Source organism: Hemitrygon akajei, chromosome 6, assembly GCF_048418815.1.
Source record: "Hemitrygon akajei chromosome 6, sHemAka1.3, whole genome shotgun sequence".
Taxonomy (NCBI): Eukaryota; Metazoa; Chordata; class Chondrichthyes; order Myliobatiformes; family Dasyatidae; genus Hemitrygon; species Hemitrygon akajei.
This window is the reverse complement of record NC_133129.1, coordinates 139,387,137-139,632,131: the sequence shown is the minus strand read 5'-3', so window position 1 is coordinate 139,632,131 and position 244,995 is coordinate 139,387,137. Positions and strand designations below refer to the sequence as shown.

The window sequence follows — 244,995 nt, the reverse complement described above, 5'->3', positions numbered from 1 at the left end:
CCTTGGGAAGATTTTCAAATCCTATTCACTCTTTCACATTGAATACAAGCTTTCAGTTTTGGTATTCTTCTAGGATTTCTTTTTTCATCTGCAGTGCCGTTGTTGTTTTTAAAATATGACCAAATATTCTTTCTCGTCTAACTCTGTAGCACACTTGCAGAGTTTACAGTGAATGCTTTTGATATCTTTACTAAGAAGACCTTCAAAAGTCTTCAGAAGGAAAATCAGCAACTGGCCACCTAACTGTTGTATTTTGTGTTTTAAGCAGAGTTAATTAGCTGCACCAATAACATTTGCTATAAGGGCATCCTGGTTGCAGTGTGCATTCCACCCTTGGCCAATATCAGGCAGGCACCAGAGATGTGCACTGATCAGCAGCCACAAGACAGAGCACCCTGATGCCTTCTCAATTATTGAGGGGGCTCAACCAGGCTAGCCTGAGGAAGCCTTGACCAATTAGCACCAACATGTTGCCAGTGGAGCCAGAAAAGCTAACACACTTGGCCACTGCTATACCACCATCAAGGACACTGTGCCATTCTGTGCCCGCACTTCGACAAGGTCAATCACCTGGCTGTACTTCTACTCCCAGCATACAGACAAAAACTGAGGACCGCAGCACCAGTGGTGAGGTCCATGAAGGTACAGTTAAAGGAGGTGAAAGAGTGCTTACTGGACTGCATTGAATTGGTTGACTGGGCAATGTCATCTTTGGATCTGAATGAATATGCCACAGTCGTCACCAACTTCATCAGGACCTGTGTGGATGAGTGAATGTTTTTGAGAACAAACCAGAGGTCATGGATGAACTGAGAGATTCACAGTCTGCTAGGAGCTAGATCCGTGAACTTCGAGTACTGTTCTAGATCATTGGTCAAGTGGTCCAGGTATGACTTGTGGAAGGCCATCTTAAGAACGGGAAAGCAATTCAGAGTGAAGGCGGATACAGAATCAGATGTACATGAGTTTTGGCAGGATTTCTAGGTCACCACTTCCTACAAAGTGAAACCTAATGTTATAAATAGCTGTGATGCCTCACTCCCAGATGAGCTCAATGCTTTTTATGCACACTTTGTAAGGGAGAATTAAACTACACCTGTGCAAATCCCTGCAGCAGCTGGTAATCCTCTGATATCTGTCTCAGAATGTCTTTCAAGAGGGCGAACCCTCGCAAGGCGTCAGGTCCCGATGGTGTACTTGGTGAGGCAAGAGAAACCTGTGCCAACCAAATGGGAGGAGTGTTCAGGGACATCTTCCATCTCTCACTGCCACAGTCCCAAGTTCCCAGCTGTTTCAAGAGGGCATAAATCATATCGGTGCCCAAGAAGAGCAGGTGAGCTGTCCTTAACAGCTATCACCCATTTGCACTCACATCTACATGGTGAAGTGCTTTAGAGGTTGATCTTGTCCAGAGTTAGTTTCTGGCAAAGCACAGTCCTGCATCTGCTGCAATTTGCCTATTGCCACAATAGTTCTACAGCAGACATAATCTCACTGGCTCTGCACTTGCCTTGGATCACCTGGATAACAGCATTCCCTAAGTCAGGCTGCTGTTTATTGATTATAGCTCAGTGTTTGACACTATTATCTCCTCGGCACTATTCAAAAAAAACTTCAAAATCTGAGCCTCTGTACCTTCCTCTGCAACTGGATCCTTGACTTCATTGGGAGACCACGGTGAGCATGCATCGGAAATAATATCTGTTTACTGACAGTCAACACCAGTGAATCTCAAGGATGTATGCTTATTCCATTTCTCTACTCTCCTTACACCCATGAATGTGATGCTAGGCACAGCGCAAACACCATCTTTAAATTTGCAGATAATGTTCTTGCACGAATAAAGTCACCAGAGAAAACTACTGGTAAATATGAAGCAGCTTCTTTATTCGACACAACAAAGTACAACAGGCATCTTACGGATACGCTTTGGTGGAAAAGTCTCCTGGCCCAACGTGGGACTTGAAATTTTATGTGCCAAACATCAAAGGACAACTCTACATTTACAATTTTTGGACAATGCTTTCTTTGAAACTACATACAACCTTTGCACCTCCTGATTCACATCCATACCACAGACATCCAAATGAATTTTAATCTACATTGTCTGGACTGGGATTTACAGCTTTTAGGAAACCATTGTTCAGAGCTGCACTCTAAATTAAATGCACAATCCATTTTCAGATGTGAATACTGTACCGGTAGCCAAAGTCAATTGCTAAATGTATATGTCTGCCATCCAATATTTTTATTAAATTTCACATAGGAAAATTGTGGGTTGCTGGGTGGCGTGGCTCAAAGGGCCAGGGGTCTATTTCATAAAAAAATAAACGGATACTCAGACTTGCTTCAGATCTGCACTCTTGCACTGGCTACAAAGAACTAATTTTCTATGGACAACAGAATGCTGAGAAAGATCCTTATATATTCTGGTTTAAAAAAAACATTTGCTTGTAACTACAGTAAACATCATTACTGAGTATTAATAAATGAGATTCCTGCAAATACATTTAACTTATACTGATTCCTTTGCTCCAATGGTCAAATTCTTAAACATCGCAGTATTTACAGGGTTAAATGAGTCATGGATATTATTTCAGTTTAACATGTTGCAGCGGCATCTAAAAGTTAGAGCGTAATGGAAAAAAAAACCCTCTTGCTTTGTTCTAGAAATGACATAATGAAATCTGTTTCAAGAGTTGTACTGCTGTTGTATTCATTTATTTTTGACCAGACTCTTTTACTCTGTAGTGATTGTTGGCAATGAAATAATTTTGCATTCCTAAAAGACTTGCAATAAATTGCTTATGTCCATCACTATAGCAAGCAATCATTTTTTTCTCCAGTGAATGATATTATTTTTCTTTTTATGTTCTACTTTAAAAGGCAACCTCCATCCCTCATTAAAGTTAATGTGATGTATAAATACTCAGGCTCAACCCTGTTTGAATAAATTTTTAAAAAATCATAATGTTCTTCAGAGAAGTAAATCTGCTTTCCTTTGTTGGTCACGTCTATATTCAACTCCAAGCTCAACAAATTTGGGGCTGACTATTAAATGCCTTCTCAAATGGCCAGATTACTCAACAGCAATTAGGAATGGGGCTTTGCCAATTCTCAAAAAGTGTTCTTAATTTCACTGATACAGTGCCTTTAAAAAGTATTCGCCCCCCCCCCCCCAACCGATCAACAGATTGGCACTGATCAACAGAAAAAGACTCTTTCATGTCAAAGTGGAAACAGATCTCTATGAAGTGATACAAATTATAAATATAAAACACAAAATAATTGATTACTTAAGTATTCACCCCTTTAAATATGACACCAAATCATCACTGGTGCAGCCAATTGGTTTTAGAAGTCACATAATTAAATAGAGACCATTGTGTTGTTATGATACCAGCCCCCTCCTTTGCGAGAATCGCAAGAGCCCTAGTGAAGGGGGGGGGGGGGGGGTTAATGACCCAAGAGGGAGAGAGACGTGCTGAATAGACACAGGAAATGGGAGAGAGAGGGAGACGTGCTGAAGACCACGTTCCCCCGGGAAGCAGAATAAAGCGACCCTGGCTATTGTCTCATGAAGACCACGTGTAAAGCCCTCGGGCAAAGTGGGCTGGTTGAGAGAGAGATTGACACCGGCGATCCCGTGAGGAAGTATAAAGGAGGGTCTGGGGGGTGGGACCCCTTCAGACGCACCAGAAGACACGCTAGAAATCCTGCGACAGCCGGTGGTGGGGTTCATGTGCGTCTTTTCCTTGCCTGGGATTGGCGACCTCACCACGGAAGAACGGCTTAGCTACAGGGGAGGCCACAAGTGAGCGTCCATTCCCCAACGAGACTTCGACGAACCGAACTCCTAAAGGTTGGAAAACCTGTCGGGTAACTGTTTCATTCAATCTCTATCTCTCTCTCTCTTTCTAACAAGAGTGCACCAACACGACACCACAACAGACGGCAGCTGGTGGAACTGCAGTGACCGCAAGAGACTTTCAGATATACAGCGGACAATATATACATTACCCCTAGACAACGATAGAGTTTATTTCTTATTGGTTATTACTATACCTGCGCTTTAGATTGAGTATTGACGACTTATGGTATCTGAATGTTTGTATTAACCTTACTTTTGTGCCCCTTTATAAATAAAAACGTTTGGAAATGGTACCATCAGACTTCAGCGGACCTCTCTATCTTTGCTGGTAAGTGATCCAGTTACGGGATACGTAACAACGTGCAGTCAAGATGTTTCAATTGATTGTAGTAACAATACACCTGTATCTGGAAGGTCCATCTGCTGGTGAGTCAGTATCCTGGCAAAAACTACACCATGAAGACAAAAGAACACTCCAAGCAACTCTGTGAAAAGATTATTGAAAAGCACAAGTCAGATGGAAACAAGAAAATATCCAAGTTATTGAATATCCCTTGGAGTATAGTTAAGTCATCATCAAGAAATGGAAAGAATATAGCACAGCTGTAAATCTGCCTAAAGCAGGATGTCCTCAAAAGCTGAGTGACCGTGCAAGAAGGGGACGGGTGAGGGAGGCTGCCTAGGGAGCTCTGACAACTCTGGAGTTACAAGCTTCAGTGGCTGAGATGGGAGAGACTGCACATACAACTAACTGCTGCCCAAGTGCTTCACCATAACCATATAACAGTTACAGCATGGAAATAGGCCACCTTGGCCCTTCTAGTCCATGCCGAAACCTTACTCTCACCTATTCCCACCTACCTGCACTCAGCCCATAACCCTCCATTCCTTTCCTGTCCATATACCTATCCAATTTTTTTTTTTTTTTAATGACAATATCGAACCTGCCTCTACCACTTCTACTGGAAGCTCAATCCAAACAGCTACCACTCTGAGTAAAGAAGTTCCCCCCTTGTGTTACCCCTAAACTTTTGCCCCTTAACTCTCATGTCCTCTTGTTTGAATCTCCCCTACTCTCAATGGAAAAAGCCTATCCACGTCAACTATCTATCCCCCTCATAATTTTAAATACCTCTATCAAGTCCCCCCTCAACCTTCTACGCTCCAAAGAATAAAGACCTAGCTTGTTTAACCTTTCTCTGTAACTTAGGTGCTGAAACCCAGGTAACATTCTAGTAAATCTTCTCTGTACTCTGTCTATTTTGTTGACATTTTTCCTATAACTCGGTGATCAGAACTGTACACAATACTCCAAATTTGGCCCTACCAATGCCTTGTTCAATTTTAACATTACATCCCAACTCCTATACTCAATGCTCTGATTTATAAAGGCCAGTCGCAGCTTTATGGGAGAGTGGCAAAGAGAAAGCCACTGTTGAAAAGATCTCACGTGAAATCTCAGCTGGAGTTTGTCAGATGGCATGTGGGACATTCTGAAGTCAGCTGGAAAAAGGTTCAGTGGTCTGATGAAACCAAAATTAACCTTTTTGGCCATCAGACTAAACTGCCCATCATCAAAAACACACCATCCCTACTCTGAAGCATGGCAGTAACTGCACCCTGCTGTGGGGTTGCTTCACTGCAGCAGACCCTAGAAGGCTTGTGAATAAAACGAATGCAGCAAAACACAGGGAAATCTTGGAGGAAAACTTGATGCAGTCTGCGACTTAGAAGATTTTTCTCCAGCAAGTCAGTGACACCAGGTGTAAAGCCAAAATTACACAGGAATAGCTTAAAACAACAAAGGTAATGTCCTAGTTGGAGTCTGGACTTCAATTGAATTGAGTATTTGTGGTTGGACTTGAAAAGGGCAGTTTACACATGACCCCCATGCAATCTAACAAACCTTGAGCAGTTTTGTAAAGAATGGAGAAAAATCAGTGTCCAGATTCAAGGATGTAATTGCTGCCAAAGTTGTAGCTACTAAATACTGACTTAAAGGGGTGAATACTTTTGCAATAAATTTTGTGTTTTATATTTGTAATTAATTTGGATCAGTTTGTAGAGATCTCTTTTCACTTTGACATGAAAGAGTCATTTTTCTGTTGATCAGTGTTAAAAAACCAAATTAAAGCCATTGTGATTTAATGTTGTAAAATAATGAAACATGATAACTTCCAAAGGGGATGAATACTTTTTATAGACACTGTACATGTTATTGATAATTTTATTATTCACTCCTTGTTCTGGATTTCATCAAGATATTTGCTCCATATCATTTTAACACTTTGATCTGATAATCCCTGGACCTTTTAATCCATTTTGATTTCAATGGCAATGCCAGTTTTTAAAAAAATCTGTACTACCATTGAGGAGGATGGCAGTGTGGAGATTGGTTTTTACCAAAGGAGGCGTATGGCATTCCTTCCCACTGCTAGCCTGCAGGTCACCCTTGGGCAAGGTGTAGCACCTGCTTAGCCCCCCAATCAGGGTCACGTGAAGCTATAGGAGCAGATGGTGGTTGGTCTTATAAGCAGATGATGCCTATCACAATTTCTGGTTATGTGACAACTGACACCAGACAATCTCTGAAGAGTATTGACAATGGCTGGGGTAACCTATCTTGTAAGCCAGTTCTGTAGAAAAATTTGATGGAAAGATCATGAACACCTAAGTCATATGACACGGCACGTAACGAAGAATGAACTATTTAGGACCTTGCTATGACCAACCTGTCAGACAGGAGATAAAAGTTTGAGAGCACATACCAACAAGGCTCAGGGACAGTTTCTATCATGCTGTTAATCAGACTCTTGAATTTACCTTTCATAAACTAAAAGATATACCTATGATCTCCTAATCTAACTTGTTGAGGCCTTTGAACTTTGCCTACTTGCATTTCACTGTGCAACTGTAACACTATTCTGCATTTTGTTACAATTTTTACCACCTCAATGCACTTATGTACAGGATAATCTTTCTGGATGGACACAAGCAAAAGTTTTTCACCATCTTAGTACAGGTGAAAATAAACAAACTTAATTCAGAGATAATGCAATAGCTACCCTGAAATCAACTACCATATTTATGGGTAAATTATAAATTCCTACTAATATCTTGTGGATTTTGTGTATACTGTATATTGTATCTCGCACTGACTCCTGGAAAGCTAAACTGCGTATTTCCTGGCCCTAAACTCCCTGATAAGAGGAAATAGCCTCTACCTACTTTTATTAGCTCCCCATTTGAAAATTCATTTTCTAAATTACAAGAGGCATAATTCTAATTTGGATGATTTGTCCTTGTATTTTAATCCTTGGATTTCAAACAAGATGCTGGTAAATTTATGCTTGGTGTCCTAAGGCAATTACACATGCAAACTGCTTGAGAAAGTCAGGCAGCTTCTATGGAAAGGAATAAACTCTCAAGGTTTCAAGCTGTGCTCTTTCATCAGGACTGGAAAGGAAGGAGGAAGATAAGCCAATTTATCTTTCAGAACATGGTTTCCATAACTGCATTGGAACTGCAGTAAATGTGATAACTACTGTATAAACAAAGCTGTTTCACCCTTTTATTATTTTACCATAGAACACTACAGCACAGTACAGGCCCTTCAGCCCTCCATGTAATCCTTTAAAAAAAAGAACTAAACCCACACTACCTTATAACCCTCCATTTTTCTTTCATCCATGTGCCTGTCCAAGAGGCTCTTAAATACCCCTAATGTTTTAACCTCCACCACCATCCCTGACAAGTCATTCCAGGCACTCACAACCCTCTGTGTAAAAAACTTACCCCGGATATCTCCCCTAAACTTCCCTCCCTTAATTTTGTACATATGCCCTCTGGTGTTTGCTATTGGTTCCCTGGGAAACAGGTACTGACTATCCACCCTATCTATGCCTCTCATAATCTTGTAGACCTTTATCAAGTCCCCTCTCATTCTACGCTCCAAAGAAAAAAGTCCCAGCTCTGCTAACCTTGCTTCATATGACTTGTTCTCCAAACCAGGCAACATCCTGGTAAATCTCCTCTGCACCCTCTCCATAACTTCCACATCTTTCCTATAATGAGGTGACTAGAACTGAACACAATACTCTAAGTGGGGTCTCACCAGAGATTTGTAGAGTTGCAACATGACCTCTCTACTCTTGAACTCAATTCCCATTTATGAAGCCTAGCATCCCCTAGGCCTTCTTAACTACCCTATCAACCTGCGCAGCAACCTAGAGGGATGTATGATTTGAACCCCAAGGTCCTTTTGTTCATCCACACTCTTAAGTAACTGACCATTAATCCTGTACTCAGTCTTCTGATTTGTCCTTCCAAAATGCATCACCTCACACTTAAAAAAAAAAGTTTTCTGTTCTATCCTTTTTATGTTTCGTTCCTATGAAGATTCAACCTAGTCATTAAACAATACTTCATAAACCTACTGGGAACTCAATGAGCTCCTTAGGATAATTAAGTTAATGTGGCAGTAGATACCAAAATAACCTGTGTTCATGACATTGCAGAGAGAAAAATCATACCTGTGTCCTACGATATCTGTGCCTTGTTTCCAGAAGAGTTAACCCCAAAATGATATACGTTGTTTATGAAAGTGGTTAGTTCCCATTTACAGAAAAAAAAACATTTTAAATGATACAGAAGGCTCATAAGGAACATGATTTAAATTCTCAGAAACTTTCTTCTGCAGCCACAGGTGGAGTGCTGTATAACTCTGCAAGGCAAATCAAACTGGACCCTAGCCATCACGTGCAAGTATTATCAGAAGGTTTCCTCTCAAAATTTGGCCAGAAATGCCAGAAAGCATCCAATCCTATGGGGAATGAAGCAGTGTTCATGTTCAGAAGAAAAATGAATAAATGATAAACATATTTGAGAATAGAATGGCATCTAGAACTTGAAGTTTCCCAGAGCACTCTCTAACCACACTTCCTAAAGGAGCAATGATGATGGAGCTCTCCCTTTTTAATCAATATGATCTCTGAAAAACTTCAGCTACAGGATCCTCTGTGCATCTGCAGATTGCTCTCAAAGTTACGGGTGCCTTCATTTTTAAAAGCTCTGCCTCAGGATATTAGCGGTATATCTCTGCTGACATACTGTATATGACACTTTGCAAACAAAGGCTCCCTCCTTTGTAGTAGTGCTTCAGACATCTTTACATTCACGGTTGCATGTGGCCACACTGTAGAGCACACAGGAGTCAGGCATTCATAAGAAATGATTCCCTGCAGACATACCCCTGACAACTCAGCTCTATAATTGTTTTGTGCAGAAAGCAGCTGCCTCCTGCGTACACTCCTCTACCACCCGTGCCTCACCCCCCCCTGAAACTTTGCCATTTCTCCATCATCGTAGCGTATACCCATCTCTTGCCAACATTCTCTAGTCACTGAAAAAGTGAAAGTGCTAGATGAATTGTAGTGTTTCTGTGCGAGGTCTTCTTCCCAGTGTCAGAGCTGTGTGGAAAGGAGCTGTCTGAGCATTGATAACTACTGCTCCTGCAATAGTAGTGACATTATTATTCCAGTACCAGTAAAAACAAAGTGAGAAATATTACTAATGCATTTTTGACACCAGAACTGATCAAATAAATTAGCTGGGCTACATTCCCATTCAGGTTGCCATTTGAACTTAAACTTGTTTGCAGTCTGACAAATTCTGTGCATGTCCCAAACTATATTGTAATGGAAACAAAGCATTGAAATATTTATTGCAACATGCTTCATGAAAATTACTGTGATGTAACCTGTTTCAGTCTTGCTGCATTTTTCACAATTTTTCTTACTTCCAACATCTGCAAGCCTATTTGTTCACTGACCTTCCCCATCAAATCATTCAGCCGCTACTGAGTTACCCACCATATCCCTAGTTTTCAAATTACTTCCCTTCAATTGTGGAGTTAGCTAATTCTTGTCACACCACACTGTCTGACCCAAATAGCACTGAAAAATAACATCACGAGTTTGTATGTTAAAAGGACTGTAGAAAGTATAGTTTTACTTGCCAGAATAACACATTGTCTACTGATAGCCTGGGATCCAAGGTACACCTCCATATTAGGAAATGCACAAGCATTCTGCGTATTAGGTCACAGTGCTAGAAAATAAATTAATTTCTCTGCAAGAATGAGGTTAAATATGTGACTATTGTGTCAGAGCATCTCCACCATGTGGCATGAAGTGGTAAAGACCAAGTTAAATCAACATTTCTATGATCCAGTTTAGCTTGGAGAGGCTGATGGATTGGAGTCACTCATAGCACATTGGACTCATTTCTGTGCTCTATCAGCCCATCTAGCCTGTGATGAACCATTAATATGCATAGTTCCATCGACCTGCACCACGACCATTGCCCTCCATACCTCCCCCCCATTCACATAACTATCCAAATTTCTCTTAGATATTGAAATCAAACTCACATCCACCACTTGCACTAGCAGCTTGTTCCCACTCTCACCACCCTCTGAAGAAACTCCCCTTAGACATTTCACCTTTCACTCTTAACCCATGACCTCTAGTTGTAGTCTCATCCAACCTCAGTGGAAAGAAGCCAGCTTGCATTTACTCTATCTTTACCCCTCATAATTTTGTATACCTCTATCAAATCTCCTCTTGATCTTCTACGTTCCAAAGAATAAAGTCCTAACCTATTCAAGCTTTCCCTATGTCTCAAGCACTCAAGTCCTGGCAACATCTTTGTAACTTTTCTCTGCACTCTTTCAGTCTTACTTACAGCTTTCCTGTAGGTAGCTGACCAAAACTGCACACAATACTCCAAATCAGACCTCACCAACTTCTTATAACATTTCAATGTAACATCCCAACTCCTATATGCAATTCATTGATTTATGAAGGCCAATGTACCAAAAGCTTTCTTTATGACCTGATGCACCTGTGACGTCACTTTTAAGGAATTATGGATCTGTATTCCTGGATCTCTCTGTTCTACCAACTGCTCAGTGCCCTATCACTCACTGTGTGAGAACTACCTTGGTTGGTCGTCCTAAAGTGCATAATCTCACAGTTGGCTGCATTAAATTTCATCTGCCATTTTCAGCTCATTTTTCCCAGCAGATCCAGATCCCGAGCCTTCCTCGATGTCCATTACACCCCCAATCTTGATGTCATCCGCAAATGTGATGATCTAGTTTACCAGAGTATCATCCAGATTACTGATAAAGACAGACACAGAACAGAACAGTACAGCACATGAACAGGACAATCAGCCCACAATTCTGTGCTGAACCAGCTAAAAATAAAATTAAAAACACCCAAACATTAATCCCTCCTACCCACATCATGTCCACATCCCTCCATCTTCCTTACATCCATGTGTTTATCCAAATGTCTCTTAAAAACCTCCAATATATTTGCCTCTACCACCACAACAGGCAGCAAATTCCAGGCATCCACCACACTGGGCAAAAAAAACTTGCCCCTCACACCCCCTCTGAACCTATCCCCTCTCACCTTCAATGCATACTCTCTGGTATTAGGCACTTCTACTCAGGGAAACAGATACTCTGTCTACTCTATCGATACCTCTCAAAATCTATCAAATCTCCTCTCAGCCTCCGACACTCCAGAGAATCCAAGTTTATCCAGCCTCTTGTGAAAGCACATGCCCTCTCACCAGGAAGCACCCTGGCAAACCTCTTCTGCATCCTCTCCAAAGCCTCAACATCCTTCCTGTAGTGTATGCAATACACCAGGTGTGGCCTAACCAGAGTTTTATCGAGTTGCAACATAACCTCCTGACTTTTGACTTCAGTGCCTCAACTAATAAAAGCAAGCATTCCATAAGCTTATCGACCTGTGTAGCCACTTACAAGGAGCTATGAACTTGGATCCCAAGATCTCTCTGCTTAGCAACACTGTTAAGGACTTTGCCCTTAACAGGGTACTGTCTCCTTGCATTCGCCCTATGGGGGTGCAACACCTCACATTTATCTGAGTTAAACTCCATCTGCTATTCTCAGCCCATATCTGCAATTGATCTACAACTCGCTGTGTTCTTTGCCAGTCATCTACACAATCTACAACTCCACCGATCTTGGTATCATACACAAATTTACTAACCTATCCATCTGCATTTTCATCCAGGTCACTTATATACATCATGAACAGCAGAGGTCCCAGCACAGATCCCCATGGACCTCCACTAATTATAGACTCCCTCCCCCAGCTTAAATAAGTCCCTTCAACCACTATCCTGTCTTTATGTGCAAGCCATTTCCAAATCCAAACAGCTAATTTGCTGTGGACCCCATGCATCCTAATCTTCTGGATTAGCCCCCATGAAGGACTTTGTCAAATGCCTTACTAAAAGCCATGTAGGCAATATCCACTGCCCTACCCTCATCAATTTCTCTTTTTGCCTTGTCAAAAAAACTCAAGATGGTAAGGCATGACCTGCCATGCACAAGGCCATTCTGGCTCTCCCTAATTAGGCCATGAGTTTCCAAATGCTCATATCTCTTATCTCCAAGAACTTTCTCTGGCAATTCTCCTACAACTGACATGAGACTCACTGGTCTTTATTCCCTAGGATTTTCCTTGTTCCCTGCTGAAATAGAGATGCAGCATTAGCTCCTCACCAGTCCTCCGGCACCTCACCTACAGCTAGAGAGATCACAAAGATGCTGGTCAAAGGCCCAGCAATCTTGTCTCTTGCCCCCTTCAATAACCTGGGGTAAATCCGATCAGGTCTTGGGGATTTATCCACCTTAATACTCATTAGGAGGCCTAACACTCATTCCTCCTTGACGTCTTAATACACAGTCCTGATCTCATGGTCCTCCATATCCTTTTCCTTGATAAACACTGAAGCAAAGTACTTATTAAGTACCTCACTCAGGTTCTCTGCATCCAAGTAAATGTGCCCTGCTTTATCCTTGAGTAGTTCCACCCTCTTACTCTTGATGTATAGAATACCTTGGGATTCCCCTTAATCCTACTTACTAAGGACCTCTTTGGCTTTTCTAATTCCCTTCTTTATACTGAGCTGCTTTTCTGGCTTCTTTATACTTGCATGCTTTGTTTGATCCTAACTTCCAAAGCATTACATACTTTTCCCTTTTCTTGTCTAAATTCATCATCTCTCTGGATTTACAAGATACTCTCATCCCTACATCTCCTTCTTTCCTTCTAACAGGAACATACCTTTCCTGTACTCTGTGCAATTGGTCTTTAAACACCTTCCACATGTCTAATGTGATCTTGCCAGAGAAAAGGTGTTTCTAATTAATGCTTCTTAGTCCCTAACTATCACCCTCATAATTTGCCCTACTCCAATTTTGCCTCTCAATACCTTCCCTGACATCTACCTTTTGGTCTGATCTTTCCCTTACTGACCAGTTCTGGTTCCCAGCCCCCTACAAAACTATAGTTTAAACTCTTCCGAGTAGCATCAACAAACCTCACAGCGAGGATATCGGTTCCCTTCCTGTTCAAGTACAACCCGTTCTTGTAGAGGTCACCCTTCCTCAGAAAAGGTTCCAATGATCCAAGAACTAGAAATCTTGTTCCATCTCCACAGCCACTCACACATCTGTGCTATCAGCCCTATTCTTCCCTGCACTAGCCCATGGAACCAGGAGTAATCTGGAGATTACAATTTGGAGGTTCTTCTCTTCAGCCTCTTTCCTAACTCTATATACTCACTGCACAGGACCTCTTACCCTTTTCTGGCTGTCATTGATGCCAATATGCACCACTACCTCTGCCTGGAGAATATCCTGAAGCTGTTCCCATTCATCATGGACCCTAGCATCAGGAAGCACAGGATCCTGGTGTCTCTTTTGCAGCCACAGAATCTCCTTTCTGCCCCACTATCTATTGAGTCCCCTAAAACTACTGTACTGCCTGACTTTACCCTTCCCTGTCTAGCCTCAATGCCGGCCATAATGCCACCAGCCAGGCAGCTGCTGTAGAAATGATGGGTCCATTTCTCCAGCAGTATCCAAAGAAGTATACTTGTTGAAGGGGAATGGCCACAGGGGAACCCGACACTGACTTCTTAATTCCCTTACCTCTCCTGCTAGTCACCCATCTATGGTACAAAGCCTGTAACTGGGTGGGATCACCTCTCCAAAAGTCTCATCTGTAATAACTCCAGCCTCCAAAATGATCCTGAGTACATCGAACTCCTTGACCCGGTCAGTCAGGAGCTGAAGTTGGGTGCACTTCCCGCAGATGTAGTGATCAGGGAAAGTGTTTGAGGTAATCTGAATTCCTATCTCTGAGAAGAGTTGCATTCCAACCTGACTACTTTATACAAAAGACAGACAAAAGGCTTGCCTATTCTTAACTGTGCCTCCTCCTGTAAGCCAAAGCCTTCAACACTTCATCACTGGCACACTCAAGCAATGGCCACTCTGCTTGAGCCTATCCTCCTTTTATTTGTAGCTGAGATTAGGCCTCTGGCACCAACACTTTCCACTCCTGCACAGCACAAGACTGGTCTTGCCTGAAGCTGCTCTCTTTATCCTCTCTCGACTTCTGTCGGGGTCTAACACCAGCAGTCACTACTCTTGCCTGAGGTGCAAAAAAAAAATGACAAACAACAAAGGACCCAGCAGTGATCCCCGTGGTTCATCACTAGTCAACAGCACACAGTCAGAAAATCAACCATGTACTACCATTCTCTGGCTTCTCTCATGAAGCCAAACTCTAACCCAATTTACTACCTCATCTTGAATGCCAAGCAACTAAACTTTCTTGACCAACCTCCCATGCAGGACCTTGTTAAATGTCTTGCTAATGTCTATGTAGACAACATCCACTGCTTTGCCTTCAACTTTTCTGGTAGCTTCCTCAAAGAAATCCAAGATTGGTTAGACAAACCTATCATATACAAAGCTATGATGACCATCTTTAATCAGTCCGTGTCTATCCAAATACTAATATATCTGGTACCTTGGAATAGCTTTCCCACTGTGGATGTCAGGCTCACTGGCCTATAATCTCTTATGTTATTCTTAGAGCCTTTCTCAAACAAAGGAACAACATTAGTTATTCTCCAATCCTCCAGCACCCCAACTGTGGGCAAGGATGTTTTAAATATCTCCGCTATAGCCTCTGCATTTTTTGCTAGCCTCCCACAAGCTGAGGGAACCTTGTCAGGCCCTGTTGATTTATGCATCGTAATTCGCTTCAAAATAGCAACTACCACCTCCTCTGATTTGTACAAGTTCCATGACCTTCCTGCTGCTTTGTCTTATTTCTATAGACACTGTCTCCTGAGTAAATAAAGATGCAAAAAAAATCCATTTAGGAACACACCCATCTCTTTCAGCTCACACAGATTACTGCTCTGAATCTTCCCGAGCACCAATTTTGTCCTTTGCTCTCCTTTTGCTCAATGTATCTTTAGAAGCTCTTAGGGTCCTCCTTCACCTTGACTGCTAAAGCAACCTCATGCTTTCTTTTAGCCCTTCTGATTTCTTTAACTGTTCTCTTGCACTTCTTATATTCCTCATTTGTTCCTAACTGCCTATTCCTGCTATGCACCTTTTCTTTCTTAATCAGGATCTCAATATCTCCAAGAATACCAAGGCTCCCTAAAGCTGTTTTCCTTATCTTTTATCTTGACAGGCACATATAAACTCTGTCTTCAGACGTTCACTTTTGAAGGCTTCCCACTTACCAGGCACGCCTTTGCCTGAAACCTCACCTGTCCCAATTCACACCTGCCAAATCCTTTCTGACACCATCTAACTTGGCCTTTCTCCGATTGACAGTCTCAACCAGAGGACCAGATCTATCCTTTTCTATAATTACCTTGAAACTAATGACATTATGATCACTTAATGCAAAGTGCTTCTCTACACTAACTTTTGTCACCTACCCTGTCTCATTCCTAATAGGAGATCTAGTTGGAACTTCTGTACTGATTAAAGAACTTTCTTGAACATATTTGACAAAGTATCCCATCCAGCCTTTTTCTAGTATGTGCCAGTAGATATGTGGAAAGCTAAAATCATCTATCACAACCTTGCTTCTTACAGCAGTTTATGATTTTACCAATTTGCTTCTCTAAATCCCGTGGAATTTTGTAGTCTATAATACAATCCCATTAACATGGTCATATCTTTCTTATTCCTCAGTTCTACCTGCAAAGCCTCACTAGATGAGTTTTGCAGTCTGGCTTATCTGAGCACTGCTGTGACATTTTATAACCACTTTAATCCTTCACTTTATATCACTTCTAAAACAACAGAACCCCAGAAAACTGAGCTGCCAACCTTACCCCTCCTGCAACTAAGTCTCACTAATGGCTACAGTCATAATCCAAAATGCTGATCCTTGCCCCAAAATCATCCAGCATTCCCACAATACTCCGTGCACTGAAATATACATAGCTCAGAACATTAACCCCTCTATGGTCAACCATTTGATTCCTGACTTTGTAGGAATCACATCTTCCACAACCTCTTCATTATGTTCTGGCAATCTGGTTTCTATCCCTCTGCAGGTCTAGTTTAAACCTACCCATGCAGTACTAGCAAAACCTTCCCACTAGGATATTAGTTCCCCTTCAATTCAGGTGCAAACAGTCCCATCTTCCTTGGAGAGCTCAATGATACAAAAATTTTAGGTCCTCCCTCCTGCACCATCTCCTTGGTCACATGTTAAATTGTGTGATCTTCCCATTTCTGGCCTCACTAGCACGTGACATGGGTAGTAATCCCTGGGATCACAACTCTGGAGGTCCTGTACTTTTAACTCAGCACCCAATTCTCTGAATTCATTTTGTAGGACCTCATCACTCCTCCTACTCGTGTCACTGGTACCTATGTGGATCACAACCCCTGGCTGCTCACCCTCACACCTAAGTATACTGTGGGCCTGATCCGAGATGTCCCTGACTCTGGCACCCAGGAGGCAACAATCAGGGAATCTTGTTCTTGTCCACGAAACCTCCTTTGTATTCCCCTAACCAACTAATCCCCTATCAATACAGCTTGCTTCTCTTCCCTTCTGAGCTACATAACCAGACAACACCAGAAACCTGACTGCTATGGCCTTCCTCTGCTACGTCATCCCCCAACAGTATCAAAGCACTATATCTGTTGCTGAGGATAATGGTCACAGGGGTACACTGCCTCTATCTTTCCCTCTCCTGACAAGTCACCCAGTTACCAGTGTCCTGCACCTTGGGTAACTACTTCCCTGTATGTCCCATCAACCCCTTAAGCTCCCAAATGATCTGGAGTTCATCCAGTTCCAACTCAACAGTCTGTTAGTAGCTGCAGCTGGATGCATTTTTTTGCAGGTGTAGTCATCAGGGACACTGGAGATCTCCCTACCCACCCCATATCCTGTAAGAACATTCCACTATCCTGCCTGGCATCCTCCACTGCTCTAAATATGCAACAATAAATGAAAAAAATTCTACCTTCCGCTTATGCCTCTCTTCACTGAAGCCTCGATGAGTCAAAGGCTCAACTCCCCACTAAAGGCTGATTTATACTTGTGCATTGCATCCACGCTGCAGGTATCGCGTACTCTACGCCGTACATACGCTGTACCCTAATCTGCAGGGTGACGTGAACCTTTCCAGAAAAGTTACTTGCATTGCGGCGACGCAGACCACTACAACTGTGATTGGCCCGCTTGGTAGCATCGCGTTTCCTCCTATGCATTTCCCGTTGCTTCTTCTCCACCATGTTTGTAGGCTGTGTGTACACTGATGTGAAATAGATGAACCAAATTGTCAATCTACCTGCCGACATGTGAAAATGTTTGAAATGCATTTCCTCGTCCATATCTCTCACGAAGAAACTCAGCACAGTAGCATGGAAACCCCACCCCCAACTAGCATTTTGGCACACATCTATGCATGCTCGCTACAGCGTAGAGCGACGCAGAAGTGAAAAATTAGGGTTACGGCGTAGGCTGTGGCATAGCCCATACGCACAAGTATAAATCAGCCCTAACACTCGCACCTGATGGCCATTACATTTAAACACAACTTTTTATTGAACCTTGTTAAGTGCCAAATTATGTGCAATTCAATGTCTCTGGAACTGTGGCATGCAAACTGTGCCACCTTCCCCCATTCAGTTCTTTTAAACTCTCTCCCTCTATGCAACTGAATGTCTCCCTGGGAACTAGAATGAGGAGTTCCAGAGGAGAATTAGAGTGTTGATAATCAACTATTATAAAGACCAAAAATTAACAAATTATTTTGACACCACCAAAACAGCTCACCTCTTCAAACAAAGTAAACCTCAAAGTTAACATAGCTTAATTACATTTCTAAGGAATACTCCACATGCCTTGAGCAAATCATATGCAAGTTTCCTAGATTTTTGGTCTTATTCCAAAGACCCTGTTAAAGAAAGAGAATGATCCTAATAACAAGCAAGCTTCCCATCACTGGCTTTTAACTATTACCATTATAATTTTCAAATTTCAATAAGTTAAAGTACAAGGCAAACATGAGGAAATCTGCAGATGCTGGAAATTCAAACAACACACGCAAAATGCCGGTGGAACACAGCAGGCCAGGCAGCATCTATAGGGAGAAGCACTGTTGACGTTTCAGGTCGAAAGTGCTTCTCCTTATAGATGCTGCTTGGCCTGCTGTGTTCCACCAGCATTTTGTGTGTGTTGTTCGGTTAAAGTTAGTTTTTTTTGCCACAAAGTTCCTTGAAAATATTGTTGAAAAATTTCATGCCTGCTCACCATGTGACAGCAAAATCCTTACTTTCATTAATACTTTCAAAATCAACTGCACAAATGATTACCATTATCCCCCATCAACTAGTGTACCACTTTTACTGCAGATCAGTAACACATCCCAAATTTCTGTTACTACATTTGATGTTGCACACACTGAATGCCTATCTGTATATATGATGTACATATAGGCCCAAATTATTGATTGGAAGCAGCAGAGGAACTTCACAGCTAAGACAACAAATTGGTACGTTGGTGTATTTATTAGAAACAGTTGCTCCAAAGTGCACAAGCCTGGATTAAGCATGGTCCAAAACTGGATTCAGCAATACATAACATACTGCGATCCTTTTACACAACTGGTCAAAAAAGAAAGTAAAACAAATCTTCCATCAACCCACATGATTCAAATTATCCAAATGCACAGGAGACTTCCTAGCATCCATTCTTGGCACCAAAAAGTCGCTCCTGTAAAAGGATAAATAACAAAAGTCAATACACCTAGGAGTTATACACAATATTCTAATGCAATAGTTTTGGACAATCACATACATCAATCCCTTTTGAAAGCCCCAAAACTTCGGTTATTTTTCTAGAATTTGATATACTAGTGATTAGGGTACAAGCTAAAAGCAAATAGCTCATCTTTCACTGGTTCAATGGAAACTTTGATTAGACCAGGCATCATTTTACGGTTGTTCTTAAACCCGTGCTTAAAAAGCACGACATATTACAAACTAAACCATTGGAAAAATTTACAAGCGATTGCATTTAGTTAGCTTTGAAATAAAAATTAGCAACAGTAGTTCATGAATATTGCCATTTCATACAGTATTTGTGCATGGACTTACCGATGCTATGGATCTCACCAACAATGGATCCCAAAGCTTTGACTTAACACATCCATAAACTAATGTGTACCACTGCAATGGAACTATTACCCCTTGATATACATGACACCTAAATGTATTTAAGATCTGCAGTAATAATAGCTCTTTGGTTGTTTTACCAGGCAGTGCCTCAGAGCAGTTTAACAGAGAAAAACTGGTTTGAAATTAGATTATATTTTTCTCCCACATTCATTTATCCAAAAGGCTGGTTAATATATGCATGCTGGGGGGAAAAGTCAAGAAATAAAGGCTTCTATCAATTTTATTCACAACTCTTCAGCAAAAGGAAACACTGGTCAGCAGTTACCTTGGCCTGCAGCTTGTAATTCCCAATATTCCAAAGACTTTTCATTGTCAATAAAATGGAAGGCCAGAGTCAGATTATACACTCAGTGGCCACTTTAATAGGTACCTCCTATACCTAATAAAGTGTTCACTGAGTATGCTCATGGTCTTCTGCTGTTGTAGCCCATTAACTTCAACGTTGGGCATTCAGAGATGCTCTTCTGCACAGCACTATTGTAATGTGTGGTTATCTGACATACTGTCACCTTTCTGTTAGCTTGAACCAGGCTGACCATTCTCCTTTGACCTCACTATCAAGGCATTAACACCCACAGAACTCTTGCGGAATAGATGGTTTGTTTTCCTCACCCTTCTCTGTCAACTCTAGAGACTGCTGTGCATGAAAATCCCCAGGAAATCAGCAGTTTCTGAGATACACCCTGCCCGGCATGAACAATCATTCCACAGCCTCTTAGATCACATTTCTTCCCCATTCCAATGTTCGGTCTTAACAAAGACCTCTTGACCATGTCTGCATGCTCTGTGCACTGAGTTCCTGCCACATGACTGGCTGATTAGAAATTTGCATTAACAAGATGTACAGGTGTACCTAATGAAGTAGCCACTGAATACTCTCCACTTACCTGGATGAGTACAACTCCAGCACCATACATACTGACCACCTTTCAGAATAAAGCAACTTGATTGATGGCCCATTCACTGACTAAACATGCACTATCTCGAGCACCAGCACACCACTGCTATTGTATGCTTTGTCTGCAAGGTGCAGTTAACTACCACAGCTAGCCCATAATTAACTCAAACCTGCAGTCCATCACTAAAAAAAGGCAGCAGGCACAAAGAAATGCCTTCACCAGTATGTTCGAGGCTACATATCATCCGAAAGTAATACCATTACTTCAAAGCCATTTGTCCCAACCTTGAGCTCTCTTCAACAGAAAGGAGAAATCTCTTCATTTATACATCTTATCAATTCAAGGTGGACGCTTGCCATTATTGCTCAAGTTTACTTATAACAGAGTAAATGGAAGCACAATAATTACAGTAACAGTAAACAGCTGCTCTGATGAAATAAATATATTGTATGGCAAGTTTTCAAAAGTACATACCTTTATCATGTTTTCTAGCTTAATAGCATCAGCCGAAAACTTGCGGATCCCATCAGACAATTTTTCTACAGCCATCTGGTCCTCATTGTGAGACCAACGGAATTTCTGTTCATTCATTTCAACTTTTTGTATGTCAAGTGCTTCCGCTGCATACAAATAAAAACACTGTTGGCATCTTTGGAAATTATATTGTAAGTGTTGATTGTCTAATTCTAAATTCAGTTAAACACCCATCAGAAATTTCAGCCAGTCAGTCACATGGTCTTATGTAGCTTTAGTTTATGCACAGAATTAAGACAATACAAATAAAACCACAAAGTAATTAATAATAACCTCAAACAGAATATAAATTAAATTTTATTGCTCTACATTTTCGAGAGATACAGCCCGGAAACAGGGCTTTCAGTCTATTGTCAATGTTGACCACCAACCATTTACACTAACCCAACATCAAATGATTCAAGTTTATTGCCATGTGTAGATGTACAGTGAGGTACATATACAATTAAAAACTTGTCCCCACATTTTAAACAACTTCCCCCAGATTCTACTCACATGCACACTAGGGGCAAATCAAACTAGCCAATTAATCTAGCAACTCACACATCATCGGGATATGGAAGAATTAGAACTTGCTAATTCCACACAGATGGGATTCAAGGTCAGAACTGAACCTGGATGTCTGTTAGGAAGTGGTTTACCAGTTGTACCACCTGCTACTCCGCAATTTACTCTGTAAATCTAAAAGTGATAGTCAGGTGGGAAGAACTAAAAGGGTCTGGTGTCAGTTTTCTCAAAGATCAGTGTTGCATCCAATGTCTATATCTGAAAAAAAATGTCACTGGACTAAATGTTTATTACTCAAATACACATTCTAACTGAAAACAGCTCCACCATATAACAGGGTTCAGATGTGATTTATCCAAATTAGGTTAAGCAGGAAAAAATGTTTACATCTGTACCAAAGGGATAGATTCGTTGCATCAAAGAAAAAAAAACTGCATAATCTGCATGCTGTATCTTGTCCCAGAACTGGTAGTCATATTGTGTATAACCAGAGCTTGAGCAAGTTACAAGGAAAGCTGATGAACAGAAGGCAGTGAACTTTGTTTATGTGGACTTTAGCAAGGCACTTGACAAGATTCCGCATAGCTGGCTAGTCAGGAAGATTCAGTCATTTGGCATTCAAGACAAGGTAGTAAACTGGATCAGACATGGGCCTTGTGGGAGAAGCCAAAGTGGTAGTAGAAGGTTAGCTCACTGACTGGAGGCCTCTGACTAGAGGAGTGCCACAGGGATCAGAGCTGGGCCCGTTGTTTTGTCATCTATATTAATGATAATATGGTTAACTGGATTAGCAATTTGCAAATAACACAAATATGGAGGACAGCAGGGAAGAATATCAGAGCTTGCAACTGGATCTGGACCAGCTAGAAAAATGGCAGATGGAACTTAATGCAGACAAGTGCGAGGTGCTGCACTTTGGTAGGACCAACCAGTGAAGGTCTTACACGATGAACAGTTCAGCACTGAGAAGTGTGATAGAACAAAGGAATCTGGGAATACAGCTCCATAATTCATGCACAGTTAGATAAAGAAAGCTTTTGGCACAATAGCCTTCATAAATCAAAGTACTGACGAGAGAGATGACATGTTCTGTTGAAGTTGTACAAGATGTTGGCGAGGACCAATTTGGAATACTGCTGCAACACACACAAAATGTGTTCCACCAGCATTTTGTGTGTGTTGCTTGAAATTCCAGCATCTGCAGATTTCCTCCTGTTTGGAATATTGCTGTGCAGCTTTGGTCACCTACCTACAGGAAAGATGCAAGTAAGATTAAGCGTGCAGAAAAATTTTACAAGGATGTTGCCAGGACTCCAGGAACTGAGTTATAAGGAAATAACTGAATAGATTAGAGCTTTATTCCTTGGAACATAGAAGATTGAAGGGAGATTTGATAGAGGTTATACAAAATAAGGGGTATAGATAGGGTAAATGCAAGCAGGCTTCCCCCCCCCCCCCCCCCCGCCCCCAGAGGTTTGGTGGGACAACAACTAGAGGTTATGGGTTAAAGGTGAAAGGTAAAAAGTTTAGGGGGGACATGAGGGGAAGCTTGTTCACTCAGAGGGTCATGAGTGTTTGAATGAGCTGCCAGCGCAAGTGAAGCATATGAGCTCGATTTCAATGTTTAAGAGAAGTTTGGATAGGTACGTTAATAGTAAGATTATACAGGGCAATGGTCTGATTGCAGGTCGATTGCACTAGGCAGTTTAAATGGTTTGACACAGACTAGATTTGTGCTTTGTGCTGTTCTTTTCCATGACTCTAACTACAAAGTTAATCACATTTCACCTGAGAACTCCTTATTTTAACTGTCCTTGAATACTGACAGAATAAAATAAATGTGGACAATTTAGAAATACATTGATGTAATAAGTTTTCACTTGAGCTGTAATTTCAAATTCAGATAGAAATGAAAATGTAATCAGTTAAGGAACATTGCAATTCAAAAGTGAAATATCAACTGTATTTCAAACAATTAAACTCGTCATTGAAAATCAAGACATTTACTGAAAAAAAAAATCTGCAGGTGTCGGAAACCTAAACAAAAAAATTAAAATTAGCGAAAACTCAGGTCAGCAAGCAACTGGAAAGAACGTTTCAGATCAATAATCTTTAATTACAACTACCAAATAATTTCAGCAATCTCTAATTAATTGCTTGTAGATCTTCTAATCAACATGTTCAGATGAAAGAACAGTCAGAAAATATTTCACATGAATTTCATTAAAATGGGTACATTATTAACAACTTAGCAGCGGGATATATTTAACTAGTACATTCCCTATCATTGATCAGTTTTATCTTCCAAATTATCTCATCTGATATAACTGCACACACTCTGCTCAAATACACTCTAAAGGTATTTGAAATACTACTTCTACTTCAGACAAAATGTGCTGAAGTGGAAGTATTTTATCATTCCCAAATCTCTAAATAGCTAATTTCAATCAATTCAACTGAATAATATTAACAGAATAGTTTACAGATTACAATGACAATACAGTCGGCCCTCCTTATCCACGGGTTCCGCATGCACGGATTCAACCAACTGCGGATCGGGAAAACCCAGAAGTTCTCTCTCCAGCCCTTGTTGTTTGAGCATGTATAGACTTTTTCTTGTCATTATTCCCTAAACAATACAGTATAACTATACATAGCATTTACATTGTATTAGCTATTATAAATAAACTAGAGATGATTTTAAAGTATACAGAAGGATGTGCATTGGTTACCGTGGATACGGAAGTTCTCTAAGTCGGAACAGGTACATCCGGTATTATTTAGCATCAGTTAGTCAAACGTTTGTCTTAGTACATAGTATATATTTTACCTTTCTATGCATATAAAACACTTAAGAAACGTATGTATTACAATAATTAAACCACTGAGTTGCTTAGTAATAATTGTAGCCTCATCAGGGCAGGGCCTTCACATGCTCCATTATTCTCACTTTATCCTTTAAAATTGTTCTGATCGTTGACCGACTGTAGCCTAACACTTTTCCAATGACCAATGGCATTTCACCTCTTTCCAATTCCTTTATTATATATATTTTGGTATCCACGGGTGGGGTGGGGGTCCCAGAACCAATTCTCCATGGATAAGGAGGGCCGACTGTACTTTCTTGGACATATACAACAGTACAATAAAGTTGTTGAAATCACTGCTGCAGTTGTGTTCAGCATATCCAGATTATTTTCATTGACAATTTTATCAATTAAATAAAAATTTAATCTATGCTTAGATTATTTTAACTTCACAAGTGATAATTGAAGGTTTTTTAAAAAAAAACACAACTGCATTGAGCATGTTGTGCTTGAGACTTGCATGACAGCTTCACCCTATCAAATAGCTAGTGCGCCTTGTTAGCTTAATTAATATAGTAGAACACATACCTTTCTTAACACTCAAACTGGGTGTTAGTTGCTCAAAGTCTTTACTGAGGCTTTCCAGCAATTTTGGAGATATTGTTAGATAATCACAGCCTGCCAATGCTTTTATTTCACCAGTATTACGGAAAGATGCACCCATGACAATAGTCTTGTACCCAAACTTCTTGTAATAGTTGTAGATCTTTGTTACACTCTGTACACCTGAAGCCAAATGAGAAAGAATGTGTTACAATGGTTTGTAAATCTTCCACAACAGACAGGATAGATTTGCTTACCAAATGACAGTTTCCATGCAAGTGATAAAATAAACTTATGGGCTGAGGGATGAGACAAAAAGGAGATGGTGGGAGGAGGAAAGTATGGGTTGATCAATAGATAGATAGATAGATAGATACTTTATTCATCCCCATGGGGAAATTCAACTTTTTTCCAATGTCCCATACACTTGTTGTAGCAAAACTAATTACATACAATACTTAACTCAGTAAAAAAAAAATGATATGCATCTAAATCACTATCTCAAAAAGCATTAATAATAGCTTTTAAAAAAAGTTCTTAAGTCCTCGCGGTAGAATTGTAAAGCCTAATGGCATTGGGGAGTATTGACCTCTTCATCCTGTCTGAGGAGCATTGCATCGATAGTAACCTGTCGCTGAACTGTCCGAGGATGTAACTGACATGGGTAGGTGGCAGAGTCCAAGACTGATGGCATCCGGAAAAAAAAAAATCAGGCAACTTGGAATTGTTAAAGATCAGAAGGCACCAGGGAAATGGTTGGATAGAATTTGGGCAACAGATTTTATGGTAGGCGGAAGATGAGGTCTAGGTGGAAACAAAAAATACAAGAATGGATTTCATCTGACAAGGCAGTGGTACAGGCATTTAACATTAGAGGTGAAAATGGGCAGAATGAATGACGGCCCTTGTAAACAGTGTGAATTTCCTGAGAGAATTTCCTTGTAAACACTGTGGTGCAGCTTCAAACAGTTGCGGCAGAGAGGAAAGGAGTCAGACGCATACTGGCAATCCCCACCTTCCAGAGTTCCATTTCTGAGAACTATTTGTAACCCAACCGGTTTGGAAATCAGAGACAAGTACGTGGGAGTGCATCACAAATATCTGCAACAGGAAAGGCCACTATCAGCTTGGTCTCACCGACTCAGTGAGTGAACATGCCCCCAATTGTTGTGAGTGGGGGGGGGGGGGCAGGGGTATGATGAGGTTGGGTTGGGAGGGGGGCGGGGAAGAGACAAGACGTGGAAACACTATTCCCACTCAGCACTGATGACTGTAGCTTTTGGCAAATCTATCTGCAGTCGTCCCAGTGGTCTTTGAAATGTTTGTTTTATTTATATAGAGGGCGCCCTTAAATTTGGCTTTTGTAATTTAGGATGGACCTGCACAATACTATTTATGATAAGTGAGTAACTCTATATGAAATGTCTAATATCAGAGTATGCATTTAAGTTGAGAGGGGACAAGTTCAACACAGGTATGTGGGGCAAGTTTGTTTTAAACAGAGGAGTGGGTACCTAAAATGTGCTGCCAGGGTCTGGGTGAAGGTAAATTGTATGTTCAAAAGACTGATAGATATGGACATTATGTTAGCAGTAGTACTTAGTTTAGCTGGGCATTTTATTACTAATTTAATTAGTACAGCAAAACATGGTGGGCTGAATGGTCTTTTCTTGGGCTGCACAGCTCTCTGTTCTATGAAAAGTTTATAAACTGTACCTGGATCTTCATTTGGTTCAAAGCTTTTCTTATCTGTGTTGGCCACGTGCCAGTCCAGAATACGACCTACAAATGGCGAAATGAGTGTTGCTCCAGCCTCTGCACAGGCAACTGCCTGAGCAAATGAGAAAAGCAGAGTCATGTTGCAATGGATGCCACACTGTTCTTCAAGGATTCTGAAACAGAGTTAATCCAGTTAAATCATGCCCAGCAGGAAAATTCAATTGCATGTAACGCTCAAGGATGATATACTTGACAGGTGGAAAGTTTCTTCTTGTCAGGCTTGCCTTTTATTTTAGCATTAAAATAATTTTCAATATTGAAAGACAGCTGCCTCCCTATTGGTCAGAATTTACTCCAATGTCATCTTTTTTTTTCTTGTTGCTAGTTTTCCCAAATCCTATAGCTCACTGGAATGAACAAGATCATTTGGCTGCACTGGAAAAAATAAAATCGGCATTTTTTAAATTAGTTGGATTAAGACTAAAATCAGTTTTTACAGACATAATTCGTATATTTATAATTTGTATCTTTAACAAACTCATGCACCTTTCACAATATGTGGAGTTCCATCCTCACTAACTGGCAGAAGACTATAGTAGTTACATATACCTTTTCATTGGCCAAGTGTTAGCACATTGCAGGTAGATCATGTAACTGTTAATTGGTTTATCTCTAAGGAATTTCTGTTATCTCCCAATATAAAGGAGATAGATTTTTCAAAAGTGCCATCTTGAAACTCTTAATTTCTCATCTCTCATCTGCCTTATTTCATCTGTACATTTGTTTAAACTTTAAAATAAGCAACTGTGAAGAACTAAAATTTCTCACTCATTCCTGAACCCCTAAAATAACTAAATTTAAAAATAACCAAATTGATAAAATTGTAGAAATTGACAGGTTAATGTTAAACTGAATAGACTAACCGTGATCTTAATACAGTTAATGAGCAGGTCTTTTTCAACCCTTACTAAATGCTATGCAATAATAGAAGATTCCATTTTAGTTGTAATACAGCACTTGACTATTTGAATTTTGAAGTAATGGCTTTCTTAATTCAAAATTCAGTACTGTTCAGATGACTCCAGATAGGAAACTTTAGTTAAGTTGTGTTATGTTATTTCAGTTTCATTGATCTATTTCTTGCACTTCGAGTTTCCATCAAGTCAATTTCCAAATCATCCTATATAATTCAGTAATTATGTCTTAGTAAATTTTAAACTATCAGGTACTTTAAAGATTCACACTAAACACTAGGCTGATGATCACCCTACATCAGATTAAATGCCCAATAATATTCACATCCACTGCATTTGTGTATATGACATTTAAAGCAATTCACACAGCTGCAGAACAGCACTCACTTGCCAGCCTGAATCCCTTCCCATGTAGAGGAAAGCTTGATGAGAATACGGTCCTTGTTGATCCCTGCATCCTTGTACATCTGAATTAGGCGTTTGGCTTTTGTGACCATGCCGTCTTTGTCAAACGACAATCTACACATTTCAAAAGTGAGCAACAGGAACACAAGATTTTAAAATCATAAAACAAGTTTCAATTTGCCTTTTACTTTGATAATTTCAAGATCAATAACATTCTTACTTTAACGTACAGCTTTTGAGCAAAAAAAAAACCTAGTTACAAGTCCACATCTAAAATGATGGCTCAAAAGTAGCCAAGTGTTCAAGCACAATATAACATGTATCTAACACTGTGTCGAGCTATGCCCTTTCACTACAAGATTCTGACCATGATCAGCCTCAAAGCACTTCATCACAATAGATGTGTCCAACCCGGCTAAATCTTCCAACACAGCATCACCTCGAGGCAGATCCAGTCTAGCTAATCCTGGAACTCTATCTACAGCATCATGGGAATACCCACAGCAGGAGAGCAGTGGCTCAGATTGCCAAGCCACTTTCAAGAATAGTTTGGAAGAACAAAAAAAAGAGCAGGCCTTACACATCAATACCAAATCTTAAAGGAGAATTAAACACTGATCTTAAAACGGCAAAGTAACTTTGTTAGCACATTGCCAACGGGATCATTAAAACACAATGACAACTGCTTTGCAACATGACATAAACACTGCATGCAACCCTCCCAGTTTTAAACATTTCTTACAAAGACGTTAGCAGATCTAATTTCTGTATCAATAATCCAAATATCTCAAATGGATTTAGCCACGGGATATCAGTTTTGATTTTTAATGTAGAAAGGTAAACAAGAGCATCCTTTGGGGTAAATGTTGTAGGAGTACCTTAAAACAATGGACTTGGACAGAATAACTAAGAATCTGAAGCATTACCCATTGTCAAAAGATTAATAACTGACTTCATGTTGCTGCAAACAGATGTACATTAAAGCCTTCCACATAATTCAATAATTGTACAGGGTACTTATTTAAACATCTGGTACTATCAACTGCATCAAAACTTACTAGTTACTAACACTTACCTTGCATCAACTTCAGTGGACACCCGGCCTGGAATTTTTTTCAAAATCTCCACTCCAAAATTGATGTACAATTTGTCTATGACATTGGTCAGCTGCTCCTCCTCAGATCTGGAAAAAACCAATGGCAATTTATTAGAATATCATAAAGAAAACCTTAGCAGGGTACTACCTCTACAGATATCCAACTACAGTTGCCGAATTCTGCTTTCTATAGAAAGAATAATGCAATCTGGAATATAAAGAGTGGTTTATATAAAAATTGGAACTATTAAGAGGCAGAGACACAATCAGCACCATGCACCAATGTGATACAGACAACTGGTGAAACAGCTCTATTCATTGATACAGTGCAGACTAACAAAAGCAAGGCACAAAAATCCTCAACTCACTGAGAGCACAGCCTTGCATGCAAAAAGCCTTTTTGATTCTAGGAAAAGAATCGGGATTGTTTAGTGCAATTTTCTGTACACTTGTGCAAAGGAGATTGAAATAGTTCTTGCTCTGGATCCAATGCAGCACAAAAATATAAATAAATACAATAGCTTATATACATAATGATTGTATGTCTATAAATTGACACCAGGCTCTTCATTAGGTGACTGACAGGAAATAACGAAGTAGTGGGGAGTTGGTGGGTGGAGGTGTTGCTCAGTCTTACTGCTTTGGGGAAAGTAACTGTTTTTGAGTCTGTTTGTCCTGGTGTGAATGCCATGTAGCATCGTCATTGTTGAAAGTGGGAGGAACAGTCCAAGAGCAGGATGTTACTGGCTCTTTTCTAACATCTTTCTGTATACTCGTCCCTGAAGGTGGGTAGGCTGGTACCATCGATGTATTGGGCAGTTTTGATCATCGTTGTAGAGACCTCATGCAGTGCAGTTTCCATACCAAGCAGTGATGCAGTTTATCAGGATGGTCTCTACTGAGCATCTGTAGAATGATGCAAGTTTGGATGTGCAAAGTGCAGTTCTCTTCTGCCTCCTCAGAAAGGAGAGGCATTTCTTGTCTGTGTAGGATGTGTTCTGGGACCATGTGTGATGTGCACTCACAGGAATTTGAAAATGCTCGCAGTTTCCACTGTTATGCCAGTGATGTAAAAAGTCAGGAAATAACTGCTCCCAAATCATATCCTACCCAAAGCACAGACCATTTGCGAGTGAATCTATCAACATTTCATCCAGAGGAATGGATCCAGTGTTTATACAGGCAAATAGAGTTAATAAAACTTAGTCATCAGTTTTTGCAAGAAAACATAACTGACTACATTACTTTCTCACCTAATCGATTCTTGGTAAAAGTGTACATGACTTGGGGAGACCGATTTACAGGGCCATATGCAAGTTTATGCCCATGCTTGTGAACACATTTTCCTTGGAGTTAACTCAGGGTAGAATTTCTGGAATGTGAAGACTGCCCTTTTGAGAAGCAAATGATAACTGGAGTTCAGAAGAATAAGATTAATATTACATGAAGTTTGTCATGAAATTTGTTATGTGGCAGCTGTGCATTGCAATACATAATGATAAACTAAATCATAATAAGATATAATTGAAAAATTAAATAAATAGTGCAGAAAGAACAAAGACATATTGAGGTAGTATACGTGGGTGTATTTTCCATTCAGAAATTTCATGGTTGAAGGAAAGCAGCTGTTCCTAAAGCACTGAGTGCATCTTCAGGCTCCTTTACCTCCTCTTTGATGGAAGTAGTGAGAAGAGAGCACGTCCTGTCTGCTGCTGGGTCCTCAATGTTGGAAGCTGCTCTTTTGAGGATTGCCTTTTGAAGATGTCATCAATGCTGGAGAGGCTAGTGCCTGTGACAGAGCTTGCTAAGTTTGCAACTTCCTGCAGCATTTTGTGATCCTGTGCAGTTGCCCATCCATACTAGACAGTGATACACCAGATAGGTTGCTTTCCATGGTACAGCTGTAGAAATTTGAGAGAGTCTTTGGTGTCATACCAAGTCTCCTCAAACAAATAATTAAATATAGCCACTGTTGTGCCTTCTTTGCAATTGTATCAATGTTGGACCCAGGATATTGACACCCAGGAACTTTAAACTGCCCATCCTTCCCAATGAACCCCCTGATAAGGACTAGTGTGAGTTCCCTTGACTTCCTCTTCCTAAAGTCCACAATCAATTCCTTAGTCTTACTGATGTCAAGGGCAAAGTTGTTCTTATGATACCACTCAACCAATTGATTTAACTCGCTCTTGTATGCCTCGTTACCATCTGAAATTCTCCCAACAAATTGTGTCACAGGCAAATTTATAGATGGCGTCCGAGCTGTGCCAAGCCAGAGTTGATGGTGCAAAGAGTAGAGGAATAGGCTAAGTATGCAGCCTTGAGGTGGCCCAGTGTTTAATGTCAGATCTTATTTCCAATCTGCATTTGACTATGGTATCCCGCTGAGGAAGTTAATGATCCAATTACAGACAGGGGTACAGAGGCCCGGTTTTGGAGCTTGTTGATTAGTACTGAGAATATGATGGTGTTGAATGCTAAGCTGTAATATGCAAACAACAGTCTGTCATAGGCATTGCTATTGCTCAGGTGATCCAAGGCAGAGTAGAGAACCAGTGAGATTGCATCCACTGTAGTCCTATTGCAGCGAAAGGCAGATTGCAACAAATCCAGGCCCTTCCTTAGGCATGAGCTGATTCTGACCATGACTAATCTCTCAAATAACTCATGTCTGTAAAAACGTAAGCTTACAAACATTCCAATAGAATGTCACTAGGTAAAAAACAGAGGGTCGCATATCAAGGTCAGAAGAGTCATTCAGTTTTGAGATGTGGAGAGTTTCCCTGAATTATAATCTTTAAATATTTAGAATTCTCAGCCCAGAAAGTGATGTTTATGTTAAGAGTTAACTAAGCTTCAATACAGAACATCATTAAAGAATGGAATAGATCAAATTTCTTATTGTGCCTTCAAATGCAATTAACTGAAGTTCCTGATGAAAGGTCACCCTCCAAAACATCAACTGTCTACTCTCATCCACAGATGCTCCCTGGCCTGCTGAGTTCCTTCAGCATTTTGTATGTATTAACTGAAGTTCTAATTGAATTCTGCAATTAATTGTTGAATTAATTTCCATAAAGCCAATGTTTTCCAATAATTAATCTGTAATCATTTACCATAGAAAGATATTCCAGATCAAAAATTCAAGAGAAAAGGAGAACAGCAAAAATTGAATGGAGCTCAAAAGCATGACTAAGCAATTTTTTTTCAGGACCTTAACAATGCCTCTATTCTCGACAGAATATGAGACCCAAAGCTAGAAATTGTCCAGCTTTCTAAGTTATTAGGATACTGTGTCACCCTAATTTTGAAAAGTCTAGAGGAAGATGATCTTTTCACTCAAGGCCTTCATAACACGCCGGGCAACAATACGCTTTTTGATTCTGCAAGATAGCACAACTGATAGCTCTTAATACTGTAAGCGTAACCTTGAGGATCATCACAAGAGGGAATTTGAGACAACAGAATAAACATCCCTCTAATCTTTGGAGAGTGATACTACCTGAAAGAAAAAGGACACTCCGATAATGAAAAAGAGAAGAGCTCTTAAAGTTCAGAGTGTCTGGGACAGGCTACTGCAGAACAGCATGTGTAAGAGGCATTTTGTTCAACAAGGGGACCACTAATAGCTTCTGGGACAAAATCCAGGTGGTCCACTCCTCTAACAGATTCGTTCCTCTCCAGCCCTTTACCTTTCTCACCCACCTGGCTTACCTATCATTTTCTAGCTATCCTCCTTCCCCCTCCCCTTCACATTTTTCTTCTGACATCTTCCCCCTCTTTACAGCCCTGAAGTAGGGATTCGGCCTGAAACACTGACTCTTTATCCATTTCTGTAGATGCTGCCCGACCTGCTGAGTTCTCCAGCAGTGAGCAAGTGCGTGTGGGGGCTAGGAAAAGACTGCAAAGGGTCTCTGCAAGCAGCAATACCATAATACCGAATGCAGTTTGTGAATGCTTCTTTAAGGAAGCCCACAATGGGAGATTTCCACATGCCTTCTCTAGTTTAGATGAGCAGAGTACAGGGGCAAACAGTTTAGGATGAAATCTTTAAAATACTAGCTAGCTATATCCTGAGTAACAGGGCCAATTCAAGGCACACCATATTTAGGAAAGATGGAAAGGATGCACAACATTTGCTAAAATAATTTGAGGGATGAGAGTTAATTGTGGATAGATTGAAATAACTAATTTTATCCACCTTTGAACCTTTAAGGTTGCTGAGAGGGTTTGACAGAGGAATTTATTAAAATCAAATATTATCACTGACAGTGTAAAACTATTCTCAAAGAGGGTCACAAACCAGACAGAATGAAGATGAGTGACAAGGAAATACCTTTGCAAAATGCACATAGTTAAGCTATGTAATTCAAAGGGAGGGCCAGTAATGGAACACATTTAATTGTGCAATAAGAGAGTACGATAAGTATATGGTAAGTATATGAAAGTAAAGAATCTGCAGGGCTCCACAGAGAAAGGGAATGAGTCTAGCTAGCATTTTATATTGAACTAGAAATAAGCCAAGTGGCCTCATTCTTTGCTGTACTCCTTTTGATTCTGTGAGTGAATTGAAGATTGAAAGTAAGTTTTTAAATGGGTCTTTGCTCTTCTACCAATGAAGGTAAATTAAACAGAAAAGCAATCATTAAAGAGAATCTTGGAGTCAATAGCTTCTTGCACAGCACTAATGCTAAACCAATCACTACAAATAAGAGCAGAACACTATTCAAAAATGGAAAGAATTGAAGCTGGGTATGAGAAATTGGAAGACTCAGCTGTTGGTGTATGAACATTCAAAGTAAAAAGCTTCCCATGTCATCAAGTTAATTTCACTATGAATATTGTGTCATCAGATCTACGTCAGAAGCATGTCTTTAGAAATACCAGATAACTACCCAAAATACTAGAAACATCTTATTTCCACTACATCTTGAGTTTCTCCTTTAAAACCATTCAACTGATTTCCAGGAACACCATTCAGCTCAGATCATGTCTAAAGATTCCACAATTGTAATGATGAATGGTAATAGCTAGCCTGCACTCAGCTACAAATGGCATAAATATTTGAGTTCTCCAAAAGGCAGGATGTTGTAAATGAGGGAATTTAAATTAGAAAATTTAAAAAACCTTAAATTCAGGATCAAAATAAACAGAATACCATGAAAAGGATTATGCGTGAGTTACAATGTGGTAGGTATCCGCCTTTCAGTTTAATGATGGGTGAATACCTGGAAGCTAAACAATGAATTCCAGGTTTTGCATGATAAAGGCAGTGACAAGCCAGGTTATGACAGGAGTGTGATTTCTGCCCCATTTTGATAATGAGAAAATGTGGTCAAATTTAATAACAAGGCCGTGAACAATTTGGGTTCACCTCAAACATTTGCTAGGGTGAGAGATGGAATAATGAACCAAATGTGTGATGTGGCCAAAACTATGACTTTTGTTTTTCTAATCTTCAATCAGAAGAAACTATTCCTCTTAGTATTGGATATTACATTGGAGGTCCAAGAATTTGGGACAGAGAAACTCCATTCAGATGCCTATCTGCCAGTGTTTTTGCAGAAACTGACATTCCATTCAAAAGAAGTCACTGAGAGAATGCCTGCAAATGACAGAGGGAGAATAAAACTAATTCCTTGTGAAGCTTGAGGAAACATTGCAAAATAAAGTGTTGCCACTTCAGGCAATTCTCTGGCTCTATCTGGATAGATAAGAATAGAACAAATCTAGTTAGTGCAGCTCCACCCAACTGGGTGACAGACACTGGAAGCTGATACTGTGGTTAACCACATCATAAAGGATTTAAAAAATCTTTTTCATCAAGACAAACAATACCAACAAGCAAATAACTCTTCCAACCAGCATCACTGAGCATGCATTTATATCAGCATCTTTGTATTTCCATACATAGACTGATTGAACAAATTTTGAGGGCAGTTTTAAATACATTAGAAATCCAATTCTCTATTATGTAGCATTTATTAGATTAGATTTATTAGATTATTTTGCTGCCTTCTGTCTTATTTCCATAACCCCTACTAATTTAACAGAGGTCATTATTCAAAACATAGATATAGGCAAGCACCCATTATATGCACAAGTGACATTAATATTACAGTACTGTTTTGTGATTAAGTTGGACAAAAGAATATTTGTCAAATGTTTTATAAAAAGCAGGCAATATTTTAGGTAACATACACAAAATGCTGGTGGTGTGTGTTGTTTGAATTTCCAGCATCTGCAGATTTCCTCGTGCTTGCTCTAATATTTTAGGTAGTTTATTACTGGCTCCTTCCCATAGCTGGATCACATCTTGTATTAAGATTGAGTGTTACCGCTATTAGATAGTGCTTACAGATTTCTTACCCGCCTTGGCTTTTTCCATATTCAATAGCATCAGCCATCAGTTTGTCATAGGCTGGCATCTGTGCAGCGGCAAGAATGAGGGAAGGGTTGGTTGTGGCATCCTGTGGTTTGTATGCATCGATAGCTACATATGAAAAGCGACATATTAACTACTGGTTACATGATGCTATGTGAAAAAACAAGTCAGGCATGTGGCATTCTTCATCCTGTTTGCATTACTTTGCTATAGAAGGGAAATTACACATTAATTAAGCCAACACAATACCAGACATGGTTCAACAGTTAAAGTCAGATATGTTTAATTAAAATTCTACTTAAGGTGCGTAGTTAATAATTCACAATAGTTTTCTGCAAAGTCAAAGTGACTAAGCAATTTGTATTTTGCCTGGATCTTGAACAACATAGCTAGGAATGCAGAAGTGGCTCAAATTACAACATGTCAAGTATTTACAATTTACACACAGACACTGATAAAAGTGTCCGGTGTACAATTTTGTGCACAATGTTGGATTGCTATTAAAGTATTGCAAATTAATTTCTCCTTTACCCCACCCACCTGGATCATTTGCTTTGCCCCATGTCAGCAAAAAAAAACCACATTCTTGTTCATTTCCCATCCATAGAAATATTATACGTGTGGTCACTGTAGGATTTGTGAACAGCAGTTATGCAAGCTATCACAGGCCTGGCTCAAAATCCACTTTCACTTCCACCAGGGTTAATAGACTAATCAGATTTAAATCAGATGTCCCCCTTATTAAAACTGAGCCAGTTATTTTGATTAATACCATGCTGAAAATAGATGTGATATACTTTGGTTTGTCTGGTGCATGAGCAAAGTTCAAAAGCAAATGCTTCGGTTTTTCTCTTCATGAGGTTATAACGAGAAGTAAAATGGTGACACCTGCTGAGATTTCAGCATTGCCTGTATATGTTCTGGCAACAGTGTTGCTAGTTGTTGTTTATTTTTGTATACTTCGGGGAGAGTTTAGACCTCCACAGACGGATGATGCTGCACAAAGCATCAGGTTTAAACAAAAAAAATCTACGTTTCTGTTTTATGCAAAGTTTTTGCCCAATTAGTAAGATGTGAATGATATGTATTCTACAGGTGGACAATTAGTGATTTTACAGCTGGCTTCTCAGTGCTATGTGAACTATATTAACTATTCAATTTCAATACAGATTACATTCCAATTTTTAAAAATGTGCAAGTTCTTTGATGAATACCAAATGCTCTTTAGGTACCCACTCCTTCTCCACTATAACTTGGTTAGTTCTGACAGGTTGGCGTTGTAGACACATTGGGCTACTCTGTAGAAAACTGCCAGTTAGCAACAGTGCACAAGCAAAAGTATTCCACACTCCTGTCTCCCTGCAGATTGTGTTGCAGAAGTACAGAAAATGCTGGCGTCACATGTAGTCACTATCAAGTCTAGGGTTAGTGTAATACACCAGCAGAGGAAACGGACAACCCTCACTTGGCCTTGGGATCATAACTGTCTCAGCTGTAAAAAATAAGCTTTCCCCCTTTCATATTTTTTTCATTATCTATATGTTCATATAATAAAAATTAGCTCAGCCCCGTTCATTCATTTGACCGGTCCATACATTTAAAAACTATGAAATAGGCCTTCGACAGTCAGCATGTTGTGGGGATGGGCTTCAGTGTGTTGTCCAGAAGCCACCAGCCACTCCCAACCATTCATTGGATGACGAGAGCAGAGGCTTCAAGGTAACTGGAAACTACACACCCTCAAAGGTTATATGGCCATGGGTCTAGCCCCTCAGCTTTTGTTCAGTTCCATTCAAACCACATGCATGATCGATAGAGATATGAATTCACATGGCTGATGCATGTTAATCCAAACTCTGCAGTCGTGGAAGTATTATCTTTAAAATAACCATCGACATTTTCTGGATGAAGAAATAAAAGTTTTGTGTCATAAGGGGGAAAAAAGATCATTGCAACTTCCCCTCAGTTATCACCACAAAAGAATTAACAAAAAAAAACTGGTACCAATAGTATCTGGATGGCTGACCAGAAGTTTGGAGACAGTTGAAGGATGTAAGACAGGTAAGACAATGCAGGGGGAATTCCAGAGTATGGGGTCCTGGCAATTGAAATGCAGACACAGACAGCAGAGCTATAACAGTGAAGAGGCCTAAAATGTTGGGTGTGCACACAATCGCCAAGAGCTTTGCAGATGCAAGAATTCCAGAGATAGCAAAGATCAAGCCAAAGGATCTGAAAATGTGAACGAGAATGAAAAAACAGGTTAGCTAACCAGGCTAGCAAGGATAGGGCTGAAAAGTTTAGGAATTAAGACACAATATAAATTACTTAGGAATATTATGAAACAAAATACCGCTGTATTTGACAATGGCGAGCCTTATAACCTTACAAACACTCGCACTTAGTCATTTATAAAATACTTCATATTACCCATGCCATATTCTTATTTGTATTTTCACTGTACAGATTACACATAGCACTGCAGACAGATTATATGCAAACGGTGAAATAAAATCGTAGGCAATTGGCATTCTCATCTTGAATTCAGTTACGACATATCTCCTCCCCTGCACTTCAGGCAATATAACACATTGGGAAACATAATGACCGTCATGCCAGAAGATTAGGTCCTTAATACATTATATATGTTCGAACTGATAAAGGAAACAGCTATTCAAATAGACTTCTTTTCTGACACAATTCAGGGTAGGCGTATACCAAGAGAATTTCAGAAAGAAAATAGACGGTGGTTTTAAGAGGAGGAAACAATAAGAGGCAGCAGCGCTGGGAGGGAATTGGGTGTCCACAGCAGGAAATATCCAGAGAGGAAGGGACACCACTCGGCGAGAGGAAGCAGGAATGTCAGCGTCCGAATCCGGAGCCCAGCCAAACCTCGAAGCGCGGTTGGAGATGAACCACTCCAAGCCACATTCCCCCACTCTCCCTCAGACCACTGGAAACATGGTCCGTGAGCAGGCTGACTCTCGCAACCGAGGCCTGGAAGCGGATTCCGCAAAGTAGAAGCTAGCCCAACGCAGAGGCGAGAGCCCGGCTCTCACCGTTAAAGTCGCCGGTGTCGGCCACCACCACTGTGAACTCCTTCAGCTGATCCAAGGCTGTCGCCATCTTCTGTCTCTTGGCCGACGAGTCGCACTCAGCCATGGTACGGCCGGGTATATTGGGAGGGAGGGACAGCAGGCCGGATCACTTCCGCGTGAGGTCGACAGAGGGGCTGTGCAGCCAATAGGGACGCTCAATTGGCTTGCGTTCGAACCCGGCGGCTGGAGCGACGCGCGGTTACACCAATCGCAAACGTACGATGGCGATATGACAACCAATGAGTAGGGACGGTGGAAATTGTTCCAGCATCGTAACCAATGAAAAGACGCCTAGGGACATCTGATGACATGGTTGGCCAATGCAAAGGTATTGTTGATTCTCCAATCAACGCCGGCGGTGATGGAAAGGTATCCAATCAGCCTCAGGAAATTTTACGGGAATCACAATGACCTAGCAATTATATTAATATAGCCATTGGGATTAATCACTTTGTCTATCATTGGAATAAGTAGGTCACACAACATTTGTAGTCAGATCATTCTATTATCTGAGACATTAATTTATTTCCCTCTTCACAAATATTAGAATTTTCACCATTTCAACATCTACAGTTGTTTTCTATGGGGAAAAAAATCATGATCAAAGTCACTGTCTTGAAGCAGGGAGCAGTTATGTTTTGAATTAGGTTGCCGGCAGAGAAATAGACTGTACAGCCTGACTAATCCATTGTCAGTGTTTATGCTCCACGAGCCTTTTTGCTGTTCGAAATCAATCTCTTTCTGTCTATGCTTGCCCAGCCTGCTCTTGCGTTCATGTTTAACTCCCTGTTGCAGCTAGTTCCGCATTTTAATCATTCTCCTGCTGAAGGTTCAATTGAATTTTCTATTATATAAAATAGAACCATTCTGATAGCAGGGATTTGACATATTTGCTAATTTAAACGATTTCCGAATATTTCCGGTGTGTACGGAAGATATCATTATCTTTTAAATCTAAATTTCCTGAAAAAACAAACCTCAGTCTGGTCATATAACGTATCAAATTAAAATTAACTAGAAACCTTTGTAGTGGCCAAAAGTTAATTTGGTTTAACAGCAAACCGAATTGCTGTTGCATGCTAATATTTATACTTAATGTGATTAAACATCAAGGAGTTTCACAGAAGTATAATGCCACATGAAGGTACTGTATCTGAATGGATGATCAAAAACCAGGTTAAATACTTGGGCTTTTAGGAGACTCCTGTATGATAGAGGGAGCTACCGAAAGAGGAGGAGCAAGATCATCGAGGTTTCTCAATGCAGAGATGAGTCTATTAAATTGAAAATATTTGGAACCTGGAATCAATATAAGCTGGTGAGAATAAGACTAATGGATGATAAATGCTTGCCATGTGTTAGACAGCAGTGGAGTGCTGTGTTTGAAAGGACTCACGTCATTGTATCACTTGGACCCCCGTTTCCTTTCTCTGTCCTCTATTTTCTCCTTTATTTAAAATAAAAGCAGAAGGTAGTGGAAATCTCAACAGAATATGCTGCACACTGGTTTTGAACCTCCAGTCAGCCACCTTCAAACCCAGTGTCCAGAGCTGTCTGTGAGGAGTTTCTCCAGCTGCTCCAGGTTCCTCTCATCTGCAGGTTGATACACTAATTGGCCATTGTAACTTGTCCTTACTGTGCAACTGAGTGGGAGAATTGGCATTGAATTACTGAGCACGTGTGCTTGAATGTCAGGATAGATTCAGTGGGCCAAAGGCCTTGTGCCCATGCTTCACGGCTCCATGACTCTGTTATTGAAGAGAGACACAGCGGTACCATTTTAGTTTTTAAAAAGGCACAAAGTAAGTTGCATGAAAGTGGGAGGATGGACTGAATGAAAGTACTGCCTCGAGACCATGAGAAAATGGATGATGTAGATAGGCATCAACTAATGGCAGCTATTTTGTCTACAGGAGGTATTCCAAGATTTAAAAAAAAGACAGAGAGGGAAACATATGCTCAAAATGTGAGCTATAGAACAATCAGCTCCTAGAAATCTCAAGGAAAGCAAAATACTAGGAAAAGAACTTCTGGAAACTGATGAAATGTGTATACTTTTAAGAATGCTTGTTTTTTTGTCGTCATGGTTGAAGTAATGCATAAACCAAAATTACAAAGACAACTATGTCCATTTGTTTATATCACCAAAGCCAAAATATTCATTTAAAAGAAGACATGATTTTAAAATTTTTACACGTTTATTCATGTTACAATAAAGAGATATTCTCATAAAATGACTAGAATGTTCTATAAATCAGCACTACTTAAAAAACATACCCAGATTCAAAAATATGCTTCTCTAACCACGCTGTAATTCTTCTGACTTCCATAATTTACCAGAAAAAAATTCAACAGTTCATCTTTTACAAAGCTTACTTTTTAAACTTTCCCTGACACAGAGTTTTTATACAATGCACAATACATTTTCATAGAGCTTGCATGTCAAGTGATGCACTTTGTTACAACACATAAAATGCCAGAAAATTAAGCAACGGAATTTTGACATTTGATATGAGCTAGTCTTGATATTGTAATGCATAATGGATCCTATACACAATAGACCAGAAAATCACGTGGAAAATGTCTTTGTGCATAAAAATGAACATCTATAGCCCAGTTTAAAATTGATTTCTTGAGCTATTTCTCTTAAGGGTTACTGCAAGTTGTCTATTTTACAGGGACTGACAGATAGCTCATGCAGAATTTTGTTCTGGCAACATAACTATCTCACTTCAATATGCAGCCTCTGTTCAGAGTCCTGCATGAATTTGAGATCTTGTGTGCAGTGATAATTAGAGGAGATAATTTTCCATTATTCAAAAACTGAAACGTCATTGCCTTAGGGAACATTCTGTGCAGGATTCTGACAAAGCTCTTTGCATGTAACATGCAGATATTTAGAGGTTTAATTATGAGATGTCACACTGTTACAATAAATTAATGTTATTACTGAAATCTGTTGCTATTTTTTCATAATTGTTGACTGTTACTGATCGTTGTGACATCACTACACCTCTCATATTTGTAAGTAGAAGATTTAGGCACATAAGGACACGGTAGGAAAGTAGCCTTTGGAGAGTTGCATTCATAGAAAGCAGGTCAGAGAATATTTCTTAATATCCGGCTCTGATTAGATTAAAAATAAACATGGGCCACTGGGTGTGAAGTTGGACAGGATATACGTCATTTGATAATAGGGCAGACATCCAAATTTCTGTTCCTTGGCAGGGTAAACTTCATTAATGTCAGTTTATCCAACAAATTTACAGCTGCAGACTACTCAGCACTGAACACAGACGATGTTAGAAACCAAGCTTTCTTGGGCATGGTTAACAGATCAGGTGTGTTTTGTTCCACAGGCAGAGAGCGAGAATTAGCCGTTATTTAACATCCTCATGTTGGAATGCTTCTGATGTGACTTTGCCAGTGAGCCACCTGCAGTTCTTGCTCAGGACCAAGCTCCCTTTGTAATTTCACCAATGACTCATTCTGGCAAAAAAAATCAGTTGAGTGCGGAAGCCCTAAGATGAAACCACCTTGGTCTCAAGGATCAAACACGAGGAAATCTGCAGATGCTGTAAATTCAAACAACAGCACACACAAAATGCTGGTGGAACACAGCAGTCCTGACGAAGGGTCTCGGCCCGAAACGTCGACAGCGCTTCTCGCTATAGATGCTGCCTGGCCTGCGTGTTCCACCAGCATTTTGTGTGTGTTGTTGGTCTCAAGGATGTCGTGGTAGATAACACAGTGTTTCATAACACTACTGATGTCTGTAGTCCACAGCAGTACTTGGTTGCAGTGACAAGATGACTTTGATAAGTGTAACAATGTGAGTAGGGGTTAGCATGGCAGTAAATCAACGCAGCTATGAATACATACCATCATACTCTTCAGCAAGTTTTCCCAGCACAGCTCCAGAGATTGAAACAATGACCACCAACAGATCCTTGCATGTTATCTACTCCATGCCTTTAGAGGGGATGTCTGGCATGTGCATCCTCATCATGGGACCACCAAATAATATCCTAGCATGACCTCTAAGAGCATGTTTCCCCATTCTCCACAGTCAGCCATCCCAGAGCATTGCTTCTTTTGGGTCTAGGCAGGCCTCTGAAGCTGGCTGAGCTTGGGCAAGAGCTTCTGATGGTTATGTGCCAAGGTTATGGGGGTAGACTCAAAGAGAATGAGAGGAGCCTTCCAGAAGCCAGACCAAAGCCATACGGGAAACCGTGAAACAGAGCACCAAACTTTTCAAAATCCGTTTAAGATTGGGAAACAGGAACACCACAAATCTTTTAAAGTTCTAACTGAATGGATGAGTGATGCCAATTTCACGATGGTTGAATCTGGATCTTGAATTGCAAGTTTGAATATCTTTCCATCATCAGTCTTGCATAATTGTAAATAGCAGCTGTTAGCTGTGGGTCCATTGTTAATGCTTTTGTTAATGCCTCTTGGATATGTTGGCTTTACATCTTCAGCAAGTATCAGAAGAATGTTGGCTGGATTTTGGACTGATGTCAATAAATAATGCCTGTTCAATATCAGCCTTGAATTCATATTTTGTGGGTATATGAGCAACTGAGTTTGGTTTGTGACTTCATGGGTATCTGTTGTACATAGACACACAGACAGTCCTGCAAGTAAGTAATGTGTAGAGGCCTCATGATTATGAGAAGACTTACAATTATCAACAATAGTTTTTAAATCCTGGAAAGAACAACTAAACAATATGTTTATTGATGTTTATGTAAGTGAATGAAAGCTTACTTTAACACATTTGTCTTAGTGTTATCTTCAAATGGAGAAAAACTTGTGCATCAGTTTAGGAAAATCACATTAATAACATAATAACTAGAAATAATTGTTAGTGTTATAACAGACAGAATTGTAATCATTATATGGTATCCCATCTCTATTTTATCTGGGTTGTCTGCACAATTAAATAATTCTGTCCAAAACTATACCATTATTATTTTTTTTGAAGAGGCCATTTTGCTCCGTGAGTGCACACAGGCCTCAGAAGATTTCCATCAGTCCCAGTCCCTCATATTATTTCTATGTAAGTTATTCTTCCTAACATTCGCATCAACTCCCTTCTGATTCTCCTACTGTACCCATTCTAGGGCAAGTTACAACAGACGGTTAATCTGCCAGCCAGCATGCGTTTGGGATATAGGAGGAAGCCTGGGCAGCCGGGGGAGAACCCAGGAAGAACATCACATGCAGACAGTATCCAAGAAGTGGAATGACCCAGGCTTGCAGTCACCTTATCACAAGATAAGTGTAGCAAGAACACAGTCAGCATCACTGGTGCCCAGTAGAGATCTCAGGTGTATCTGTAAGTACAGGAGCCATCTGTATGGTTATAATTTTATTGTTTCACAATTACTCTGCAAATTACATCTATTCTGTGTTCTCTTGGCTTCAGGTTTTGGCAATATTGGTCCACAAATATTACAATAGCCACATATGCACATACATAGGGAGAAAGGAAGAAATTTTGATATTCATATAGAATGCATATTAATACTTTATGCCAACTATATAACTGCCTGAAAGCCATGCAAATTCTGAATATTAATTTACTTTAGAAATAACAGGAGTAAAAGACACAAAATGATTAGTGCTTATTATTAATTCTGTAGAATTCTGTAGAACCCTTCTCTAGTCATACATTGTTTGTTTTACTGTCCAATTGTTAAACAAATGGTTGCAAAATTCTAGCTATTGGAATCAATCCGTTCTTGTCTTCGTTTCATAATTTCTTCCAGCTCTGTATCACCGCGATGCTTCTGTGAATTAGAATGTAAGATGATATCAACTTTATGACTTTCTTTACAATAAAATGATTGTGTGAAGTTTTCCTAATGATTATGTACTGCTACATGACAAGCCCTTGGAAACCTTTCAGGGGTTGTTTGGACCTTTAGGACAGCTCTGGAATAAATGGAAACTGTTTAGAAAAACATACCCCTCTTGATAACAGTTGTGGAATAAAAGAAAGTTGAAAATAAACATATCTTTTTGATAGGCACAACTACCTTGTCTACTTATGGGATTAAGTATTTATTTCAGTTAGGAAACAGAATAGGATAAAGTTGTGGTGGGAAATTGATGGCTTTACACTAAATGGCCACTGAAACTTGCTCCTAGTGTGTAAGACAATGGTAGAATCTGGAGAGTTGATAAGATGCAAGGAGAATGAGATTAATGTATGATGAGTGTAAATGAGTGGTTGAAAGCCAATGTGGACTCAATGGGCCGAAGGGCCTGCTTTTGAACTGTACCTCTCTATCATTAATTAACATTGCACAATATCGATTATTTAGATTGCAAAATGTAAACTTCACTTTTATTTTCTCATGAGATGTTGCCAGCTATGATTACCCATATTCTCCATGCCAGATTGCAGATGGTGGAACCTGGGACAATAAGCAAACTGCAGGAGGAATTCAGATGCTCGTGCAGCATCCGTGGGAGGAAACAAGCGGTTGCCATTTCAGGTCATGACCTCACATCAGGCCTCAATTCTCAAATCAGGGTCTCAATACGAAATGTCAACAATACCTCTTCCCCAACAACGGCTGTTTGACCCACTCAGTCGCTCCCAAGTCTCTCTTTCTCTGCTCTATATACATATATGTATGTAAGGACTTTCAAGTTAAGGATTGTTTCCAATCCTTAAGAAGCTTGTTATGATTAAACAGATATCAGATTCAGATTTATTATCACTGACTGAGATGATGTGAAATCTGTTGAATTGTGGCAGCAGTACAGTGCAAAGATATAAAATTACTATAAATTACAAAAATATATATAAGTAATACATAAATGGCAAAGTAGTATTCACATATAACATATATGTCATAAAGTTTTGCCATATAACAATAAAGAAAATTTAATGACTTGAAGTATATGACAGAAAATTACAGAACTTTGCGCAGTTTGATAATAGAGATCTACAAAAAATAAGTTCCATTAACTGCCGGAACAGGATCATCAAGTAACGTAACAACATCATCAAGTATTACAGGTTCAACATCCCTCATCTGAAATGCTTGGAGCCAGAAGTGTTTCAGATTTCAGATTTTTTCAGATTTTGGAATATTTGCATCTATATAATGAGATGCCTTGGGGATGGAACCCAAGTTTAAACATGAAATCTATTTACGTTACATTTGCAGCTTAGGTACAGCTGGTGGGAAGCTCACAAAGTGAACAGTCTGCAGTTGGAGCACAGTCTGACTTAATGGAGCTGGGTCCTCCACAGATGGTCAGAGTTGAATGACCGCTCCTGACCACATCTATAATAGGGTTCCAGTGCTGCGATTGGTTTCATACCCACCATCGATTTCAAACAACCACCCGCTCCACAGCAACTACAATGGGAGGGGGTTGGTTGTGTATAATATTATTTTTATAATTTTTGTGCATTAAACATTTACCTTAAATTTTCAGTTCATCGAGATAGATCTTTGCTTGTTTCATGATAAGTATACTATTAAATAGCATATTTTCACTCTGACACTGACGAATCCACTCTTTCAATACATGATTGAGATCTTAGTTTTTCACTTTATGCGGTGTTTTTCCATTTTCATTAACTTTTGCTCAATATATGTGAGGTCACTTCTCAGAACTGACTCTGGTGTACAGAGACCTGCGCGTTGCCTGGGAACCTTCCCAGTGCCTTGTGAAATTTTCCATTTATGACGCCATGTCAGTATTCAAAAAAATTTGCATTTCAGATGCTTTGTGGATTTTGGAATTTCAGGTAAGGGGTACTCAACCTGCATCAACATTCTTAACATTAGACCATCAATTAGACCATAATATATTTAATATCTTCATTGTTATTTAATGTGTGGTAATTATAGTTTTCATTGCATCAGTATATATTAATATACTGTATGAATTCTAATATTTTGTAAATGGTGCAACAAATTGAAGATAATTGTCTTTGGGAATGTTGGGAATGATTAACTAATGAGAGTATAAGGGGATAGACAGTTGAGGAAGGGGAAGTGAGAGGTAGAAGAAGGGGTTTGAGGAGAGAAGTGGTTAGGGAAAGAAAAAAGATGAGGAACAGAGGTGAGGGGAATGGAGAAGAGAAATGGAGAGCAGAAACAAAGAAACAAGCAGAAGCAAAGCAACAGAGAGATCAAGTACTGCTCCAAGTCAATATTTGGAAAGAGGTGAAATCATTGGACAAAGTCAGCATGGATTTGTGAAAGGAAAATCATGTCTGACGAATCTTATAGAATTTTTTGAAGATATAACTAGTAGAGTGGATAGGGGAGAGCCAGTGGATGTGGTATATTTAGATTTTCAAAAGGCTTTTGACAAGGTCCCACACAGGAGATTAGTGTGCAAACTTAAAGCACATGGTATTGGGGGTATGGTATTGATGTGGATAGAGAATTGGCTTGCAGACAGGAAGCAAAGAGTGGGAGTAAACGGGACCTTTTCAGAATGGCAGGCAGTGACTAGTGGGGTACCGCAAGGCTCAGTGCTGGGACCCCAGTTGTTTACAATATATATTAATGATTTAGACGAGGGAATTCAATGCAGCATCTCCAAGTTCGCGCACGACACGAAGCTGGGCGGCGGTGTTAGCTGTGAGGAGGATGCTAAGAGAATGCAGGATGACTTGGATAGGTTAGGTGAGTGGGCAAATTCATGGCAGATGCAATTTAATGTGGATAAATGTGAGGTTATCCACTTTGATTGCAAGAACAGGAAAACAGATTATTATCTGAACGGTGGCCGATTAGAAAAAGGGGAGGTGTAACGAGACCTGGGTATCATTGTACACCAATCATTGAAGGTGGGCATGCAGGTACAGCAGGCAATGAAAAAGGCAAATGGTATGTTGGCATTCATAGCAAAAGGATTTGAGTACAGGAGCAGGGAGGTTCTACTGCAGTTGTACAAGGCCTTGGTGAGACCGCATCTAGAGTATTGTGTGCAGTTTTGGTCCCCTAATCTGAGGAAAGGCATTCTTGCCATAGAGGGAGTACAAAGAAGGTTCACCAGATTGATTCCTGGGATGGCAGGCCTTTCATATGAAGAAAGACTGGATCAACTAGGCTTATACTCTCTTTTAGATAAAATAAAAAAGATTTTTAGGTAAAATAAAAAAAACTTGGGAGGATGACTTAAATTGTCAGATTTCTGATGATAGATGGAATAAAATTCTTTAACGGGTTAATAAATCATCTTACTGTGCTCGTCATTCTCTTCTACAATTCAAAGTGGTTCATAGAGCTTACATTTCTAAACAGAAGCTGTCCAGTTTTTACCTGAATGTTTCTCCAGTTTGTAATAAATGCAACTCTGCTGATGCCTCTTTAATTCATATGTTTTGGTTTTGCCCTAAAATTGAAAAGTTTTGGCAGGAAGTATTTCATACCTTCTCACAACTTTTTAGGGTCCAATTTGACCCAAATCCCCTTACTGCCTTGTTTGGTATTAATTGCAAATAAAGATATAACTTTAAATACTCCTAACTTACAGGTTTTAGTTTTTACCTCTCTTTTAGCAAGAAGAGCAATCTTGCTTAAATGGAAGGAGTCTACCCCTCCTACACATCTTCAATGGCTACGTGATATTATGTCTTATTTAAATTTAGAAAAGATCCACTGCTTAGTCTTAAATTCGAAACAATCTTTTTATGATATTTGGGGACCTTTCCTAAATTACTTTTCCAATTTATAAAGTTTAACAGTGCACAGACTTTTATGTATATTTTTATCTTCTCTTCTTAAGTGAATATGTCTTTTTTTCCCTAATTATCCATTGTCATCCATCAGCTTTTTTCTTTGGTAGTTGGTAGGGGGTTGACCTTTTTAATATGAAAAATTTCTTTTATGATGTATGACTTATCTTCAAATTTTTGAATACAGAGTGGTATACCTTTATGTGTTATGCTATAACGTTTTGATCAATTTTATTACAATATATGAATGTACACAAGTTATGTTGAGATGTATCTACGTAAATCTTGTTTTTTTTTCTTCTGAATAAAAATATCGTAAAAAGAAAACAGCTTATACTCACTGGAATTTAGAAGATTGAGGGGGGATCTTATTGAAACGTATAAAATTCTAAAGGGATTGGACAGGCTAGATGCAGGAAGATTGTTTCTGATGTTGGGGAAGTCCAGAACGAGGGGTCACAGTTTAAGGATAAAGGGGAAGCCTTTTAGGACCGAGATGAGGAAAAATTTCTTCACACAGAGAGTGGTGAATCTGTGGAATTCTCTGCCACAGGAAACTGTTGAGGCCGGTTCATTGGCTATATTTAAGAGGAAGTTAGAAATGGCCCTTGTGGCTAAAGGGATCTGGGGGTATGGAGAGAAAGCAGGTACAGGGTTCTGAGTTGCATGATCAGCCATGATCATACTGAATGGTGGTGCAGGCTCAAAGGGCTGAATGGCCTACTCCTGCACCTATTTTCTATGTTTCTATGTTTCTTTTTGGATATTTATAATGAATCCAACTAAGCCCAGTTAGAGGACTGACTCTGTTTCAGAGTGGTGTGGCCTAGTTGGGCCCTTCCATCTGCATCTTTATCTGTTTTTTACTTGTTTCTAATCTCTCTCCCTTCCACTCCACTTCTCGTCCATCCACCTGCTCTCTTTCTTCTTCCATTTTCTACACTCTCTGCTCTTTATATACTCTCCCACTTCTTTACATCTTCAACTCATCTTTCTTTTAAATTTCCCCTTCTCTTTTTCCCATCTCTTGTCCCTCTCCTGCTCCCATTCTTTCTTTTCTTTACCCAACTTCTCTTCCCTTTATTTTTTTCCTTCCCCTGACCTCTCCCCTACCTTTCTCTCCCAAGAGTCCCCCTTCTTCTTCCTTCTTCCCATTGCTTTCCCTCTCTTCCTCTTTGCCTTTTACTCTCCCTTTCTAGAGCAAGGGTTGGAGCTGAGACTTATTACTTTCAGTCTTGGCTGTTAGCCGCTCAATCTTTGCCAAATCTGGCTGCACTTCCACGCCACATTTCAATGCAGGATGTCAGGGCAGTGAGACTTGGGCATTAGATGGAGGACCTTACAGAGTCTAGCCTCAGGGTAGAGATTTTCAGTAGTTTCAAGAAGGTAGGCAGTGAAATTCAGAATGGGATACCAACATACAAAGTCTGCAAAATCAATGAAGTTTTATCTGAAATCTTTAAAACTACAAAAGTTGTTAGAAATATCGGCAGGTCCAAATCCTTCCTTCTAAGTATTGAGCAGGTATAAAGACAGAAGAAAATTCAGTGTTGTGCATCTTTTGCTGAGTTAAAAAATAATATAAGCAAATTAAATTAGTGGAAAGTGTTGTATAGTTTCTTACATCAAGTTCAGCCTTTTGTACTTGGATTAGACTGTACACACGAGCACCTTCCTCTCCACACACCGACTTCAGTTCTTCTTTATTAAGGGAAAATATTTGGGCTCCTGTCAGTATACCCAAACTACTGACTGTCCTGTGGGAAAGAAAATGTTGAACATTTATTGATCAGCACACTTTTCTTCAGCTGAGAAACCCATGTCTGTAAGTAGTACACACCAAGGCCAAGAAAGAGCAGGGGAGAAAAAGATTAGCTTTATTTGTCACATGTACATTTTGCACCACTGACCGACACAGACCGAGGATAGTGCTGGGGGCAGCCCACAAGTGTGGCACATTTCCGGCACCAACATAGCATGCCCGCTCACGAACCCTAACTCTAACTGTATGTCTTTGGAATGTGGGAGGAAACCGGAGCACCTGGTGCAAATCCTCGCGATCATGGAACTAATGTACAAATTTCTTAGAGACTGTGGCAGGAATCGAACTGTGATCAGTGATCGCTGGTACTGTAAAGAGATTGCACTAACTGCAGCTCACAAATGATGACTCACATTCCATCACAATACATAACAGAGTCATACGAGCTTCATTCTGTTGCTCTACTTTGTACAAGGGCTGAAGATACTGAACTTGTTATTTGAAACAGCAAGGGAAGACAGGGGCCTTTCTTCTCCTGAACTGGTCTTATTTTTGACAATTTACTTGCTGCTTTTTTTTTGCAATCTGGTAATCTAAGCTGTATTTCTGGCCTTAGAGACAAATTGTATTTTCCTCAAATGTTACAAACTATCTAAATAGAAGTAACTTTTCCTACCAGGTCAATTTATTTAGTTGGGAATCAACCTCTTGAACATTTCAAGCTAACTTGTAAACTCAAATGTTTTACATGTATATTGAGCTTGTGTTGATTTCATGATTTTAATTCTTTATGTGGTTTATGGTGAAATAACAATTATTGAAAAACAAACTTTTTCAACAGACTTCTGATAAAATCCCAAGCCAAAATATTCACAAATTTGCTTAACAGTTATGATTTTGGGAATCTGAAAGCTGCCCAACATTTACATAAAGCATCCACTCAGATAAACAAAAGGGTTGAAGCCTCTGTTAAATAATGGGTACCAACTTCCTGATGCTTCAGGATGGTAGCTGACATAAATAATGAACCCCCTCCCCACCTTGGTCATTCTCTCTTTTCACCCCTCCCATTGAACAAAAGGTAAAAATCTTGAGAGCACATAGCACCAGGCTGAAAGATGACTTCTAGCCCACTGTTAGACTATCAAATGGACCTTTCAAACTCTGAAATACGAACTCATAATTTCCCTATCTACCTTATAAAGGACCTTGAACTTTTTTGTCTACCTGCACTGTACTTTATTTGTAACTGTGACACTATATACTGCATTCTGTTTTGACTTTTTTGTACTTGGTTCGGAATGATCTGTTTGAGCGAAAGCATTTTTTTGTATCTCTGTACATGTGACAACAATAAACCTGTTCCACTATTTAATTAAAGTCACTGAACAAAACTTCTTGTAAAAAGCTGTGGGGTCACTTGCTTTTCAGCCGCTGGGGGAGAGGTTTCCGAGCCGTCGGGCTCTGTCGGGGACAGCGCAGTGTAGTTGTGATCACCTGAAGATTTCAGTTGGACTGTGGAGTCTGGACTATATAGATATATATCTGTCTGGTTGTGTTTTTACTAATATTCAACATGTGACTGTATATGCAAATAGTGGTCCTCTAAGCCGTGGTATCGCCTGGTGGGTATCGGGATCCGAACAAGGACTGGGTCTCTAAGCCGTGGTATCGCCTGGTGGGTATCGGGATCCGATCAAGGACTGGGTCTCTAAGCCGTGGTATCGCCTGGTGGGTATCGGGATCCGATCAAGGACTGGGTCTCTAAGCCGTGGTATCGCCTGGTGGGTATCGGGATCCGAACAAGGACTGGGTCTCTAAGCCGTGGTATCGCCTGGTGGGTATCGGGATCCGAACAAGGACTGGGTCTCTAAGCCGTGGTATCGCCTGGTGGGTATCGGGATCCGAACAAGGACTGGGTCTCTAAGCCGTGGTATCGCCTGGTGGGTATCGGGATCCGAACAAGGACTGGGTCTCTAAGCTGTGGTATCGCCTGGTGGGTATCGGGATCCGAACAAGGACTGGGTCTCTAAGCCGTGGTATCGCCTGGTGGGTATCGGGATCCGAACAAGGACTGGGTCTCTAAGCCGTGGTATCGCCTAGTGGGTATTGGACATCCGAACAAGGACTGGGTCTCTAAGCTGTGGTATTGCCTGGCAGGCATCGGGCTTCGGGGCCGGTTGAGAAATGATCTTGGTGGGCTGGGAACTCTGGACTATAAACATGATTATTTTGCGTTGTTGTATTCTACTAATATTCTACATAGATAGATAGATAGATAGATAGATACTTTATTCATCCCCATGGGGAAATTCAACATTTTTTCCAATGTCCCATACACTTGTTGTAGCAAAAACTCATTACATACAATACTTAACTCAGTAATAATATGATATGCATCTAAATCACTAACTCAAAAAGCATTAATAATAGCTTTAAAAAAGTTCTTAAGTCCTGGCAGTTGAATTGTAAAGCCTAATGGCATTGGGGAGTATTGACCTCTTCATCCTGTCTGAGGAGCATTGCATCGACAGTAACCTGTCGCTGAAACTGCTTCTCTGTCTCTGGATGGTGCTATGTAGAGGATGTTCAGGGTTTTCCATAATTGACCGTAGCCTACTCAGCGCCCTTCACTCAGCTTGTGCTTGTATATGCGAGGACTGGGCCTCAAAGCCGTGGTGTCACCTAGCGGGAGAAGGGGCGGGTCGTCAGATGATCTCGATGGGCTGGTGGGAGGATGTTTGGACTTTACACATGCATATGTCACTGTATTTGACTGATATTCCATATGGGTTTGCTCACTTCTATATGTGAAGACGGGGCATCAAGCTGTGGTGTTGCAGTGGTGGGGGGGGTGGGGGGGGGGCGTTGGGACTCTTTTATTCTGTGAATGTGTTCTTGTGTGTGACTGTTGATAATGTGTTTTAGCACCTTGACCCCGTAGTAACACTGTCTCATTTGGCAGTACTCATGAGTATTCCAGTACAGTTGAATGACAATTTAACTTGACTTGAATTGAAAACCATTTGTAGCAGAACTACCCAGTGCAGAAATCTGTGAAATGTCCAGTGGCATGATGTTCAGGAACAAGACTGGATCTTACTTTTTAGGTGAACATATCTAACCATTTTCAATTTAATGCAGTTTAAATCTCTCATCTCCTTGCAGATGCTGAACATTAGCATGATGTGGGCATTTTCTCTGCAATAAAGCTGGCGATGCGTGGTGGGGGGTGGGGTGGGGGGAGTTCAAACTCAATGAACCAAAAAATAGAAATCCCTGTCCATTTTGTTCATTGGTTTAGGATATACAACTCTGTGGATATTACTCACGATTTACTGAAGCCTTTCACTTCCAGCCAGGATTTAACATCTTCATTGCTGGATTCATAACCCAGAGGTATCTGAATCGTCGCCTGCCTTGGGACCTGGAAATTCCGTGTGCCTGGCTTTGTCTTAGTGTGTGCGATTATCACATTTCGGAGTTCATCATTCACTTCATCCATCTGATTCATTATTTCTGTTTAAGAAAAAAAAATGTCAACACATTTAGTTGATAAATATCTTTTTTATTAGGAATAGGTTTTAAGACACCACTACTCCAGCCTTAAAATTGCCTGTAAATAACTTGTCCTCATCCCTGGTACTTGAAACTTTTGACATTCTGTGTACCCGTGGACGGTCATAGGTTGCCTAAAATCTGAATATGCTGAGAATCAAAGATTTCTCTGCCGATTCTTTGCTCTCAAACAGATGAAGAATTGCATCTCCATTGGTTTTACGGTTCAGGAATTTCATTTTGTTCACTACCTTCTTCAAATAATAAATGTTGGTGTCATTGCAGGTTGCAGGAATATACGAGACAGAATTAGTCAGGCATAGAAACAAAGGATGAGGGTTATATAATGTGTTCGACTTACAGATATGTTCCAAAGCATTTTGCAGATGCATATTCAAAATGAATAAACTCAGGATCAAAAGAGGCAAGTTATTGAAAGCTTGACAAAGAGATGTCTTTTAAAAGAAGAAAGTTAATATGAATAGAAAGAGAATTCCAGATAGTGTGGAAGAGATGAATAACGGCATGGCCACGGATAGTGAGTGAAGGAAGTGATTAATTCAAATGAGATCAGAACAAAGCCATGCAGAAAGATTGGGATATTGGAATAGAAAGGCAATAGAACAATTGATGATCAGAGAAGCAGGATCATATCTTCCAGCATAGAAGATAATTTACCATCAGACCAGAAGACATAGGACCAGGATTAGGCCGTTGAGTCTGCTCTGCCATTCCATCATGGCTGAGCCCGGATCCCACTCAACCCCATACACTTGCCTTCTCGCCATATCCTTTGATGCCCTGACTGATCAGGAAATGATTAACTTCCGCCTTAAATATACCCACGGAATTGGCATTCACTGCAGTCTGTAGCAGAGCATTCCACAGATTCACTACTCTCTGGCGAAAAGAAATTCCTCCTTACCCCTGTTCTAAAAGGCCACTTAAAGATCGGTGCTCATGGGATAGAATCAGTATCAGGTTTAATATCACCGGCATATGTTGTGAAATTTGTTGCTTTGTGGCAGCAGTACATTGCAATACATAATTAAAAAACTATAAATTGCAATAAGAATATAAATCACAATAAGGACTCTGCAGAGAGTGGTGCGGACGGTCCAGCTCATCTGTAGATGTGAACTTCCCACTATTCAGGACACTTACAAAGACAGGTGTGTAAACATGGCCCGAAGGATCACTGGGGACCCAAGTCACCCCAACCACAAACTGTTCCAGCTGCTACCATCCGGGAAACGGTAACGCAGCATAAAAGCCAGGACCAACAGGCTCTGGGACAGCTTCTTCCACCAGGCCATCAGACTGATTAATTCATGCTGACACAACTGTATTTCTATGTTATATTGACCATCCTGTTGTACATACTGTTTATTATAAATTACTATGAATTGCACATTGCACATTGAGACGGAGACGTAACATAAAAATTTTTACTCCTCACGTATATGAAGGATGTAAATAATAAAGGCATTTCAATTCAATTCAAGAATTAGATATATTAAAAATTAGATGAAATAAATAGTGCAGAAAGAGAGGAAAACATAGTGAGGTAGTGTTCATGGGTTTATTGTCTATTCAGAAATCCACTGGTGAAGGGGAAGAAGCTGTCCCTGAAAAGTTGTGTGTGTGTCTTCAGGCTCCTGTACCTCCTGCTTGATGGTAACAAGGAGAAGAGGGCAAGTCCTGGCTGATGATTTTCCTTAGTGATGGATGCTGCCCTTTTGGAGGCATCGCCTTTTGAAGGCGCCCGTGATGGGGTTGGTTGAACTTGCAACTTTCCGCAGCTTTTTCCGATCCAGTAGCCACTCCATACCAGAAGGGGCTGCAGCCGCTGAGAATGCTCTCCATGGTACCTCTGTAGGAATTTGCAAATGTCTTTTGGGACGTACCAAGTCTCCTCAAACTCCAAATGAAATATAGCCACTGTCATGCCTTAATTGCATCAAAATGTGGGGGCCAGGATAGATCCTCAGAGATTCTGACACACAGGAACTTGAAACTGCTGGCCCTTTCTACTGCTGATCCCTCAATGACGACTGTTGTGTGTTTTCTCGACTTCACCTTCCTGAAGTTCACAATCAATTCCTTGGTCTTACTGATGTTGAGTGCAGGGCTGTTGTTGCTGCGCCACTCAACTAGCTGACCTACCTTGCTCCAGCATATCATCTGAAATTCTGGCAACAATAGTTGTGTCATTGCCAAATTTATGGATAGGTTGGGGTAGTATTACAGTAAATATTTATGTTTGATAGTATGGACTCAGTGTTTCAAAGGTCCTCTTTCCATCCTATGCTTCTCTACAACTCTATGACTTCTAAATGTTGAATTCCTGCCCAATCAATCTGCTTACAAACTTTGCAACTCCCTGCCTTCACCTCATTCCTCACAACTTCATTGGAAAGATCTGCCAACTCCATAGCTATTCAGGATGCTGTTTATTGATTAGAGCGTAGGGTTTAATGCCAGCATTCCTACAATTCTGATCAAAAAGCTCCAGAACCTGGGCCTCTGTACCTCCCTCTGCAAGTGGACCCTCAACTTCCTAACTGGAAGACCACAACTGGTGTGGATTGGAAATAGCATCTCCAGCTCGCTGACACTCAACACTGGCACACCTCAGGGGTGTGTGCTCAGCCCATTTCTCTACTCTCTCTACACCCATGACTGTGCAGCAAGGCACAGGGCAAACACCATCTATAAATTTGCTGACGATACAACCTATGTTAGCAGAATCTCATTTGGTGATGAGAGGGCGTACAGGAGCGAGATATACCAGCTAGCTGAGTGGTGTTGCAGCAACAACCTTGAACTAAATGTCAGTAGGACCAAAGAACTGAATGTAGACTTCAGAAAAGGTAAGACGAGGGAACACACATCAATCTTCAAAGAGAGGGATCAGAATTGGATAGAATGAACAATTTCAAGTTCCTGAGTGTCATTATCTCTGAGGAACTAACCTGGAGCCAACACATCGATGCAGTTATAAAGAAGGCAAGACAGCAGCTATATTTCATTAGGAGTTTGAGGAGATTTGGAATGTCAACAGCAATATTCGTAAATTTCTACTGATGTACCATGATGAGCATTCTAACTGGCTGCATCACTGTCTGGTATGGTGGGGGGGGGGGCGGTGTGGGTGTTGAAGTGGGGTGGGGGCGGTGTGGGTGGCACGGGATTGAAGTAAGCTGCAGAGAGTTGTAAAATTAGACAGCCCCATCATGAGTACGAGCCTCCATAGTATCCAGGTCACCTTCAAGGAGTGGTGCCTCAGAGAGCCGGCCATCATCATTAAGGACCTCCACCACCCAGGACTTGCCCTCTTCTCACTGCAACCATAAGGGAGGAGGTACAGAACCCTCAATTATTCAGGAACAGCTTCTTCCCCTCTGCTATCCGATTTCTAAATGGTCATTGAACCCATTAGCACTACCTCACTACTTTTTTTAAATTTCCTATTTTTTTTGCTCCACTTATTTAACTTAACACCGACAAGTTAACCACTATAACTCACAGTTTTCTTTCTCTCTCCATTATCATGTACTGCATGGTACTGCTGCGGCAAACTTAACAAATTTGAGGACATATGCCGGTGATACTAAACTTGATTCTGATTCTGATTCTGGTTGTGTGGTATAATTTATAATTTTAATTTTATTTTAGTGATACAGCACAGAGTAGGCCCTTTGAGCCACATCGACCTGCAATTCCACAAGCCCGATTAAACTTAACCTAATCATATTTACAGACCCAATATGTCTTTGTACTGTGAGAGGAAACCAAAGCGTTTGGGAAAACAATTATTAACTCTATTTCTAGAAATTTACAGGTGGCATTTTTGATTGCGCATCCTCAGCTGTGATACAGTGCAATACATTCAGCAGGTATTACTTTTCATGCTGAAAGGTAATGAAAAGTTCCTTTCATTATTTCTTATTAATGAATCCACTTTTTAAATGTTAAAATACTAAGAAGTGAAATCACAAACATATGTGTGGCAATTCAAAAGAGGACCTTCTTTCATCATTTAACCACAGTTGGTCATCTATAAAATTGGGTTGTTGCACACAAACAGGTTTCGTAACACCAATTGTAAGCCAGCTATAAGTAGGATGAGACTGAAGAATACTCTAATGATTAGTCTCCCCACATTCAAATACTTATTTAACATTCAAATATTTCTGGAATGCTCCCTGAGGACTGGAAAATCGCAAATGTCACTCCACTCTTTGAGAAGGGAGGGAGGCAAAAGGCAGGAAATTATAGGCCAGTTAGCCTCACTTCAGTGGTTGGCAAGATTTTGGAGTCTATTATTAAGAATGTGGTTTTGGGGGTACTTGGAGGCACATGATAAAGTAGCCCAAAGTCAGCATTGTTTTCTTAAGAGGAAATCTTGTTTGACAAATCTTTGATGAAATAAGAGGCAAGACAGACAAAGGCATGTCAGTAAATATTATTTGCTTGGATTTACAGAAGGCCTTTGACAAGATACTACACACAAGGCTACTAGACAAGATAAGATACTAGCATGGGCAGAAAATTGGCTATCTGGCAGGAGGCAAAGAGTGGGAATAAATGGGGCCTCTTCTAGTGGGCTGCTGGTGATGAGTAGTTCTCCAAAGGGGTCGGTGTTTGGGGTAGCTTCTTTTCATGTCATATGTCAATAATTTGGAAGATGAAATTGATGGCCTTATGGCCAACATTGCAGACAAATCTCAAACAATAACAAGGTGGACTACAGGGAAGAAGTCATCTCTCTGACACAGTGCTGTCAAGAAAACAGCCTCTCCCTCAATGTTGCAAAAACAAAGGAGCTGGTTGTGGATGGAGACAGGCTAACCCCTATTGACATCAGTGGATCTGGGGTTGAGAGGGCGAACAGCTTTAAGTTCCTCGCATTCACATCACCGAGGACTTCACATGGTCTGTGCACACCAGCTGTGTGGTGAAAAAGGCACAACAGCATCTCTTTCACCTCGGATGGTTGAGGAAATTTGGCATGGACCCCCAAATCCCAAGAACTTTCAACAGGGGCACAATTGAGAGCTTTCTGACTGGCTGCATCACTGCCTATTATGGGAACTGTACCTCCCTTAATCGCAGGACTCTGCAGAGAGTGGTGCGAACAGCCCAGCGCATCTGTAGTTGTGAACTTTCCATGATTCGGGACATTTACAAGGACAGGTGTGTAAAAAGGGCCTGTAGGATCATTGGGGACCTGTGTCACCCCAACCACAATCTATTCCGGCTGCTACCATTTGGGAAATGGTACCACAGCATAAAAACCAGGACCAACAGGCTTCTTCCACCAGGCCATCAGACTGATGAACTCACACTGATTTGAGTGTACTCTATATTACATTGACTGCTCTATTTATTATAAATTACTATGATTGCACATTGCACATTTAGATGGAAGTGCAACGTAAAGATTTTTACTCCTTCTGTATGTAAGAGATGTATGTAAGGATGTAAGAAATAAAGTCAATTCAATACGATAATAGGTGGAGGAGCAGGTAGTGTTGAGGAAGAGGTGAGTTTGCGGAAGGGTTTCGACGGATTAGGAGAATGGGCAAAAAAGTGACATATGGAATATATTGTAGGGAATTGTATGGTCATGCATTATGGCATTTTCAAAATGGGGAGAAAATTAAAAAATCAGATGTGCGAAGGGACTTTGGGGTTCTCATGCAGGATTTCCTCAAGGTAAACTTGTCGGTGTTAAGGAAGGCAAATGCAACATTAGCATTCATATGAATATAAGAAACAGGAGCAGGAGTAGGCCATCTGGCCCGTCGAACCTGGTCTGTCATTCAATAAGATCATGGCTGATCTGGCCATGGACTCATCTCCACCTACCTGCCTTTTCTGCATAATCCTTAATTCCCCTACTATGCAAAAATCTATTTAACCTTGTCTTAAATATATTTACTGAGGTAGCCTCCACTGCTTAAATTTGAGAGGACTAGAATATACTTATCTATTGAATGGTGAAAGGCCTTGATAGAGTGGATGTGGAGAGGATGTTTCATAGAAAGACCAGAGGACACAGCCTCAGAATAGAGGGGTGTCCTTTTAGAAAAGAGATGAGCAGGAATTTCTTTCACCAGAGGGTGGTGAATCTGGAATTCTTTGCCACAGGCAACTGTGGAGGTCAAGTCTTTTTGTATATTTAATATATTCTTGATTGGTCAGGGCATGAAAGGATATGGGGAGAAGGCAGGAGATTGGAGTTGAGAGGAAAATTGGATCAGCCGTGATGAAATGGTGGAGTAGACTCACTGGGCCAAATGGCCTAATTCTGCTCATATAAGAACAAGAATGTGATGCTGAGGCTTTATAACACATTGTTCAGACCATACAGTGTACTGTGAGCAACTTTGGGCCCCTTAACTAAAAAACGATGTTATGCCATTGGAAAGGGTCAGAGGAGGTTCAAGAGAATGAAAAGGTTAATGTATGAGGAGTGCTTGAAAGCTCTGGACATGTATGTACTGAAGTTTAGAAATATGAGGGAGAATATCATTAAAACCTATCGAATATTGAAAGGCCTAGATAGAGTGGATGTAGAGAGGATGTTTCCTATAGTCGGGGTATCTAGGAGCAGAGGGCAGAGCCTTGGAATACAAAGACGTTACTTTAGAACCCAGATGAGGAGGAATTTCTTTAGCCAGAGGGTGGTGACTCTGTGGAATTCATTTCTACATATAGCTATGGAGGCCAATCGCTGGATATACTTAAAGCGGAGGCTGATAGATTCTTGCTTATTAAAGACATTACAGGTTTGGCAGAAACGAAAAAGAATGGAGTTCAGAGGGATAATAAATCAGCCATGATTGAATGGTGGAGCAGACTCAATGGGCTGAATGGCCTAATTCTGCTCATGAGCCCTATGGTTGTATTATAAGACTCAAGAAAGTGACTTCCCTTTATAAAAGAATAATTTATAATAAAACTTTATCTTTCACACTGTTTCCCACTAGACAGCAGTTTTAAACAGAGTTTAAGTGGAGTTTGATTTTGACCTCACTTACGTTCCTTATCCCTTCCAAAAGGCCTGTTGGCCATTCCTGGTAGCTCATGACTTCCGTGCCTCATGTGACCAGGGGCGGCATAATGTCCAGTTGAAGCACCAGGCCCCATTCCTCGGGCGTTCATCTCTCCTTTGTACCGATGACCTCCCTAAAGTAAGTAATTTTTGATGAAGTATTAGTTAGTTTCATTAAATTATACAGTGACATTACGAGGCAGTGCTCTTACTAAGTACAGGATGTTCATCTTCCACTGCAAAGTACTGGTTAAAAAAAACAAAGGATCTCTGCTCCTCCATAATGGGGAGCCAATTACTTCTGAATTGAATCAAAAGGCACTCAGCGTATGGCAAAGCAGAAAACGTAGGCGGCAAAGTAAAGAGTAGTAAACATTTTATTGCAGTCTCAAGTTGAAAGCAATAAATAAAAACTCTAAAATTGTATGCAAGTAACCACCATGGATAGGATTGAAGTGCACACAGACAATGGTTTATAACCACTAAAAAGTCCACATGAGCCTCCAACATCTTCATTTAGGAGCATTGCACAATGATGAATGTTGAGAGGGGTTTGAGAACTACAACTGGATGCTTTAATCTGTCCTTTCTCCTCCACCTGAAATCTCTTCTCCACCCCATTCTTACCCTGTCTTGCTTTTTCATGCAGTTCCAAAAACTTTCTGCCCAACTCTGATATTCGATCCTTCCTCTTACCTCTTGTCCTCTTCCACATTTATCACAAGTAAGACACTGACAATAAATCAGTGGCATCTGGGAGAAACTGTGTTGGGACACAGGTGAGGCAACATCAATGGGTGTACATGTGTTGTACTAAATTTCGTAAAATATTGGATGAATAATAATAGACTCCAAAATCTTGCCAACCACTGAAGTGAGGCTAACTGGTCTATAATTTCCTGCCTTTTGCCTCCCTCCCTTCTCAAAGAGTGGAGTGACATTTGCGATTTTCCAGTCCTCAGGGAGCATTCCAGAAATGTTTGAATGTTAAATAAGTATTTGAATGTGGGAGACTAATCATTAGAGTATTCTTCAGTCTCATCCTACTTATAGCTGGCTTACAATTGGTGTTACGAAACCTGTTTGTGTGCAACAACCCAATTTTATAGATGACCAACTGCGGTTAAATGATGAAAGAAGGTCCTCTCTTGAATTGCCACACATATGTTTGTGATTTCACTTCTTAGTATTTTAACATTTAAAAAGTGGATTCATTAATAAGCTATGTGTGGTCAGCTATGGCCAGCCTTTTGGGGACACAGCTGCACCACACAACTGCCTACCACCCACAGTCGAACGGGCTGGTGGAGCGTTTCCACCGTCACCTAAAGTTGGCTCTCATGGCCCGCCTGAGAGGACCTAACTGGGTGGATGAGCTTCCCTGGGTCCTGCTCGGAATCCGCACGGCGCCCAAAGACGATCTGCACACCTCGTCGGCCGAGTTGGTGTACGGCGCACCCCTGGTCATCCCCGGGGAGTTCATACCAGCCCCAAGGGGGCACGAGGAAGAACCTGCAGCAGTCCTGTGCAGACTACGCGAGAGGCTCGGCAACCTGGCCCCCATACCCACTTCGCAGCATGGGCAGAACCCGACCTGCGTACCCAAATACCTGCAAAACTGTAAGTTTGTGTTTGTACGAAGGGGCGGACATCGGCCACTGCTGCAACGGCCCTACGAGGGGCCGTTTATGGTGATCAGGAACAACGGGTCCACGTACGTTCTGGACGTTGGGGGGAGAGAGGAGGTTTTCATGGTGGACCGACTCAAACCGGCCCATGTGGACGTGGCACTACCGGTCAAGTTTCCGGCACCGCGGCGCAGAGGCCGACCTCCCAAACAGGGTCCGGCCCAGACTGTGGACATTGGGGAGTGTATCGCCGTTTCTGGGGGGGGGGGGGGGGCTTATGTGGCAACCCACTTCCTAGCGCACTCGAACTGGCTCACAAATAGCCAGCGCGCCGGCATAAAGGCCAGTCCCAAAAGGGCGCCAAGTCTGCTTCACCAGCAAGGGGAAAAGCCCGCGTGCGGGACGGGACTGTGAATACGCGCCCCCTACAGCATCCGCACCCGGGGAGGGCGGGATCAGGAAGGCTTTAAAGCGAGGCCGCGAAGTTCGAATAAAATCTCTTTTGTAACTGTAGTTCATCGACTACGTGTCGTTATTTCAGCGCTGCGTGTAGCACAACGCTACAGGGGCACCTTTCTCTTGGTTCTTTGGGACTTCACCCCTTTGACCAAGGACTCATGATTGGTGCTAGGAACCTGGGTGAATTCACAAGTGAGTTGGAATTTGGAGTTCCCCCGACAACAGCAATGATCAAGTGGTGACTATGAATCACAAGCCCTGAAATCTTTCTGGAAATCTTTGTGACTTCCTATGTAGTTTTTTTGGTGTTTTTTATTTGTGTTTTCTATTTTTATGATAACAAATTAGGCTTAAGTTACTTTGCTGTGCACATGCGCTTATTCTGGACACTCAAATAGTTTGGGCATGGTCAACCCAGCTGATTACAGTGCTTCAGCAGGTTTGGTGGCTGTGGTTGGTGTTGAGACTGTAGTCAGACGTGGTGTGTTTTCAGCTTGGTTTGTGTGTTTCTCTCCAGGCATCCTAAGCTTTCCAGCTGATCTTCTCAACTGTCAGCAATGATTCCCTGATGCGAGGTGCATCATGGGGGGGGGGGGGGGGCAGAGTACTCCACAGTGGACCTCGAGGTGAGTGGCCCCGAGTTCAAATCCGGACAGTCCCTCGCACGCTTTCCATTCATGCTGGGTTGAGTGTTGAGCTAGCAACATGCCCTCGTAAAAAAACTGACAAATGCTAAGAAAATAGAAGAATGCCACCCAATGCGACACAGGGCGTGAGAAAGGAACAACAAAATACAGTACTTATTGGGGGAATCATCCTGGAAAATGGATTCATGCCCACTCTATAACAACTCAAATTCTGCCAAATTCCTTTTCCTATCTATCCCACCATACAATGTTCAAAAAGAAATCTTATAAATATTGACTAAACAAAGATTGACATGGCAAGTTGAACCCTGCTTAAGTGCATCATCCTCAATTATCAGGGTCACAGTCTAACTTAACAGACAAATATTCACGATCCAACTCTACCACTATTCCCTTCGAATTGAAGTGAATTGTCTCACCAGAAATATTCAGTACTTCTAGGAAATTTGAAGAAATATTATATAAACATAATATGAGCACAGTAGCACTGGCTACAAGGAACAGCTCAAACACATTTCCGCCTACTGCCTGTAAGGACTTTGTACGTTCTGCCCGTGACCAAGTGGGTTTCCCTTGGCTGCTCCGGTTTCCTCCCACAGTCCTACCGGTCGGTAGGTTAATTGGTCATTGTAAGTTGTCCCGTGGTTAGGGTAGGATTGCTGGATGGCGTGACTTGAAGGTCCAGAAGGGATTATTCCGCTCCATATCGCAATCAATAAATAAATTAACATTTGGCATTTAGACTTTAATCTTGTACAGCATCACTCACCACACTGTAGGGACTTTCAGAAAGGCTTGGAATATCTTCTAAATTCACAGGATGGAGCATATTAAAGGGCACGTATCCAACCTCATCAAGTTTGCTCTTCAGCTTCCACCATTGCTTGTTTTCCTCGACCACCTTCACAGAGAGAGAGAGAATGGAGATCAATTTTAGATTAGTTTAGATTTTTCCATTTCTGGAATTTCTTTTCTAATTGCTTTCCCTGCCTGTTCAGAGTGGTTCTGTTTGCTAACAGCCACATTAGTGGGGAACCTAGAATAGGAACCATGATCCTGACTGAATGTGAGTGAACTAGTCATAACATCCAAGGAAACCTTGAAGAAAGCAATGGTCACAAGTGCGATAAGAGCAGATCAAATAAAGGGGTTTTGCATGGTTATTTGTTTTATCAGGGGTCCAAGGAGAGAAAATGGAGAGGCAGGTCTCATGGTGGTCTGAAACTGTTGTCCCATTTCTTCACCATTGGACCAATGAGGACAATGTCTCCTGGGAATGTTAATTCAAAAGGGGTGTGTATCTGTTGTTAGAGAGGGTGATAATCATATTTAGGAGAATTGAAAAATGAAACAAAACAGAGATGGGGAGAACTTTTCTGATGCATGACTTATATCTGGAATGAATAGTTTGAAAAGAGGAAGCAGATATAATCACAATAGTCAGAAAGAAACTGGAAATATGTTTGAAAATAGAATCCTCTGGGGTTCCAAGGATAGAGAGTGGAGTAAAATTAAAACAGCAAGCACCCCAAAGAGTTGGAACAAATCAAATAGTGACAGATCTTCATATTCCAAGTCCATAAATACATCAATGGATTACAAATTAGAAATTATATTTTGCAAATTTATCATATTATCTAGAGGTTGGGGAGGTGAAATATTAATTTCAAAATTTGATTTTAAATTTAAACCTTTCCAGTTGAAACAATTGCTTTCGGTCCTGCAATTGGAATAAAATTGAGGCAGTGACACCTAGTGGTCAGAGGACTTGGTGGCACTAGACTAAAGTAACATCCATTTAACAATGGTGCTGTAAAAAAAATCCTTTTTTACAACACTATCTTGGGGTGTAGCAAGTGTTATTTGGAAATAATGACATTTGATTTTGGATGTATATAGTTTTGCAGGTCACACTATCAACGTACTTTTAAAAGAAATCTTGTGTTCTACCTATCCTTATTATTGCAGAATAGATATACATTCTTTGACAGTTTGTCAAGAGTTGGAACACATCACCTATTTTTAAAAAATTGTACTGAAGTATATTTTTTGTACATCATCAAAAAAAGGGGTGAAATTGGTCTTCTGCCTGTGATTAAAATCACATGGACAGCAAAAGGGCAGCACATTTTCTAAAATACCTCTTCTGTAGAGTTGACCGTCAAGTTGATGAGCCTCCTGATTTTACAAACATTGAGAGACTAATTTTGCCCCTTTAATGAGGTACAAAAATCTACTTGGGTACAAGGTTGATTTTTCTTATAACGAGTCTATCTAGGGACTTCCTCCATCTCCAAGCACTAGGGAACACCAAGACCACGAAGCTTGTCTGAAAGGAACTAACCGACAAAAACCGTCTATGAGGTTCCACGGTCTCTTCATCAATTAAATGTTTTCACTGTATAGGAATAAGCCTTCTGTTAAAAATACAGTTTTGTGTTTGTCTCAGTTGGAACTTTTACCAGCATCATAGAGCCACATCCATGACCCAGACAACATGCCAACTTCTAAACTTCTAAGCAACTAAATTCTGAACTTGCAAGTTTTTCAACATTGTGTAGAGGAGATGACTACATAAAGGAGCATACAACCCCAGAAGCAGAAGAGAGAAACAATAAACTGGGTAAGGGTGGAAATAGAGGAAGAGACAATAGAGGGTTGCATCTGAAAAAAACATAATGCAGGGAAGGGAAGCGAGAAGAGAGGAAGTGAAAGAAATGGATAAAAGATGGGAAAGTGAAATGTTTCGAACCTTGCATGGGATAGGTAAGGGAATGGTAGATAAAATGAAGAAGAAATAGAGGGAATTAAGGAAAGGTAGGAGGGCTGTGAGTCATACTAGAGAGTGGTGAGCTGGTTAGAATGCAGGCTCTAACAGGAAAATGATAATATTTGCATTTCTCTGTAGATCAGTTTTCAAACTTTAGTATTTGCTGATCCATGTTCAGATTAATTGAACTGTTCCCAGTTTCTATCTGGGAACCTTTTTGAGAAAGCACACGTGGTTGATTCTGGACCAGAATATGCTCTGATCTTCTGGTGACAGGTGAGAAATCTTGGTGCTGTTGTGACCAAAGGAGACATGCCTAACCTTGTCTCTGTAGGCCAATTACAATCTGATCAACACCATGTACTGGCGGCACTCCCAGAAAGAACAGAGGCTCCTTCTCAGTAATCTTGTGATTATAACCTTGTAATTGTTACCCCTTTTCAAGAATATAAACACAGATTAAAGATAAAGCAGCAGACTAGCAGCTTTGATAAATGTAAAAACAGGGCCTGAATGAAATAATTAACAGTTCTACACACCAAATTAAAATGGAATACTGTATTTAGTAACCTGGCTCAATTTCCTGATAATAGTAAACTCAAGGATAGGTGTGGTGAGGTATCAGAGGTTATGGAGTAGGTAAACAGAGCTCCAACAATTGACTAAACACAACATATATTCTAGTAGTGAGAGACTCAAAGACCAGAATTTTACACTGAGTTGGCTTTGGTGATAATTTACCAAAATTCACTGGACCCTGGGCAGGTCCTGGTGGATTGGAAGATGGTGAATGCCACGCCACTGTTCAAAAAAGGATGTAAGCAAAAGGCAGGTAGCTATAGGCCAGTTAGTTTAACATCTGTAATTGGGAAAATGATTGAAGCTATCATTAAAGAAGAAATAGCGAGGCATCTGGAAAGAAATGGATCCATCAGGCAGGCACAGCATGGACTCTGCACAGGCAGGTCCTGTTTGACAAACTTACTGGAGTTCTTTGAGGATATAACAAGCGCAGTGGATTGAGGGGAACAGATGGACGTTATTTACTTGGATTTCCAGAAGGCGTTCGATAAGGTGCCACATAAAAGACCTATCCAGAAGATAAGGATGCATAGTGTTAGGGGTGACGTATTAGCATGGATAGAGAATTGGTGAACTGATAGAAAGAAGAGGGAAGAGATACATGGATGTTACTCTGGTTGGCAATCAGTGGTGAGTGGTGTGCCACAAGGGTCAGTGCTGGGCCCGCAACTGTTCACGGTATACATTAATGATCTGGAAGAGGGGACCGAGTGTAGTGTATCTAAGTTTGTTGATGATACTAAATTGAGTGGAAAAGCAAATTGTGCAGAAGATATGGAGACTCTGCAGAGAGATATAGATAGGTTAAGTGAGTGGGCAAGGGTCTGGCAGATGGAGTACAATGTTGGTAAATGCAAGGTCATCCACTTTGGAAGGAAAATTAAAGAGTAGATTATTATTGAAATGGTAAAAAATTGCAGCATGCTGCTGTGCAGAGGGACTTGGGAGTGCTTGTGAATGAATCACAGAAGGTTAGTTTGCAGGTGCAGCAGGCTATCAAGAAGGCAAAAGGAATGTTGGCCTTCATTGCTAGAGGGATTGAATTTAAGGGCAGGGAGGTCATGCTGCAACTGTACAGGGTACTGGTGAGTCCACATCTGGAGTATTACATGCAGTTCTGGTCTCCTTACTTGAGGAAGGATATACTGGCTTTGGAGGCTGTGCCGAGGAAGTTCACCAGGTTGATTCCAGAGATGAGGGTGTTAGACTATGAGGAGAGGTAGGACTGCATCTGTACTCACTGAAATTCAGAAGTATGAGAGAAGATCTTATGGAAACATATCAAATTATGAAAGGGATAGATAAGAGGTAGGAAAGTTGTTTCCACTTGTAGGTGAGACTAGAACTAGGGGACATAGCCTGAAGATTCAGAGATTCAGGGAGTAGATTTAGGACTGAGGTGAGGAGGAACTGCTTTTCTCCAAGAATGGTTAAACTGTGGAATCCTCTGTCCAATGAAGCAGTTGAGGCTACCTCAGTAAATATATTTAAGACAAGGTTGGATAGATTTTTGCATAGTAGGGTAATTAAGGGTTATGGGGAAAAGGCAAGTAGGTGGAGATGTGCCCATGGCCAGAAATGCCATTATCTTATTGAATGGCAGAGCAGGCTCAACAGGCCGGATGGCCTACTCCTGCTCCTATTGTTTATGTTCTTATGTCCTTAACTCAGCAGATAGGATGAACAATTTGTCCCAGTAACTGTAAACCAGGGAAATTACTCTTGGGCGCTTTCTCATGCCGGCTTTCACATATTAAATGGCCAAGTGGATAAGGTACAAGATAGTTTTCAGTTAGATTGTGACACAACAAGAGTCATAACTGTTTCCCTCGATTAGATGCAAAAAATAATTTAAATTTTGCTTTAATACACAGTTGCATGGCATCTGAAAGTAGCATATAGGGAATACTTTCTCACCTCCAGTATTTCATCCTTTAGGACAGAGAGTTCATTGGCATTCCTTGCGACAAAGTCATACACTATCTGAACATATTTCTTTGGTTGTGGAATTGCTTGTGTCTCATAATTTCTAGAGGAAAAAAATAACAAACAATTCTGGTCATTGCACAAGAAATTCAATTGTAGCCGTGTGGTCATTCTATCAAAAGGGAATTGCAATGTAGAATACCTGGAGATATTTTTCTGACTGTGCTGGAAACCACCTGTTGACTTTATCTATTATTCTGCCTGATATTATTTTCAACAACAGTGATAGACAACAAATTATGTAAAAATCTAGCTGCGATATTCAGTCATTTTCTCATGTGCCTTGTGATTTCTTTCTGTTTCTTCCCTGTACCTGAGTTTTGAGGCAAGCCTCCATCAGGGCACATGAACTGCAGATTACTGCAAGGAAACAAAATAAATGATGTCCAGAGTAAGAAATATTCTCATGAGTGTAGATTTTTGCCGATCAAAATATCTTAGGAAGCAACCAGTAATGGAAACATTTCAAATAACTATGGCGAAAGAAACCTCCCACTCATGAATTCAAACATACTTTTATCATGCTTATGCTTAACTTTTGTGTAATTTTGAATAAAATTGCTTCATTTAAATATATGCTTTTCAGGGATCTGGTGACATATTTTCAAATTAATGTTGTCATGTGGGTCCTTTAATCTAATAACATCTTACATGAATCACCTTTCTGTTTGACTTATGAACTCTATCTCAGACTTCTACATGTGAAACTTTGTTACAATTGTAACTATTTTAAAAAGAATTAAATAAACAAGTAGGCGTCAAATTAGCAAGTAATTTTTTAAAATCTGATTAGCTCCCTGAGCCAAATTTCTAGTTATGTGTTCTATTTTATACCATCCTGTATTGACTAAAATGAGGATTCAAACAGTCAAACGCAGTAGGATTTTCCTGCTGTGATCTTCAGATGCGTCATTCATCTAGCAATACTATTCACAGGTTAATGTTCCTTATAAAAACATATCACCTGTGTATAAAGTCATTATCCTGATAATGCACCAATGAAGCTTTATAATCTCAAAAACAAAAAAACAGAGAATTTCATTGCACTTTTCCATAAAATAGTCTTGTAATTTTATCTGTTACCAAAAGAATGAAACGTGACTGCTGCACTTTGCTACAGATTTCTATTTCTCAATTATAGTGTAAATACAAACATTATGAGTACAATTATCATATATTTGATCCATTGCACTTCTTTCCCTTCCTCTTACAGTAAATCACCAGTCTTAGTTCCCTGTGGGTCAACAACTCCCTTTGCAACTGGATCCCTGACTTCCAGGCCAACAAACCACAATCAACAAGGATAGGCAGCAACACCTCCACTACAATTATTCTAAACACTATTGCACCACAAGATTATGCCCTTAATTCCCTACTCCGTGTACACACATGACTGCATGGCATATTCCGCTCTAATGCCACCTGCAAATTTGCAGATGATACCACTGTAGTGAGCCAAGTGGTTAAGGCGTTCATCTAGTGATCTGAAGGTCGCTAGTTCGAGCCTTGGCTGAGGCTGCGTGTGTGTCTTTGAACAAGGCACTTAACCACACATTGCTCGGCGATGACACCGGTGCCAAGCTGTATGGGTCCTAATGCCCTTCCCTTGGACAACATCAGTGGCATGGAGAGGGGAGACTTGCAGCTTGGGCAATGGCCGGTCTTCCATAAAAAAAAACCCTGCCCAGGTTTGCGCCCTGGAAACTTTCCAAGGTGCAAATCCATGGTCTAACAAGACTAACGGAGGCCTATCCCAAACACTGATGATTCTGAGGGCAGGAAGGAAATACAGAGGTCAGTAAAATACTGTCATGTTTACAGGAAGGGGGTGGTCCTGTCTGCATCATTGGTACTGAGATTGAGAGTGCTGAGAGGTCCAAGTTCCTAGGAATGAACATCACCAATAACCGATCCTGTTCTAACCATGTCAACGTCATGGCCAAGAAAGTTCACCAAAGCCTTTACTTCCTCAGGAGACTAAAGAAATTTGACGTGTTCCCTGACAACCTTATCAAGTTTTATCAATACCTTATAGAAAGAATCATATCTGGATGCATCATGGCTTGGTAAGGCAACTGGTCTGCACATGGGCCACAAGAAACTGCAGAGAGCTGTAGACACAGCTGAGCACATCACGGAAACCAAGCTCTCCTCCATGAACTTCTTGCTGCCTCAGTAGAGTATCTAGCATAATCCAAGAGCCATCCACCATTAGCATTCTCTCTTCTCCCCTCTCCCATTGGGCAGAAGATAAGAATCCTGAGAGCACGTACTATCAGGCTCGAGGACAGCTCGATCCTGCTGTTCTATTACTATTAAATGGTTCCCTAATGAAATGAGATGAATTATTGACCTCACAATCTACCCTATTATGATCTTACATCTTATTGTTTGCACTTTCTCTGTAGCTGTTACACTTAATTCTGCATTGTTATTGTTTTACCTTGTTCTATCTCAGTGCACAGTGTAATGATTTAATCTGTATGAACCGTCCGCAAGAAACAGGTTTTTTCACTGTATCTTACATACATGTGACAATAAAAAACTGATACCAATAATTCGTAACTTTTTAACATAACTGTTGACAAACAATTTGATTTAGATGAAATAACTAAGTGTCGATGCTGACCACTGCGTGATTAGATGAAATGAGCATACATGCTTTTCAAATCAACCCAAAAACGATGGTAGTCTCTTGCTGGGAGCAGTTCTCAGTTGCTTGTGTGTTACCTTAAGCACTAAGATTTAGTGAGATATCCCAGGCTGAGCCAAAATCCTGTTTGTTCTTGACATACAATTTAACAATTGTGATCAAGGATCCTGTGCAATTTTCAATTCTGATGCTCACACTAACTTAATTCAGCACAGAATGAATCAATAACAACCAAATTAATGTTTCATTTAAATCAGCGTATTATATAAGTTCATTATCTGGTCATTACGCAGGTATTTCAGAGCTGTGGAAAATTGATTTTTAGCTGCAAGAAAGCAGAAGCATGCAGAGCACCAGCAATAAATGCTGCTAAATTATCCAAGCCCAGCCACCATTAAATACACAGCAAATTCTAATTATACTGTAATAAAACACAGACATAATTTTTTTGGGGCATTGTAGAATCCAAGCGGGCAAAGCAAAAATTACGTTTGCCAATATGAGAGCAGCATGTTTCCAATGGGATCCATCCAGATTGGTAGATTGTTTTTGTGTGAGAAATGGTGACCTCCTCACTTAGTCTCCTTTTGATTATGCATGGTGCGCTGCCAGTTCGTATGAACTGTCAACAAGCGGGTGTCTCACTAACTGCTATAGGTTTCTGCCATTTCTGTTCAGTGACTCATGACTTGATTGCCTTTGACACAACTAAATTGTACATTGAATGTTAAGGAGTCATCGAACAAAGGTTCACAGGAAAGGGCCACCAAATCAGTGCTGACCATCAAGCACCCACTTTCAGATTAATCCTATCCTAAACTTTTTTATTTTTCTCCACGTTTCCATCAACACCTTCAGATTCCACCAATCACTTAAACACTAGGTGCAACTTATGTTGGGCAATGAATCCAGCAGCTCGCATGCTTTTCGGGCATGGGAGGAAACTAGAGCTCCCAGACGAAACCCATACGGTCATAGAGAGAACGTGTGGGCTCTACACTGACAGTACCAGAGGCCAAGACTGAACTGCATTGTTGGCCTGCGATGCAGAGCTCTGTTAGCTGCATTACTGAAACAGTGCCGAGATTCAATACTTTGCGTAGGGATCTACAGATCTGAGGAGAAGCAGACCAGCAATAGCACATTCTTCTTCAGGCAGTTCCCTGGAACTGAGTATGACTTGGGTGGCCCACGCCTGATTTTTGTGTGCTGAAGTGGTTGATGAAGCCAATGTAGCATCTACTGATTATCACAGTAGGAATGAAGGGGTGGGCAGATGCATCATTTGGGAACCTCACACTTCTCTCACCATTTACACTGGGCTTTTCTCATGAATCATTTGAGGATGACATATGTTTTCTAGAAGGCTTTGAGAAGATCCTCGAATCATTTCTGTCCCTTCATTATCTTGTGCTTTGGTAAAGTGTCTATTATGGGAGGCTAGTGTCAGGCATTTTCACAATGTGGCCTCATCATTAGTGCTTGGTGGGTGTCATTAATGTATCATTGCTGTAGGTATTTGTCCAGACATTGGAGAGGATGCTGATGTTGGCTTGTTAATCCTGTCAGTGGATTAGGAGTTTTCTGTGGAGGCAGTATTATCGATATCTCTGCAGTGTCTGAAATGCCTGTTGTAGCTTGTCGAACATCCAGAAGTAGACTGAAAAACAACACTTTCTGCTGTCAAGTAGACAATGAGCAATGTGTTGGTCATGATATTCATACACCATTTTCCTTGGAAGGCCAAAGACTTTGCTGGCTTAATTAAATGAGGATACAGAAAAAAGTCAGAATAGAAAATATGGATAAATGTCTGCTTATGAAAGTCCAGAACACTCCCTGGATAGGTTTGACTAACTGCAGGTTGAAAACGTCAGCTGAACTGGACTTTATCTTTGGTTTCTCAGTGATCAACCATATTCCAGAGCAAGTAAACCATTTATAACCTAATAGTAGTCCAGAACTTCAGGAGACTGAGAACAGGATTCAACAAGTGTTGATTGATTTTTTCTTTGTTCATTTCAAATAGTTCTGAATTCAGATGTAATTCAGTTCAGGGGGGAAAATAATTGCAAACATGCAATCTCCGAGCAGGGGTCTCTATCTTTTGCATTTACTGGTACAAGGCCAGTAATTATAGGCCAATACAAGACATTGAAAGATCTCTATGCTTCTAGTTCCTGCTGCTGCCATCCTTGGAAAAGCAAGTCATTGGCTTGGAATTCTCCCCGTTCATCTTACCACAGAGGCCATGAGTCACTGCCAGCAGCAGGATTTCAATGAAAGAGTGTATTAAGAAAAACACAACGTTCTATTTCCAGTTGATATAGACGCTCAACAAAGGACTGCTGTCTGCTTCAGTAATATTTCATATTTTGATTCCCAAATGATGTTGTGACTCTGTCCAATTCATGGCCAGTTAACCCCTGGGTGGCATGAATGGGGCAGGGTCAGGTCCCCTTCTGGCATATAAACTGATACATTTTATTCTGTTGCATATCAGTTATAGTATGAATGACGTAATAGAATATTGTCTGCACTTTACCATTGGTTCCTCAGTCCATGGTGCACTCAGTCAGTCACTATGGCACTCGGTACCACCCAATGGATGTCGGACCATGACTGATCTCTGCAAATCACACACCATTCATGCAGACAGAGACTCTTGCCATAAACCTGAGGTCCAGGTTCATCTTCCTGAATCACTTCCAGCCTTGGCACTTTGAGTAAGGTAGTAAAACCATTCATCTCCTGATGGCTCTCCCTTTAGGATTTCTACCCTTATTATCCCACCCCTCAGCTGATGCCAGCTGGTGGTGTAGTGGCATCCACACCAGACTTCAAGGTGAGTGGTCTCAGGTTCAAATCCGGCCGGGTCCTTGCACACTTTCCATCTGTGCTGAGTTGAGCGTTGAGCTAACCATTTGGCCTCGTAAAAATACAGACCAAAGTGCTAAAGGAACAGCAAGGTTGCCACACGATGTGCCACAAGGCATGGAAAGGATCAACAATGACAGCTTTAGCTGTTGCTGATTCACCCTCCCTGATGCAAGAACTGAATTTTGAGGTGCTGACTCCTTTCCTTACTAATATGTTAACTTAAAATAAAAACAGAAATTTAATGCACCAACTCAGAATCCTTGCCCTTGTTTTAGTTCCCAGTTACTTCAGGATTACAAGTATTCCCTTCTTATTTAGAACTGAACTCTGTAGGACCAAAACCCTCTGCCCTACATTAATGGATAAAAGTGCAGCAGATATTTATATTCAATTATGTCAATAAATTCATAATTTAAAATAAGCAGAATTCAACTGGAAATAGAAGATTTGAGTCTGGAAAGCTGTAGTGCAGGACAATGGATCACAGATTTTTCATTTACAGCCTTGCTGTGAAATTTTAATGCGATTAATACTATACCCAGCAGAAGGAAGGGGAATGAACATTGTACCATTTCTCCACAGCATGTTAATACCAGTTACCTATCTACTGGCCGACTAGCACTCTGCTTATAAGCTTCTAAAGCGATATTCTGGTCACCAGTCTGGCCTCTTTTGAATGCCGGGTTACCATATTCGTACCCATTCGGTGGAGGGAAGCAGGGTGTCGCTGCTTGCTGGAAGACAAAAGTAGCAGAACAATGTTAAGAATACTGTATTTGCCTGCATAAATAATAAATTGTATTTCAATCAAGGAACCATGAAATGACTGCATTATTAGGTGTACCAGTACACCTACTCTTAATACAAATAGCTAATCAGCCAATCATGCGGCAGCAACTCAATGCATAAAAGCATACAGATGTGCTCGAGGTTCCGCTTTTGTTTAGGCCAAACATCAGAATGGGGAAGAAGTGTGATCTCAGGGACTTTCACCATGGGATGATTGCTGGTGTCAGAAGGGGTAAAACCTACAGCAGAATATAGGCCCTTTAGTTTTTAGTATCTCAGAAACTACTGATCTCACGGGATTTTCACACACAGCAGTTCCTAGAACTTACAGAGAATGGTGTGAAAAACAAAAAGCATCAAAACAAGTGGCAGTTTTGAGGGTGAAAATGCAGTATTAATGGAAGTGGTCAGAGGAGAATGGCTAGACTGGTCCAAGCTGACACAAAAGCGACAGTAACTCAAATAACCACACATTCCAGCAGAGGCGTGCAGAAGAGCACCTTTGAATGGACATGTTGCTTCTTGAAGTAGATGGAGGAAGCAGCAGAAAGCCATGAACACTCAGTAGCCACTTTATTAGGACCAGGATGTACCTTAAGGAAGCATGGTGTTACTTTAGTGCTGGTTGTGCAAAAATCCTAAAACTAAAACCACATATCAGAAATATTTTTTCTGGGTTCTTTTTCTTTGTTGCCTCAAGCTATGGAAAAAGTAGTTAAAGGCTCTGAAGTGTTGGAAATGTTAAGTAAATATCCATATGAAAAAGACAAAATTCTGAGCTCAAATCAAAATTCAACTCAACGTTGCTGTTTTGGTTTTGACAAAGAGTGACAAGTTCATGCAAAAAGATGAACAAACAGACATTTTACCGCCTATAGGGTGCTCAACTATTAGAAAGAACTAGGCTCAGACAATGGAGGCCTAAGAGATTGCAGATGCAGAAAATCTGGAACAATGTACATAGAGCTGAAGGAACTCAATGGATCAGGAAAAATGGTCAGTTAACATTTCAGATCAAGAGGGGAGATAGCCATATAAAAAAGTGTGGAGCAAGACCTGGAAAGTGACACGTGGACCCAAGTGAGGGAGGGGGAAGAATGGGAATGATGTAAGAAGCTGGGTGGTGCTACCAAATGCACTTTGAGTAAAATGAATAATAAGTTTGTATTACGTTTTCTTGCAGATTCATTCTGGGAAGTTTATTCAATTCTTTCTGAAAAGTGATGAATCCAAATTTGGATTTCCCCAGTCATTGTTGTAAATATACAGAACTCAGAGGTCAAAAAATAACATTTAATACATGCAAATAAGAAACTAGCTTCATATTAAACAAACAAATTTATCCAGTATTGTTGTATGTGTGTACACTGAAAAACACTTCAATACACACAAAGAGTTAACTAGGAAAATTACCCCACCTCCATGGAAGCTCGCCTTATTTCCTCCTGTCTGCGTGGTGCATCTGTTGTGGCCTCTGTGCCCTGATGTGCATCTAATTCCCAAGGTACTCCACGGAAATTTTCTAGAGGTGGCTCCCAGCCATTTCTAAACTTTGGCACATATGGGGGAACATGGTAGTCCCTTGGCCAATCAGCTCTGAATGAAAGGGAACATGACCTTTTGATTATTAGATCCTGAACAGGTAGTAAACTTGTCTTTAAATTACACACTTGTCTTTAAATTCACCACAGAAATATTTCAACCATTTTCATTCTTACATCTGCATCAAAATAATTAATACTAGCATCAATGGCAGATATATTGTAAACTATCAAGATACAAAAGAAACAACACTTGTTACTCTCGGTTACTTTGTCTCTATATCTGAGGAAAGAAAATTTAAATTTTTACTTTCACACCACAAAAGGTTTCAAAGTACACTTCACTGTCAATAAATTACTTTCGAAGTGTCAGCAATATTACTTAACAACAGGTGGCTGCAAGTTTGTATCCACCACAATATCACCAAGATTCACAGTGTAGAGTTTTTACCTTCAAACTGCTTTCACACAGCTAATCTCACACATACTGAGCTGGTTTGCATTGTGGGTTTCTATCCACAGACAGTGCAGGTTATATCAAGCTTAAGAGAGGAGGCAGACTCATATTTGTGCGACAGCTGCTTTGCTATCAGTACCAATACCTCTTTTAGTTTCTCTAATCCACATATAACAGACATACAATATATTTCTACTGTCTATATCTTTATTTGTGCTGTACGTTACACTTGACACTTCTCTCATCATATTTTCATAAGTTTCTTCTAGAATCAATTTCTTATCTACTTAGTGCACGTCACAAGTTTTATCTCTGCATGTTCTATTTTTTTAATATAATACATATGGAGCAATTGCGATTTAGTGATTCACAGGAGTTCCGGGTGAAATACTGAAACCAACAACAGGTGAGAAATAATATCGGCAGCTGCGGGTGAACCATGCACTTTGTCCACAAAGTTTGGATTGTTTGGATGTTTCAGCCTGAGAACGAGGTGCTGCATTACAGGCACTGCTCTGCAGAGGGTACTACTGCAGTGATTTTTATGAACCTATAAGTGCCAAGATGAAGCATATATGATGGAAATCTAAAACAGCGCAGCAAATATTGAATATATTACAGAAATCAATCTCAGTGAGAAGAACCGATAATGCTTCTGTTGTGATGTAGTTTTCTTTACTATTACTTATCTGGTGCAATTTTACCATTTTGCTAGTAAAGAACTTCAGCACTCCAACATCAGATGTACAGATGTGAGTATATCCTCAGGTTTGCTTGTTTTTAATGCATTAAATAATATAATATCACATTAGGTTTACATAATATTTCATATATCATTTATTCTGGTTATGTAACATTTGAGAACAGCTTTAGTTACTGAAGTACTGGTGTATGATTTCCTGCAAGCATCTAACTGACAACATGGCTGATATACTTTATGCATAAATGCACAACCTTTTGTAGGAAATAGTTCGCAAGTACTTCAGTAGCTAAGGTGTCTGAAGATTGAAACTGCAGATGCTGGAAATCTGGAAATGCTGGCCAGGCACTTCCGTAGAGAGAGAAACATAGGCTTCAATTAAAAAAAACCCTCGTAAAAAGTGGAGAAAGATCTGGGGGAAGTGACTTCAACTTGAACTGTTCATTTTCTCTTTCTGCATGTCCTACTGAGCATTTCCAGCAGTTTTCTGGTCTTTTTTTATTATTGCTGAATTGACTGTCCTATTTTGAACAGAACCACTTGGGTCTTATGCTGAGTTGGTTATGCCCATCTAGCTAGCAACAGACGAGCTGCAGTTGATTATCAGTACAAGGGAAGATGAGACAAGAGGTTACTGTTCTTACATCTAATTACGGTAGTAACATTGTTCAAGGTATAGTGATGAGGTGGAGACAGGGGCAGGGTGAAACACAGACTTTGATCAAACAGAAAGCTGCAATTTCCATTATTGATAGAATGGAAACATTCCTTAAATGGAGGAAATACCAGCCACAGTCATGGAATGGAATAACCTGGTGAGTCACTGAAATCCATACCTTATCAGATCACTGATGGATTGACCCTGGAATGGTTGTCAGTTCTTATCGGGTTCAGTTGGTGGCACAGATCAAAAAGAGAAATGGAATGTTATCCCAGTGGAAAAGGTATCAGAGGCCAGACTATAGATGGTTTCAATAGGTCCAGAATCATTAAGCATCCTCATGTTTGTAGGTTCTGCCAAAATTGTGGCTTAGACCCCAAACATTTGGCCAAAATTATTTCCCCACTGATATATAATCACTGTTTAAGCTCATTTAGATGGGACCTGCTCCATCCATGGCAGATTATCCATCAACTTCAATCCAGGAGTCCTTCCAGGACACTTAGTAGGGCCAGGAGCGTGAAGATTCCATGGTTAGCTAAAGCTGCATTGCCTGTCAACATAAACTTCTAATTCTCCATCCTGGACACTCTGTGGAGCATCCAAATTATCTGGATAGTGAAGTTCAGAATCCAAAGACCAGAGTTTCTACACATGCTGGAAATCTGAAGCAACACGCACAAAATGCTGGAGGAACTAAGAAAATCAGGCAGTATCTATGGAGGGAAATAAGCATTCAATGTTTTGGGTCAAGACTCCTTATCAAGACTGGAAAGAAATAGGAACGGGGAGAAATAGCCAGAAGTTAGAGAAGTCAATGTTCATGCCATAAGGTTGGATACTACCTAGATGGAATATGAGGTGTTGTTCCTCCAACCTGAGTTTGGCCTCAACAGGACAGGAGAGGAGACCATGGTCTGATGTGTCAGAATGGAGGTATAATTGAAATGGGAAGGCACTGGGAGATCCTAGCTTTTGCAGTGGACAGAACAAATGTGCTCAATAAAGTGAGCATTGCCACACTTGGAAAGACTTCCTAGGGCTCTGAATGTGGTGAGACATCAGGTCCCACTTGCAGGGATAAGCGCCAGAAGCAAGATTAATGTGGAGGGACAAGTAGACAAAGGAGTCACATAGAAAGTGATCGCAAATGGAAGTGGGGGGGGGGGGGGGCGGGGAGGAAAAATCTGTTTAGTGGTAGGATCCCATTGGAGCTGGTGGAAGTTTCAGAGAATAATGTGCTGGACATGGAGACCGATGGGTTGCTAGCTAAGCATAAGGAGAAATCTATCCTTGTTATGATGACAGGAGGGTGGGGTGAGGACAGATGTGCAGGAAATGGAGGAGATGTGGGTGAGGGCAGCATTGATGGTGGTGGAAGAGAATTCCCACTCTTTAAAAAGAAGAAGACATTTCAAATGTTCTAAAATGGAAAGTCCCATCCTGAAAACAGATGTGGTGGAAGTGGAGGAGCTGAGCAAAGGGAATAGCATTTTTAAAACTGACGAGGTAGTTAGTTAGAGTCAGTAGGTTTGTGATAGATGACAATGGGTAGTCTGTCTCCAGAAATGTCAATCTCTGCTGACTGAGGCAGATTTATTTTGGCATGGGCATAGAGCAAGATATAGGGGATGGGACCCTGACTGAAAAAAAATTGTAGCTATCTATTCAGAAGTATTATATGTGCCAGTGAATTCAGCTGAAAGTTCAGTCATAAAAAGTTGTGTAAATTCTTTATTGTTTTACTGGAGCCCACATTCAAGTCATTCAAGTGGTAGCTAGATGAAGCGATTCAGGAATGTTATTTGCTCACTCAGCCTGTGTGCTGAAGCAAGAATCGTCCCAGAACTGAACTGCATTCACACAATAAACCTGGGTTAAGCATTCATGAACAATTTGCCTTGACAGCTGTTTTTGCAAAAAGCTGCATGTTGCATTCTACTTTTAGTTTAAAAGTCAATCTTAACTTATCTCTCAAATTATAAGTTTCCAAACTGAAACCTTTAAATTATGGATTTATGACAAGAGGATTATTTTGAAATAACCATATTGAATATTTGTCACTGCCTCATGGAAGCTGCTAATGTCTGCAAAGAAGTCCCTAGAAATGTGTTATTACTTACAGGGTTTGTCAATTGCCAATTTCTGCAAATAAGTTGGATATTTTGCCTGAGAAGAACAACAAGTTATTGTGTTTCTCAGGGGTGTATTAATTTGTTAATTGGATCAGCACACAGAAACATGAAAGAAACCTTGTTGATGTTGAAAGCTCACAAACACGAGAAGATCTACAGATGCTGGAAATCCAAGCAACACACACAAGATGCTGGAGCAACTCAGCAGGTCAGGCAGCATCTATGGAAAGCAGTATAGTCAACGTTTCAGGCCAAGACCATTTCAGTCCTGATGAAGGGTCTTGGCCCAAAACATCAACTTTTCCATAAATGCTGCCTGGCCTGCTGAGTTCCTCCAGCATTTTGTGTGTGTCATGTTGAAAGGTATCTGTTACATTTGCTCATCAGAGTGTAGTGAGAATCACAGATTGGACCACAGACAGCAGTAGTGCTAACACCATTGCAGGAGGAAATCAGTTGCCAAACTGCAAAATTGAATCCCATTCATTGTGTGTTTTCTGGATATGTAATATCTACTATAACAGTAATCCAGACATAGAGAGCAGGACACAGGGAATTGTAAAAATATTTCATTTATGGCAGCAGGGAATTTCAACATCCCCAGTGTCAGTGTGAAAGGTTTAGGAGGTGGAATTTTTAAAGTGCACCCAAGATAATCTTGGTAGAGAAGGGGAGGTACTGGATTCATTCTTTTGGAATGTAGTCAGGCAAGTGGAGATCACATAAGGGAAAGAGTGTTTCGGAGATGTTGACTATAACTATGTAAGATTTAAGTCTGCTGTGGAAAAAGACAAGGATTGGAAAGTAAGGTTCTAAACTTGGGTAAGATTGATTTCACTTTGTTAAGGCTGGACCTCGTAAAAGTAAACTGGCAGCAGCTTTTGTGGGTAAGTCCATATGTGAGCAGTGGGAATCATTAAGAATAAAGTTAAGAAATATAAGACAAGGACAAGTTCAACCAGTGCAATATATCTCAGTAAAGAGCAGACTGGAGATATGAAATAAAGGGGAGCTTAAGGCTGGTTTAGAAAACTGAAAGCAGCAGAACCTCTAAAAGGAATATAGAACGTTTCAAGATAATAAAGTACTCCCGAGGGCAAAGAGGAGGCATCAAATAGCTGTGGTAAGATTAAAGGAAATCTGAAATTATTTTATCAATATATTAAGGAGAAGCAAGTAAGAGGGAAAGACTCGGCCCCATTAGGAACCACTGAGCCAATGGTATACAGAGGATGGAGAACATAGTTTTAAGTCAATATTTCTTATCTGTATTCACCATGGAGATGAATATTTTAGTTGGAGAATTCATGGAAAGTTATGATGAAATTCTAGAACAAATTACCACCTAAGATGGGGTAGTATTAAATGTCTTAGTGTATCCCAAGCTGCTATGAGAGGCAATTGGTGCTATGAGTGGTAATGGTCTGGGTATAAATTTTCAAATCTTTTCTGAGGTATCAGATGATAGTGGTCCAGCAAGTGTGGTACCTTTAAGGATAAAAGCACGACAGGAATAAGCCTAGTAACTCCAGGCTTGCTAGCCTATTGTTGATGATAGACAAATTATTGAAAAAGCTTTTAAGAATGGGATTAATCTGAACTAAAGTGAACTAAGATTGATCAGGGGTAATCAGCATGTCCTTATTAAGCAAAAATCTGGTTTGATTAATTTGATTCAATTTGCTGCAGAGGTGATTAAATATATTGAATTAGCTAGTGCAGTTGAAATGATCTACATGGACTTCACTAATGTCTTAGATGAAGCTCCAAGTAAGAGGCTGGTCCAAAGGGTAAGAACTGAGGAAAATTTGACAAATTGGATCTGAAGCTGGCTTGGTGATAAAGGGAAAAGGTGAGGATTCTTTCGTGAGACTGTAAGCCTGTGACCAGTAGAATACCAGAGGGATCAGTGGGGGGCCCTTTGCTATTTGATATAAACATTAACAGTCTGGCTGTGAATGTGCGTAGAGATATGACTAGCAAGTTTACAGGTAACAGGAAAAAATAGCGCTGTTCTTGGCAGTGTCTTGATGACTATAATATGATAATAATGATGAGCAAGCAAAATAAGCAGTGGAAGAACAGATGGGAAAAAATGCGGGATGTTTCATTTTGGGAGACCTAATGAGGCTAAGATGATGTTAGTGAGCACTGAGGAATAGAAGGATCATAGTACATGTGGCCAGGCATGTCACCCTGAAGGCAGCAGCACAGGTAGATACCATGGTGCAAAAGGGATGTGGGATGTTGGCTTTCATTTGGTGGGGCACTGAATACGAGATCAGGAAGGGTCTTATACTCCATATAAACATTCCATAAACATCTATTAAACTGTAACCAGAGTGGCTTGTGGCTTGTACTTGCTGGAGAAGAATGTGAAGGATCTAACTGAAAGGTTAGATAGAGTGGGAGTGGAGAGGATGTTTTTTTTAGCAGTGAGGGTCTAAGCACAGCCTCATAACACAGTGACGAACCTTTAGAACATAGAGGAGGAGGAATTTCTTTTGAAAGAGGGTGGGGAATCTGTGGAATTCATTGTCTCAGATGGCTGTATAGGCCAAGCGACTGGGTATATTTAGAATGGAGTTTGTTAAGTTCTTGATTAGTAAGAGCATTAAAGGAGAAGTCAGGAGAATGGGGTTGACCGGGATAATAAATAACAGACCTAGTTCTGCTCTCATGTGTTACGGCCTTATGTCTTATTACATTCTTTTCTGTCCACCACACCAGAAGAAAAAGGTTATGGAACTGGATAGGAGTAGAAGAAACTCTCCAGGATATTGCCTGGGACATGCAGTTCAGCAATGTGGAGAGGCTGAATGGGATGGCTGCGTTGGTGATGCTAACAGAGAGATCTCTAAACCAACATACTGCCTGACCAATCCTGCAGAAGACACGTCTTACAATAAACATTGTTATCTACACAGTGGAATCATGACTTTTTCCTTCCTGCAGCCAGCTTCTCACAAAAGAATGGATTCTTGTTCCCTCACCTGGACCTGGTCCATGCCTCTCCCAGTATCTCCCAGAGGGAGATTTCTTTTGGAGTTAGGTGTCCCCTTAGAAACTCAGTAGCATCCTTGGAAAGCAGAGGGCTTATGATAGTTCTGGCAACTTCTGGCCCTCCGGTGCCATTAATTACCTTACCAAAAAAAGCACACCATGAGAATCAAATGCCAAACAGATTAGAAGAATTTTGTTGCATACACATTGCCTTATTTGTTTGTAAGTCAGTTAGACTGCAAAGCTGTCTACAGGTGATCTTGTGGGTTTAGGTGAAATACTCCTGATTTTGGCCACATGTCAGGCTAGGACGGCACTGGCATCTATTTCATTCAGCCCTTCATACCTCTCATTTCCCTTGATAGGTCCCCTGAGGCTCAGGACATTCAGTGGAGTCTTTTAAAAATAAAAGTAACATAAAAGTGGAAGCACGTAGCCTCTGAAATAACTCAAGGTCCATCCCACCTCATGTTAGCTGGCTGAGTACCTGCTCCTGACTATCCTGCATAAAAATGAGAGGTGTACAGATTGGGTTCACTGTTTTTTATACTGTTGGAGGAGTTGGATACAAAGGCAGGGTAAAACAGTACCCACTCTTGTCTTTCTAAACAGTCCAGATTTCTTGAGGAAACTATAGATGACCTCAGTACCTATGTATCTACTTCTGTTTGAAGACGGGAGAAAATTTAAACACAGTTGATGATTCCTGGCCAAAGACCTGCTCTGAAGAATTAGGTTTTAACGAGGTATGAGCTAAAATCCAGGTTTGAACGAGAGGCAATAAAGCAGTATGGATACATGCAAAGTAATCCCTTTCTACATTTTTATATCAAGAACATGAATTGAAGAAGGCTTTGGGGCAAGAATATTTTCTAACAGATATCAAATAGATAATCCCCTTCCAAATAATTGACATGCCTTCCACCACCTCCTCCATCTCGCACCCCCCCACCTCATCCATTCCATTAACGACCGTTCATCAATAGAAAAAAAACAGGTTTACCACTTCAAGTGGCCCAAACAGGAAATGAAGCAATTCCACTGCATTTGGATTTTGGATGTGCCTTTTCAGTCTAGCCTGTAATAAGAACAGAACCGATCAGTGGCTGTAAATATAGAGTTATAGAACAGAATCAGGCCCTTCAGCCCAAGCAGTCCATGCTGAACTGTTATTCTGCCTCGTCCCATGGGCACATAGGCCATAGCTCAGCTCTCCATACCCCTCCATGGGAAAAATATTCTGCACAAGCTGGCGATTAGGAAAGACCACAATTCCACTGTTCTTCAGACCTTCATAAGATGGCAGAAATATTAGGCCCATTTCAGGTTAATTTCCTTCTACACAGACCACAGCTCCACCATGAATGTCTTGTTGAATCTGAACAGAAAGCTTAGTTCAGTGGCCTTACAGAATATAAGGTGCTTAATCTAATTTTATGGATTTTATTCCTTCTGCCTGCGGGTTGTTAAACCCAATCCTAAGTATAAAATAAAGGGCTAATAACAATTAATTCATTAGAATACTGGACCTTTCAGACTATTTTGATCTGTACAATGCTACCTATTTTGTCTCAGTGAAGCAGGTAGAGGTAAGAGGTATAATTCACTCAGTTTCACTTTAGTAGATGGAAGGATATGGAAAAATTAAATCAACAATGACCTTGACCTCTGGGGATCAGCAGCATTTCCCGGCTGAAATGGAAATGTTCCAGGGAAGATGCTTTAAATACAATGAACAGAGGGATGTAGAACATCTGGAAATTTTGTAAAATTTCACAACAAGAAGCACTTGGAATGCCTGAAAGATGGTCAAAGTATGACAGCACTCCAACTTATGGCACTGTTGTGGACTTTATGGGGAGAACAACATCTGTCACAGTTGTTTTGTTTAATACACACCTTCACAAAAAAGATATATGCAATTTCAAACGTACCTGAAAGCAAATTACATGTTCTCTGGAAATAAAAAATTTCCTTTAAATAGAGTCATAGAAACAAACAGCACAGAAACAGGCCCTTTGGTCCAAATGCTCGATGCTATTAAAAGTTCCCTTCTATACTAAACTCATTTGCTGATGTTTGACCCATATCCCTCTAAACCTTTCCTATCCATGTACCATCTTCTGGTAAGATGGTCGTGCACTTGGATGCAGCGGCCTCTTCAGGGCCAACCAAAGGTGTCACTGTTATTTATAAATGTCTTTTTTTCAATCGCAAGACATTAAGAACTTTAAGTACTGCAGGTCTATCCCATCAGTCAGTTGATCATTGGGGATGAGCTGGAGGAACTGGACGATGCGGGCCATGTTGTTACTTGCAACAGAGAGGAGTCTGAGTCGGTGCACTAAGGCAGTGTCTAGTCTAACAGTGAGTGATGGTCTTGTCATTTTTTTTGTGATCGCTAGACCCTGTTGGACTTTGGTGATGTGGAATGCTGCAAGTCCGGTACAGGGTGTATTGGTGGGACTGATGGTGGGGGAGCTGTGTGGCCTTGGTCGTAGCGTGAACTAGGCCTCGTGCCAGGATGTTGCCTATTGTAACTGCCCAGGGAAGTTGATGCTGGAGTGCTATGGCACGGCGCCCATGCTGGTGTCAGTGTTCGCTTGGTGGAAAACTAGTTGGATTGCGTTCTTGCTGACAACATCCATGGATTCAGAGACTTTGGTTTTTCTTTGTGTGACTGTATGTTTATTTTATATGCTCTATATGTACCTTGTGCTGTGTATGACTGTTGGTACTGTGTTTTACACCTTGGATCCAGAGAAACGCTGTTTAATTTAGCTGTACTCATGAGTATTCATGTGTGGTTGAACTGCCTGTTAACGCACCCGCTACTTCAACTACTTCCTCTGGCAGTACATTCCATACACTGACCGCCCCGCCCTATGAGTTAAAAAGTTGTCTCTCAAGTTGGTATTAAATGTCTCCCCTCTCAGCATAAACCTATACCCCATATTACTTGATTCTTCAACCCTGGGAAGAAGCCTCTGAACACTCACGTCATCTAGTTTTATACACCTCTAATATGTCACTCCTCATTTTCCTACTCTTCAATGAAGAAATTCCCAACCTGCTCAACTTCTCTTCATAAGTCCTGGCAACATCTTTGTAAACCTTCTCTGAACTCTTTCCAGCTTAATGGCATCTTTCCTATAGTAGGGTGACCAACACTGAACACAATATTCCAGACGTGGTCTTACTGGTGTCTTATACATCCCAATTACTTTACTTAGTGCCCTGACTGATGAAGCCCAGCATGCCAAATGCCTTCTTCACCACCTTTGTTACCATTCCTCTAATGTGTTAAATTTCCCAGGGCTCTACCATGCACTGTGAAATTCCTACTCTCTGTGTCTTCCCAAAATGCTATCCCTTGTACTTATTAGAATTAGACTCCATTTGCCATGACTTGATTGCCTACTCGATTGGGACATGATTTCCTACCCTCAAAACCACACTTTTGGTCCTTAATCAACCCCCTCTAGTGGTTTAAAATCATCTGGGTGAATTCTTACCAGCAAATTCAATGTTAGCTTGATCTTTTGAAAACAGTCGGTAAACTCTGCTGGTAGTGGTGGCTTTGCCCTTAGAGTAAGCATGCCCTCTGCACAATGGACAAGGAGAAAGAACATATTATAACAAAACTCACTTATTTCTTAAATATAAACAGAAGAGATACTGCAGATGCTGGAAATCCAGAATAGTATACGCAAAATACTGGAGGAACTCAATGGATCAAAGTCCTGATGAAGGGTCTCAGCCTGAAATGTTGACTGTTAATTCCTCTCCATAGGTGCTTCCTGAAGTGCTGAGTTCCTCCACCATTTTGTGTGTATTTCTTAAGCAATATTAACACATGTCCTTTCCCTAAGCAATGCGGCCACAGAATGTTTTCCACTTTTTGTGCTTGATGAGATATATGTAAGTAACAGGTGAAGTGTAAGGCAGCAGTGTAAAAGAGAGCAAGTGCCAAAGGAATGAACGGACATGCAGAGATAAAAAGGGAAAAGTAAAAGTGTAAGGCAGGAAAACAAGATGAAGAAGAAAGCAGAACAAGGAAATGAGTGAACATAAAGGAGAAAGGAGAGGGGTGCTTCCTACCGGCTGGTGCCTTTTTTTTGTTCTTTTTGGATCTCTTCCTCTGGTTCAGTTGATTGTAGGCCTCAGCAGCCTTCTGAAGCTTGGCTACAAAAAACTCAATGTCGTCCAGTGTGCAGTTTAGAATTTGCTGTAGGAGGAGAAAAAGAACAATCAGAGTTTGAGGCAATGGCATGATTTGTAAAGTGCAATAAAGCGAGAGTCCATTTCATTTTCCATGAAGCCCAACATCTGAATAGAGCCTCATATCAATATAGAGGATAAAAATGAAATATGTTTTCAAACCATAAGAGTATAAAGGGTGGGTTCATCTGATGTTTGATCCCTGTGTGTTTAATTCAACCTCATTCCAGTGAATTATCATGTACCATGCATTACCTTTGATTCAAGATTCAATATTGAAGATTGCTTTTTGTCATTGTTCAGTACATGAATGCAAAGGAAAACAAAATGATTGTTACTCTGGATCCAATGCAGCATAAAAAAAGCCAAGCATAAGGAATGCAATAAAAAACAAAAAAAAAGTTATAAATATAAAAGTAATCCTATAAAACACAATGTAAAAGTGACTGAGTGTGAGCTTCCATTCTTAGACTGGTTATATGTACTGTACATAAAATGACAGTGAGTGCAGGGGTATTTGCACATAAGGTGACTGGCAGAAAATGATAGTGACAAAGGGACTCTTGGTAGGAGGGATTCTTCTAGGGAGCAGTAGGCCATATGAAAATACAGAAGGAGAGCGACTGTGTCAGTGTAGGAATGAGGTGTGGAGTGTAAGCATAAAGTGGCAGGACATGGGGTTATGAATGGTCCTGAGGGGCTGTGGCTCCACTCCTTACATTAGCTGTCAAAGGGGTGCAGTAAGAGAAATGTTTCCTTTGTGGGATCCTTGAGGTATCCAACAGTGATTTTTCTGCAGCAGTATTTCTGATAACAGAGTGTCTGAAGGTCATCGTTGAAGGTGGTAGCCCAGATGGTGTAGGCTTATTTGCGGCCTCTTGCTTGGTGATAACAAGTGCTGTGTTAGAGGGTCTTGGAATCAGAATCAAGTTTATTATCGCTGAAATAAATCATGAAATTTGTTGCTTTGTTGCAGCAGTACAGTGGAAGACTTAAAATATTTTCTAAGTTTCCATAAAATTTAAATAATTCAAACAGAGTAATAGTGAGGTAGAGTTTAAGGGTTCATGGACCATTCAGAAATCTGATGGCTAAGAGGAAAAAGCTGTTCCTAAAATAGTGATTAGGTCCTTAGGCTACTCTACTTTGTGATACTATATGACTGATGGTAGTATTAGAAGAGGACATGCCATGGGTGATGAGGATCTTTAAAGCCTTTCTCTCAGCTATATTGGACCCTTTCCAGTTTACTTATTGCTCAAATTGATCCACTGACAATATAATAGCCTCTGTCCTCCACTCTGTCCTGTCCCACTTGGAAAGTGGAGTCTCACATGCCAGATTGCAGTTTGTAGACTTTAGGTCTGCACTTAACACCATCATACCCTAGAAGCTGGTGGGAACACTGTCCTCACTGAGTCTCAACATCTCTGTCTGTAACTGGATCCTAGACTTCTTAACAGAAAGACAACAGTCAAACCATATGGGCAGCAACATCTCTAGTCCCATTACACTGAGCACTGGCACTCCCCCGGGGCTGGATGCTCAACCTGTTGCTGTTCACACTGCTGAAGTATGACTGTGTCACAGGATTCAGCTCAAGCCATGTCATCAAGCGTGCAGATAACACAACAGTGGTTGGACTCATCAACAATAATAATAAGATGGGAGTACAGAGAGGAAGTGGAGCGGCTGGTGGAATGGGGTGGGAAGAACAGCCTAAGTTCGAACATGGAGAAACCAAGGAAATCAGTGAATATCAGGAAGATGCAGATGAACCATCCCTCTGGGAATACATGGCTCCTCCTTTGAGAGAGTTAAACGCACCGAGTTCCTGGGAACTCACATCATGGATCATCTCTCCTGGTTCCTTAGTATCACCTGAACAAGAAGACACAGCAGTGTCTCCACTTGCTAATGAGATTGAGGCGAGTGAGGATCCACCCCCTCCTCCCTGATCTGAACTGTATTCTACAGGAATACCATTGAGAATGTCCTGACAAGTTGCAACTCCATCTGGTCTGGGAGTAGTCGAGGACTGTGAGAATGGCTGAGAGGATCATAGGGGTCTCCCTTACATCCATCGGGGGCATTTATCAGTAGTTCTGCATATGCAGAGCCCCTAGGATTATTAAGAATCCCACCCATCCATCTAGCATCTTCTTTGACTTTCTAGATCAGGCAGGAGACTCCAATGTGTTTATGTCCTCTGATGTGTTTCTTCCCTCAGGCCATTAGACTTCTGAACTCCCTGCAGCATCACCCTCAAAGTATCACAGGTTTCTCTGTTCTGTACCTTACAATACTTAATTTATGAACTTTAGTTTGTTATTTATGCATGATTCATCTGTAGATTTTATCCTTACTTTCATAAGTTATTGTGTGTTTTGTGTACTACTATGCTTTACACTCTGGTTCAGAGAAACATCTCATTTGACGATATATGTGTATAGAGTTAAATGACAATAATCTTATCTTGACTTGACCTGACTTAATGATGGATGTCACCTTTTTGAGGCACTGCCTGCGTCCTTGGCAAAATAGGATGCTCATTGTGATAAGACTATTATAAACATTCTGTCTGGAACAGAACCCCATTCCTTTCCGGTTGAAGTGTTACTACAATTTTGCTAGGAGGGAATTCCAGGATTTGCAGTATATCCAGTCAGCAATTGGAATTAGAATTCGAATTGGTTCATTATTGTTGCATTTACAGTGAAAGGCTTGCTGTGCATACTGTTCCGACAGGTCACATTATTGCACAGTGCATTGAGATAGTACAAAGTAAAATAACAGCAGAATGCAGGATAAAGTGTAACAACTTCAGAGGAAGTGCAGTGCAGGTAAACAATAAAGTCCAAGATCATAGTGAGGTAGATTGTGAGGGCAAGAGCCCATTGTATTCTACTAGGGGATGATTCAATAATCTTATGATGGCAGGTAGAAGCTTGGTATTGTACACTCCTAGGAACTTGAAGCTTTCAACCCTCTTAACTTTAACATCGTTGATGAAAACAGGAACATGTTCACTTTCCCCCTTCCTCAAGTCAATTTCCAGTTATTTTGTTTTGCCTGACATTGAGGAAAAGTTTGTTGTCATGACACCAAGTTACTAAGTTCTCAATCTCCTTCCTGTACTCTGACTCTGCACGATTTGAGGTACAGCCCACTAAGGTGGTATCATCAGCAAACTTGTAGATGGAATTAGAGCAGAATCTGGAAATGCAGTCACAAGTGGACGGGGAGTAGAGTAGGGGGCTGAGGATGCAACCATGTGAAGCACCAGCGTTGATAATCATCATAACGTGGGGTTGCTGCTTATCCTTACCAACTGTGGACTGCTGGTCAGGAAGTTGAGGATGTGGTTCCAGAGGGAGGTGTCGACTCCTAGGGCCAATAAGGGACTGGTTAATCCCGCACTAATAAAGCTGCTGATCTGTTTGATGTCCCTGCAGGCAGCTGAACTTCACGAGGGGCTGGCACCAGTAGCACTTAAATGCACTGCTTAAAGCCAATTCCCACCCCATATATTGGCGTTGTGAAAATCATGCTGATCAAAGGGAGATGAAAATTAGCACAGTATGAGCAAGTCTGAGTTCCTGCTTTTCCAACATTACTCAGTCTTGGAAGGGCAAAAAAGAACCTTCTATTTCTTGTGGGAACCTGGTGGAGGGAGGGAGGGCTCTAGTCGAGCACTGGCTGACAGGAAGTCAAGAAGCAAGAGATAATCCAATACCAACTTTGCAGGTACCTTTTGGCTCGGAGCAGAGTCTGTACTTTAGTATATGATAGTTGCAGGCAACTCCATTGGCATACTTGTAGAGTTAACCATTGGACAGTGGCTAATAGCTAAAATCACATGCGTCACTGCAGCAGAAACAAAATCCACTCAAAGTCTGTGAGGGGTGTGAAAACTGAGATCTCACCTTGCTTCCCATGAGGTTTGTCCAAAACATCTTGCAGGGTGTCACAGCAATGAAAAAATGTTGCCCTTCAAATGAGAAAACTGAGGTATCACCCAAAGGAAGTGACAGTGGCTTCACTTAACATAAATCTGCTGTTCCTTCTCAGGGATATGGGCCTGGTGATCCCATTACTGCCACTTCTCCTCTCTCCTTGCTCTTACTTGTTAGTCAACCACCAGTCAAATCTGCTGCTACTCATGCAGAGCTTGTACATCTGGCCTATCACTCCCTATCATTATAGTTCAGGACTATCTACAGATTACACAGAGGTGAATGGTTACCAATAGACAGCACCAAACACATGTGCAGTGCCACACAGGAAGAAAGACATTAACAGGATGCATGAAAGCAAGTTATTGAGATTTCTATGCAATTTGACATGATTTAGTGATGAAATTTAGTTTGGAAAATTCATTTTGTGCGATTTTTTGTTTTTGCCTGATGGTCAAACAGATGTTGGGATGGTGTGCACCAGGGACAGGTAAGAGCTACCTGCTCTGTGCAGAAGTCATCACCTCAGAGCAAAGTCATCTAGCACCTTGATAACTTCAGTAAGATTATATCAAAAGGACACCAAATGTTTGTAATTCGTTGTCACAACCTTTTGATGATTTTTAAAAGTAGTTTTGCTGGGTATTTCTCCTTGCTGCTAAATGAATGTTGAGCTGTACTGGATAACAAGAGGGCATAAATTGGCTGCCAATATGGACTAAATGGATCAAATATTCTTTGCAAAATGATTGACTTCATGAACTGTTGACCAAGTAAACTGCACCAATTCTAGGCCCTTGCTATCTAGCACTTTGAATGGGTGTCGCATTGGAAAAGATCCAACTGCATCAGTCAAAAGATGAGAGAAAGAAATAAATATTGTTCTAAATTTTTTAATATTACATAAATATTACTGCCCACATTGGACTGTGTGGAATCCTTTGTCTTATGCTTGGCAGTCTCCCCATGCTAGCAAGACAAAGATTGGCAAAACCCATACCTCACAATATGTTTATTCCTTTTGATGACCATAGCATTATCCTTTCCTCTTTCAAGAGTGTTTGATTGTAATTCATCACTTGTTGATAAAACTAAATTTGGATCAGCACACTATTCTGTCATTATAGTAACTTCTTCAATTTCAGAGGCTGAGAACAATATGGTGACAATTCCGCAGGGCACAGTTGCCATGAGGCATAGTTAGAATTTTGTCCCACATAGCACAGTTAGAGCTGCTTTCAAGTATGAGCTGTTAGACAATTAACCTTTGATGAGACTGTTATGTATTGGGGAAATTTTGGAATCAATAGAATTGATAGATCAATTAATTTATTACTAAGATATCCATAATATGTATTACCTCTGCATCTAAATTATGCATCGACTTGGTGTATAAATTACAATATGAATTCATTAATATTAACAATAGCAATAAATACAGTGGTGTGTTCAAGAAGCAGAGCATGATGATAACTACTGGGAAAGATTATAGAGTTATAGTTATAAGATACTACAGCACAGAAAAAGGCCCTTAGGCCCATCTAGTCCGTGGCAAACTATTAATCAGCCTAGACCTACACCCGGATCATAGCCCTCTGTCCATGTACCTATCCAAATTTCTCTTAAATATTGAAATTGAACCCGAATCCACCACTTCTGCTGGCAGCTCGTCACTGTTCCTGCTAAGCTATGTGAGTGCGTGGCCACACAGTAACTGAAATGCTCCTGCGCACATAGCTTTTGCTGCCATGCAGCTGGAATTGGATGCAGCTAGAAGAAGTTTATAAAACGTGAAAGGTTTTCTTTGTTATACTGTAATTGTCATTACACCGTTCAATCAATAAATAAAATCAAAAGTTCGTGATTTTTCCATTTTCATTCTAAACATTATAAACAAATATGCATATTTTTAAAAAAACACTTTTAAAGTACTGCGCTGTTTTCAGGCCATGTAAAAATTTCCTTGGTGCGCACAGCTGTAAAAAAGTTGGAGCGAACATTGCAGTTCATTCAAAACTCTCACCCTCCTCTGAGTGAAGAAGTTCCCCCAGATGTTCCCCTTAAACAGTTCACCTTTCACTCTTAACCCATGATCTCTAGTTCTAGTTTCACCCAACCTCAGTGGAAAAAGCCTGCTAGCATTTAACCTATCCATACCCCTCCTAACTTTGCATACCTCTATGAAATTTTCCTTCATTCTCCTATGCTCTAGGAAATAAAACAGCAATGTGTGCAAAGTAATCACAACATGTCATTTAAAAGCAAAAAGAAAAAGTAATGTAGAAGACGTCTGAGGGAGAGAGTAAGCCTGTAACTGAGAGGAAGAGAACTTGTTTTCTGAGCTGCCTTTCTCTCTTTAGATGGGCTGCATGACAGTGCCTGAGATGATTTCTTAATGTGGGCTCCAGAGAGCTTTCTTAATGGTCCCTGTGAATCCTCGTAACAGCTAGTGAGATGGTCTTTATAACTAATCCAGGCATTCACCAGGCCTTGGTTCCCTTAAGATTCTGCATTGTCGACCCAGCCTAAAGAAATGTGATCTAAGTGATTTTGTTTGTGGAATGATTGTTGGTGCCAGATGGGGTGGTTTGAGTCTCTCCAAATCTGCTGATCTCCTGGGATTTTCACCAACAGTCCCCAGAGTTTACAGAAAATGGTGCGTAAAAAAATCATCCAGCCAACAGCAGTTCTGTGGGCAAGAATGCCTTGTTATTAAGAGAAGCCAGAGGAGAATGGCCAGACTGGATCAAGCTGACAGGACGATGACCACTGTGTGTATATAAAGGTCAAAGCCAGCAGGGACTGAAAGGGAAACATATTAGCTCAGCAAGTTTTGTCAATGAAGTGTTTGTTTCACTTGTATGAAGAAATAGCTACATAAATCCTGTCTGTAGGTTTCAGAGTTATAGTCATATAACATGGAAATAGACCCTTTGGCACAAGTCATCCGTGTTCTTTTGCTCAGCAAGCTAGTCCCATCTGCCTGCATCTGGTCCATATCCATCTAAACCCATCTTTCTCAACCTTTTTGCCCTGGAGGAACCCTTGAAATAATGTTCAGGTCTCCGGGAACCCCAGTGTAACAATAATACAATATATCTAAAGCTCACAGTACGTCAGCATGATTATTAAGTTTAGATATAATAATCCAAAAATAATTGTCAATGATCTTTTGAGTAGAGAATGAAGTTTTAGCCAACCTTTCTTGAAAAAATAACAGGGAGTTAAGCTGAGGTTGTTTTTCTTGAAATTAATCTCTTTCTTCCCCTGACATAAAATTAAAAAAACTATAAGGGAAACATAATCAATTTCAGTTAAATAACTGGCTTAAGCTGAAATAGGATTTAATTTTTCTAAAGGTAGGTTCGGTAGATTTAATTTAAATAAAGGCTGTAAATTTATTTTAATTAATGCTATTTACAACATGAAAATTTATCGACCATGTTGAATAGTAAAGTTACTAAAAACCATAGGCCATAACATTGCTTAAGACACAATTTTATTTAAGACTTTGAAAAATCATATTCTTACTAAGTGACTTGATCAGTCTCAAATATAGGCCTAGCATGTCAAATCTGTGCTTGTCTTTTGCTGCACAAATACTCAGTTCTGGGTCGAACTTGAAAAAAACACACACGGATTTCACTTTCAATTGAAATGAGATGATTTCTATCCTAGCTATTGATGTGTGTTAAAAGCTTGCTCACCAAGCAAGAAGTTGAAAATTGCAGCAAAATGTTAACTGCTTTCCTATGAATGACAGCACTCTCTTCTTTCACAGAAATATAAAACTTGTCCAGGGGCAGGCCAGTAAATCTAATCTTGAAAGCCCAAACAGACTACAGCTCACAAAGTTCTTCCTCTTCTCTCAAATCAAATTCTTAGGCTGAGCAGAAGATTCAGAGACAGAGAGGAAAATACTGTTCAATTTTGCTCTGCAATTCTTCTAGATGGTTTTCAATATGACTTGAAGACTTGAGACTTTCCTCTATTTTCCCTCACTCTCAAGCCCAAGTAATACTGGAAACATTTCAAAATTTCCTTTTGCAACATAAATTTTCCAAAGACTCAGTTCCTTTTAAATCCAGCAATCATGTCACTTGAAGGCAAAACATTTTCTCTGGGGTCTTGCAGAGACTTGATGAACAATTCTTCATCTTCAAAGCACTCAGCAAAATCCGGCCTACTTTTTTCTTGAAAGTACTCCTGAAATTCACCTTTCAGCTCAAACACCCTGTTGAGAAATCTTCCTCTGCTAAGCCACCAGATTTCTGTATGTAGCAGAGATTGGTATGCTCTTTGTCCAGGTTTTCACACAGGTTTTTAAACATCCACGAGTGTACAGCCCAAGTTGGCCAAGTCCACTCAATGCTTGGATAACGCACTTTACGTTCTTCATCAGCCTACTGTACTCCTCTCCGTGCAATACAGCACTCAGCAATTATCAATGGCCTCTCCTATCTCCTATCATAAACTGAGAATGGTCTCAACCAAATAAGGCCGATCCTACTGTGCACTGCCATACTAGGCTGTGAGACCGCTAACGAGATTGCTAATGGGGCTGCTCAGACACTGCCCACCACTGTGAGTGCTAGCATCGTGAGAAGTTCAAAAAATGATGGTTTTTTAAATCACGATCTCTTGCAGAACCTGGGTTGAGAAACCCTGACCTAAGCTTTTCCTATCCATGTACCCGTAATTGATCCTTTCCGCAACTTGTGGCACATTAAGCGGCAACGTTGCCATTTCTTTAGCAGTTTTATCTGTTTTTTACGAGGCCAAGTTGCTAACCCAGCACATATGAAAAGTTTGCAAGGAGCCAGTCGGATTTGAACCTGGGACCACTCGCCTTGAAGTCCGGTGTGGACGCCAGTCCACTGGCTGGCGTATGTACTTATCTAGATGGCTTTTAACTATTGCAAATATGCCAACCCCAACCACTATTTCTGCAGCTCATTCCAAATATGCACTACCCTTTGCACAAAGAAGCTGTCCCAGATGGTCCTTTTAAATCTCTCACCTCTGATCTAAAGCCTATGCCTTCTTGATTTTAGCCCCCCCCCCCCCCGAAAAAAGACTGTATGCTTTCACCCAGTAATGACCGTATATACCTCTGTTAGGTCAGCCTTCTATCTTCCAGGGAATAAAGTCCTTATCTACACAAACTTTCCTTGTAACTCAGGTCCCCAATCCTGCCAACTTTTTCTACAGTTTTTCAAGTTTAATAATAGCTTTCTTATAATATGGTGACCAACTCTGGACATAATCGTGGCCTCACCAGTAATTTTATAACTTTGGAAGCTGCAGATAAAGCAAGGATAACCAGCTCCAGGCTGGTGGGGGTCATTAACCATGGATGGTAGCTCATCTAGAAGAGGGAAAACTCCGATTTCAAACCTCCGCTGCCTTGCGGCTATACCCGCTTACGGGAAAGGCTTTGGGAGTAAACCCTGCGGAAAAATCCGGAGTCGGAGTCCCGAAGGCGGCTGACTGCTGTACCCAGCACCGGCACGGCAACTCTTGCGATACTGCTGGCACCAAACTGTATCGAATTTCATCGTTCATTTGGACCTGTCATCAGCATGGAGAGGAGGGTCCCACTGCATGGGCAACAGACGGATCTCCATATCAACTCTGCCCTGGCTTGCGCCCTGGAGAAGCCACTCTCAGTGACTACCGGAGGCGCAGTACCCATGGTCGATCACGACCGACGGAGGCCACACAACCAGGAGCAATTGCAGTCAAATGAAACCTTTGAAGTGAGACCACAAGCGACACCTCTGCTTACTGCAGACAGATGGGCTGGGATGACTGGCAGTGTGTACTCATGCCAACTGAGTGAGGCACCTGTAGAGAGACTTCTACAGAAAGGTGTTCCTAAAGCATCGCTTCCCCTTACACAACAGGGGCTGAGACAGACGAAATAACAGAAGGATGTGAAACATATCTAACAACAAAGGTTCTATTGACTTTACTAATTTAAAAATATAATCAGCTGTCCGCTCGAAGTTTTGCTTGATTTTTAACACTTCTATTGTCCTTACCATCGTCAAAATATAATTGGCAGACTGCTTGAAGTTTCGATTGACTTTTAACACCTCTATTGTCCTTACTAACTTCAAGGTGTCATTGTCATCTACTCAAAGTCTCGATTAATATCTATTATCTCTATTGTCATTACTAACTTCAAGAAATCATTAGCTGTCTGCTTGAAGTTTCGATTAACTTTAGCACCTTGATTGTGAATGGCGATAGATCTTGCGAGTACAGTACATGTACAATTTACAATGATCAATATCCATGATTGATAAGCCAGTTCTGTATAAAATAGCAGTTTTCTGTTCAGACTTCAGAACAGTGTGGGTGACAGGGGCCCATGCTGTTCTCTTTGTACATAAGTAATAATAAAAAGAATGCTTGAGTCATAAGAGTGCATGTGTTCTGGGCTCAGTTATTTTATTATCAGTGACAACAGTTACCTTGACACAACTGCAGCATAACTTGCTCACTCCTACGTTCAACATGCTCATTGATGAAGGCCACCAGCATGCCAAATACCTTCACCACCACCATATCTACATGTGATACTACCTTAAACAAAAGATCTCAGCACTCTTCAGAAACTGGTACTGTACTGCTATGGCTCTCTGTTTCGTACTGCTCCCTGGTATCCTCCCATTCATTGTTAGCTGGTTTGATCTCCAATATTAATTTATGATGTCATATGTTTAATGTAATGTGCTGCTGCATAAACCTATTTTGCATGACATTATACTCTGTGTATGCATGCTCATGGCTACTTCACTGATGTATGTTGTGAAATTTATTGTTTCATGGGAGCAGTACAATGCAAAAATTCTATAACTTACAGTAAGTAAATAATGAGTGCTAAAGAGCAATATTGAGGTCACGTTCATGAGTTTGTGGACCATTTAGAAATGTGTTGACGAAGGTGATGACACTCTACTGAAAGCACTAAGTGTGGATCTTCAGGCTCCTGCACCTCCAGTCCCATGACCCCCCCCCCCCCCCCCCACCCAGACAGCAGCAAAGAGAACAAGGGGTTTTCTATTGGCCTAATCTTTGGAAGCGCAGATTGCTGAGAGCATGTAATGAATGTGTATTCCAGTGCCAACTAATTCAGTGGACCACTTGGCTACTCATTATAAACTTTGCACAGTTTTCAACTCCTTGCAATCAAGGCAGCAAAAAGCATAATTTTTCTATTGACACCAAACATCATTTTGCATGTCATAAGGTCTGCATATGAAAAGTGATTGCTGAGTGCAGTTTTACCAGTTTCTGGAGAGTGCTGGTATCTTTTCCCCAAGATCTTAGATATCTCCATTCCAGGTGCATGGCATCGAAAACAAGAGTGGCATTAAGATCAGAAAGTGAGGAAGCTTGGGAGGTGTTGCAGTTTTAATTCATGTATGAATGTTTGAAAGTATGTGCTTGCATGTTCAACATCTCCTCAAATTGCTTTGTTTTATGGCCTTAACATTGAAAAGTCTCCATGATCTATTTTAAATGGATCCATCCTCTTTAGTCCCCGATAACAATTGATCCATTACATGACGGTCTATCTGAATGTTTGCTGGATATTCTTTCAAAATTATCAGTCACTGTTAGCTGAGCTGGGAAGCTCTTTGTAGTCCACACTTTGCTGTAAGATGTGCTCATTTCAGTATAGATACATTTGTTTTGTTATCACGTCAGTGATTTTTAACAGATTTTATGGCTGTAAATATTTTATCTATTCATTACCTCAGATGATGCTTTTTAAAAAGGTGTATGCTCCTAACCTATTAGAAGTGCCAACATTTCTAGAGTGTATAAAATGTGTTTAATTTAGTTGCAGAAATTACTTTTGATTTGTGTAACCAAATCTGAAATCAGTACTACAGTTATTACTCATTTGGCCATTCATTAAAGCACAGTTGAATTCAATTACTGCAAAACTGAGAGGAGGCAGGGATTTTGTCATATCAAAGGAAAAGTAGATCAATGAATATACAATATATCCAATCAACATGACAAACTAAGAAAAGATAAAATAAGAAAGATAAGAAGGGGTAAAATTTCTATCAGTTATAGAGTACATGGAGAAAGTCTCTTTAAAATGCTTAACTCTGTCAATAGTGGAGAGAGAAAGAGAGTGAGTTAGCAAGAGAGAGAGAGAGCACCTATGGCATGTCGAATTGTCAGGTGAAGGATTAATCTTTGTTTTACTGCAGATCATGGTCTCTCTCAGGGGCTTTGCTTTTGCCTGCTTGATGGGTGATGGATGTAGATGCTTTGCTGCTTGTGTGTGGGAGGGGGAGAAGGGGGCTTTGGTGTTCTAACGTTCTTAATATCACTTATTTGTTTTTAGTATCGTTAATCTCTTCTATTTTCCATGGATGTCTGTGAGGAGTAAGAATTTCAGGTTGTATATACATTCTCTGAAATTAAATGGAACTATTGAAACCCATGATGAAAGAACATAAGAACAAAAGAAATAGGAGCAGGAGTAGGCCATCCCGCCCATCGAGCCTGCCCTGCCTTTCAATAAGATCATGGCTGATCTGTTCGTAAACTCAGTTCCATCTACCTGCCTTTTCCCCATAAACCTTAATTCCCCATAAACCTTAATTCCCCTACTATGTAAAAATCTATCTAACTGTATCTTAAATATATTTAGTGAAGAAGCCTCAACTGCTTCCCTAGGCAGAGAATTCCACAGATTCACCACTCTCTGGGAAAAACAGTTTCTCTGCATCTCCGTCCTAAATCTTCTCCCTGAATCTTGAGGCAATGTCTCCTGGTTCTAGTCTCACCCACCAATGGAAACAACTTTCCAGCTTCTATCTTATTTATCCCTTTCAAAATTTTGTATGGTTCTATAAGGTCCCCTCTCATTCTTCTGAATTCCAGAGAATATAGTCCCAGGCGACTCAATCTCTCCTCATAAGTTAACCCCTTCATCTCTGGAATAAACCTGGTGAACTTCCTCTGCACTGCTTCCAAAGCCAGTATATCCCTCCTCAAGTATGGAGTCATCATTTATTAGCTTCTTCAAAGTATTTGCTCTCCATCTCTCTGCCTCTCCCTAACTGTCTCCTATCTTTTCTTAATTACAGATAGTAGCTCTATGTTAATAGCAAAAAAATAAGTACCTGAACTCCATAAAGGTTATGACTAATTCTGATTAATATTGTGAGTTACATGAAACACCTGTATCCTGATTATGAGATTTCCACATTTTACAAATTGAGAACTCGTGAATAATTTGAACTGGGGAGAAGCAACAAATATTATTCTCACTCTTTAGGTTAACAATCATATTAGTGTGCAATTTTGTATCCTTACAATATATTTTACACAAATCTTAAAAGTGTATACAGTCTATGAGGATTATTAATTAAATAAACCATAACTTGAAGTGATAGCAATGTGAAAAGTCTGCAGAGAAGTTATCTATTGCTCTTTTTAATGTTAAGTGGATATTCTTTTAAAAGTGTCAAAGTTATTCCCTGGGTCCTATGCAGAGAAATGCTGGAATTCTGTTTACTTCCATTCTTTTAGCAGATGACAATGACCTCTGAACTGCAAGAAGAAGAGCAAAAGATCCATGATCTTTAAGAATTTGAAAACTTGCCTGCAATTATCAAGCACAGAGCCATAGTCATAGACAACAGGGACACAGGCCATTCAGCCTAACAACCTTGGTGCCCACCCAGCTAGTCCCAATTGCCTGTGTTCGGCCCATATTCCCGTCCCCCATGTACCTGTACAAATAGTTCTGAAACGATATTATTGCACCAGCCTTCTGACAGCTCTTTCCATATGTTCACCACTACCTACATGAAAAATTTGCTCCTCAGTTCTCTTTTAAATCTTGCATCTCTCATCCTAAATCTATGCCCCCTGGTTTTGGTTTCTCCTACTCGAGGGACAAGATTGTTTCCATCCATCTTATCTTTGCCTCTGATAAAATAAAACATTTTTATAAGTTTGTTCTTCATTCTCCTATATTTCAAAGAATAAAGACCTCACCTGGCCACACTATCCCTATGACTCAGCCCCTCTAATCCTGGCAACATACTTGAAAATCTTTTCTGCACTCTTTTCCAATTTAACCACATTTTTCATAAAACTGTGTGACCAAACCTGCACGAAGAACTCCAAGTGTGGCCTCACTAATGAGTTATACAACTGCAATGTATTGTCCCAGTCCTCAATTCCCTGATTGACTGATGCATTGTCACCTCCTTTCTACATGTGACATCACTTTCAACAAAACATATACGTGTATTCCTAAGTCCTTCTGTTTCATTACACTCCTTAGTGTCCTACCATAAGTCCTATGTTGGTTTGGTTGGCTCACAATTATTTGTATTGAAATCCATTTGCCACACCTCAGCCCACTTCATGAACTGATCCAGATCATCTTGTAATCTACAATAAACTTCTTCACTGTGAACAAGCTCTTCTAATTTTCTGTCATCTGCAAACTTACTGATCAAGCCTTGTGCATTTCCATCCAACTCTTTTATATAAATAATTAAGAATTAGGGTCCTAATACTGACCTCTGAGCACTGGTCACCAGACTTCATTTTGAGAAACAACGTTCAAGCAAATTCTGCTTCCTACAAGTGAGTCAACTTTGAACCCACCTAACTAGCTCTCCCAGGATTGCATGAGACCTAACCTTGCAGACCAGTCTACCATATGGGACTTTGTTGAAGGCCTTGCTAAAGTCCAAATAGACTACATCCACTCCCCACCCTCACCTACCTTTATTGGTTAGCTCTTCAAAAAACTCTCATGGTTTCTTAACCATGAATTCCCACATAAGGCCATGTCGACTCCTCCTAATTAGATTTTGTCTATCTAAATGCTTGTAGATCCTGCCCCTCAGAGCTATAATCATAAAACCATATAACAATTACAGCACGGAAACAGGCCATCTCGGCCCTTCTAGTCCATGCTGAACGCTTACTCTCACCTAGTCCGACTGACCCGCACTCAGCCCATAACCCTCCATTCCTTTCCCGTCCATATACCTGTCCAATTTTACTTTAAATGACAATACTGAACCTGCCTCTATCACTTCTACTGGAAGCTCATTCCACACAGCTACCACTCTCTGAGTAAAGAAATTCTCCCTCATGTTACCCCTAAACTTTTGCCCCCTAACTCTCAACTCATGTCCTCTTGTTTGAATCTCCCCTGCTCTCAATTGAAAAAGCCTATTCACATCAACTCTAACTATCCCCCTCATAATTTTAAATACCTCTATCAAGTACCTCCTCAACCTTCTACACTCCAAAGAATAAAGACCTAACTTGTTCAACCTTTCTCTGTAACTTAGGTGCTGAAACCCAGGTACTTCTAGTAACTTCTCCACCACGATGTCAGCCTCATTGACCTGTAGTTCTCTGGCTTGTCCTTGCTCCACTTTTTAAATAACAGAACAACATTAGTAACCTTTGTCTTCAGGAACTTTACTAGTGGCTAATGATGAAGCAACTATCTCTATGAGGGCCTCTGCAATTTCCTGTCTAGCCTCTCACAAAATCCAAGGATGCATTTGGTTGGGCCCTGGGGTTTTATCCACCCTGCTGGACTGTAAGGCTACAAATTGCTCTTCAAATTACAAATTGGTAATATAAATATCCTTTAAAACATCTCCACAAGTTTCCCATAGCTCTTGAGAAACCATGATTTTCTCTTCAATAAATATTCATTAAAAATCCCACCCATCTTTGTGGCCCTGCAGATCTCGAATATCAATCCTTATCCTCTTTCCCTATCAATCCTTTCACCCTGAATATAGTTGGAGAACCTCTTGGGATATTCCTTAATCTTACCTGCCATTTCCCTCTTATAGCCTCTCTTTGCCCTTCTGATTTCCCTCTTAAGAAGGTAGGACCCTCTATGGTGTGGTGACAAGATAGCATAGCGTAGCACTGAAGACATGTGCTAATATCATCTCCTGCCTGAGGAGAGACTTGGATCTGATCCAGTTTGCCTACTGTCACAAAAGGTCAACAGCACATCCATTTCATTGGCTCTCCATTCAGCTCTGGAACATCTGGATAGTGAGGATGCATACATCAGGATGCTCTTCATTGATTACAGCTCAACATTTACTATCATCATCCCTTCAAACCTAATCCAAAAGCTCCAAGACTTAGGCATCAGTAGCTTCTTGTGTAACTGGATTCTCGACTTCCTCATTTGCAAACCCCAGTCAGTATGGATTAGCAACAACATCTCCTCCACAATCACCATCTCTACTCTCTTCACTTCATGACTTATGACTGTGCTTATGACTGTGAGGCTAAGTACAGCTAAAATGCCAGATTTAAACTTGCTGATGACATCACTGTTATTGTCGAAAATAAAGGTGGTGATGAATTGGCATATAGGAGGAAGATTGAAAATCTGGTTGCGTGGTTCTGCAACAAACTCTCACTCAACATCAGCAAAACCAAAGGGTTAATTGCTGACTGCAGGTGGAAAAAACGTTGGTCCACGAGCCAGTGCTCATTTGGAGATCAGAGGTGGAGAGGGTCAGCAACTTTAAATTCTTGTGTGTTACCATATCAGAAGATCTGTCCTGGGTCCAGCACATCAATGGCATTATGAAGGACACACAGCAGCACCTCTACTTTCTTAGAAGTTTGCACAGATTTGGCATGTCATCTAGCTCTTTGACAAACTTGTATAGATACACAGTGGTGAGTATCCTGACTGGTTGTCTCACGGCCGAACATGGGAACACCAATGTCCAAAAATGGAAAGGCCTACAAAAAGCGGTACTTGTAGCCCAGTTCATTACAGAAAAAGCCCTCCCCACCACTTTGTGCTTCTACAAAGAATGCTGTCACAAGAGAGCAGCGCCCATTATCTAGGATATCCACTATCCAGTCCATGTTCTCTTCCTGCTATCACCGCCAGGAAGGAGATACAGCAGCCTTAGATCCCAAATCACCAGGCTCAGGTACAGTTATTAACCTTCAGTCATCAGGTTCCTGAACCAGCGTGGACATCTTCATTCACCACAATGCTGAACACAGCCTACGGACTCGCATTCAAGGACACTTCAACTCATGTTCTCTGTATTATTTATTTACTATTAACAATAATTTCTTTTTGTATATGCACAGCTTGTCAGTCTTTGTATATAGATTTTCATTGATTCTATCGTATTCCTTTGTTCTACTGTGAATGACTACAAGAAAAATGATGTCAGGATATGGTGATGTATACTTTCATGTTGACTTTCACGTAATTTCTTTATTTCGTGGTTATCTGGAGAAGACAAATTTCAAGTTGTATATGGATACATACTTTGATAACAAATAATTCTTTGAACCTTTGCATATGTAATTTGATAAATTTACTTTGAATTGTAGCATAGTGCCAATTTAGATTTAAATCTGTGTGTGACATCCTTGAATTAATTAGTTTAACAATCACAATGGTTGACAAAAATGCCTTCTAAAGATATTACTGCATGGGAATAAAGCTATAGCTAAAGTAATTCTAGAAATACTAATGAGAAATAAGGTTTGACCTAGATACCAATAATTTCAAATATATAGTGCATAAATTTTAATTTGGAATAAAGGGCTAAGGTTTATTCATTTGCATTTGTTGCTTTAGACACCTAGTGTACCAAATAAAGTCATAATTAAATGCAATTCCAGTCATAATCTCTGGAAAATAAATAAACATGGAGAAAAAGGGACATGCAAGAAAACAGTCTGAGGAGTGGACAGAATTAAAGTGTTGGCCTCAGGAGAAACATTGAAGGAGATAGTATCTGTAGGGTCTGAACATAACAATGTACTGTTCCATATGCCCGTTCACCCTGCCCGTTCTCCATCTCCCTCTGGTGCTCCCCTCCCCCTTTCTTTTTCCCTAGGCCTCCCGTCCCATGATCCTTTCCCTTCTCCAGCTCTGAATCCCTTTTGCCAATCGCCTTTCCAGCTCTCAGCTTCACCCCACCCCCTCCGGTCTTCCCCTATCATTTCACATTTCCCCCTTCCCCTCCTACTTTCAAATCTCTTACTATCTTTCCTTTCAGTTAGTCCTGACAAAGGGTCTCGGCCTGAAACGTCGACAGTGCTTCTCCCTATAGATGCTGCCTGCCCTGCTGCGTTTCACCAGCATTTTGTGTGTGTTGCTTGAATTTCCAGCATCTGTAGATTTCCTCGTGTTTACTGTTCCACATGTATTGGTTTAAATGGACATATATATGACTTATATATCTTAATGTCCTAATCATTAACATTATAGAATAATATTTCAAAAGATTGCTATGATAACTATAGAATGCATTAAATTAGTATATAGCCAATTATGAACAAGTATTATGAACAATGGCAATATGTGACACGGATTATGGTTAAGCATTATAGTAAGGCAGTAGTGTTGCTGCCTTCCAGGTCCGGCAGCCTGGTTTCTATCTGGACCTGTAACACTGTCTGTGTGGTGATTGCACATTTTCCCAGGTGCTGCCGTTTCCTTCCACACCACCAAGGGTATGCTCTTTGGTAGTTTGATTGGCCATTGTTAATAACTCCCACTGCGGATTGATTGGAGGAGAATCAGCATAAAGTGATTCCTGGAAGGAAAGGGTTATCATACGAGGAATGTTTGATAGCTCTGGGTCGGTAGTCTCTGGAGTTTAGAAGGAATGAGGCAGGGGAAGAGATCTCGTTGAAACCTTTTGAATGTTGAAAGGCCTACACAGAGCAGATGTGGAAAGGATATTTCACATGGTGGGAGAGTCCAGGACAAGAGGGCACAGCCTCAGGATAAGGCATTGTTATTCTAGATTGTTCTTGTCCTCATCCTGACAGTGGTCAATGATGAAGACAGATAGATTGGTGTGGGAATAGAAAGGGGAGTTGAAATGACATGCAAAGGGCCCAAGAACAGGGTGAGCTGTCTCAAAGACCATCACTCAGTGGCGTTCACATCTACTTTAAGGAAATGTTTTGAGAGGTTGATTATGGTTAGAAGGCAGAAGCAAGGACCTGAACCCACATCACATCAGTAGGTCAGAAAAGACATTATCTAACAAGAGTAAGAAATCCTCCATGATTATATCTTTAGGCATGAATAAAAGAATTTAAAATTTACTATGCTGTGGATGTCTATATGGCAGTTGTACTGTATAATATACTGTGTATGTATATGACGACTAGAGAGAAATGTGTTACATACTTGAGTTGAAATGCATTCTATATTGAGTTGGAGTTTGTTGCTCAGCAGAGAGGAGTGTGGTATATTTAATATTTCATTAATATTTGAGTAATATTGTAAGTATATTGTTTGATTAAGCATTCTTTGATTAGATAATTCATTATGGGTTATAGGTAAGATTAACATGAATGGAATATGTCATTATGCCACCATGTCATATGTGAGCACCTCACTAAAGAAAAAAACAAGCAGACTATTTATCCTGGGCTCTCGTGTTTCTCTTTTGATTAGATACTAGAGTTACAAAATGGAACTGAATTTATCGTGGCCTTCAGGAAGGGGAAGTTGAGGGAACACTTACCAGTCCACATTAAGGGATCAGAAGTGGAAAGGATGAGCAGTTTCAAGTTCCTGGGTGTCAACACCTCTGAGGATATACCCTGGGCTCAACACATTGATTCAATTACAAAGAAGGAACGACAGCAGCTATATTTCATTAGGAGTTTGAGGAGAATTGATATGCCACCAAAGACTCGCAAATTTCCACAGATGTACCATGCAAAGGATTGTAACTGGTGGCGTCACCACCTGGTATGACGGGGCCATTGGAATGGAAAAAGCTGCTGATATTCGTAAGCTCAGCAAATTCCATCATTTGTACCAGCCTCCCCAGCATCTGAGACACCTACAAAAGACGATGCCTCAAAAAGGTGGCATCCATTATTAAGACCATAAGACCATGAGACATAGGAGCAGAATTAGGCCATTTGGCCGATTGAGTCTGCTCCGCCATTTCATCATGGCTGAACTGTTTTCCGATCAGCCCAAACCTCTTGCCTTCTCTCCATATCCCTCCATGCCCTGACTAATCAATATTCTATCAAGCTCTGCCTTAAACATACCCAATGACTTGGCTTAAATAGCCACCTGTGGCAATGAATTCAAAAGATTCAGTGACTAAAGAAATTCCTCCTCATCTCCATTCTAAAAGGATGCCCCTCTAGTCTGAGGCTGTGTCCACTGGTCTTAGACTCTTCCACCGTAGGAAACATGCTCTCCAAATCTACTCTGTTGAGGCCTTTCAACATTTGATAGGTTTCAATGCGATCCTCCTCATTCTTTTGAATTCCAGTGAGTACAAGCACAGAGCCATCAAATGCACTTCATATGATGACCCTTTCAATCCCAGAATCATTTTCATGAACCTTCTTTGAACCCTTTCCAATGTCAGCAGATCTTTTCTTAGATAAGGGGCACAAAATTGCTCACAATATTCCAAATATGGCTTCATCAGTGCCTTAAAATTACATCCTTGCATTTATATTCTAATCCTCTTAAAATGAATACTAATATTGCATTTGCTTTCCTCACCACTGACTCAAGCTGCAAATTACATATAGGAAATCATGCACGAAGACTCCCAAGTCCCCTGGTGCCTCTGATTTTTGAATTTTCTCTCAATTTGGAAGAGAATCCACACTTTTATTTCTTCTACCAAAGTACATGACCATGCACTTCCCAACTCAGTATTCCATTTGCCACTTCTTTGCCCATTCTCCTAATCTGTTAAAGTCCTTATGTAGCCCTGTTGCTTCCTCAACATTAAATGCTCCTCCACCTACCTTTGTATCATCTGTAAACTTGGACACATTAAAGGCCCCATCACCCTGAGCATGTTGTATTCTCATTGCTACCGTCAGGAAGGAGGTACAGGACCCTGAAGCCACACAGCCTCAGTTGACACTCAACATTTCAGGAACAGCTTCTTCCTTTCCGCCATCAGATTTCTGAATGGACAATGAACTCAAGAACACTACCTCAGTACATATTTTTCCCTTTCTTTTTGCACTACTATTTTTTTCTATATGCTTATTGTAATTTACAGTTTTTTAAATTATTATTACAATGCTCTGCTGCTGCAAAATAACACATTTCATGACAAGTGCAAGTGAAGTTAAAGCTGATTCTGATTCAAATAGAGCTGTCCATGGCTGCAGACCACAGAATGGTTGCCTAGTCTACACTTGGTTTGGCTGATGTAGAAGACACCACAATGAGAGCACTAAATGTTCTAGATGAGACTAGAGCGGCTGCAGGTGAAATCTTGCCTGAACTAAAAGTCTTTTTAGGTCTTGGGTGGTGGAGAAGCAGGATGTGTATGGACAAGTGTTGATTTAAAAAACGCAAACACGAGGAAATCTGCAGATGCTGGAAATTCAAGCAACACACACAACATGGTGGCGGAACACAGCAGGCCAGGCAGCATCTATAGGAAGAAGCACTGTCGACGTTTCGGGCCGAGACCCTTTGGCAGGACTAACTGAAAGATAGTAAGAGATTTTCCCCCTTTCTTTCCCTAGACCTCCCATCCCATGATCTTTTCCCTTCTCCAGCTCTGTATTCCCCTTTCTTTCTCCTTAGGCTTCCCGTCCCATGATTCTTTCCCTTCTCCAGCTCTGTATCCTTTTTGCCAATCACCTTTCCAGCTCTCAGCTTCACCCCACCCCCTCCTGTCTTCTCCTATCATTTCGCATTTCCCCCTCCCCCTCCCACTTTCAGATCTCTTACTATCTTTTCTTTCAGTTAGTCCTGACGAAGGGTCTCGGCCTGAATCGTCAACAGCGCTTCTCCCTATAGATGCTGCCTGGCCTGCTGCTTTCCACTAGCATTTTGTGTGTGTTGCTTGGACAAGTGTTGCATTTCTTTTGGTTGAAGGGGAAAGTGCCAGTGGTCAGGGAGGGTGGATAGATAAGTGAACAAAGTAGGGATTTTCTGCTGCGACATGTACAAGATGTTAGGTGGCATTTAGAGCACTGTATGCTGGAGAGAGGGCAGACGAGATTCATCAGGATGTTACCTGTATCAGCTGACTTTAGTTATGGAGAAAGACTGGATGGTTTGGAGAAAAGGAGGTTAGTAATAACCTGTAGTTATTTAAAGTTATTAGGACCATAGACAGGATAGTTGTAAATCTTTTCTCCCATGGAGGACAAGGAGTTTAAGGTGGAAGAAGGAATTTTAAAGAGATTTTAAAGGAAAAGTTTTTTATTTATACACAGGGAATGGTTAATATCCAGAATTCTCTCTCTCTGTGGGGCCTGATAAAATTATTATGCTTAAGAGACATTTAGACATGCACTTTAATAGGCAAGGTATAGAAGTATTCAGATCTAATGTATGAAAATAGGATTAATTTAGATAGGCTCAAAGTTTGACAAGGGTTCGATGGGACGGGCTGGAAGGCCCGTTTCTGAGCACTACAATTAAATCTGTAGACTCCATGGCACTCTATGCCAAATGATGCCATATGTGTTGTGGTGAACTGCCACTGGTTTTCACCGGATTGAGCCGGTGAGGCATAGTCTAGGACTGAGGTCCTTCATCAGCCCAATTCAACCTTGGAGTCCACATTAATCTGGCCATAGTTTTAGGAAGAAACATATCAGTGTTTGGAGAATGTGGAAGGTCAAAGAGACCTGCCTTCAGTGCTTGTCTCTGCAAGGATATGGAATGGTGACTTCAGTTTACTCCACCATCAACCTCATTAAGCTAATCTGCTCAGGTCCTTCAGCAGAGAAATCAATCAAGTTTGAAAATATAATTTCCATTAGCAAGTCCATTCTCATTCTCATGTATTACCTTATGCTATCCAAGTGCCAATTCATTTTGTCCCTCATTATTATCCCAATAAGACTATAATGAACCAACATTTCATGTATCTGGCCTTGAAATACTGTGTTCATTCCTTCCCAACTTCAGAAAACAGGGATATAATTTTTGCAATTACATCCTCTAGTAGTGTTGTGTATCTAAAAAGGATTGTAAAATAATCACTGTGTTCACTAATCCAATGTCCCTTTGTAATACATTGCTTTTCTGCTTTTGATCTGAAAATCTTTTTAAGTACCTCTGCTTTGTCTATACAATACTTCCCCTTCTATGTTGCATCCTTTGTTTTTTTGAAAATAGACATAAATTTTTCAGTCAGTACATCATCATTGACATCTCTCTATATAGCTGTATCCCCCCTTTGACCTCCCTTTTAATATTTTTGCGCTTATTAAAAAAAACTATTGGGTTCCATTCTGTTATCAGCTAATTTATACTGTTTTCTTTTATTGTGTTTCTTAAAGGTATTGTCTGTACTTCATGTACTGGTTTGACATTTTCTTTTATATATTACATTTTTTTTTGCCAAAGGCCCATTGTGCAGTTAATTTAATTAAGCATCTGCTGAGCACTAACTTGATTCCCTTTCTTGCCACTGTGGGATGCGTCTTCCCTGTATGTGAACCATCTCCATACTTAAGGCTTCCTGTTGATCATTTACTGTTTTGTTGACTAATATTTGATTCTGGCACAAGTTCAAGTGCAAGTTTATTGTCATCTGACTGTACGTATATACAACCAAATGTTACAACTTGCCTCTGGACCACAAAACATACATCGCACACAGCACCGAAATATTACCATAAGTAAGTTAATAAAATATAAATTAAAGAGTGCAGCATGGGTAAACAGTAAACAGCTCGCGGGTGGCAGGGTATTCATTAGTCACACAGTCTGAGGGACAACGACTTCTGGTAAGATGGCGATGCGTGTGAATGCAGTGACCGCTTGGGGCCAACCATAGGTGATTTTTTCTTTGCAAAATTTGTTTTTTTATGGATTAAAGACAAATCTACTCCAAGAGCATCAGGTACTGCAGGGCTACTCCATCAGTGAGCTGGTCATTGATTGGAGTAGCTGGACAGGTGTCAGTGGCGGAGCCGGCCAAGATATCAAATGTATCAGCTGAGGTGCCGAAGTTGCTGGTGGGTATATCGGAGGTGCCAGTCAGGATATCGAAGGAGCTGGTTGGGATATCAGAGGAGCCTGTTGGGATGTCGTAGGAGCTGGTTTGGGTTCGGAGGAGCTGACCTGGCTGCAGACTGCTACTCGGAAGCATCGGAGTTGGTGCAGTATAACTGTGGGAGATCGTCTCGGACATTTCACTTGCAATTGCAAGACTCCATTGGACAGTGATAATGTAACTCGATGGTGCTCCAGGAGAAAATTGTGAGAATGGGGGCAGGCAACCTTGTCTACCTCAATCTCCTCAGAAAGTGCAGACATGATGGATTCATTTTCCTGTGATTTGCATGCAAATTCAATTTTCTATCCTCTTTCCACTATTTAGTGCGGAATGATTTTTCTAACATCATCAACTGTCAATAACTTCCAAAACCTTAGCAATCAGATAAATAAATTCAACCTCATTGTCAGAAATCTACAACAATTAGCACTATTAATATCCAGTATGCTCAACTGAGGGTAAGTATTTTGAGAAAGAATTCCAAGCCACTTACCACATCTTTCTCAATCCTGTGAACAGCAACTTCATATAATTCCTCATGTTCTGACTGACTGAGTTTTCTCTTGTTGTGTTCCACTGTTGGAAAACAATCAAGAGTTAGTCACCACACACAGACAGAATTTTCTTCACCAAAAGAAAGGAATTGACTTACTTACTTCTACTTCTAAACTGTACAATGGAACCAAATTATAAAGAACAATGGTGAATACAGGGATCAGCATTCTTATCAGGAGCTCTCTCCTAATATCTTTTGCAGAAACATTTCAGACTACATTTGGTAACACCAGCTGATTTCTTGGGTTGTTTTACCTTGGTCATTTTGTGTTGTCAGGGCAGCAGCACGACTTTTGTTCATACCAGGGGGATAGGCAGGTGGAGCAGTATTGGGGGGCAAGGGGATTATTGTCTCCCGCTGTTTCTTCATTTTCTCTTGGTTCACCCTGGTGAGAAAGACATGGTTATGGAGGACTAGTTGGAACGTGATGTACTGAAAGGAAAACCCACTTAACATCACAATTCTTTGACTTTAGCAAGAAAAAAGATAGTTTTACTTGGGTTGGATTCATTATAAGAAGGAGTAGCAGAAACAGATTTAAACAAATTGAATGCGAATAGAACACAAAGAAACAGCTTTGAAAAAAAGAGAAAGCTTTTGTGTGGTGTCGTACTTGTGGATTGTGTCAGGGATATCAGTTTCATATGCTGGTCACTGGCTGCCAAATTCCTAATTCTGTTTCATGTGGTCAGGTACAGAGAAAAGATCTGCTACTGCCCCACAGGGAGGGGAGGGCAATTGACAAACAAGCCACTGTTTACTATCCCTCTGCTATATTTGCCCACAGTAGGAAAGTAGAAGGCAGTTATGGCCATAATGGATATGTTCCTAGAGAGTCCATTGATATATTAACTTCGTGAAACTATATTTATTTAACCCATATAAAATGTACTCTGTCAATATTTTATGACAGTAACAGTGGTTGTCAAGAGTCCTAATTCTGTTCATGAAAAATCCTGATAAGACCACGTTTACAATAATCAAATTTTCCATGTTTCAGTTGTTATATAAGATTACCAGGTATAAATCAGCTTTTGTGAATAATATGGTATTGGCAACATTAATTATTTGTGAACACGCTGATTCTCAGTATGTCAGTTCTAATTATAGTTTGAGTGAGTCTATATCTTGCACAAACTTCTTTTTGATGGACTATGTTAAAACAATTGGTTAAATGGCTTTAAGGAAGAAATTTATTGAGATAATAGATTGTGGTGTATGGTAAAAATGATTCTTATAAAGATTGCAATGATGGAATCTCAAGGCAGATCTGAATCATGATTTCAAAACAGCAAGGGATTAACAAAGCATTAGCTATGGCCAACATTATGTTCACTCTGTGATTACACATGGCGAAGTGGAAACTGATGTTGTATTTACTTCAGGGTCTGTGGTCGGATTTTCTGTCCACCTTTGCGATCAGAGATTGCACTCTCTATATCGGCATGAACCATCTCAGCCTGCAACAGGAAAAGGGTAAGATTGTCACAATGCAGTTCAGTATGCAGTAAACACACCGCAAGCCCATTCCTAAGAAAGAAGCCTGATGGTGTACTTTGCCATAATTCACCTGCACTAATTTTGAGATTACTGATCTCAATGCAGGTCTGTAAGGAGCTGCTAAATGGAAGAGGCTGAATTTTAGCCACAGGCGATATGTAAATTGGACAGGAAACCAGCAAGCAGTTTTCCTGTAATTACAGGCAGCCAGTTGTCTGCAGCTGTGTCAGGGCTCTCAGAGAGATGCCTTTCAATCCTGTTCCTTTGGTTTTCCCAATTGGGAATTGCATCGGGGCTCTGCAGACAGAACTGGGCACTGGAGAAAAATAACTTTGTAAGTAAAGCCTTTTACACAAATATTGCTATCTAGATAAGATTAAAATGTCTACAATAGATCATACATGCTTAACAATGTTTGGCTTTTATGGTGTGGAACAGAGGTACCTTCAGAATATTAACATGTCCTGGCATACATGCATCATGTTTACATTAATATTTGTCAATTTGAACAAAATAAAATATGAGCCAAGAAATATTGGCACTGCAGAGCAGTAGAGACTTCCATCTGCCACCCTGATAGAATACTGAACTACCTGAAAACTGTAGGCTCCAATAATTAGGATTATTCATTGCTATGTTGGCTGCCAATTAAACTTTCAACTTGCTAATGCCTTGACCGGGACTCTGAGCTTACTGCAAAGGAATGAAATAAATGTTGATTTTGTTGTTTGGGAGTTCTGCATTTTTATTCACATCTTGGGAATGGGATTCCATAATTATACATGTATAATTAGGGAAATTGGTGACTGAATAATTAAGCTTAAGTTTTTACCTCTCTGAATACCCAAATGCATTTCTCTGTAGCAAATTTTTAACAATTATGGTTATTACCATCACACAGTCATTCTTACAATCAACTTATTTTGCATCAAAATATATTGAAATAACACTATTAGAAAATATTTACACCAGAAGCAATTTTCATTAATGACATGAATAAAATCTTTGTATAAACAAAATGAAGTTGTAATTTACATATCCAGACACTCCCTCAATCATCAATGAAATCCTATAACCAGAGTCTTCAGGACCATATTTTGACAATTTTCAATACAATTACTCACCCCAACCTCATCACAGTTGAAGAAATGAATGTCAGGTTTGTGCTGATCTGAGTCTTGACAAATTAACAGTAAAACTGATTGGTACTTGGACTGGTTGTGTACATTTTGGCAGTGATGCACGGTGTTTAGTGGAAAGTTCTCCAATTCATCCTATTGACATCAAAATGAAAATTTAGTCAAATAGGAACAAAACACTACACTATATCTTAACAAAAACAGCCATAACTAAAACCTGAGTGGAAAGATGACAAGAAGATAAAACTGAGCAGCAGATGGGACAGATTGGATACCAAGACTAACACGACTTGCTTAAAGACGTTCTTACTAACATTGGTGTAGTTATCTAGTAAAGCGTTGGAAAATGCACACCAAGTTATGTGCTACATGGTGTGTGAGTTCATGCTTGCTGTTATTAGTCGAGACATTGAGTTCAAAAGTCAGGAGGTTATGTTGCAACTTTATAAAACTCTGATTAGGCCACAGTTCAGGTCGCCCCATTTTAGAAAGGATGTTGAAGCTTTGGAGAGGGTGCCGAAGAGATTCACCAGGATGTGGCCTGCTTTATAGGGCCTGTACTGTCACAAGAGGCTGGGATACTTGGGTTGTTTTCTCTGGAGCTTTGAAGGTTAACGGGAGATCGGATGGAGGTTTATAAGGTTATGAGCGGCATAGATAGAGTGGACAGAGTGCATCTGTTTTCCAGAGTTGAAATGTCTAATACCAGAGGTCATGCATTGAAGGTGAGTGAATTAAATTCAAGGGGTATGTGAGAGTAAAGTTTTTTATCCAGAGAGCTTGGAATGCGCTGCCTGGTATGGTGGTAGAGGCAAATACATTAGAGGCTTTTAAGATATGTTTGGATAGGCACATGGATATAAGGAAGATGGAGGGATATGGGCATGGTGTAGGTAGGAGGGATTAGCGTTTGGGTGTTTTTGATTTGCTTTTTAGCTGGTTCAGCACAACATTGTGGGCCGAAGGGTCTGTTCCTCGGCTGTACTCTTTTTTGTTCTATGTTCCATAACTGACGTGAATATGATATACTTAGAAAAAAAATCAGCAATAGCTAAAAGCTAAACTAACCCATGTAGGAGCCAAAACACATCACCTTCTCCTCTTCTGACTTTGAGTAGGCTATGGTTGTATTGACAAGATAGCTTTCCACCAATCAACTTATTGAACTATTTTTCATATGTGGTTCTTAAAGAGGAGCATCAGACTGCACTACAGCAAAGGGAAACATCAGAAATAACCAACCAGCCTCTAATTAGGAGGGAACTTAGTGAGTGTGGAGAGAAGATCTGAAGATATGGACCTGCATTTATTACCGATTCACACTGAACATGGTTGTCCCGGTATTCTATATGAAATAAAGAAAGAGAGCTGTTCTTTGTAACAGTGAACAGCCAAGTCCCAGATAGCCTTACCTGACTGTCACAATCCAGCAATCGAATGGAATTGTTATTCACTTGTAGCAGCATCTCCTGAGTCCACACCTTTCCCTTTATGTCCAGCTGCACAAGTTTCTTGATGGCATCTTCTATTGTCACAATGGACTCACTCTTGTCCATGGCAAATGTGGCAAGATGCTGACAGTAGCAACAAACAAGAGAAGTAAAGAGATTTATCTTCACCACCACTCCTGACAAGAGTGCAATGACTTCTGTTATTCAAAATCTAAGTATGTAAATTAGGAATACATGCCATAAATAGTGCATTCACTGAAAAAGTAGGGACTTATCTGATGAACTAGAAGCCTCATTAACCAAACCAAACACAGCCCAGTTCAAACTTCTAACTATGTGTAACTGTTCTTAAAAATATTACCTCCACATGGTATTGTGACGTTTCCTGCATGATGACATTGGAATTGGAATATTTCTTTCTTTGCTCTGTAACAGATAAAAAGAACTAATCAAAATACTGGACCTGCATTAATGATACTTTGAAAGCTGCTTTTTTTGAGGGAACATTTGAAACTTTGTTTTATCAAAGGAAAGCGATTAACAGCATGAGAACTGAACAAGTTTTTATGTTAGACTACGAGAAGGAGTACTTCCCTCAATCTATATACAATGCCTACTTTTTTAATTTGTGAAAAGACTCTCAACAGCATTGTTATAAAAGTTTGGCTCACAGAAAATATCTCTGTGACACACATATCATGGGCACCACAGTGAGAAATTCTTGCTACTCAAGCTAGAAATAGACATCCCAGTTCAACAGTCCTGTTTTCTGTAGCTTAGAGATAATGTAGATTTTACTTCTAATAGTACAGAAGGTGGCCATTCAGCATATTGAGTTACTGCTGGCAACAAATAGAACAATCCCATCAGTCATATTCCTCCCTTCTTTATTTCCTTCAAGATCTGTGCCTTACGTTCTCTTCTGTGCCCATTACCTCCCCTTTGATAATTTTTTTTTTTGCCAGCTCTTCCACTAATGGGTAACTTACAGCAGCTTCTGAACCTAGCAGCATTTCTTTGGGAAGAGGCACCACCACTAGGCTTTCCATCAGAATCCCAGCATAATCGAAGATCCATTTTTGGTCATGAGAATAAGAAAGATGTTTTCTTAAAAGTTGGGTTAAAATGGAGAAGGAAGTCAACACATAACTTCCTGGATCTTGCAAAAAGAAAAAAAAATGGCAGGATAAAGGCTGAAACCAAAAGGAATTGTACGTTCTCAGCATCAGGTCTGTAAATGCAAATTCCATCTAGAGGAGAAGGGAATCCAGTCAATGTGCTTCTAAACTTGAAGTTTGCAGGTACTAGAAATACAAAGCACCACACACAAAAATCTGGAGGAACTCAACAGGTCAGGCAGAATCTAAGGAAATGAATAAACAGTCGATGTTTCAGGCCAAGACCTTTCTTCAGATCCGTTTCTAGCTGTGTTGCAGCATTCATTCCCAAAGCTACACCAGTGGATCACACTGGACAACAAAGATTTTGCTTCCTGAATACTCTTGAATGTAGCTTATGGATTTCAGGCTGCTGATCATGAAAATCACAGTGAAATTTCCCTAACTTTCACTATTGTTTTTGAAATTGTCTATATTTATTAATTCAGTTCATAATTCAAGTCAATTAAACTGTTGCCTACAATGTAAGCTGAAAAGTTTTCTGTATTGTCCAGGCATGCCTGGATATGTTTAGGTAGGATGGATGGTGCATGACTGGACAGGCTATAGAAAAGGCTATAAAAGCGTCACATACACACATCTGAGTGCGATGGTATTCCTGAGTCTCTTGCGGGTTTTGCATGACTGACATAAGTGAAAACCGAGCTACTGACACAATGAAGGATGCCTGATCACCACCAGAGAAGGAGAACCTACATTGCTGTCCTAAACACCAGCAGCGTAATGGGCAGTAGAGAGACTCTTGATGTGTTTGACTTTTCCAATGCCATGCTTGAACAATGCTGTGACATCATCCAGCACCTTTCTTAATTTGCTTGCCGTTGACTTGATGGCAGGGGATGTGGCATACAAATAGTGGTTGGGTCTCTAATCAAATTGTTATTGTCTCAGCCAATCACAGCTGCACAATGCTAGCCTTCCTGTTTTTATCCATATAAGCCCGATGCGGCTGGTTGGCTGTTGTACTGCACTGTTATGAATGTCGTTCTCCAGGTGTTATCTTTTCTCTAGTATAAGTTCTTGGTGGATACCTGCAGGCTTCCATTTAATATCTTTAAAATGCCTCTCAAACGCATTTTGTGGAATGACTGAAATAACCGAGCCAGTGTCCAATTTCATTTTAATTAGTTTGTCATCCATTTCTGATGTAAGCCATATTGTTTTGCTCTTATTATTTTTCACATTGTAAATCACAATGTTACCCAATCATCTCATTCTCATCATTATCAGATGTTTCATCAACAGCGTGAAGTTTAGTGCTCTTTTTGAAACCGCAACTTGACTTTTTATCTTTTTTCTCTGCCCTATGTGGTCCATTTATTTTTCTCAGCCCAACATACTCTTTATATAAAGTGTCCTACTTTGTTGCATTTTCTGCAGTTTTCTCCTTTAAACTTGCATTGGTCTGGTGTATGTGAGCTTCTGCCACAATGCTAACACACTTTGCTTGGCCAGGCAGGTTTCTGTTCAGAAGTTACAATTTTGTTTGCAATCACTTTCATTCCTGATTGCAACTCATTTGCATCTCTGTCTGCTGTTGCCATTAATACAGCAAGCTCAACTGCTCTTTTAAATCTGAGTTGTGCTTCAGATAAGATCCATTTTGAATGCTTTCTTGTAAGATTCCCCAAGCTAAACAATCTCTCAGTGTATCATTAAGCCCATTTACCTAACTGAGAATGCTCTGACAAATTCTCAATTCAGCCATTAATGTTGAAATGGTCTTCCTTTCCTTTTTTTCTGCTGCTGCTTAAAAACATCCTGCAATCAACAATGTTTTCTGCTCTAAATGTTCCTGCATCATGTTCATGATATCAGCAAAGCTCGTTTCATCTGGTTTGGTTGGAGCCTGGAATTGTGACATTGTAGCCATTAGTGAGACTAGGCTTCAGGAGGGGTAGGACTGGCAGCTCAATATTCCGGGGTTCCAGTGCTTTAGGTGTGATAGAGTGGGTGGGATTAAGGGAGTAGTGGTGGCATTACTACTCAGGGAAAATGTCATGGGAATGCTTTGTCAGAAAAGATTGGAGAACTCATCTTCTGAGATGTTATGGGTGAAACTGAGAAATAAGAAAGGTATGATCACGTTAATGGGGTTATGTCAAAGATAACCCAACAGTCCGAGGGATTTAGAGGAACAAATTGGTGGAGAGATCGCAGACTGTTGCAAGAAACATAAGGTTATTATAGTAGGTGATTTTAACTTTCCACATATTGACTGTGAATCCCATATTGTAAAAGGACTAGAAGGGATAGAGTTTGTCAAATGTGTTCAGGCAAGTTTCCTTCATCAGTACGTAGAAGTCCCAATGAGAAAGCGTGCGATACTGTATCTGCTATTAGGGAAACAAGACAGAGCAGGAGACAGAAGTTTGTGTAGGGGAACACTTTCCATCTTCTAACTAAATTTGCCACTAGTTTCAAAGTAAGTCTGCAAAAGGATAGGTCTGGTCCATGGAATGAGGTTCTAAATTGGAGAAAGGCCAATTATCAGTAATGATCTAACAAGTGTGGATTGTTCTAGGCAGTTTTCTGGCAAAGGTGTACTTTGTAAGTGGGAGGCCTTCACAAACAAAATTTGGGAGTATAAAACTTGTATGTGCCTGTTAAAATAAAAGGTAAAGATAACAGGTGTAGTGAACTCTGGTTTTCAAGAGATATTGAGGTTCTGGTTAAGAGAAAAAAGGAAATGCATAGCAGGTATAGACAGGTAGGGACAAATGAGGTGCTATGGAGTACAAGAAATGCAAGAGAGCACTTAAGAAAGAAATCAGGAGGGTGAAAAGAAGGCATAAAGTTGCTCTGGCAAATAAAGTGAAGGAGAATCAAGGCATTCTACAGATAGGTTGAGAGCAAAAGGATTTCAAGTGACAAAACTAGTCCTCTGGAATAGCACAATGGTAACCCATGCGTGGAGCCAAAACAGATGGGGAAGATCTTAAATATTTTCTTTTCATTTGTATTTAATCAGAGACAGACACAGAGTCTATCGAAGTGAGGCAAAGAGACATGAACTTCATGGACACTGTACAGATTACAGAGGAGGAGGTTTTTGCTATCCTGAGGGAAATCAGGGTGGATAAATCCCCAGGTCTTGACAAGGTGTTCCCTCAGACCCTATGGGAGGCAAGTGCAGAAATTGCCAGGACCCTAGCACAGATATTTAAATCAGCCTTAGCGACCGGAGAGGTACCAGAAGACTGGAGAATAGCCAATGTTGTTCTGCTGTTTATAAAAGACTCTAAACATAAACTAGCAAATTATAGGCCAGCGGGCCTGACATTAGTTGTGGGAAAGTTATCGGAAGTTATTCTAAGGGACCAGATATATAAGTATTTGGATAGACATGGACTGATTAAGGATAGCCAGCATGGCTTTGTGCATGGTAGGTCATGTCTAAACAATCTCGTAGAGTTTGAGGAAGTTACCAGGAAATAATGAAGGCAATGTAGTGGATGTTGTCTACGTGGACTTTAGCAAGGCACTTGACAAGGTCCCACAAGGGAGGCTTGTCAAGAAGGCTCTGTCACTCGGTATTCAAGATAAGGTAGTAAACTGGATTAGATATTGGCTTTATAAGAGAAGCCAGCGAGTGGTGGTTAGGTGGTTGCCTTTGTGACTGGATGGCTGTGACTCTTGGTGTGCCTCAGAGATGATTGCCTGGTTCATTGTTGTTTGTCATCTATATCAATGATCTGGATGATAATGTGGTTAACTGGATCTGCAAATTTGTGGATAACACTAAGACTGGGGGTGTAGTGGACAGAAGGAAGGCTAGCATGGCTTGTTTGCAAAGGATCTGCATCAGCTGGAAAAATGGGCTGAAAAATGGAAGATGGAATTTAATGCAGGCAAATGTGAAGTTTTGCACTTTGCTTGGACCAGGGTAGGCCTTACACAATGAATGGTAGGGCACTGAGGAGTGTGATAGTGTAAAGGGATCTGGGAATACAGATCCATAATTATTTTAAAGTGCTGTCACAGGTAGATAGGGTCATAAAAAAATCTTTTGGCACTTTGGCCTTCATAAATCAATGTATTGAGTACAGAAGAAGGGACGTTATTTTGAAGTTGCATAAGATGTTGGCGAGGCCTAATTTGGAGCATTGTGTGAAGCTTTGGTCACCTACCTACAGGAAAGATGTAAAACAAGATTGAAAGAGTACAGAGAAAATTTAAAAGGAGGTTTCCAGGTCTGAAGGACCTGAGTTATAAGGGAAGATTGAATACGTTAGGACTGTATTCCTTAGAACGTAGAAGATTGAGAGGAGATTTGATGAAGGTATACAAAATATTGAGGTGAGAAGATAGTGCAAGTGCCAGCAGGTTTTCCCCACTGAGGTTGGTTGGGACTACAACCAGAGGTCATGGGCTAAGGGCCCACTTTTAGGAGCGGGCAGCGGAGTGCACAGGAGCAGAGTGCTGGGCTTTGGAGTGCGCGGGAGCAGAGTGCTGGGCTTTGGCTCAGCGGGCTTCGGTGCAAGGGGACTTCGGTGAGAGGAAATCAGTGAGCCTGAGTACATGCTTGCTGAGGTAAAAAAGGTAAGGTCAGTAGGTATTTTTTTCATTTATTCTGACTAATCTAGGATCAGGTAATGGGGGAGACAGTTAGAGCAGTGGTGTGCTCCGTATGCAGTATGTGGGAGGTCAGGGTCAACACAGTTGTCCCTGATGACCACACCTGCAATAGGTGCATCCAGCTGCAGCTCCTATCAGACCGAGTTAGGGAATTGGAGCAGGAGCTGGATGAACTACGGATCATTCGGGAGGCAGAGGCAGAGATAGATAAGAGTTATCGGGAGGCAGTCACACCGAAAAGATGGGAGGTAGTCACACCGAAATGACAGGAGGTAGACAAGTGGGTGACAGTCAAGAGAGGCAGGGGGAGCAGACTGAGAGAGCAGAGCACCCCTGTGGCCATTCCCATCAACAATAAGTATACCGTTTTGGATATTGTTGGTGGGGATGACCTACCAGGAACAAGCTGCAGTGGTCCTGTCTCAGGCACTGAGGTTGAACCCTTGACTAGGAAAGGGAGGAGGGAAGAGAAGAGAGCGGTAGTGATAGGGGATTCTATAGTCAGGGGGGTGGATAGGAGATTTTGTGGGGAAGATTGGGAGTCTCGGATGGTATGTTGCTTCCCTGGTGCCAGGGTCCGGAACATCTCAGATCGGGTGCAGGTTATTCTCGAGAGGGAGGGCAAGAACCCAGATGTTGTGGTCCATGTAAGGACCAATGACGTGGGTAGGATGAGTGAGGGGGTCCTGCGTAGTGAGTTCAGGGAGTTAGGTGCGAAGCTGAAGGGCAGGACCTCCAGGGTAACAATCTCAGGATTGCTACCTGTGCCACGTGCGAGTGAGGCAAGGAACAGAAGGATTATACAGATTAATACGTGGCTGAGAGGATGGTGCAGGAGGGAGGGCTTCAGGTTTTTAGATAATTGGGCTTTGTTCCAGGGAAGGTGGGATCTGTTCCGACGGGACGGTTTACACCTGAACTGGAGCGGTACTAACATTCTTTCAGGAAAGTTTGCTAGTGCTTCTCGGGGGGGGGGGGGGGGGGGGGGGGGGGTTTAAACTAAATTTGCAGGGGGCAGGGATCCAGAATGTGAGAGAGGATAACGAGATGAAGAATAAAGGACAGGTGGGGACTACACGGTTCTGGAATATTAAGTGTGTAGTAGAGAAAGGTGAGGCGGAACAAGTGATAAGGAGGACACATGTACAGAGGGATGGTCTGACGGAACATGGAGTTAAATGTGCAGAAAGAATAAGTAAATTTAGGAAGGACAACAAAACTCAAGGGGCGTATAGCCCCATGGGAGTTCGGGGAGCTGGGTTAAGCACAATAGGAAGCGATTTAAACAGAGAGAGGAGAAATGGGCTAAAAATTTTATATCTGAATGCACGAAGTGTCAGAAATAAGGCGGATGAGCTTGAAGCTCAGGTGCGAATGGGTAACGATGATGTTGTTGGGATAACGGAGACATGGCTGCAGGGAGATCAGACCTGGGAAATGAACGTACAAGGGTATACGTGCTATTGTAGGGACAGAAATGTGGGCAGAGGGGGTGGGGTGGCCCTGTTGGTGAGGAATGAGATTCAGTCCTTTGCAAGGGGGGACATAGGATCAGGAGAAGTAGAATCTGTGTGGATAGAACTGAGGAACAGTAAGGGCAAAAAGACCCTAATGGGTGTTGTCTACAGGCCACCAAACAGTAGCATGGATATTGGGTGCAAGTTGAATAGGGAGTTAACATTGGCATGTGGCAAAGGTAATGTTGCAGCAGTTATGGGGGATTTCAACATGCAGGTGAATTGGGAGAATCAGGTTGGTGCTGGGCCCCAGGATAGGGAGTTTGTAGAGTGCCTACGGGATGCATTCTTGGAACAGCTTGTACGAGAGCCGACTAGGGACAAGACTATTCTGGATTTAGTCTTGTGTAATGAACAGGATTTGATAAACGATCTTGAAGTAAAGGCGCCATTAGGAGGTAGTGACCATAATATGATAAGTTTTTATCTGCAATTTGAGAAGGATAAGGGCAGATCGGAGGTGTCAGTGTTGCAGTTGAACAAAGGAGACTATGGAGCCATGAGGGAGGAGCTGGCCAAAGTTAACTGGATGGATATCCTAGCAGAAAAGACAGTGGAACAGCAATGGCAGGTACTCTTGGGAATAATGCACAAGGTGCAAAATCAGTTCATGCCCCGGAGAAGGAAGGATTCAAAGGGGGGAAAGGGGCCACAGTGGTTGACAAAGGAAGTCAGAGATTGCATAGCATTTAAAAAAAAGGAAGTATGACAGAGCTAAGGTGAGTGGGAGGACAGATGATTGGGAAATTTTTAAGGAACAACAGAACTTAACTAAGAAGGCAATACGGGGAGAAAACATGAGGTACGAACACAAGCTAGACAGGAATATAAAGGAGGATAGCAAAAGCTTTTTTAGGTATGTGAAGAGAAAGAAGATAGTTAAGAACAATGTTGGGCCCTTGAAGAATAAATTGGGTGAAATTGTTATGGGAAACAGAGAAATGGCAGAAGAATTTAATAAGTACTTTAGATCTGTCTTCACTAGGGAAAACACAAGCAATCTCCCAGATGTATGGATGGGCCAAGGACATAGGGTAACAGAGGAAATGAAACAGATTGACATTAGGAAGGAAACGGTGATGAGTAGACTGATGGGACTGAAGGCTGACAAATCCCCAGGTCCAGATGGTCTGCATCCTAGGGTACTAAAGGAGGTGGCCCTGGAAATTGCGGATGCATTGGTAATCATTTTCCAATGTTCCTTAGATTCAGGATCAGTTCCTGAGGATTGGAGAATGGCTAATGTTATCCCACTTTTTCAGAAAGGAGGGAGGGAGAAAACAGAGAACTATCGTCCTGTCAGCCTAACATCAGTAGTGGGCAAGATGCTAGAGTCCATTATTAAAGATGAAATAGTGGCATATCTAGATAGCAGTGATAGGATTGGGCTGAGCCAGCATGGATTTACCAAGGGCAAATCATGCTTGACTAATCTATTGGAGTTTTTCGAGGATGTAACCAGGAAGTTAGACAAGGGAGATCCAGTGGATGTAGTGTACCTCGATTTTCAGAAGGCATTTGATAAGGTCCCACATAGGAGATTGGTGGGTAAAATCAGAGCTCATGGCATTGGGGGGAAGATATTGACATGGATAGAAAACTGGTTGGCAGATAGAAAGCAAAGGGTAACGGTGAATGGGTGTTTCTCGGAATGGCAGGTGGTGACTAGTGGGGTGCCACAGGGCTCTGTATTGGGACCACAGCTGTTAACGATTTACATAAACAATTTGGATGAAGGCATTGAGAATAACATCAGCGAGTTTGCTGATGATACTAAGCTGGGTGGCAGTGTGACATGTGACGAGGATGTTAGGAGAATTCAGGGTGACTTGGATAGGCTGAATGAGTGGGCAGATACTTGGCAGATGGCGTTTAATGTGAATAAGTGTGAGGTTATCCACTTTGGGAGTAAGAACAAGAAGGCAGATTATTATCTGAACGGTGTAGAGTTAGGTAAGGGAGAAATACAAAGAGATCTCGGAGTCCTTGTTCATCAGTCACTGAAGGTGAATGAGCAAGTGCAGCAGGCAGTGAAGAAGGCTAATGGAATGTTGGCCTTTATTACAAAGGGAATTGAGTACAAGAGCAAGGAAATTCTTTTGCATTTGTACAGGGCCCTGGTGAGACCACACCTGGAGTATTGTGTACAGTTTTGGTCTCCAGGGTTAAGGAAGGACATCCTGGCTATAGAGGAAGTGCAGCGTAGATTCAGAAGATTAATTCCTGGGATGTCCGGACTGTCTTACGCAGAGAGGTTAGAGAGACTGGGCTTGTACACGCTGGAATTAAGGAGATTGAGAGGGGATCTGATTGCAACATATAAGATTATTAAGGGATTGGACAAGATAGAGGCAGGAAATATGTTCCAGATGCTGGGAGAGTCCAGTACCAGAGGGCATGGTTTGAGAATAAGGGGTAGGTCATTTAGCACAGAGTTAAGGAAAAACTTCTTCTCCCAGAGAGTTGTGGGGGTCTGGAATGCACTGCTTCGGAAGGTAGTGGAGGCCAATTCTCTGGATGCTTTCAAGAAGGAGCTAGATAGGTATCTTATGGATAGGGGAATCAAGGGATATGGGGACAAGGCAGGAACCGGGTATTGATAGTAGATGATCAGCCATGATCTCAGAATGGCGGTGCAGGCTCGAAGGGCCGAATGGTCTACTTCTGCACCTATTGTCTATTGTCTAAGGGCGAGAAGTGAAAAGTTTAAGGGGAACTTGAGAGAAAACTTCTTCACTCAGAGGGTTGTGGAAGTGTGGAATGACTTGCCAGCATGTGTGGTGCATGCAAGTTCAATTTCAATGTTTAAATGAAGTTTGGATAGGTACTGTACATGGATGGTTGGGGTATGGAGGGATATGGTCCTGGTGTAGGTCAATGGGAGTAGGCAGTTTAAATGGTTTTGGCATGGACTAGATGGACTGAAGGGCCTGTTTCTGTGCTGTACTTCTCTATGACTCTATGACAAGTATGCACTTTGATAATAAATTTACTTTGAACTTATGACTTTGAACTTTGTGTTGAAATCTTTATTGTTGTTGACTCATTGAACAGAATTCTAGTTTACCTTATAAGAATTTTGAACTTCTCTATCAGATCTCCTCGTTGCTAGGAGCATGAGCTGCTTTGCCTCTCCTTAGTGGCATTTTTTCTTACTACGAACTACATAAATAAATACAGCAGCCATGGTATTTATACCTCTCCTATAGAAAGGCAATTAAAATGGAACATAAAATACTCTACTTACAGCCTAACCAGTTTTGTGTAAGATGATATTAATTATTAATATGGTTTGCTACAGCCTATCAGAGCTTGAATGATCATGAGTGCCTTAAGCAAGGATATTCTTGCCGGATTTTTTTCCTGTGTTGGATATTTTTCCCATCTCTTCTGACCTTTCAGGTGATCATGTTAATTAAAGGATGAGGGAAGGGTTGGATTTGCCAGCGTCATGTTTACCAGTATACCACAAACATTTATTTAGCAGTCAGTGTATTCCAGACACAAATAAGCCGCACTTTTAGGCTTTGTGATTTATCAGCTTTAGCTCAGTCTTCATTATGCTCATGTTGTGCATACTGCAGCTGTATTTACCATATTCAATAGCACCTGAAACCTGACCCAAATATGCACACAGCGACATATCCAGTGGTTTACCAATGCAACGTTAGAAAAGACCGAGCCTTAGAAATGTTGTTCATTTAGGAAGCTTAACAATGCAGGGGGTTTAAGCTCTACTAATGAGGGACTGACAGCAGCAAGGTTGGGAAGAATAGGTAATTAGTGTAAGATCAGTTGAAACATTGCAAATTTTAAATGGAAAACCATAGAACCATAGACAAACCACAGAAAGGCAGGCTTGCAGTTCAGTACACAAAATAATGAATGTTAATCAACAGCACAGTCACCTTGAGGCCTACACGAGAAAGCAAAGCAGCATTATTGAAACCATACATTATACACCCTGTTGATCTCACCATTATCACAAGAAACCATTGTAACATTGATGAATATAAAACAAACAAAACTCCTCCAAGATATTAGTTTCTTCCCTATTTCTGACGAGAACAGCTGATTGTGTGTGTGTGTGTGTGTGTGTGTGTGTGTATCTTCCACCTTCTGAGAGCCAGCTTAAAGCATCCATACTCTCCTCTGGTTAATAAAGCACTGGACTGGAATTTATACTGCCAGAAATACAAGCAGCGAAATGGCACTTTATGCATGAACCTGCTTTTTCCAAGGGCCATTGAATCCTGGCTTGCTATCATGCACCTCCTGCCACTGAACGTAGTCACTCTAAAGGCCAGGTTCAGTGTTTTCCAGTGTGCTAGGCATTTGTTAGGAAAATGAATGCTGCATGTCTATGCAACTGATACCTTACTATTCCATTTCAAAGGGCTGGCTTTTATGACATACACTATCTGATTCATGCTGGAAATGGTTGCAACTACAGAGCTGAAGTCCATCCTTTGTTGGGTGGGCATGGATCAATATCTAAGGTTCTTTTGCTTATCTTTCTTTGGGGTGGAGGGTGGCTAGGCACAGGCATCTATGACAATAATGTGCCACACTGATGTCCCACTGGGGACATAATTCTGTTAAAGCCTTATCTTATGCTATCTTCTGTTAAAGCCTGTCGAACTTTGTTACAGATAGTAAATGTTTTTGGGCTTTAGAGAAAAATAAAAATACTTGAATTGATTTAAATGACTGAAAAATTAAATAATTTAATTATATTAAAAAAAAATGAAACTAATTACAACACAAAGTAATAACTAAAACTGAAAATAAAACAAAATGCAGGAAACTAATCAGTGTCTCTCATTTACCCCTTCCCATCTATTTCACAGCACTGGAGATTCCTATTCAACTGACTGAGGGCTCTGACCCTACATTGAGACTGGCTAGCTGCGCAGCACCAGAGAAGTAGGTACTGCATAATGCTGAGGAATCCCAGCACTTCTACATGTCGACTTCAGTGACCGACAATTCCACGTCAACTTCAGTGACCGAACAGAATGAAGAATGCTTTTGTATGTGTCATCCAGATGGTGCAAGATTTATACCCTGCCCAGGTATGCTTTGTAAATATTGACCTGTGAGTAGTGAACATTGCTATTTCCCTAGTGATATGGCACATGGGATCACAGGTCAGATTTTAAAAGCCATTATATTATTGTGAAATCTCAATGGATTCTTCCTAAAAGCCATCTCTGCACATTATATGATGCTAGAGAAACTGCAGAAATATTGAACACTGCTACTCCTAAAAGAAGGCTTGTGCTGCTTTCAATAAGAAACATACTGTCCACTTGTCTCAAGGTGAGCTAAATACCAGAAGGTTCTTTCCCACGTCCAGAAGCATACAATGTCATGGTCCGGTCTGAAGTCCACATTCCAGTTCCGGACTCTGGGTCCTCCGGCTGTCCCTTGTTTCGACTGAACTTAATCATCAGGACCTGATGCTCATCTTGGGGCTGGGAATATAAGTGGCCCTGGGATTGAGTGTGGTTGTCGTCATTGTATTGTCAAGATTCCCTGAGAGCAAACGGCCGGTGGAAGGCTAGAACGGCCACTTGCCATCTTTAGGCTGCGTTGGAGAACCGTTGCTTCTTGGAGCCTTGCTGTCAGTAGTCGGGGCTGTCATTGCGGGATGGATTCGGCCATTTCGTGGGCCAACTGGATGGCTGTCAGCCACTCTGAGCTAGGTAGGGATCCGGTTGTTTCCATAGCCAGCCAAGGTTGCTGGCCGTAACTGTGACTTGGAGCAACCCCAATGCAGAGATGGAACTGTCTGTTGTTCTTTGATGTTTGTCTCTTCCTGTCCTTGCCCTGTGGGGTAAGTCAGGCCGTTCTGCTGTTACCCAACGGATGGACTTGCCCCACCTTGGTGTGGAGTGAAAGTTGAGTCCCGGCTTGTCGAAGGAGAAGTCCTGGCTCTACGTCTATGTACTGTCCAGTCTCATGTTAGCATCTTGTTAAAGATGAGTCCCGGCTTGTTGAAGGACAAGTCCCGGCTCTATGTTGATGTAAAGTTCCTAGTCTGCCTCCAAGCTCCAGCCTCCGAGTTATGCAAGCCTCAAGACCCCAGTCTCAAGCCTCAAGAACCCAGGCCTCGTCACATCTTCGCCTGGTTTGGGGGTCTGAGCCTGAGTCATGACCCAGGTTCTGTGTCCTTGTCCAGTCTCGGGCTCGGAGTCCACGCCCAGGCTCCTTGTTCCCAGTCCCTCGTCCTGGTCTGCGACCTGGTCCTGTCCTGTTCCTAGTACTTCAGTATCTGTATCCTGCATTTGGGTCCATTCCCAACGCCCCCCCCCCCCCCCAATGACATACAATGAATATTGATTGGCTGCAAAAGATCAGCAGAGACTGTGCCAAACATTTAGTTTGGAATTTGTCTGATTTCTGAACTTTTTGAGGCAGGGGTCAACTTATTTCTGTAATATCCTCATTGGTGTCCAGTGAGCAATAATAAACTGAACAAATGATTACAGTGGCAGGCAGTGGGGTACCTCACTCTCTATTCAGTCATAATTACAATTCCCCTCCACGTGTCCTGCTGAAATTTGAAGTCACATAAAAGCTACAGCAGCACTGCTCACACCACGGACTCAACTCACCGACACAGACGGCGAAAAGATCTGAGAGCATACATTGAAATCTGAGCCTGGCACAGAAAGCAGCTATATCCAACCATCACTGGCTTTCTCCCAGACCTACCTGCACGAGGCTGGGGCTCCAGTGAGAACTATTTCAAAAGGTACTAACTTGAGTGTGCGAAGCGGCGTCATGGGACTAATCCACAGAACAATTAAAACTTAATTTATACCAGGTTGCAGCTTTTTATAGCGTCTAGATAAAATGCAGAGTCAGTATTTTGTTGCCCTACACATTCTTCTCCTTTGACTTATCTAGTTTCCTAGTCTCCATTTAAATTAGAATACCTTTAGTTCACTGCCCCTATCTGGTTACCTTTCAAACATACTAAACTTAGCCACAAGTATTGCTTTGATTAACAATGAAAAGTAACCCAGGCAGCAACAACTTCCCCTGCGTTCGAGGTATTGAGTTGCTAAAACTGAATAAAACAGCCTCAAGCCTGTCAATTCTATAATAATGCTTACCTCCATGTATAATGTGGGGGAATGAATTGGCAGTCATTCCTGTGTTACTGAACTTGCCAAAATCTAAAGAGAGTGATCGTTCTTCCAGCTATGTTAGCAATAATGCTGGTCTTTTCTGATGTCAGTACTGATGCTGGTGAAACAACTCTGGGTATTACAGTAGGAGTAGTTCTGAAAAACTGCTACCTAATACAGTGGTTCCCAATAACCGGGCCCCCAAACCATGTGCTACCGGGCTGCGAGGAAACGATATGATTTGTCGATATGAAACAATATGAGTCAGCTGCACCTTTCCTCATTCCCTGTCACGCCCGCTGTTGAACTTGAACGCACGTGAGGTCATCAGTCGCTTAAACGCAGTGATACCCTAGCGCCAGGGATCACTGGTTGGCCTCGCGCGGCCGGCGAGAAGTGCCGTTGCTACTGGCCTGGAGTGCGGACAGATGGGCACCACCTCTAAACCTGTTTAGCACACCAAATGTTTGTGGGGAATCCAGTGCTAAAATATTCGCAGACGACCTAGTTCAGGCTCAGGGTTTCATAAGTAGCAGCCAGCTACCTCGCTGCGATCTACTGAAAGTCATCCCTCGAGCCAAACTTCTGTTAGCCGCTCTCTCCAGACTGCGACCACCGCGGCTCCAGTACGGGGACCTCCGGCCCTGACCTTGTCCTCTCACTGGTGTGTTGCAATGATCTTATATGTTCATACGAGGAAAATAAGCGCTGTGTGTTTAATTTCCAAACGTTACTTAAAATGTTATGATGCTATTGACTTATAAGTGAGTTATAATTGACTTATCACTACGTTCATGTGAGGAAAATATGCGCTGTGTGTTTAATATTAAATTCGTTAGATAAACCCTTTTAGAAATGAACTTGAGTGTATTAGCCATTTATAAATGACTTATAGTGGACTTATCACCTATATTCCGGTTGTGATTAACGCCCACACCCCCCTTTGGCTGGTCCACGAGAATATTGTCAATATTAAACTGGTCCGCGGTGCAAAAAAATGTTGGTGACCCTTGACTTAATACCTGAGCTACGCACAGTTTACAGTCTCAAGGTATAGACATTGCTGACATTGAGTCCATTCCACCAAATACAGATGTCTAATTAACTTGTTGGCTTTATTGTGCAGCCACTAGACCAGCTGTTGTCCAGCTCTACATTGACACGGTGAGGGTGAAAATTCAAATAACTGTCACTGACAAAAACAACCATACTGGAGATCAAAACAGACATATTTATAACTGAAATAACAGAGCCAAAACTGAAACCAAATTAACGTTCAGGGAGAATATCTAGACCAGTGTTTTCAACTTGGCTGTGACTGAGAAGCTGAAATGTGTGATTACCCCGATTGTTTTAGCACGGCTTTAATGATGGCTTGCAATCTGCTGACAATGACAAAGGATGCACGACCCAGTTTATAAAGTATGGAGGAGCTCGGTGGGCCAGGTGGACAATCAATATTTCAGGTCAAGACCTTTCATATAACTCAGTTTCTCCAGCAGTTTGCTTTTTGTTAGCTCAAAATTCCAACATCAGCAGTCTCCTGTGGTGCCAGCCTACACTGATGATTCTCTATGGTTCTGAGAAATTGCTGCATGGACAGAGGTGACTGCCTTTAGGAATGAGCTATTAAACCAAAAATCAATCTACTTAGTCGCTGGATATAAGAACCCTTGAGGAAGGGAAGTAATTCTTCATGTGTTAGCTGTACCTGCTCTCTACTATCAGCATTCGTTTGAAGATCTTATTTATGAGAGCTTAGGCACTCAGCCCTGCCTACTTGGAGTGTGGGCCCTTAAGAATATCTTTATCCTTTACATGGTGCACTTTGAACTTTATTGACAGTGAAATGTTTTGTATGTTGTGAAAGTGGCTACCTAAATGCATTTTTTAATTATTCCGAAACCAGACACTCAAATAGCCGACTGGCAAAGGAGGCTCATATTTAGTAGTATTGTCGGGTTTGAAAAAGGGATCTAGTTGCTTCATTACTTCATTGATATCTGAGCTGTTGGCTTTCTTTTGTCTCCATTCAATTTTCAATATTGGCAGCGAATGTGCCAACTGTCAAAGCATTAATTTCAAGCTTAGCAAAATAGATCTGTGTGACTTAAATGCTCAGATTAGGAGTAGATAGATGGCTAACACATCCAGCCAATGGCTAGTCATTTATATTAATGCATCTCAAATTTATTAGGAGAATAAACACTCTCTTTAATATTTTAAAGGAATTCCGCATTACACTGTGCACAGAAGGGTAAGAGATCAGTGAAGAATAATATGTAAATAGACTAATGGGTCATTTACTTAATTTACAAATGTAAAAAAATGAGTTCAGTCTGCATACACTTGCATGATTGGTTTTAGATTTTTATTTAACTTGCTGCTGTATTGGAAGACATTTGAAAGAACAATAACTAGTTCTTTGTCATTGACCTCTCCACAGATGCACACTGACCTGCAGTGTATTCCTAACATTTTCTGTTTCTATTGAGGCCTGTTCTAGAAACCAGCCTCATATTATTAAAATGTAGGTCAGCGTACAAGAGACACAGAGTGCAGCACTTTAAATACATCTGTGTCTTTAAATCTGTGTTGAAGTTCAGGAAGTTAACTTCTTCCACTTCCACTTTTCCCCAGTATCTCTGTGATACTGCATCACTAGCTTCTTACAAACTGCCAATTTTCATCAGCTGCAGAGGGATACCTCCAGCTGGCCAAGCTTTCGACCACCTATCTAGATACCTCCATATGTGATTGCCTGTCAAGCATAGATTCTTAATGCTCTCTGGAAATTTTACCATGTAAAAGGTTCCACATAATCTTGAAATTATTAGTTTTGTATTACCATGCATTTATAACATTAATTATTGGATTCATTGAAGATATTAACATTGAAAGGAGAATTTTTAGTGCAGAGACTGAGAAGCTGTGTAAAAGACTATGACAGTTTCAGTGTGGGCCCACTACTGCACACACTAAATCACCACTGCACATTATTCCCCTTCATAGACTGCAAAAGGGACGTATGAAAATTCTCTGTCTGGCATTTGCAGGGAGTAGAGAGAAGAACACCAGTCAGAAGCCCCATCAGGACCTTGTCTAGTGTGGTGAGTTTGGGTTGGGGAAGGGTGATTCCTTTATAAGTTAGGCAATCATGGGAAGAGCACTGTTGGTAAAGAGGCTCCTTCAAATTGTTGGAGTTAGTTTATTTCAGCACAGCAATGTGAAGGCACACTTGTTATAGGAAAGATCATTCATTGCAGAGAATTTATGATTTAGCCTCCAATGTTTAAAGATCTTCACTTTTTCCAGGGTAATGTGAAATTCCCATTCATAAATTTAGAGCCCTCTTAATGGTATTGATTTAAACATTTTTGTGGAAACACTTTGGTTCTGTGACTCAGTAAAAATATTGAGAAAGGCTATTCTGCACATTGTATATCTTAATCCCCAATTCACCCAGTAAAGTATATCTTATTATAGACAATCACATATCAATAACTTACTCAAGACGTACAAACAAGCTGGATGAACTCAGCAGGTCGGGCAGCATCCATTGAAAGAAGCAGTCAACGTTTTGGGCCAAGACCTTTCTTTAGTCCTGACGAAGGGTCTCGACCCGAAACGTTGACTGCTTCTTTCAACAGATGCTGCCCGACCTGCTGAGTTCATCCAGCTTGTTTGTATGTCTTGATTTGACCACAGCATCTACAGTGTACTTTGTGTTCAATAGCTTACTTTTGCTCATTAAGCCATACATTCCTGTCATTATGTACAACCACATTTGAAATAGTACCAGTATTTTCACTTGCACTTTCCTGCTGAGTATCTGCTTTCTTTGTTCATTGTTTACTGCGTGAAGAAGGTTTTCTGAACTTGATGTGAATGTGGGGAGAATGAAACATGGGGTTAATGAGGAAATGTGTAAATTGGTGGATGATGGTCGGAACAGACTCAGTGGGCTGAAAGACCTTTGCTGTATCTCTTTATAAGGCTCCTATGACTGGTTCTTAAATCTTCCTTCAATCATTTCAAACCTGTGGCCAACCTCTCTGAATTCCATGGCACACACTGAAGGGATGGACATGTATATGAGTAAGCTCCTTTGCTGAAACAGCCTTCAATAGGTTCCTCTCAAGCTATGGGTAATTAAAAGGATGTGCAGTATTTAGTAACTTATTCTGATTTATTAGTAATTCATTTACTTCAGAAAAGACAGATGTTGATGAGCATGGTAGAGTATATGGTCTACTGAGACAAGTGTTTCATGTTTTGATGAATAAATGAATCATCTCTGAAATGCAACAACATTTATTCACAGGAAAGAGTTCAGAGGGAGTCCCACTGGAACACATTAAATTATCTTCCAGGAGAAGACGAATTTCTAGTGGCAATTGAAAAGTATCTGCTGTTCAATGCCACAGAAATCGCTGTAAAACATAGCACAAAACAGCATGCGTAGGAAATAAAAAATAAGCCCATGAAATTGTCTTGTTATTTATGCACAACACTGATGGGAACCTTCAGGTATTGGATTGCTTCAGCATCAAAATGAGGAGATACTTGGTTGGGCAAATTTCCCTGCTGTCTGCTAAAATAAAGGCAACTTTCCTTGTGGGTCCTCTGTTAACTAGATACCACTTTCCAACATTTCCGCTATGAACTCCACTACTTTTCTACATTACAATCCATCGAAGGTCTTGATAATTTATTATTTGTTTCAACCCTCATTTAAATGCTTTGAAATCTATTTTCTTGGGATCCAAGAAAAATTACTTGGGATCCGGGTTCAGTCATAATGGAATGCTGGATCAGGCTTGATGGGCTGAATGGCCTAATTCTGCTCCTATGTTTTATGGTCTTATGGTCCTCTATAGCCCCTCAAGTGCATGCTGATCTTCAACCACCCACATGCATACTGTAAATCTTACATTAATCTCACTTTCTGTTCTTCCCACATTCCCATCAGATCTCCCCAGGTTCAATGACTTACCTACACTTAGGGACAATTTCCAGTAGCTAATTAACCTAGCAACTACCGGCAAAGATCACACTGGTCAAGATGCCACCTGTGTACAAAGCTTCTTCGGTCGACTTCTTCGGATAGATCATGAAACCATATATTTCACTTTTTTAAAAAAGTCTTCTACGTTTGGTTTTTGTCGAGAATGTGATTCTGGAATGTTGGAGCCTGTGATTTGCAGTTTGGAGATCGTTTGAGTGTTTCAGTGCTCTGCAATCACTGAGGGGATTCCACGAAGCAATAGCAGCCTGGGGGATCCTCACAGTGAGAAGGCAGTGAGCTGATTAAAGTGACAAGTGAGATTGAAGTGCCTCCTGCTCGCCTTTTTATTGCTGGGGGATAGCTCTGCTGCTGGAGAGGGGAGACTGCCTTTTTAATCACTTTGCTTTACTACAGAGAGGGAGAATGTTGCCCAAGTTTTCTGCATTTCAGATGTGGACTTTTTTTCAGTCTTATGGTTTTGTTGTATTCTGTGTTTTTCACCCAATTTTTCTTGACTTTTTTGTATGCGGGAAGGGGATTTGGGGGTCGATGACCCTGTTCCATTGCTGTTAATTTTTTTTGTGTGGGGAGGGGGAACCTGGGGATTGATGATCATGCTGCCACTCTTTTCTTCTTTGGTCTCATGGCTATCTGGAGAAGAAGAATTTCCGAGTTGTATTCTTTGATAATAAATGAACCTTTGAACCTTGGAACTTACGTGTCTTCAGGATGATGGAAGGAAACCCGCACAGTCACAGGGAAACTGTGCAAATACTGTACAAGTTTGTACCCAAGGCCAGATTTGAACCCAGATCAAGTAGCAGCTCTGCTGGTTGCACAGCAGTCTTGAACTCCAGTTCAAGGGATATTGCTGAAGGAAGTGACAAGGAAAGAACAAGCATAGCTCAGGATAAGTTATCCATTGTGCTAAGCTGATCACTTGCTTGTTAAGTATCAAATGCACCAGGTGACTGACTGAAGAGGGCAGTGTGCAGAGCTAACTGTCTCCAGTTGCTCATCCAGTAGGGTGTGGGGTACATTTATATCCTGATAACCTACACCTGCAGCCAACTCTGGGATTCTTCCAGGCTAATTAGATAATTGTGATTAGCATTCCCTTCCTGAGACCAAAAAAAAGGTCAATGCCAGTTCTTATGAAAGATACGAGAAGACATTCATTACCCAAAATAGCGGATTCTATGCACCACTAGAGAAGGACAAACCGACTGAACTTTGTTCTTTGAACTGTTAAGTTCCCCTGCTAATTGCTCACTGTGTACTTGAGGTTGTTGCTTTAATTGTGTGAATGTGACCCAGTCACAGAAATAACCCCATTCCCTAATATAGACTGGCGTTAAAATTATGGAATTAAAGTTCCAGTAAGGTGAAATGCACCAATTCAAGAAAGGACTGGGAACATCAGAATATTGATTTAAACAGGCGCCCACCACACTAACACAAAAGGTCTAATATTATGGTTGCTGCTTGATGACTGAGAATATTGATGAACAAGTTCTGTTGGGAACATTTTGCCTCTTCATTCTCAAGTGCCATTTATTTTTCCAGTGCTACATTTCAACCAGCTTTGAAACTTGATCAATTGTTTATCTAACCAAATGGCTGTGTGTGCCTCACATAAACAAACACTTCTTGAATTGAATTTCTCAAATTAATTATCCATGTGGCCCATTCCTGCCTTAAGTTACTGTGCTGATATTAGCATTCTCTATCAGTTGCTGACATTCCCAGCCATACATTTATAAAAATGTGCATTCCAGGGTATGGTATATTAGAGGACATAGTTCTTACTTAACATAAGCAACTAAAGGAGAACTTTTATTTATATAAATTTTCAGATTGCCATGTATGAATAGGTAGAATGTGGGAAAGTTCCAAATAGGGCAGCACAGTAGTGAAGTGGTTAGCACAATGCTTTACAGTACAAGTGACCCAGGTTCAATTCCCGCCGTTGTATGTAAGGGGTTTGTATATTTTCCGTATGACTGCATAGGTTTCCTCTGGATGCTCCAGTTTCCCCCCACATTCCAAAGACATATGGTTGGTAGGTTAATTGGTCATTGTAAATTGTCCCAGTTAGGATTAAATTGGGAGATTGATAGATAGGTATTTTATTGATCCCAAAGGAAATTACAGTGCCACAGTAGCATTACAAGTGCACAGCGGTAAATATTAGGAGAAGTAGAAAGAAAAAAAGAATAAGTTACCACAAGCAGTCTAACAAGAGGGGGTCATTATTTCCCCAGCTATAGGTTGATTCATTATACAGCCCAATGGCCAAGAGTAAGAATGACCTCCTATAATGCTCTTTGGAGCAGTGCAGTTCTGTTGGTGCTAAAAGTGCTCCTCTGTCCAGCCAAAGTGGCAGGTAAAGGGTGAGAAACATTGTCCAGGATTTTCCAGAGGGTCATTTGTTCTACCACAGCCTCCAGTTTGTCCAATTTGACTCCTATAACAGAGCCAGCCTTTCTAATCAGTTTATTGAAGCCTGTTGGTGCCATTGCCCCAGCACACCACCACATAGAAGACAATACTGGTGACAACAGGTGGTAGAACATGTGAAGGAGAGGCCTGCATACTCTAAAGGACTTTAGTCTCCTCACCCTCTGTGTTGGTGTTTCACTCAAGTCTGTCATCCAGGTGAACCACAAAGTACTTGTAGGTCCTCACCCCATCACATCCATGCTGTTTTCTAGGTACATCTAGCAATAACTTTAATTATAATACTTCCTACAAACTGAAATGAAATTAATATATCATTCATTTGAATGAATCTCAAAGCTAAACACAGCAGGTGCAGGAAATCAAAAATAAAAATAGAAAATCCTGGAAGTAGCATATCAGGCAGCTTTTGTGGCAACATAGAAAGAGTGTGCAAGCCCAACAGAAGCAGAGCCAAAGTTTTAAAAAGTTGATATTTCAGGACAATTATCTTTTATCAGAACATGATAATAACTTATTAATCTAATTTTGTGATATTTGTTAACAGATAATATTCACCAATTGTTTCTCTTCCACCAACACTGTCAAATGGTTGGTATTCAGGACAGACCACTGAAACAACCTAACCATTTCAATTTCTAAATTACAACAATTATCATTTTCTCAATCAACTGTCCTACCCATTGATTCTAGAGATGATTTTAGCTGAAAGATAATGATTTATTAATAACACTTAGCATTTCCCTGATAAAATCAGCATCTCATTTTATATCATTTCCATTAAGCTCATTAATTATAGCAAGTAAGAGTTTAAGTATCAATTTAGTGGCATGATTATTATTAATGATCAAGCTCTTTGACCCAGAAAGTGTACAACTAAAATTATAAACACATTCTTTCAGGATGTGAAATGTTGGATATTTAAAAAATAATACTTTACATATTTTCAAAAATATATTTTAATGTTTTTCTTATCACCTTTTCTCTGCAAATGATTATTTAATTCCTTTTTTATTTCTCTTTCTGTATCTGATTTGATATTGATTTCAGCATGCTAATTCCCTCGCCACCTCTTGGGTTCTCTTTTCCATTTGCAACATTTAATTTTCATTGGCTTTGGTGATGTATCGCTTAGCAAAGTCCTGGATGCCCTGTTGCATCTTGTTGTTTTGATCATCTCTTGTATCAAAAATAGGAATGTTTAAATAATAGCCCTAACTCAAAGACAATCTGTTCCAAAAATTGCAGCATTTTAAAAGTAATATATTGCTAAGATGTGCCAACATTCAAAGCAGACATCAAATTGAGATCCTCTCTGGCTGTTGAGATCCTGACTATCCTCACATGTCCTGATGATTTCACTTGATTCATCTGTAATTGGATAGGATTTGTAACTGGATTTGTAATTTATATTTGTACTGCAATTGTCTAATTGAAGGATATTCTTTTATCCCCACAAACCAAGACGTAAATTGGAATTTGCAAGGTGTATAAAACAGTGAGTTTAAACAAATGCTTGTGACCGACAAGATTCTGTCAAGTTAGGTTCCAAATTATGAAAAATGCAATTACAATTTTAATGATTGAAGTCCTCCTCTTTGAAATTATGAAACTAGCTTTCAATTTTGAGTGAATCATCAACACTATACGTTACTCCTTATTGGAAAGAAGAGCTCACGTGAAAGAGGCCATGTTTCTTCAGACTTCGTTACCACTGCCAAAAGCAGTTGCATGAATTTTCAGAACATTAGCCCATGGCTATTAAAATTTTATTATACTTTCAGCATCACAGGCAAATAAGACTCATTAAACATGTATAATTCTTTTGATGTTGTCTTCAAAACAGAGATGGTTTTAGCCAGTGCAGAGTGGGAAAGGAGACACAAGAGACTGCAGATACTGGAATCTGGAACACAACAAACAAGAAGCTGGAGCAACTCAGAGGTCAAGCAGCATTTGGGGAGGAAGATGGACAGTTGGTATTTTAGGTCAAGGCACTTCATCTGGACTGAAGGTTGGAGGGTTAATAGCAAGTTTGAAGAAGGGAAGGAGTGGAACAAGAGCTGGTGGTTGAAAAGTGGATTCAAGTGAGGAAGGATGACTGGCAGATGCAGGATGGAAGAGTGGAAATATTGACAAGGGCTAAGAAGTGATAGTGGAGGTGGTGGAGCACTGAAGATTATGGGTTATGATAGACGTGGAAGATGGAGCACTGACAAAGTAAAGGAGGTAGGGTAGGCAGATTGGAAGCGAGGAAGGGGACCCAACGAATGGAGTGTGTAGACAAAGGGCAGCTGAAGTGAGTGGAAGTGAGAAGGAAATAAGGTAATAAGAGACTTGAGTGAGTGTAGGAGGAACTGGGTAGATCAGAAAGAGATAGAATAGGGACAAAAGGGAACAGTTGAACTGAAATTGGAGAATTCAATGTTCATGCCTTGGAGGTGGAGATTAACCAGGCAGGATAAAATGTACTGTCCCCCTAGTTTGTGTTTAATCTCACTGTGGCAGTATAGGAACTGAACTCAGTCGTGTTGGGATGGGAATGGGGAGGAGAATTAAAATAATAGGCAGTCTGTAGTTCTTGAAGGCAATGGCAGAGAGAGCACAGTTGCTTGGCAAAGCAGTGGCACTTGGCCTCACTGATGTAGAGGAGGTCACTTCGAGAGCACTGCATACAATAACAACATTTGTAGTGTACAAATCTATTTCTTTTAGCACAATGACATACCCTAGCATTAAATATTGGCTGGTAACTTACCCATGCGCGTTGATTTGTTGCTCTCTCTGCAAAGTTAAATTTACAAGTTAACTTTGCCTCCGAGTGCTTGCCTTTATTTATTTGTTATGTAGTTGTGTAGACACAACCAAGCTGGAGGCAGCACATGTGAGTGAATGTCTGTCTCATCTGGACTGGGTGTTTGGGATTCTGGAGGAATAAGAACTTGTTCTGTTCTACACCCCCCAACAGGAGTGGAGGAGGGATAGGTGGGGTGCGATGAGTGAACCAGAGAGTCATGGAGAGAGTGGTCCCAGTGGAAAGAGAAAGGGAAGGTGAAGTTTGTATTGGGTTCAGAAGTTTCAAAGAATAATGTGTTGGAAGTACAGGCTGGTAGGGTGAAAAATGAGTACTGGGAACCAACATATAATTCTCCGTAACTTCCGCCACCTCCAACAGGATCCTACTACCAAGCACATCTTTCCCTCCCCTCCCTTTCTGCTTTCCGCAGGGATCGCTCCCTACGCGACTCCCTTGTCCACTCGTCCCCCCGATCCCCCCGCATCCCTTCCCACCGATCTCCCTCCTGGTACGTATCCTTGTAAGCGGAATAAGTGCTACACCTACCCTTACACTTCCTCCCTCACCACCATTCAGGGCCCCAGACAGTCCTTCCAGGTGAGGCGACACTGCACCTGTGAGTTGGCTGGTGTGGTATACTGCGTCCGGTGCTCCCGGTGTGGTCTTTTATATATTGGTGAGACCCGACGCAGACTGGGAGACTGTTTCGCTGAACATTTACGCTCGGTCCGCCAGAAAAAGCAGGATCTCCCAGTGGCCACACATTTTAATTCCACATCCCATTCCCATTCTGATATGTCTATCCATGGCCTCCTCTACTGTCAAAATGAATCCAAACTCAGGTTGGAGGAACAACACCTTATATACTGGCTGGGTAGCCTCCAACCTGATGGCATGAACATTGACTTCTCTAACTTCCGTTAATGCCCCTCCTCCCCTTCTTACCCCATCTCTGACATATTTAGTTGTTTGCCTGTTCTCCATCTCCCTCTGGTGCTTCCCCCCCACTTCTTTCTCCCGAGGCCTCCCGTCCCATGATCCTTTCCCTTCTCCAGCTCTGTATCACTTTCGCCAATTCCCTTTCCAGCTCTTAGCTTCATCCCACCCCTTCCGGTCTTCTCCTATCATTTTGCATTTCCCCCTCTCCCCACTACTTTCAAATCTCTTAGTATCTCTCCTTTCAGTTAGTCCTGACGAAGGGTCTCGGCCCGAAACGTCGACAGTGCTTCTCCTTATAGATGCTGCCTGGCCTGCTGTGTTCCACCAGCATTTTGTGTGTGTTGACCGGGAACCCTGTCTCTGTTCTGACTGGAAGGAGGTTGGCTCTCACCATTGCCTGCAGCTAGCAAGTCTGAAGCCAGGGCTTCTAGCCCTAGGCCTGCTGGGATCCATCTTCAAAGGCAGAGGTGCCTGAGGGCATCCTATATCTACTCACAAGAAATAGGTAGAACAAACTTTTGTCAACCATCCTGCCTCTTGGGGAAATGACCTTATGGTTGGGGTGGGGGGGGGGGGAGGAAGTAGACAAAGGTATGTGGAAGATGGGCACAAATGTAATCACTTGAAATTTCTAGACAATATGACGACTGGATTTATAAATTTTGTTTGTAATATTGAATTTTTATTAGCTTTCATTTCTGCGCTCTGACCATATAATCATGGTGAGGAGGGAAATGACAGAGGTACATCAAGCCCTGTACAAATTCCAGGATGGGACTGAGGTTTGTTATTGGCATCACAGTAAGATGATTGCCTGGCAGGAAAGCCACACTTTGCCTCATGTTCCTCTGGTTTTGTGTTACAACTGGTGGCAAGATATTTATGCAGCTTCCAGCAGATCATCACAAATCTCAGCACCTGTTTGCTGGGCTACAGTTAGGTCGCTCCAGAGAATGAAGGTCGGGTGTCACTCCATCACAGTTTCTCCAGTTGTCTCTTCAACAAACCTCCTCCCAAGATCTTGGCAGAAGAACTGCTCCCTTAGTAGAGCCAACTCTTTCAATTGCCAACTTTTCTCTCCTGCCTCTACCCATTAAGTCATCCCTTCTAGCTGCCTTGTGTCACCTCTGCTTGTTTCCTCATTCTCCTTGGCATTCTGATCATTGCTTTGCAAAGCAAATGCATCCATGCCTGATTTGTGGTTGTTTATAATCTGAAGCAGAAAGATTGCACAAAACCTATAATATACATAGTCATAAAACTTACACTATTGTTGAATAAATAAGGGATAACTAAGTATTGTACCATTGAAATTATATACAATTTTAGCATAAAAACAGTCTTACAATCTGTAAAAAATAGGGCTCTGATTAAATCCACAAAGAAATATTGATTTGAATGGTAAATACGAGGACCTCTCTGCTACATGGAGTCTCTGAGGCAGCTTTATTGGATGCATTTAAGGGAATTTGGACAAGCAACTAAAATAGAAAAGCACTGAAGAATATTTTGATCAGTTGAAATGAAGCAAGCTAGGAAGAAATATTTGCATAAATGTTCTAATTTATGCCATGTTACCAATCTAAAATTAATCATAGTATGTTTCTGAATACACCAATATTAACTAGTATCTTCAAAACAAGCATTTCAACAGGCATTGTCAAATAACATTCAACAATGAATAACACAGGGTAATGAAAATGCGGATGGCTGAAAGAATGAATAACAGGGCACGTTTTAAAGAGGATGCTAAAGAAAGAAAGATAAGTTGGAGATGTTAAGGGAGGAGCTCCAGGATGTAGGGCACAGCTGCCAAAGATGGGGCAATTAAATATGAAATGATTAAATATGAAGATGATGAAAAGGGAAAACCTGGAGGAAAGTCAAAAAAAATAATGAAACTGGGACATGTGATATTAGATAAGTATTTATACAAAATCCCTTAAAACTTTATTTTTGAGGAATGAACATCTTTACTAAAATAGCTTTCTAAAAATAATACCTTCAATTATTACTACTTTTGGCTTTGGGTAATTCAATCAAGTCTTGCTCCTGATTTGCAGAGATCAAACAAATCCTTCTACAGTACATGTCACTGAACAATGCATTTTGTATGGCTCTATGTATTGATTTTGCAGATGAATTTTTGCTGTCAATAAAAAAGACAAATAGGACAATCCTAAAGAGAGGGAATCACTTGTTAGATAAATATCAAACTTAACTTTTTGTTTGCTCTGTGGTCCAGGGATATTGGTTAATTGAAAATGTCAACAAATAGAAATGGATATTAAAACTGTTGTCTGAACTACTAAATAAATGAATTCTGAAAAGCGGAGTTTCTGTTTCTCAATATAGGATTGTATTGAATGAGGAAAACACAGTGATACACTTCAATGATTCAAAGTACATTCATTATGAAATTATGTATGTCAAGTACAATCTTGAGATTCCAATTCCCACAGATAGCCTTGAAACAACGAAAAAACCATGGAACCTGTTTAAAGAAAAACATCAAACACGCAAAAAAAAAAGAATAAATCGTGCAAACGGCAAAAAACAAGCAAGGAACTCAGAATACAAAGCACCAAATCACAAAGACTTCGAAAGAGTCCAGGCATATTCCGTTCAGCTCAATCCTGAGCTGTTTCTCTCTCTATCTGCTGGCCGCAGCACTTGTTCACTCCGATCAAAACGCACAAAACAGCAGCAAAATAAAGGAGTGACCAGAGACCAGAAACACATTATAACATGATGAGACAGTGTCCAATCCCCATTCTGTGTTGAATAAACCTTGCTCAAGGCCCATGGATTTCAGCACCATCCTTTGGCAGCTTTGTGCAAGAGTGGGAGAGAGCATTTGTACATAGGCACCTTCCTCTGGGAGCAGTCAGTAAGAGGGAGAGAGAGAGACCGCCCACATGCAGATCGACGGTGCTGAACGGCTACCTGCCTTCTGCTCCCGTCCTCAATGATTTCAATCTCCTTTGACACTTTAATTAGCAGGATCGTCAAGAAATGGAGTTGTATCCCATCTCAAAGGCAACATGAGTGAATCTGCAGATGCTGGAAATAAATAAAAACACAAAATGCTGGCAGTACTCAGCAGGCCAGACAGCATCTATGGGAGGAGGTAGTGATGACGTTTTGGGCCAAAACCCTTAATCAGGAGTGAAGTAACATGGGATGGTCGAGGGGGGATAAGAAGTGGGGGGGAGGCATGAAGTTGAGAGCTGGGAAGTGATAGGCTGAAGGGAAATGGGCCAGGGGGAAGGTGGAGAATTATGGGAAATAAAAGAGAAAGAAACGTAGGGCTGGGGGGAGATTATAGTGAGGGGGGAGAGTTCTGCCAGCATTTTGTGTTTTTATTTGTATCCCATCTCCAGGCTTCTTCATTTGAAATCTCGCCAAACTCCCTCGGAGACAGCAGAGCACCAGATTGCTCAAGACACGCCACCAAAATGTAGATCACAGGTTCAAAGAGTAGCACAACCATATTTGAAAGAACAAAAAGATGAAGTAAATGAAGTGAAAGAAGTAGTTTTGTGAACTGTCTGAAGGAAGTCACCTTTGGTCGCACTGTTTGCTGGTGCAATCTTCTTCCAGAAACCATCTTCCTCCGGTTTTGTGTTACAACTGGTTTATCCATAAACCACGGACAAATGGAACTATTGTGGAGTCTGTGTGTGAAATTTCACTTTTCTGAAAGATGCATCATTAGTCCGAAGCAGGGATAACAAACCTGGGTCTATGAACCCTTGGTTAATGATAGGGGGTCCATAGCATAAAAAAAGTTGGAAACTCCAGTCAAAAATGATGATTATTGCTTCCTGAATACTTCAAAGTCATAGACGTTTGTTAGTAACTTTGGTGAGAATTATCAAGCAATGATGGACAGAAACAAGAAAAGAACAATACTGTTGACAATACTTTAGCACCGTTTATGAAATGGCTGTACTTCAGCTATGGGGCAGTGCAGAAATGTTAATGCAGGTTCAGTACTAAGTGTCCAATTGATGCAAAGTTCAATAAGTGGAGGAGGGGCTTAGGTCACAGCTCTGGCTATTGAACAGAGGTTATAACCTCATTCTCTTGTCTCAGAACTTGAGCTGCCTCACCAAATATTCCGGACCCAGATCTAATCAGTCAAGGAAGTAGCATTTCCTGAGATTGAATTCCTTTTGAAAGATTTATAAACATTTATTTATTGTGGAATCGGCAAAATTCAGCCATCGTGCATATTAAGATTTCCCCTCATTCCTCATCAATTATTTGCACCTCAATGAATTCAGTATGCCAAACATTTTGAAATAATAATACTGGGCTTCTTACAGATAACTTATGCTGCCTAAGATTGGTATGTGCCACCTTGTAATTCGTCAGAAGTCAAACTGTATGTTCACACCTACTGGTTGGAGACTCAGGCTTTGATACAGCAATTGGTTTATTTACATAAAACAGAGAACAAGCGGTATTGCACGGTAAAATATATATTTCTTTATCCTCCCAGATCTATAATAATGATCCACTACATTGTTCCTGGAATGGACCATTTCATACTGCAACCTTGATCTAGGCCAATGCCTGTTGTTCAAAACAAAACTCAATAGAACACAAAATGCTTTGCACCTTTTGAATATAAACTCCAATGAGATTGGAGGTTGATTCCAACTTAAAAGAAGTTGTTCACCAAAATGCAATCAGTGATTTGGTTGCTCCAAATCCCACAGTTATTCCAACAATGGTATTTGATAACAGAAAGATAGAGAAGTGTAAAAAATGCTTCTCTTGTTGGTCAGTTGAATAATCAATGTTTCTGACTGCCGAGTCGGCATCTTTTAACTCTTGGGGTGAGTCTGGCTGCCAGGCAAGAAGGTAGTTCATTGCTTGTTGCAGAGGCAATAGGTGGCATTGAAATGGAACTGGAGCTAGCAAGCTGGGAAAACTGAGACTAGCAAAAGGACTTGACTGCAAACTGAGCTGAGATCAGCACAAGAAGTAAATAATTTCTGATTCATGAACTTTGTTCCAAAGTACAACACTGAATAAACCTTTTATGTGGTAAGTCATGAGGTGGGTTTGGCGATGCCTATAAAACCAGAGCAGATTACAGGAAACAATGATCCTCAGTAATCTTTATCACATGGTTATCATTTTCAAAATATCATTCATAGTAACAAGTGTTTTTCTTATAACAAATTTGATATACATTGCCAGGAAATGTTTCCAACATTTGTCATTTAGTAACAGCATCAAGCCCTGTCAGGATGGAAGTTCTAGAACTCACTTCAGGTGTACAACTTCCTCAGACTGAAGAAGGATTGAGCTTTGGGTGGAAACCTCACATCTGTTGAACATTAATCTGGCTTTTCACTGAAGCTGTTGCTTAACTGCTGCATTATAAAATAAATGTCATGCTTTACTGTCCCTGAAGGGCTGTTCTAGATTTATTTCATTTAGATTCTTACAAGCAGACTTAAATCTCTGTCATAAAATTAGAAAGGGCAGTTTGAATTTGTTTGCAAGAAGGAGTGCATAATCTTTCTGCCTGCAGTTTTAAAAGTGACATTAATATATTTCAAAATATTATGTTGGTTTAAATTCTGAATTAAATACTGAGGAATGTCAGATCATGGTATTAAGAACTTGGACTCTAGAATCGCTAGGCTAATTTTCTTGTTAATAAGTAATTCAGTTACTAAATACAAATATGTTTAATTATTAACCCTTAAATCAAATCTATGTTTAAATTTGAATGAACACAATTGTATTAATTAAAAAATTGTACTACTGTAGCGGTGTGCTACACGCAGCGCTGCAATAACGACACGGAGTCGGTGAGCTGCAGTTACAAAAGAGTTTTATTCAAACCTCGTGGCCTCGCTTTAAAGCCTTCCTGATCCCGCCCTCCCCGGGCGGGAATGCTGTATTCACAGTCCCGTCCCGCGCGCGGGCTTTTCCCCTTGCTGGTGAAGCAGGCTTGGCGCCCTCTTTGGGACCGGCCTCAATGTCGGCGCACGCCGCTTTGTGAGCCGGTTCGAGTGCGCTGGGAAGTGGGTCACCACATAACCCCCACCCCCAGAACCGGCAATACACCCCCCAATGTCCACAGTCTGGGTCTGTTTGGGAGGTCTGCCTCTGCGCCGCGGTGCCTGAATCTCAACCGGCTGCGCCAAGTCCACCTGGGCCGATTTGAGTCGGTCCACCGTGAAAACCTTCTCTTTCCCCCCAATGTCCAGCACGAATGTGGACCCGTTGTTTCTGATCACCGTAAATGGCCCCTCGTAGGGCCGCTGTAGCGGTGCCTGATGTCCGCCCCGTCGTACAAAAATGAACTTACGGTTTTGCAGGTCTTTGGGTACGCAGGTCGGGTTCTGCCCATGCTGCGAAGTGGGTATGGGGGCTAGGTTACCGAGCCTCTCGCGTAGTCTGCCCAGGACTGCTGCGGGTTCTTCCTCTTGCCCCCTTGGGGCTGGTATGAACTCTCCTGGGACAACCAGGGGTGCGCCGTACACCAACTCGGCCGACGAGGTGTGCAGATCCTCTTTGGGCCCCGTGCGGATTCCGAGCAGGACCCAGGGAAGCTCATCCACCCAGTTAGGCCCTTTGAGGCGTGCCATGAGAGCCAACTTCAGGTGACAGTGGAAACGCTCCACTAGTCCGTTCGACTGTGGGTGGTAGGCAGTTGTGTGGTGCAGCTGTGTCCCCAAAAGGCTGGCCATAGCTAACCACAGGCTGGAGGTGAACTGGGCGCCTCTGTCGGAGGTAATGTGGGCCGGTACACCAAAGCGAGATACCCAGGTGGCAATCAGTGCCCAGGCGCAAGATTCGGAGGTGGTGTCGGTGAGCGGGATCGCCTCTGGCCATCTTGTGAACCGGTCCACGATAGTCAGGAGGTGCCGCGCTCCACGCGACACTGGCAGGGGGCCCACGATATCCACATGAATGTGGTCGAAACGCCGGTGGGTGGGGTGGAACTGCTGCGGCAGAGCTTTGGTGTGCCGCTGTACCTTGGCCGTCTGGCAGTGCATGCACATTCTGGCCCATTCACTGACCTGCTTGCAGAGTCCGTGCCAAACGAACCTGTGGGCTACCATCCGGATGGTTGTCCTGATGGAGGGGTGCGCTAAGTTATGAATGGAGTTGAAAATGCGCTGCCGCCAGGCTGCCGGAATGAAGGGGCTGGGTTGGCCGGTGGTGACGTCACAGAGCAGGGTCCTCTCACCTGGGCCTACGGGGAGGTCCTGGAGCTGCAAACCGGAGACTGCAGTCTTGTAACTAGGGATCTCCTCGTCTGCCTGCTGCGCCTCCACCAGTGCTTCATAGTCTACACCCTGGGACAGGGCTTGGATGTTAGGGTGGGAGAGTGTGTCCGCCATGACATTGTCCTTTCCCGAGATGTGGCGGACATCCGTCGTGTATTCGGAAATGTAGGACAGATGTCGCTGCTGGCGGGATGACCAGGGGTCGGATGCTTTCGTGAACGCAAAGGTAAGCGGTTTGTGGTCCGTGAACGCGGTGAATGGCCTACCTTATAAGAAGTACCTGAAATGCCGGATTGCCAGGTATAGTGCCAACAGTTCCCGGTCGAAAGCACTGTATTTGAGCTCGGGTGGTCGTAGGTGTTTGCTGAAAAACGCCAGGGGTTGCCAGTGACCCTCGATGAGTTGTTCCAGCACTCCACCGACTGCCGTGTTAGATGCGTCCACTGTGAGGGCGGTAGGGATGTCCGTTCTGGGGTGCACTAGCATTGTGGTGTTTGCCAAGGCTTCTTTGGTTTTAATGAAAGCGGCGGCGGACTCCTCGTCCCAGGTAATGTCCTTGCCCTTACCCGACATCAGAGCGAACAGGGGGCGCATGATTCGGGCAGCTGAAGGGAGGAAGCGGTGGTAGAAACTCACCATACCCGCGAATTCCTGAAGGCCTTTGATTGTGTTGGGTCGGGGGAAATGGCGGACCATGTCTACCTTGGCGGGCAGAGGGGTTGCCCCGTCTTTAGTAATCCTGTGGCCCAGGAAGTCGATGGTGTCGAGCCCGAACTGACATTTGGCCGGGTTGATTGTCAGGCCGTATTCACTCAGTCGGGCGTAGAGTTGACGGAGGTGGGACAGATGCTCCTGACGACTGCTGCTGGCTATGAGGATGTCGGCCAAATAGATGAAAGTGAAGTCCAGGTCGCGTCCCACCGCATCCATTAACCGCTAAAATGTCTGTGCGGCATTCTTCAGGCTGAACAGCATGCAGAGGAACTTGAAAAGGCCAAAAGGGGTGATGAGTGCTGTTTTGGGGACGTCGTCCGTATGCATCGGGATTTGATGGTATCCCCGGACGAGGTCTACCTTGGAGAAGATCCGTGCGCCGTGCAGGTTTGCTGCAAAGTCCTGAATGTGTGGCACAGGGTAGCGGTCCGGTGTTGTAGCCTTATTCAGCCTGCGGTAGTCGCCGCATGGTCTCCAGACCCTGTTGCTTTGGGCACCATGTGCAGGGGGGAGGCCCATGGGCTGTCGGACTGCCGTATGATCCCCAATTCCTCCATCCTCTTGAACTCCTCCTTCGCCAGCCGGAGATTGTCCGGGGGAAGCCTTCGAGCACGGGCGTGGAGGGGTGGTCCTTGTGTCGGGACGCGGTGCTGTACGCCGTGTCTGGGAATGGCTGCCGTGAACTGCGGTGCCAGAACCGATGGGAAATCCGCCAGGACCCTGGCGAAGTCGTTGTCGGACAGCGTGATGGAGTCGAGGTGAGGGGCTGGCAACTGGGCTTCACCCAGGGAGAACGTTTGAAAGGTCTCGGCGTGGACCAGTCTCTTCCTTGGCAGGTTGACCAGTAGGCTGTGAGCCCACAAAAAATCCGCCCCCAGGAGCGGTTGGGCTACGGCGGCCAGTGTGAAGTCCCACGTGAACTGGCTGGAGCCGAACTGTAGCCGCACCGTACGGGTGCCGTAGGTCCTTACCGTGCTGCCGTTCACGGCCCTCAGGGTGGGACCCGGTTTTCTGTTGTGGGTGTCGTAACTCGTCGGAGGTAAGACGCTGATCTCGGCTCTGGTGTCGACCTAAAAGCGGCGTCCCGACTGCTTGTCACAGACATACAGGAGGCTATCCTGATGGCCAGCCGCCGTAGCCATCAGCGGCGGCTGGCCCTGGCGTTTCCCCGGAACTTGCAGGGCGGGCTACAGCGGCGGGCTTCTGCGCCCCACCGCTGGTGGTAGAAACACCATTGTTCATTGGTCTCCTCACCTCTGCCTCTGGGGTTAGCGGGCTCTGCGGCCGGGCCTGGTCTGGTTTGCTGCTGGGAGCGTGGCCTGGTGATCTGTGTGACGGACGCCCCACTCTCCTTCTTGGCTTTCCACAGGACGTCCGCCCGGGCCGCCACCATTCAGGGGTCGCTGAAATCCGCGTCGGACAGCAGCAGGCGTATGTCCTCTGGCAGCTGCTCCAGGAATGCCTGCTCAAACATGAGGCAGGGCTTGTGACCTCCGGCCAGGGACAGCATCTCGTTCATCAAAGCCGACGGTAGCCTGTCCCCCAAACCATCCAGGTGCAGTAAGCGGGCAGCTCGCTCGCGCCATGAGAGTCCGAAAGTCCTTATGAGTAGGGCTTTGAATTCTGTGTATTTGCCGTCCGCTGGGGGCGATTGTATGAACTCCTCAACCTGGGCGGCTGTCTCCTGGTCGAGGGAGCTCACCACGTAGTAGTAACGTGTGTCCTCCGAGGTTATCTGCCGAATGTGGAATTGGGCTTCTGCCTGCTGGACCCATAGGTGAGGTCGCAGCGTCCAGAAGCTTGGCAGTTTTAACGAAGCTGCATGAACAGATGCAGCATCAGTCATCTTCGGCCCAAATATCGTTTGGGCCGTCGGGGTCACCAATTGTAGCGGTGTGCTACACGCAGCGCTGAAATTACGACACGGAGTCGGTGAACTGCAGTTACAAAAGAGGTTTATTCAAACCTCGCGGCCTCGCTTTAAAGCCTTCCTGATCCCGCCCTTCCCGGGCGGGAATGCTGTAGAGGGCGTGTATTCACAGTCCTGTCCCGTGCGCGGGCATTTTCCCTTGCTGGTGAAGCAGGCTTGGCGCCCTCTTTGGGACCGGCCTCAATGCCGGCGCGCGCCGCTTTGTGAGTCGGTTCGAGTGCGCTGGGAAGTGGGCTGCCACAGTATAATATAATCTTTTTATGCATGCTGAATGAAAGTTTGTATAAATGAAAATGCAACACATCCTGATATGATTTATCCTTTGTGTAATGCCGGCACAGCTGTGATAGAGTTGCATGGCCTTCAATGGAACTGATTATGAAAATGGAGCACAGTGCCATGGTGTATTATAACATGAGCAAATGAGATTTTATGTCATCTTTAACAAGCATCCCATGACATTTCCCAAGTATACGATCAAACAAACTGAAACAAACCATATAAAGGTTATATTGGGACAGATGATTAAAAGCTTGGCCAGTGAACCAAATTTTTAGGACTGTATTAAAAGAGGATGGAGAAGAATAGAAATACAAAGAAGTTCAGGAAGGGAATGCTAGGGTTTAGGACCTTATCCCCTGAAGAATGATAGAAAGAGAATTAGAGGTAAAAAGGGTGGTGCAGCTTAACTTTGGTATGATCACAAGACTGGATTACAAGGAGCACAAATCTTAAAGAGCTGTACAACTGGAAAAGAAAGTTCTCTCAGGAGAATTGCAACTCACCATATAGAGCTTTTGCACTCAACCTGCCTTCAGCTGCCGACATCCTGCTGCAAAACAGATAACAAAAAAAAAGTCATTTGCAACATTAGCTCAGCATCTATCTCTGTTCAAGATGTTGTGCACAATAGCGATGGACACGTCTATCAGCTACATTAAGGTAAATGCAGTGTGCAGCATGTCTCATACTCAAATGAGGGCTCCACTTTCAACTTCCAATCTATATTTGGTTAGCTGAATGTTGCCAGAGTGCTAAGCTTTGTACAAACAACCCTGAGCTTGGAAAGGAGATCATATCCAACTACACTTTGTAAAAGGCACATGTGGTCTGTCCTGTGTTCAGCATTATGTTTTATTCTCTCGTTACTCACACAGGTCAGCAGGTAGCAATCTTGGTCCGAATACTCAAGCCACTCCTGGCCAAGGACTTGCACACTTTCAGTACTATTTGTATTTACAATTTGTCACAGTTGCTGCTTCTTATCTAGAGATATTGTTATCGGCAACCACGGCCCTGTCACTGAAACTGATGCAACAACACAAGAAAATAAGGGTGGGAGAGGCCTTTTAAGTCTGCGCCACCATTTAATACCTTTACCTTTTGGTGTATTTTTTCATAACTCTCCATTCTTGACCTACTGAGTAGTAATCTACCTCCAGTTTAAATGGTTCTAATGATCCTAATTTCACTACCCTCCTGGGCAAAGAAATTCTATTTATCTGTTTCAAATAATCAGCCTTTCATCTTTCGCTATGTCCCTTGTTTGAGACTCACCTGTTAGTAAAAATATCCAGCGTTAATCCTGTCAACACCATTAGGATCTTATATTTTAGAATATGGTCACCCATCATTCTCCTAAACTTATTGAACACAGAACCAAACTATTTCGTCTCTCTTGGTAGGAGCTCTCTCTCATCCTAGGAATTGGCCTGGTGAATCACCTTTGCATTGCCTCTAATATTACTCGATCTTTTATTTGCATTGCGAACCAAAAATATGCAGTTTTCCAGGTGAGGTATCACTAATATTCTGTAGAATGCAACAAATTCACCCCCTCTCCCATTTTTAATATCCAACACTTCTGCAATGAAGGCCAAAATGCTGTTTGTTTACCCGTTGGACCTGCCTAACGGCTTTGTGATTAACTCACTGGATCACATGATCCTTCTATCTCTCTCCACTTAGATGATTTGCCTTTTGATTTCCTTTAGCGATGTTCATGGCATTATACTTCCCCATATTCTATTCCATTTGCCAGTCTTTTGCCCACTGAGTCTGCTGTTTCTTTACATATTCTTTCAACAATATGAAAGAGGCATTTATTCTTACACACAGATAAAGTAAAATTAACGAGATATTTATCTGTTGAAGAAACACTATAGGTGTTTACCCATATACATCCCTCTCATATTGTATAAACACATTTCATGGACAATGGTGTGCTGTGCACAGTGGTGTAAACATGCATACTGCAAAGAATAATGGGACAGAACATATGAACCACGAGGGGACTGAGCTGACACCTTCATGATGGGAGGGAATCAGACAGCAAGAAGATGCCTCTAATTACAAGCCTTCGCAATTGAGGTTTTGCTGAATAGTCGCGTCATCTGAAATTACTCCATACCTGCCATAGTATAAATACAGAAGGAGGAAGGGGGTAAATACTAGAAGTTTGTATCTATTGTTCTACACCTTCATTTTGAGGATCCTCAACATTTCCCCCCCGTATTTATCATTTATAGACTTATTGAAGCACAAGGACCAGTGGTAACAACAAAAGGATGAGATCTTGTAATCAGACTTTAGGAAATCGAAAAGAGATTTAGTAAAGATTCATGAGCTGTAACCTCATGACAAACCTCAACGTTTCATGGTAACAAATACAGCAAAGGAGATTTAGAAGCAGGACCTCAAAGGCTACAACCTCATGATAAACCTCAGCGTTTCACAGTAACAGAGCAAATTAACATGTGGCTTCAGAGATGATGCAAGACAGAGTGCTTTAGACTTCTGAGACATTGCATAGTTTGTGGGGCTGTGGGGTCTGTAAGAACAGGGTAGCTTACATATCAGCAGGACTAGAGCCAATATCCTCAGTGGACATTTTGGTAGGGCTGTCAGGCTGCTGGAGAGGTTGGAGAGGTTTACATTAGTTTGGCAGATGTGGATGTGAATCTTCGAGGGAATGCAGGAGAGAAAGGTAGTGAGGGAAATAAACAGAGGGAGCAATTGCAAGCAGCAAAGAGAATCAAAGTAAATAAATATGTTAAAAGGGCAAGATTAAAAAATACTGTGTCTCAATGCATGCAGCATTCACCATAGAGCAGATATATAAATAACAGAAATAAAAGTAAATAGGTATGATCTAATTGCCAATGAGAAAATGTGATTGTTGTGTAACTAGAATTGGGAGCTAAATATTCAAAGTTACTTGTCATTCAGGATGTATTGGCTAAAAAAGGAAAATATATATAGGTAGTCCTTTTATTAATGGAAGAAATTTGTTCAGTTGTGGCAAAGGATCTTGGTTTAGCAGATCATGGCATAAAACTAGAACTAAGATGAAGCTAAAAAAACGAGACTTCATGGGGATTACATAGAACATACCAAATAATGTGCAGTTTTGGGTATAAATCAAGAAGCTAGGAGCAGTTAACAGGGTAATAGAGTAAATATGGAGGCCTGTAATCTTTATAAAGTCTGGACAAGTTAAATTAGTGGCAATAAGCTGAAAGTCAATATTCATGGAATGTAAATAAGTTGGCTTTCTATGTTAGAAAATGTCTATATTAGATCTAGTCTTGTATAAGGAGAAAGAGTTGATTAATAATCTTTTTGCAAAGAGGACTTCAGGGAAGAGTAATCGGAATATGGTAGAGTTTTACATTGAGTTTGAAATACGTTCTAGTTCAATCCAAGAATAGGGACTTTCAACACCAAACAATTTAAAACTAAGTAAACTTTGGAAGTGTGAGGGACACATTAGATTGGATAACTCCTCTATGTTAAAAGATAAGTGGGCAGGTTATGGACAGCACTTAAAACAATAGGAAATGATTTGCAAATAAATTTATTCTTTTAAGGCACAAACCTGACAGAAGAAATCATTCATGAATAACTGAAAAAATTATTCAAATTAATTCAAAAGAAGAGACTCGTAAAGTTGCCAGAAATAACAGCGAACTTGTGGATTCGAAACATTTTATAATTCAGCAAAGAAGTTCCGAGAAATAGTTGAAGGGAAAGTAAAATATGAGTAAACTAGTGAGAAACACGTAGAAGGAACTATAGGTAAAATTAAAAAGCTTTTATGGGTATGTACTAAGATGCAGGAGCAGAGTTAGGTATTGGGCCCATTGAGTCTGCACCAGCATTCGATTGTAATTGCTTTATTTTCCTTCTCAAAACTATTCACCTGTCTTCTCCCCATAACCTTTGTCACACTTACTAATTAGGTACCTATCAACTTTAAATATAGGCAATGACTTGACAACCACAGTTGCTCATAGCAATGAATTCCACAGATTCACCAACCTCTGGCTAAAGAAAATTTCTCCTTCTATTTTGAGACTATGCCTTCTTGTCCAAAATTCTCTCATGAATGGAAGCATTTTCTGTATGTTGTATCATCTAGGACTTTCAATATTTGGTAGCTTTCAATGAGATCATTCTCCAATGGGTACAGGTCCAGGGCCATCAAACGTTTAATCCTTTTGTTCTGGAATTATTCTCATAAACCCATCAGGACACTCTCCAATGCCAGCATATCCTTTCTTAGATAAGGAGTCTACAATTGCTCACAATCTTTAAATGCAGTCCAACCAATGCCTTATAAAGTCTCAGCAATACATCCTTGCTCTTATATTCCAGTTCTCTTGAAATGACTGCTAACATTGTATTTGCATTCCTTATCATCGACTCAACCTGCAAGTTAACCTTTACAGAATCCTGCACTATGAACTTCAAGTTCTTTTACAATGCTGATTTCTGAAATTTCTACTCATTTAGAAAACAGTCCATGCCTTTATTCCTTCTACTAAAGTGTATGGCTATTCACATCCCTAAAAAGTGTATTCCATCTGCAGCTTTTCTGCCAATTCGTCCAATCTGTCTAAGCCCTTCTGCAAACTAATCATTTCCTCAATACTACTTGCCTCTCCTGCAAACTTGGCCACATAACCATCAATTCCATCATCAGGATCATTGTCATATAATGTGAATAGTATCAGACCCAACACCAACCCTACGGAGCACCAGCAGCCAACCAGAAAAGACTCCCTTTATTGAAGGCATTCTTTGCCTTCATCCAGTCAGCTAAGCTTCTGTTCACAATAACGTCTTTCCCATAAAACCATGGGCTCTTATCTAATTTAACAGTCTCAGGTGCAGCACTATGTCAAAGGTCATCTGAAATTCCAAGTAAACACCATCACCTGTCTCTCCTTTGTCCATCCTGCCTGTTACTTCTTCAAAGATTTCAACAGATTTGTTTGGGCAAGATTTTCCCTTAAAAAACTGTGCAGACTTTGGCCTGTTTTATCAAGTGCCTCCAAGTACCCTGATATCTCCTCCTTAATAATGGACTCGAACATGTTGCCAATCACTAGTGAACCTTGAAAGATTACCGGTAATGTCTGCACAATAACCAGTTCAACTGCCTCTTTCAGACCCTGGGTCCAGGTGACTTCTCTACCTCCAGAGCTTTCAGTTTCCCAAGCACCTTCTCCTCAGTAATAGTGGCTACACTCACATCTGCCTCCTGACACTCGAATTTCTGGCATGCTGCTGGTATCTTCAACAGTGAAGACTGACATCAAATACTGATTCAGTTCATCTACCATTTCTTTGTTCCCCATTACTACCTCTGGAGCATCATTTTCCAGTTGTCTGATGTCTACTCTTGCATTTCTTTTACTCTTTAAGAGATAAACTTTTGGCATCCTCGTTTATATTATTGGCGAGCTTACATTCATTAGAACATTAGAAATTTTTTACAAGAACAGGCCATTTGGCCCAACATTTTGAACACTTCTATCATGTCTCCTCTCATTTTATGCCTACTAAGGCTGAAAAGATTTAATGCTTTCTATCTTTCTTTTTTTTTGTAATTCACATTTTTATTATTATTTATTCTTATTTTACAAAGCAGCACAGCATATCATAGAGCAGATATAGTACAGCATATTTATACAGCCATCCCATGACAGGAAAACATATAAAACTAAGAAACAGAAAAAAACTTCTAATTTAAGTTTAAATTACAATACAACCATGCGTCTTGCACTTTTCCCTCACTGTTAATTCTTCCCAACATGTGTTCATATGATGAAATCTTAACCATTTTCTCAGTCCATTCCCTCACAGTGGGACATATGGGTTTTTTCCAGTTTTGTAATATAATCCTTGCAGCTGTGATGAGACCCACCTTTAAAATAGTAAATTTGTCATTGTTTCCATTAGATATCATTGTCCTATCACCCAGGAGACAAAGCCATGGGCACAAGGGCAGTGTAGGACCTGACCAATTCCCCAACAAATCAAGAATTTTACACCAAAATGGACGAACCATGGAACGCTCCCAAATCATGTAAAAATATGTGCCCACCTCATTTTTACATTTCCAGCATAAATGATTATCAACAATCCCCATTTTGTAGAGTCTAGTTGGTGTCCAATAATATCTGTGTACTATCTTATACTGAATAAATTTCCCTCTCGCTTCCCTAATATGTCTACTGACATTTGATAAAATATTTGACCACTCATTATCTTCAATATCACTTCCAAGATCCTTCTGCCATACTGCTTTGAGATTGTTACACAGTTCACCCACAGAGTGCTTGAACATTTTATAAAACACTGATTGATGCTTTATGAATTTCCTGTGGTAGTGTAAAGTATTCAGTTGAAGGGTTACTTTGTGGGCCACCAGTCTTGAATATGCTACTAACGCAATGTCTTATTTGTAAATACTTCCAGAAATTCCCTTTATCTACAAAATTATATTTCCTCTGCAAATCTACATACGACATAAAAATCCCATTCTCATAGAGATCACCTACTGTATTTACACCTTTAATCTTCCATTCTTTCCAGTACACCATTCTTTTCCCAATACGTATCACAGTGTTATTATAGAGCGAAGAGTATAACTGATTTAAACGTGACATTTTACAAGCTTTATGAATTGTACTCCACACACTCCTTGAGTGAAATAGTATAGGATTTAGATTAGTCTTGTTTTCCACATGTGGAGAGAGAATGTGAAGGGGAAAATGTGGTGCAGCCAAGCTCCGTTCTATAACTACCCAATCTAAATCAACATCAGCCCTGTCCCAATGTTTAGCTAACTTGGTCATTTCAAAGGATAATTTATATGCCCTGACGTCTGGTAGACGGAGCCCACCCATGTCCTTGGACATACGCATCTTACTCATTCTAATTCTGGGCTTCTTCTTATCCCATAGAAAGTCACTAACAGTTTTGTTGTATTGCTTGTAGATCAAATCTGAAATATTTAAAGGAAGCATCATAGAAAGATAGTTAAACTGAGGTGCTATGGCCATTTTAACTACATTGACTTTACCCCAGAGTGACAGTCGCAGTGCCCCCCACTTATCCAGATTATTTCTTATCCTACTCAATAATGAATCATAATTTAAAGTAATTATTTCATCCAAATTATGACTGAGTTTGACCCCTAGATACTTCATTCCAACTGGCACCCATCTGAAATTAAACTGAGATACTGAATTTGAATAACACAATTTTGACATTGGCATAGCCTCAGATTTACTGAAGTTGATTTTATAACCAGACACTTCAGAATATAATTGAATTGTTTTCATTAGTGGGGGTAAGGAATTAGGAGGGTCACTAATCAGTAATAAAATATCATCAGCATAGCATCAATTTATGCTCCTTTCTGCCTCCCTTCATCCGTCAGGGTGTATCCTGCATACATACTTTGATACTAAATGTACTTTGAATCTTGAACATTGCCTTTTTCACATGCCTTTTCTGTCATGGTCCTGTCTAACTGTCCCCCATCTCACTCCTATCACCTAGATTATGCCTTAATTCCAGTTGTTAGATTCCCAATTGCTGCTAGTTCACTTAATTACAGTGAACCTGGTTTCCATCAGAGACTGCAGTATAAGAACCCTGATGTCACAACTACTGGTCGCCAGTTCGTTGATCTATTCCTGTGTGATAATTTTGTTTCCCGACCGCTTAGAACTGTTAGTTCTAAGTTCAGCTCTAGTTTCAAGTTATTCCATGAAAGCCCTGTTTCTGGGTCAAGGCTTTATAACAGAGCTCCGTGTCAAGATTCCTCCTGCTTATCTGTTCCACATTTGCCACTGAGCAAGTACCTCTCAGCCCTATCTCCATGTCTGTGACCAGCACTTGTGTTCACCCTCCGGCCGCTTCATGTAACATTTTCTATATCACATTGTAGTTTGTAACCCACATCCTGGCTACTCTTCAGAAGACTGTGTACAACTCCCTTCAAGTTTTTATTTTAATTCTTGCAATTTCTTAACTCTACTTACAAGGATTCTAAATTTTTGATGCTATGTCATTTCTTTCTCAGGTTTTGATTTCATTTTTTATTTACCAACAGAGCCACCCCACCCCCTGTGCCTACCTGCCTGTCATTTCAATAAATTGTTAATCTTCCAGCTATGATCTTCTTTCAAACATGACTCTGTGATGCCCACAACATCTGACCTGTCAATTTCCACAGTGCTACAAGATCCTTTACCTTATTACCTTATTTCATAAGCTGCATGAAGTAAAACCCACTTAATCCTGTGCTCACCACTCTTCATTTCAATTTTACCTCAATGTTGGCTAAAGTTAAATTCTTGTCCCTTTCTAAATGTTGTTATTTTCTTTATTCTTGAAACTTCCATAATCTCTCCTGCTTTCTCCTTCCCTTTATTTCATCCTTACTTTTCTAAGCTGTTGAACCCACCCCTTACTATTTAGTTTAAAGCCCTATCCACAGCCCTAGTTATGTGATTTGCCAGGACCCTGATGCCAGCATGGTTTGGGTGGAGATCGATCCTATTAAAACAACTCCCTCCTTCCGCAATATAGGTGCTAATGACACACAAACCAAAACCCACTTCTCCCACACCAATCTTCAAGCCCCGCATTTAATTCTGATCTTATCAACCCTGTTTCAGTATGCATGTGGCTCAGGTAACATCCCAGAGATTATTATCTTTCTGCTTCTCATTTTAATTTACTTCCTAACTGCTCAAGTTCCCCACAGCATAACCCCTTTCCTCATTTTTCCTACATCATTGGGTACTCACAACGACCAAGGCAATTGGATCTTCTCCCTCCTACATCAAATGCCTCTGCAGGTCAGATGAGATGTCCCGAACCCAGGCACCTGGCAGATGACAATTGCTTTTTGACTTTTGATCCTTGCAACAGAGAATTGCATCTACTCCATAACTACACTATCCTCCCGCTAATAAGGAAGATAAGCAAGAACAAACGTGCCCTTTAAAGTCAGGGTTGGGGAGTTTATATGAATGAATAAGGAAATAGCAGAGAAATAATTAAACTCTTTACATCTACTGCCACAAAAGCTGACACAGAAGAACAGCCATAACTACTGTAAAATCAAAGTTTAAGCAAGGATGACTCAAGATTAGTATTAAAAATAAGTAATAGAGAAGATGGTGTGATTAAAAGCTAACAGGTCTCAAGGAATCAATGAACTACAGATCAGAATTTTGAAAGAGGTGTTTACAGAGATAGCAGATGCTTTGGTTATCAGCTTTCAAAATTTTACACAGCTTGAATTGTCCCTACAGAATAGAGGGCAACAAAGATGCTTCCACTATCTGACAAAGAAGAGAAAGGGAAAACATGGAACTAATTATCTAATCAGTGGATTGCCATGGTAGTGTAGCGATTAGTGCGACACTATTACAGCTCAGGATGTCGGAGTTTGGAGTTCAATTACAGTGTCCTCTGTATACAAGTTTGTATGTTCCTTCCTGTGTGCCCATGGGTTTTGTCCAGGTGCCCAGGTTTCCTCCCACAGTCCAAAAATATACTGGTTAGTAGGTTAATTGGTCATTGTAAATTGCCCCGTGATTAGACTAGGGTTAAGTCTGTGGGTTGCTGGGAATCCATAATGAAGATGTAATAACAGAAGATCTGGAAAAGAATGATGGGAGTAAGCAGAATTAGCATAGAAGCAGAATCAGAATTGACATCTGGTTTGTTATCGCTAAAAGACATTGCAAAATTTGTTGTTCAGTGGGAATGGTATAGTGCAACACATAAGATGCTACTATAATTTACACTATACAGTATAAATAAATTCATGAGTTCATGGACCATTTAGAAATCTAATGGCAGAGGGTAAGAAGCTTTCCTTAAAACATTGAGTGTGGCTCCTATACCTCCTCCATGGTTGTAGAAATGAGAAGAGGGCATGTCTTAGATGATGAGGCCTTTAATGATTAATCCAGCCTTTATGAGGCATTGGCTTTTGGAGATTATGAAAGCAAAATCATGCTTGACTAATCTCCTAGAGTTCTTTGAGGATGTGACTGGTTGAAAAGATAGAGTTAGTAGGTATAGAACATTTTGCTTTGCATAAGATACAAGTTGAAATCCTATGCAGGAGGTAGGTCACATGGAACTGTGAATAATGTATTGGCAACACACACAAAATGCTGGTGGAACACAGCAGGCCAGGCAGCATCTATAGGGAGAAGCGCTGTTGACGTTTCGGGCCGAGACCCTTCGTCAGGACTAACCAAAAGGAAAGATAGTAAGAGATTTGAAATAATGTACTGGTACTGTTTGAGAATTAGGTAATAGACAGAAAAAAAACAAAGATTGGGAAAAGACTGGTCCTTCTCATCTTATCAGAAGTCAATGCATAACTCTTGGTTATTTTCAAACACTATCAATATTTTGTCCAAGGCATCTATTATTATACAGTATATCCAAGTTTGATGATTACTCGACACTGGGTGGGATGGTGAGTAAACAGGAAGATTTAAAATGCTTCAAGGGATTATTGGTAAATTAAACGGATGTGTAAAGACAGGGCAGAGATGGAGTAAGGAAAGATGTTGACTATATACACAAACCATTGAAAGCTGATAAAAGCAAATTGTTTGTTGTGCTTTATTATAAGAAGATCTGAGTAGAGGAGTAAAGATGATTAACTGCAATTATTGAAGTTCTTGCTGAGATTGCACCTGGAATGTGTGTACAGTTGTGGTCTCCTTACTAAAAATAAAACTCACCATGGAGGAAGTGTTACAACAGTTTGCTAATCAAATTCCAGAGATGACCAGGGATGAATAGAAATTGTAAAACCCAGATCAGTATTCCCTAGAGGTTAAAAACACAACTTGATTTCTTTGGAAGTCGCAGAACTTCCACAAGGCTCAACAAGGTGCATGTAAGGAGGATGTTTCCCGAATTATGGAATCTAGAATCCAGCAAAAGATTGTGCCTTATAGTTTATTTTCTCCAATTGAGTAAAGGATAGCTGAATGTACCTACAGCTTAAGGTAATTGTTTTCTCCTCCAAACTTTTTTACAGTTACTCATTCCATTCTAGAATTATCTGTTTTGAAACTGTGGCATTAGGTATTTTTGCTGGACTATTTACTGTCTGACACACTTCAGGATATGAACTTATTCTCAAAATTTTTATGTAAAAAAAAAGCTAAATTGCTATTATTTAACAATTGTCCCAGCATTTTTTTTCAACAAATGTCATACGAATCATAGGCTGATGGATTGTTAGAAAAGGCCATGAATCGTAATCAGGCAAGAAATACTATGGGGAGTGCAGGGAATATTTATGTATAAGTTCCTCCTCTTTCTTCCTTTAATTAAAATCTCTCAAATACTCCTATCTAACGCAAATGTTAGTTTGTACTAAATGTTCCTTCTCAATGAGATTGTTATTATGATTGTCCTCCTCCCTCTAAATTCCTTTAATAATGGATTTATTGGGTGGGCTGTGTCTTTACAGGACACCATTAATCACTTTTATTATGCTATCTGACTTAATGTAATCATCTAATAGCATGAATGATGTCAGGTATTCATTGTGGGAGGCTATTGAACATGTCTTTGGAATGGTAATAAAATATGATAGCCTGAGTCACCATCAGAGTTTCATTTTGAAGTACGGAAAGTTGTAAATAGTTTTCAGATCCATACGTAAATATGAAAAAATGTGATCTTCCTTCTAAGATACCCCATCAGCCCAAGTTTTACCACTATCTACAAGGAATACATTTAGGTAAATGTGGCTTTAATACTTCTCAAAATTTTTTGACTACCAGAACAAAGCAACCCCACCTGACTAGTACCCGATGCATCCCTTATACATCGATTCCCTCCGCTCACTCAGGCTACTCTGACAATACCTTCCAAATCCTCAAATTCTTCTGCCCAGAGAGGCAGCAGGTATATATTGGAACACTATCAAGTTCCCCAGCAACCATCCAGTTTTAGAAACTTATACAGTACCATTCTGTCAGTACTGCTGGATAGAAACCTGGTACACCCTCTCCAATAACACCAGTTATTCTTCAACTGCAGATCTCTAATGGACAGGAGCATCAGCACAAGGAAGTAACATCCATCATCAAGGACTCCCCATCACCCAAGCTATGCTCTTTTCCACTGCTACCATCGGGAAGGAGTTGCACAAGTCCGAGGTCCCACGCCACCAGGCTCAACCATCAACCCTCCAACCATTAGGCTCTTGAACCAGCATGGACAACTTCACTCACCACATCACTGAACTGATTCCACAACGTATGGACTCACTTTCAAGGACTCATGGTCTCACCATTATTATTGATATTATTATTTGTTTTTCTGTATTTTCAATTTGTCATACTTTGCTTATTGGTTGCTTGTCTGTGTGTAGTTTTTCATTAATTCTGTTGTATTCCTTTGTATCTATAATGAATGCACACCAGATAGAATTCCATATACACCCTGCAATGTCGAATTGAGGAAGCTTCATTTTCTTTCAAACAACATAGACAACTGGCATTTCCATTTTAACAGCAAAAGTAGTAAAAGTTAAAATAAATCCAAGTTGTGCATCTTCTTATAGTAACTTTAATGTGATATGATTCATCACTAAAGGAGCATATTTGACCAGAACAATGTGACATTTTCATTTTCACCGCATAAGAATGATAATGCTAATCATTTGTCACCCATCATTTTTCTGTTGTGAACTTAAACTCAGCAACAATTGCCTTATATTTAGAACGTTGAACATAGAACATTACAGAAAAAATTCCTGCAACCCATTATTTTAGACCATAAGATATAGGAGCAGAATTAGAACATTCATCCCTTTGAGTCTGGTCTGGCAAATCCATTTCCCTCTCAGGCTCAATCCCCTGCCTTCTCCTGGTATCCCTTCATGCCCTGACTAACCAAGAATTTATCAATCTTTGCCTTAAATATACCCAATGACTTGACCTCTACAGCTGCCTCTGCAATGAATTACACAGATTCAACAGTCTAGCTAAAGAAATTCCTTCTCATCTCTGTTTTAAATGGATGTCCCTCTATTCTGAGGCTGTGCCCTCTGGTCTTAGACTCCCCTAGTGTAGACCATGCTAAACCAACTAATGGCATTTACTTGCAATTGGTCCATCTCTCTATTCCCTGCCTATTCATGACCCTGTCCAAATACCTCAAGCAATACTATCGTATCTGTTTCCAATACACCCCCTGCCAGCCAGTACATTTCAGGCACTGAATGTTATCTGTATAAAAACGTGCCTTGTAAATTTCCTTTAAACTTCCCCCTCCCACCTTAAAGATATCTTTTTTAGTACACGTCATTCGACCCTACAAAAATAAAAGACTCTACCATGTCTATGCCTCTTGTGATTTTAAATACTTCTATCAAGTTGCTCTTCAAAAAAATCCAGAAAGAAACAATCCAGATTTTTCTATCATCTGTTTATAGCTGCTGCTAATCCATACAACTTGCTGGTGAACATTTTCTGCACTTTTTCCAAAGCCTCCACATCCTACCTGTAATGTGATGTCAAGAACTGCAGGCAATACTGAAAATGTAGCCTAACCAAAGTTTTATACAGTTGCAACATGACTTTCCTACCTGTACCCTCAAAACATCCTACTTCTTACTCAAAACCACAAGTGATGACGGCAAATATGCCATACACCTTCCTTATTACCTTATGTGTGGGTGTTGCCACTTTCAGGGAGCCATGGACTTGCATGCAAAGATCATTCCGATCATCAGTGCTTCTCAGGGTTCTGCTATTGCTATATACTTTCCTCTTATATTTGGCCTCACAATGTGCAACAATTCACGTGTCCAAATTAAACTCCATCTGCCATACCTTTCAACCACCCAGCTCTTGAAAAAACCTGTACAAAATATGACTAAACAAAAAAAATTAAAAATAAACCATAATCACTAACTCAGTTTAGCAAAACTATGACCACTTTGCACAAAAATTGACTTTTTTTTTCTGTTCTTATTGTGAACTTGTAAAAATAGTCTACAATTTCTGTTTTCCTTGTGAATATTCTATCCCAGATGCTGTGTGCCTGTAAGCTTTTCATTGCACCTGTGCTTATAGTAACTTGTGCATGTGACAATAACTTTCACTCTCTCCTATTTCTAACTATATATCCTGATGAATCCTTTGACTACTTTCCTCATTCTGCACAACGCTGCCAATTTTCTTATCATTTGCAAACTTCTTAATCAGCACATTGATATTTTTGTCCAAGTTATATATAATCACAAAGAACAGTGGTCACAGACCTCCATTCAGAATAACACCCTTCACCTCTACTCTCTGTCTTCTGGTGAAGCCAATTTTGAATCCAGTCTACTAAGTTACCATGGAAACTATGTTCCTTAATCTTATGGATCAGCCTATCATAAGGGGCATTGTCAAAATCTTTATAAAAGTCTATATGTACACTACAACATCCACAGTCTTACTCTCAGGCATCTTTGTCATCTCCTTAAATGGAACTTAACCAAGTTTGCAAGACGAACTGCATCTCTACAGGAAGTTTATTATTTGCCTAAAAATCTAATTCAATAATTTCCCTACCACTGATGTAAGGCTTGCCAGCCTATAATCTCCTAGTTAAACTGATGTAAGGCTCACAAGTATATGATTTATTGGTTATCTAAACTCGTGTAATTTTAAGCAACGAAAGCTTATTTTAATTCCCTTATATCTAGTTCGGAGTAAGGAGAATATGCCCCTCTACAACCAGATGTAGATCCCAAAAAAGGTAACCAATGGCATTTCATCCTCCCTTATCTACTTTCACAATAGGTTAGGATTGAATTACCACCCATTGTGTTTGAGCACTCTTCAGGGATTAAATAAATGATAATAAATTAAAAATCCTCATTCTGTGGTGATGTACCTTTAGTTGAGGCGGTAGATTAACGTAACTTTAACTCAGCTAATGCCTACAAGGAGAAGAAGTGTATCTGATCAGTATCATTGAATTTCTGTAGTGGAAATATTATTATTAGTACATCATTTGATTAGCATTGCTACAGCTCCAATATACTTGAGCCTGTGTTTGCTGGAATTTAGAAGAATGCGGGGTGACCTAATTAAAATCTATTGAATGCCAGAAGACCTTGATAGAGTGGATGTGGAAAGGATTTCCTCAAAATAGAGAACGGAGCTGAGGAGGAATTTCTTTGGCCAGAGAGTAGCGAATCTGTGGAATTCATTGCCACAGGCAGCTGTGGAGGCAAAGTCTTTATGCATATTTAAGGTAGAGGTTGATAGATTCTTGCTTGGTCAGGGCATGAAGGGATATGGGAGGAAGGTTGGGGCTGAGAGGAAAAATGGATCAGTCAAGATGAAATGACGGAGCAGACTCAATAGCCTAATTCTGCTCCTACATCTTATGGACTGAAAGCCAAATATAACTATGGTACTCATATTCTGTTTGTATTATCTTTCAGAGCCTTCGTTATTTTTACATAGTGAATGTGAGAAAGATTAATGGAACATTTCATACCATTTTCTAAACATATGCCATGGGATCTCTCACTCCCAGAGAAAGTAAATTGGGAATTGTTACAGCTTTGGACCTCAGGAAGTGACACTAATGAGTAAGGCCATGGCAGGAATTACAAACGAAATATATTTTGTGAACTAAAGTTAGGGTAAAGGGTAAAAGGGTGGTGTGGTGTGGTAGTGCTGGCTGCAGAATGGAGAGAGAGAGAGAGTGGGAGTGGGAGTGGCCTTGTTTTTAAGCAGTCTCCAGTAGGTGCCAGCAATGGAAGGGGAATTGCAGGTGTCCCAGGGAACTGCAATGCAGGTTATAGAGAAAACGCACGCCAGGAAACGTACAGGTCATAACAGAATCAATGTAACCTCTCACTCAAAATGTAGCACATCTGGCAGCAAGCTGTCAATACTCACAGGAGTATCAAACTAGTTAAAGCCTTAGCCCTCAAGCAGAACTCAGCTCTGAGTTCCAGCAACTCAGCCACAACCGACATCTGTGTCAGACATATCAGCCTCTTCTCTCAAACGCAACAGTGGAAATAATCTCTAAATGCTTTAAACTACCTTTTCTGTTATTATTGAATGGTTCAAATTAATAAGCCTAATAATTGAAAATATAATAGAGTGGAAACTTACTTTGCTAATGAGATCTGGTAGGTACAAATTGTGGTTTGGCAGAACATGAAATATTTTGCTCTTTCCACTCAAAACTAATTATTAATCAGTTGCTTTTAAAGTGAATTTTCAAAAACGAAGACAGTATTGAAGGAAATTCTTATACTACGCAGTGTTACTAACACAATATACTGCCTCACTGTGCTCGTTACCAAAATTCACAGTACTCCTCACTCATATCAAAATTCAAAAGTTCAAAGTTCAAAGTAAATTAATTATCAATTTACATATACAGTATGTCACCATATAGTACCCCGAGATTCATTTTCTTGTGGGCATTCACAGAAAATGCAAAGACGCGATAGAATCAACAAAAAAACTGCACACAAGATTGTCAAACAACATAAGATAATAAACTGTACTTTTTGACCAGAATGTTTATCACAAACAAGCCTTGTTCTGAGCAAGTATATCTTCTCATAGGTTGCATCTGAGAAGAATATTTCCAAACATCTACACACTTCGTCCAGCGGTCGTGGAGCATACGGATCTTGGACCACCAGAAAGTGTCCACAGCAGGCGCGATTGATAAGTTTGTGGCCTAAGGTACAAGGAGATGAGTTATACAGCTCTCTTTACATGCAGTTCAGCTCTTTGAATAATCATGCAGAAAATTAGAATTTAATAACTCATCTCCTTCTACCTTATGCCACAAACTTATCAATCACCCCTACTGTGGACACTTTCTGGAGGTCCAAGATCTGTATGCTCCACGACCGCTGGACTAAGTGTGCAAATGTAGGAGGGGACTATGTTGAAAAATAAATGTGCTAGGTTTTCTAAAATGGACTCCTTCTACCTTTGGCCACAAACTTATCAATCACCCCTTGTGTTGATATTCTGATAGAGATTAGCAAACTGACCATAGACAAATACATAATTTTGACCAAAGTATCCAAATTTTTGTCACTAGTGGAGAATGCGATGATAAAAATTACACATTGTTGGCGGTTGATTTGTACATAAATTAAAGATTACGCCCATGTGAGACATCTACTTATCTATCAATAGAACCTTTCTAATTTTATTCTGAAGCTTATAAAATAGTCATTTATTAAATGCCAAACTTAGAGAAATAAAAGGTCCTTTATAAAATGTCTTTTTTTTAAATGAGCAAAGATTTTTTATGAACAATAATTAATAAGCAGTTACTTTTACATACCAATACAAGGCTATTTGGTCAGTTGTACTTAGTAAACACTGCCTGAGTGAATTTTGGACTGTCCTAAACACTAAAACAGACAATGAGCATAAAGTTAAATGTGATGTCAGGCTTGAGGTGCAAATTATGTTAAAAGTTTCAAAGGTACTTCATTTCTTCTACAAATTCCATCTTAAAAATTGATTAAATCTTGAGATTGGAAGGGAAAAGGTGACACAAGATCAGATTAATCATCCAGATTGTACCCACTTTGCATACCTTGGGTGATAGGTTAAAAACAAGCCCGTCTACTTTCCACACTAAAAATGCCATTTTCAAAGTGTAAATATTAAAGACATAGGCTTTAGAAAAATGTGATTCAATTTACCAGAATACAATTTTTTTATGACTGGGGCTTGAAGAATTGGAATAGAGAGTTCACCCAACTTAACTTTGAAATCAAATGGACCTTGATGAACAACAACTTTGTTTCTAACAACAAACAATGCAATTGAATGGCTCTTTACAAAAAATGAACAATGCCACATTATACAAAATGAATCTGACAATCAGAACAATTATCTACAATTGAGCAACACTACATCCACCAGGGGATCAACCATCTGAAATTACTGTTCCTTATTAATGACAAGCAAAAGGGAACCGATTCTTGTATTTTATGTAGTCGCGAACTGCCACTCACTTTATAATTCTGTGTCCCTCCTCTGCTTTATGCCTTTCTGAAATCCAAGTGGGTAGATATCTGATGTATTCAAGAATGAGCTATACTTATATGCTTTTGTAAGATCTCATTTTGGTATGATTAGTTCATTAATTTGAACTGCAGATATTGCCCTTATGGAGACAGCAGGCATTTTGAACACAGCAACAACAGCTTCTGGAGGAGCTGCTAGTGCAAGGAATAGTGGGTTCACCGATCAGCCTGTTCTGTCTTACACAGTTATGTGCCTGCTTAACGACAATGTAAAGGATCAGTCAGAAATTTGGCTTCAGTTGAATGATAACATTTTCAAAGACCTTAGCATTCCATTTAACTTTTCTTTTGTTTCTGGGAGAAACGTTCTCCCCCACTTTATCACTAAGATAAAACCGTTTGCCCGAAGCCAAACATAATAGATAGATAGATAGATAGATAGATACTTTATTCATCCCCATGGGGAAATTCAACATTTTTTCCAATGTCCCATACACTTGTTGTAGCAAAAACTCATTACATACAATACTTAACTCAGTAATAATATGATATGCATCTAAATCACTAACTCAAAAAGCATTAATAATAGCTTTAAAAAAAAGTTCTTAAGTCCTGGCAGTTGAATTGTAAAGCCTAATGGCATTGGGGAGTATTGACCTCTTCATCCTGTCTGAGGAGCATTGCATCGACAGTAACCTGCACATTGTTAAACTTCAAGTCCCTGATATAGTGTTTTGGCTAGCACCCACCAATATTTTTTCTCAGTCCACTGGAAATGTGTATCCGTGGAAGGGCAGATTTTAGCAAACATCTCTGTTTGCTTTGAAAAGGGGCTGGGACTCTCCTAAAGAAGGTCGTAAGACCTGAGCCACGACAGTGCCTCTGGTGGAAATGCCGAAGTGTGCTCTACTGACAGGAAGTAATGATAGCAGAATTTACAAAATGGATTTGATGAAGATTGTCCATATTCCTGCCCTCAGTCTCAATCATTCCAGTTCCTACACTTCTGTACTTATCATTCCTGGCCTTCCTAGAACTTCCAAACCCACCCATTTCTACATTTGTTTCTTCCTGCTTTGCGTATGTGTCCACAACTACTATACACCTTTTACCCTCCCCCTTTGACTTTTTGAAGAAACCAAGCCCATCTGATCCACCGCTCACTCGTAACTCACTCATTATTTTTCCACGCAAGAGTGGGAAGTATTAACCTTGCTCTTACTCGGCCCCTTCCAAAAATTACAGATCCCAAAACTAAGGTAGTGATGAAATTCTATTTCTTTAAGCTTACATAATCACCTCACTGCTAAGGAAACCAAGCTAAGCTTTGATAACATCTTTGCAGTATACTTCTGCAACATACTTTTATACAAATATAATGTATACATCATGCAAGTAGATATTGTTATTAATCTGTAATGAGGTGGACATCCATATACTGAAGGCCCTGGTGTCTCTAGGATATGGTCTTAGATCACATCTGCCAACTGTACAAGACTAGTTCATAGGCCATCTCCAAATTGACTGCAATAATTATGTAGGCAGTCAACATGAATTCAAGACATTGCTTATGTGTCATTTTAATTCGCAGCTTTGCTCCTCGTTTGACAACTATGCCTCTGGCTCCAAATCTGCCCCAGTGCAGCTCAAAGTAATCTCAAGGAACAATTCCTCAGCCTTTGATTAGGCACAATATAGCCTTTCCTGATGCAAAATTCAAGCAGATCATAATCATTGCTCTCAATTTATTGGGCAAAATCTAAGGACCATGTGCTGAAACATCGATAGGAGTTCAATAGAGAACTTCGGTAATGCTCAACTTTTGGTTATTTCATCTCTGAATTCTGAGTCTGCACACAGCAGTATGGAAGTCAGAGGCAAGCTGGAGGTTAGATAGTAGTGTAATTCAAACTAAACTTGAATTACAGATGGATGCTCGATAACTATGACAAGGCTTAAATGCCATTACCTCCTACAAGGAAAAACCAAGCAATGTAAGTGGCAACATGGTTTCACTTCCAAATGAGCTCAATGCCTTTTATACTTGCTTTGACTGACCAAGCAGAGAGGCATTTTCACAAACTCACACAGCCCCTGATGACTCTGTAATATCAGTAGACTTGAGAGCATCCTTCAGGAGAGTGAATCCATAGAAAGCATGTGCCTCAGGTGGAGTACGTGGCTGAGTCATGAAGACCTGTGCAAATAACTTGGCTGGAGAGCTTACAGCCACTTTCAACCTCTGGCTTCAGCAGCCTGAGGTGCCCATCTGATTAAAGCAAACTTCAATCATACCAGTGTCCAAGAAGAGCATGGTAATCTGCCTCACAATCAGAATCCGGTTTATTATTACTGGCATGATCATGTGATGTATTGCTTTGGGGCATCACTATGTTGCAATACATAATAATAATAACTGTAAGTTACATAAAAAAAAGAAAATCAAATTAAATAAGTAGTGCAAAAAGAGAAGGAAAAAATACTGAGGTAGCATTTGTGGGTTCATTGTCTATTCAGAAATCTGATGATGGAGGGGAGGAAGCTGTTCCTGAAACATTGCTTCTGTACCTCTCCTTGATGGTAGCAATGAGAAGAGGACATGCCCTGAATGATGTTCCAGCTTTTTGAGACTTTGCCTGTTGAAGGTGTCCTGAATGCTGGGGAAGCTGGTGCCGATGATGGCTCTGAACTGAGTTTACAGTTTTTTTCAGTTTTATCTGATCCTGTTCAGTTGGATGGCCACCCCATCTCTCCATACCAGATATGTGATACAAACAATTAGAATGCTCTCCACAGTTTATCTACAGAAACTTACGAGTGTCTTTGGTGACGTACCAATTCGTCTCAAACTCCAAATGAAATATAGCCACTGGCATGTCTTTTTTGTAATTGCATCAAAATGTGGGGGCCAGGATAGATCCAAAGAGATATTAACACCCAGATATTCCACTTTTGATCCCTCCATAAGGACTGGTGTGAGTTCCCTTGACTTCCCCTTCCTGAAGTCCACAATTAATAGCTTTGTCTTATTGACACTGAGTGCAAGGTTGTTGCTGCGACACCACTCAACCAGCTGATTTATCTTATTCCTGTACGCTTCCTCATCACCGTCTGAAATTTCACCATCAATAGTTGTGTCATTGGCAGGTTTATAGACGGCATTTGAGCTGTGCCTAGCCACATCGTCATAGGTGTAGAGAGAGTAGGGCATGGGACACATCCTTGAGATGCACCAGTGTTGATTGTCAGTGAGGAGTAGTTATTATTTCCAATCTGGTGAGGAAGTCAAGGATCTGGATGTTGAGGGAGGTACAGAGGTCCAGGTTTTAGGGCTTATTGATTAGACCTGAGGGTATAATTCTGTTGCATGCTTTGTAATCAATAAACAGCAGCTTGATGTAGGTACTATTGTCCAAGTGATCCAAGGCCTAGTGGAGAGCCAGTGAGCTTGCACCCACTCTAGACTTATTGTGATATTAGGTAAATTGTAATGAGGCTAAAGTCTCGATTAGGCTGGAGTTGATTCGAGCTGGCTTAAATCTTTCAAAGCACCTCAGCACTGTTGATTAGAGTGTACTGAGCAAGTTGGTGAGGCTCTTCTTGGGTATTAGTATGATTGTCACCCTTTTAAAGCAGGTGGGAGATTTCAACTGCAACCGTGGGAGACTGAAGATGTCTTTGGACACCCCGGCCAGTTGGTTGGCACAGGTTTTCAAAGCCCTACCAGGTATACCATTAGGCCAGATGCCTTGCGAAGGTTACCCTTTCACAAGATGTTCTGACGTTACCCTCTGAGACAGATCAGACAGTCACCAGAAGAAGCAGGGATTCACACAGGTGTAGTTTTATTCTCCCTTTCAAAGTGTGCACACAAGCCGTCGAACTCAACGATTGAAGGTGTTGAAGCATCACAGGTACCATGTTGTTAATTTTCACTTTGTAGGAAGTACTGGCTGCAAACCTTGCCAGAGCTGCCATGCATCTTATTCTGTCTCAAACCTCAACTGGAATGGTTTTTTGCCCTTACAATAGCTTTCCATAGGTCGTATCTGCACCATGAATAATCAAAGACTTTTGTCCAGTAGCACTTACATCCACTGTGATGAAGTGCTTCAAGAGGTTGGTTATGAAGTACAAGTACTCCTGACTGAGGAATGACCTGGATCTACTCCAATTTGCCTATGGTCACAAACGATCAACAGCATTGACTCTTCTCTCAGTTCTAGAGCACCCGGACAATGAAATTACATATGTCATGATGCTCTTTGTCGACTAGAGATCAACATTCCATCCTATCAAAACTTATCACCAAGCTTCAAAATCTTGTCCTCAATACCTTCCTGTGCAACTGGATCCTCGATTTCCTCTCTGGCTGATTCCAGTCAGTATGGATTGGCAAAAACATCCCCTTCACAACTGCCATCAGCACAGGTGTACCACAACGCTGTGTGCTCAGCCCACCATTTATGCCTGTGATTGTGAGGTTAAGTACTGCTCCAAAGCTGTTTTTAAGCTTGCTGAAGACACCACTGTTTTTGGCTAAATTAAAGGTGGTGATGAATCAGCATACAAGAGGGAGCAAGAAAATCTTAGTGCCACGACAACAACCTCTCAGCAAAACCAACGTCAAAACAATGTCAGCAAAACCAAAGAACTGATTATTAACTCAAGAAGGAAGAGGTCCAAGAGCCAGTCTTCATTAGGGGATTGGATGTGGAAAGGGTCAGTAACTTTAAATTTCTTGGCATTGTCATATCAGGGTATATTTTCCTGGGACTAACATTTATGTGTCATCACGAAGAAAGACTCTACTTTCTTAGATGTTTGTGTAATTTCGGCATATCACCAAAAACTTTGCCAAACTTCTTTCGCTGCACAGTGGAGAGTATCCTAACTGGTTGCATCATGGCCTGGTATGGAAACATCAACTCCTAAGGAAGGGAAACATCTACAGAAAGTGATTGATACAACCCAGACCATTACAGGGAAAGCCCTCCTCACTATTCAGCACAGCCACAAGACTCACTTTCAAGCACTCTTTCGATTCGTGTTCTTTGTATTATAATTTTTCTTCTTATTATTTGCACAATTTGTCTTCTTTTGCACATTGGTTGTTTGCCGGACTTTATGTAGAGTTTCTTGTAAATTTTGCTATATTTCTTTATTTTCCTGTGAATGCCTGCAAGGAAATGAATCTCAGCGTAGCATATGGTAACATATATGTACTTTGATAATAAATTCTTACTTCGACTTTGTTGTGTCCTTGACCCAATTCCTGCTTCATCAACGAGTCTGGAAATGGAGCATGTAATCTAAGTTAAGCGGATGTGCGCATCAAATTGCCTCCTCAACTTCACACCAGGAATGGCTAGTGAGAGTAATCCCTTTCATTGGAATGGTGGGGTTCACTGTCTTTTTGTCAGAAGTTAAGCATTTCACTTTATTTTCTGTGAATACAGACTATTCTTTACATTTTAAATCACTTCCCTTATTATCAATAGAAGCTTAGAAATATCCTTCATATGTGGCTTGGACAACAGCATTAGTTACAAACACTAGAAAAGAGGTAAAATCCATGAATTAATTTTTGAGATGTTTTTATGTTAGTTTTTGGAATCTTTAAAAGATTCTGATTGCATAGTACTGTTTATTGTAGCACTGTGAGATAGAAAATTGACTATTTGCAGAATAAACATTATAAAAGATCCACAAGCCAAATGAATCAGAGACCATTACAGATCCATATTTACTATGCATTCTCAGAGGTGCCAACATACAAATCGACTTTACAGGAAATACAGCTTTACTCAGGTACAGCTTTAAAGACTGGCTCTTACAGTATACAAGTTCAAACTTTAGCTCTTTATAGGATGCCAGTTCAAATTTCTCTTGTTCATTTACACAGAGTGGCCCACTGGATTTCAAACTTAAGGACACTCTTCCTAGGGTTTGGATTCACAAATTGACTCCAAGACAGGATCACGATCACAGGCTGGTTTAAGTAGATTACACGTTTTTAAGAAATAGGAGCTGGATTAGACCATATAACTCCTTGATCCTCCTACTATTAAATAAGATAATAGTTAATTTACATTTACTCCACTCTCCCACACTTTTTCCATATTTCTTCATTTCCTTAGCACCCCAGAGTCTCCCAATCTCAATAATGATTATATTCATCAATTAAACATCCACAGGGGTGGGTAAGTTTGGGTTAAAATTACTGAAGCTGAAAATTGTCCTTACAGTATTCCAAATGCTGGCAGGAAAGAAAAATAAATTCCACCATACATGGGAGTTGTGTCATGTTATTAAACACCTAATTCTGCAACATGACAGGAAAACCAAATATGTTTACTTGAAGTGCAATTGGTTACTTTTTGTGATAGATTTAAAAGAATGAGGCAGCTGATGAGGCAAATTTGGAAACCATGTGCATGCACAAGAATGTGTGAGTGGTTGGAATGAAATAACTATACTTTTGATTGTGTCAAATTGATTCTAATTATGCACAGGCCAAACTTTCAGTTGGGCAGCTGTGGTGTATTAAATATTTGTGAATACTTTTACTGGAGAAATGGCTTACTTATTAATGGGTGTAATTTTCTTACTTTAGGTGTGGTGCTCTGACGTAACCATATAGCATTTTCTAGGCGAGCAAAATAAAACACGTTAAAGGGCAGGTCAATCCTGCATTATTTTCTTGTAATTACCTCTATGAATATAGACCAGACAACACAAAAATGTCCGTCACTGTGAAGGCTATGCTGGAGCATAAGAAATCCGTGTAGCCAGGTGATAGAAACACTGAAGTTGTGATGCCAGATTGTACATTGTACATAATCTTAAATTCCACCCACCTTCCCTCAACATGAGGGAGCAATGTCATTAGGAATCTGGATGCATGGGGCTCTGCATTATGCTCTGTTGCTCTGACTTATGTAGTGCCCCACCAGGCATTGTTACGTTACAAGTGTATTGGCAATTTTAATTTGTATATGTATTGTTTTTCTACAAAGTGCAAGTGGCACATTATGAACATTGTGTAATTAAAGACCATTCTTTAGGATGTGTTCTTCTTGTTGATATTAAAAGTTATTTATTTTCCAATGAGGAATGGGTTTACTGAAGTAAATGTGTGAAGGGGAGAGTAAATCCTGGTATTGAGAACAACACAGTTATATCACTGACACATCCATGTTGTATCCTTGAATTGGGCTCTGTGGACAGTGAAAAAGGATTAGGCAAGTCTGTGATACCATTTTGGTTCATTAAATAAAAGCACCTCCCATGTCCTATTGAAGGTAATATTCTGGAAACACTGTAGTTCTATTGGAGAATCATGGCAGAACATAAACTCCTATCACCCAGCCATCAATAGGTCGGGTTAAGTTCAGAAAACCTTTCGGTCAGATTGCTCTAACTTTCCTCAAACTGTCTGAATGTCAATAGCTAATGGCACAAGACTTGGTCTGCCACAACATCAGTCTTCAATAGAAATATGGTTGAACATCCCACCACCATGCTTCCATGTTACGGCCTCCAATGGGACATGGGAGATGTTCTTAATTAATGAACTCAACATGGCATCACAGACTTGCCATACTGTGAATGCAGAGAGTAGCTGTCAATGACTGCGAGCTGCTACCCTGAATGCGGACCTAAATCTGCATGGCTGGCCTGGATGTCATCAAATGGATGCCAAGTACTATGCACTCTGTCAGAAACTGCTTGATAAGTCACATAAAAGATGAAGCAGTAGCTTATGGAGCTGTGTTGACTAGGTGCTGGTGCTAATTAACTCAGACTATCACAGCACACCGATTGTAATTAATCTGGTTTAAGGTGGCACTGGTGAATCTTAGTGACTTTGGGCTGGTGGCCAATGAAACAAAGGAAACAAATAAGTAATTTGTTAATCAATCTTTTCTGGTAAATGATCATTGCAAACAATAACGAGGAAATCTGCAGATGCTGGAAATTCAAGCAACATACACCAAATGCTGGTGGAACACAGCAGGCCAGGCAGCATCTACAGGGAGAAGCACTGTCGACGTTTCGGGCCGAGACCCTTCATCAATCCTGACGAAGGGTCTTGGCCCGAAACGTCGACAGTGCTTCTCCTTATAGATGCTGCCTGGCCTACTGCGTTACACCAGCATTTGGTGTGTGTTGATTGCAAACAATAGCCTGCAACTTCCCTTTGACTTGGAGGCAATTCGATGCGGCAGAATCAAGGTGAAGAGAGGCAGTGGGGTCATTGCTGAGAGTGAGGACAAACTGGAGTTCAATTGATTTAAGTGCTGGGCATCTAAATCAATGAAGTGGTGAGGCCCAGGCCTCGGAGCGTATTGAAGCGACCGAACCCAATGTTTGGACGTTGATTCAGGCACTGGGCCAGATTGAAAAGGTCAGGATATCAGGGCTCAAATTGAGAGATGTGCTGGTTCAGTTCGGTGCTCGGCTCTGTGCGGAACTATGGGTCTGTGGGTGGACTTTCTTTGTGGATTTCAATTCAGAAAGTTATTTACTTGCATTTATTGTTTGCCTGATTTGTTTTTGTACGTTGGGTGTTTGAAGGTCTTTTTTAAATGGGTTTTGTGTTTATTTGCCATATGGCTGCCTGTTAGGAGACAAATTTCAAGGTTGTACTTTGATAAGAAATGTACTTTGAACATTGAAATAGCCTTCTGTTCTCCACTTCAGTTCCTTTTCATTGACACAACTGTACTCCTGGACCACCAGCACCAATATGTTTGCCCCAGATTTTCATACCTATTGATCCAACAAACTAATTATTCAACTGTCTTTTTTAAATTTCCTTGATTTTCTTTTCGCTCTGTTTGCTTTTTAGTCAATATCACTTCAGCTATTTACATCCCTTCTGCTCTCGGGCTAAACACGCATGGATGTGATCTGCCCTTTATGTTGCACCTTTCTTTTCAAATGCTCCCTGTACTTTCTGTATAGCATCCGTGGTAGATCTGCTGTTGGACTGCGTTGGAGTATCAATGAGGCTCTCACTGTACAAGGATGCAGCGCCGCCAAACTAATGAGTCTGAGAGCCAGGTGAAGCAGGAGGTTGACAGGCATGGAATGGTGATGATGTTCATTGTTTACTTTGGCACACTCTACATCTACATTAAAACCTAATTGGAAATGTCTCCTCCAACTATAAATTCAAAACACAATGCTGGAAATCCACAAAGTCTGAATGAGAGAAAAGATGGGGCAACATGTTAGAAAGAGAACCTTTCTTAGAATCGTATCTGAATTGCTATCATGCAGAATTAATTAGCCCTCTCTCCCATCATGCAGAAAACACAAAATCCTGGAGTCAGCTTTTACTCCACTTAATTGCATGAGTTAAATTGGTAACGTGGCTTATAATCATTACACACTGTATACCAAGATACAGTGAAAAAAGTTTGTTATGCATGGCACCCAGACAGATCACCTCAGTACAACAATACATTGAGGTAAAACAATAACAGAATCAGAATAGAGTGAGATAATTACAAAGAAATTTGCAGTGCAGGCAGGCAAAACGACGCAAGTCTTTAACAAGGTAGATTGTGAGCTCAGGCATCCATCTGATCATACCAGGGGATGGATTGTACAGCACAAAAGTGGGGTAGACATTGTTTCCATGCTCTTGTGTCTTCTGCCTGATGGGAGGGAAGGAGGGAGAAGAGAGTATGTCTGGGGTGGATGGGATCTTTGATGATGTTAGCTGCTTTACCTAGGCAGCGAGAAGTATAGACAGAGTCGATAAAGAGGAGTCTGCATTCTGCATTTACTGCACTGTATGCACACCTTCCTGCATTTTTAAAAATTTGCAGTTTATTATTGACATAATAAGAAAAGTGCAATGCAGTTGGGATGTTCTTTGTATTGTTGGTATTTTCTTACCCTGGTGAAAAATATCTTATTTTCTGTGCTCTTGTCGACGCCTAGGTGGTTTGATAGGTATGATAACAAAGCCAAAAACTTTTCTCTGTAACCATTGGCACTAAAAGGACTGTTGTTGTGAAAGACATGCACTATAGTATTAACATTTTATTTAAGTTTCCTTTATGTTCTTTTTAACTGACCTGTTACAATGATGCTATTGTTTTTGTAGCAAGATAAAGAAATCTTGGCTGAACCAAATATAACTTGGTAAATATTCAAGTGTGTAGCTTTTGTATTGACTAAATGAATAACTTGATCTGGAAATGTGGCTGAGCTGGTTAAGGAATACACTCATAATATAGCTCACTAGTCAATCATATGAATCATCACGAAACATGAGAGAGAGTATCCACCTGTATGTGAAATGTAGGGGAACCAGTTTTCCAAGCGAGATGCATACATCTCTGGAGAAGTATTTACTGTTCATGCCAACATTTTTGTAACATTATTAAAAAGAGTTTGAATTCTTCCAATTTTGCTACCGCTTTTAAAACTCACTTTGAATTAGTTTAATAGAAACATTGATGAAATATACAGTAAACCCCTGTGTGATGTGGAACCAGTCCCATTTTACGTCTATTCATGACCCGTATACGCAGTTGTGACCTGGACCTGTGACTTTCACTTTAACCTTGTGATTGTCGCTGATAATTCGCCAAGATACTCAACATTGCAGATTCTTCATCCAAAGCTTAAAGCTCAATAGAGGAAAGATAAAGACAAATGTTTAAAGTGACCAGTCCCCTCTGAGGTAGAGAGTATGTTACTGAAACTATTAATTGTCAGATAGTGAAAAGAAGAATGTACCTAAACTTTCAAAGTGTTCCTTCAGTACTGACAAGATAATTATTTTGAGATCTATATTTTCCACTGCATAGCATCAAGTCAAGGGCCACAGTATGAGTTACTATCAAGAGACATAGGAGCAACTGGCACAGCCAATGCAAAAAAAAACACACAAGAGATTTGCAGATGGCGGAAATCCAGAGCAACACACACAAAATTCTGGTGGAACTCCGCAGGTCACACAGCATCTATGGAAATGAATAAACAGTCAACGTTTCAGGTCAAGACACTTCATTAAGAGTGAAAAGGAATGGGGAATATGCCAGAATAAAAAGAACAGGAGCATGGAAGGAGGGAAAGCTAGAAGTTGATAGGTGAAACCAGGTGGGTTGGGGAGGGGCAATGAAGTGAAAAGCTGGGAGGCAATAGGTGGGAAAGTTAAAAGCTGGATAAGAAGGGATGTGATGGGAGAGGAGAGTGGACCATGGGAGGTTGGGAATGAGGTGCACCAGGGGGAGGTGGGTATAAGAGGCCAGAGTGGGGAAGAGAAGAAGAGGGAAGGGGGAGGGAAAAATTACTGAAGGAGAATTCGATGTTGTAGCCAATACAACCAGGAGGCCATGCAAGTAGATAGGGATGTAAGCAAAGCATATCATAGGGCATTGAGTATAACAGTAAGGAAGTCATGTTGCAGATTTATAAAACTTTGGTTAAGCAGCACTTGGAGTATTGTGTGCAGTTCTGGTCTCCCCAATAAAGGAAAGTCGTGGTGGGTTTGAAGAGTTTTATATGCATGCTGCCTAAGGAGAGGTTAGATAAACTACTGTGTGTGACAAATTCACCCTTCAGATCATCTTCAAGCACATTCCCAAAGAACGAGAACATTTGGACTTAAAATCAGATATTTTAAGACTGAAGTTGCTTAAGTTTAGTTAACTGATAAATCCTGTCCACTGATAGCGAAAACACACAACAAACCTATTGGCCCTGTAGGACATTTCAGGAATGCAAAGCCGCCCTGATAGTGATGCAAACTTCAAAGCATATTTTGAACCATTTACTTTGAATTTAAAGATATAACTGAAATTGATTGTTGTTGTAGCAAAGGGTTACTCATGCTGAAATAAGTCTTCGCAGCAGTTGAAGACTGTGATAGGGAAGCTGCCTAGGTAGATGATTGTCTGGGAACCCGGACAAGCAGAACACACACGTAAGTAAAATAGTGTCATACTCTTAGAGTCTTCCTAAGGATTTCCAAACCTAGCTGCAGCCTCCAGCGCCTCAAAGCCCAATTGTTGGCCTGACACTCGAGAAAACTCCTGGTATCTAGCTTCATCCATGCTTCACGCTGTGCCCTGTGTACAGCATAATCCCTGGTCTGATTCTCTTCCACTGTGCATCCCTTTCTAATTCGGCTTCATTTCATTAGTCTACCCTCACCCCTCTAGTGTGATAGGGACCATCACATACCTGTGTGGCAACAACAGCAGCCAATATTTCCCATGATCCCTGCATCATCCATAAGGTTCATAAAGATAGAGGGAAGTCCCTTGGAACATCATTGGCAGCTGTGGGCAAAGTGTCTGCAGGTATTGTCACAACATATTCTCTGGCGATTACTAATTTACTGAAAATTATTCGATTTGCTTGGTGGTGGCTGAAAGTTAGCAGGCAGAATCAGGGCTGTAGCTCTGAGTGTGGACAACCAGGCTCTGTTTTTCACTCAGCTCTCCTTCAAGCTTCAGTCACCTTAAGTGCTGATTTACATTGTAACTTTGATAATGTACATATAGATTCTGGCTTCATCTTCAATTGTGACTGCCACACACTTTGCCTTAACCTTAATTTTAAATTGTGCACGATCAGTGAAGTTCAAACTACACGCAAGGTGTATAAGATGATGAGGGGCTTTGATCGTGTGGATAGTCAGAGGCTTTTTCCCAGGACTGAAATAGTTGCCACAAGAGGACACAGGTTTAAGGTGCTGGGGAGTAGGTACAGAGAAGATGTCAGGGTAAGATTTTTTACGCAGAGAGTGGTGAGTGCATGGAGTTGGCTGCCAGCAACGTTGGTGGAGGTAGATACGATAGGGTCTTTTAAGAGACTTTTGGATAGGTACATGGAGCTTAGAAAAATAGAGGGCTATGGGTAAGCCTAGTAATTTCTAAGGTAAGGACATATTTGGCACAACTTTGTGGGCCGAGGGGCCTGTATTGTGCTGTAGGTTCTCTATGTTTCTATGCAAGAGCTTTGGATATTCATCCCTAGATGTTAGGAGTAAGTGATCTCTATAGTTGTTTCAACATGACTGTGATGAGAGGCCTTGGTGAGAATGGTAAGGATCCAGTTGCTGGAGTATCCAAGACTGGAACTGAGACACTATTTCAAGACTGAGATAAGAAGAGGTTTCTTAACTAAATGCTAGAGGAGAACCTGATGAGACAAGACAAGAATCCAGACGAGGCAAATACCCTAAGCACAATCGCGTTCTGAACCAAAGTTGAGCTTTAAATATCCAAATCTTGGTGCCAAAACATGGCTGCCAATTAGTGGAACAATCAGAACCTTTAAAGGTACTGCATGAGTAATCATACTCTGGAGAATCAGAGTGTCTAAATCCCAAAGGGTGGTCTGGCATGTACTGTAACAATGACATGCTCTTGCTTTAAATTTCATTCCATTGAAGTATTACAATACATCCTGACAGGCTTACATTCCAATACCATGTTTAGTACCTGTAGCTTGTGTGAACATCTGCATTTTATGAATTCCTTTTTCATGCTTCATCTCTTTTCTCTTCACAATCTGTTTAAGTGTGTTAAAATTTCAGGGTAGCTGGCCAGCTAACTATTAAAGAATTTATAGGCCATTATCTTTTATAATTCTTTTAAGGGACCTTTGGTCCAATTCAATAACTCACTGAGAGCACGTATGCTTTCCGAGCATTGTGCGTAAGAGAAAGGAAGTCATGTTGCAGTTAAGTAAAACTTTGGTTAGGCTGCACTTGGAATATTGTGTTGATTTATGGTCACCTCATTACATGGAGGCTTTGGAAGGGGTTCAGGAGAGGCCTATTACAATACTGCCTGGATAAGAGGGTAAGAGTTAAAAGGAAAAGTTAAACAAAGTTGGGTTGTTTGCTCTGGAGCGTCCAAAACTAAGGAGATACCTGATGGAAGTATATAAAATTAGTGAGGTATGGATACCGTAGACAGTCAGAATCTTTTTCCAAGTAAGAAATGTAAATACAAGAGCTCACATATTGAGCTCTTGTTTTGAGATTGAAGTGAGCAATTCTACCCCCACCCTCATTCTAACCAATATTTACAGGAGCAGAGCATTTTTACAAAGGATTGTAAGGACTGCTTGAAAGGATCATTGGGGTCTCTCTTCCACCCTTCTGAGATATTTATCAGGAGCGCTGCGTGCACATGGCCCTTAGCGTTGTCAATGATCCTTCCCATCTGTTCAACAAATCTCTATGACACCCTGCCATCAGGAGCTACTGCAGCATTAGGACAAGGATGGGAAACAGCTTCTTTCCCCTGGCTGTGAGACTGCTGACCTCCCTACCACCACCCAGTAGTGTTATATAGTTTACTTTTTAATTTCTGTTGTAAATGCACTCTTATTACTTGTTCACTTATTTGTGGTATTATTACACTCTGTGTTGTGCACCTTGGTCCAAAGAAATACTTGTTAGTAGTATACATGTATATGATTTAATGAAAATGAACATGAACTTGAACTTCAATTTGAACATTGGACAACGAACCGATGAACACTCCCTCAGTAATTCATTTCTTCCCTTTTTGCACTACTTATTTAATTTAATTTTCTTTTTTATATATACTTAATTGGAATACATAATAATTAAAACTATAAATTACAATGTACTGCTGCCACAAAACAGCAAACTTCTTGGTATACACAGTGATAGTAAACCTGATACTAATTCTCCCCTATGGGCACCATCAGGAGAGAAGGTGATTGAACATGGATGTCGTTCTGTATGGTCTGCAAGAACGATGTGATGAGATCAGCTTTGCCGTCGAGAGAGATGAAAAGAGGATAGAGGTATTTTGTGAATAATTTTCCTTACATTTGCAGGAATCCCCCTACTCCCGGTTTCTATGACCTGAACTTCCAGTGACATTTTTGAGTATATATGTCACCTATCCCTAGTTTATTGCCCTCAGTGCGTCAGCATTGGTACTCCTTACTGTACTTGTGCTTCAAAGTTCACACATTGGCTTATACAAAGCAAAAAAAAATCATAAACATGTTTAAGCATTAAGCCCAGAGTCAGAGAGGAATGCAGGATGGAAGCATAGCCTTCAACCCAACTGGTTCAGGCTGACTACAGCATCCACTCTGCTCATCCCAGTTACCTGTGTTCAGTCTATAACCCTCCAAGCTTCTCCTCACCATGTACCTATCCAAATGCCTCTTTAATATTCCAATCGTACCTGCCTTGACCACTTTCTCTGGCTGCTCATTCCAGGTACTCAATGCCCTCTGTGTAAAGAAGTTGATTCTGAGGTCTCTTTTAAACCTCTCCCTCACATCTTCTATCTATACTCTCTGGCTTTGGACTCCTCAAGCCTAGGGAAAATATCATCCATTTTATCCATACCCTTTATGATTTTATAACCTTCTGAGGTAACCCCTCATCCTCCTGTTCTCCAATGGAATAAAGATCCAACGTGACCAACCTCTCCCTATAACTCTGGCTCTTTAATCTAGGTAGCATCCTTGTAAATCTCTTCTGCACCCTTCCCAGCTTGACAATACTTTTCCTATAACAAGGCGCCCAAACTATACACAGTGTTCTAAGTGTGGCCTCATTAATGACATATAACAGCTACATACTGAAACTTTTCTTAATCTCACTGGTAAACTCAAGGCAGGTTCAATTATAATACTCATTATGACAAAAATTAGACTGCTCTTTCATACAGGTGTGTTATATGAACAAAAAAACTTATAGCATTTATAACATTTCCTTCGTCTACAACAATCCTGTTCAACTCCAGAGTAAAAATAAAATTGATATATAAATAATTACTTTATGTATTATTCTCCTTCTCTAACATACATACAAACACACATAGCAGACATACATAGAAACATAGAAAACCTACAGCACAATACAGGCCCTTTGGCCCACAATGCTGTGCCAAACATGTCCCTACCTTAGAAATTACCTAGGGTTACTCATAGCCCTCTACCTGTGACATCTGGTCCTCAACCCCTCCAGCAAAAACAATGGCCTCCTGCTATACAATCTGCTCAAACCATTAAAATGTACTTCTTTCAAGTCCGGATTAAGTTGTCTCTTCACCAAAGATAACAGTCCCAAACTCTCTAATCTATCCTTATAACTGCTGTCCCTTTTCTCAGGAAACAATCTTGTAAATTTTTCCACATTCCTCTTGAATGGCTTTACATCCTCCCTATCAGGTGATGACTGGAAGATGGCAGCAAGTAGCATTAATTATTGACCCTCCACACAGGGCTTCATGCAGGGTACAAAAAATTACACCTGAACCCAAAGGGGTCCAATGTCCTAGTAGGCAAGTTTAATTGAGCTGTTTGGGAGGGTTTAAACTAATTTGGTAGGGGAGTGGGAACCAGAGTGATAGGGCTGAGGAAGGGGAAAACAGAAATAAATCAAAGATAGTGTGCAACAGAGATGATAGAAAGGACAGGCAGGAGATGAGGCGTAATCACAGCCAATGGGATGAGTTACAGGCCATAGCGGCATGGTGCAGTTACAACAGAAAGCAACAAATACTGGACTGAAAATGGTATACTTGAATGCACGCAGCACAAGAAATAAAATGGACAAACTTGAAATTCAGCTACAGATTGTCACCTATGATGTTATGGCCATCTCTGAGACTTGGCTAAGGGATTGCTGCCATTGGGATCTGAACGACCAAGGATATATGGTGAATTAGAAAGATAGGTTAGTAGGCAGAGGGGGTGGTGTGGCTCTGTGTACAAGAAATAATATTAAATTATTAGAAAGTGCTGACATAAGGTTGGAAGGTGTAGAGTCTCTATGGGTTGAGTTAAGAAATGGCAAGGGTAGAAGGACCCTAATGGCAGTTGTATACAGGCCTCCAAACAGCAGCCGGGATGTGGATTACAAATTACAGCAGGAGATGGAAAAGGCATGTCAGAAGGGCAATGTCATGATAATCGTTGGGGATTTTAACATGAAAGTGGATTGGGAAAACCATGTCGGTACTGGACTTCAAGAAAGCGAATTTGTAGAACGTCTAAGGGATGGCTTTTTAGAACAGCTTGTTGTTGAGCACACTAGGGGATCGGCTGTGCTGGATTGGGTGTTGTGCAATGATCTGGCGGTGATAAGAGAGCTAAAGGTTAAGGAACTCTTAGGGAACAGTGATCACAATATGATCGAGTTCACATTGAAATTTAAGGAGAAACTAAATTCCAATGTGCTGGTATTTCAGTGGAATAAAGGAAATTACAATAACATGAGAGAGGATCTGGCCAAGGTTGACTGGAAAGGGACACTAGCAGGATGGACAGCAGAGCAACAATGGCTGGAGTTTCTGCGAAAAACATGGGAAGTACAAGACAGATATATTCCAAATAAGAAGATATTTTTGAATGGAAGGACACGACAGTGGCGGACAAGTGAAGTCAGAGCCAAAGTAAAAGCAAAAGAGAGGGCATACAAGGAAGCCAAAGCCAGTGGGAAGATGGAAGATTGGGAAATTCATAAAAACTTGCAGAAGGAAGCTAAGAAGTTCATTAGGAAGGAAAAGATGAATAATGAAAGGAAGCTCGTGACTAATATCAAAGAAGGTACTAAAAGCTTTTTTAGAATTATAGAAACATAGAAAACCTACAGCACAATACAGGCCCTTCAGCCTACAATGCTGTGCTGAACATGTATTTACTTTAGAAATTACTCAGGGTTAACCCATAGCTGTCTACTTTTCTAAGCTCCATGTACCTATCCAGGAGTCTCTTAAAAGACCCTATCGTATTCACCTCCACCACCATCACAGGCAGCCCATTCCACGCACTCACCACCCTCTGCGTAAAAAACTTACCTTGGACATCTCCTCTGTACCTCAATGCCTCTTTCAGGTCACCTCTCATCCTCCGTTGCTCCAAGGAGAAAAGGCTGAGTTCACTCAACCTATTCTCATAAGGCATGCTCCACAATCCAGCAAAATCCTTGTAAATCTCCTCTGCACCCTTTCTATAGTTTCCACATCCTTCCTGTAGTGAGGTGACCAGAACTGAGCACAGCACTTCAAGTGGGGTCTGACCAAGGTCCTATATAGCTGCAACATTACCTCTGGGGTCTTAAACTCAATCCTATGATTGATGAAGGCCAATGTACCATGTGCCTTCTTAAACACAGAGTCAACCTGCGCAGCAGCTTTGAGTGTCCTATAGACTTGGACCCCAAGATCTGCCTGATCCTCAACACTGCCAAGAGTCTTACCATTAATATTATATTCTGCCATCATATTTGACCTACCAAAATGAACCACTTCACACTTATCTGGGTTTAACTCCATCTGCTACTTCTCAGCCCAGTTTTGTATCCTATCAATGTCCCGCTGTAACCTCTGACAGCCCTCCACACTATCCACAACACCCCTACCTTTTTAAGTATATAAAGAGTAAAAAAAAGAGTTGAGGGTAGATTATGGGAGCAATAGAAATCGATGCTGGAGATATTGTAATGAGAGACGCAGAGATGGCAGAGGAACTGAATACGTATTTTGCATCAGTCTTCACAGTGGAAGATACCTACAGTATACCGGACATTCAAGAGTGTCAGGGAAGTGAACTATGTGCAGTGAAGATTATGACTGAGAAAGTGCTCAAGAAGGTTAATGGTCTGAGGGTGGATAAATCTCCTGGACCTGATGGAATGCACCCTTGGGTTCTGAAGGAGGTGGCGGTGACCCACTTTCTGCACAGGCGAACCGGCTCACAAATAGCCAGCGCACGGGGGGAGACTTTGGTAATGCACCTCTGACGTAATTTCCGCCCGGAGAGGGCAGGCGCTAGGGATTAAATGCCAGTGCCGCGAAGTTTGAATAAACTAGTCTTGAAACGACTTACCGACTGCGTGTCGTTGTCTCTAGCTCTGTACGTAGTACATCGCTACAAGGTATTAACAATGATCTTTCAAGAATCGATAGCTTCTGGCATTGTACCGGATGACTGGAAAATTGAAAATGTAACTCCACTATTTAAGAAGGGTGGGAGGCAGCATAAAGGAAGCTATAGGCCTGTTAGCCTGACCTCAGTGGTTGGGAAGTTGTTGGAATTGATTATTAGGGATGAGATTACGGAAAACACCTGGAGGTACATGACAAGATAGGCAAAAGCCGGCATGGTTTCCTGAAAGGAAAATCCTGCCTGACTAACCTACTGCAATTCTTTGAGGAAATTACAATCAGGGTAGACAAAGGAGATGTAGTGAATGTGGTGTACTTGGATTTTCAGAAGGCCTTTGACAAGGTGTCGCACACGAGGCCGCTTAGCAAGATAAGATCCCATGGAATTACAGGGAAGTTACTAGCATCGGTGGAGCATTGGCTGATCGGCAGAAAACAGAGAATGGGAATAAAGGGATCCTATTCTGGCTGGCTGTCGGTGTTGGGACCGCTGCTTTTTATGATGTATGTCAATGATTTGGACTATGGGATTTATGGATTTGTGGCTAAATTTGCCGATGATACAAATATAGGTGGAGGAGCGGGTAGTGTTGAGGAAACAGAGAGCCTGGAGAGAGACTTAGATAGTTTAGGGGAATGGGCAAGGAAGTGGCAAATGAAGTACAATGTTGGAAAGTGTATGGTCATGCGCTTTGGAGGAAGAAATAAATGGGCAGACTATTATTTAGATGGGGAGAGAATTCAAAATGCAGAGATGCAAAGGGACTTGGGAGTCTTTGTGCAAGATACCCTAAAGGTTAACCTCCAGGTTGAGCTGATGGTGAAGAAGGTAAATGCAATGTTGGCATTCATTTCTACAGTTATAGAATATAAGAGCAGGGATGTGATGTTGAGGCTCTATAAGGCACTCGTGAGACCACACTTGGAGTGTTGTGTGCAGTTTTGGTGCCTTATTTTAGAAAGGCTATACTGACATTGGAGAGGGTTCAGAGAAGATTCATGAGAATGATTCCAGGAATGAAAGGGTTACTGTATGAGGAACGTCTGGCAGCTCTTGGGCTGTATTCCCTGGAGTTCAGGAAAATGAGGGAGGATCTGATAGAAACATTCTGATTGCTAAAAGGCCTGAACAGATCAGATATGGCAAAGTTATTTCTCATGGTAGGGGAGTCTAGACAAAAGGGCACAACTTCAGGACTGAAAGACATTCATTTAGAACAGAGATGCGGAGAAATTACTTTAGTCAGAGGGTGGTAAATCTGAGGAATTTGTTGCCATGAGCGGCTGTGGAGGCCAAATCATTGGGTGCATTTAATGCAGAGATAGACAGGTTCTTGATTAGCCAGGACATTAAAGGGTATGGGGAAAAGCAGGGGAGTGGGGATGACTGGAAGAATTGGATCAGCCCATGATTGAATGGTGGAGCGGACTCGATGGGACGAATAGCCTACTTCTGCTCCTATATCTTATGGTCTTATAGAGTCTCAACCAAAATGTGGTCAGATGATGTACCATCCACATCACTGCTCCAGTTCAAAGTTTATTGCTCACTTTTAGGTGGGTGCTGTCATAAACCTATTTTGCTTTCTTTACAGTTCCTAACCTTGAACTTTGAGTCTGCTTGCAGATCATTCAAGGAAAAACTGATATGAAACATTTTTGGGATACTTCTAAACCAATATTAGATACAATTTAAGCATTTATCATAATGGTTTCTTTTGTGTTTTGAGATGCTAGGTATTCCACACGATTTCTAAAGAAAGCAGGTGCTGAGCTAGAGAGATGTAAAATATATAAATCATCAACATATTCTGCTCACCTGAACAGAATAATAAAATACTGTCATGTGGAGAATATTGGATGTAATCTCTGTTAATAAACAACTTTTCATCTTATGAGCTCTTACACAACTGAATTATCGTAATGCAGTTATAAAAATACTTAAATAAATGAAGTACTTTTTTAACTTAAATTACCAGTAATTAGTCACTTATGAATTGGAAAATATTTCCACTGTTCATGGGGGGCATCTGTGATGAATTGTCTCCTCATAAACTGCAGCAAATTTTTAGAAGGATGGACATCATATTTGCAATTCAGACTGAGGGTACTAGAATCTTGGGGTCTTCTAGGGTAGGCAATGTTTAGATATGACTGGTAAAGGTGGTGGAAATAGAGAGACAACAATGTGTCATGGTGGTCTATTTAGCAGCCAATACTATAGGGAATGAAAAGCCCGACCTCTCACAATTGGAATAAAGGTAAGAACAAAATAACCATAAGTGGTGTTCGTCCAGATACAGGTTAGATTAGGGAAGAACTAGAGCTCAACACTAAGTTATAGGGACATTAATTGGAGGTCATATGTGGAGCACAAATGTCTGAGCTGTGTGGCTAGACTCGGCTAGATATTCACATTTGTATGTATTTTTAATGGCATTTGGCAATATGATACTTTCAGCTTTTAGTACAGGCTTATAGACGATCTGTTTTATTGTCACCAGAACAACAAAGGTCATTTACTAACTCTTTTGTTTTGCCTTGAAAGTCACATTGAGTAAAATAAAGGAAAGACACAAAACAATGCAGGTGTAAATCAGCTTCTAGCCTAAAACTGGAAGGAAGAGATACAACGCCATACAACACATCCCATCATTACAAAGGGGTTCAGAATGCGTTGAAAAGTTAAGCACAGAAAAATATCTTCGTTTTACTTTATTTTTAATTAATTTTTATGCTTTGGGTATTATTAAGTAAATTCATTTTTTTTATTTCTTAAATTTTTGACAGGGCTTAAGTGCCAAAAGGGCGTCAGGGTAATTTTGGAGTTGGACCTCAGGATCTACCACTTAAAGGTTAGTGGTCACTTATGAACTCCTCTTTACAAGGTTGTTGTGGCAGCCACAAGTAGCAGGGCTGCATGAAAAACACCAAGGGGGGTACTATAGGCTACGGCCGGGTTGTGCATGACCTGATACACTGTGATTGTTCAATGATTTGCTTGATCAATTCACTTTTCTACGTAACATCAGTTAATTTGTCTTTCACTCACTTACTATGGATGCACAAAAATCTTGTGTGAACAGTTCTTCCCCATCAGAAAATTAAAAAATATACAATGTCTTTCCTTACTTGATGTGACTTTCAAGGCAAAATAAAAGGGTTAGAAAATGTCCTTTGTTGTTCTGGTGGCAATGAGACAGATCATCTATAAGCCTGTACTAAAAGCTGAATGTATCATATTGCTTAATGCTACTAAAATACATGCAAGAATGAGTGATTGACACAAAAGGTTGTTTTTCACAAACATACACCCACAGTTAAACCATATAGATTGTGCAAGGATGCTTCTTTTAACTAAATGCTATCTGCACCACTTTCACTCTTTATGGTAGACTCCTCAATCATCCCATTTAAGTGTGCTGTATTATAGGAACTTGTAGCTCAGAGGAAGTCATTCTGCTGATTTTGCCGATGCCACTCTGTTGCAAAAGCAAAAGGGCTTTGCTCCAAGTCCCTGGCTTTTATCTGTAATCTTCTAAGCTCCTCATCATCAAAAAAAAATCAACATAAATCTCTTTTAATATTTATTAACTAAGCTTCTACCATCATTTCAGTGTAGATTCCACATTTTGAGAGCATGAGTTAAAAAAAATCTTCACACAATCTTTTTCCAAATTCTCAGTGAATCTATAGCTCTTATTATAAACCCACTTGCCATCATAGAGACATTTTTTCATTTCACCTTTTCAGGAGTCGAGTAATCACACTTTCACCATTCTTATAAATAAAGTCTCTGATTCTTGGAAACATCCTGGAAAACCTTCTCTGAAGCTATTTGAAACCCTTTTCATCTTTCTTGAGCTGTGGTGCCCAGTTTTGACTAAAATACTCTAGCTGAAGTCTAACTAAATACAGCCTGAATTCTGCTTTTATATTCTATCTTTCCATTAACCCAGTTAATTTTATTGTTTAAAACAACTTCATCACTTTGCTCTGCCACATTAAGGATATTTGAACATGGAGTGCAAGGTCCAACTGCTTATCAGATAATCAAGATTCCATCTGTCATATTTTACACCCACTGTGTTTACCTATTTTAGTAATATTCGTAAATATGTGCTGCAGTTTCCTACAACTGGTGTAAATGAAGGAAACCTTCTCCAGCAGGAGGCTGGTAGGTGATAATCCGAAGGTTTCTTTATCCATATTGAGGACTGTATACCATTGTCTTGCTCCTACTAGAGGGACTTTCCTGTCAGTGAGACAGGAAGTACATAGGAATTGGTATTGAGGTGTTTGGCACAGTTACTGTAAGGTATGATTCTGTGAATATGAATATATCAGAGGGTAGCTGGATTAGCATATGTGGAGCTCTCCCAGTTTAATTACAAGTACTCAGATGTTTGTAAGGAGGAATTCTAGATCCTTTGGGCCAGGAGACTAATTCTTGAAATGGAGACTTGGGCACTTTCCAGTGGGCTAACAGTTTCGATACTGTCCGTGTCAGAGTCTTACAGCATGGAGGCAGGCACTTCAGTCAAACTTGTCCATGCCGACTGTGTTGTCAAGCAGGCAAGTCCCATTTGCCCATGTTGGACCCACAGACTTCCAAACTTCTCCTATCCATGTACCTATCTACATGGCTTTAAAATGTTCTTAATCTGCCCACCTCAATCACTATTTCTGGCATCTCATTCCAAATATGTACCATCCTTTGTGTGAAGAGGCTGTCCCCGTTGTCACATTTAAGTCATCCACTTCTGATCTTAAACCTATGCTCTCTGCTTTTTAATATACCCTTCCTGTGGTAAAGTTGTACTTTCAACTGTTTATGTTCCTGATGATCTTATTTACCTTCATCAGGTTACCCCTTGATCTCCTACATGCCAAGAAAGAATGTCCCAGCCAATGCAACCTATTCTTGTAACTCAGTCTCCCAAATCTAGGCAACATCTTGATAAATATTTTCTGCACTCTTTCTAGTTTTGCTTTCTAGAGATAGAGCAAAAATCTCTATGGGCCTCCACAATTTCTAATCCAGCTTCTCACAAGGTCTAATAATGCTCCAGGTCAGATCCGCAGATGTATCCACCTTAATGCACTTTTGGGCCTCTTAATTCTCCTTCTTTCTGATCTATACAGTACATGGTCCAAGTCAACAGCACTCAGTTCCCTACTTCCTTAGCATGTATCCTTTTCTCCTCTGTAAACATTGAAGAGAAATACTAATTAAAAATCTCTCTGGTTCTTTTGGTTCCACACATAAATGGCCATGATGATATTTAAGGGGACCTATTGTCTCCTTAGCCATCTTTTACCCTTAATATATCTATATATATAGAATTTCTTGGAATTTTGCTTCACCTTGCCTTCCAGATCCTTTTCCTATCCTGGTTTAGCCCTCCTGACTTGTTTCTAAAGTGCACTCTTGCACTTCTGAGAGTCATCAAGAGATTCACTATTTCCCAATTGTTTCCACACCATATGCCTCCATCCTTTACTTAAACAGAGCCTCAATATCTCTTACTAGCCAAGGTTTCCAGAACCGGCTAGCTTTACGCCTTCATTCTAACAGGATCATGTAGGCCCTGATCTCTGGACATCACACTTTTAAAGTCCTACCACTTGGCAGACACCTCTTTCCTTGCAAACGATCCCATCCAATTAAGATGCAAAATGCCGCATAATTGCTCCAAAATTTGCACTGCCCAGTTCAACATCTTAACCTGTGAACCGGTTGTATCTGGTGCACGACTTCCCTCTTTGTTTTTAGAGTAAGTAGCCCACCCATGGTAAATGTAAAGGGATTCAGTTCTACATGGCTCTGCTGTACCCTTTGATTCAATATGTAGAATTCTAACTTCTTAATATGTTTGAGTACAAAAATGTTCTGAATTTAATTTAATATTGTCTCCAGCCTTTTCCCATAATTTCCTTTTTTGCATACTTTCCATAATCTTTCTAATTATTAACTGCATCTCAGTCCTGATTTTTGATGCAACACTTCATCATCAATTGAAGATTTAAATTCATCATAACCTCTCCTGTTCTAGTTAGGAGATCCTCTGTCCTTTATTCTTAGTGGTACATTTTCTCTCTTCCGTACGCAATTGATTAGATTCTCCCAATGTTACTTACCATGAATAGTGAAATCAAAACCCGGTGCTGGAAAACTGAGATAAAACATAAAATGCTAGGAATACTTAGCAGGTCAGGCGGCTTCTGTGCAGGGAGAAATGAAGTTAAAGCTACAGCAGATCATTGCCTGGATATTAACTCTGTTTCTTCATCCATAGAGGCTGCCTGACCTGCAGAGTATTTCCAGCATTTTCTGCCTTTACCACTCATTACACTATTTTGACCTTTGCTGACAAATTTGCTTAAATTTGTTGGACCCTTAATTAAAAATATATCCAAGTAACATAACAGTTCCTTCTCAAGCCTGTTGCAACATGATTTTTTAAGCAATCTCCACAATCCTTCCCATTCCCTCTAAGAGACTCTCCCCTCTACACCCAGGTGCCTGAATCCTCATCTTGCCTATTTCATAATGCTTAGTATTCAGGGACATTATGACCTCATTGTCTGGCTTGCTTAGCCATGCCTTAGTATTGGCAACCATATCATGACTTTAATGAATTGACCTAGGCTGTTGGATGGAGGCACAGAATTATGACAGATAACATAAATTACAGATGCCAACAATGCCCTATCCTTTCTACTGAATACACTGCACACATAAACAAATATTCTGTATAGTGTCCTGAGGTCATTGCACGTATTAGTAAATACAATAGACATTTTACTTACTTAAAAGAAATATTATTAGCTATCCACCTACTTTTGCTAAATGTATTTATGGTAACAAGCAGTAATCAGTTTGAAGTCACAAGGTGCAGCTGGTTCCTCAATGTGTATATGTATATAACTATATTTGTTCAAAAATATTTGAGCTGGAGCCTGGGCCAACCTCATGACTACTCAGACCTGTGGACAGTATATTAGTGGATATCAAGGAACAGGATAACACCATAGATATTGAGACACATATAAGTTAAGACTTCTGTCTTTCCTTTCGTTATTTCCCCACCAAACATGCATCTGAATTTTATTTTGACATCTGTATCTTTACTGCAGTTAATATACTATGACTTGCCTTTCTGCTCCTATCAAAGTGATCCCCTACCATTGGAAGATTAATTTAAACCCTGACTTGTCTTCTCAGTGAGAATATTTTTTATAGCTTTGCTCAACTACCACCTGTACAATTTGTATAGATATGCACCTCACAGGAACAGAACTTAATGCCTTAAAAAAATCCAAAGCCCTTCCATTGCACCATATTTCCCTGTCTTTTGCTTCAATTCTCACAAGGCATTTGTACAGTCATAATGGTTGTTTAAAATCAACTACTTGTTAGGATGAATGAATCCATTTGTTTCACTTCCTCATAAATATTTTATTGGTTCAATCAAAATAATAGACCAGAAGCTGGTTTATTCGATATTTACTCATGACATACAATTAGCATGGAGTCCAGCATGGTTTCACATATAGAAGTCAGCAGGAAAAGTGAATGCAAAGGGTTTAAAATCAGGCTTCAGAACTCATTCCACTATCCAATAGCTACATACAATATATACCATTGTCACCCCAGCAAAGCAGTCACATCAAGTCAAGTCAAGTCAATTCGCTTTTTATTGTCATTTCGACCATAAATTGCTGGTACAGTACATAGTAAAAACGAAATAACGTTCCTGCAGGACCATGGTGCTACATGAAACAATACAAAACTACACTAGACTATGTGAGACAACTCAAGGGTAAATGAGACTATGTAAAACAACACAAAAACTACACTAGACTACAGACCTACACAGGTCTACATAAAGTGCACAAAACAGTGCAGGGCAGTACAATAATTAATTAATTAATAAACAAGACAATAGGCACAGTAGAGGACAAATTTCAATATAATAATGAATGATGTAGATGTCAGTCTAGACTCTGGGTATTGAGGAGTCTGATGGCTTGGGGAAGAAACTGTTACACAGTCTGGTCATGAGAGCTTGAATGTTTCGGTATCTTTTGCCAGATGGCAGGAGGGAGAAGAGTTTGTGTGAGGGGTGCGTGGGGTCCTTCACATTACTGTTAGCTTTGTGGGTGCAGTGTGTGGTGTAAATGTCTGTAATGGCGGGAAGAGAGACCCCGATGATCTCAGCTGACTTCACTATCCGCTGCAGGGTCTTGCGATCTGAGATGATGCAATTCCCGAACCAGGCAGTGATGCAGCTGCTCAGGATGCTCTCGATACATCCTCTGTAGAATGTGGTGAGGATGGTGGGTGGGAGATGGATTTTCCTCAGCCTTCGCGGAAAGTAGAGACGCTGCTGGGCTTTCTTGGCTATGGAGCTGGCGTTGAGGGACCAGGTGAGATTCTCCATCAGATGAACCCCAAGAAATTTGGTGCTCTTTACAATCTCAACGGAGGAGCTATCAATGATCAGCAGAGAGTGGTCACTCTCTGCTCTCCTGAAGTCAACAACCATCTCTTTTGTTTTGTTCACATTCAGAGACAGGTTGTTGGCTCTACACCAGTCCGTTAGCCACTGCACCTCCTCTCTGTATGCTGACTCATCATTCTTGCTGATGAGACCCACCACGGTCGTGTCATCGGCGAACTTGATGATGTTATGTGAGCTGTGTATTTCTGCACAGTCTTGGGTCAGCAGCGTGAACAGCAGTGGATTGAGCACACAGCCCTGGGGTCCCCCAGGGCTCTGCTTCAATCACATTCTGTTAACCAAATCTGGACACCTGCCCATTTTGTTACAAATCAACCTTACTGTTAGTCTTGGAATCTACCATTAAAATCTAACTGCTGACAGATTTATGTCCAGAAGATTCATATTTTAATTTCTTGTTAAAATTATTTTATGGGTATAGGGGTACTATAGGATAAACTGCACTATTCCCCAAAACAGACATTTTAGTTTTATTTGAACATCTAAGTTTATTATACTATGATTTATTCTTTCAGCTGCTTTCAATGTGATTCCTTCCTCCTGGTAATCTCACTACTGACCATCGTCTCTAGGCTGTGTGCTTAACACCTTGTTCTACTCCCTATATACAATGACTGTCTGGCTGAACACAGGCCTAAAGCCATCTTCTATTTCCTCTGTTTTTCTGATGACAGTCCTGTTGTTGTATGAATCATAGATGGTAATAAATCAGCTTATCACAGTGATACAGGTCTCCTGGTTGAGTGGGTACTGCAAAAACAACCAATCACTCATCGTCAACAAAACTAAAGAGCTGATTCTTGACTTCAGGAAGGGGAGGAAGGGTGAACATATGAGGGGGTGGGGTGGAGTGGGTGGCAGCGGAGAAAGCCAGCAGAATTAAATTCTTAGGCATTAACACTGTAAATTGAATTATCTGCCCTAGGCCCAGTACATACATGCAATCACAAGGAAAGTATGTTGGCATCTTTACGTTTTAGGAGGTTAAGCATGTTTGGCTTGTCACCAAACTTCTACAGATGTGCTGTTGAAAGTATCCTGACTTGTTGCATCACAGTCTGGTATGACAATTCAACTGCACAGGAATGCTTGAACTTGCAGATTAGTGGATTCTGCCCAATATATTGTTGGTATTCACAGCAGGCACTGCCTTAAGAAGAAAAGATTCCCCTGCCATCTAGGCCATGCTTTTTGCAGCTACGTTGGGCAGGAGGTACAGAAGCCTGAAGTCCCTCACACCTTGGGTCAAGAACTACTTATGTTCATCCACTCAGTTCTTGAACTAATCACCAAAACCATTATCACTAGAGTTCAGCAGCACTCTAACCACTTTGATCACTTTGCACTAAAACTGACTTTTTTTGTTATCATTATGTTTTGTTGTAAAATTGTGTATAAAAATATTATGCCACAAAAACATGGGAGCAGAATTAGGCTACTTGGCCCATCAAGTCTGCCCTGCCATTCCATCATGGATGATTTATTATCTCTCTCTCTCAACCCTATTCTCCCGCCTTCTCCCTATAATCTTTGACACCCTTACTAACCAAGAAGATATCAACCACTGCTTTAAATATACCCAATCACTTGGCCTTCACAGTCTTCTGTGGCAGTGAATTCCACGGATTCAACACCCTCTGACTAAAGAAATTTCTCCTTATCTCTGTTCTAAAGGGATACCCCTCTGTTCCGAGACTGTGCCCTTTGATCCTAGACTCCCTCACCATACACAGTTAACATCCATTCTATCTAGTCCTTTCAATACTCAATATGAGATCCCCCCCCATTCTTCTAAACTCCAGTGAATACAGGCTCAGAGCCATCAAACACTTCAACACAATGTTAACGTTAACACAAAGTTAAACTTTTCATTTCCAGAATCCTTTGGACCCTCCCCAATGGCACCAAGCTTTTTTTAGATAAGGAGCTCCACCCTGCTCACAATACTCCAGGAATGGTTTGACCAACACTTTAAGAAGCCTCTGAATGACTTCCTTGCTTTTGTATTCTAGTTTTATCTACAGACTTGACCACAAAGCCATCAATACCATCATCCAAATCATTGACATACAACGTGAACAGAAACAGTCCCAACACCAAACTCTGTGGAACCCCACTAGTCACCAGCAACTAACCAGAAAAGGTCCACTTTGTGTTTTGAGTGCTTTGACGGGCTTGTAATGGATCATACAAAATCTCATCTTCCAGCAACATTGGACCCATTCCAGTTTGCCTACCGCTCCAACGGGTGCACTGATGATGCCATAGTGGTTTCCCTCCACTCTGTCCTATCCAACAAGAAAACGATGCCTTGTATGCCAGGATGTTGTTCATCGACTTCAGATTGGTGTTTAACATGATCAAACCTTAGGGGTTGGTTTCCAAACTGTACTCCTTGGGTCTCAACACCCCTCTCTGAGACTGGATCTTGGATTTCTCGATGGAAAGACCACAGTCGGTCCGAGTTGGCAGGACCATCTCAAGTTCGCTGATGATACTGAAGCGGTTGGGCTCTTTTAGTAGCAATGATGACTCAGCAATGCAAGTGTAGGTAGAGAGGCTTGTCAAATGGAGCAGGAACACCAATCTGAGTCTGAATGTGGACATGACAAAAGAGATGAATTTGAACTTCAGGAAGGCACAAGTTGTCCACTCTCCATTGCATATCAATGGCTCTGCCATGGAGAGAGCGAGGATCACAAGGTTCCCTGATGCGTATATAATGGACAGTCTAAGCTGGACCCACAACACCTCCTCAGTGGTCAAGAAGGCACAACAGCATCGTCACTTTCTGAGAAGATTGAGGTGAGCAAGGCTCCTCACTCCCATTCTAACAGCTTTCTATAGGAGCACCATCGTGAGTGCCCTGTATAGTATGGAAGCTGCAAGGCATTGGACCACAAGACCCTACAGAGGAAGGTAAAAACCACCGAGAGGATCATCAAGGTCTCTCTCCCCCCACTATTTCTGACATTTATTGGGAGTGTTGCAGACAAAGGACCCAAAACATTGTGGAGGATCCCTACCACCCATTCCACAATCTCATTGACCCTCTACTGTCAGGAAGGAAGTACAGGAGCATCAGCACTAGAAATGCCAGAATGGGAAACAGCTTCTTCCCCCCGGCTGTGAGAATAATGAATATCCTGCCACCACTGAGGTCTTGTCAGTAGGACAGCGAGCTGTTTACTGATTACCTGTGCTTTGCTTTACGACATGTTTTTTGAATTATATTTTATTAACTTGTTTATAGTATAATATTTTGGTTTATATGCTATGTGTGATATAGGTTTTGTGGGTGCACCATGGTCCAGAGAAACGTTGTTTCATTTTGTACAGTCAGATGACAATAAGCTTTTTTCCCACTCTTTGTCTACTGCCAGTCAGCCATCTTCTGTTGACGCTGGCATCTTACCTGTAATACTATCAATTCTAATCTTATTCAGCAACCTCATGTGTGGCACTTTCTACAATTTATGGTTAATTTATGTTTATCTTGTATATGCTACTTCAATGATGCTATGTGCCTGTGATGTTAATCTTTCAGACTAGCCTACCATGAGGGTCCTTGTCAAAAACTTTTCTGAAGTTCCTATAGACAATATCCACTGACCTACCCTCATCTACCTACCCTCTTGGTTACCTTCTCAGAACTCCATGATGACCACCCACACACAAAGCTATGCTGACTATCCTAAGTGTTGGTAAATCCTCTTCCTCAAAATCCCCTCCTGCAATTTACCCACCACCAACGTCAGACTCAACAAACTGTGGATTTCTTGCTTGCTTTTACTAAACCTTTTAAACAAAGATACCACATTAATCCCTTCCAGTCCTCTGGCACCTTACTTGCAGCCAGAGACAAAGCAAAGATCTCTGTAATGACCTCCACAATTTCTATTGCAGCTTCGCACAATTTCCAAGAATGCACCAGGTCGGGCCTAGGGGACAAATCCACCTTAATGTACTTTCAGGCCTTCTAAGCACCCTCCTTGCTGATCAATATATGGTCCAAGATAACACCATTTCCCTAGCTTGCATCCTTTCCTCGTCCCATAAACACTGAAGTGAAATATTGATTAAAAATCTCTCAATTTCCTTTGTTTCCACACATACAGTAGATGGTCATGGTGAACTTTAAGGGGACCTATTGTCTCACTAACCACCCTTTTACTCTTAATATACTTGCAGAATATCTTGGAATTCTGCATCACCTTGCTTGACAGATTCTTCTCATAAACAAGAGAAAATCTGCAGATGCTGGAAATCTGAGCAACACACACAAAATGCTGGAGGAACTCAGCAGGCCAGGCAGCATCTATGGAAAAAAGTACAGTCGACGTTTCGGGCCAAAACCCTTTGGCAGGACTGGGATCCTTCGCATATCCTAAATTTGCTCTCCCAACTTCTGAAATAATTCTTCCACTGAATGTATTGGTAGAAACAAGCAGTAATCAGTTTGAAGTCACAAGGTGCAGCTGGCTCCTCAGCGTGTATATGTATATAACTATATTTATTCAAAAATACTTGAGCTGGAGTCTGGCCCAGACCTGAGGACAGTACATCAGTGGATATCAAGGAATGAGGAAAACACAGCACATATTGAGGCATATATCAGTTAACAGTGAAGTCTTTAACTTTTGTTATTTTCCCCTTAAACATGCATCTGTGTTTTATTTTGACATCTCTAACTTTACTGCAGTTAATATACCTGCTTTCCCAGTGCATATGATGAATAAACTTTTCTCGGGCTTTCAGTTGGATAAAGGTATTGATTTTAACAAATGTTTGAATGACAAACCCTGCCAATTTCATCAGTGATTATTCCCGGGCATGTCTAGTCTGGTGCTATTTATACGCCCATCATATATTCCTCCTGATTGGCTAGTCCTCATCCAGTCTGGTTTCTGCTGTCCCACCTTTCTTCCAAACAAGTTCCAGTTCTTACTTAGAGCGAGTCCTTTGGCTTTGTTAAAATTATTTTCCTCTAGTTTTATTTCAATGGCTTCCTTCACCAGGTGGCCCCAAAAGCCAATGGCGCGACACAGTAGTTCTGTGCCACCAAAGTCAATCCTATGGCCATCATGAATGCAATGTGATGCGACTGCCGATTTTTCCAGCTAACCCAAACGGATACACCCCTGCACTCCTTGATGAACCGTGCATCCTGTCTGGCTGATATATGCTGCTGCACATTCACAGGGAATCCTGTAAATGCCAAGTGTCCTGAGTCCCAGGTCATCTTTGACACCTTTGCCCCCAACATAGAGTGGCTCTTTCTACTTTAACCATGCAAACACTATTCTGGACAAGAGTCAGATACTAGAGAGTGCCCCTATGGATGTCCCCCTTAACAATAAGTACTCCTGTTTGAGTACTGTTGGGGGGGGACTGCCTACCTGGGGGAAGCAACAGTTGCCGTGCCTCTGGGGCAGAGTCCAGTCCTTTAGTTCAGGAGGGTAGGGAAAGGAAGAGGATGACAGCAGCGATAGGGGATTCTATAGTTGGGGTGGTCAGACAGGTGATTGTGTGGACGTAGGAAAGAAATGTGGATGGTAGTTTGCCTCCCGGGTGCCAGGGTCTGGGATGATTCTGATCACATCCACGATATCCTGAAGTGGAAAGGTGAACAGCCAGAGGCCATGGTAGATATTGGTACCAACGACGTAGGTAGGAAAAGGGAGGAGGTCCTGAAAACTGACTACAGGGAGTTAGGAAGGAAGTTGAGAAGCAGGACATCAAAGGTAGTAATCTCGGGATTACTGCCTGTGCTATGCAACAGTGAGTATAGAACTAGAGTGAAGTGGAGGATAAATGTGTGGCTGAGGGTTGGAGCAGGGGGCAGGGATTCAGATTTCTGGATCATTGGGACCTCTTTTGGGACAGGTGTGACCTGTACAAAAAGAACGGGTTGCATTTGAATCCGAGGGGGATCAATATCCTGGCAGGGAGGCTTGCTAAGGCTATTGGGGAGAGCTTAAACTAGAATTGCTGGGGGGGGGGGGTGGGAACCGAACTGAAGAGACAGAGGAAGGGGTGGGTGGTTCACAAATACAGAAAGCTTGTAGACAGTGCGAGAAGGAGGATAGGCAGGTGATAGAGAAGGGATACGCTCAGACCGATGGTTTGAGATATATCTATTTTAACGCAAGAAGCATGACGAACAAAACGGATGAGCTTAGAGTGTGGATCAGTACTTGGAGCTATGACGTTGTGGCCATTACAGAGACTTGGACGGCTCAGGGGCAGGAATGGTTACTTAGAGTGCCCGGCTTTAGATGTTTCAGAAAGGACAGGGAGGGAGGCAAAAGAGGTGGGGGTGTGGCACTGCTGTTCAGAGATAGTGTCACGGCTGCAGAAAAGGAGGAAGTCATGGAGGGATTGTCTACTGAGTCTCTGTGGGTGGAAGTTAGAAACAGGAAGGGTCAATAACTCTACTGGGTGCTTTTTATAGACCATCCAATAGTAACAGGGACATCAAGGAGCAGATAGGAAGACAGATTCTGGAAAGGTGTAATAATAACAGGGTTGTCGTGGTGGGAGATTTTAATTTCCCAAATATTGATTGGCAGCTCCCTAGTGCAAGGGGTTTAGATGGAGTGGAGTTTGTTAGGTGTGTTCAGAAAGGTTTCCTGACACAATATGTAGATAAGCCTGCAAGAGGAAAGGCTGTACTTGATCTGGTATTGGGAAATGAACCTGGTCAGGTGTCAGGTCTCTCAGTGGGAGAGCATTATGGAGATAGTGATCACATTTCTATCTCCTTTACCATAGCATTGGAGAGGGGTAGGAACAGACAAGTTAGGGAAACGTTTAATTGGAGTAAGGGGAAATATGAAGCTATCAGGCAGGAACTTGGAAGCATAAATTGGGAACAGATGTTCTCAGGGAAATGTACAGCAGAACTGTGGCAAATGTTCAGGGGATATTTGCGTGGGGTTCTGCTCAGGTACGTTCCAATGAGACAGAGAAAGGATGGTAGGGTACAGGAACCATGGTATACAAAGGCTGTTGAAAACCTAGTCAAGAAGAAAAGCTTACAAAAGGTTCAAAAAAAAGTGATGATAAAGATATAGAAGATTATAAGGCTAGCAGGAAGGAGCTTAAGAATGAAATTAGGAGAGCCAGAAGGGGCCATGAGGAGGCCTTGGTGAGCAGGATTAAGGAAAACCCCAATGTATTCTCAAGTATGTGAAGAGCGAGAGGATAAGACATGAGAGAATAGGACCAATCAAGTGTGTGTCAGTACCTCCAGTTGAACTTTGTCTTTTTGCATGCTTCCCCCTAGCCGTCAGTCTGGAGTTTTGTATTGCCATGTGCTCTTGTTTGTTTTCATGTCCCATGTGGTCCTGTCCCTGCTCCTCTCCAGCCCGTATTACTGAGTACTCTGTCTCTCACCTGTTTCTCATTATTACCTGTATTGCTGCCACTTCTATCTCATTGTGCTCCACCTATCATCTGCCTCTGTTTATTGCTCAGTGTATTTCAGTCCTGTGTTTTCACCTGTTTGTTGCCAGATTGTACCAGTGAATTTTCCTGAGCCTTTCCAGCATTCATATCTGTACTCTGCCTGTCTGAATATCAACTCTGTCTGTTTCCCGATTCTGGTTTTTGCATTTCTCTGGATGTTTTGATCTCTGCCTGAATGTTGACACCGACTTTGTTTGCACCTCAAAATTTGTTACTCAATTAATATCACTGTGTGCACAGTACTGGGTCTGCGATTGGATCCCGGTTCCAGCATCCTGACAGTGTGATAGTGGACAAGTGTGTATGGGACTGGAGGAGATAGCAGAGGTACTTAATGAATACTTTGCTTCAGTATTCACTATGGAAAAGAATCTTGGTGATTGTAGAGATGACTACAGTGGATTGAATAGCTTGAGCATATAGACATTAAGAATTGGAAAGCATCAAGTTGGATAAGTTGCTGAGACTGGATGAGATGTACCCCAGGCTACTGTGGGAGGTGAGGGACGAGATTGCTGAACCTCTGGTGATGATCCTTGCATTATCAATGAGGACAGGAGAGGTTCCAGAGGACTGGAGGGTTGCAGATGTTGTTCCTTTGCTCAAGAAAGGGAGTAGAGATAGCCCAGGAAATTATATACCAGTGAGTCTTACTTCAGTGGTTGCTAAGTTGATAGAGAAGATCCTGAGAGGCAGGATTTATGAACATTTGGAGAGGCACAATATGATTAGGAATAGTCAGCATGGCTTTGTCAAAGGCAGGTTGTGCCTTATGAGCCCGATTGAATTTTTTTTTGAGGATGTGACTAAACATGTTGATTAGGATAGAGCAATAGATGTAGTGTATATGGATTTCAGCAAGGCATTTGATAAGTTACCCCATGCAAGGTTTATTGAGAAAATAAGGAGGCATGGGATCCAAGGTGACCTTGTTTTGTGGATTCAGAATTGGCTTGCCCACAGAAGGCAAAGAGTGGTTGCAGAGAGGTCATATTCTGCATGGAGGTTGGTCACCAGTGGTGTGCCTCAGGGATCTGTTCTGGGGCCCCTTCTCTTTGTGATTTTTATAAATGACCTGGATGAGGAATGGGTTAGTAAATCTGCTGATGACACAAAGGTTGGGGGTGCTGTGGTTAGTGTGGAGGGCTGTCAGAGGTTACAGTGGGACATTGATAGGATGTAAAACTGGGCTGAGAAGTGGCAGATGGAGTTCAACCCAGTTAAGTATGAGCTGGTTCATTTTGGTAGGTCAAATATGATGGCAGAATATAGTATTAATGGTAAGACTCTTGGTATTGTGGAGGATCAGAGGGATCTTAGGGTCCGAGTCCATAGGACACTCAAAGCTGCTGTGCAGGTTGACACTGGTAAGAAGGCATATGGTGTATTGGCCTTCATCAACCATGGGATTGAGTTCAAGAGCCAAGAGGTAATGTTACAGCTATAAAGGACCCTGGTCAGACCCCACTTGGAGTACTGTGCTCAGTTCTGGTCACCTCACTACAGGAAGGATGTGGAAACTATAGAAAGAGTGCAGAGGAGATTTACAAGGATGGTGCATGGATTGGGGAGCATGCCTTATGAGAAAAGGTTGAGTGAACTTGGCCTTTTCTCCTTGGAGTGGCTGAGGATGTGAGGTGACCTGATAGAGGTGTATAAGATGATGAGAGGCATTGAGTGTGTGGATAGAGGCTTTTTCCCAGGCTGAAATGGCTAACATGAGAGGGCACAGTTTCAAGGTGTTTGGAAGTAGGTACAGAGATATCAGGGCTAAGTTGTTTTTTTTTAAAAAAAACACAGAGAGTGGTGTGTGTGTGTGGAATGGGCTACCGGTGACAATGGTGGAGGCGGATAAGATATGGTCTATTAAGAGACTCCTGGATCGGTACATGGACCTTAGAAATATAGAGGGCTATGGGTAACTCTAGGTAATTTCTAAAGTACATGTTTGGCACAGCATTGTGGGCCAAAGGGCTTGTATTGTGCTGTAGTTTTTATGTTTCTACAGTTGGAGAGTATATTGACTGGCTGCATCACAGCCTGGTATGGAAACATAAATGCCCTTGAACAGAAGATTCTAAGACTGGATTAGGATCCACTACTAAGATTAATGGATACAGTCCAATTCATCACGGGTAAAGCATCCCCCCACCCCAATCGAGCCCATTTACATAGAGAGATGTCGCAGGAAAGCAGCATTCATCATCAGGGACCCCAACACACGTCATGGTCTCTTGTCGCTGCTGGCATCAGGAAGAAGGTACAGGAGCCTCAGGACTCCCACCGACAGGCTGAAGAACAGTTATAATCCCTCAACCCTCAAAGCTCTAGAACCAAAGGAGATAACGTCACTCAGCTTCACTTGCCGCATTATTGAATTCTTCCCACAACCTATGGACTCACTTTTGAGGCCTCTTCATCTCATGCTCTCAATATTTATTACTTTTATATTTATCATTTATTTTGAACTTTGTACAACTTACGTAAACAAAAACACTGCTTAATAAAACAAATATTTACTCAAACTTTACTGAAATAGTAAGTGAACAACACTCCACCCTTCTTAACTATAATCTCCAACTCAATTTAAACTGCATCTCAACTTATACAGTGCCTATAAAAAGTATTCACTCTTTGGAAATTTTCATGTTTTATTGTTTTACAACATTGAATCAGTGGATATAATTTGACTTTTTTGACACTGATCGACAGAAAAGACTCTTGTGCCAAAGTGAAAACAGATCTCTACAAAGCGATCCAAATTAATTACAAATATAAAACACAAATTAATTGATTGCATAAGTATCACCCCCTTTAATATGATACACCATATCATCACTGGTGTAGCCAATTGGTTTTAGAAGTCACATAATTAGTGGAATAGAGATCATTGTGTACAGTCAAGATATTTCAATTAATTGTAGTAAAAATACACCTGTATCTGGAAGGTCCAACTGCTGGTGAGTCAGTATCCTGGCAAAAACTACACCATGAAGACAAAAGAACACTCCAAGCCACTTTGTGAAAAGGTTATTGAAAAACACAAGTCAGGAAGTGGATACAAGAATATTTCCAAATCACTGAATCTTCCTTGGAGTACAGTTAAGTCATCTAGGAATGGAAAGAATATGGCACAGCTGTAATTCTACCTAGAACAGGCCATCCTTAAAAACTGAGTGACCAGGCAAGAAGGGGATTAGTGAGGAAGGCCACCAAGAGACCTCAGACAACCCTGGAGCAGTTACAAGCTTCAGTGGCTGAGATGGGAGAGACTGTACATACAACAACTGTTACCCGGATGCATCACCGGTCTCAGCTTTACGGGAGGGTGGCAAAGAGAAAGCCACTGCTGTAAAAAAAAACTCACAGGAAATCTTGGCTAGAGTTTGCCTGAAGGCATGTGGGAGACATTGAAGTCAGCTGGAAGAACATTCTATGGTCTGATGAAACCAAAATTGAGCTTTTTTAGCTATCAGACTAAACGCTATGTATGGCATAAGCCAAACACTGCATATCATCAAAAACACACCATCCCAACTATGAGTCATGGTGGTAGCTGCATCATGCTGTGTGGATGCTTCACTGCAGCAGGCCCTGGAAGGCTTGTGAAGGTAGAAGGTGAAATGAATGCAGCAAAATACTGGGAAGTACTGGAGGAAAACCTAATGCAGTCTGCAAGAGAACTGCAACTTGGGAGAAGATTTGTTTTCCAGCAAGACAATGACTCCAAGCATAAAGTCAAATCTACACAGGAATTGCTTAAAAACAACAAAGTCAATGTCCTTGAGTGGCCAAGTTGAAGTCCAGACCTCAATCCAATTAAGAATTTGTGGCTGGACTTGAAAAGGGCTGTTCACTCAATCCCCATGCAATCTGACAGAGCTTGAGCAGTTTTGTAAAGAATGGGGAAAAATTGCAGTGTCCAGATGTGCAAAGCTGATTGAGACCTATCCACACAGACTGAAGGCTATAATTGCTGCCAAAGGTGTATTTATTAAATACTGACTTGAAGGGGGTGAGTAAATATGTTATCAATTATTTTATGTTTAATAATTGAGATACATTTAGAACAATTTGTAAAAATTTGACATGAAACTGTCTTTTCTACTGATCAGTGTCAAAGAAGCCAAGTTAAATCCACTGTGATTCAATGTTGTAGAACAATAAAACATGGAAATTTACTAGGGAGGTGAATATTTTTTTTTATAGGCACTCTATATATGTCTACCTTCCCAATCAATAGTAATGGGTTCAATGGGTAGAGCACCATAGCTGGGTTTGGCAGGAACTTGTCATAGCAGTTGACAATTAGGATCATAACTGAGATGTCCTGTGGCTTTGGGGCATCCACCACTGCTTGAATTTCCTCAGCACACTTATGTAACTTTGTGCATCAATGGTGTGACCGCAGTAAGTGATGCTTGGTTTAAAGAATTCATACTTGTTGTGTCGTTTTTTGAGCCCATAATCTAGTAAACTTTTTACAACTGTCTTGAAATTTTGGCAGTGTTCCTTGTCATCCTCACTGGTAACAAATATACAATCCAAGTAACACTGAGTGTCTGGACAGCCTTGCAACACCTGGTCCGTAACCGTCTCCTAGAGTGAAGGTGCAGATGCTCCTACAAAAATAAGCCTGTTAGAGCAATAAAGCCCTTTGTGAATACTTCAGTGAAAAAAAATTTGGACTCTTCTTCTTTCTCCATCTGAAGGTAGGCCTGAGCTGAGTCCACTTTGCTGAAAACCCTCCCTTCAGAAAGGTTTACAAAGATATCGTCTACCCTGAGCAAAGTCTATTGATCAACTCCGAGCACCCGGTTTGATGATGAACTGAAAATCCTGACAGATCCATCCTTCCTGGCTGCCGGGACCACGATGTTGAAGAAAGAATTCCTTCAGCCTCCATGCAATCTAGCTCACTGGCTTCTTCATCATCGATGGTATAAGGAGCTGGATGGACTTTCTAAAATGTGGGTGTGGTGTTTTCACTTAACGCTATTTTACCCTTGATATGCTCGAGCTTTCCAATGCCATCCTTGAACACCGTTGTGACATCAGCCAGTACCTTTCTTAATTTGCTCTCACTTGACGTTGCATGCAAATTGTGAATGGATCTCCAATCAAGTTGCCATGACGCCACAATGCTGGCAGTCCTTTTTATTTTAGCTACATATAAGCCCAATGTGGCTTGCAGTTTGTTGTATTTCACTGTTACAAATGTCATTCCCACAGGAGTGATCTTTTTTCTAGTATAAATTCTTATTTGGGTATCTGCGGGCTTCAGTTTAGTATCTTTCAAAGTTAATTTGTGGAATGACTGAAACAGTTGTGCCAGTGTCCTATTCCATTTTAACTAATTTGTCATTCACTTCTGGTGTAAGCCATATTGCTTGGCTTAGCTTCCATATTGCAAGCCTCAGGGTTTCCCAGCCCTGTGTCATTTCCATCATTATCAGATTGTTCAACAACAACACGCAATTTTGTACTCTTTCTGAAACTGTACCTTGACTGTTTATCTTTTTCTCTCCCCTGTGCAGTCCATTTAATGTTGTCTGCCTAACATGCTCTTTGCATGTGTCTGACTTCGTTGCATTTTCTGCAAGTTTCACCTTTAAACCTGCGTTGGCCTGGTGCCTTCAAGCCCCAGCCACAACTAACCCATTGTCTTCGGCCATGTGGACCTCCATTCTGTTCGCTCTCACTTTCATTCCTGACTGCAACTCAATTGTGTCTCGGTCTGCTGTTTCCATTAATACAGCTGCTCTCAAATTATGTTTCCATATTCTGTGTTTTTTGTTGCCATTTTCACCTTTTTTTGCACAAGCAGGGTTGTTTGATGTTTATTCTTTGAATGGGTTCCATGGTGTTCTCTGTTCTGTGGCTGACTGTGGGGAGGATCAATCTGAAGGTTGTACACTATTTACATATTTTGATAATAAATGTACTTTGAATATGGGATGAATGCCTATCCTGAGTTAAAACTGGGTATATTGCTACAGTATGGTGAACAGCAGCATTAGCATAATCTGGCATAGATTTGTCAATGTTGATTGGCAGGCTTTAAAAAAAATACATGCATCAAGATATTCCAAGAGTGCAAGTCAAAAAGCTGATACTCAGCAAAATTCACAACTGTAACTGAAATTTGCCAAAGAGGTGAAGTTGAGATTGCTTTGATAATTTCTGCACCAATATGTACGTAAGGGAAGCTTCTCCATATTTTAATACAAACAATCTGTTTATTGTAAGATTAATAACTTCATTAAACCAACAAAAAAAAAATGTTAATTAGAAATATTGGCCAGTTGATATCAATAATGTATAAAACAATGAGAAGAAACAGTAGACTCTTTAGGAACAAACACTTTAGGAGTTTATTCTGATGTGGAACTACTGTATAAGCATGTTACATGGCAACTGAAATGAACCCCTTGCAAGACAAAGAGGGGTCAAGGGAACAGTGATCCAATGCACAGTTATGCCTTATTCAATAAGGAGACAACTGCTTGAATAGTATGAGCTGAGTGTGCTTTTTAAAATTAAAAACTATGACAAATGGTAAGAGCTAGAAGAACTTATACTCCAAATAGCTATCAAGGCGGCAAAAAAAAACTTCAAGAATTCCAGAATTGTTTCAGTCAAAATGGAATGTCAGTGATAGAAACCTGTAAAAATCCAGCGTGAGATTTAAAATCTAGAAAGTGCCCATAATGAAACTGGGATACAATACTTCACAAAAGAAATTTAAAACTGATGCAAATTCTAGCCAAAAATTACTGGCTAAGGTGAGTGAGACAAAGTGATAATTAATACTGTTAACATCAGAACTGGTTTATGTTAGAAATATTGATGTCATGCACCATGGCAGCTCCATTTTCACATTGACTAGAGATTATTTAGCCCTTATTTATATGCTGTACATGGTGTGTGGGGAGCCTACTCTTTTTTATTCCTTTCCTGTTGATACAGTTTTTGATTACTCTCACTTCGTATCAACATACATTCAGTTGTTACCTCCTGGGATATCCTCTGTAACTAATTTGGTGGCCACTGAGTGTATGTTCATGGGCTTTTGCTGCTGCAGCCTATCCACTTCAAGGTTTGAGCGACTGGTGCATTCAGAGATGCTCTTCCGCATGCAGCTATTATGGTCATTTAAAATACTGTCATTTTTCTGACACCTGAAACCACATAGATCACATTTCTTCCCCATTCTGATGTTTGGTCTGAACAACAACTGAACCTCTTGACCCTGTCTGCTTGCTTTTGATTTGAGTTGCCGCCTTAGAATTAACTGAGTACACATTTTACAACTGGAAGCCAGTGAACAAAAGGGTGATGGGGATCTGATACAAGGTAAGACACTGGCTATAATTTTTTTGCCTAAAAGTGAGGGATGATTGCAAGCTAGTTTGAAGTAGGTTTATTACTAAAAAAAACATTTATATTGAAATCCAAAGATATAGCAACTATCAGCCTCTATGGGAAGTGCCCTTTTAATCATGGATAGGTTTTGAAGCATGGTCAGAACATTTTACTGCTTGGTGTGAAGACCAAAAGATATTGGGATAGATTTTAATACACAAAGTTGAAGAGATCAGAGGCAGTAGTTTGGGGGTAATTGAAGGATGGGGGAAAGTGATTTTTTTGACATATTGGATCCTCATTCTCACCCCGTCTCCAAATACTCACCCTCTGGATTTTAGGGAGACAAGACAAGCCCAAACTTTTAAATCAGAGCAAGTTTTGGCTGTGTCATCAACTGCAAAGCCACATGTTCTAGAATTCCCTCCAGAAGCCTTCCTGTCTCTCCTTCCTCCTCAGGGATGCTTAACGAAGCCTTTCTGTGCCTCATTGCCAAAGTTTGTTTGAAATTGCTCCTCTGCAATGCACTGGAAGTGTTTTTTGCTTGAACATAAGTGGTTACTTGTGTACTGTATTTATACAGTCTCAAAAGGCAGCCAGGAAAGCAGATGCCTTGGAATGTGGGCTAGATGGTATAATTCTTGAGAGTAATTCTGGAAAAACACACACACCACACCCCCCCCCCCCCGCCAAAAGGATTTAGGGACATTAATAGAAGTTTAACCTGAAAAAATAGTGAGAACTACTGTATATTATTTTCTGAAATATAAGAAATTAACTTCTAATAATTATGTTCTACTGCTACTTTAGTGGTGAATCTGGTTGACAGTGAAATCTTCTGACAATGAGTAGTCCCTTGAGACCTCTCTACTTCAATTAGGTCACTGACGACTTGCATTTCAATACTTTTGCTAAATGATCCAGAGATATGGGCTCCTAGAGGTACTCATTGTTTGAGCAATTGTCCTCTGAAGCATTATAGATCGTATGACAATGGGAATAAAATCAATACATTAAATGAACTAAAGATGATTGTTCGCTTGCTGGGCACAGTTTCAGTTTACCCAGGTATCAGATGAGTTGAAGATATATGCTAGCACACATGTCATCAGGTTCATCCAGACAAGCAAAATCAAAAAAAATGTTTAGTTACAACCACCCACCAACATTAACAGGTTTGACAGTTCTGAAATAAACTCTTACCATCACATTATGAATAAAACAGTGAAACTGAGAGGGATCTTATTTTCCTGATGTTTGTTTATACCCTTGATTCTTTGTATTCTTTCCACAGATGCTGCTAAATTTGCTAGGTTTTTTCAATAATTTTATGTTTTGTTTCTGATTTCTACTATTTGACAAGATTCGTTGAAGGCTCATTCAAAAAACATTAATGTGCATGGGATCCAAAGTGAATTGGCCATTTGGACTCAGAATTGGTTTGCCCATAAAGGGCAGAGTATAGTGGCCAATGGGATTTATTCTGACTGGAGAGGACTGTGACTAATGCTCTGTCTGCAGAGATCTGGACTGGCGCCTTTGCTGCTTGTGATATATATAAGTGACCCAGATGAAAATGGATATGGGTGAGTTAGTAAGTTTGCAGGTGATGTAAAGACGTTTTGGTGTTATGGATAGAGTAGAAGACCTCCAAAGGGTACAGCAGGATTTAAAATCAGTTGCAGATATGGGCAGAGAAATGGCAGACGGAGTTTAACCCATCACTTAAATGTGAAGTGTTGCCCTTTGAGAGATTAAAAGTAAAGGGGCTGTATGTTGTTAGGTTTAAACAAATTTGGCATTACTTTAGTACTGGAGGAGGATATAGAACAGTACAAGCTTTTCAACCCATGATGTTGTGCTGACCAATTATCCTACTCTAAGATCAATCTAACTTTGCCCTCTTACATAGCCCTCCATTTCTCTATCATGTGTGTGTCTATCTAAAGGTCGCATAAATATTCCTAATATATCTACTTTTACTATCATCCCCCCAAAAGTGCATTTCATGTGTTCACCACCCATTGCATAAAAAAGTCCACCTCTGACATCTCCCCTATACTTTCCTCCAGTCATCTTAAAAGTTTGCCCTCTTGTTTTAGCTATTGTCACCCTGGGGAAAAATGTGTTGGCTCCCTATTCTATCCATGCCTCTTATTATCTTATACACCTCCATCAAGTCACCTCTCATCCTCCTTGTTCCAAAGAGAAAATCCCGTTTGCTCTATTTTCTGTGGATTGAACGCCTAGAAGGCTCTTTAAATAAATCCATATGGATAGAAATTAGAGACAAAAAGTGTGTTGTCACTTTGCTAAGGACATATTGCAGAACTCCCAACAGTCCAAACAAGATAGATAAATTAAAAAGAGATACAAGAAAAAAAGTTCTCATTTTGTGTGATCTCCATTTCCCAAATATTAACTGGAATTGCCTTAGCATTAAAAGCTTAGCAAGAGGTGGAGGTGAGGCCAGTTGAGATTTTGGATGCAGTATGAAGATAGATCAACAAAGGAAAGAGCATTACTGAATATTATTTTTGGGTACGCAGCTGATCAAGTGGAAAGAGTGCCAGTGGGGGATCGTTTTGGAGATTTTAGAGGTCCTGGCAAAGAAAGATTTGAAACATCTACATTTTCATATCAAAAAAAAACATTCAATGGAGAAATAGTAAGAGTTTGAAGCCAATGTGTTCCTACAAGAGTAAAAGCCAAGGGTAACAAGTATGAGGAACCCTGGATGTTGAAGGTTACTAGGGATTGCAGAAAGAAATGGAAAGTATAACAGATACAGGAAACTAATAATGAGGGAGACCTGTCAAGAGAATAAGATGTGTGAGGAGAGCTTCAGAAGGAAATTAGGATGCAAAATCACTGGCAGACAGGATTAAGGTAAATCTGAAGGCACTGTTCAAGAATACCAACAATGCAAAAGAACAGCCAGGGAAGAAAGAGAAGCTTTTCAAGACTGGGCAATTTGTTCATGGGGCCAGAAGATCTTTGAGATATCTTCAATAAATACCTTTCATTGGGGATGTAGTTGACATCGAGGAAGGCTATCAGTGGAATCAGGATCAATTGGAAAAATGGGCTGTAAAATGGCAGATGGAATTTAATGCAGACAAGTGTAACGTGTTACATTTTGGGAGAACAAACCATGGTAGGACTTAGACGGTGAGGGGTAGGGCACTGAGGAGTGTGGTAGAACAAAGGGATCTGGAAATACAGATCCATAATTCCTTGAAAGTCATGTCACAGGAAGATAGAGAGCTTTTGGCTTATTGGCCTTCATTAATCAATGTATTGAGTACAAGATATGGGATGTTATGTTGAAGTTGTATAAGATGCTGGTGAGGTCTAATTCAGAGTGTTGTGAACAAGAAGAAATCTGCAGATGCTGGAAATCTAAGCAACACACACAAAGTGCTGGAGGATCTCAGCAGGCCAGGCAGCATCTTTAGAAAAGTGTAATAGTCAATGATTCAGGTCTGGAACCTTCATCAGGACTGACGAAGGATCCCAACCCAAATTCTCAAGTTTACACTTTTCCCTAGATGCTTCCTGGCCTGCTGAGTTCCTTCAGCTGAGTGTTGCTTGGAGTATCGTGTGTGGTTTTGATCAGCTAGCTACAAGAAAAACATAAATAACATTGAAAGAGTGCAGAAAAAATCCACAAGGCTGTTGCAAGAATGTGAGGACCTGAGTTATAGGGAAATGTTGAATAGGTTGGGACTTTATTCCCTGTAACATTGGAGAATGAAGGGAGATTTGACAGAGGTATACAACATTATGATGGATATAGATAGGGTAAATGCAGGGAGGCATTTTCCACGAAGGTTAGAACTAGAGGTTATGTTTTAAAGGTGAAAGGTGAAATGTTTAAGGGGAATACAAGACGGAACTCAAGGGCCAGAAGGGCCATTTCCATGTGGTATCTCAATAAATAAATAAACAAATAAGCATTTGAGTCACTTGTAGATCAAGTGCAAGGAGATAAGATTAATACGGAAGGGTATCCAGTGGTCAGCATGGACAAACAAGGCCCAGTGGTCTGTTCTCATCAGTCTGATTCCATATCTTTCCAGATTCTTGAACAGAGGTGTAATTCATTAAAATCCCAAACAACATTAGGAAGATCCACTGCAGATCTACTTTGGGTTTTCCAAAGTATAAGATTAATATAAGATTATCTTTGAGCAGGATTTGTAACTGAGATTAACAGGAGTGGAAACAAGCAGATATTATTTTCCCATATAGTATGTCAAAACAGGTTTAGTTGGGTCCTTCTGGGTACATTATAGATGTGAGGCCTGTGATAAATATGGACTCCAGTGTGACCGTGACAATGGAATTTTCACTCTTGGCTGGGCCCCAAAGCCGATTGATATCATAACTGCAGGAATTAAAACTGTAGTTTATGAAAGCAATGGATCTCAATTTAATAATCTTTGCTCCTTTGAATGAATAAGGGGTATCCACCACCACCTAATTTACATACTGAAGTGTGGTGAATTCCCTATAATAAAAGGATAGAATAGGATGATGAGCTTGAATTCAAAGCCTTTATCTCAGGAGAAGTCACCTTTTATAGAATATATCCAGGTTTATAATGCCTCACCAAGCATGCATGTCTTTCAGATATATTATCACTGGCAATATAGATTCATAGAGTCATAGAAAAGTGCAGTAGAGCAACAGGCCTTTCAGCCCAACTAATCAATGTTGAAACATTTAAGCTGCCTAGTCTGGACCATAGCCCTCCATATCCCACCCATCCATGTACCTATCCAACTTCTCTTAAACATTGAAATTGAACGACCACTTGCATTGGCAGCTCATTCCACACTCTCATGACTCTAAGTCAAGAAGTTTCCCCTCATGTTCCCCTTAAACTTTTCACCATTCACTCTTAATCCATGACCTCTAGTAGTAGTCCCACCCAACCTCAATGGAAAAAGCCTGCTTCCATTTATCCTATCTATTCACCTGATACATTGTATACCTCTATCAAATCTCCTCTCAATCTTCTGCGCTCCAAAGAATAAAGACCTAACCTATTCAATCTTTCCTTATAACTTAGGTATTCTAGTCTCAGCAACATTCTTGTAAATTTTCTCTGTACTCTTTCAAACTTATTTATATCTTTGCTGGTGGATGACCAGAATTACACATAGTACTCCAAATTAGACCTGACCGGCATCTTATATAATTTAAACATAACATCCCATCTCCTGTATTCAAGACTTTGATTTCTGAATACCAATGTGTCAAAAGCTTTCTTTATGACCCTATCTCCTATGCCTCCACTTTCTAGAATTATGGACCAGTAGTCCCAGGTCCCTCTGTTCTAAGACACTCCTCAGTGCCCTGCCGATTACTATGTAAGGCCTACCCTGGTCGGTCCTACCAAAGTGCAACACCTCACACTCGTCTGCATTAAATCCCATCTGCCATTTTTCAGCCCATTTTTCCAGCTGGTCCAGATACCACTGCAATTTTTCTCATTGTCCATTGCACACCAAACTTTGTGCCAGCCACATATTTGCTGATCCAGTTAACCACACTGCCATCCTGATTATTGATATAGATGACAGAAAACAATGGACCCAGCACCGACCCCTGCAGCATTCCAATAGTCACAGGCCTCCAGTCAGAGAGGCAACCATCTACTGCCACTCTCTGGCTCCTCCCACAAAGCCAATGTCCAATCCAATGTACTACCTTACCTTGAATGCCGAGCCACTGAACCTTCCTGACCAACCTCCCATGTGGGACCTTGTCAAATGCCTTGCTAAAATTCATGTAGATAGCATCCACTGCCTCGCCTTCATCAACTTTCCTGGTAGCTTCCTCGAAAAACTAAGATTGGTTAGACATGACCTACCATGCACAAAAAGTGCTGACAATTTCTAATCAGTCCCTGTCTATCAAAATACTCATATCTGGTCACAAAGAATGCCTTCCAATAACTTTCCCGCTGCTGATGTCAGGCTATAATCTCCTGGTTTATTTTCAGAGTCTTTCTTAAACAGTGGAACAACATTAACTATCCAGTACCTCATCTGTTGCTAAGGATGATTTAAATATCTCTGCCAGGGGCCCTACAATTACTGCACTTGCCTCTTACAGGATCCAAAGGAATAACGCGTCAGGCCCGGGGATTTATCCACACTAATTTGCCTCAAGACAACTAGCACCTCTTCCTCTAATCAGCACAGTGTCTATGACTTCACTGCTGCTTTGCCTCATTTAGAACATAGAAAACCTACAGCACCATATAGGTTCTTTAGCCCATAAAGCTGTGCCAAACATGTCTTTACCTTAGAAATTACCTAGGGTTACCAATAGCCCTCTATTTTTCTGAGGGCCATGTACCGGTTCAGGCAGTTTACAGTCTTGAGGCTTACTTGGACATCAGATTTTAAATTAGACTTTTTAGGCATGAATTAACAGATGTGTATAAGATGATGAGAGGCATTGATCATGTGGATAGTCAAGGGCTTTTTCCCAGAGCTGAAATAGCTAGCATGAGAGGGCACAGTTTTAAGGTGCTTGGAAGTAGGTACAGAGGAGATGTCAGGAGTAAGTTATTTTATGCAGAGTGGTGAGTGCTTGGAATGGGCTGCTTCTATAGACTCTGTGTCCATCTCCCAAGTAAACACAGATGCATAAAACCCATTTAAGATATCCCCCACCTCTTTTGGATTTACACATAGATCACTAATCTAATCTTCCAGAGGACCAATTTTGTCCCTTGCAATCATTTTGTTCCTATTATAACTGTAGAATCCCTTAGGATTCTCTTTCACCTTGTCTGCTAGTGCAACCTCATTCCTTCTTTTAACCCTCCTGATTCCTTTCTTAAACGTTTGCTTGCATTTCTTATACTTGATAACTACCTCATTTGTTCCTATCTGCCTATTCCTGCTATGCGCCTCCTTTTTTTTCTTAACTAGGTCCTCAATATCGCTTGAAAACCAAAGCTCCAGACACTTGTTATTGTTACCTTTTATTCTGACAGGCACATACAAGGTTTGTACTCTTAAAACTTTGCTTTTCAAGGTCTCCCACTCAACAAGTGCCCTTTTGCTAGAAAACAGCCTGTCCCAATCCATACTTGTCAGATCCTTTCTGATACCATCAAAACTGGCCTTTCTTCAATTTCCAATCTCAATCCATAGACTGACCAATCTTTTCCATATTTACTTTGAAACTAATGGCATTATGATCACTAGATGCAAAATGTTTCCATACACAAACTTCTGTCACCAGCCCTGTCTCATTTCCTAATAGCAGATCAAGTATTTAACTTCTACGTACTGATGAAGGAAACTTTCCTGAACACATTTGACAAACTCTATCCCATCTAGTCCTTTTACAGTATGGGATTCCCAGTCAACATGTGAAAAGTTAAAATCACCGACTAGAACAACCTTACATTTCTTGCAACAGTCTCCAATCTATCTACAAATTTGTTCCTTTAAGTTTTGCAGACTGTTGGGCAGTCCTTAATATAGTCCCAATAATGTGGTTATAATTTTCTTATTTCTCTGTTCCACCCTTAAAACCTGACTAGACGAGTTCTGTAGTCCGTCCCAACTGAGCACTGCCGTGACATTTTCCCTGACTAGAAACACCAGCTCTTTCCCTTTAATCTCTTCTGGTCTCTCCGTCTAAAATAATGGAACCTAAGAATATTGAACTGCCAGTCCTGCAACCAAGTCTCACTAATGGCTACAATAACATAATTCCATATGTTGATCCATGCCGAGCTCATCTGCCTTTCCTGCAATACTTCTTCTACTGAAATATTTGCAACCCAGAATATTAGTTGCATCATGCTCAATCTTTTGATTCCTAACCTCTGAGGTCTTAATAAATATCTGTCTCCATGACCACTCCACTGTCGGTTATGGAACTTTGGTTCCTATCCCCTTGCAACTCTTGTTTAAACTCCCCCATGCAACATTAGTAAACTTTGCAACAAGGATATTTGTCTACCTCCAGTTCAGGTTTAATTTATCTCTTTTGCACAGGTCCCACCTTCCGTGGAAATTAGCTCATTGATCCAAAAATCTGACATCCTTCCTGTTACACCAATTCCTTAGCCATGTGTTAAACTGTATGATCATTCCTTTTCTGCCCTCACTGGCAATTGGCAATCCTGAGACCAGAACGCTGAAGGTCCTGTCCTTCAATTTAGCACCCATCTCTCCAAACTTACTCTGCATAACCTCATCACTCATCTTACCTATGTCATTGGTACCTACATGGACCATGACATCTGGCTGCTCTCTCGCTCCCACTTAAGAATTTTGAGGTTTTGATCTGAGATGTCTTGGACCCTGGCATCTGGGAGAGAACATACTATTTATCAATCTCACTCTCATCCACAGATAGATTGTCCCCTATCAGCACAACTCTTCTCCCCACTTTTTGACAGGTCAGGGCATGATTGGCCTGAGGGGAAAATTGGATCAGCCAAGATGAAATGGTGGAGCAGACTCAATGGGCCAAATGGCCTAATGCTGCTCCTATATCTTATGGTCATTGTGCAAAAGATAACAAATTATGAAAATATAAGTAAAAATAAATACATACATAAAATAAATTATATTGGGAACATGAGTTGTAGAGCTCTTGAAAGTCAATCCATAGGTTGTGGAATTAGTTCAGTGTTGGGGTGAGTGAAGTTATTCACTTTGGCTGAGGGTTACTGTTTCTGAACCTGGTGGTGTGGGACACAAAGCTCCAATACCTCCTTCCTGATGGCAACAGTGAGGAGAGAGGATGGTCTGGATGGTGGTGGTGGTATAACATTTATCCCTGGTTCAGAAAGAATGCATCAATGCAACAAATAAAACATTCTCTTTAGAATATGGTGAGTGATTCATTAATTAAGTTACCTGGGTCATGAAAATATGGAACTAATTGTTGTTATTATGCCATTTATTATGCTTTTTTAAAAATTGGTAAATCAATATCTGAAGTTTACTTAAGGCATATATAAGAATTAAAGCACTTTCTCCCTCAACCCTATCATGAAGACAAGGCCCACAATACTCAATTCTTGTAAATTTTTCTTTTGAAATGTTAAGAGATTATGTTTAATTGCTTTTGTACGAGATAGGGTGAGCTTTGGGTTATTAATTCCATTAAAGCACAGATTATTCATGTCATACTATATTGTGGTTGTGTCCATAAATCCAGCCATTGAAACAAAACGGAGAAAAATATCCAGAACCTGAAGAGAGGTGCTCACCAGAGTCGAGAGATTTTGCAGATGCTGGAAACCTTGCGCAACACACATAGTGCTGGAGCAGCTCAGGCAGCATATATGGATGGAAGTAAACAGTCAATATTTCAGGCCAAGACCCTTCACCATTTCTGAAACATCGAAATCCTTTTGAGAAATGTAGCCCACATCTTTACAGTAGAGTTGAGAGAAAATGTTTTTCTTTGCAAATTTTTCTATAATAAACTGCAGATATCAGTATATCATCTTTACAAAAAAATTAAAGCTCAAGCAGTTTGCATAGTCCAGATATCTTAATTTAGAGAATTCTCTAATGAGAATATTGGGTTCATTGCATTGATGCTTAGTTGTGGCTACATGTGTAACCTGATTGATAATTATTCAACGTTCTTTTGCAGTATAATTGGTGCAAGTAGACCTCCTAGCCTATCCTTCCGCAAGCCCCGAAATCATTAGAAACATTATAATGTAGTCATAAGCATTTTATGTGGTCATTATCTTTTGGCATTTCCGAGCCAGTGCTTTGAGCAACTAGACTGCTTTGTTCTTTTTAATGCAATGACCTCACTACATAAACTAAATGGTGTATTGGATAAGCCTGAGGTCTAGAAAGAGGCAACATTAATGCAACTTTTTTTCCCTCTATTAATAGACTCCAATGGATGAGCAAATGCAGCATGTGTAAAGCACAGGTTTCTATTTCAATGGGACTATGCCCAAAGCTCTGCAAAATGTATAAGGATGGATATTGAAACTGCTGTATTGACATTTAAAATATTCCTTTTCACAAACATTTTCTATTTAAAAATTAAGCACATTTTGATACTATTAAATATTTTGAGTTAAATATTAAATTAGAGAGAAAAATATGTTTTCATTCACCTGTTAATACATTCTGTGAAATTAGACTGACCACAATAAAAGATCCTAACACCTTTGTATCCCCTTTCAATCCCCTCCTCCCCGATAGTCCTGAATTGGAAATGCATTATTCCACCTGTAGCAAATTCAAGAGATGAGATTAACCCAAACCAAAAATCGGTAGGACACAGCTATGGCCCCATTCCCTCCAACAGTCTGTACTTCATCTGTGAGCATTTGTACCTGCTGGAATAATAACTGTTTGAGGCATTTAATAATAGGAACATTCAGAGGAAGCTCTTCTAGTTGACCATTTCATCTAGCTGCTGGTTATAATTTCACTGTGAATGGACAGTTCATTGTGAATTGTTTACAAGGCATGTGTCTCAATCTCCATCCTTATCCATTTTTACAGAGCTCTGGGCAAAGTCCCACTCAAATTGAAACCTGGGCTTTTCACTTGCTGCATTGTGGATTGTTACCAAAAAAGGAGAGAATGGGGTTGAAATAGCTATGTCAAAGTCAGCATAGCCACAATCTTATTAATTGGTAAGAAAGGTTTTCTTTTGCTTCACTTTCAGGCAGTGAGGCTTTGTCGTTTCAGTGGCAATTTGAATGACTGGCTCAAAGAGGCACAGCGGACTCACAAACTCTCAGAACATTGCTACCTTTGCTTGAGTTTTCAGCAGATCATGATACTCTAGTGGTGGTCACAACTTAAATCTGGGATAGGGAAATGGGCATGGTACTATCAGCACAACATGAGCGCAGTCAACGGCACATTGCACCATTAAGCTCCACATCATCTTGCTGCTCTGGGCAAGTGGGAAGGAGAGGAATTCTACTTTACTGCAGTGGGGAGCAGTTTGTGACCTCCTGATGGCAGTTGTATGGTGTGGACTGTGAAGTGTTTCAATGTGCCTATGCTGGAATAAAATGACAAGGTTGCAGAAATTAATAGCCACTAATACTATTACAGCCAATAACAATACACAGTGCTACATACCATTACACACAATAGTAACTGTTACGCACATCCAGCATTACAGCTGCAGTTTTACCTCTTAGAATCTACCTAGAAGTGAATTTCACTGAGACAACTATCACTATTTAGGACAACAAGCAATCTTTTGTAAGAGCTCAGTGAGTCAAGCAGGAAAGGTATCTTTACCCATACACTTTCTTCAGAGCCCAATTCAATGCCTTCTAGTCTTTTGCAGCTTCATTTGGTCTTCAGGCTAACTCCTCATCCTCCCAATATTCCTACAGTACTAATGGAATTGTTACCATGGTGTCTTTGTCTGGTTTGAACAGCATTCACTTCCTTCTGCAATTAATATAAACTATCAAATTAACACAAATGATCGTAACTGGCACAAGGTCTAGCAAAAGATGTAACTCGGGGTAAGAACAGGGTAAAGGAAAGGGTAATTCAAGGCATGACCTCTCCTCTAAATTGTTACACACACTAAAAATGCATGAGTATGAACATGTATAAAGTATGTTTAATATGCCTCTCCAAAAGGGTGAGATTCAAATTGCTTTGCAGACTCGTCTTATTCCCTGAAGAACTTCCTGAAGCAGAGAAGAATTAACCCTCAAGCTAGTGATGATCCTTTCTTGCAGAAAAGGGAGGATTGTGCTTCTCTCGATTAAAATGCTGAAGCCTCTGTGTAAGCCAGACACATTCAGTTAGCTGCATTGTAAAAGTCTATTGTTCCAAAAGTGGGATTAAGTTAGAGTTATACAATTTAAAATGCCATAGTTGCGTAATTATCAGCTGCTTGGTAGCAAAGCGGTCAACATAATATTATTACAGTGGCAACAACCTGTGTTCAGTTCCACTGCTCTCTGTAAGGAGATTGTAGGCTTCCCCCATGACCATGTGGCTTTCCTCCAGGTGCTCTGGTTTCCTCCCACATTCCAAATATGTACGGGTTAGTAGGTTAATTGGTCACATGGACGTAAATTGGACAGTGTGACTTCATTGGGCTAGAAGGGCCTGTTTGGGTGCTGTATCTCTAGAATATAAAATGATCTGCCCTCCATTGAATGCTTCCGATATGTCCACTTACCATAACTCATCATGACATGGTAATGGTGTGTATTGTACAATAAATTAATACAACTGTGTCCAAGCAAGAAACAGTGTGGAGCCAAGTTTCATGCCCAATATTTTTCCACTCTATATCCTCTGGAAGTGATACAAAGGTATGAGAAAGCTCATTTGTACTGTAGGCATTTGCTAATAGGCTTACAGCTGCCATCTGTCTGGTTTTAATTAATAGATAGATTTTCAAATGATGCAAGATCAATAATGGACAAAATTAAAAAAGCATCTCTTTAAATAAAAGAATGCTTTTTACATATAAAATTCTGGGTTCTTCTGCCACATTCATGGTTGACAAATGGCAGCTCAGAACTCTTCCACAAGCCTTCTCCAATTCATAATTCGTCTATGCCTGATTTTGGGCTCAGCCTATGGTAAGACTCCTTTTGCCATCCTGTCCAGGTAATCTCATTTGTTCCAGGGAATCATTTCTACTTGATTTTTAACCAAAGTAAATTTGAGAATGAACTGCAATCTTTCACTAATAACAATGGCTCATTTTCATGACACTGGCATGAGGATTTTTTATGTTCCTGGTGCATCAGTCAAGGAATGGTCTAAGGCTACATTTTTTTCACTGAATTCCAAAAATAAGATGGTGCTGAACAGGTGAATATCAGGTTAACATGTGGAGCAATTTTATGCACATTTCTAGGTGTCTTAATACACATTAGGAAATTTGTTTTCTCATTTTTTAGTTGGATTTCCCTTCTCTGGAGCAGATCTGTTTAGTATGAAACAAAACTCAAATGTTGCCAGTGCTGTAAATGCAAAATCTGTCTGCAGTGAGATTTTCAAACTCACTCTCTGAACCATGCCAATCCTTGATTACTGAAAGAATCTCATCTTCCTGCTTCCCTTGAAGGGCCATGTTTAAATTAGATACTTTGTTCTTGCTGAGATCTCTGACCTCAGTGTAACATTGCATGTACCTTGGCTACATTGTGTATGGAGGCTAAGGTCACAATCACTCTTAGTTTCCTGGACTGTAGAGAACTGTTGATCTCCTTCCTGCCACAGATTCCTACAGGAGACAAGCACTGGAAATTCCATTATACGTTCATTCAGTTTATAGAAGCAGGCAGAATAGGCACAGGCATTTGCCAGCACTACAGGCTTCTTGAAAGTTCAGGTACTCAGACACTCATTTTGTTTCCGTACAGGTGATGTACTGTCAGGATTAGCTGTAGACCTGGGGGGGGGGGGGGGGGGTCTCTGTGACCACTGTTGTGCCCCAGCCTAGCCAGCTCTCTGTAGCCCACAGTAATACACTCCCACCCCCTCTCATCTCTACAGCATTTGTCCAGTTTTCTACAGTAACTAAAAGAGCATGGTATTTACCTTTAAGAGCTGCCTGCAAAGATGGTACATGATGTGTCAGTTGCGAGAGAACTGTGAGAATCTACTACCTAACAATGAAACAGCACAGAAACCAAGATGAACATAAGAAAGTAGAAGCAGACATAGAATACTAAGTTCCACAAGTCAGCCCCACCATTCAATATGATCATGGCTGATCTATGTTTGTCTCAGCTCCTCCTCTGTTCCTCAGATATTTATTAATCTCCATTATAAATATTAGAACATAGAATAGCACAGCACATTACAGGCCCTTTGGCCCACAATGTGCCGACCCACAAACCCTGCCTCCCATATAACCCCCCCACCTTAAGTTCCTCCATATACCCGTCTAGTAGTCTCTTAAACTTCACTAGTGTATCTGCCTCCACCACTGACTCAGGCAGTGCATTCCATGCACCAACCACTGAGTGAAAAACCTTCCTCTAATATCCCCCTTGAACTTCCCTCCCCTTACCTTAAAGCCATGCCCTCTTGTACTGAGCAGTGGTGCCCTGGGGAAGAGGCACTGGCTGTCCACTCTGTCTATTCCTCTTAATATCTTGTACACCTCTATCATGTCTCCTCTCATCCTCCTCTCCAGAGAGCAAAACCCTAGCTCCCTTAATCTCTGATCATAATCCATACTCTCTAAACCAGGCAGCACCCTGGTAAATCTCCTCTGTACCCTTTCCGATACTTCCACATCCTTCCTATAGTGAGGCGACCAGAACTGGACACAGTACTCCAAGTGTGGCCTAACCAGAGTTTTATAGAGCTGCATCATTACATCACGTCTCTTAAACTCCATCCCTGGATTTATGAAAGCTAACTTTCAACTTTAAAATGCCCATTCTATCTCTAAGAATCTTTTCCAGCAGCTTTCCCACCACAGACGTAAGGCTCATTGGTCTATAATTACACGGACTATCCCTACTACCTTTTTTGAATAAGAGGACAACATTCACCACCCTCCAATCCTCCAGTACCATTCCCATGGACAACGAGGACATAAAGATCCTAGTCAGAGGCTCAGCAATCTCTTCCCTCGCCTCGTGAATCAGCCTGGGGAATATTCCGTCAGGCTCCAGGACTTATCCATCCTAATGTATTTTAACAACTCCAACACCTCCTCTCCTTTAATATCAACATGCTCTAGAACATCAACCTCACTCATATTGTCCTCACCGTCATCAAGTTCCCTCTCATTGGTGAATACCGAAGAGAAGTATTCATTGAGGACCTTGCTCACTTCCACAGTCTTCAGGCACATCTTCCCACTTTTATCTTTATTACTAATTTTATTTATTTCTATTTATTTATATTATTTATTTATAATTATACTTATTACTTTTATTACTAATGATCTAATCTCCATAACCTCTAGGAGGGAGAATTCCAGAGGTTCATTACTCTATTAATGAAGAAATATCTCCACTTAAATTTTAAATGACTAGCCCTTTATCTTGTAACTAATTTGGGACTCTCATACTAGTGAAAATATTTACTCTGTCAAGACCCATTAGTACCCTGTACGCTTGAATAAGGTTGACCTTCATTCTTCTAAAATCAAGGAGTACTACAGACCCACACTGTTTAGCCCTTCTTCATAGGACAATCTTTTCATGCCTGGAAGTAGCCTGGTGAATCACCATTAGAACTCCTCCAGTGCTCGTATATCATTTTTTAAATAAGGGGACCAAAATTATGTTCAGAACTAGGGACGTAACCTCAGAAAAACACTGTACAATTGTAACAAAACTTACCCGTTTTTAAAATCATCTCCCCTGTAATAAAAAGCCAAAGTGCCATTTGCCTTCTCAACTAACTACTGACAATTTTTTACAATTCATGTACTAGAAAACCGAGGGACACCTATACTTTATTCATTTATAATTTCTCTCCTTTAGGCAATAATCTGCCTTTTGATTACTCTTATCGAAGTGCATGACCCTGTACTTTACCACATTATTCAATATTTGACAGATTTTCATCCAATCCCAATGCCGAATCACAATGCCACCATCACAACACACCCTTCCATCTATTTTCAATATTAGTATCAATCCCGGTTCAATATTAGAAGGAACCAGACAATTCTGTTCTATGAACCTCATAGTTGAAGCTCTCCAGCTGTACGAGACTTTCACACAATGTTGGTGTCTTCCAGAACATCATTTCAATGCCAAAAAAATTGTATTGATGGATTTTGAGGCCCAGGTCTGAATACTTATAGCAACACCCTATGATACAAGAGGCTTCCTGGGGGTATTTGAGATTGATTTAAGGGCATTCAGAACATCAGAATGGCATAGTTGTTCATCAAACCACTTTCTCACAGTTCCAGCCATCTGGGTTCAATCCTGACTTCCAGTGTTCTGCATGTGGAGCTTTTATATTCTCCCTGTGACTACAGGGGTTTCCTCTATGTTCCCCCATATCCTAAAGATGTGCAGGTCTCCAAGTTAATTAAATTGTCCCTAGTAGGTACTGTAGTTGAGTGATAGAACCCAGCAGACGTTGATGGGAATGTGTGTAGAATAAAAGGGATTGTTGGAGGAATAGCTTCATGGATGTTTGGTGGTTATCATGGACTCAGTGGGCAGAAGGGCCTGTTCCCGTGCCTAATGACTCCTGATTCCCATCTTATTTTCCCCAACTAGAATGTTTCCCGGCTGTCCTGAAAAGATGGCTCTCTGCTTTTCCCCATGATCCCTGACAACTAGAAGACTTGCTCAAATTTTAATGTGATGAGCCAAACTATTTTTATTTTTCACCCTTCGCAGAAAATGCTAACACTCCTCTCCTGACTACTTTGCATGAACAAGCTTCAATGTTAGTCAGCACCAGTCTTAGGAAATCTTCAATCAATAAGGAGGGAAAAGTGAAAAAGAGAGAGTCATCTAGCATGAAAACAGGCCCTTCAGCCCACCAAGTCTGCAGCAGTCATCTAGCACCCAATTACATTCATCGCATTTTATTCTCTCCACGGAGGTAAAAGTAATTAAAATTCAATGGAACACTGATACATCATTGAGATGAAGGCATATTTCTGAAAGTAGAAAATTGCAAATACAGCTTCGTTAAAGCTGTGAAATTCATGTTATTTATACAGTGATGTATTCTCATAGCCAAAATGTACTTTTTGGTATTACTAATAAAAATATATGACTAGCATTCAGAAATGTACATGACCAGATCTAAGGTGGGGCATAGCATAAATACCCTGATGTGAAGAAACCACCTTTTCTGCCTTTGGTTCACCTTAATGATATAAACATTTTAAGATAACTGTGCAAGAGAGTATCAGAAAGGCCAAAGAAATGTACTATACATACTGAAAACTTGAAACAAAAGAGATAAAACCAGAAATACTCTGCAGGCAGTATCTGCGAAGAGAGAAAAATTCGTTGACCTAAAATACTGAGTATTTCCAGTATTTTCTGTTCCTTTAAGACTGTTCCTTTGATGCCTCAGCATTACAATATAGGACAATTTTCAGAAGTATTTTTGTTATCATAGGCAAACCTCCAATATAAATGGGATTTATGATCTGGTGAATTATTAGTGAAGTTAGGTCTAAAGGTTAATAATTCTAAGATTGCCACATTAAAGAAGTCTTTTCATGAACCTACAACTAAAATTCCTTCTGATATTGCTGGTGTTGAAGTTCATTGGAGTTGGACAGGTGTCCTTAAGCATTCATCATGAGGCATGCTATCATCATGAGCAAAGTTCAACTAAGCCCAAGGCCTAAGACATCAGGCACAACTGACTGGGCATTACATACATTTCTTTGTGCTACACAGCAATAAGTAGTTCATGAAAGATAGTATCATGTTAAGTTCATGACAGGGGCTGGGTACAAAGGTGGTAGGAAGAGGCAGCGGGGGCAATTCAGTTGGGAGAGTATGTGTTCAGGGATTGGATCAAGACCAAGATCTGTGAGATGAAGGCTGGATGTGGAAAAGGCCTCGGTACCAAAGTTGGTGATGAATGGTGGACTTGGTTGGTGGGTGGGGTTTTGGTGTCTGTAATCATGAATTTGTAGTGGGGTGCTGGTGGGCAGATGGTTCACAAAGAAGAGGAGCTAAGTAAGGAACTGTATCTGAATAAGGTTTCCAGAAGAGGGCTGGAACTTGCTCAGGAAGCAGCAGTCCTACAAGATGGGAGCTTTGAGAGTGCCAATAGCAGGAGCATTTCTGAACAATGGCCATATTTTACAGGCAGTGCTCTGAAGGGATGTTACATGGAAAATGATATCATTCTACTGGCACATATATTTTGTGAACAGGGTTTCCAGACAAGTATAGTTCAATGTATAAATGCACTACAATTGTGTTTTAATTTGGAAATAATTATAAAGCATTAAAATCTATGTATATACTCTGATTTCCAGACATAATGAATTCCAATTCCAAAAGACAGTTTAACCTAATTTCAAATTGGACCTAGTTTCAAATTTGTACAAACTCTCTGGATACATGATATAATTGAAATAGACAGATCATCTTAAATGCCATGGGGAAGGGGGTATTATGTCTAATTTATAATGCAAGAGGATTAAAAATGGTCTAATCACAATGGGTAACTTGATGGTGAAATTATAGAACTACAAAGAGTTTTTTTTAAAACAGTGTCTCCTTCCTCTGCTCTGGCAATATCACCACCCTCGCATATCAAACAACCACCTTCTGTCTTTTATCCAATGAACTCTGAGTAATGGGTAGCCTGAGCAACAATTCCCTTTACTATGAACACATTTTACTAAGTAGCACACTCACACTAATAAAAATCAGCAGGCATCATTTATTCCTAACCACATTCAAATCATGCTTCGTAACATGTAAACACATGTGCCTGCCCCCTTCAGACAATGCAATGAAGGTCAACGCAGGTATATTATCTTTGTCAGTATTCACAGCTGAACAGTGAACATCCATACCTAAGTAACTGATTGGTAAACCCTCCGAAGAAAGATTTCTCACTATGATGAAAAGACATTTTAATGAAACCCTATCCTACAGAATCAGTCTTAGAATTAATTACATGGATTCTTTTGACAGCATGATTAGAAATGCAGGCAGTTCAGAACTTAGTATGCCATCTGACTTAGCTAGCCATCTAAAATTACATAATAATTGATATAAAGCAGAAAAACTGTCAATTGACTTACCAATAAACAAGCCACGGGAAGCACCTTCACTCAAACTTTTCAGCCATTAAACCAGCTTCTAGTTTTACCTGGAGGTGAAGAATCAATGCTTTATTTCCTCCCAGTCAGTTGAACTTTGTTCCTGTAGATAATCAGTCTTGCAATAGCAATGCGACCAATTTTATCTGCGTCACTCTGCCTCTCCAGTTTCAGATTCACTTATTGCTTGAACAACCTATACCAGCATACCACCTGCTTACTTGCAGGCTGTCTGTTCAGTGGGTTGCAAGCGGCAGAGGAGTGTTAACAAGAAGAGGCCAAACTCGCACTGGATACCAGCTCTACAGGTGGGAGGGACTTAAAGCAGTCAAGCAGGTTACGTTGGAAACCGGCACAGCTGTTATTTAAATGCCATGACTATCAGCTGTTATTTCAATTAACCAAATACTCTATTGCTATTTTCTTTTATAATCCAATCCAGCATATGTCTCAGTAATTAAGCAGTTATCAAATCTTGAAAATCTGTAGTGTTTCTCATTTGGAAGAACTCGGAGCTCAGAACTCAGAGGGGTTATAGAGATGAAGGATCAAAGAAAAAGGAATTACAAAGGCAAAACCAAATAATTTTTTGAAGAAACTATGAAAAGATGATAAAGGATTCAGGATTATAGGGAAGGGCAGTGAAGAAGTAGGTGAAAAGGAGCTACATTTGGAAAAGCAGTGAAAATGCACCCCAGCTGGCCAGTTATAGACTGAGAAGTGGTTAAAACGCAAGCCATCCTTGAGTATGGGAAACTACAAATATTAGCACTGCTTCATACTGATTGGGAAACAAACATGCATAAACATAAAAGTACAGTATTAGAAAGTGATATGCGTGCAGCTATTGTAGCATTGGTGTGTCATTGCTTTAAATAAACTCCAGATAATAGAGACAGAACAGGAGCCAACTTTCTGCTGAACAATTAAAAACTAACACAGGTGCTTATATTGCACAGATAATTATAATGTTAAGTCACATGCACAAGTAATTCACTTACAGGTAAATAACTTACAACTGTTTTCTTGCTGAAAATGTATTTTAGCTATTAATATTAATCATAGGTCTAGATTATTAACTTACTTTCTCAGATATTTAGAGCTTCTTAGCTGGTGTTGTGCGTGTTCCCTGATCTGAATAGTGCCTGTCATCTTGAGTCACTTACTGTTGACTCATCACTTTGGTCATCAGGATGAGAGTCTAAAAGTTGTTTCTGTTTGAACTGCTGTCTCTCCACTCTGTCCTCCACATTCCTATACTGTTTCCTTATTTTGTCTGCACTGGAATTTCCATTTTGTTGCTTTTCCTGCTTAACTTATGGCACTGTTGAACTCAGAGTCACTGGATTGCATTAAAAACTCTTGTGTTTAATTCTCCCCCTACTTCACAGTATCCTGCTGTCCTCTTGCTATTGCCTGAGGAATTGAAACTAATATGCACACTGACTTTGACCCAGAGGTCATTAAAGATTTTAATCTCCCCGCTAACCATCTTCTCTGGCTGGTTGTACGTCTTTAACATCATATCAGTTTCTACAGTGAACAATTATATGGGAGAGACCATGAAGATTATAGATTACGGTAAGTTTGGTCTCTACCAAGCCAGCTGATCTCATGCGGTATGAGGAACTGGATATCTGGGTAAAATGAAAATCCGGTTCCCCAGTCAGAAAGTTCCATGTTCAGTACACAGTCTAGTCTTTGGAATGTGATATTAGATGTTTTGAAGGACTGTGAGAGTCTTGACCATTGTTTTACTTGATTAATTAATTTAGAAATACAGCATGGAATTGACCCTTCCAGTCCTTCAAGCTGCACTGTGCTGAGAGCCCCAATTTAACTGTAGCCTAATCATGGGACCATTTACAATGACCAAATAACCTACTAATCAGCATATCTTTGGACTAAGAAGGAAACCCAAGTATCTGGAGAAAATCTAGGCATTCCACAGGGGGGACATACAGGTTCCTTACAGATGACATCCGAATTGAACTCTAACCCCGAAAACCCCAAACTGTAGTAGCATCACTCCAATTGCCACACTATCATGTTTATTGCTTATCCAGCATCATCGGTTGTTCTTAAATAGCTATTGTTGAAGCTTGCCGTGTGCAAAATGGCAGCATTGTTTCCAATGTTTACCAGAGTAAATACACTTCAAAAAAATGATCATTGATTGTAGTCCATTTTGGGATATGCTCAGAGGAACATAAAAGGTGTTATATTACTGCAAAGACATGAGATAGTCTGCAGATGCTGGAAATGCAAAGCAACACTCACAAAATGCTGGAGGAACTCAGCAGGTCAGACAGCATCTATGGAAATTAATAAACAGCCAATGTTTTCTTTGTAACTGAAAAAAATTGTCCTTAGTACAATTTCTGCACTATGGAAGGAAAATCAATCAGTATTCCCATGGTTGATCATGGTCTAAAAGTGAGTTGGTTTGAAGTGAGTTGAGCATCCTTATACCTGCCAATGCCTGCTGTGAAGAGTAATGCATTAATGTCAATTAATAAGTAGACAACATTTGAAACCATTTGTTATTTATCTCAAGACAAGAGGAAGGATTATTGCCATGGTGGGGTTGAAATGGAAAGCTGCACATCACCAACCTTTTTAAGTTCATCGGCAATACAACTTCAAACAACTAAAATGAGTTGAAAAGGGAGAGCAACCATGGAAATTAATAATTGGGTCTCTGTGGTAGTCAGGTTTTTAATTTTACACGAGGGAATCTATGCTTTTGTACTGAAGGTCTCTGAGCATAAAATAGCTGATTTACTCTGCTTTCCTTTCCTTGGCACTCAGTTGTGTCATAGTGAAATTAAAACACTGAGTGTTTTTAATACATTCATGGGCTGTGTTACCACGGGCAAAGACAGGATTTATTGAACAGAATACCATGCTAGGCCATTTTATGGCACAGTTAAGGATCAACCATATTGCAAGATGTTTGGAGTAAATAAGGACAACAAAAGAATATAAGGAAAACAGATGTGCAGTTACTGATGCCCATTTCTTATTCCAGTTTTAATCATGTGGCTGAATTTTGGGTGCAGTCTTTCATTGATTCTTTTGTGTTTCTTGGATTTACTGTGTATGCCTGCAAGAAAACAAATCTCATGGTTGTATGTGTTGACATATCTGTACTTTGATAATAAAGTTACATACTTTGAATTTTAATGCTGGATTGTCATGGTTGTAAATTGACCCTATACATTGACCAAGGCCAATGGATTGTTAGTCCACTAAATCATAACTTTGCCACACATGCTCACCCATCTCTATTTTCCTATTGTTTCTATGGCAAGAAATGTTTCCTAATTTCTCTTCTAAAAGAAATTCTAATTTTAAGGTAACGACCCCAGCAGAGAAATTCCAATTCATAATTTTGAGAAGAATTGCTGAACACCAGAATAACCTGAAGGGGAGTGACATTATACACACATCTGAGTATGGAAAACTTTAACTCCGACTTTTGGGGCCATTTTCATTTACATTCACGCTTTTTGCCTGGTTAGTAGTCTACACAATACAACGACCAATAGTGCAAGCCCCAAATCAACTCTAGCATGATTTTCATCCTGATTGACCTGATAGATCAAAGTTCTTAAATACTTTACTGAACAAGATTGCTTCCCTGAAACTGCTATTTAATCGATCAACATGCCAAGTACATTCTTTCACCTCATTAACATCTCTGACCTCTTGTGACCTCAATTACACGGTCACAAGTATGCCTGAACTGCTTTGTCTATGGAAACAAAGGTCATAGCTTCACTCTATCGCTGAGCCTCAAGACTATTCTGAGCTCCTGCTGCTTATTGGTAAAGAATGCCATCAAATCAGTAGAAATATGTGACATAGAATTGGAAGATGTTGAATCCTTGTGGGTTGAGTTAAGAAACTGCAAGGTTCAAAGGACACTGATAGCAGTTATGTACTGGCTGGGAGTAGCTGGGAGGTGGACTACAGATTACAACAGGAAATAGAAAAGGCGTGTCAAAAGGGCAAAATCATGGGAGATTTTAACATGTAGATTGATTGACAAAATCAGGTTGGTAATGGATCTCAGGACAGTGAGTTTGATGAATGCTTAAGAGATGGATTTTTAGAGCAGTATGTTGTTGAGCCTACTAGGGGATCAGCTATCAGCTGGATTGGGTGTTATGTAATGAACTGAAGGCAATAAGGGATCTCAAGATAAAAGAACCCTTGGGAACCAGTGATCACAATATGATTGAGTTCAACTTGAAATTTGATAGGCAGAAAGTAAAGTCCGATGTAGCAGTATTTCAGTGGAGTAAGGGAAATTACAGTGGTATGAGAGAGGAGTTGACTAAAGTAAATTGGAAGGAGCTGCTGGCAGGGATGTCAGCAGAGTAGCAATGCTGTGAGTTTCTGGGAAAAATACAGGACATGTGTATTCCAAAAATGAAGAAATACTCAAATGATAAAATAGTACTACTATGGCTGACGAGGGAAGTCAAAACTATTGTAAAAGCATAAGAAAGGGCATACAACAAAACAAAAATTAGTGGGAAGTTAGAGGATTGGGAAGTTTTTAAAAAACCTACAGAGAACAACTAAAAAGATCATTAGCAGGGAAAAGATGAAATATGAAAGCAAGCTAGTAAATAATATCAAAGTGGATAGTAAAAGCTTTTTCAAGTATGTTAACAATAAAAGAGAGATGAGAGTGGATAAAGGACTGCTATAAAATGAGGCAGGAGAAATAATAACGGGACAAGGAGATGGCTGATGAACTAAATGAGTATTTTGCATCAGTCTTCACTGAAGAAGACACTAGCAGTGTGCTAGATGTTGTGTGTGGAGGAAGAGAAGTGGGCACAGTTACTGTTACAAGGGAGAAGGTACTCAAAAAGCTAAAAGACTTAATAGTACATAAGTCACCCAGACCAGTTGAACTGCACCCTAGGGTTCTGAAAGCGGTAACGTTAGAGATTGTGGCGGCATTAGAAATGATCTTTCAAAAATCATTGGACTCCGGCGTGGGAAATTGCAAATGTCACTCCATTTTAAGAAAGGAGGCAGGCAGTAGAAAGGAAATTATAGGCCAGTTAGCCTGACCGCAGTGATTGGGAGGATGCTAGAGTCAATTGTCAGGATGAGGTGATGGAGTACTTAGTGACACAGGACAAGATAGGACAAAGTCAGGATGGTTTCCTTAAGGGAAAATCCTGCCTGACAAACCTGTTGAAATTCTTTGAGGAGATCACAAGTAGGATAGATAAAGGGGATGCAGTGAATGTTGTATATTTGGACTTTCAGAAGGCCTTTGACAAGGTGCTACACAGGTGCCTCTTGCCTCTACCAAGTTACAGGAAAGTCACTAAGATGGTTAGAGCATTGGCTGATTGGAAGAAGGCAGCGAGTGGGAATAAAGAGATCTTTGTCTGGTTGGCTGCCAGTGACTAGTGGTGCTCCACAGGGGTCGGTGTTGGGACCACTTCTTTTTATGCTGTACAGAATTGATTTAGATGATGATATAGATGGCTTTTTGCCAAGTTTGCAGATGATATGAAGATTGGTTGAGGGCAGGTAATGTTGAGGAAACAGGTAAGATGCAGAAGGAATTAGACAGTGTAGGAGAATGGGGAAGAAAGTGCCAAATGAATTATAATGCTGGAAAATCCATGGGCATGCACTTTGGTAGTAGAAATAAATGTGCAGACTGTTTTCTAAACGGAGAGAAAATCCAGGAATCTGAGATGCAGAGGGACTTGGGAGTCCTTGTGTAGAACACCCTAAAGGTTAACTTGCAGGTTGAGTCAGTGGTGAGGAAGGCAAACGCAATGTTAGCCTTCACTTCAAGTGTTCTAGAATACAAGAGCAAGGATGTATCCTGTTGAGACCTCACCTTGAGTATTGTGAACAATTTTGGGCTCCTCATCTTAGGAGATGTGCTGGTATTGAAGAGGGTCCAGAGGAAGTTCACAAGGATGATACCAGAAATGGAAGGTTTATCATATGAGGAACGCTTGCTGGCTCTGGGTCTGTACTCACTGGAATTTAGAAAGACGGGTGATCTCATTGAAACCTTTTGAATGCTGAAAGGCCTAGACAGAGTAGATGTGGAAGGGATGTTTCCCATGTGGGAAAGTCTAGGACAAGAGGGCACATCCTCAAGATAGAGGGGCGTCCATTCAAAAGAGAGATGTGGAAAAATTTCTTTAGCCAGAGGGTGGTGAATTTGTGGAATTTGCTGCCACGTGCAACTGTGGAGGCCAGGTCTTTGGATGTTTTTAAGGCAGAGATTGATAGGTTCTTGATTGGACATGGGATCAAAGTTTACGTGGAGAAGGCCGGAAAATGGGGTTGAGGAGGAGAAAAAAAAAGGATCAGCCATGATTAAATAGACTCGATGGGCCAAATGGCCTAATTTCTGCTCCTATGTCTTATAGTCTTATGGTCTGTTTCCAGCACATCACAGTTTTCAACAGAGTCACACCGCACAGAAAAAGACCCTTGCATGGACTGCGTCTGAGGACCACGATTCCATCGCCAATACATAGGGGCAATTTACAGGGGCCAATTAACTAGCACATTTTTGGGATGTGGGAGGAAAGTAGAGCACACAGAGGAAGCCATTGTTTTTAAAGGGAGAATATGCAGAGACCACACAAACACACACAGACATGCACTGTTGTGCTGTGATGCATAAACCACACTCCACACAGATAGCACTCGAGGTCAGAATTAACCCAAGTCTCTGGCACTGTGAGGCAGCTGTTCTACCAGGCACACCAGTGTGCTGCCATCTGTGTTACTACTACTTTGAGCAGAACAGCCATACTGTGCTTAACAAGAGAAGGAAGGATTTTCTTTCTTACTCTTTAGCCCACAGAACAGCAGAGCAAGTATGAATTTACTGGAATTAATATACTGTACTTGCTTCATATTAGGGGTACATTCCTGACAATCTCAATATCTGAATCATTATCTGAATCAGGTTTAATGTCACCATTTAATCAATCAACATGCCAAGTACATTCTTGAAGTCTTGAAATTTGTTGTTTTGCAGCAGCAGTACATTGCAATACATAATCCTGAAAAAAACTATAAATTACAATATATAAAATTATTAAAAAGAGCTAAAGGTAGTGCCAGAGGGCGACTTCTCTCAGTCCACCTGTGAAACAGTTTAAAATTCTCCTCTTTCCTTTTCAAGGTGGCTGGGGTCCTGTCAGAATCCAAGATCTAGAATTGCACTCAAACTCTGTTCCTTCACAGTGGTGGGCTCCTGTTCTTGGAGCTGGCTGTGTGGCCTAGTGAATTCAGCATCTCCAGGAGCTGCCAGGATGATGGGCACTTTTGAGGTGCGGCCTTGTGAACTAACTCATTCCACGCTGGAGTCACTGACTGGAGCATCGCGAGAGAACAGACCATGGGGGCAGTAGTGGAGGCTGCTGTCGAAATAAGTGACGCTTTGGACTGAAACATTGAATGAGCGAGCTGCTGGTCTCCCTCTCGTTGTGGCAGGAGCGATGCCTCGCTCTCCCTTGTTTGAGGAGGAAGGCAGAGAGCCTGTGGCATGTCAAACTGTTGGGGTGAACAGTAGTTTTTGATGGACTTTAGATCATGGTCTCTGCTATTCTTGGCATGGCAGGTGGTGGGAGGGAGGTGGGAGGCTTGTTGCTTTTCCTGCTGCTTGTGTGTGAGAGGGTGCTTTGGGGTTCCAACATTTTCCTGTCATTTATTCTTTGGGGTTTTTCTGTTTCATGGATGTCTGTATGAATGAAGAATATTTGGTTGCATTGTCATAGGGTGGGTGTTGGGAACGGACCCAAATGCAAGACACAGACACTGAAGTACTAGGGAGAGGACTAGGTGTATGAAGAAAGCAAGGGAAGTGGGGAAGAAACAACACTGGACAAGACTAGGAGACAGGGCATGGGCTAGGACTAGAGTAGGAAAGTGGGACCTGGACGAGGAACTAGGAACTGGGAACTAGGAACCTGGACAAGGACTCCAAGCCAGAGACTGGACAGGGACCCGGAACCTGGGTCTTGACTCTGGTTCGGACTCCGGATCCAGGCGAGGACTGGACATGGCAAGGCAACAGGACTGGACGTGGGGGCAGGACGTGGGATTCCAGGGCTGGACGAAGACATGAAACTCAGACTTGGTCTTGATCGAGGGAGAGCAGAAACACAGAGCCTAGGTCGAGGGAGAGCAAAGCAGAAGCAGGCAGAGGTGTAGCTGGACACAGACATTAAACACAGGGACATAAAGAGACAGTTCCAAGCTCAACAATAGATAGTTCCTTCTGTTGGCATGACAAGGCTCCAGTCTCACTCCAGTGGCTGAACTTGACAGTAATACAGGGAAAGACACAGGCGAGGTTGCTGGCAGGGCTTCAGGCGTGGGTAGCCAGCAGGGCTTCAGAGGCAAGGAAGGGAACAGTCCAGCCTCAGGGTAACGGCAAAGATGGCCTGACTTACACAACAGAGGCAAGGCCAGGAAGGGACAGATCCCACCATAGGGTGACAGGAATCCAACAAGATGAACCAGCAACCACACACCAACCCAGGGCGACTTATATTCCAGCCCCAATATGAGAATCAAGTGCCTGTGATTCAGCCCAACTGAAACAACGGACAGCCAGAAGACCCGGAATCCGGAGTCCACGGACCAGATCGTGAACCGCAATGCAGACTTCACGGACCGGACCATGACATGTACTGTATACTGTTTACATTCTCTAATATTGAATGGAACCTCTGAACTTAAACAAGTCATGCTAAAAGAGAGCAAAAAAAGAAAAAATTGGTGACGTAGTGTACATGGGTTCATTGTTCATTCATAAATATGATGAGGGAGGGCAAGAAACTGTTCCTAGACCAGTGATTGTGAGTCTTCAGGCTCCTGTATCTCCTCTTTAATGGTAGCAATGAGAAGAGGGCATTCACTGGGTCATGGGGGTCCTTAGTAATCGATACCGCCTTCTTGTGGCATTGCCTTTTGAAAATGTTGCCTGGATTGGGGAGCATGCCTTATGAGAATAGGTTGAGTGAACTCGGCCTTTTCTCCTTGCAGTGACGGAGGATGAGAGGTGACCTGATAGAGGTGTATAAGATGATGAGAGGCATTGATTGTGTGGATAGCCAGAGGCTTTTACCCAGGGCTGAAAGGGTTGCCACAAGAGGACACACGTTTAAATTGCTAGGGAGCAGGTACAGAGGAGATGTCAGGGGTAAGTTTTTTACTCAGAGAGTGGTGAGTGCGTGAAATGGGCTGCCGGCAATGGTGGTGGAGGCGGATATGATAGGGTCTTTTAAGAAACTTTTAGATAGGTACATGGAACTTAGTAAAATAGAGGGCTATGGGTAAGCCTAGTAATTTCTAAGGTAGGGATGTGTTCAGCACAACTTTGTGAGCCGAAGGGCCTGTATTGTGCTGCAGGTTTTCTATGTTCTCGGTGCTGGGGAGGCTGGTGCCCATAATGCAGCTGGCTGAACTTGTACCTTTGTGCAGCTTTTTCCGATCCTGTGCAATGGCCACTCCATATCGGATGGTGGTGCAACCATTTAGTATGCTCCCCATCTGTAGAAATTTGTGACAGCCTAGTTGCAGGCCTGAAGGCTGCCTGTGCATAACACATGCATCTGGCAGGTGCTGTTCTTCACCACATTCTTGGGAACACTCTCCCACCAATCTTCCTTCCCAGCTTGTAGCCTCCTTCCTGCTGGCCCATTGCAATTTACATATCCTTATCTTCACCCATTCAATATTTGCTCGCTTAAACTCAACACGGCTATCAGCAGTTACTCTGTGGAAAGGGGCACCGGCAAGGCAGCCGTTCACATTCCATGCCATGCCGGAGGATTGTCAGAATAATCTGGCAAGTCTCCCAGTCCCTTTGATCAATCTACAGGAGGGTTTGAGGTGGTCTCTATTTAAATGGGTGAAAGGACCACACCCTGGTGGCCACCCCTCCTGGACTGTCCTTTCGATCTCGCCGAACCACTGAAAGGGCCCAGCTCATTTGTGTTCACTCCACAATGGGGTGGCTGCCTTCAGACTCAGTGTGGAATTTCTTTTTCTCAGTCTGCCTTGCTATCGCTCAGATCCCTTCCCATCTATTTCCCCAATATCTTTCTATTCTTTTCAATATAACTAATCATCTACCTCACAGAATCGGCCTTCATTACAAAGTACCATGACCATTATACTTCAATACTTTCTCCATGGCTTGCTGACATGTTCTCTGTGTCTTCTGCACTTGTGTTCGTATTCGTTTTCATCCTCAGGCCTACTTCCATTCAACTTGGATAGATATGACGCAGCTGGCTGGTGTCCATCACCTAGATCACTGTAATGATATAGTTTCTGCGTAGACGTTACCCTTTGTTCTGTCTGTGAGGGCGACATGAGGGTGAGTCATACAGTTTAACCAGAATCCAGTGTTTCCACTGGCTGGCTGCCTCATCGGGTTTGTTCACAAACAGAAGTGTAATTTCTCAGAAGCACTGTTGTGTCTGTGCACACCTACATACATCTTAACAAAAAGCACGCACGTGGGAGATGGCTTTAACTGGTGTATTGACATTGTAATGAGAGAGAGGTAGAACAGTGTGCACGCACAGACGACAGATCAATACGTAGTGCTAAGGGGGGTGTCATTGCTCTAAAAGAAATAGATCCATATATTACATCTCCTCCCCCTGTAGATCAATGCAACATAAATCTGTAAATGTACAAAACATTTAACTTCCCTTTCAAAATCCCATATTCTAAAAAAGCATACTTTCACAATAACAGTCCATAACATAACTTCACACACAAAATGCTGGTAGAACACAGCAGGCCAGGCAGCATCGATAGGGAGAAGCGCTGTCAACGTTTTGGGCTGAGACCCTTGGTCAGGACTAACCGAAAGGAAAGATAGTAAGAGATTTGAAAGTAATGGGGGGAGGGGGAAATGCGAAATGATAGGAGAAGACCGGAGGGGGTGGGATGAAGCTAAGAGCTGGAAAGGTGATTGGCGAAAGTGGTACAGAGCTGGAGAAGGGAAAGGATCATGGGACGGGAGGCCTCAGGAGAAAGAAGGGGGGGAGGGAGCACCAGAGGGAGATGGAGAACAGGCAAACAACTAAATATGTCAGGGATGGGGTAAGAAGGGAAGGAGGGGCATTAACGGAAGTTAGAGAAGTCAATGTTCCCATAACATAACTTCACAGATTTAAAGGTAGTGTCCGTTTCTTTCCGAATTGTGCCTCTGGACCTGTGGAGTGGCATCATGTTTGGTAGGTATCCAGTCTAAGACAATGTTCTTGGTTTCCCATGTCACATTGCTGTCAGTGACATGATCATCACTGAGAGGTAAGTCTGACGACTGTAATGTGTCTGTCTTATTGGATTCAGTCGACTCAGGTAAGTTCTTCGACTGAGCATTAAGTATCTGGTCCACATGACATCTCCATGTCTGATCTCCAACATCCTCTGTGGACATCAGTGGTCCAGTTCTTGTAGCTATCCTACCGGGTGTCCACCTGTCTTCTCAGTAATCATGCACTAGGACTTCCTGTCCACTCTTGAAGCTGCTTGCTGTTTCACTTGGCAACTAGCTGAATTGTTTATTTTGTACTTCTCTCCAGAGATCTCTGTGGGACCTCAGCTTCCTGCTCATGAACAGCAATGTAGGTGTTTGATTTGTCATTACATGAACAGAGTTCCGAAACAGAAAAAGGAAGTTGCCCACTTTGTGTTGTAGAGAAATGTTCTCCTTGTCCATTGCTTTAATGCACTTTCTGAAGGTCTCGATAAATCTTTCAGCTAACCCATTCATTGCTGGGTGATGAGGAGCTGACTTGAAATGTCTGATGCCATTTTACTTCGTGAACAGTCGGAATTCTTCTGATGTGTATTGTGGTCCATTGTCACTCACAATTTGTTTGGGTAAGCTGTTTCTGGCGAAGATAGTCCTCAGACTGAGACAGTCTTTGCTGACCTGGTTGACTTCATTGGTATAATCTCCAGCCACTTCAAATGAGCATTCATAGCAATCAGAAACATTGTCCATGAATGGCCCAGCAAAGTCAATGTGTATTCTTTGCCACGGTGATGATGGCCACGCCCATGGTGTAATGGTTTCTGACATTCAGATTTGTACTCATCACCAATTTGTTGTGTCTGTGCCCAATTACATATCAATTAAATAAAAGCACACACGTGGGAGATGGCTTTAACTGGGGTATTCACATTGCAGTGAGAGAGAGAGAGAGAAAAACAATCTACAGGTGCATATGCAGACAATGGATCAATACGTAGTGCTTGGGGGTGGTGGTCATTGCTCTAAAAGAAATAGATCCATAAAAAATGGTGTTGCTGTCTCTCTGTGTGCTGTTTTCTGCTCTGTGGATCACATTTGCTTGTTCTTTGTCTTGTTAATGTTATTTCTCTCCCCTGAATCTACGATAGGACCTGCTTTACTTAGTGTGTCTATCCACAGGACAGTTCCCTCATTGTTTGGTCTCACTCAAAAATTTGCAGGAAGCTGCATTCCCTCAATCTCAGGTACCCGAGGCTGACTTCTCTTTGCCTTCATTGTTTCAACCCTGCACTGAAAATGAAAATTGCCTCTCCAGTCACCGGCAAGGGTAGATCAGTTTTCGACACGGATGACCCTGATGACGTTGCCGGCTCCATAACAAATCTTTTGTGTACATCTGTGGTTGGCCACCACTGGCAGTGGATGCTGCCACCAGCCATTTGTCCAGTGGATGCTGTCCTCACCAGCTCTATGATCTGTGGTTTCTGCCTCTCACACCTCCTTCCCTTTATAAGTCACCGCCTTCAACCATGGCCAAGTAGGCCGCAGCTGTAATGTATAATCTCTATACTCTTCTACGTCTATTCTGGCAACACCTTGCTAGGTGCCCTGGTTGCTGGCACTCTAAGTAAGTTCTCTGCATTTTCACAACAGCTTCATCCACTACAGCCACTTCATGACTTCTCTAAACCCTCCTCCTCTGGTCTACCCCACCACTCCATGATACTACTATGGTGTAGGTTGATCCCACCGCTACTTTCAAATCCAAAATTTCCAGGTGTACTGAGCTCAGGCCGTCCTTCTGCATTTTCAGGAAGACTGGATCATCCCTCCTTAGTCTGTCCAGTCCTCAATATCCCTCATAAGCTCGATATTCACGCTCTGCATAAACCATGGCAGGGGTGGAGGGGGGGGGGGGGGGGGGGGGAGGGGCGCTTATCGGTTCTGTGAACCATTGAAAATCTCATTCCCTAGTTACACTCACCTCCCCCTCCCCAGAGGTCCATGAGGGGATCACAGTTGGAGAGTGTCCACAACTTTAACTTCCTCGCTGTTAACATTTCAGATGCATGTCCATAACTCCCATCAGGGTCTTTTTACACTTACAGTTTCTTAACTCTACCCACAAGAGTTCTATAACTTCTGAACATATGTCATCTCTTGAAGTTTTAGGTTTCATTTTTGGGTAGGCGCTCCTCTGCCCACCCGCCTGTCCTTTTGATACAATGTGTATCCTTGGTTGTTAACTATGATCTTTCAGCCATGACTCTGTGAAGCCCACTACGCTGTACTTGCCAAACTCTAAATGCGCTTCAAGATCATCTACCTTACAGTCTCACTACACAA

General features: G+C 40.9%; 2 protein-coding genes across 5 annotated transcripts; both read right to left on the bottom strand.

Moving 5' to 3' along the window:
- Positions 1–18,811: 18,811 nt before the first annotated feature.
- On the bottom strand, positions 18,812–38,644 carry taldo1 (transaldolase 1). The gene is made up of 8 exons (XM_073049382.1): positions 38,488–38,644; positions 35,413–35,536; positions 29,023–29,130; positions 27,930–28,061; positions 26,566–26,741; positions 24,835–25,032; positions 20,873–21,018; positions 18,812–19,035 (listed from the first exon to the last, which is right to left on the bottom strand). The coding sequence occupies exons 1-8, from the start codon at positions 38,588–38,590 to the stop codon at positions 19,003–19,005; spliced, it is 1,020 nt and encodes a 339-aa protein (XP_072905483.1). The 5' UTR covers positions 38,591–38,644; the 3' UTR covers positions 18,812–19,002.
- Positions 38,645–43,890: 5,246 nt separating this feature from the next.
- Positions 43,891–231,645, bottom strand: eps8l2 (EPS8 signaling adaptor L2). 4 transcript variants are annotated; one of them, XM_073049379.1, is made up of 21 exons: positions 231,333–231,645; positions 175,554–175,600; positions 152,715–152,761; positions 116,769–116,833; positions 116,369–116,530; positions 114,942–115,091; positions 113,698–113,777; positions 112,572–112,702; positions 112,255–112,337; positions 87,626–87,752; positions 87,040–87,128; positions 84,528–84,602; positions 83,515–83,663; positions 76,446–76,623; positions 74,839–74,972; positions 68,637–68,748; positions 64,137–64,268; positions 60,620–60,767; positions 53,345–53,531; positions 49,875–50,007; positions 43,891–44,324 (listed from the first exon to the last, which is right to left on the bottom strand). In XM_073049379.1, the coding sequence occupies exons 3-21, from the start codon at positions 152,755–152,757 to the stop codon at positions 44,253–44,255; spliced, it is 2,250 nt and encodes a 749-aa protein (XP_072905480.1). In that variant the 5' UTR covers positions 152,758–152,761; positions 175,554–175,600; positions 231,333–231,645; the 3' UTR covers positions 43,891–44,252. The 4 variants fall into 4 exon arrangements, with proteins under 4 accessions (XP_072905480.1, XP_072905479.1, XP_072905482.1 ...); XM_073049378.1 differs by lacking the exon at positions 175,554–175,600; XM_073049381.1 differs by lacking the exon at positions 175,554–175,600 and having other exon boundaries at positions 74,938–74,972.
- Between the last annotated feature and the right edge of the window lie 13,350 nt (positions 231,646–244,995).

Excerpts from the sequence above, each read along its gene's own strand:
- taldo1 (XM_073049382.1), bottom strand. The coding sequence starts at position 38,590 with ATGGCTGAGTGCGACTCGTCGGCCAAGAGACAGAAGATGGCGACAGCC. Across the intron at positions 29,131-35,412 it reads TATGGAAAAAGCCAAGGCGG|ATCTGAGGAGGAGCAGCTGA; the intron begins GTAAGAAATCTG and ends GGTTTTTTCCAG. Across the intron at positions 26,742-27,929 it reads GAAGGGATTCAGGCTGGCAA|AATCCTTGAAGAACAGTGTG; the intron begins GTGAGTGCTGTT and ends ACTCTGTTTCAG.
- eps8l2 (XM_073049379.1), bottom strand. The coding sequence starts at position 152,757 with ATGTCGGCAGCTGAAGGCAGGTTGAGTGCAAAAGCTCTATATG. Across the intron at positions 116,834-152,714 it reads GAGTGCAAAAGCTCTATATG|AGCAAAGAAAGAAATATTCC; the intron begins GTGAGTTGCAAT and ends TATCTGTTACAG. Across the intron at positions 53,532-60,619 it reads TTTTGGAAGGGATAAGGAAC|AAATAATGAATCAGATGGAT; the intron begins GTAAGTGAGGTC and ends TTTCTTAAACAG.